The following is a 276,232-nucleotide window of genomic DNA, read 5'->3' on the forward strand; positions in this document are numbered from 1 at the left end:
TGATCACGTGGACGCAAACAGACAGGAAGGAGGACGTGAGAGCGTGGAGGAGCGTAGCGTGTAGAAGGTTACACAAAGGGGGGATTTGTAAATACTGTGGTTGATGGTGTTATACCGTATTTTCTGGACTATAAGTCACTCCGGTATATAAGTCGCACAGGGCCAAAAATGCATCATTAGGTAGAAAAAACATACATAAGTCGCACTGGAGTATAAGTCCCATTTTTTGCAGTAATTTATTTTACAAACTACTTGACCAAAACAGACATTATGTCCTCTTGGAAGGCAAGTTCTAACAATAAAAGAGTAGAGAACAGGCTGAATAGATGTAAGATATGCTAACACTATGGTTATTCAGCTACACGAAAAGGTGAACAGAAAAGGTGTCCAGGGTTTATGTAACATAAACACTTTTTTCATTTATAAGTCGCAGGAACAGCTAACCTATGAAAAATGTGCGACTTATGGTCTGTAAAATACAGTAATTGTAAATAAATACTTATTTGGATGTAAAACAACCCATTTTTGTGTTGTTTATGTTGGTATAGTATAGATAGAATACAGTTATGCTTGAAATGTATCTTCCCTCCTTCTCCCTTTTCTAGTTGGGAGCTGGTATTTTCCTGGAACTCCCCTATGTTCTACTGCTGATGACTAAAGAAGGGAAAAGGATAGAAACAAATGTATTTTTTCTGACGAAAGGCAGGAGTCCAGCCTTGTCCAGATCAGTCAGAAACGGCCGCTACTGAAGGTGAATGGCTGAGATTGAAAGTTGTCAAGTTTGATTCTGATACCAGCCTTGGTATCGATACTATGAATATTTGGATATCCGCCCATCCTTGACTCACTTCTTTCGAGAGCAGAAATACAGTTTGTGCTGAGTCAGACTCTTGCTGCCCAGTCAGCTGCCTGTTAGCACAGTGATAGACGGCTTCCACCAGTCAGTGGCTTCTAGTGGGCCTGGGATCTCAACCCGCAACCCACCAGACCTCGGGAGCCAAGGCCACCAAACCAGGCCAGCCCCGAGCTTTGACACCCACACATTGGCTCGCCGCGCAAAGGGGGAGGGATGAGGCAGTCCAGCTCTGCCATCTGTACAACGTACACACCAAAGTACACACCAAAGTACACTCCAGAGTACACATCAGAGTCCAAAAGAAGATCAGCAGTCATCGTAAAAACGGACTGGTCAAATCCCAAGCTCTCTCCTGTCATGCTGGGAATTGGTGCACATTTGTTTTTTTGAATTTCCTGTGACCTCGTGCCTTTTGCCAAATTGACTCCTCTAATCCCAGGAAGGCCCCGACGCTGACAGGAAGTGAGTGCAAGCTACTTCCTGCAGGACCAGGAAAAGGAAGTGGTGGGGGTTGGACCAACGGGAAAAGGCTGTGCCGGAACGCCCTTACATTAAAGACAAAATAAAAAAAGAAAGCCTCGCCAGAGATCATACCAGACCCAGATGATGAGTTTTATTGTGAAGGCCACAGGAAACGTTAGATTCATCACATAATTAATCCTTATAGTTATTATATATCATGTGTTAATAAATTAATTATGCCAATTAATTAAAAATATATACATTAATTAAATACATTACAATAATTTTTGTTCCTTTTTATTTGTTTCTGTCATAGGCCACACAGCTAGGAGACCCGAGTTCGATTCCACACACATATATAACACACATATAACATATATATATACACACATACACACATACATATATACATATATAATACATACATATAACATATATATACACACTAGGGATCGACTGATATGTTTTTTTGGGGCGGATGCCAATACCGATTTTTTTCCATCACCCTTAGCCGACGGCCGATATTTGTGGCCGATACTGCTTTTGCTCCCTCAATTTACATGAAAAAATGACAATGATAACAAATATTACAGGTCTCATGTTTAAACAAATATTTATTGAAATGTGAACACTGAACACAGTAGGATTCACCTTTCTTAAACACACATTTGAACGGCATTATCAACTTAGGAATAAATATTCAACATGGGCAAAACATTTCTGTTGTAGTTTAAGTTTTATCCAGCATCGATGTGATGACTGCTCCTCTGCAGTGAGACGCACATCCCCCCCCCCGCGCCTCCACACACACAAACACTGACAATTTAGTACGATATATGAAACATTTCTCTCATCAATAAAGTTCGTGTTGTGCACGCTAAAGACCTCTGATAAGCAGACACGGCTGCTCCAATTCACTCTGTGTGTGTGCTCGGAGAGAGCGCACACACAAAACACGACACGCATTTAACCTCAGCCCGGCGTTGGCTGAATGAAAGTCCTACAAACACCATGGGACTGAATTGACAACGTTGCCATTAAAGCAGTGTTGGTAACTGTTAGCTGTACATATTAGCCTCCAACTACATCAACAGCTCCCTAATTCCAACGGTAGGCACTTTTAAAGATGAAGCATTCAGCAGCATTCCTGGTTTTCAGACCCACAAACTAAACTATATTGTAGCCTCGCTGGGAGCACTTCCTGGTTCCCAGCGTGCTTTGCGGCACCGTCGATGTAAATAGTTGTGTAAAGTTGCATAGTTGTTCATTCTTGTTCTGCTCAACTAGTGAGAGTGCTTTTATTCGTCTGTTGCGCTGGTATGTGATGTTATTGGGCTTTCTTGTTGTCACACCATGACTGTTATGCCTAGCGGTCACCCAGTGAAATGTGATGGGCTGTGTATGTTGTAAAAAGCAAGCTTATTCTTGTATTTGTGAAATAAAAAATAGTTCTCTGCTTAAAAGACCCTCGAGCGCCACAATATTTTCAAGCACGTATATTGCATGCGCTTGGCGTTCATGTTACCTATTTCAAAGCAGGTGGAAATATTTAAACTTAGTTTAACTGTTAGAGGCGAATTAAAAGTTGAAAACAGCCCCTTGTTGTGATTCACCAGTGGGGGCGTGGTACCGCGACTGCGTGTGTTGCCAGCAACACAAAGCTGCCCGGTGGATGCACGTCTGTAAATCATGCGGCGGAAAAATACATCGGCAAACCCACGCGCGTATCGGCCGATACCGATTCAAGTAAAGAATGCAAATATCGGCCCGATATATCGGCTGGCTGATGTATCGGTTGATCCTTAATATATATGTATACATACACCACATACATACTACATACATACATATATGTACATATACATACATATGGATATGTATATACATACACATATACATACATATACGTATATCTATATACATACATATATACACATACATAGATGTATATACATCCATCCATCCATCCATTTTCCTCTGCTTATCTGGGTCCGGGTCGCGGGGCCAGCAGTCTCAGTAGGAAAGCCCAGACTTCCCGGTCCCCGGCCACCTCCTCCAGATCCACCGGGAGGACACCAAGGCGTTCCCAGGCCAGCTGTGAGACATAATCTCTCCAGCGTGTCCTAGGTCTGCCCCGGGGCCTTTTCCCGGCTGGGCATGCCCGGAACACCTCACCAGGGAGGTGTCCGGGAGCTCAACTGATTCCTCGATGTGAAGGAGAAGTGGCTCTACTCTGAGCTCCTCCCGGATGACTGAGCTCCTCACCCTATCTCTTAGGGTGAGTCCAGCTACCCTACGGAGGAAACTCATTTCAGCCGCCTGTATCCGCCATCTCATTCTTTCGGTCATGACCCAAAGCTCATGACCATAGGTGAGGGTGGGAACATAGATCGACCGGTAAATTGAGAGCTTTGCCTTCCGGTTCTATAGTTGGAACACACCCTCCGGTCACCCTTCTTGAAAAGGGGGACTACCACCCCGGTCTGCCGTACCAAAGGTACTGTTCCCGACTTCCACGCAATGTTGAAGAGACGTGCCAGCCAAGACAGTCCTTCAACATCCAGAGCCTTGAGGAATTCTGGGCGGGACTCGGCCATCCCCGGAGCTTTGCCACTGAGAAGCATTTTGACCACCCCAGATACCTCAGCCACGGTGATGGCACTGTCCACTTATGTGTCCTCAGACTCTGCTTCCTCTATGGAAGGTATGTCAGTGGGACTGAGAAGGGCCTCAAAGTATTCCTTCCACTGTCCGACTACATCCCCAGTCGAGGTCAGCAGGCCCCCGTCCCCACTGTAAACAGTGTGGACCGGACACTGCTTACCTTTTCTGAGGCGCCGGACGGTTTGCGAGAACCTCTTCGAGGCCGACCGGAAGTCGTGCTTCATGGCCTCACCGAACTCCTCCCACACCCAAGTTTTTGCCTCGACAACCGCCGAAGCTGCGATCCGTTTGGCCTGACGGTACCTGTCAGCTGCTTCCGGCGTCCCACAAGCCATCAATGCTCGATAGGACTTCAGCCCTGACCTCTGGTGTCCACCATCGGGTTTGGGGCCTGCCACCATGACTAGTACCAACCGCCTTGCGGCCGCAGCTCCAGGCTACGGAATATGGCCCATTCGGACTCGATATCCCAGTCCTCCCCCGGGATGCATGTGAAGCTCTGCCGGAGGTGAGAGTTGAAGACTCGACGAACGGGAGACTCTGCCAGACGTTCCCAGCACACCCTCACTACACATTTGGACATTTGGGTCCCCCAGGTCTGTCCAGCATCCTCCCACGCCATCTAATCCAACTCATCACCAGGTGGTGATCAGTTGACAGCTCAGCCCCTCTCTTCACCCGTGTGTCCAGAACATGCGGACGCAGGTCTGATGATACGACTACAAAGTCGATCATAGCCCTGCGGCCTCGGGTGTCCTGGTGCCATGTGTACTGATGGACATCCCTATGTTCGAACATGGTGTTAGTTGTGGTTCGCACAGAAGTCCTGGAACATCACATCGCACGGGATCAGATCAGGGAGGCCGTTCCTCCCCTCCAGGTCACACTGTCATTGCCCACATGGGCGTTGAAGTGGTGATGGACTCAAAGAAAGCCGGGTACTCCGAACTGCCATTTGGCGCGTACGCACAAATGACAGTCAGGACCCTTTCCCCAGCCCGAAGGCATAGAGAAATGATCCTCTCGTTCACCGGGGCTGACTCCAACACAGAGGCACCAAGTCGGGGGGGTATTAATAAGCCCACACCAGCTCGCCGCCTCTCCCCTGCAGCAACTCCAGAGTAGAACAAGGTCCAGCACCTCTCAAGGAGTTTGGTTCCAGAACCCAAACTGTGGGTCGAGGTGAGTCCGGTGGAGTCAAGGTGGTGATTCACAGAGGAGTATATATACATACATACATACATACATACATATATATATATATACACGCATATATATATACACACATGCATATATACATATATATATACACACACATATATACATACATATATGTATACATACATACACACATACATACACACATACATACATATACTATATATATACACGCATATATATACAAATATATATGAATGTGAGTGTGAATGGTTGTTTGTCTATACACAGCAAATTTCTAGAGTTGAAAAATCTGGAGTTAAAGTAAAAAGAGTGAAAGAGTTGAATTTTTAACCCTGACTACCACATGTTAAGGACTACTACCAGGCAATGTCATTTTTTGGAGTTGATTTCATGAGTGTTCACGGACCTGCACTGACACACCTCCGGAGTTGGTGACTAACTGTTTTTTTCTTGTACTACCCGCCGTATGTGGCTCACAAAAGAAGCTCTTGTTGCATCCGGTAAACGGTTTTTGCTCAGTCTGTTGATAAAAACTACTTAGCATTAGCTAACCACCTTTCTGTTCATCATTCACCGTTCCTGAAAATGTTTATTGTTCTTCAGTCTGTGTCTGCTTGTGGAAAACGGTAAGGAAAGAAACAATTTAAAGTAGCGCCGACGCGGTTATGCAAAAAAGCTTTCTTTTTATAAGTCAGGGTTAGATAGGCGTTATCATACAATGTTTTTAATATTTCTGACTGTGTTTAACTGTGAAACAGCGGAGACTGGGTAGGCAGGTCACTCAGTCTACGTGGTTTAAGCTAACCGTTAAGTCAGACAAGTGCAGGCCTGCAGCGACGTAACTTTTCTAACTATTCAAAGTTAGTAATCGCTTTTCACCGTGATATAGGCAAGGTTAAAATTCCACTGTCATCAGGTGTACCACTAAATTATGTAACTTTACTATTCAAAGTTAGTAACCGCTTTTCACCGTGATATATGCAAGGTTAAAATTCCACTGTCATCAGGTGTACCACTAAATTACGTGTGTGTTCCCTTATTCCTAGCTCAAGATGTTAGTAAAAGTACAACGTGGAGGAAAGAAGTATGTCAAACTGGAAGAAGCATGCTTCTCAGATTTTCTCAGTGCAGGTAACTTACGTGTTTAAAACTTTTAAGAAGATATTAAACTGTAATTGTATAAATTACATCCCTGTTGTTTTGGTACAGTTCAGCAGAGGTTTCTTATCCCAGAGAGCACAGCACTGGAAGTCACAGATGACCAGGCCTTGAAGGCCAGTCTTTCCTGAAGTTCCAACAGCCAAAGACATGTGTTTTGTCATCGATACTGATGAGGGTAGGTCACTTATATTTTGAGGAAATTGTATCTTGCCTGATGATGTGCTAGAATAGAGTTTGTGTGTGCTACTGTGTGGTAATAATCCGTCCCAACAAGTATTTGCCTACACTAATTTGATGTGCAATGTGTATTTCAGAGTTTGGTGATGGCTCCAACCTGACACAGTATGTGACTCTCGCTACATGTGGTAAGCAGAGTTATACTGCATGTAATGTTTATGTTTTGTCTTGAGCCAGGGATTATTTAAACAGGCACTTATTAAAGATTTGTGGTAACTAGTCTGAATATATAGTTCTTATACTCTTGTCATCTTCAGATTTGAGTGTCCTGCAGCAAGGGGATAAAGAAACCTCCTCCCCAAGTTTGACAGATACATTGTCTGTCTCAAGCAGTCCAAGTGCAAGTGATACTGGATGTGAAGTTATTCAACCTTTAATGGACAGTACTTGTGCAATAAATTTGATAGCTTCTTTATATTAAGTTTTTATTCTTTAGCCAGGATAACCTGAAGACTATGCTTAATTTCACTTTGTTTTGTTCTTTTCAGAATGTGGGGCAAATCCTCAACTCCATCTGGCAGGGATGACTGTGATAAAAGAATATGTATTGAACTGTATTGAAATGTTTTCAAACAGGATGGAATTTTTAAACCTCCACTGTATGAATTGTTTAATAAATAAAATAAATCTGTTGTACACAGTAAAATATTCAGTATAATAATTTTTGCTTATAAAATTAATGTCAACTCTAAATAGTGTTAAATTAACTATATATTAAGTGTTGGCTTTTAACACCGGTTAAGAGTTAATATTAAAATCAACTCCATTCGAGAGTAACATTTTACGCTCTAAAGAATAGTATTTTAGTTCAGTTTTAACTCTGAATGAGGGTAAAAGATCAGCTCCAAAAGCAGAGTTGTATTAACTCTCCTGTGGAGTCAATGGATGGTCACGCATGTACACTGATTTTAACTCGCATGGAGTTTATTCCAAAGACCAAAATTTGCTGCGTATGTGCCCCGTGATTGACTGGCGACCAGTCCAGGGTGTACCCCGCCTCTCGCCCGAAGACAGCTCGGATAGGCTTTTTGGAGTATATATATATATAGATAGATAGATAGATAGATACATAGATATAGATAGATAGATAGATTTTCTTTTTATGCTAGAGGAGTAAAGAGAGCAGGGTAATTATTGTAAGTCTTAGAATAATTTTTAAAGTTAATAATAAAAATACGTTTTCCAACAGTTCTTTCAACAAAAAGCCAATACATACATGGTAACCTCACCGCCAGAGGAACGTTACTTTATTCCATTACTCCAGTTTGAATACACCTCTAACATTTATTTTTATTATTGTCAAAGGTCCTTTCATTTGCCTTTTGGTTGAGATTTCTGCCGCCACCCGTTTAGGCGCAAAACCAGGCCAAGTAGAGCCGCCGTCTTCCAGGCGTGGCCACTGGACATTTATGGATGGCACAAATTCCGCAGTTAATGAAATAAATTAAAATTTGGATCGCTGCATTCACCATGGCAACAACAAAAATCTTCGCCCTCAGCTGCCCTTCTATCAAAGCCTCCGGCAGGTATGAGAAAGCAACCAGCAGAGGGCGCAACTGATGCAACTTGGAGCGGCATCTGCCTAAACGGGCTGCAGTGATGCCGCGTCTCCTTGCCGCTAAAAAGTGTTGCACTTTTTAAAAGGTCTTTGGTAAAATGACTTTTATTTACACACACACACACACACACGTCCAATAAACAAACATGGGAAAATCTTTGGCATTGTCACTCACCCTGCATCACTCTCTCTTTAATACATCCAAACTACGCCCCCTTGCCGCCTTTCTACAGCTCCCTCCGGACCTTTTTCCAACCCCCCCCCCCAAGAGCTGTCATGAGTTCATCAAGTAGACGTCCGCGCTCTTTGAAGGCCTTTTTTGATGCCACTCCAACAGAAACAACACAACATGTGCATACAACGCAACACTGCAACTCTTTACAGCCACACGCCGTCAAACATCATGACAGGGTTTGTACTCCCCCTGACACCCCCCCCCCCCCCCCATCTATGAACCCACATGCTGCCCTTTATAAAGCTTTGTATTTTCTTTTCCACTCAGGTTTGAAACAAAAAACACACCTCTTCCTCTCTATACAACATACACACCCTCCACACACTTCCATTGGTGTTTTCTCCTGGTTTCTCCATCTCCTGTCAGGAACCGCAGCAGCATGCATCAGCCTACTAGCAAGGTAATGTTCGTACAGTGGAAATAGTCTGTGGCCATCCTAAAACTTAGTTGAAGTGCATAGGCAATGTTTGAAGTCACTTCTTTGACATTGTTAACTGTCATGCAAGTGTAAAAAGAAGTGAAGTATGGAAATAGAATATAGTCTATTCCATAGTCAAACTGTGGTCATCATATTAGCTTTTTTGAGTGACTTTGTAACATTATGAAGCATCGTGCAAATGTAAAAAGAGGTTAACCACAGTGGATAATAATGTCAATAGAAAGATTCTGTTCCAGGGACAACCTGTGGCCATCATAATAGCTTAACTCATTTGATACCAGAGACGGATTTAGATGATTTTTTTTAACCTGACCGCCCCGTCCCAAAGATGTATTAAACCAGGGGTCACCGACCTTTTTGAGGCCGAGGGCTACTTTGTGAGCACGGATATTATGAAGGGCTACATGACCTGTTTGCGGTGAACTTCCAAAAATGACAAAACTGCACGGATCACTTTTTAGTAATCAGAACAAAAGGAATAGTAGTAGTAACACTATGTGAAGCGACTGCTCACATATCAATTATTTTCCACATAAAACAAAAACAAGAAACATGTATTTATGTGCTCACATATTTGAAAGTCAGAAGGAACACCTTTCTGGGATTTTTTCACCTACCTAGTGAAAAAAGTCCTTTGTTTGTCCAAAGCTGCCTTTAACAAACTGGCCTTTTCCGTCCTTAATGCGCTGCCGGGTGGGTAGCTCGCATTGAAGCTTTCGTGACAAGTTTTGAAGTGTCTCTCCACATTGTGCCACTTTGGTATTGCAACAGTCGTCCCGCAAATAAGACACATACATTTTTCTTCAAAATACGTAAAGAAAAATTCTTCCTCCCAATCACTGTGGAAAACGTAAGTCCTTTTTTGCTTTTCTGCCATGTTTTTGGGGGCTAAACTGCACGAGTTAGCTAACTCCTCATCACCGCTGCACTATAACAGAAAAGCGGTGAGCGGACGCATTGCACACACATGAACTTCGACTTGAGGTAAGAGTTTGTTATAACATATTTTTGTTTGTTAAAAAAATACATTAATGTACGAAATTCTGATTCAAAATTTAAAGCACAAAATAACAATGATAATTTGTGACCAGTGCTATTTTTAGAAGATGCCTCACGGGCGCAGTGGTCCACGTGGGCGCATGGGCAGCGTTGGTGACCCCTGTATTAAAGCATCTTTTAAATTTTTTGGGGGGCGCAAGACGCACAAAGGGTTGATGACGCAACTGCCCACTAGAATAGAGGATGTCACGTTTAAAGCAGTTTTCAGCCATTAAAGCGGCCACCAGATGGCAGGATTGCATTTGCTAAGAGCTCGGCATGGCTCTTTGGCATGTAAACACGCTGGACAGCGAGGAGGGCGTGAGAGGACATGGGAGAGAGCCGAAGGATCAGAGGGTAAGGATGAGCCGAGTATGAAATGAGTACATTATGTCACTATCCGTATTGGTGTTTCAAGACAATCTTCATTATGTATTCACTCTTCATGCTGTCCCGAGACGGAGGACCTGCGGTTCCTCAGTCACGTACACGGTGCTATTGGGAAGTTTAAAACGTCTCGCCGTTTGTCGTAATACCTCCACTTTAGTAGGTTTTCTTCGTGAGGAGGCGGTTTAGTGTTTATAGTGAGAGTGGTCCGCCGAGTACATACTTCCCCATACAAGCATTCCTTCTCACGATCGCATCATTTCATTCATCTTATGTAGCCAAGTCCGCCGCGGCTTGTTTCTGTTTATCATTTATACTGGTATAAGTCATAAAAAATAGCTACTTTTTAGCATCATGAATTATCATGTCAGTGTAAAAAAGTTGAGCACTTTTAATAATACAGTAAATTGAAATAGTCTGTTCCAGGGTCAAACTGTGGCCACAATAAAAGCTTTAGTAAGGATACTGGCCTTTTAACATTCTTAACTGTCATGCAAACAAATAAGAATGTGGTCATCCTAAAAGCTTTATTACGTCTTTTAAGTTACATTTTAACCCCCCCCCCCCCTCATGAAGGTTGCTCCTTCTCAGGAAATAGGTGTTGCAGAAAAAGCCAAAGACCAAGCAAAGCAGGCAGAGTTAACCCTGTGTTAGTGGCCAGCGGAATTGGGACATTTCTCCTCTTATGCATTCTTTACTTTGGCACGTGAAGTGAAAATGAGCTTTGATCGTTTCACTGCGGACATCTTGCTTGCTTCCGAGCTGATCTTCAGGCGCCGATAAGGGACATGAGAGACCGCAGAGATCTTGTCGAGTCCACTTAGGAGTCGTCGTATTCTGCGGTGTCAGATGGCGGCCGACCTCGAAAACGCCGAACGGCAAAACCGCTAAAGTTCTTTCAGGAAACCACATGACAAAGCGGAGCGTCAGGGGAGCTGCGGCCTGACAGCCAAGACTCTGAATCCTGGATCCAAATGATTAGAGGTTTTCTCCCAAGAACACAAATATTCACTTTCATGGGAATGTCTTCCCTCGACTTTCGGGCGAGAAACCGCACGGAATGCTGAGCGTACACGCTCACACCTTGTTCAGCTAGCAAGAACACGACCTCAGAAGACGCGTCTAATCCAGACATGCGGTCCTGTGGTCCCAACACCTCTGCTCCTTGTCTTCCATTCTCCTGATCTACCAATCAAAGGACACTTTGATTTGGATCTCGTAGCTGTCTACTACTTTCGCCTCAAGCGCTACCATCGCTACAATATATGGGCTAAAGTGCTAACATTACACTCACATTTTAGCAGCAACATCATGCTAGGTTAGCATAGTCATTGAAGAGAAGCTAAATGATGAAACCTGCAGATGGATAGTTGGCCAGGATATGTAGCGAAGCCTGATTTTTGTTTTTTTTAAAGCTGTCCTTAGAGGTAAAAAATACATGATGATGATGTGATGATACTTGGTGTCAGTAATGGTACTGTAATGCTGGGCGTGACACACAAGCACCAAACTTGATCACCGGAACATTAGACTTTTATTGCAAGTTTGAATGATCTCCAATCTCCTTAACACGACCTATCAATCTTTCTACAGTAGCTAGTGAATCGGGTACTTGAGCGTCTCGCATTTAGCCACGCCCAAACATGTTAACCTAGAGGAGTAGCTGCGAGTCCCGATACAGTATAAAACTCCCGAGTTTTGAACGATTCGTTCATGACTCGCACATCTCTATTGAAAATGAGCCGTACCGACGAGACTCTTGTCCTTATTTCACTCAGAACGACATCAGCGGGCATCCTAAAGCTTTCGCTTACATAAAGATGGGGTAAAACAACGCAGCGTGAACCCAAATGCGGTCCCGAGGGGAAGAAGGGTGGGTAAGCATCCAAATCTCCTATTGTGTACACCTGTAGACCATAGAGGGTCTGCGGCAATCCTGACCAAGTTTCATATAATTAGCCCCTTAAGATATGTAGAGAAGCCTGATTTTTTTAACACAGTTGTTCTGTATGAAGTGTTGGGCTTATACTGTACACGGGGGTGGGCTCATTGAGCTTGGGGGGTCTCAAAGGCGGATTCATGAGAAAGGAGGTTTTTCCTCCATGATGCCGTTTGAGAGTCTCTTCTCTCACAAGTGGCGCAAACAAGTGAGCGAGACGATGGCGATTTTTCTGACATTTGGTGCTCATCAAGAGACTCCAGTGACACATATGACTGTCGGAATGCTCCTAAAAAGGACGAGCGTATTCAAAGAGAAGACTTTGTGTCTGGAGGAAAAGAAAGTTCACCAAGTTGAGAGCAAACAAGCGCAGAAAGTTCACTCAAAATTAAAAACATCTTTGTGTATTTGTCATCCGGACACGGACACACACACACACACACACACACACACACACAGAAACCGCTGATGAAAACATTTTTGTGTGTGTGTGTTGTGTTCCCGTCATTGCTTGTCATGTTCTACTGTCGTCCTTCTCTTTCCCGCTCGTCATCCTCATTTCAGTCCGACACCATCCCCCAAAAGCAATATAATATATAATATTTAGATTATTAGCAACAGCGATTCACTTCTTTTGACACTTGTATGACAGTCATACTTGTTAAAATGTGATTTTTGTTTTTTTTTTTAAATATTTTTTTATGAGGCCACAGCTTGACCCTGGAACAGATTATTTCTCTTTACATTATAGTAGTGTTTCACTTCTTTTTACACTTGTATGACAATTCAGAATGTTAAAATGTGACTTACAACAATGCTTGAACACTTAACGCTTTCACAATTTTACCTTGACCCTGGAACTGATTTTTTTTTTTTTACAATACAACAATAAAACAATATAACAGAACACCTAAAGAGGTCATGCAACAATATTTAAAGCTTGAAGAGTTGTAGAAATGTTTGGCAACATTGCTAATTTATTGATCATAACATGTGTCAGTAGTGAATAGTAGTCACAATACCTCCTGTGCATTTTTCATGGCACAATTTCACTCATTTCAATAACCCCAATGCAACCAACACTTACGTCATCACTTAATGTTAATTTCACGTTCAATTAAACGTGATCACTTTGGGAGCTACAACCATAAACACAAAAGGTCCGCTTTAATTTGGCTTTCAATGAATAGGGAAGTTTGTTGTGCTTGTTGTGCTGATTGGTCAATGCAGCAGTGACATGCCCTATGACGGAGATCTGATTGGCTGGTTCTGCCATCTTGGGAGGAGTAGTTGAGCATGGCAGCTTACAACGTGCGCTGAAATTACCATATATGGTAACTGGGCATAGCCTTTTTCACCTTAACACGCCTTCAATTATTGTTTCCGCTCAGTTTAACCACTTAGTTTTGTGGTAAATTGGTTGTTTTCTTGCCATCCCTCGGAAATACCTGACAGGAAAACCCAGACCGACTGAAATCAAAGGTAAGCTGTCTGGAAATGTAAGTTATCCATGTATGTTCTGAGTCTCGCTATGATGAGCAAACACTGACATGAGCTAACTTGCTCTACATAAAACCCACTGTAAAGCACCAATAACCGTTTATCTATTCTTTGTTCCAAGGCTAACTTTCGCTATAATTAACATTATCATGAGCTAAAATTACCATTACCTAAAAAACCATTGTAAAACACTAAAACATTCTTACTTGTCACACAAGTGTAAAAATTGAGAGTTGAAAGTATTTACCAAAGAAGTATTTACAGCAACAACAGTAGCTTAACACTACCTTCGTGTCGTATCTGTATCTGTACAGCCATCTCAACGATCTATATCCGTGCCTTCCTGTAGTATCTATCTATATCTCTATCTGTACAGCCATCTCCGTGATCTGGATCCGTTTTCGGAATGGGCGGGACATAAACCGGAAGTGGGTATGGTTTAACCGGAAATGAGCGGGACTTAAGTCTGTACATAATACATAATTTTACATCTGAAATTGACATGGATTGATATCTATATGTATTGTTTATTATTCAGCTATAAGTGTACTGTGTGTGTGTGTGAATTTTCCCTCCCTTAATTTTTTTTTTTTAATATTTTTTAAAGCATTTACTGTTCGGTTGTTATTTAAATTTGTTTGATGATCTGAAACATTTACTAAGTGTGAAAAATATGCAAAAAAAAACAGTGGCTTTTTCACAGTACTGTTTAAATAAATAAATAATTATATTATTATTATTATATTATATAATCATAAAATAAAATATAAATATATATAAAAATATATATATAAAAAAATAATACAAATAAAAAAATATATATATATACAAATTAATCCAGAAGTGGACCATAACAATGGGAGCACATTGGCGTGGATGACTTTGGACACCCCTGTTCTACAGGCTTTTGTTTTGAAAAGAGAAATAAATCCACCATTAATATAATTGACACTAAATACTTGAAGAGAGTCACAAAGCAGGCCGCTGTCTTTTAAGTGTTTATTTTTGTCAAATGCCACGATGAAACAGAGAAGCATGTACAGACCACCCAAACCTTCTTGAAGAACACACAATAGACGACATCACCAAAAAATCCAATCCAAAAGACCCTCCCTGCCAAACAGATTGTGAATCAGTGGGAAAAGTCCTGCTTATAATTTGTTTATGCTGCTGAGAAAACGTCCTTTGTATTAGTCCTCAAATGTTATGTGTCCTTTTTGTCCCCCCCCGCACATAATTATAACCAAAAGCCTCAGAGTTATTGCACGGCTCCAAAAAAATGCTGCTCTGATGTTCTTTGAGTGTCACAGTTGATTAAAGTGGAAACAAAACGCCAGCGATGACTTTTCAGAACTTCTCCGAATGAAAGAGTGAAAAAAAAGAAAAGAGTCCTATCTGTTTTCAGGCCGAAGTGGCCGCAAGAACACTGTGGTAAATATCATGCCGCATACTCCATGTTGCTCTACTGTCTCACGTCGAAAAAAATGTATCGTGTGTGTAGCACTAATGCACAACAGATGGAGGGCTCGCTACAAAACTACACGTTGGATGAACAAAAAAAACGAAACAAAACAAAGAGGCTTCTGGATGGGCGACTTTTCATTTTCCCAGCGCAAACAAAACCACAAATTCTTGTTCCTCTCCTCAGTGAAAGAAATTGTAATCCAGCTGGAAGGGATGAGCATCAAGCAACAGATTTCCAGGACGCTTCATAATGAGACTCACATGAAATCATGTCCAACACATTGGATGAGGAGCGTTGCCGGACGTAACATAATTTGACCCTTTGTACAGTCAATAATTCCAAAAGTCCCATAATGTATGTAGAATTTGACCCCCTCGTTGTTCATGTTTGGCTTGAGTAAATGGTCCGGAGCAAAATCAAATCATAATCATTTGAAGCTTCTGGCATGATAATTCGTCATTTCCCATCTGGCAACGCTGCTGCTCGTTGTAAAATGTGAATTAAGTTCAAAGATATCAGCTGAGCTTCATTACATTTCTCATCTCTGCAGCTGCTTGGCTGGGACACATTTTCCACACCAAAATTGTCAATTTTGCATCTGTGGGAAAATGCAAAGTAGCATTAGTGGTGCTGCCTGAAACATTTTGAACGACATATAGATCATTCAGAATTAAGCGAGTAACACTGGCAGCACTTTAGTAGCGCGTGAGCGACTAAAGCAACTAAATCCTGTTTAGGAATAGAAACAAAGCAAAAAAACTTTGTTCCTTCTGTATCATCACATTGAAGAACTTCTTCAAAAGTACTATTTCTTCTATACAGGTAAGATGTAAAACCCAGTGCAAAGAGAACGTTTCATACAATTTTTACAATGTCTCCTTCACAGAATGCCAACAGGCACAATTGACCATGTCACGCCAGCCATTTGCAGGAAGCACATTTTTGCAGCTTTTTTCTTATGATGGGATCCACAAACGTAGGTATTAGCCCGAGTGAAATGCTGCAAGCACGACCGGAAAAAATAACAACTGAGATTTTGAGAATAAAGTCGTATATTTGTGAGAATAAAGTAAAAGGTGGAAATTACAAGAAAATAAGTTTTACATTTATCTGCAAAAAATTAATATTACCAGAATAAAGTCATACATTTACAAGAAAAAAGTTGGAAATGTACGAGAATAAAGTTGTAAGAACAACTTCTTTTCTCATAAAAAATCATCGGAGATTTGGGAATAAAGTCGTAAATGTACGAGGATAAAGTTGTAAATATGTGAGAATAAAGTCGTAAATGCACAAGTATAAAGCCATAAATATGTGAGAATAAAGTTGCAAATGTACAAGTATAAAGTCGTAAATATGTGAGAATAAAGTCGTAAATATGTGAGAATAAAGTCGTAAATGTACAAGGATAAAGCCGTAAATATGTGAGAATAAAGTTGTAAATGTACAAGAATAAAGTCGTAAATATGTGAGAATAAAGTCAGAAATGTACAAGGATAAAGTCGTAAATATGTGAGAATAAAGTCAGAAATGTACAAGGATAAAGTTGTAAATATGTGAGAATAAAGTCATAAATGTACGAGGATAAAATGGTAAATATGTTAGGATAAAGTCGTAAATATGTGAGAATAAAGTCGTGCATTTCTGAGAATGAAAAAATATCGTAAATTTACATGAAAAAGTCCTAAATTTCCAAGAACATAATTGGAAATGTACACCTTTTTCTCGTTAAAAACATCTGAGATTTCAAAAATAGTCGTAAATACATACATTTCCGAGAATAAAGTTGTACATTATTGAGACTAAAGTTGTAAGTGCCTGTAATATTAAGCTACAAGTTTTTTTCTCTTAAATTTACCACTTTATTCTTGTAAATGTATGACATTATTCTCGTAATATTATGAGGTCATAAATTTAGGAGAAAAAACTTTGATCTTTGGACTTGGGCATGTGGAGGGGGCGCGGTAAGGCGGATGTGAGAAGAGCTAGCTCGCCATGCTGATCTGTTTTGCTTCTCTGCCACATTATAAACAAAAGCTTACCTTCTGAAGCGATATCTACAACTTTATTCTTGTAAAATCCTGACTTTATTCCATAAATTGACGTCTTCATTCTTGTGAATTTACTACTTTTTTCTCGTAAATTTACAATTTTGTTCTTGTGAATTTACTACTTTTGTAGACGTAAATTTACAACTTTATTCTCAAATCTCAGATTAATTTTGTTCAATGTGGAGCTAAAACTCCATCGTGATGCTCCAAGATGCACCAACAGCAAAACGCTCGGTGAGCCATGACACACAAAATAGTCAGACATCATGTTGGATTGTCATCAAAGCTCACTTCTGGTCAGGTGACGCGACGGGCCGCTCATGTCGTCGTTTTTAAAAATGAGCGGATTGCTAGAGATTTTCACCATTTCACAGCACCCTGGAAACGCCGTTTCCATGTGGATGAGAGGCTGAAACGCTAAATACTTTGCAGTATTCTTGCGTACTGTATTGTCATTTGCGCTAAGTAAATGAATTGGTGACAGCCGTGCAGTATGTATGTAAGTTGAAGTGTACTGAAGGAAGTATTCCATTAGAGACACAGGCTGCTTCATCACTGTGGACACACTTCCTGTATGTACTCAGTACGAGAGTGCAGCAGTTATGATGCATCATCAGTAATAATCAACAGCCATCTGTACTTGCATGCTTTTCTTGTACTACTTTGTACTAGAGTACATTGTGGCTGATTCTGTCTGGCGCCAACTCAAAACACGATCGCAATGTCAGATGCCAAAAAAAAAAATAGCGCCCGTCTTTAAACTTTCAAGCTAAACGAGAAGCACGTTTGAGACCCGTCCTGATTAAAAGGAAGGATATCCTAATCCGCAGCAGTTTCATGTTTGCCTACAGAGATGTTGGCATGGCGTGAGGAAATGAGGAATATAGCACAATCCCAAAGCCATCTTGTAAAACATCCCAATCGTTTGTGGGATACCTCAGTGGCTTTGTGTTCCCGGAAACGCGTACATGGAGACTGGATCCAGTTCTCCCCTTTAGCGCCCCTTTAGCCCCCTTTTGGCCTTCATGCTGACATTAAATAAATTCATCAAAACCACAAGAGGATTTGACTTTAACCTTCAGTTTTTGCTCTCCGGTCTTCCAGTTATTTGGTGTGTATTCGGCTGCAGATACTTTGGCTCTGAAGAACTTTTAGCTTAATCACCCAGCATGAAATCCAAACAATAATATGCGTTTTGTATCAGCTTCTGCACAACTGGAAAACAAAAAAAACAAATCACGCCCGAGGTCACCTTGTTTATTTTTTTATTCAAATTAAATTGAAAATATTAATATTTGTCAAGAAAGTCAAGAAAATAATCCAAAATAACCTGGCCAAAAGAAAAAAAAACAACATTAAAAAAATAGTTTAAGGCCAGGGGTGTCCAAAGTGTGGCCCAGGGGCTATCTTCTACCCTCAGCTTGTTTTTACGGCTCTTCGATATTCCACAAACTTGCCTTATCACCTACAACACAAAGCTCTGAGGTTTTGCTTCACCTACATTGGCCTACCTACACTGTATTGGTTTTAGCATCTTTTATAATCTTTTTTAATGTAGCACAACAGCTAGAAAATGTTAGCTTCTTTTATGTGGCCTGTCAAGGCCCTTCCCCGAGATGCTGGCCTGCATGAAGAACATCGCCATGAAGAACGTGGAAGACACAGTGTACTTTCCCCCGCCGCTGATGTCATCACAGGCATAGGTGGAGCTACTCTCACGGCTCTGATTGGACTGCCTCCACCAGACAAGTTCTAGCAAGCAAAAGGCTTGGATCGACACGTCCAAGATGAGTATTTCCTTGTGGATTTACCAGTTGTCCTCTGTGATTCTGGGAGTGGATTTAGGTTACAGTCAAAGTCATCTTTTAAATAGCGGACAATCTAACACATTTGTATATCGGCCCAAAATGAAGAACCACCAGGGTCTCTAATCACTGGCATTAACAGCTGTGGCTGTAGGAGACCTCCTGATGTATTTTTTAATAACCCATGGACGATCAACGTCCATCTAGCTCTGCATGCACTTGGAAATGTTGCTACTACTTGGGAGCGTCATGTCACATGTCACACTTCTCGTACTGTTGAGACAATCATCAGCACTATTAATGCTAGCTCAGCAGTTTGCTCCTTAACCCTACGGCAACATTGGTTCTGTTGCTGCTGTGTTGTGGACACTCCAATTAGTTTGGTACAATACAATATGAAGGGGAAAGACATGAAGTATGGAAGCCTGTTAGCCAGTGATGCAGGCGCTGTAATAGACGGCACTGCTAGCGTCAGAAAGAGCAGATATCAGTGGGCTGACTCCTTCATCACTGCCACCAACACTGCTGCTACCCCGCCACACCAGGACTTTGGACCCGACACCGCTTGGTCCGTAGGCCTCCTCTCGGTTCCTGGCGGCATTTACGTACTGGTCAAATTCATGCCTGTCCACCTCGGACCAGAAGTCTGCAGAGGAAGAAGGCCCCAAGTGTCCACCAGATTCCGGATTCAAGTGGTCCGCTGAGTGCACAGTAGGGAGGAAGGATGAGCAGGAAGTGGGGGAGGTTTCAGGTGGAGGTGACAGCTGGCCCAGGTGAGTCGGGGTAAAACTCGAGGCTGCGCTTCCGTATATTTGGCTGAAGTAGCCGACGGGAAGGGGGCCTTGTTGGGGTTTCACTGTCTCTGCCAGGCTGATTGAGGACTGGGGGTAGGACACCGAGTCATGGGGGGATGGTGGTGGGCATTTCATGGGACTCCTCAAGGCGATGTGGCGGCCAGACGTCAGAGCTGAGTTCATCCTGATTGGACCTGACACGCCGGAAGGGACGCCATTCATATTGGAAGCCATGTTTGACTCCACCGAGGACATTCTGGAATTCCTACTTGGACTCAATGTCATAACAGGACTCGGACTCTGTGTGGACGTCCCGTGCATGGGATTGTGGTGGTTGCCGTAGCGATGGCTGTAATGCGGGTTGTGATGGTGAGGGTGGTGGTAGCTGCTCCAGCCTCCCATGCCAGCTTCTTCTTGCACATGCTGGGGGAAGAACACGGATTCACCAGCTCCGTTTTCCAAAACGTCCAGAGGGGACATCTCTGGGGTGGGCAGGCCGTAGCTCTCCAACTCCTGGTGCCCAGGTGCCTGGAGGTCCCTGAAGTGCCCCATAGAGGGCAGCAGGTGGTGGGAGTGGTGGTGATGAGCACCTGGATGTCCATAAGGAGATGCACCGTGGCCACCTTCTCCACCCAGGGGGGCCATGCTAGGACCCATCCCATGTGCGTGGCCGCTGCTCTGGGCTAAGCTGTGAAGCAGGAGCCCCGGTTCAACGCGCTTGAGCTTCTTGGTGGTCTTCTTGCGGCGGGGGCGGTACTTGTAGTTTGGGTGATCTTGGAGGTGTTGGATGCGCAGGCGCTCTGCTTCCGCCACGAAGGGACGCTTCTCTGCGGCAGTCAGCGCTTTCCACGACTGGCCTGGGGGACACGGAGAGGACACGGTTAAAAGTGGGATTGACATGTGGAGTGACAAGCGCTTGGTTAGGTTTAGGCTCCAGAACACTCGTTTTGTAAATGACGGTGGTTTGGGTTTTAAATGACCATTATGGTGGTTTTGTAAAAATGTACTGTGGCAACAGGAGAAAAAAAATCAGAGTGGGAAGTGAGGCTTGAACCGTGAGCTCCTGTGGCAACATCAGCTGTTTTTGTGGACCCGCTCATCCAGTCCATCCCATCAAGCGATTGGTCACCTGACTTCCTCCCTGGCGTGCTAACAAACATGAATGATGAAGGCATAACACACGTGGTGGTGGTTTCTCCAAAGACGTCATCATTCCGCACACTGTGGTCTCAGTTCTGACAGCACGGCACAGTGTTTACGTCACTTGCAGCGTGACACACAACACAGATGTGCCATCGATGTAGGACTGGAGTATCCATGCCACAACCACGTCTGTCATTCGCAGCGCCATCAGCGGCGTCACTGCAATTAAATGAGACACAATCCGACAGCATGGCCTCTGTGTTGAGTTTGCGTTGGCCTTTAACTGCTCCGCGTTGCACCGAAGGCTGTCTGGTAACCAAATATTACTTAAACTGTTGATTAGTAAGCATTTCCTTTATTTTTTCAACAAAAAGTGAGCATGATTACCCTTTTCAAAGCAGATTTGTTCAAATGTTGTACTGTATTGTATCTCAATGCAACATTAATGTAACAATCAGAACAGCAGAATATACAAATACTTTAAAATATGACTTTTTTATTGCCAATATTTTCTCCTAAGTCATAGTAAGCATGCGGCATACAATGTTGCATTCACTCACATTGACTTCTAATGCTTGGAAGTGTGACATTAAGATGATTCCTGACCAATTGCTATTTGTTCCCCAAAATGAGGTTATGGATACACAGCATGACCCTGGCGCTACTATCTACACCATTTGAAATCATTCATTCACAAGTTCAAACCCAGACATTTTTCAAAAGACAACCCTGACAGTAGCGGCCGTTTCAGACCGTTTGGACTGCTCTTCCAAGGCACACAGAATATTGTGGTCCATGCCTATATACACATGGAACCTACCAAAACAGCAGTAGAACACAGGTAAGTTTCAGGAAAATAACAGTTCCCCACTAAAAAAAGGGAGAAACCAGCTTTTTGTGATACATTTCAAGCAACCTTCACTTTAAGACAAATATTTTTTGCTCTTTTGCCAGCTCAAATGTCTGAACAACTATACTAGGCTGGCCGATGTATCGGTGGATCCTTAAACCAACAGAAACAACACAAAAATGGGTTGTAAATATAAAAAATATAAAATAACAATTTGTTGTTTTCGCTTTTAGTTATTTCTTTTATTTTGGGTTTCATTGCACCTCCTGCATGATGGCAAAGCAGTGGTGTTCAAAGTGTGGCCTGGAGGCCATTTGTCGCCTGTAGCTTGTTTTTAAATGGCCCGTGTCCCATTCTACAAATAGGGGGGAGAAAATAAAAGGCTACAGGGAAATTGTAATTGTAATGTCACACGATATCAAACCAATGCAACCAATGCAAATAAATACATTACTTTAAAATATATGTAACATTTTGATCTCCATTAGAGACAAAACTGTCTTCTATGTAGACGTAAAAATCAGGGTTTATCAAATTGTATTTCATCCCCAGACTCCCTCGGACTAGTTTAAAGGTGCTTGATAAACGGGTAAAAGGCATTCATCCATTTTTTCTATAATAAAAAATCCCTTCTTCTTGTCTAGATATTTGCACCTTTTGACCGTTGACAACCCCAGCTCCATATTTCTTATGGAGTCGTAACGCCAGCCAGTTTGTGGTGATTTTGGATGACTCAAGGACGACATTTATGACATAATGAGCACATGGACACGGCGCGCAAAAGTTAATTGCTGTTCAGCTGCAACAACTGGGCTCTTTGAGCCAGAACCAGAACCTCCACAAAATCTCAGTAATGATAGCTGCTTGTCTACATACTGTACATATTGTTTTCCCTCATATATATATATATATATATATATATATATATATATATATATATATATATATATATATATATATATACACATGTATATATATGTCAGAGCATAAATGTAGTGTTCAATGGAAATTTTTATTTATAGTTTATTTTGTCTGTCTACTCCTAATGGAATACAAGTGTCTCCATTGAAGCGCTTATTATTGAAGTTGTCAAAAGAGATAGATAAACATACAACAGTACAATGTACATGTACGCACACTAGAAATATGCTTACTGCGCAGTAGTCAAAGATCCTCTATCCGACAGGAGCATTGCGCTGTTTTTAAAGGCTCAGTGCGGAAACGCTAGTCATAGCTGGTACCGGAAAATCCAGTGTGTAAGCTCATTCATTCATTAATTTTCTACTGCTTATCCTCACGAGGGTCACAGGGTTTCTGGAGCCTATCCCAGCTGTCTTCGGGCGAGAGGCGGGGTACACCCTGGACTGGTGGCCAGCCAGTCAAAGGGCACATATAGAAAAACAACCATTCACACACACATTCATACCTATGGACAATTTGGAGTGGCCAATTAGCCTAGCATGTTTTTGGAATGTGGGAGGAAACCGGAGTACCCGGAGAAAAGCCACGCATGCACGGGGAGAACATGCAAACTCAACACAGAGATGGCCGAGGGTGTGATTGAACTTAGGTCTCCTAGCTATGAGGTCTGCGCACTAACCACTCGACAGCCGTGAAGCCCTCAATGTGTAAGCTGCACAACTAAATTTGGAGAAAAAAACAGAGTGTACAAATATAAGCCGCACACATGTGGAGCTATGAAAAAACCTCACAAGCTTGTCAACACATTGCACAAGCAGGGCATTACTCAGTGTAACAGTGGCTCACGGTGTCATCTTACAAATAACACTAAATGCATCACACAGCAACTTAACACTTAGCACCTCTGAAATATACAAACATGTACCAGTGCAAGTTTAAAATGGAAAAAGTTTTCCCAACGACAAAGAAAATGGATGGATGGCGCTGCCATGGTGCCTCTGCCCACCACAGAGAGCCACAGAGAGGCTGGCCTCATTGAATGAGGACGCAATGCATTGTGGGAGGGCTTTAAAAGATTTTTGTACTCATTTCATATTGGTGTATGTTTGCATATTTCATAGGTGCGCGTTTTGAGTGTTATTTTGCTGGTGTTCTTGGTTGGATGACACCGTGAGTCAGACCGTTCTATTCCTCTCCTGTTACATATACGGACCTCCTGCTGTTTCCAATGGGTGGACAGGCTTGCTGTGAGTGGACTGATACCTTGGGATTGACTCCTGCCAAAGATAGAGCCACCGTTTCCTCACTCACTTGTGAGTGGCACACAATTTAAACAATTCATAGTACTAGCCCAGCCGGGATTGAAGGGAAATTTTAACATATGTATGCACAGTAGTCCACGTGCATGCGTTTCAGTAGGAAATATGAAAATTGTCAATAGTTCATGGTGTTGTATTTGTAAAAAAAATATGTTATATATATTTAATATATATATATATTAAATATATTTAATAAATATTTATGGTTACATTTGGGTCAAAGTGAAAGTTTTGCTTGAAATGTATCTTATCGAATTATCTAATGATAATTAGCTGAAACTTCCCTATGTTCGACTGCTGATGACTGTAGAAGGGAAAAAGGTAGAAACAAACTTTTTTCTGATGAAAGATGAGTGTAATCTTTCTTGTGTCAATATAGCCCCAAAAAATGTCCTGTGCTGAGAGTGACAGCTTTTGAAAAATAGCCGATTAAGTCAATGATCGATGGAAAAAAAAACACGAGTTGACAAGACAAGAATTCCTTGACGTTTCTGCAAAAAAAGTAGTAAAAGCTTGTCCATATATTTCAAGAGTATTTTCGTAGTTTTAGGAACTGCAGTAGTGCAAGAGCACAAGTCCAAGATCCTTTCAAAGACAGGTGTACTCTACTGCAAAAAGAGTGCTAAGAGTGCTCTGCTGTTTTTAAGAATCTACTACCAAAATGTCCATATGTATATATAAAGTCCATATGACGGCAACATTAGTGCTGAACACTGAGATTTATGTCATGCGCTCGAACGCCTCATGTGAGCAGTCCCAGCCGGTAGTGCAGTGCAGAAGAAAGGTGACAGCGTTGTGTGTGTGCGACAATGACGACGTACATTTAAATGATTCATCTTTTCAACATCATTGATGTTCCATGCTAAATGACTAAATGAGAGTTGGTGTTCTTACAGTCCGCACTGCTGTTTGTTGACGGGATGCACCAGCTATGGTAGAGATACCCCAGTTTTCCACAAGTGAGTAAATTCATGCGTGTCTTCTTTGAGCGTTCTTTTGGGCCACTTTGCTCGGCGGTCCTTGAACACAGCACATATGACGCAGATTGAGACTTATATGCATATAAGACAAGTGTTTTCCATTCCTCCTTTCACCTCGTCCTTGTTCACAAATGCTGGCAATGCTGGTGGGATCTAACAATCTTGGCTCTGTGCTAGATTTCTGTGCGTTATGTTTTCATAATTATTTATGATGGCGTTTATGTGCAACATGAGTTGCATTGCACTGATTGTTTCCATGTTGCTGCAGACCAAAGCGCAGCAAAAGAACATGAAGATCACCACAGCTGGTTACCACTTAAATATTCAGTCCACATGCAAATACACATAAATTGGCCGGAAGAAGAGGACAATCCTGATATCACTTCTCTATAAGGTGATTGTTTTGTGGTTTTTGAGGACCTGTCTGTAGGTGTCAGGAGTTCTCTGAATGTTGCCCCCAAGTTCTGAAAGACCACAAAGCTCTGATACCGTACATCTATACTGAGTTTCCCAGTCAGAAAAGATTCCAAAAGTACAAATCACAATGTATCCCAAAAGGCATCCACAAGAACCCCATCCTATGGTTGAGTCTCCTCTTAAAGAATAAAAGAGTTTGGCAAAGAAGCAAGAAGAAGGTGTGTGGAAGGATAGTAAGGATAGTCTTACCAAGCATCTTGCTGAGCACGGCATTGTGCAGGTCCGGGTTCTGCAAGGCCAGTCGTTTCCGCTCATCTTTGGCCCACACCATGAAGGCGTTCATGGGCCTGCGGATCCTCTGCTCACCCCCTGCGCCCTTTCCATCGCCAGAGCCTGCCGCCAGATCCGGACTCTGACCCCCGGAGCCAGCCGAAGCGGGGCCCCTTGGCTCCGCTCTCCTGGCTGGTCCAAGGTCATCCGGAGAGCTGCAGTCTCCGGAGAGGTTCTGCTCGAAACCCATGTCGGGATCGGAAGTGGGACTTGGGGTCCTAGAGGTCCAGTGGGGGGCCACGAACGACACCTGGCCGGGATGCAGCAGAGCTCCCCGAGACAAGCTGGGCTGGTTTAAACTCATTCCAGAACTTTAGTCTCTGCTTGGATGGACTTCAGTCAGAGTGGAGTTCTGCAAACCTTTCTCTGGCTTTAATGGGGGTGCAGGCTTTCAGATGATGGGCAGAGTGTGATGGATTTGGACCACAAATCCTGAGTACAAACATGAGATCCAAGAGGGGCAGGACGATGGGATGGAAAGCAAAATATTCCTCAGAAGATATTCCACAAAGTCTTTTCCCACCGTGGCTGCTTCTGATCCGTCTCACTCGCTGGAGCGCTTCTGTCCCGCTAGGAACTTTGGGGACTTGTGGCCGGAGTTCACCGACCCACGCTGAGCGTATTTTTATATATATTTAAATACACCCCCCCACCTCCGCCACTCCGGCCAATGGCATGCACTTAAAACTGAGAGTTTAACCAATGAGCTGCCAGGCCGCTGTGAGGGGAGGGTGTGTGTGAGGAAACTGTGGCGGTCACAGAGGAGGAAAGAGGGGGAGGCAAAGTTTTTAGGCCCCCCTCCACTCCCGACACACACACACACCCTGTCCGCTGTACAGGGGAGATGTAATCAGAGAGGTTCCATTGTTTCTACCCAACCGAGAATGGACCATCTCTCACACACTTCAATACACACATTCAACACACACACGCATTACAAGCGTAAGCACACACACACACACACACACACACACACATTAATGTATGTGCATGGCCTCCATCAGTGGTGGCCCAAATTCAAGTTGAACACAACGGTTCCTCTCCCATGCTTTTCTGTTGTTTGAAATTTCACCATCATTTTGTGGAAACGCTTTTGCTTGAGCTTTTTTCAGTGTATGTTGACAGTCTGCTTTAATTAACAACGCATATTTGGTAGTGATAAATCTTTTTTATTGTGATTACATTGACTTGAACTCTTTTTTTAACTTGAACTCTTGTGTGTGTGCCCTCAGGTTAAATGTTTTAAAATGCATGAATTGGCTTTATCTTTAAAAAAAATATTATTATTATTATAAAGTTACTTAGTGTATATGTAGTTTTCAAGGTTTTCAAGCTATTTTTACAGTATTTTTCTAAAGTAATTTAAGAATATAAAATATAACTTAAGTTCATAATAAATATTTGGGCTGCACGGCATACGAGTGGTTAGCGCACAGGCCTCACAGCTAGGAGACCCGAGTTCAATTCCACCCACGACCATCTCTGTGTGGAGTTTGCATGTTCTCCCCGTGCATTCGTGGGTTTTCTCCAGGGACTCCACTTTCCTCCCACATTCCAAAAACATGTTAGATTAATTGGCCACTCCAAATTGTCCATAGGTATGAATGTGGGTGGGAATGGTTGTTTGTCTATATGTGCCCTGTGATTGGCTGGCCACCAGTCCAGGGTGGACCCCGCCTCTCGCCCAAAGACAGCTGGGATAGGCTCCAGCATCCCGCGACCCTCGTGAGGATAAGCGATAGAAAATGAATGAATGAATAAATATTCAATTAAATTATGTTATAAACAAGATAAATGAATAATAAAAACTAGAAATTTCCCATGCAATTTTTGGTGGGCATGCCACCTGTGTCGTGAACCTCGGCCCGGTGTTTGTTGAACAATGCCATGTGTACTTCAGAATGCTAACTGTTAGCATGCTAGCAAGATAGCACTCTATAGCAAAAGTGCCAAGGCTGTCCTCCAATATCCCTGCATCCCTGTATTTGCCTTAAGATGTAAGGAAATGAGCTACGATGTTAACATGCTAACAGTTAGCATGCTAGCATCAAAAGTGCCAAGAGCTTTAGTGTCCTAAAGCATTCCTACATCATGACATGTATATATAGGCCTTTAAACAGGAGTAAAATAGCCAAAATGCTAACATGCTAACAGTTGCATTGACTACTGCTTTGCTGGAGGGGCTATGCTGGAGCTGGAGCCTATCCCAGCTGACCGCAGCAATAGGTGGGGTACACCATCGACTGGTCAAATTAAAAATATATTTGAAAAATGTTGAGTAACTTCATGCAAAAGTATAAAATACAATAAACATAAAATTCATTTACATTTGGAAACATTTTCCACTACCTTCAGTTTATGTGTATAAGATTCCTGGTGGAAACAGTTGGGACAGCCCTTGTGGACACATAATAATGGCTGCAGTTTGATCCTGGAACGGATTATTTCGATGTACAGTATTTCCTATGGGGAAATGTGACCTTTAAATTAGAATAAATGAGATGCTCAGTGTTCCACTCATGTTCAGGCATTCCATATGCCAGCATGAGTGAACAGCGTGTGTGTGTGTGTGTGATTAGTGTTTGAGTCCTGAGTGTAGCAACAACAGTTTTCATGTTTCAGACTTGTACATGTCGTTATCACTAGCGGTGCGTCCAGCTACCCAGCAAACACGAAACGCCAATAAAAGTCGGTGATGATGACAGAACGCGCTGACCATGTGGTTTTTCCAGGACCACATGGATGGAAATGATGGTGTCGCTGTGTCCAAGCCTCCTCCGAGTGGACGCTGCAAGCCAAGAAAGGCTTCACTGCAACAAATCCTTTGAGATGAAGGTATCAAACCACCTGTTCCGCAAGCGTAAACATGTCCATATTTTAGCCGTGGGTCGGCGGCTGCCGCTTCGGATTAAACCGAAAGCCGTCTGGATGCAGCTCGGCCTCGCTCGGACACGAATCGTCCGACGTGTCAAATTTTTGGACATGCAGGAACTAAGAGTGTTGGACGTCACCTCTAAACTGGACCAGGGAATAGGACAAAAGCGCTGTACCCCCGGCCATCTCAAGGTCAAATTGAAGATTGAATAAAAGGCGTTCAAGAAGACGTTTGACAGATACTGTGTAGGTATAAGAAGATGTATACAGCATATGCTACATCGACTATAAAAGATCTATGTGAGACTTGGAAGTCAATGGGAGACCACTAATGTGACATGGTGCGTTTGTGTGTCTGCCAAGGACATGCCCCCTCCCTAAAGCCCCCCATCACCGCAATATAATAACGCTCACACACACATGGCTCCAGGGGAGGCCGCAGTGGCGTCTGAGAACCTCCTGCTTCAACACCAGGAAGCACCCGAGTTTACCGCCACTGTCCTGTGTGTGTGTGTGTGTGTGTGTGTGCATGCACATCAGAGCGAATACACAGCTGTGCTCAGAAGTATTCGGACACTGACATGAGGGTTTTGCCATTCTAGGTCAATGGCAGGTTCTGTGGTTTGCTATGAATCCATCAGGGGGCGCTGTCTTGCAAGTCCAACTCAACGTTTCCCAGCAGAAAGATGCTTTGCCAAGATGTGATGTGTGACTGCAGCTTTTGTGAGTACAATCCTGCGTATTATAGTATCAAAAATAGCAATTTGCGGGGATTATTCTGGTTACATTGATTATTTTTGCCATTCATTGGAACCTCATCTTTTGCAGAGACGTCCCTCAGGCCTCATTTTTGACGCCTCGCTGTCGTGTCGAAGACGATGTCTCAGCATTTCACATGCAGATGAGGCGACCTTGGAGGTTTTTATATTTATATCAAATGTGCACGCTCATCCCTAAAAGCACACAAAACACAATAGGGTCTTCACAACATGAACTTTTCTTGGGTGTCCTGATGGATAAACACCATCATGGCTGGCTTCACGATCACTTCTGCTTCTACACAAACAAGATTGGATTGGACCACACCTTTTGCCATAGAGGAAGTTTGGCAGGGATCGCAGACTTGGTGGCGAGGGAGGAGGCAGAATGAAGGAGGGAGGACACAGCAGCAAGTCCTTACAAGTTCTGATACCACACACACACACACATAGGGTGGACGCGAGGACACAATAGCATCGTCAAGCGGGCGTGTTTACTTGTGTGAGTGTGAACGTGTTTATGTGTGGGAGAGGTCATGTTCACACACACGGCTATTTTGGAACTCACTTGGAGAGGGAAATGTGTGCGTGTGTGTGTGTGATGATGGATGGGAGACACACAAACACACACAGGTTGCCTCGGGAATCCCCTGGCCCTGTCACCCACTGACACATACATACACACTCATAGTAAAGTATAGTATAGTATAGTAAGTATAGTATTGTGTAATTAAGGCAATAAAGGCAACACAACAGTTTGTTGGTAGGCTCATGTACTTCAGCCTATGCTGGACTTCACTACTCCATCACAGCTTACACTCTAACTGCTGTGCTGGTTTGCATCTTTCCATTTTCCTTTAAGGACTTAACGTACATAGTACCTATCTTGCCGAGTGCTAGCTTCAGCATGTTTGCAGGTTGCGGGTCACATTGACATATAGCACTTTAGCAACCATCTGCTGAAGCATGTCCCCATGCAATGTACCCACGCGGCTTGCTAGCATGCTATCTGGGTTGCACTTTACAAAAGGGTACACAAAAATGCAGTAATAGTACTCCTAATAGTAGGAACTCGTGAAGCACGAATGAGGAGCTAATGACTAAGGCACATACATTTAAAGTAGTTACCGAGGGACTAGTGAATAGAGAAGTTACGGAGGAATGCAGGCACATTTAGAGTAGTTACTGAGGAAATAATGAAGAACTATTTAGGAACTAATGACTAAGGAACATACATTTAGAGTAGTTACTGCAGATTAAAAAGATCCACTGTGGCAACTCCGTAATCAGGAAGAAGCTGAAAGAAACAGAAAAAACTGAGGAACTAATGCGGAGTAGTTACTGAGGAACTAAGGCACATACAGTGAGAGTAGTTACTGAGGAATTTGTGAGTAGATACGTTTCTGAGGAACGAAGGCACACACAGTTAGAGTAGTGACTGAGAAAATAAGAAGTAATGACTAAGGCACATACATTTAGAGTAGATACTGAGGAACTAATCAGTAGAGAAGTTACAGAGGAACGAAGGCACATACATTTAGAGTAGTTACTGAGGAACTAATGAGTAGAGAGTTACAGAGGAACAAAGGCACACACATTTAGAGTAGTTACTGAGGGAATAATGAAGAACTGATGAGGAACTAATGACTAAGGCACATACATTGAGTGTAGTTACTGAGGAACTAATGAGTAGAGAGTTACAGAGGAACAAAGGCGTATAATTTTAGAGTAGTTACTGAGGGAATAATGAAGAACTGATGAGGAACTAATGATGAGGGCTAGATTTAGAGTAGTTACTGAGGAACTAATGAGTAGAGCGTTACAGAGGAACAAAGACACATACATTTAGAGTAGTTACTGAGGGAATAATGAAGAACTGATGAGGAACTAATGACTAAGGCACATACATTTAGTGTAGTTACTGAGGAACTAATGAGTAGAGAGTTACAGAGGAACAAAGGCGTATAATTTTAGAGTAGTTACTGAGGGAATAATGAAGAACTGATGAGGAACTAATGATGAGGGCTAGATTTAGAGTAGTTACTGAAGAACTAATGAGGAGCGTTACAGAGGAACAAAGGCACATACATTTAGAGTAGTTACTGAGGACTAATGAGTAGAGTTGCAAAGGAACAAAGGCACATAGATTTAGAGTAGTTACTGAGGACTAATGAGTAGAGAGTTACAGAGGAACAAAGGCACATACATTTAGAGTAGTTACCGAGGAAATAATGACTGACTAAGGCACATAGATTTAGAGTAGTTACTGAGGAACTAATGAGTAGTGGTTAGGGTTGGGTAGGTTGGTTTTCTGCACCTTACTGTAAGGTGTTACTGCTGCCCATTAGCATAACAGCAAAACCTAAAAGTGTCCAAGTCAGTCTCAAACACCGGCCCAGAGGTACGGAGCAGGTCACAGGCCCATTTAAAATTTCCACTTGAATTTTTCTGGTTGTCTTTATTATGATTTGTTTTTTCTAGTTGTATGATTGAATGTATTTCTTCGATTATGTTATTTCATATTCTATTCCACGATTCCACACCCTTCATCACGTCACGTCACATTGTCACAGCTCCTTATCTTTGGTGAACTTGTGTGTGGAAACGCCTCATGCGGCCCGAGTCGCTCACGTACGCACGGAGGCATGTGAAAATTCACTTATTCCGTCTTTGTTTCCCGGGACAAACTTGGGCCTGTTTAGTCTGCACATGTCCACTTATCGTTGATTTCACCCGCGTTTGCTGCTTTATGTAAACGCTTCACGTTTGGCTTCCGCCGCCATGCGAATATCTTCGGCCCATCGAGCGAGCGTTTCCGAAGGAGAGAAGAAGGAAAAGTGGGATGGGAGCGAGTCGGAGGAGGGAGATGCTGAGATTGTTTGGCAGGCTGGGAGGTGAAGTCTTGTTGTTTTTTCTCTCTGTGGTCTGCCAGTCCAGTCTATTTTCTTCTTTTGTGGCTCGCCTGTGGGAACTGCTGAATGAGATGGAGTGATTCCTCAAGTCAATGCTATCAGGCTCGGACACACTCAAACACTGGCAGGCGGGGGCACCATGAGAGGGTTGGGGGTCAGGATGGGGAAACGGCTACGAACTTCATCTTGATATAAACGCGGAGGTTGAGAGGTCAGCTACACGTGTGGCTCCACTCATGCTTAAAGAAGTGACTTTACCTTCTAACAGTAATATGTGAAAAAAGCAGGCTTCACTATGCATCTTAACTCCTTCGAGTTAAGATGCCAGTAGTGGCTACGTACATAAACATGGAACCTACACGAAGAAAGGTCTTTGATTCAGAACAAAAGAGTTTATTTCTACCTTTTTCCTTTAGCGCGATAATGTTAGCATGTTAGCATTGCTATCATGTTAATGTTAGCATAGTAGCATTTTCTTCATGGGTAGACCCCTACATAAAGATTTGGCACTGTCATGCTAGGTGTCGGCATGCTAACATTGGAATAGCAGTGATTTTAGTCATTTCATGGGTAGAAACATATATTAAACACCACAACTATGCTGGGTGTTAGCATGCTAACGTTAGCATGTTAAGACTGCTAAAATTTGCAGAGTAAAGTTTTTACCCATTTTCACGAGTAGACACCTACGTCACGTAACTTCCTGTTGACTGGGAAGGACTTGCACGGCAGGAGCTCTGACTTTTCTACCGGAGTTTTAAACTTTTGGGGGGAAATTCCCGACCATTACTTGTGTCAGCAATAAGTGTGCTGACAACTCTGTGACAACTTTGTCTTAATTCAGGACAAGCGAGGTCTGAACTCACCATAACAAACGAACAGGAAAAATTTCTTCTCAATCAGAAATCACTTCACGCTCTTTATTGCTCTCTGGTTCTACCATATCTTACTTATTGTGTGGAAATATGGGCTAATAACTATAAAAGCAATCTTCACTGGCTGAATGTACCAAAAAAGATGAGTAAGGACTATCCATAATGCCGCCTATAGAGAACATACTAACTCCTTATTTCTAAAATCACTAATACTAAAACTCGCTGATAGTTCATAATCAAACAGCTAAAATAATGCATCGAGCTAACAATAAGCTATTAGCTAAACATGTCATCCAATACAGCCAATTCAAGAAACAATACCAGCACTTGAGGTTTGCAAAATACAAGGAAGAAGAGTCTTGAACGAGTCATGTTGTGTTTCTTTGTTCTTATATATCACCATTTTGATGGTTATATCTATGCTTATTATTTATTCTGGTGGTACAAAATCACCAGTATGTCACTACATGGTTACACGATCTTACACTTTTGTAAAGAATCATAACAATCATACCTGGAAACAGGAAGTGAACAATTGTAACAGTAACAGATGGGGGGGGGATTTAATAAGCTTTGCTTCTTCCTAATCCTCTTGGACATGTGGAATTGAAAATTGATTATGCGTATTCTATTGTAACATGACGCATGTTCAAATAACATGCGTTACCATTACCATTACCATTACAATTACCTACATAACGACTTGGCACTGCTAGCATGCTAGGTATCAGCTTGCTAAAACGAGCATAGCAGTAATTTTAGCTGTTTTATAGGTAGACACATATATTAAATACCAATATTGTGCTAGGTGTTAGCATGCTGATGTTGGCGTGTTAACATGGCTAAAATTAGCATCGTATCATTTTTACCCATTTTCATGGGTAGACACCAACATAAGGACTTGGCACTGTCTTGCTAAGTGTCAGCATGATAACATTAGCATAGCAGTAATTTTAGCCGTTTCATAGGTAGACACATATTAAACACCTTTATTGTTCCAGGTGTTAGCATGCTAATGTGAGCAGGTTAATATTGCTTAAAAAAAATTAGCATAGTAGCATTTCCCCCCTATTTCATGGGTAGACATCTACAGTACATAAAGGTGTCAGCATGCTAACATTAGCCTAGCAATAATTTTAGCCGTTTCATAGATAGACACATATAGCATTAAACAAATTCAACAATTCCCTATATTGTAAGGTGTATAGAAAAGGAGAATTACTTGTATGCTGACCCATTTGACTCCCACAAGAAACATATTTCCTGACATATTATAATGCTTTCCTCATGAATACATCGAAGTAAAATGAGTAAATCTAAGCCTGCCATGCCCACCGCGTCCGTGGCTTGACGTTTAAGTTTTAGTCCCCTCTTGAAAAGCATTTTTTTTGTTGTTGATGTTCATTGATTGGATGAAGACGAGGCGGGTGGAATGCCCGGAATGTTTCTTTAATTGTTCGGTGGTGTCGCGGCGAGCTAGTAGGTGGTCCCCCCCAAACGTTCCTGTGGGTTCTTTACATGCTGTGGCTAATTGGATACAAACCATAAGCGCTATGAGTTATGGGGCTCCGCCTCCCCACGCATACGCTTTCCTTTGATTTCCACTTCCTCTCGCTGCGGATCCGTCCACAGTTGGAAGGACGCCCCGTGTTTTGGTGCCACTTACAGCAGCATCGCTGTTAACAATCCCGTCTGACGCGGAACGTTCATCTTCAAACGCATATTGCTCGCCCAAACGTATCCCAGTAAAAACGACTATTTTCATCCTCAAATGACCACTTTACTTTTCTAATAGGAGAATGGCTACAGGACTACAAAAACAGTCATGTTCGTCTTGAAGCTAACATTTTACTGACCGTTGGATACTGTAGAATGGTGAGGAGCCAATCAGAAGGCGGCGTTGTTGAAGGCAGAGTTGACTGAGGACAAGAAGCGAGTGACGGCGAACTCGGAGGCTCCGCTGCAGTCGCCACTCGCTTGGCATGGGCCTTTTTTCGTGGTCGCTGCAACTATGCTGACTATGTCTCTGGGATGGCGTATGTGTGTGTGTGTGTGTGTATGTGTGTATGTGTGGGGTCCACTCACGCTCGCGTGCGAGTGCCCGTCTATGCGGCCCTATGGAGACTGTACGCTGCAAAGTTCATGTTGATGTCAGTGGTTTGGGGACAATCTGGACATTTGTGTGTTTGCAAAATTGCTGTTTTTAATCCTTATTTATTCTTGCAATGTGACCACTTTTTGCTCATATTTGAAGAATTTACCACTTTCTCCTCATAAATCTTTTACTTCTAAAACAACTATTTTTACTCCTAATAATATTATCACATACATATATCACATATTTATTATTTCTTTTACAATATTTACAATGTATTGTAATACTTGATTCTCCCCCCAGTGCTATTTTTACTTATATCACTGCTTAATTCTTGTAAAATAAAAATGTTTACTTATAATATTACCGCTTCAAAATTATCATATTATATGTGTTCCTCCCTGGAATAGTACACATTTATTCTATGAAATAACTTTTTGATGTTTTTTTTAAACAACAAATATATGCTTGTAAAATGACTCATACTCATAACATTACGACTTTATGTTTAGAATGTTAAAATTTTCCTCATAATATTTTGGATTCTCATATGATCACTTAATTTTTGTAAATGATCTTTTTTCCCCCTCACCGCATACTTTTTTTAAATGTTTTACCCCAAAGACAACAAATGTAATCAAATAAAATCACAACGTTAAATATATATTTTTCTAATAATCCTACTTTATTCTTGTAATATTAAAATCCCCCAGCCCTTTTATTCCATAAAATTTCAAATTCCAATTTTTCAAATAACTACAAATGTATGCTTGGAAAATGACATTCATTCATTCATTTTCTACCGCTTATCCTCACGAGGGTCGCGGGGGCTGCTGGAGCCTATCCCAGCTGTCCTTGGGCGAGAGGCGGGCCTGAAAAATGACAGTGGTGTGAAAAAGTCCCCCCCCCCCCCCAAAAAAATGATATCTCCAAAGCCACGAAAGACTTAAAGCTGGTATTATTTGCGGATGATACCACTGCTTTTTGTTCTGGAGGGAGTACAGATGAAATCATTAGAAAGGTCAGAGAAGAAACGGTCACACTAAAAAGATGGTTTGATGATAATAGATTGTCCTTGAACCTAAGTAAAACTAAAATCATGCTGTTAGGTAACAGCAGAAAGGACACGTACCAACAAATACAAATAGACAGTGTAGACATTGAAAGGGTGATGGAAAATAAATTTCTGGGGATCACAATAGATGAAAATATGAGCTGGAAACCTCATATTTCAAATATACAACATAAGGTGGCCAGAAATATTTCAATATTGAACAAAGCAAAATTTGTTCTCAATCAGAAATCACTCCACACTCTTTATTGCTCTCTGGTTCTACCATATCTTACTTATTGTGTGGAAATATGGGCTAATAACTATAAAAGCAATCTTCACACGCTAAATGTACTGCAAAAAAGGGTAGTAAGGATAATTCATAATGCCGCCTACAGAGAACATACTAACTCCTTATTTATAAAATCACAAATACTTAAACTTGCTGATATCGTTAATATTCAAACAGCTAAAATAATGCATAAGGCTAAAAACAACCAATTTCCTAAAAATGTCATCCAATACTTCTCTACAAGAGAGGAGAAATATGATCTCAGGGAAGAACTACATTTGAAACACTTATATGCTAGGACTACGTTAAAAAGCCATAGCATGTCAGTATGTGGAATCAAACTATGGGATGGATTGAGTAAGGACCTCAAACAATGCACAACGGTGAGCCAATTCAAGAAACAATACAAGCAGTTGATGTTTGCTAAATACAAGGATGAAGAGTCTTGAACCAGTCATGATGTGCTATACATATCACTGTATTGACACTTACTATGGTACCCATTATGTCATTGGATGGTCATATCACCTTGTACTTCGGTACGTGACAAAAAAAATAAAAATAAAAAACCTTAAACTATATTAGGAAACCAGGAAGTGAACAAATGTAAGAGTTACTGATTGTAAAAGTACCAGATGGAGGGGTAGGATTTAATAAGCTTTGCTTCTTCCTACTCCTTTAGGACATGTGGAACTGTGAACTGATTATGGGATGCACTCAATTGTAATCTGATGCATGTTCAAATGAAAGAAAACTATTACCATTACCATTACCATTACCATTCCATCTGGCATGTCAGAAAAAGAAAATACGGTGGTGGTAGTGTGACGGTCTGGGGCTGTTTTACTGTGATCGATGGAAGGAGAATGTCCGGCCATCTGTTGGTGACCTCAAGCTGAAAGCAACTTGGCTTCTGCAGCAGGACCACAATCCAGAACACACCAGCGAGTCCACCAAACCAGGTGAAGACTTTGGAGCGGTCCAAGTCCAACTCCTGAGCTAAACCTATGGAGATGCTGTGGCATGGTCTTCAAAAGGCTTCATGCTGGAAAAGCCTCCAATGCGTCTGAATGACGCAGGAAGAGACTCATTGCAAGACATCACAAAGGTTTGATTGCAGTTGTTGCTGTTAAGGGTGGCCCAAGCACGTAGTAGCTTTAGGGGGCATCCCTGTTTCATCTCTCGTTTTGTTGTCATTGACTTTTTAAGTGTGACGAACAGGGCAAAAAATAAGACGTGTATATATTTACACATACCCTTTCCCAACGTTGCAGCTATAAAAGCAGCGGAGGATGCCTTTAAAAAAAACAGCTGACATCAGCATGAAACACACACACATTCCTGTGTGTGTGTTCTCTGCATCCCACCATTGTCCCACCGCAATGTAGTTTGCACACAATGTCAACACAAGCGGACACACACGTGTAGAACGTGCATTGCCCACGTAGACACACACACACACGCTGCATCCAAATCTATAGTGTGTGTGTGTGCGTGTGTGTGGTAGACGGAGGGCAGTTAGTTTCTGGGAATTGTGCTGCTGCCACGGTGAGGAGATGCTGGGAGCAGCAGGAGGGTGGAGTGTGGTCATTGTTTCTTCCATGGAGAAAGATTAGAGCGCCTTTCAACACACACACACACACAAACACTTGACCTATATGCAAACACACACACATCTTAATGAGGGCAGACATGCTGAAAGCAGACTTGATGATGACTGAAACCGACAAGGGCTGGTGTACAAAGTGCAGTCTAGGGGCCATTTCTGGACATTTTCTTTTAAAATCGGATACAATAAGCCCCCCCCCCCCCTCCCCCGGCCAACGTTTGTTCCGCCAAAGCTCTGCAGACTCATTTACCATCAGAGAGGAAGAAAGCGGGATGTAGCAGAATGGCTCCATCCATCCTCCAGAGAGGACACTTCCTGTCTGACATCATCGCCGGCTAGGACAATTCCTGGCGTTCACATGAAGGGCGCAGACTGGGTAGATGTGCTTGAAGTAGGGAAGCACTTCCTGGCGACAGAGGTGACTGTGAATGACTCCATAGATCACCAGAAAGTCCACTTCCTGAATTGTGGCGCCGATAACCGCTGGAACAAACGCTTTCTACCACAGGTGGGGCGTGTCTGCCGCGACTAACACGAGGCATCACAACGGTGTATGACAAAGTTAGAAAGTCGGCATTGAAGGACAAATACTGGGGGGTAGAGACACATTTTGTTTGCTAAAAAGAACTGAAAAAGTGATTACACAATTTTTAGTTGCAATTCCATGTTGCCACCAACAGGGGGCAGCAATGGACACGTTTAGATCGTCCTTGTACCGTGGTCCGCCTTAGCTTTTTTTTAAAAATACAATTGATCTCATGAGTGAAATTAATATCCAAACTAGACAACAACGACTAGTAATTTAAAATATAATTCACTACATTTCACTGAATTGACTTTTTCCATTTTAAATTGATATTGTACACGTTTTTATACAATTAATAAGACCCTACGGCACCCCACTTTACTCTTTACTTTTTGTTAAATACGTGCTTTTTATGATTAACTTATGCCTGCTTGTATTTATTTTTCTTTCTTTATATAACTTTTTCACAATTACATATTTTTTATTATTATTAATGAAACTGGACTTCTCTTCAGCTCCTGAGTAAATGAAACTCGAGTCTTTGTCAACTTGTGAGTCAGTGAAATTCGAGTCTTCGGCGAGTACCTTGGAGTCAGTGAAACCCAAGTCCTGTTTGAGTACCCGTGAGTCAGTGAAACCCAAACCTGAGTGTTTGTGTCGTACCTGTGGGCAACATTCCCCCTAAGCTGCACGATTGTGCTAGATTTTTGGAAATGGACTTTATTTGGACTAAAGTAAAACACATATAAACAAGATTCAGATAGTATGGAGTCCACGACTTGCTTTGTCTGACGTTGCCAATGAAGCCAGCCTCACACGCCTTGCTGACTGTAAAACAGAGTGGAAGTCGGACTACCTCACGTTGTCAGTCCTGACCCTGACAGTCGACATTCATCTGTGGGAGAAGAAAGAAAAGATTGTATCGGTTGGCTGTCGTACTTATGGCTGCCGTCACTCACCGCATCATGGACGTCTGTGAGAGAGACAAACTGCTCCAAACTCTCCAAGACGTCAGGCGGCATCAGCATCAGCTTGTCCTGCAGGTGGGACGGATGTCTGCGGGATCACGACACAAAGCCCATCAACTGGCAAGGTCAGCTTAGCAAAGACTCCAAGGACTGGCTTACACTACTGAGACGGAAATAATCATCTTCTGGATGTAGCCGCCCGTCCGCCCGCCTGCTTTCTCCACCTCCATGGGTTCTGGAGCTGGTTGCCATGGAGACACCAACTTACAAACCCTTCCACGCACCCCCACAGTAAAAGGCGATCATGTGTGTCTTACGCTCAATGTTCTGGGTGTAGTACTTTCCAAAGGCTTCGTCTTTTGGGATGTGCGGGTAGAGGAAGTGGAGCGGTTCATCGGGAATGTTGTCCGTGGCCATCCACTTGTAGGTGCGGATGGTGTCGGCCAGCGAGACCGCACACAGATCCTTCTTGTTGTACGGCTTCACTGAGTGGAATTTGGGAGTGTCTGGTGGGGAAGTCACATGACCAATCATGGACATTTTGTCTAAATCAGTCGTCCAAACCGAACGTGCAGAAATGGACAGATATATGCAATACTACTACTATACATAATATATACAATACTTTATAGGCCAGTTGTAGTAAGAGCCAAAAGGTAAGACAAGAACCGAATCGTTTTTTCCTCTAAGAAACATACGGCACCATTTTCACAAATGATGGGCTTTACCAGAAAATAAGCTTGTCAGCTTCTGATAAAAAGCGGATGGTTCACCAACGGTAGTGATGGGAAACTCAATTCCTTTTATTTATTTTAGTTTATGAGTCACTCACTTTACCTGTACCCGTGAGTCAGTGAAACCGAGTCTTGGCTGAGTAGTCGCACGTCAGTTAAACTCACAGTTTTGGGTGAGTACCCATGAGCCAGTGAAAAACTCAAGCCTGTGTCGAGTACCCATGAGTCTGGGAAACTCCAGTCTTGGATGAGTACTTGTGAATTAGTGAAACATACATTTTTGTCAAGTACTTACTTTACTCAAAGTATCTGTGAAACCGAAACTCGAGTATTCGTTGAGTGTCTGAGTCAGTGATACTCGAGTTTTCGAGCACCCGTGCGTCAGTGAACCTTGAGTCTTATTCTAGTACCCGTGAGTCAGTCAACCTCGAGTCTTCTTCAAGTACCCGTAAGTCAGTCAACCTCCAGTCTTCTTCAAGTACCCGTGAGTCGGTGAACCCCATGTCTCATCGAGTACCCATGAGTCAGTCAACCTCAAGTCTTCTTCACGTACCTGTGAGTCAGTGAACCTCATGTCTTCATCGAGTGGCCGTGAGTCAGTCAACCTCGAGTCTTCTTCACGTACCTGTGAGTCAGTGAACCTCATGTATTCGTTGAGTGTCTGAGTCAGTGATACTCGAGTTTTCGAGCACCCGTGCGTCAGTGAACCTTGAGTCTTATTCTAGTACCCGTGAGTCAGTCAACCTCGAGTCTTCTTCAAGTACCCGTAAGTCAGTCAACCTCCAGTCTTCTTCAAGTACCCGTGAGTCGGTGAACCCCATGTCTCATCGAGTACCCATGAGTCAGTCAACCTCAAGTCTTCTTCACGTACCTGTGAGTCAGTGAACCTCATGTCTTCATCGAGTGGCCGTGAGTCAGTCAACCTCGAGTCTTCTTCACGTACCTGTGAGTCAGTGAACCTCATGTCTTCATCGAGTACCCGTGCATCAGTGAACCTTGAGTCTTATTCTAGTACCCATGAGTCAGTCAGTGAACCTCATGTCTTTGTAGAGTACCCGTGAGTGAGTCAATCTCGAGTCTTCTTCAAGTACCCGTGAGTCAGTGAACCTCATGTCTTCGAGTACCCATGAGTCAGTCAACCTCGAATCTTCTTTGAGTACCCGTGCGTCAGTGAACCTTGAGTCTTATTCTAGTACCTGTGAGTCAGTCAACCTCGAGTCTTCTTTTAGTACCCGTGAGTCAGTGAACCTCATGTCTTTGTCGAGTACCGGTGTGTCTGTGAAATTCCCCAGCGAGTCAGCGAAACTCGAGTCTTTGCCGAGTAGCCGTGAGTCAGTAAAGCCATCCATGCTTCTACTCCGATGTTTCAGTGCCAGCATTCCATTTACTTTGTTTCTTTTTTAAGGCGTTTTTATGCTAATTGGTATAGAAAATGTTACACAGGCCATGAAGAAACTGTCCGGGCCGGACTTTGGCCCGGCCTAAATGTGATCTTAATGAGGTCTGGTGCTCACAGTTCATGTCATGTTCGATCCATGTGAAGGAGATGGCTCCTTCTTTGCAGCTCTCACTGAACCTGAGTAAAAAGGTCCCAGGACATTTGTCCCTCAGCAGATCCTCTGCACGTTCCAGACTGATGAAACCCATGATGACGCTGCACACACACACACACACACACACACGTGAAGTAGAATCGCTCACTTTGAAAGCCAAAATGCTTGGGATTGTGAAGAAATGGAACTCACCCATCATTCCAGAGGGCAAGCAGGTGTTTCTCAATCAGGTCCAGGATGGCGTCAATCCACATCCAGAAGGAAATGACTTTGTTGTTGACGCGTTGTGGCTAAACACAACCAGAAGTTGTTTTAAGTGCAAACAATTGTACTTCTAAGGTGCTGCGTGGTTATTTCTGTTTGACACCTCGTAAAACTTGTTCCAGGGAATGCGCTCATCCGGGTTCCTCTCAGCTTCGGGTCCTGCAGAGGGTCACAAATCCTTTTCATCAACACAAGAAGACCTTGGAAGATGATCAGACTCAACACGTCGTGCATGCTTTCAGCGTGCTGACCCAGCAGCTTGTCAGCCAGCGTGCCAAGCTGCTCCTCACTCAAGCCTTGTGTGGTGACGGAGGAGAATTGCCAGCTGAGAACCTTGGAGAGCTGAGACCACTGTGCGTCCGGAGGAGACTGAAAGAACTGCAGGTCCTGTGGAGGGAAATCGGGCAGTGGATGACAACACCCTGGAAACATTGTCATTCCTAGATGCTCCCAAAGTACTGTTTGCTGGAGACACTGCTAGGCTTCGGCCTGGATGAGTTTGTGATCACCTTGGGCTCACTGGTCAGCATGTTGTACCACAGGACGGAGGCCCAGGCGCTGGACATCTGGTCCACGTGGGAGATCACCACCACCGGCAGAGACGCCGCCTGGGACACAGACAATTATCTCATCAACCACAGACTCGGCCGTCCTTCACACTGCGTCTCACCTTCAGTTGGATGTTGATTCCGGGCTGGCGAAGCTGCAGCACCGACTCGAAGCTCAGCAAGTGGAGCTCCTTTGTGACCAACAGCGGTACCTAAGCACAAACACACATTCCTGGTTGTGGATGCTAACAGGACTTGACTAACGGAGGAACACCCCTTGCATTTCTGCCAATACTTTATTGTATCCTTTCGCTGAAGAAATGACACTTTGATCTAAAGTGAAGTGTGTATTTAGGTAGATGCGGCCTTTATTAATATAACGTCGTTCTCTGATATTTTTCTCTCTGTGACAACTTTCTTCTGAAATAATATTTGTCATTTCTGTTTGTAATATTTTGACTTTATTCCCATAATGATTTTTTTTCCCCAGCATAATTGACAACCAAAATGACAACTTTGTTTTCTTTCTCATCATGTTACAGCTTTTAAATCAAATAGATTTTCTCTTTAATAGTTCAACTCTATGCTACTAAAAAGATATGACTTTTCCCATAAAATGAAGACTTTTTCTTGTTAGGGTAACATTCAATTTTCATATATTCTCACAAAATGCTAAAACTGTTTAAACTGCAATTATGACTTCAATTCCATAATGACTTTTTTTGTTTGGTCTGTTTCTAATCATATTATGACTTAAAAAAACATTAAAGTATTCTTCTTTCAATTCTATGCTACTAAAATTATTAGTTATTTTTCCTCCTGATGATATTCTCGCAACATTTTTTCGCTTAATGTTTTGACCTTATACTGGTAATAAAAACAAGGGGGTAACAAACAGCCCTACTTCTGCTTCTTTCAGCCATGTTGTTTTCAACTATTTTATTTATACTATATTTACATTGAACTACTGTATTCAACTTTTTGTACATTTTCTTCTCATATGTTTCCCCCCAAATTAAATATTCTTATGTTTGTTTCTTATAATATTACGACTATAAAAAAACAACTTTTTCCTTGAATATTTCAACCACTAAAATGCTATAATTTCTCCTCATGATATTTTGTACTTTTGTGACATTTTCCATTTTATTGTTTTAAAATTACTATACGTTTAGAATGTGGCACGTGCTGCACCCAACCTTATTCAAGCTGCACTCTGACTACTTTACATGACACGTTTCTTCAGTCTTGTTCCATGAAAAGATGTAAAATATTTACAGAAATGTGAGCGCACCCCCCCTCCCCCCCCTTCCTGTGAGGACAGCGACATACACGCTCGGTTGTTTTAGTCGCCATAAATGTGAGAGCCAATGAAAAAGGGGTCCTTTTATGTCCCAAGCTGTTGTAGTATTGTTAACTTCATCAGTGTCGACAGTATTTTCCTCAAACGGTTGAATAAAGTCAAATACAAGTATAAGGCATTTAGAAGACACATTCAGAGATGCTGTGATGAGATGTGGTATTCTACGCTGGTCACGATGTCTCATGGGCGATCATGGTGGATGAAACTCATGTCAAGATAAAACCCACTGGAACACACTTACAGCATTACTTATGTCTTATTATATCTACTATACTGGCTAATAGAAGTGTAAAGGTGACTATAGGGGTGTTATTTCACGTATAGTGGGCTCTAATCATGTTAATAAATGCATTTAGAAGGTCGTAAAAAGGTTTTCTAGGTTCTACCTACAAAAATATTTCAAAATAAGGTCAAATATTACAAATAAGGAAACCAATTAACTGCAATAAATGAGGCGTTTTAGAAAACGTGCCAAAACGCATGTGACCGAGTTGTAATACTCGAATAGAAGCATTGAATGAAGACGCCATACTCCCCCCTTGAATAACCAGGTTTGGATTTGAATTTTAGTTCCTGTTAGTTTGGGCTCTTATTTGGGTTTTGTTTCCTGTGTAGAATCATTCGCCTTCCCGTGAACTCCATTCAAGAAACGGCTTTGTTCAACTGACACTGGAACGCAAGGATGTGTAACTACAAGGGACATTTTCATTTGTTTTGGGGGTTACGGGACCCCCAAAAGTGTGGAATTATATTAAACGAGTGAAGTCCTCATCCCCCTCAAACTACAGATGTGTTTTGTTTTGCTTCTCAATACTCCGTGGCTGGAAAGCCATACCATACCAAAACCCATACCGATATGATCCAATCTCATTTTTATGCCAATATCGGACAACTCTAACAAGAATCTACAAAATAGGCAGAGAATGATCACTCTTACCTCACTGTTTCGACTTCCTGCTACTTTCTGCCAGTTTAATTTCTGAGTGTAAAACAAAAAACACTTTCAGTAGTTCTCCTACACTGCAATCATGAAGACATCATCAAACATGCTTGTGGAAATATGAAATCTGTCCATGACATACAGAATACCAACCAGATCTCTGAACTCTACTGCCATGCTGCAGTTGGACTCCTCTGTGTTCATGACTTTGGTGTTGGTTCCCAGGATGTTGAACTTCCGAACCCTGAGAGAAAACTCATATCTCTCATACACCTGGCTTAACATCCTGGAACTCTCAACTCCAGCCGTACCTCGCTTTTTGATAGCAATTCATTCTAAAGGGCGTGTAAAACAACGGCTGTGCGGCGTGACAGTGTGACGGTGTGGCGAAGCTGTGTTGAGGTTCCTCCAAGTCAGCGGACATCTTATGGAGACACATATTTACGAATTTGGAAGTAATTCCTATGTGGAGCGTGACCTCATGGCTCGTGGGCCGATACCATTATCGGCATAAAGTAACTCAACCAATATGTCATTTTTATGTCAGCATTGGCCAATAATTCAGGTAAATCCAATCCAAAAATATCATTATCAATATCATAACACTTTATAGCGGGAGGAGGGGTAGGGAGCACCACATGAATGCAAAAAATTTGTATTTTGCTACGATGACTTTGGTTTCTCATCAAAATGCTGGCACTCGCAACTTACTTTGGCCCTGTGGAGGGTTATTTTGCAGCACAGACTTGTGGTGCAACAGTGTTAGTTAGCAAAGCCAGCTGATGACACCAACACGGTTGGAGTGTGTGATTCTCCGTTTGGACGCTCCATTCCGCGGCGTGACAAATGGATGAGTTTGTTTGGGCCGTGCGATCACAAAGACAGCGTGCAAAAAGCCAGACCTATTTTTGACAATAATTTGATAAAAAAAAACAAGGTACAGCTCACTGTATGTGTAAATGCTTTGGAGACGTACCCTTTCCTGTCTGTCACGTCCCTAAGAAAAGCAAGATGGCGTATTAGCAACAACAAGTTCAAGTCATGTGGTGGTTAAAAAGCAAGCGTGAGATCGTACTTGTCAATCACAGCCTTGACTTTGAGCGGGTAGTTCAACACGGGCAGCTTCACCAGGAACCTACGCTCGTAGCCAACAACGGGATGTTTGACGCTCACAAAGTTGAAATGCAAACAAAGCTCCAGTAGAGTCGCTACTTACCGCAGCAGCACAGTGAATTTGTTGCCGGTCTTCAGTACCAGCGGTCTTTGTGGGTTGGCGCTCATGCAGGGCTGCCTCTCCACAACCAAAGCGCTAGACACACACACAAACACACACAATGGAACTGATGATGTATCAGCTGCAAGCAGCCATGAGAACAGACATCAATAAGTACTTGGTCAGGAGGTTCTTGAGGAGCTTCAGAGCTTGGGCATCTATCTCCTGGGTGTTGCTTTCAGAAGTGAACTTCTGCAGCTTCTTCAGATGCTGGAGAACCCCCTGAAGGGTCTCTGCTACCGCGGTGAACCTGCAAGAGGATTACGACTCTTAAGTATCCAGCAGATCAGAGGCTCCGGTAGTACCCACCAATCCTGCAGCTGATCCAGGCAAGCGTCAGGCGGTCCACCGATGCAGGAAATCTGCTGCCGCCGCTTCCATTCCGGCAGCGCCGCTGAGATCAGGTCCTGCAGTAAAGCTTCAGTGACGCGCAGAACCTCAGTCAGCTGGAGCACCACATCCTGGTGGGAAAAAGCACAACATTGGTCATCACCTGATTGAGCATCGGAGGTAATTACCATATTAGTTAGACGACAAGTCGCACTCTTTTTACGGAGTTTGGCTGGTGATGTGACTTGTGTGTCAAATATACTACAGTAAGTCATTTAATGTGTGCTACATTCAAATGGGGTCGTGGATTTGTCGACACGAGTTGAGCTCATGATGCAGTTAGGCGCACAAACTCAAGACTTTTTGTTACGGAATACTCTAATACGCTTCTGCGTGCGTCTGGAAGTCGAAGTGTGAAATTCATACTGATATGATCCAGCCGTGTCGTTTAATTAGAACTCTATAATGACATCGAGCGTGGAGATTGTAGCTGCTCTGTCCGCCACTTCATTTGAGAAAACAAAATGCAGTTTTAGTGTCAAAATTTGTCATTTTGCCACGTTTCTAAACGCCAGAATATTGTATGTGTCTTCTTAGGGAACATCCTGACATGTCTTAAACATGTCTTAAAGTTTTTATTGTATAGAATGGATACAAATGGATAGTTTGTCTCCTTGTCCCCTCCCTTTGGCTTTGTCTTCTTCTCTTGTGAATTTAATGCTGTGAGGAGCGGCGCCATGACACTCCAAGACCTCTCGACATAAAATAACACCCCTATAGTTACCTTTGCATTGGTATTACCTAATATAGGAGATATAACAACAGAAGAGACATCGGAGGATCAAAGTTGAGTTAGCTTGGCGTGGCCGCTACGTGTTTGGCAGCAGCGCCTGTTGTGAGATCATTCAAATCTGCAATAAAGGACTGTTTTACATTAGTCACCAGTGCGGAACTACATGCCATCACTCCATCTTTGAATGAGTCCTCTCAATGCCTTATATTAGCGTTTTACTTCATGCTGGAAAAGACTTCATTCTGGCAAAACGTGCTTGAATATGCATATTGTGGCAAGGGACAATTCTGATTGAAGTTTCATGATTTCTTATCGGTTTCCGCCTGAGCTTTTGGAACAGATTACCGTATTTTCCGCACTATACGGCGCACCGTGTTATAAGGCGCACCTTCAATGAATGATATATTTTAAAACTTTTTCCATACATAAGGCGCACCGCATTATAAGGCGCTACAGTAGAGGCTGTAGTTACGTTATGCAACCATTAGATGGTGCCGCGCTAAAGGGAATGTCAACAAAACAGTCAGATAGGTCAGTCAAACTTTATTAATAGAGAACAAACAAGCTTTCCACAACTCCATTCACTCCCAAAATGAATAAACAGCTGTTTTATTATTTTCTCTGAGGTAAAGCCATCTCGCTTTATTGCCACGGAAACTTTGTTTAGTCTTCTTTACTTGGCGCAGCTCATCCTCATGCTTCCTCCACTTCCGCACCATCGATTCATTAATGTTAAACTCTCTTGCTGCTGCTCTATTTCCGTGTTCTACTGCGGGACTGATCGCCTTGAGTTTAAACTCTGCGTTGTAAGCGTGTCTCTTAATAGGAGCCATTTCAGGGTCTTTATACAAACGCACAAATTAAAGTGAATCGTTGTTTAATATTTCCCAGTATGCACAGCGCACTTCTTCTTCTACGGGAAAAATGGAGTCGGTGGCTGCTTACCGTAAGTTGCGAGACCTGTCGCGGCTCAGTATTGATCCATATACGTATAAGGCGCACCGGATTATAAGGCGCATTGTCAGCTTTTTAAAAAAAAATCAAATTTTAGGTGCGCCTTATAGTGTGGAAAATACGGTAATAACAAAAACTAAGGTTCCACTTAGCTTTGTGTTATGGATGACAAGTGTATTGTTATTATTATCATCATTATTACTATTATTAGTAACATCACCATTATTAGTAGCAGCATTTCAACTGTTGCTGTCCTTTTATCCTGGCTGGAGGGTGGACGAGTGGTTAGTGTGGAGGCCACCCTAGGAGATCCTAATTGGCTTCCACCATCGGCCATCTCTGTGTGGAGTTTGCATGTTCTCGTCATACACCCGTGGGTTTTCTCCTGGTACTCCGGTTTCCTCCCCCATTCCAAAAACATGCCAGGTTAATTGGCCACTCCAAATTGGATAGGGTTAGGGTTGTGGGTGGGAATGGTTGTTGTCTATATGTGCCCTGGGATTGGTTGGCCACCAGTCCAGGGGGGACCCCGCCTCTCGCCCCAAGACAGCTGGGATAGGCTCCAGCATACACCCACCCGAGTGAGTTTAAGCGGTAGAAAATGAATGAATGGCCTTTTATCTGTACTTTTCTTGTTGTTGTATTTTTACAATGTGTCATCATATCTGTCAACCTTCCCGTTGTTCCGAAAAGTTCCCCATTTTTTGACATATTTTAACTTCCGTCTCCGGTGCTGTGGGAGCTTCTGTTTCATTGGCAACAGGTCAGGCCTTCAAAATAAACCACCGAAAGACCATAATTACTGCTCACTCTACAGAGAAATGTCCCCTATTTTGAAATGAAGACACCTATTGTATGTTATAATCACTGAATCATTCCACCCAAAAAAAGATGGCCATTAAAAGCCCAACATGAACTGACACTGACATTTCTTCCCATAATGAATGTAGTTAAACCCCTGAACGGTACTTGTCACATTCATGGTGAGGCACCATTGTTGTATTGTGGACCCACCTGTGGCGTGGTGTTCAGCTCCGAGCTCATCCTGCCGCTGTTCCTCCAGCTCTGTTCCAGATATTTCATGTCTTGATCTGCCATCTGGGACACACATTGGACACATCAACAAAGACAAAGCCCAAGTGGACCCACACAGACTCGAAAGTGTCACCTGAGCTCGGTCCCTCATGTCCTTCACTTTGCTGTCCAAGTCGTGTTTCTCCACCAGCATGGCTGAGATGCTGGTCTCACCTTCCTGCAGAATGACGTCTTTTTAGTGGATTTATAAAGCCAAGGTGGGTTTAGCTTGGTTTGAATCCATTGTACTTATACCATTGCAGTGTTTGCACTGGCGAGGATCTGGCGCTCATCCTTCAGCTTTCTTGAGATGATCCTGGCCATGCCGGCTGGGTCTTCCTGGAATCTTTCCTGGAAAGACAGTCCCATTGACAGGGAGGTTAAAATGGCACGTTCCAAGTGGAGTACAACAGTCAGCTCCTTCTGACCTGAAGGTTCTTCTTGATCCTGCGCAAGTTATGCTGCTGCACGAAGTCCAAGTGGCTGCGTGGGTCGTCCATCTGAGCCAGGAGGTCATGGAAGCGAAGGGTGGCTAACGAATCTTCAACTGACACACAATCCCTGCGGATGCCATGGGTCAGGAGGTAAAAAGTTACCCATTTTCCAATGTGCTTCAGTTTTTTTCAGTATTCCATTTTTTCCTTGGTGTGAAAATGAGGATTTATTTGCCAGAGATAACATAATTGTCTAATCAACCACACAGGCCATAAACTTTTATCGTAAAGGAAAAGGCTCTTTCATACAGTGGGGGTGGTCACAAGGTAAAACACTATCTACAATCACAGTGCAAGCACAGGAATGACAGCACCACGTGTAAAAGGTAAGTATAAACACATAGCCCACCTCCTCTCATTGCCTTCAATGGGTTCCACACCCGGCCACAAAGTAAGATTCAATATTGGAATGGAATATTTTGGTATTATTTCCCAACCATAACCTTCTAAAAACATTTTTAAAGAGTCTTACAGCCCTGTAGACATGAATGAACACCCCTGGCATTACCTAATATCTCACACGTTGGCATTTGGAAAGTTTCATGGTGTTGTAGTTAGAGGCAGGGCCCTGGGGGCTCAAAGCAAGAAATTCATGGTGCCCCCTAGGCCGATAAACAAATCTTACGGCTCGCACTAACTGACGCAAACAGCTCTGAAAGTAGATAGGACCGCGTGGGGGTCCCCCCTAAGGGGGTTTTCTACGTCGTGATCTGATAATTGCATGGTAAATGCCCATTGCTGTCGTTTCTGTGCAGTACATGTGTTAGGACTTGGGGCACCCGCTCTCAGAGGGGCCCCCTAAAAGCCAGGGCCCCAGGCAAATGCCTGGTTTGCCTGTTTGCACGCCCCGCCTCTGCTTGTAGTAGCATGAAAGTAATGTGTGTTGATCGTTCAAACGCACCCGGCCTACCAGGAGAATAAGAACAAATTGCAGGAAGGATCGGTGTCGGTAATTTTTCAGTGAGACGAGCACCAGACTTAATGGCCAAAACAACAGGATTTTATTGCAGGTTTCAATTTTCAGGCACAGTAATAAGAACACCATCATCATAATAACACAAGCTACTGTTGTGGCCTTAATCCAGCTAAAACGCGAAACTTGAGCCCCTGATATCACTTCCTGAAGACATATATTGCAAAACACAAGAGTCTTATTTATGTCATAAGACAGAATACTTTATTAATGTCATGGTCATGGTTTGTATTCACTGATTATGTCTAGTATTTGGCTAGTACTAATGTAAAGGTGACTATAGTATGGGTGTTAATCCATGAGTAGAGGGCTTCCATAGTTTTAAAAATCATATTATCATATTTAGACAATGATAAACACGTTTTCTTTGCCATAAACATTAACATATTATACGTATAAATAAGGAATCCTACTTTGTGGAAATTCTCTCAGCATGAATAGGCAATGAAGCGCAATAAACGAGGGACTAAAACTTGCATTATTTCTCTCATGCTTTGTGTGAGCGTCATATCTCACCAGTCGATGCTCTCAATCCACTCGCCCAGGTGCTGTCTTACTTCCATGGGGAAGGAGTCGTCGTACAGGCGGTCGAGTTGGTCCAGGAACTCCGGGTCCTGCAACGACTGAAGCTGGAGCCACTGCGTCATCTCCTGATGAAATGAACACAATTCGTGACTAATGGCGTGATTGTTACAGGGAACTCTCCAAATAAGTCGTGTCACTGTCGGCCCGCATCTTGAATGAAATAAAAATACGAGATGTATTAGCTTGAGAGAAGACTAAGTGTTCGAACAAATCGAGCTACCAACACCTAGCGCGACTCACTATGAGTATGTACAGGTGACAGTAATACCGCAACCTTACGAATGGCTTACTAGAGCAGCAACCTAAGACGAGACATATTATTTGTTCAACATTGCCACATATTCAGAATGTTACTGTTTATAAGTGAGAGACACCTTGTTTTGATCCGACAATCTTGTTCCTTCTTCCGATCACTCCAGATTCTTCTCTGCGACCAAGTACACCAATCACCACCCAGACTGTACAACAAAGTCCCGCCTACCTGCTTATGGCAGCCAATCGGCTCACCGAATGGCGGCTGTTTAGGCACGTTGAATGCTGGAAAAAAGATTCAGGTATAACAGCGCAATTTGGAGCGTAAACGCTTGATTAACTTTGGTGTTTGTTGTCTCGTGGTGATATGAATCTAATTTTATTTTTAAATAATTCAAATTAAAACAATAGCAATGAAATAACGGGAAGGAACATCACGTGACCAAGTGTTTTCCGAGAAAGCCGGAGAATCATCTGACGAAAAACCCAAGTAAACTTTAAAATGATGTAACATGAAATACATTCAATATTGTCAGAATGTAAACATGTAAACAGAAAGAAGATAATATTGACAAGACGGAGTGTGGATGTACACACTTTCAACGAGCTCGTTCGATGCATTACAAATAATCATGTAAAAATGTATTGATACTGTACAAATACTATATTTGGCATGTTATTACAGGCCAATGCCCCTAGGTGACACTAATGTGTTGTGCATTCGGTAGCTGTTGCGTGTAGCGGAGTGAGACATGGACCCACGTCTGCCCCAAGGCCTCCTAAATGCGAATATAAAGTCACACTAGTGGGTAGTAATCACAACATTTATTGTATTTTTTTTTTACATTTTCTTTCAAACAGAAGATGCTCGTGCCGCACAGGAACCCGGAAGTTGACTACAAGTCCCAGCGTGCTTCGCGCGAGCAGCACCCGGCACAAACGAGGGTGAAGCCGCAGCTGGACAGCTCGCGAGGCTGCCCCCCCCCATAAAGAGGACACGCCGCGGTGGACGCCGGTCCCCCATGGAGCTTCCGCAGATGAGACGCCTGTGAGAGTCCACTCGACATGGCCAAGAACCAGGAAGTGGAGCGTATCGCCAAAAAACTGGACAAGATGGTCCACAAGAAGAACACAGTGAGTGATTGAATTGACGTCCCTTTTTGACACCCCCCACCCCCCGCCCCAAAGTAAAAGCTGGCATCAGCAAAACCCCGTCACAAAGAAAACAAAATCTGATTGGTCCAAACAACTGTCAATGAACTCACTCGCACCTGCAACCACTTTAACAGAACACTAAATACAAATGGCTCTTTTAAACAATGAGCTATATCTTTAAAGACGCCAAACTCATTTAAAAATATTTTGTATTTTGTTTTATACAATTAAATAAAAATAGGAGACTGTGAAGGAATTAAATTTGAAATGTACTGAAGTATTTGTCGGCGTTTTTATGCACAGTAAACTTAATGTGCTGTTCAAACATCCTCATCTCATTGTGAAAACGCATACAGTGGGAAGGTATTTGTCAGAAAGACAAAACAATGGAACGTATGCCATTTTGTCTGAGGGGCGATGTCACTTTTCAGTTACAACACAGCACTAACGTCATTTTATTGCAAAAAAGAAAAGTAAGGACTGAAGGAGAAATGTAATCAGAATATTTCAACAAAAAGCAAATGAAGGAATGAAATACATATGTCTGTCGAGTTAATTTAAAAAAAATAAACAGACAGATTATTAGTCAGCATTTTCACCCTGCTGGATGCCGTTTGTGACAAACCAGCAACTGTTCCTGGTATTATTGGACACTTATGGAGACGGACATGAGAAGGCGTATCACTCCTCTCAGCGAGCAGCGAGTGCTGCTGTGGGTGGGCCACTCTCCCCATAGGTGGCTCAGGCATACATTAGTATACATTACGATACATTAGTATTTCCAAAGTGTGGCCCGTGGCTGATGTTAATTGTAGAATTGGATGAGAAAATGAACGGCCGTTTTATGATAAGTAGAAATGTTACAAGTAATAATATTGATTAAAATACATTTCACAAGCATAATGTTGTAATAATATGAGTGGGGGGGGGGGGGTGTGCCCCCAAGAATAAAGTCATACGTTAAAGAGAATAGTCCGTATTTGAGAATAAAGTCAAAAACTGCTGCAAACATGGAGAAAGGAGCAGTGGAGAAAAAGTAACAATACACTTACACACGCTGAGCTTCTTTAATATATATACAATATATATCATTTGTTGGCATATCTACATAAAGACTTAAATACATTTATTTGGCATTTAAGTTTTTAATTATTTTATTTTTAATTATTTTTACACTTGTTAATTTTATTTATGTATTTTTTCACAGTCGTGATTTATAAAAATATTTTACACTTAGGTCATGTTTATTTTATTTTGACACAAGTTATGAGTTTTAAATATTTTTTTACACTTAAGTGTCAAAATAAAAACTTATTTTAGTCATACTTGTCAGTTTTTTTACATCAATTAAATTTTGTATATATTTATATCATGATTTGTAAAGTTTGTTACGTATGTCATACTATATATACTATGTCATATTTTTTACACTTAAGTCATGATTTAAACATTTATTTTGACGCTTTTTACACATTTTAATTTAATTTTATTTTTAAATAGTTTTTGCACTTTCATCATTTTTGATTTATCTCTCACATTGAAGTCACATTGAAGTCTTTAATTTTATATATTTTTATGACCTTTTTAACACATATTTTTTATGTTGTTTTACACCTGTCATTTTTATTATTTTTACACTTGTCATTTCTATCTTTATGTATTTTTTCCTACCTCTTTTCTTTGGGCTTTTCCCTTCAGGGTTCGCCACTGCAACCCAAGCTCCTCCATCCAACCCTGTCTTCTGCATCTGTCTCTCTCACACCAACTACCCTCATGTCCTCCTTCACTACATCCATAAACCTCCTCTTTGGTCTTTCTCTACGCCTCCTACCTGGCAGCATCCTTCTACCAATATATTCACTATCTCTCCTCTGGACATGTCCCAACCATCTCCAAGGCCTCTAACATGTAATGCCCCTCTGATGTACTCCTTCCTGATCCTATCCATCCTGGTCACTCCCATTGAGAACCTCAGCATCCTCATCTCTGCGACCTCCAGTTCTGCTTCCTGTCTTTTCAAATCCCAATGTCATCTGCAAACATCATAGTCCATGGAGATCCTTGTCTAAGCTCATCTGTCAGCCTGTCCATCACCATACATAGCAAACAAGAAGGGGCTCAGAGCTGATCCCTGATGCAGTCCCACCTCCGCCTTGAACTCTTCTGTCACACCTCCAGGACATCTTACCCCTGTCTTCCAGTCCTCATACATGTCCTGCACCACTTGAACATACTTGTGTCACTCCAGACTTCCTTATACAATACCACAGTTCCTCTCTAGGCACCCATCATAGGCTTTCTCCACATCTACAAAGACACAATGCAGCTCCCTCTGACCTTCTCTGTACTTCTCTATGAACATTCTTAAAGCAAATACTGCATCTGTAGTAATACTGCACTTCTCCTCCATTCCTGAGGCATCTTCTCACCACCTAAGATCCTATTGAACAACCCGGTCAGGAACTCTACTGCTACCTCTCCTAGACACGTCCATACCTCCACAGGTATACAGTGGGGCAAAAAAGTATTTAGTCAGCCACCAATTGTGCAAGTTCTCCCACTTAAAAAGATGAGAGAGGCCTGTAATTTTCATCATAGGTACGCTTCAACTATGAGAGACAAAATGAGAAAAAAAAATCCAGATAATCACATTGTTTGATTTTTAAAGAATTTATTTGCAAATCATGGTGGAAAATAAGTATTTGGTCACCTACAAACAAGCAAGATTTGTGGCTCTCACAGACCTGTAAGTTCTTCTTTAAGAAGCTCCTCTGTCCTCCACTCGTTACCTGTATTGATGGCACCTGTTTGAACTGGTTATCAGTATAAAAGACACCTGTCCACAACCTCAGACAGTCACACTCCAAACTCCACTATGGCCAAGACCAAAGAGCTGTCAAAGGACATCAGAAACAAAATTGTAGACCTGCACCAGGCTGGGAAGACTGAATCTGCAATAGTTAAGCAGCTTGGTGTGAAGAAATCAACTGTGGGAGCAATTGTGAGAAAATGGAAGACCTACAAGACCACCGATAATCTCCCTCGATCTGGGGCTCCACGCAAGATCTCACCCCGTGGGGTCAAAATGATAACAAGAACGGTGAGCAAAAATCCCAGAACCACACGGGGGGACCTAGTGAAAGACCTGCAGAGAGCTGGGACCATATTAACGAAGGCTACCATAAGTAACACACTCCGCCGCCAGGGACTCAAATCCTGCAGTGCCAGACGTGTCCCCCTGCTGAAGCCAGTACATGTCCAAGCCCGTCTGAAGTTTGCTAGAGAGCATTTGGATGATCCAGAAGAGGATTGGGAGAATGTAATATGGTCAGATGAAACCAAAATAGAACTTTTTGGTATCAACTCAACTCGTCGTGTTTGGAGGAGAAAGAATGCTGAGTTGCATCCAAACAACACCACACCTACTGTGAAGCATGGGGGTGGAAACATCATGCTCTGGGGCTGTTTTTCTGCAAAGGGACCAGGACAACTGATCCGTGTAAATGGGAGAATGAATGGGGCCATGTATCGTGAGATTCTGAATGAAAACCTTCTTCCATCAGCAAGGGCACTGAAGATGAAACGTGGCTGGGTCTTTCAGCATGACAACGATCCCAAACACACCGCCCGGGCAACGAAGGAGTGGCTTCATAAGAAGCATTTCAAGGTCCTGGAGTGGCCTAGCCAGTCTCCAGATCTCAACCCCATAGAAAATCTTTGGAGGGAGTTGAAAATCCGTGTTGCCCAGCGACAGCCCCTAAACATCACTGCTCTAGAGGCGATCTGCATGGAGGAATGGGCCAAAATACCTACAACAGTGTGTGAAAATCTTGTGAAGAGTTACAGAAAACGTTTGATCTCTGTCATTGCCAACAAAGGGTATATCACAAAGTATTGAGATGAACTTTTGTTTTTGACCAAATACTTATTTTCCACCATGATTTGCAAATAAATTCTTTAAAAATCAAACAATATGATTATCTGGATTTTTTTTTCTCATTTTGTCTCTCATAGTTGAAGCGTACCTATGATGAAAATTACAGGCCTCTCTCATCTTTTTAAGTGGGAGAACTTGCACAATTGGTGGCTGACTAAATACTTTTTTGCCCCACTGTACCATCAGGACCAGGGCCTTCCCACTCTTCATCCTTTTAATGCTCTTCTCACTTCCTGTTTACCAATGTTTGCTACTTCCTGGTCCAGAGCAAACACCTCCTCTACTCTTCCTTCTCTCTCTCGTTTTCCTCATTCGCCAACTCTTGAACACGCTTTCCATCTTTTATGTATTTTTCCTGTTTTAGTTGGTCATTATTTTGATCTTTCTCACTTTTCTCTTATATATTTTAATGACCTTTTTAACACTTAACACATGTATATTTTTGTTTTTTACACTGAAGTAATCTTAATGGATGTTTATTTTTTATACTTAAATAATTTATTTATTATTTGCACCTACATTTTTTACACTTTCTAAAATTTTTATTGAAATGTTTATCTTTTTATACTTCGGTCATTTTTGATTGTCACATTTATTTATGTCTTCCTTTATTTTAGTGATGTCTTTTTTTACCCTTTTTTTCCAGGATGGAGCATTGGACCTGCTGAGGGAGTTAAAAGACATGACCATGTCTCTGGAGACTCTGCAGGTGAGACACGAGCACCACCTTTGGCCTTCCGTGGCTTCCAACGAGGTGTTGGCTTGGTTTCAGTACGCGCACCACCATTTTTGAAAACTTCAGATATAATTTCCAACATCAGTAGACATGTACAGGCTGCTAAGTGCATGCTACACCAACAGGTGGTGCTCTGACTCATTAGTGCAACAATAGTAACAGCATTTAAGCCAATTAGAAAGCCCCGTCATGGAGGATGTGTCCGTGCAGTAAAAGGCATGACATTTGTGTCTTTCCAGTCCACTCGTGTGGGGATTTCGGTGAACGCCGTGAGGAAACAAAGTCCAGACCAGGAAGTTCAGAATCTTGCCAAAGGGCTCATCAAGTCCTGGAAGAAATTAATTGGTACGTGTTTGTCTTCTGGGTGACAATTATTTCCTGTAGGAAGAAATCTCAACAACACAAAGAATGGTGGTTTTACATGAAATAGAACACCATGAACTATTTACGATTTTCACTTTTGCAACTGAACTGTGTGTGTGCCGCGTGTTAAAATATCCCCTGCAACAAAGGGTCCAAGCCTCTCACTTCCTGGTTGCTCCAGAGCTCTTTTAAAGGCACTTGCTGCCACCCGGTGGCCGTTTTTTCGACCTAAAACGGCATCAAACGTGCCCTCTGCTGTTGAGGAGCTATTGTATTCCGTCATCACCGCTTTGTGTATAAATCCATCTTGGGGAGGAACTGCTTTTAAAACATCTTGGAGGAGAAACCGTACGAGGATTCATGAATGGAGTTGTAGCTTTTGACATCTGGACGTCCTCACTGAAAGACGTGTGTGTGTGTTTCAGATGCTTCTGAGGGGAAAGCTGAGGAGAAGAAAAAAGACGGCTCTCCTGTGAGGACGTCGTCCACCTCCAAGGACTCATGCAGCAGTGAGAAGAGGTGTGTCGCGTTGACTGTCTCGTATGGAACTATATTTATACTATAATGTGTGGAGGCCGTGATGTCGGCATGGCGTCCCTCTAGTATTTCATCTTTGTCCATGTCTGACACGTACGCTGTGACGCTGCACCAAGCCACTAGATGCCATCTATGGCACGTCTGCTTCACAAACACTATTTGACATCAGATTTGACAACACTGAAGTCATTTCTAGACTTTTACACACAAGTAATTTTTATTCCTTCTCTGCACCTTTTCAGCCATTATTTTTGCACCTTTTAGACTATTTTTTGACACTTTTATTGAAGTCATTGATTTTTTTTTACACTTTTTAAAATAGCAAAAAATAAACCTAATCATTTTTTAAAATAATTATAGTATTTTTTACGTAAATAGTATTTTTTTCCTGGTCTTGGTATTAGAAATTATTTTAAATACTTTTTATTTATGTACATATACAATATTTAAATAAGTAGGAAAATTAAATATAAAAACATAAAAATTACAATATTCACACTATAATACAATAAAACAATAGTTTATATTGTTATGGATTTTAAATTGTATATATTGTAAATGTATGCATGTGAGCCATGTAAGCCTTATTTCTTTTATTTATTATGAATTTTTTTTTAACAAAGCGACAAAGTCCAGGTCTAGAAGGCGTGGTCATAAGGTGAAGTCATAAAAATATTAACAACAAACCTCATCAAAGTAGCCTTCAAATGTTTTTTTTTTAAAGATGTGTAGTGAAGCCTTTTTTTCCCTTGTCAGCAGTAAGACTAGCGCAGAGTCCCCCGTCGCCCTGCCCACTCCGGTCACGTCTTTCCCGCCCATCCCCGTCACCAGCGACAGTGTTCGTAATAAATGTCGCGAGCTGCTGGTGGCGGCGCTCCAGATGGACGGTAAAGATGAAAACCATCTTGGGGATGATGTCAAATTCTAGGCATTCACATGAAAATGGCCGTTTCTTCCAGACGACTACAAGACCATCGGGGTGGACTGTGGGGATCTCGCGGCACAGATTGAGGAACATATCCTTTCCTATCAAGCACATAAAAGGCGCTAGCTAAATGTTAGCTTAGCATCTTTAGCATGAGGACTACAGGACCTGGAAATGCTATCCTTGATGTCTGGCGCTGCTCACAGATCTTCCAGGAGTTCAAGTCGACAGACATGAAGTACAAAGCGCGTCTGCGGAGTCGCATCTCCAACCTGAAGGACCAGAAGAACCCGGACCTGCGGCGGAACGTCCTGTGCGGGAACATCTCTGCTCAGCGCATCGCCTGCATGACCTCGGAGGTGCCTTTGCTCCACCCATGCGGCTCGGACACGTCCACTGTTCTGAGACGTGTGTGTGCGTGTGTGTAGGAGATGGCGAGTGCCGAGTTGAAGCAGATCAGAGAAGCTTTGACCAAAGAGTCCATCCGTGAGCATCAACTGTCCAGAGTGGGCGGGACAGAGACGGACATGTTTGTGTGCAATAAGTGTCGCAGCAAGAGCTGCACGTACACACAGGTGTGTCTCTCACACACACACACACTTTTAATAACATCACATGTCATCTATGGCCACTCTGTGTTCCCATCATCAACTGCATGTTTGTTTTTGTTGCCAAGGTGCAAACTCGCAGCGCAGACGAGCCAATGACCACCTTCGTGTTGTGTAACGACTGCGGCAATCGATGGAAGGTGTGTGGACTCTTCTACGTGCTTTAGTCTCACTGTGGGAGACTTCCCTGGTGGCTTTTAAAAATATATATAAATATAATACATATTTTTTTATATATAAAAATATTCCTTATATTAATGTTCATGATTAACATAAAAACAACAATGTAGAAAATGCCCCTTTTAAATTAAAGGATATTAATATTATGTAATAATAATAATAATGGTGTCCTTTAGTCCATTGTAATAATTAAAAATCATGTTAAATCAAAATGTTTTCTAATTTTGAATGTACATTTTTTTAAATGTAAATTATTCAATTAAAAATGCTTGAATGTTGCTACATAGTGAAAAATATTAGGTCATTTGGGGGGCATTTTAATTATATCAATTACAGATTTGATGTATTCTTTTAAAACCCCCATTAAAATAAATGAAAAATATTTTTTGGCTTTAAACCTCCACTGCCCCCCCCAAAAAATACTGTGAAACAATCTCTAAATATACAAATATTTGTACAATATATAAACTCATACAGCAGTATAGATAATATAGATCCTTCCATAGTTATAATGTATTCATAACACTAAAATAAGTATTCATATTTGTAGGGGAAAATTTACAAATGTGTGATACTAGTTTTTAAAAATATATTTTTATTAAATGTATAGTTGATTAAAATCTATTAAACATTTTTGGAACAAAAATGTATCCCCCATACAAATAAAACTGTTTAGCGTCAGGTACCAGTTGTCACCACTGGATGGCAGCAGAGACGAACATTGTGTGTTGGTTTTAACGGCAACCTGTATAATAGCTTTTATTATTTATTATGATTATTAACCGTAGTAGGAACAATGAATAGGACTAAGAATGTATGAATATGTTTCAACTGCTGAAAGATGAATTCCAATCTTGAATCTTTCAGTTCTGCTGAGGAGCGAGGTTTTATTCTGCCGCCGTGACGTCAAATCCAACAGCCGCCTTTTGGTTTGCTTTATTTTGGGAATTGTTCTCCAAATATATTTAAACAAAAACGTGAATGAGACAGTGAAAATGAAATATTTGGCGAGGATGGGCTGGGGTGACAACATTTATGTGGGTGAGTGAGTGAATGGATGTGTGTGTGTGTGTGTGTGTGTGTGTATATATAAATAAAAATGATATTCTCCGGTGGATGAGCTTGAAAATCCCATTGGAGCTTCTTGTTTTTGTTGTTCATGCTGTGCTCATTAAAGTCACCCCCCCAATCCATCCAACATCCTGTGTCGTATTGCTACTCATTCATTCCGTTTATTCTTTCATTTGTCTTCTCCCTGCTCTGTGGGGAAACCCCGCCCATTCATGCCCTTTCCCGCCGAAAACAGGCAATGCCTTGCAGGAAACACTTGGCCCTTATACATTGACATGCATTGTTGGGGTAGAGCTCGTAATGCAACACTAGGGGGCGGTGTTTCCCCGAGTCCACTGGCTTGGCAAGCATAAGGTGCCTATATAGCTTGATAGCTTGCTTTGTTGTGAGGAAAGAATGGGAATTAAAGTGAGATGGGGATTGTTTATTGAAAGTGGAATTACATCAAAGACCACAAAATGGCGTTTGTGAGGTATTTTTTTCAAATGTGTTTTTAAAACTACGTATTCCATTGGAATTTATTTAACATGGCATGCTACTTTTCTGTGAGCTGTTAAACGCACAATGTATTTACTATGTTTCTTTGAAATGGATGTATTTATATATCACCATATAGATCACCATTTGCAATAAGATATTTTTTTTACATAAAAATTAACCTTTTCATTTAAACCAACATTCTAAAAATGTAATTTCAATGTTAATTTGTTCAATCAATGTAATTTCAATATATATATATATATATATATATATATATATATATATATATATATATATATATATATATATATATATATATACAGTATAAAACATTTAAATTAAATTTTTAGAATGTATTTAGAAACTATATATAGCTATATAAACTACATATATATATATATATATATGTACAGTAATTGTAATTGTAATTGTGTGTATGTCTTCCTTTATTAAGTTAAAGTTAATTTTTATGTAAAAAATATCTTAAATATCTTATTGCAAATGGTGATCCAATATCAGAGGTGGGAATTTAATAAAATGAAAGAGTTTTTAATTTTTTTTTCTGTGTGCTGTAATATTGTAAAAGTTTACATATTTTGGAATTAATAAAAATATTAAAACAGCATTTAGACAATTTTCAAATAAAGGTTAAATAAATTGGATGTAAAATCTACAAAAATTGTCCAAATCGTATATTTTATTTGAACTGTAATTCTTTGCAACATTTAAAAAATAAACCAACTTTTGCTGTGATGAACCCCAACCTCATCAGTAGCAAGATGCGGCATTGTTACCCGTTTGGCTACACAACAGGACGGCGTCGCCAGCTTTCATCATCTGCACAAACAAGTTGCGCTCCGGCAGCTCATTCCCCCAATAAAAAAATCCCAAGTTGTTGTTATGCCACGCCCCTATCGTCCGCCGCTGTGTGAAGTTGCCGTGGGTTCTGTCTGTCCGCCTGGAGACATCAAATATTCATCTCACCTCACCCCCCACCAAGTCAAAGTCTTAAATAATTCTCAAAGAAGTGCGCCCAGAGCCAGTCTTTCATCCTTGGCGTACACCCTACCTTCCTACATTCCTAGCGTCCTACCTTCCTGGACAATGGAAGCCTAAAGGTGGGGGTGGGGGGGTCTAGACAGAGAAAAGAAAAAACTATCAAGGTGCAAACGTTGGCTTTTGAGTTGAGAAACAAAGCTCAGGAGTCAGAACATACGCAAGCAACATTCAGCATTCAGTCGCTATTCTGTCTTTTTTTCTGTTTACCGGCAGAATAGCCTTGTTCAAAATGCGTTTATACTGTGCTTCACCAAATGTTTCATTAGTCAAGTGATCACTCGTCATCTTTCCTTCTCTGCACTTGCTTCGTGGAGAAACAAAGTAAAGTAGGACTGGTACGCCGTGAACATCCAGCAGCAACACAACATTTTCGTATGACGACGACTTGGATAGAAAAATGGACTGAACCAAGTCAACCTACTTGGAGTAGCGTTTACTCCGCTTTAGCTGAGAGGCGTCACCCCCATGGCGTCACTCGGAAAGGAAGCTGAGCTGCGAGTTAGCTCATCTTGGCTGGCACCATCAAAATGTCATGTTTGCAAACGATGCTAACTTAATGCTAATTGGGTAAAATGGTGAAGTTTCATTAATGTTCATGTTCAATAAAATACTTGTTAATAATTTGAATATGTAAAAAAAAACTACCAATATGGTTTCTTAGGTTATGAAGTAAACGGGGGTGATTATCTTTTATCAGCCGGGGGGGGCCGCGGTGGCAACACTTAATGAACATCTGCATATGCAAACCAGCCGGTCCGTTAGGGAAGTGAGGCAGTTGTCCTCATGATGTTGCCCCCCCCCTTCCGCCCCCCACGATAGTTTCCTGTTTCCTCGTGTTATCTGTTCCAAAAAATGCCTTTTAGTCCTTTCGACTAACTTTTCCCATTGACATTTGCTGACAGCCATTTTTTCTCTGCCGCGCTCTCGTGACCTTTCCTTGGGCGACCATGACGCCGTCTCGCTCGGACTCATTCTGCTGACCCCATATGCTAATGAGGCGGCGCCGGCAGGTTCGCTGACAGCCTCTTGTGTCTTTTAGGACAAGCCGAGGCGGGTACGCTGTTTAGCCCCCCTGTAAAGCTGTCCAGCAGGAAGAACCACGTGCATCTGAAGGCGCCACTTTTGAGAGGGGTTCAATTCCCAACATGGCAAGAAGCATCACGTTTCAGAGGCGCCAATTTTCATCTGTGTTGCAAGTCCCCGTCATTTTTTTTACTTCACTTGAATGGGAGTACCTTTTAATCAAAGGGGTTTGGAAAAACTCATCTGGGGGGGGGGGGCTCCCATCAAGACCCTAAAATGGCAAGATGCCCCACTTTTCAAAGGGGTAAGTTTTGGGCCTTTTGCTCACATTTTGTCACAAAAACTAATTCAAAGGAGCACATCTGAATTTGAAAAGGTTTTTTATTTCAGGTTGCTTAAATGAAACACCGCCCTGGTCTGGGAGGCGGGGGATCCTCCCACATCTCTTCAAGGGTCCCGTTAAGACCCACAGATGGCAAGAAGCCCCACTTTTCAGGGGGGTGGGGGGCAATTTTCCTGCTGAAATATATTATTTTTCAGGTCATGTTATCTGCAACCTTCTGGTCTTTCAGGTGGAGTAAACCTCCGACAACTCATGTGGGGTGAAGAATGGCAGAGTGTCACTTTTCAGAGGGGTCAGTTCTTGGGTCCAGGAGGTTGTGGTAGTGTCTCGGTTGCACACAAAAGCCACTTTCTGGACTGGTCCATTTCCCGTTGAGAATTCTCTTTTGGCATTTTGTCGTTTTGGGCCAAGTCGTCCCACTGAGGCAGCTCACCCTGGCCTTAACTCTAAACCAAGCCCCGACTCTAACCCAAACAAAACCCTGTGATCTTAGTCCCAGTTTTATCCCTACCCCTCACCCCCACCCCGTCCCAGAGGCCAGATCAGGCCCCCCCCTGGCTGCAGAGACCCTGGACACGATGGAAGGATGCGAATGCACTTTTAAACCAGCAAAGTTTATTCATATATAACAATGGTACAAAGTCAATCCTTGGCTTGCAAAATAGGTGTGCTTCATATTTACAATAAGTACACAATAATATATTATCATACCAAAACAAAATCAATCCAAATAAAAAAAACCAAGAAAACAAGTTAAATACCTCCATTTTCTTACAATTTTCACAAGACTTTTTGAATATAAAATAACAAAGACAGACAGCAATTCTTATCATCATCGTCACTAATCATTATTATTATTATTATCTTACAGGAGTCCAGTGTCTACAAAGGTTTTTTGTACAAGGTGTGGATACTTGTTTCCTACTGGGGAGCGGGGGGCGGGGGGCGGCGGGGGGGTACATTGATCCCTCTGCACATACAGTAAAAGATGTCTTGTTTGGTGGACGGAAAGACGCGAGCCAGAAAAAGAAACGGTAAGACAGAGAAACAGATGGAGGCTGGGCTGTGGGATCATGAAGGAAGAATAAAACACAAGAAGGAAGGATAAAACACAAGAAGGAGGAATAAAACACAAGAAGGAAGAATAAAACACAAGAAGGAAGAATAAAACACAAGAAGGAAGAATGAAACAAAGGATCTCCAGCATCGACAAAAAGACGTTGAGATGCTTGAAGACGTGCCCTCATGGACGCACCAGTGCAACTAAAAACAAAGCAGCCAAGCAGGAAGTAAAAAGGCGGAAACAGGAGGAGAATGAAATGAGAATGAAAAGCTTGAGCGTAAACTGAGGCAAACATTTCCATTCCTTGACGAGGGGAAGAAGGCATTCAGGTCTGGTTTCTGTGAAAGCAACGTGAGGTATGACGAGGATACAATACTTAGGCGCCGAGCTTGGGAAGACACTGTCGTTGAAAAGTGGGAGTCGCCAAAAAAAAACCCCACCCAGAAGGGTGGTCTGTCCAGAGACGGGTCAAACCGCGGACCCTGCTGCTATGCTATGAGACCGCTATGAAGGTGGTGCTCTTCAGGGTTCTAGATGTTGGGGTTGGGGGTGGGATTACAACTTGTCTTGTTGTTAAAGCTGGGGTCAGGCTTACAGTTGGGGACAGGGTTCTGGTGAGGTCAAGGTTTTGTTTGCTGCTAGGGCTGGGGTTAGGGTGCTGCTAGGGCTGGGGTTAGGGTGCTGCTAGGGCCGGGGTTAGGGTTGATGTTGGTGTTGAGGCTGGAGTCGGTGATGGTGTAAGCCTGGGTTTGGTGTTTCTGGTGTTGGGTTCAGCACTAGGGATGGGGCTGGCATCAAGGTAAGGTTTATGCAGGTGGAGGGTTGGAGTTTGGCTGGGATTTAATGTTGAGTTTGGAGGTACTTGGAGGTAGGAATAGGGTTTTCCATGATGTCCTGTTTTTGCAAAGCGCATTTGTCTTCCAGAAGTATTTTGTTACCTCCCATTTTGGCAGTAAGAAGTCCTCCCAACTCCAGAAGTCCTGAAGAACACTGAAGAAGAACTGCAGTTTAGGACATTAAACCCAGAGGTGAATCTGATTCCGGCGTTATTCTCGGACAATATAGTACTGGAATGCTGAGAAGACAAAATCCACAAACTGATTGGAAGCTCGCTGTCATGCGACTGTCCATGTCTGGTTTCGTACCGTGGCGTCACCTCTGCGTGCTCGACTCTCCACTTGTAAAGCATAAACCGATTTTGGCACTCGGTCGACCAAGACATCGGTGGCGGTCCCATCGAACACTGCGACTGGCTGACTCGACGTGTTGGCACTTGGATCGATCGCTTGGCTGACGGATGGATGGTGAACGCATGTGCTTGCAGAAGAAGCAAAAGGATGCGATAAAACTGAGGATTTTGGTGGTCCAGGGAAGTGCTTTGGAGGTCTGGGAAGCTCTTGGCGAGCTCCGCAAAACGTCCCGGAGGTTCTCTACATTCACTTCATCGACGCTGCTACATTAACAGGCGGCCTCGTCAGGGTTCGCCGAGTGGACTGGTCGATGTCTCCTTGCTTGCTCGCCGCCTCCGTCCCTTTCCTTTCATCTTTTGTCCTGCTTCCATTCGAAGGAGAGCACCAGAATCCTTGGGAATCCTTGGGAATCCTTGGGAATCCTTGGGAATCCTTGGGAATCCTTGGGAATCCTTGAGAATCCTTGGGAATCCTTGGGAATCCTCGGTGCTTGCGAATCAAAGGTCAAAAATAAAAGTACAAAAATAAAATCTGAATGCAGCAGTCCAGCGTGAGATCTCCTCAACGTTTGTCCCACACGCACACACACTATTGTCCCGAGAAACAACATCAATAAATAAATAAGTCCTTCCATGCTGACGCGCCATCCTCGTTTAGAACCTCAGGGGTCATGTGCCACGATGGACGGCTTTCGGGACGCCAACTAACGCGATCCCGTATTGCAAGATCTGGAAAGGATCCGCAGCAGTCCCTGCCCTCGCACACCCGCCCTCAACTCTCCAGGGACATGGCACCGATGAGCTGCTCCACCTTGTAGGCCAGACGCTGTTTCCTGGCGTGGTCGTCCTGCTCCAAGGCCGCCGTGATCTGGGGAGCAACAACACAATGAAGTCATGAACGCTGTCAGCTGTTTGCCTTTGTCTCTGCCGTGGAGGAATATTTGTCTATCAGCCGCTGGCGTTTGATCTCTGGGGCCTGTCGTGTAACCGTGACAGTTGGTCCAGGTTCAAACGTGGGCTTCAGACGAGCGCCGTGTTTGGTTCTCTCGTCTCTCTTCCTGCCTGTCAGGAGGAATCTACGTCAGCCGGCTTACAGACTGAGCCAAGGGTGGAAGAACAGAGCAGGTGAGGATGAACGCTGGCCTTCATCGTGTGATCAAAGCTGATGCGTTTCCTCACCGACAGGGGGGGCCGTTAAGGAACCCTCCATCTCTTTTCTATGCCGCTTATCCTCACTGGGATGGGGCTATGCTGGAGCCTATCCCAGCTGTCTTTGGGTAAGAGGCGGGGTCCACCCTGGACTGGTGGCCGGGTCTGTGTGGCCTACATGCTAACCACTGGTCCAACGTGCGACTGTTAGGGAGCCATCTTTGGTCATTTGGTTGGCCATCACCTCCCAACAAGCAGCAAATCAAATATTTTAAAAGGAATCATGATATCACACAAAAATATGTCACTCAATAATTCACCTCAATAATTACAACCACATTTTACAAAAATGAGTAAAACATTCATCATAAATATTTTAATACTTTTAAAATGTATTTTCATTTATTCTAATATTATAGATCTAATCTTAACACACATATTGTCCTGTATTCAATCATTACATTATTATAATAATAATTACATTAATTATTATTTACTATTCATTTATTTACTATTTATTCCCTGGAATGGATATAATAATAATAATAAAATAAAAAATTAAAATAAAATAATAATAATAATACATACATACTTTATGAATATGAAAATAATTATCCATGGTGTTTATTGTCCCAAAGGAAAAAAATCATTAAAAATTTAGCATATTGTATTTTATTTAAATAGATAAGAAACCATTAATAATAAATACATATTTTTATAAATGTTATTGTTCAGATTTGCTTTGTATTGTGCTCATATATTAATACATGCATTTTATTCAAGAGGATGATATAATAATAATAAAAATAAACTATACGTATATATTATATTCATACATGCAGGGAAACATCAAATGTAATAATTGATATATTCCTTGATAATATTTTTGAAACCAAGGAAACTGTCTGGTTCAATGTATTTATCCATAATATTGTGTTCAAAGAGCATTCTCCACCTAAAGCAAATGGATTTCACCTTCAAATCGAAACAGCAACCCCCCCACACCCCCATCATTCCCCATTACCACCCCCAAGTCTCTAAAGTCTCTAAAGTCTCTAAAGTCTCTAAAGTCGCCTAGGTCGCCTAAATCCTAAAGCCACAGAGTCCTACTGGCATCAGCCATCCAGGGAGACCAGCACCCACCTCCTCGCTGTACTTGCTGATGTAGGAGTAGATCTCGTTGAGAGCGCTCAGCATGTTGAACTCGCTGGAGTGCAGCCTGGCCTGCTCCGCCAAGTAGGCGTTCATGTCCTGGTCGCTGATGGCCGGCAGCCGGTTGATGTCGGCGTAGTACCTGAGGGACAGTGGGGACTGCCTTGTCATTGCATCACTCACTCGAAATGATCTTTGGGAAGCGTTACGATGTCGCTCCCAGTCGCACAATGCAAAAGACGCAAAGATGCATCACATTGGACGTGAGTAAAGCATGAAAGTGTGTCCAGATTGCAGGACAATACGGGCTCCGTCTGGGCATCGAATGGACCCAAAATGGTTCCCAGGGTAAAAAGTGTGGGCATTCACTGGTGCCGACCAAGTGAATGTGGCTCCCGGAGCCAGAATGAAGAACGGATGTTCTCCTATGACGTCTTACCTCTCCACCCAGCTCTTGTAGTTGGGGATGTCTTTAGCGTAGAGCAGCTTATTGGACGGCGAGTCTTTGCCCAGGCGGTGCTCCGAAGTGGAGCAAGAATCCATGAATGTCTGAGCGACCACAGACAGGCAGGCGTCCGTGATGCTGCTCTTGTGGATGTCAAACACAAACTGAGGGTTCTTGATCACGTTCACCCAGAAACGCAGCGGAAGGCTGGAGACACAGAGAATGAGGACGGACCAGGCTCAGCCAGAATATTCATATTCCCAGAGACAACACCAGACCAGTTTGAACGCTCGGCCTCTTACCAGTTGCTCTTCCACGTGTGACGTACGTCGGTGTCGTGAATGCCGTGTTTGTCGGCCTGCTCGTCCAGGAAGTCGAACATGTACTTGATGGCCAGCGGCAGCGTGCTGCCTCGGTGGACGGTGCTGAACAACGTCTCAAACAGGTCATCCACAAATTTCTGGAGCGTTCCCTGAGCAGAGAGGAAGAACACGCAGTCTCGGTCACAACACCACCCATGATTTTTTGGCCGTGCGTTTTCCGGCGTTCCCCAGATCTTTGAGGTTTTTCTCGTTGTGGCGAACGTAGTCGTACCTTGGTGGCGAGCAGCCTGGTCAGGTAGATCTCAGAGACCATCTTGCTGCCTCGGTCTCCTTCCTTCTGGTCTCCGTGCTCGTGGTTCTTGACCAAGTGCCACACCTTTACGCCGCTCTCAAGGTCGGGCGTGATCATGGGGGCGCGGGACCGGAGGCTATCTGGACTGCCGGTGTAGCGGAAGGAAGAATCTAAGGCCAAAAAAAAAAGAATCTATCTTAGCCGATTTCAGGGATTGTTTCGCTTCGCTTTGTCAGAGCACGGACAAGGCAGGGAATGTCAGAGAACCTCCAACTGTTGCGTCTTTCATGAACCAGGAAGTAGCCCTCCAAGTCAGAAATGGAATGGTTCAGAAGTACAAGATTCAAGTACAAGATTACAAGTACAAGTACAAAAGTACAAGATTTTTGTTTGGATTTGATCTTAGTGACGTTAGCATTCTTACTGACATAGTCGTACATGGTGACTAGCTTAAAAGGCTAACATTATCACTCCTTCTCCAAAACCACAGTAATGCACCCAAAGGCCTCCCTCGTCCCTCAGCGCATCAACTCCGCTGTCACACCGACGCCCGCTCGCTCCTCAGCGCTAACACGCAGCTAATTAGCCAGCATCTCCCGGCACTGGTCGGGGTCCCCTGGAGGACGGGGGCAGATCTGAGGATCTCGGATGAGGGAGATCTCTCTCACATGGCTTCATAGGCGCATATCAGCTACTAAATCCTGTTTTCCTTCAGATGTTCCTTTTACACTTGGGAGAAGGAAAAATGATACAATGCAAAAGAGCAATTTGAAATATGACCTCCTTTTTGTACCTTTTATAGAAAGGTTGACTTCTTTTTAATTACCTTACTGTTACTACTATTTTTTATTTTTTTATGGAGTGACAGTTTTGACACAAGAATGGATTATTTTATTCGCATTACAAAGGATTTTCATAAAACTGCAAATTTGTGGTCCAAAAAATTTATAAAAAAGTCTAATTAAATATTAATTCAATTAAATAATTGTTTCAGTTAATTAATATTTTTTAAATTAAATTATTTTAAAGTAATTATTTTTTAAATTAATTAATTTGTATTATTCCTCCCACATTCGAAAAACATGCTAGGTTAATTGGTGACTCCAAATTGTCCATAGGTATGAATGTGGGTGGGAATGGTTGTTTGTCTATATGTGCCCTGTGATTGCCTTGGCCATCTCTGTGTGGAGTTTCTCATGTCTCATGTTCTCCCCGTGCATGTGTGGGTTTTCTCCAGGTACTCCGGTTTCCTCCCTCATTCCAAAAACATGCTAGGTTAATTGGCCACTCCAAATTAATTAATTAAAAAGAGGTGGAAAATGATTGAATGAATGAATAATTTGTATTAATAAAAGTAAATTACATTACAATTTAAAGGAAATACATAACAATAAATAGAACTAAATCATAAAAATAAGATGTTTGGTTAAAAATATTTAAAAAAATTATAAATCAAATGAAAAAAATTAATCAAACATGAATTTAAAAGCAAAAATAATTGTAATTGCAAAAAAAACTACTAGTACTCAGCTGGGATAGGCTCCAGCACCCCCGCGACCCTTGAGAGGATAAGCGGCAGAAAATTAATGAATGAATGAAAAAAATGTACTAATACATACATTTTTAAAAGCAAAAATAATTGTAATTACAAAAAAAAAACCTACTAGTACTAAATAATATAACAATAAAATGAATATGATGGAATGGAATAAAACTAAAATAAAACTAAAAAATAATAAAATAGGCTACTTTTTTCCGCATTCTCATTCACCCTATGTTGGTAATATCGTGGATTCGCGCACTTTCACGATTCAGCATTTTAGTATGTATGTTCTGTATGCTAGAGACTGAGCCAAGGGTGTGTTAAGCCATGCAGAGATCCGTGTCCTGCTAAAAGTGTCACTGAGCGGACGAAGCTGATCGCTGACTTACCGTATCGGCTGATGGAGGAGCGCGATATGCTGGCTGAAGGCGGGATGTTGTAGGACGACGTCTGTTTGGGCACCAGCGCCACCACGCAGCGATCCGACACCTGACGGACGGAACACAAACATCACCAACGTGCTCTGAGGCCCCCCCCCACGTGGCTCATGCAGTTTATCCAGTTAACATTTGATTATTTCACTTCAGACTTGTAATAGACTGCAAGGGGGGTCATCATTTAATAATACCCTCTGATGTCTTTATGAATAAGTAATGCTGCACATGTACAAGCAGACATTACATAAGAGACAGGGAATAATCCAAACATACTCCCTGCTGTCATGTCCGCTCACGACTTGGGACCACTTCCCAAGCAGGAGACGGGCCAAGGGAAGACATCGCCTTTTTCATTTCAGCGTTAAAATCCATCGCATTCCAAACGATGGCCCAAATTCTTACAGATTCCCTATGAAGTCATTCAGTACCAGATACGTACTTAGAAGGTTTTCAGGAACCAAAAGGTCTGATCCCAACTATTTATTTACATTTTTGTGCGCAAAAGGCAAAAGGACGTGATGACGCAACGACGCAACTATACACTCAGGGACTTTTCACTTCTTTTAAGCCATAAAATAAATTTTGAGCCATAAAAGCGGCCACATGGTGGCAGAAATGCTTTGATAGGAGCTCGGCAGGGATCACGAGGGCGGAAAAATCACACAACAGGAAGGAGGAAGGCAGTGGAGCCTGCAGAAGGTTACGTTTTGTTGGACAACAAGCTCTCTGGCTCTCAAAGAAGGCAGTCGCATCTTTTTCCTCTCCTCTCCTCCCTTAGGATCTTCTCTGCTTTGCTTCCTACGTCTCGTTGAGTCCCCTCTCATACTTTTAAGATCCTCTCCAAAACCTAAATCAGGGAATTGATCAACTGGTCTCTCCACGCAAACGACAAGCTCAGGTTTGGGGGAACCTGTCTGTCCTGATGGGTTTGATGGACAGTTGGGGAAGTAGAAGGTCAGTAGAAGGTCACATGCCCGGCCATTCTTTCCGTGGAGGACATGGAAGATGTCTACCTCTTGGGAACCATGCTAACATGTCTGTTGCTGATTGGATTGGGCAATGCCTCGGTGTATTGTCATGGCCACAGAAGTCCATCAGCAGCGGTAGTGGGGTCCGTAAGCGAGTCACTATATTACAAGACTCAGCTGTAGGAAAACTGCTGTCATGGTGTAGGTCCAGGGGAACAATGACAAAAGTTGTACACATGCCATATATACGCCATATATACGTAGTATGTCGTACGTCATCATTGTTGTCATTCATCCTCATCATCAGCAAAGAGCTACTGCGGGGAGAAGACAGGCGCGTATTTAAGAAGGCTCATCTGGCACCGCGGTGGTTGGTGGAAAAAAAAAGGTAGTGACGTCACACGCCGACGGGATCCTGAGAACCGGCGTTTGAGCTACGAGGGCCAAATCTGTCAAGCGACCATCTGATGGGATTTCCTTTTCCCTTCTTTCATGCTTGAGCTTTTGGACTTTACGCAAGGTTGCGACCCAGGGATTAACGCCAGGTGGATGCACGTCCGTGAGTGGAACTGCGGCTTTCACCTCCGTCTTGAGGACTAACTTTGACTCTTAGGGGAACTTTGGGACACTTTCGGGGTGGGGGTTAAACATTCGGGATGAAGTTGGTGATTCATGGTTGTCTTTGTTGGCCGGTGGGAAGTTTAGTAAGTTTGTTAGGTTGGGAGGGGATGCTATGCGGGTTTGTTTGGAGTCATTAAACTGACGTTGTGGAGGCAAACGAGCATTTTCGACAGTGTTTCCTTTTTCTTACAGCTGATATCCGCTCCCCCCGCGACCTTCTTGTTTGCGTTGTAGCCTCGTTACGTCTATAGGAGGGCGCGATCATTACAATATCGCAGAATTCGTAAGATGGAGGCAGCCGATGGACTTGGCCCACAGCTGCCCGTCATGACTGATATTGTGGGTAAAGTTGTTCCCACTCTGACGGTGATATGAATCACAACAAGGAAGCCATCTTGAAGATTTCGGCTTTGCAAAGGCAGTTGGATCGATTGGGAGACCAGAATGGACCGGGATAACCTGGTCTATTGACACATGGCTACTCGCTAACCGAGGGCATGTTGTGACAAGTTCTCCCAAGAGTTTGCTGCAGAAGGACGCTAGTTTTGTGTTCATGTTGTGTAAAAATGTGTTTACTTGTGCAAATGTATGGCAAGGTTTTTTTTTTTTAACAGTTCCACACTGTGCTCCTTCGTTTTAGGAGTTTAGTTTGGAATTGCATTTTTTCCCCTCCCCTCTCCTCTTGTTGTTCCCCTTTCTCCCCCTCCTTCGACGGCCAATCATCCTGTGCCGTCCACCCCCTTGTCCCACTGCATCACATGTTGTATACATGCTTGTACTTCTGTATAAGTGACAAGATCAATAAAGATTAATCTCATGGTTCGATTCCAAATGTTCATTCATTCATTCATTTTCTACCACTTATCCTAACAAGGGTAAGCGAGGGGTGCTGGAGCCTATCCCAGCTGTCTTGGGGCGAGAGGTGGGGTCCACCCTGGACTGGTGGCCAGCCAATCACAGGGCACATATAGACAAACAACCATTCACACTCACATTCATACCTATGGACAATTTGGAGTGGCCAATTAACCTAGCATGTTTTTGGAATGGGGGAGGAAACCAGAGTAAAACCCACGCATGAAAACTCCACACAGAGATGGCCGAGGGTGGGATTGAATTTGCGTCTCCTGTAAATAGTTCAATAGCTCCACTTCACATAGGAGCTTTGTAAAAATAAAAAAGCAGGCTTCACTACACATCTTAAAATAGTATAGTAGGGCATTTATATGACACATGGGAGCTCTAAGTTTGATCATTCTGTTTTCGTCAGCGAATGTGCTAACCTATCACGATGTGTCTATTCAAATGTGAATGCAATGTTAGCACTGTAGCATTACATAGCTAGCTGGTGTTGCTAACCTGTCCAGACTCTACGTTGTTGTATGTGATGAATATGAAATAGTATATACCGTCTGTTACGTTGGAGTAACAGCATTAAGTGCAGCATTACGGTGTACTGATGGCGTACTTTTAAACCGTCTCAGTTCCAATCCAAAAAGGCTTTATTTCATCTTCCAATAGACGGGAAGGTAAAGGAAGGTGAAAGGTCACATGTTCACTGGGGGGTGCGGGATTAGCATCATGATCTGAGGGCCAGGTCCAAGAAAGGTGGATCTCCACTCTGAGGGGGACAGGGTAAGTCCGAGGATGAGGCAGGGAAGACGTCCACCGGGTCTAATGGAAGGCGTTATCTCAGGCGTCCCCCATTGCGTCTTATCACAGCAGCCCACTATCGCGCCCACACTGGATTATCCCTGAAGGACGCCGGCGAGCTCGCCTTCAATCATTTCCTCTTTATCGCGAGGAGCCATCTCTGCCGCTCGCTGCCTCTGTGCCGGAGAAGCCTAACAGCTCAGCCGACGGAAGCTAATGGCGTGGGAGGTCCAACGCTGTTGGTTTATTAGAGCGGGCCGAGAGGATCGGAGGGCGGTTCCCCAGGCTGCTTGTGTATTTTGTTTAACTCTGAGCCTCATATCATGGAAATAAAGTCAAAATATTGTGGGAATAATTCCACATAAACAAAATGTACAAAAAGAAAGTTAAAATAGCTGGAAAATTAAAAATAATAAAAACATCAGCTGAAATGGAAAAAAAAAACTACCAGAATTTTTGTCAAAATACTAAAAAAATAAATAGTTGCAGTTTTACAAATATAACATTGTAATATTATGGGAAAAAGTTGGAATTTTATGAGGATAGCGTCACAATTTCGTTACAGTGACAATAAAGGACTATTCTATTTAATATGATGAGACAAAAAGATGTTGTTTTAGTCGCATATTTAAAATGACAACAATAGCAGAAACTGAAAAAATATGATGGAAATGAATTCCAAATATTACGGCAAAAACATCAGAATCTTACAGAAAGAAAATTCACCCAAATAAATCTGTGGAAAATGAAAAAGCCAATAACAGCAGAGACTGAAAAAAACAGCTATGATCTCCAAAGAAGTCCAGATATGAAGAGAAAAAAGCCATCATGTGACATAAATGAATAAACGTCTAATATTATGAGGCAAAATCCTGTCATTTAAGTAGTGTAGAGTTGAAACATCACGTCCTAACAGAGGTTCAGGAAAAAGTGTCAATATTATGGGCGGGAATACAGACCTAATATTACAAAAAGAGATTATATAATATTTGAGATATTCGCTAAATAAATCAACGAAAAAAAAAGATGATACTGCTAAAATGCACATGTGACAGCTGAGATGGAGCTGAGTTGTGTCTTATATATAAATATAAGAGATAAAAATAAATACATATAAATATATCTCCCTTCTGAGCAGAGGTAGAAAATATCCACTTATGAATGCGGCTGCTGTTCCCGAGTACCAGCAGGTGGAACCTGCGTAGCACACGTGCTTGTCTAAGGCGGCCATCTCAATGCAAATATATGCATTAGCGCTTTCACTGTGAAGGTGTGCAGAAGCAGGTTATGTAAACCAACAGCCTGTGGGGTTGGGGGGGGTTTAACGGGATGCTGTGATATGAATTTTAATAGGTCGGACCGTGCAGCGGCGGAGTATTAGCAAACACTCCAACCGGAGTCTGCATCCCCCAAATGTGCCTTTCAAGTATTTTATTATTTGGTGTACAACTTCGCTCACGATGCGGGCGTGAGCGGCTGGCGAGCCCGGGCAATAAGTGAAATAAAAAGTCGACAATAACACAGGGGCCCTTACGGCTTGGAGGCAATAACGCTGGCGGGCTTCATTCAGGATGAATGCTCAGCAGGGAGCCATGCGGGGCAGGATGAAGAACGCTCGTTTAAAAAGCCAAACAACAGCAGCGTTTTGCTATTCAGACGTTTGATGATGTCTGGAGTAGCATCAGCTCAACATTTGTGACGCTACGCTAGTATGCTACTCTTTCTAAGTGACAAGTGGTGGGGATCGTGGAGTAAGACGCGTATAGACTATATACTATATACATAGACTATATACATATAGACTATTTGTTATGTTTCATCAGGCTCTCCCTTTATTGATCATCTGTTCAGGATATCAATATTGTATCACTCACAGTACAGTACAGTATCAATACATCATCAATCGCCAGCCGTCCTGGGATGACAACGACCACATTTAGCCGACCGTATTCCCAACCAATCCATGAAGGGACTCACCTGGTAGTGCAGCAGCGTGTTAAGTCTCTTCCAGTCGTTTTCTATCTTGGTGGTGATGTCTTCGTCCTGCAGCACCACACGGGCCAAACGTCCTTGGCGCCACTCTGACATGAGAATAAACACAACTCAACTTCCTGGTTCACCGACACTGGGAGATGAACCACGGCGTGCGGGCATGAACGTCAACGTACCGAGGTCCATGTCCACGGCACGGGGGCGCTGCGAGTAGGGCATGTTCTTGTAGACGGCGTCCAGGATCTTCTCTTTCACTTGGGTGATGGTGTCGCAGTTGAGCACTTTCACCGGAATCTCCGGACTGTTTTCGTTGTCCGGGTTCACGCAGTTTAGGATCTGCAGCATCAAAGAGGAAAAATGGAGTCCCATCAGATGAGCAACCTTCGTCTTCTCTGGAGGTTGACTCATGACGGTATCTGTCCAGCGTTGAGGGGACCACGTGTGATGTTTTCTTCTTCTCTGGCGTGCGTTGGTAAGTCATATATCAGTTATGGAGCCAAGCATTCAGTGGAGTGGAAAAGTCTTTCTGGATTTCTTCTGGATTTCTTATTGGTTTGCATGTTCGTCCCACTTTCATCTTCCTGATCATCAACAGATGCAATATTGGTGTGACAACACAACCCAATGCAAAATGTTCAATCATTGCGATCTATCAGTGTGGAAAAGGTTAGAAAGCCATCTCTAAAGCTTTGGGACTCCAGCCATCCACAGTGAGAGCCATTATCCACAAATGGCCAAAACATGGAACTGTGGTGAATAATAATAATAAATAATAATAATAAATAGTAATATTATTATGAGTAATAACAATAAATAATAATATTATTATGAGTAATAATAATCATAATAATAATAATAATAAGTCAAGATACTCAAAGACACTTTAGAGTGAGATAGAAAGCAGATTAAAATACAACATACAACAACTAAAAGCATGCATTTTGTGTCGTACTGTACACGAGGGTCACAGGGGTGCTGGAGCCTATCCCAGCTGTCTCGCGGCGAGAGGCGGGGTACACCCTGGACTGGTGGCCAGCCAATCACAGGGCACATATAGACAAACAACCATTCACACTCACATTCATACCTATGGACAATTTGGAGTGGCCAATTAACCTAGCATGTTTTTGGAATGGGGGAGGAAACCGGAGTACCCGGAGAAAACCCACGCATGCACGGGGAGAACATGCAAACTCCACACAGAGATGGCAGAGGGTGGAATCAAACTCAGGTGTCCTAGCTGTGAGGCCTGTGCGCTAACCACTCGGCCGTTTTTAAGCGCGTATTTCCCATATTTGCTGTCAAACTGGAGGTGAGTGTGTGATTGTTCCGGCAGTGTGAAGGTAGCATGAAGGTTGGCGAGCAGCGTCCAGACTGCCGGCTTCGTGGTTATTAGCGGCGACGGCGGCTGGAGAAACCACTTCCGCTCTCGCCGCCCGTCCCCAAAATCAAATTTCACACCTTGGGTAGAAACAGCAATTTCCAGCTCTGTCGGGGCATTAGTAGATAATGAGGCGCATTTCCAGACGGCGCAATCACAGCGTCATCGTGTCACATGGTGTGTGTGTGTGTGTGTGTGGGGTCCACTCTCGTCCAACGTGAAGCTGGTGGGATGGTAAAGAAATAACACAGCTATGTCTGTCAAATGAATTCCCCCCCATGGGGATGAATGAGGTACTTCAATGGCGCCCCCGCTGGTAGAAATGTTCCCTGCAATGACACCACGTCAACAAGCGTTTTTCGGTGCGTACCAGCGTTTTGTACTCGATCTGCTGTCGTATGAGCTTGTCCTCGCTCAGGGAGTAGCGTGCCTCCCCGGTGATGGCGTCGATGGGTCCTTTCTCCATCTGCTGCTTGATGGCGCAGTACAGCATGAACAGGGGCTCGCCGGCGCACTCCTGCCAACGCACACAAGGGGGCGCGTCAGAGCCAGCCTTCATTCGGTTTGAAGCGCAAACAGGCCTTTTGGCGACAGTGAATCACGTCGTGTGATGCAAAACAAACCTCATTCATAAACCATGAAGACGTTTCATTTTTAAGGGGATGTGGCGGGTTTGATTTCTCATCAAATAAGCAAATAGCTGGCAGGATTGCTTCTTTAATAATTGAACGGCTTTCTACGCCTTGACAATGTAGTGGGGGGGGGGGGGGGGGGGCAACATATTTGGTCAGGGACAACAAATATTATATTATTTAAAAAAACTATAAATTATAGGTGCGTGAGCCTATTTCGTTTTTAAAGGGACATTAAATACATCATTAGTAGTACACATTCTAAACAATATAACATATGTTAGATAATGTCCATATTATATGACGTTATTTCTCTATCTATTAACATTAATTTGGAAAATAACTATGGACCTTAATTGATAATAATAATATTAATACAAAATAGTTGAAATTATAGTAAAAAAGTCAACATATTGACAAATGATTCTGATATAGATAGATAGATAGATAGATAGATAGATAGATAGATAGATAGATAGATAGATAGATAGATAAATGTTTGATGATGATAACATTGCAAAGCTAATAGTACAAAAAGACACATTTAAATGGAGACACTGATTGATTTGCCAAAGACGGACACGGCGTGTGTCCTGACTGACCTTGAGGAACCTGTGCAGCAGGAAAGCGAACCAGTTGGTCAGCATCTTCTCCGCCACCGACTCGGTTCTGTCGCCCAAACAAAGAACACAACAAAATGAGGCTTTTTTAAGAAAAAGTTTCATAATTGATCATTTTGTTGGAGCCTTTGGGCGGCTTCCTGTTGTTTCTCATAGACTTCCTGCTACCTCTGGTGTTGTAACAGGTAAGAGGAACTAGAGAGGACATATGTGTGTGTGTGTGTGTGTGTGTGCGTACGCATGAATGAACGCGGCGGGACATTGCGGCTGTGACAAGCCTCAGCTGTTGACAGACAAGCGCTGTCACAGCCAGGTAACGCCTGAGCACTGCCAAAACGCCAAAACATTTTCTCATTTTCACCCTTGTTGCCCGCACACGCCTCCTGCCCCGCCGTGGGCCTTCCGCACCCACCGACCCCGCCCCCCCAGTCACTCGCCGGCTTCATTGAAGGTGGTCATACACACCCATGATACTTGTGAGCACCACCAGGACGTGAATGCGGAGTCGATGGGACCCAAACCATTCGTACTTGTTTAGACTTCACTTAATGGAGTGCAGCCTTACAAGGTAGACGTTTTGGGTTTTACTTGACATTACAAAAAAAATGAAATACCTGAAATGAATGTAAAACACATTTTTAGATAGAACGCTATATTTCATTACTACTCTTGCTCCTGCAGTGCAGCGTGAGTGCAGCCTTACAAAGCTACGTGTGGAGTTTTACTTTTTAATTACCCGACTAAATTTGACTTCTCAACAGGAATTCCGGTCAATATATATTTTATTACTAATTCACCTTGTCTATACTTCCGTTAATGCAGTGCAGCTTGAGTGCAGCCTAACAAAGGTAAACATTTGGGGGGTTTTGGGATTGTGGGAATTACATCCCAAACAAAACAGAAGTTCCGGCCCACATTTGTAGTTTAGACATTTCATGGTATTTTCTTAGGATGCTTAGACTTCGGTCCAGGCAGTACAGTGTGAGTGGAGCCTTGCAAAGATACATATTTGAAGTTTTACTAGCTACATGATTAAATACCTGAAACCAGGGCTAAAATATATTTACCAGCTAGCAATATATATATTTTATTACTAATTCATCTTGTGTATATGTAATGCAGTTAATGCAGTGCAGCCTTAGAAAGGCAAACATTTGGGGTTTTACATGGAATCACACCCCCCAAAAATCTGACTTCTAAGCAGAAATGAAGGTTAACAAAAACATATTTTCAGGTAGCACCTTCATCAGATTTCAGTCTCGTCGTTCGTCGTGAGTGCAGCCTGAGTAAGGCGCCATTTTGAGGCGGTACTCAGTATTGCAATATGCATAAACAGTCAGCTTTTGTAGTATTTTTGCCCAAAATGCCTACTTTATTGGCCTCCTTCCTCGCCTATCGTTGCCTCCGCCCCCCATAATAACCCCGGGTACGCCAAGTGCTATGATGGTTGAATGGGTTCAAGTTAATGGAAGCCATTAAGTATTTTAATATAAGCTCAGCCAGCCCAAAGATCAAAGTCAAATCAAGTCTTTTGTGCGGTCTACGCTCCTTTGAACGACATGTATCTTTACTTTTAAATGTCATCGGGGGTGGGGGGCGGCGCCCTGTGAGGGGACTCACTTTGTTCTTTGTCATCATGCCATTAATTGAGCTTCATTAACGAACATGCGGGTTTCATTATCCCGAACTGCACCGGCGAGTCGTGTCGCACGCCGACATCTTTCCTAATGGCAGCGGAGGTGCGGCGAGAACGGTGGATGAAACTAATGCTCTTCTTCTTAATAACACTGTGCTCCATTGCTCTGCTTGGGGGGGTCATCTCATTAGAAAAATGCTGAAGAGAATCATAGAAGCTTTAAAGGACTCTTGGTGATTGAAGCAATGTTCTGTGATGCCATTAAAACAACATTACATGGATACCACTGGCAAACACTCTCTGGGGGGACGGAGACATCAGAAACAGTTTTGACTGTCATTGCGTTGACTAACAACGACCATGGATAGAAAGTAGAAAAATACATTTGGAATTGGAACTCCCGTACGGAGCCTTGCAGGGGCCGTGGCGGCCGATTGTGCCAAGGAGAAGCCAGAGCTTGAAAACCTGCTTGGCCATTTACCTGACTCGGTCAAATAACAGAAGAGGCAAAGACAAGCTGCACTTTACTGAAAAGAAACCTTGTCAGCTATTTTATACTGTTTTTATAGTTATTGTTTTTATTTTACAAGACTAATGTTGGAATATTATAACAAAAAAGACAAATAAGAAACTATTGCAGTGTTGCCAGAACACAAATAATGAGAAAAAGCTTAATATTACAAAAGTCATACATTTAGGAAAAATAACTTGCAAAGATGCAATTTTCACAAGTAAAAGTTGGAATATTAAGAAACCTGTTGCAAAATTACCAGATGAAAAATTACAGTAAAAAGCCACCATCATTTTATAGAAATACTTTGGTGGCGAAAGTTATAATTGTCTCGAGAAAATGTCAGTTTCAATGAGAAAACACTGCAATTTTAGAAGCGATGTCAAGAAAAATTGGGCATTTTTACCGGAAATGATTTTTATGAGGAAAATGTTGGAATGTCCAGAAAAATTCAAAATTTCACCAGAAATTATTACAATTTTACAAGATGACAATATTACCAAAATGATGTTAATTTAAAGACATTTTAAGAGAAAGTTGATCTCTGTATGGGAAAAGACAAAAAATGCAATTTTACAGGAAGAAATCCTAATTTTACAAGAATGAGTTGCAATTTTGCGAGATGAAAAAAAGTTGTATGACTCCTGCAAGAAAAAAATCACTAATGGTATGAGAAAATACTGCAAAAGGCTGACATTGTACAAAAAACAAAAAATCAATTATATTAATCTTACCTTTTATCCAAAGAGCCCCATTCACATGCTTTGTTTTTTTTTTTAGTCTTTATCCACCATCTTAAACGGCGTACCAGACTTTGATGCCTCCATTAATGTGGAGACTGATAGAAGGACACCTTAACAGCGTGGATAGCGCATCGGCAATTATAACACTCACGTAGGAGAAACACTATCAGGGTATAATCTCATACACACACACACACACACACACACACACACACACACACACCCCTGTTAGCGGAATATTCAAGAAGGTGCCTTTGCTGTACGTCTCTGAAGATGCAAAATTGAGCATTTTTGGACACTTAAAAGATGATTTATTTAAAACAGCAGCTTAAAATGCTAATTAACATATACTAAACATATAACATATAATAAAAATAAGTAAATATATATTTGAACATAATATATTATGATAGAAATATATTTGCATTCAAATATCAAAAAGAAAATTTAACTGCTTGAAATAAATAACTACTAAAAATGTAAATAAGAGAATACATTTAATATGTGAATGTAATATTTACAAATATTTAATATGTGTAATACTCCATACACAAACATGAATACGTGGATTATTAATATTTGACAATGAAAACGTAACACATTAAACGATAAAAAATAAGTGCTGAAAACTGAAGAGCTCCACGGCGGACGAGTGGTTAGTGCACAGGAGACCTGAGTTTGATTCCACCCTTGGCCATCTCTATGTGGAGTTTGCATGCGTGCGTTTTCTCCGGGTACTCCGGTTTCCTCCCCCATTCCAAAAACATGCTAGGTTAATTGGAGACTCCAAATTGTCCATAGGTATGAATGTGGGTGGAAATGGTTGTTTGTCTATATGTGCCCTGTGATTGGCTGGCCACCAGTCCAGGGTGGACCCCGCCTCTCTCCCCAAGACAGCTGGGATAGGATCCAGCACCCCCGAGACCCTCGTGAGCATAAGCGGTAGAAAATGAATGAATAAAAATTGACGACACTGTACATACATACATATAAAAAATCCCCCAGAGGTAATATCAATATTTAAAAATAAATACATGCATACCAAGAGATGTATTTTTCCTTGTGAATCAAGTTCGAATAAATATTCATGATGAGCGGCAATAAGCAGTACAAGTACAATATGAAGGAGTTTTGACATGAGTATGAGACATTAGCATACACTGGAGGTGTGTAATGCATGCTCCTAAGCACGCATGGTGATTGATTGATGATGTAAGGGATCCATACTGATGCGGAGGACTCAGCATGAATGTAAAAATGGCCTGAAGTAGTAAATATAAACCTGATTTCACTCCTGCGTGATCACGTGGACTTCCTGACTGATGAAGGTTGTTTTCTTTAAAGGTCGATCGTGCTCGCCGTGAACATGGCCGCCTCTGGAGATGGAAAGCGTCTTTGTTTTTTCTACCACTCGGAGAACGTGTCCTGAGACGTGCTTTCAAGCTACCAGAGCCTGAATAAGGAAGAGGATCGGGTGACCTGGAGATGCTTCCTACAGTACCTTATGTGTGTGTGTGTGTGTGTGTGTGTGTGTATCCTCCCTGTGTAGCTTTGTGAGGAGCTGCCAGCTCAGCAATAATTCATGGAGAATCACCAACACAAAGCTAGTGGATCCAATTATAGGCCACACACTGCTTTACATATAGATGTAAATAAACAACACAGATTGTGATTGTATTTCAGGCTAAAGGGGTTAGAAATAGATATTATAATAACGTTTGTCACAGCAGGTCTTGTACTCATCGTAAAATGAATCCGAACGTCATCTGCGATATTATTTTTCTGACAAATGCCTCACACGGTGGCGCTGACTTGAAATTTCTCACACAGCTGAAAAACCCATTGTAACTTTAGGGTGTTTTAGACATGATGCAGTCTAATAACTCAGTGCTTTGTCACTTGAGTAACTTCTCTTAGGCCTTCGAGACACACACTCACCTAGCACAACCAGACTTGCGCAACACTTCCCATTCAGGGAAAATGACTGGGTGATGAGATGATGATGACTTTCACACAGACTTGGCCCTCCCTCTCCGGGCACACAGCGTTTTACAATACAAATCGAATAATATTTTAAAGATCAAAGTGTTTCGTCCAATCATCACTAAACTGAGTACATACCTTTAGGGTACTGGCAAGCACATGCATGTCAAATTTGAGCAAGATTGGTTGAAAAACAAGCACAAATGTTGGCATGGTTTAGCAACTATCGCTGGTCTACAAGCCAAATCCTTCCGGAGTCTTAGTGTAAAGAAAGAAAGAAAGAAAAAGAAAGTCAGAAGTACAGATTGTCCATCGTTTCCAAGATGCAGTTTTGGCTGAAAATAGGAAATGTATGCCAAATAGGCAACAAGGCTAGTTTATCAGAAAGTAGAGCGTCTACAAGCAAGCAGTTCTATCGGAAAGCCTGCCCGCTCATTCCAATACATTCATGTCCATATGGCTTCATATGAGTTCTCACATCAAATGTTTTCATGTTTTCATTGTATCAGAGTTTGTTGGAAACTACGAGGCAGATCATTATAAGCAGCTGGTGGCAAACAAAGCCCTTGGCTGTAATATGTCACTGAAGATGCACTTTCGATTTCTTTCCATGGAAGTGTGGAGAAGTTAGCGATGAGCACAGGGAAGGATTCCGGCATCTCATCTTACTGACTACTGTTGGAATGTGCTCAGGGACGACCTTGCTGGCGAGTAGAAGAGACCCGCCGAAAAGGCCAGAAAGGCAACTTTGTTGTTTGAAGATGTACTTTAGCTTCTTTTTCACAAGATATTCAATCACCTGATGTCCTAAGATATTTCTTGACAGATAAAGAAGTGCAGCTTCATTATTTTCAAGATATAAATATTATTTCTAAGCAAAAACGGCAAAATCTGTCAAATAAACAGATGCCATTTTGATGGAAAACAGTATCATTCCATATCTTGAATACATGAGCTAACCAGCACAGTAATCCATTGATCTCCTTCCTTCCTCCGCAATTTCCTGAACACTTGCACTGTATATTTTTATTTAATGTTGTATTTTGCATCCATCCATCTATCCATCCATGCATCCATACATCTATCCATCCATCCTTCCATCCATTCATGCATCCATCCATCCATGCTTCCATCCATCCATTCATCCATGCATCCATCCATCTATCCATCCATTCATCCATGCATCCATGCATCCATCCATCTATCCATCCATCCATGCATCATCCATCCATCATCCATCCTTTCATCTATTCATGCATCCGCCCATGCATTCATCCATCCATGCATCCATCCATCCTTCCATCTATTCATGCATCCGCCCATGCATCCATCCATGCATCCATGCATCCATGCATCCATCCATCCATCCTTCCATCCATTCATGCATCCATCCATCATCCATCCATGTATCCATCCATCCATCTTTACTTCATTTTATCAAAATAAAATGAGATTTTTTAAACTGAGATGAGACCTGTGTAATGATCTATGAGCCATTGACAATTTGTCGAATGATTATAAAACTCCAAACTCCAAAGCACTGTTACCACAACCCATAGGGGGCACCATAAACGTAATTTACAGTTGTACCGTTCAAGTCAATGGGCCTCACTGTCCAATATCTTCCTAAGAATCTTCTTGGATTTTCTCGGAAGCTGCTCTTAAGCATGTTGTGATGAAAACTTTGTGGGAGAAGTACTAGTATTAGGTGTGGGACTAGTTCCTTTCCATTCAATCGGCTCTATCATGGTTCTGATACTGTCTCTAAGTGCCTCACGAGCAGCTAACTCTCCAATCAGGATGGTGGTCAGACCAGACCAAAGTTTTGCAAGCCCCAAGTAAAGACGTCAAGTCTCAAATCATTGGAGTGAAATCAAACCAAGCCGCTATGCCCATGCAGCCATTGCTGACAAGACAACAGGGTGGGAGAAAAATGTGAAGCGCCACAAACTATTCTGAAGGAGCACTCTCTTTTCCACAGGCACTGTCCCGCCCCCGTTACGTATCACAAGGCAATATAATTGGGGGGAAAAGGTGGTAAAATCCTGTTGTTTGTCGAGAATGTAATCAGGGCTTATGACTGACAGACACTCAGAATTTGACCAAATAAAACCTAAAATGACAGACTGCAACTGGTCAGACAAACATTGCTTCCAACACAGTACTCATCGATACCAGGCGGTGCCGTGTTCTGCATGCTTTATAAAAGAGTATTGCCCTCATCTTCTTGTTCCACAACATTATTACCTAAACAGAGGCAACACAAAAGGCGGCCAATGTGTAAACGTCGCTGAGCTCCGTGGCCAATACGAGTTGTTGCGGCGGTGGGGATGGCGAGGACAGAGTCAAGGCGGCAGTCAGCCATGTCTAATCGATAATCCCCCACATACGCTTTAGTAGAAAAAAAAATACATAAAAGACCCTCCAGGCAGTGAGTGACTGAGGATTACGAACTGCTGTGCTCCTCAATAATGCATAATAAAATGGCGTGAGGCCCCCGCTGTCACGTGAACTAACAGCTTAATCCTCGCTGGACACTTGTCACCATGCGCCTTTAACGACGACAATATTTCTTCTTCTTCTACTGTTTGGTTACAACGCTGTCAATGTGGCCGTTCAGTACACAGAAGGAAAATTAGCATCAGAATGAAGCAGCTGCTATTTCCACTGAAAGAAGGCAGTGAACGTGACATCATGCAAGACGGCAGCCTTTTACCACCAGGAGATAAAACCGGTATGGAAATTCCATTTCACCATTATTGGGACGAAAAACGATCACGGTTATCCATCAATACTACTTTCATAACTTTTTAATTATGCAGACTCTCAGACGGAAAGTACGCTAATGACATATACAAACCGCACGATAACCGCATGTGTTACGGTGAATTGATTAAGCGGTCATCCCGAGCCAACACGCTTTGATGGTGCACCGGACTCAGACACAACTCACAGCCTGGCGGTACGATAATTATGACGGATGGATAAGAGAACCGTCTGAAATTGTATAGTGGTTAATCGATGAACTGCATACTGTTTTTTTTTTGCTAGCTAACACATTAGGATTGCATAGCAAACTGTCAGACGATAACCATGGTAACTACAGTGATTAGATTTCAAAAAAGATGGCGAATCGTCTGAAATGTTTTCACAGCGTATGGATAAAATGTCCAACGTGTTTTGGAACACTTGATTCTTTTGAACTCAGGCACCAAATAATGGTCAGTATGATAATTACATGATAATTACAAGGGTATATTAACCGTATGACATTTGACCACTGTTTACTGTTTCATGTTTTTGATTGCGCACCAAACTTTCAGACACGAATCACGGTATGATGGTAAGTACGCTATTGACATGAATAAACAGTACAATAAGAGTCTGGGATTGTATCACAGTTTATCAATGAACCGCTTAATCGCTGACTAACCGACTAACCGACTTAACTAATCGCTGACGTTTTGACCGCGTACTGGACACTACTTACAACATCACAGTACTTACGGAAATGACCATAATTAAGTTTTGATAGGGTACAACAACCGTTCGAAAGGTTATAACGGGTAAACGAAAAACTGCATATTGTTTCACCCCAAGCTAACAACTTTCAGTTGTACGCCTGAGGACTCTCCACTGCTAAATACAGTATAATGCTAACGGCGATGATTGGATTTTGAATGGGCACAAAAAACATCTGAAATTTGGCACGGTTTATTGGCAAACCGTATACCCTTTCATCACTGGCTAACATGTTTTTGATTGCTTACTGGACTCTCAGACGCTAATTACAGTATAACGGTAAGTACGGCAATTATGATAATTCCATTTTGAAAGTGTACAATAAAAGTCTGAAAGTTTATCACGGTTTATCGTTAAACCCCATGTCGTTTCAGCTAACAACTTTCACTTGCACACCTCAGGATGGTGATTTCATTTTGGATGTTTGATGTTTCACCGTTTGATCTCCAAGCAAACATGTTTTTGATTGCACACCGAACCTTCAGACACTAATCACGGTATAACGGTGAGAACGCTAATACGCTAATGACATTACGAAATGGTACGACAGCTGTCTGAAATTGTAATTGAGTTTATCCATAAATCATCGCTAGCTAAAATATTTTTGATTGCGTTCTGGACTCTCAGACAACCATCATGGTGAATGCTAAGTATGCTAATGACATTTTGTAATGGTACCGGAACCAAAACCGTACATGATTCATTCCCAGCCTACAAATCTTTGATTGATGACCGCACACTGGCCTCTCAGACACAAATCACAGGATAAAGGCAAAAAAGGTCAATACGATATAGTTTATATATACGAAGAGTTATAGACAAGCTTCTAAAATAGCGGCTGGAAGGTTTTATATGTTCAATCTAATACGGTTTGTATATGACCCTTTTTGCATGCATATTTTGCAGTGTTAACCCGGACTCTCCCTGCTCATTAGTCATGTAAACGACATACTCTACGGGATCTGTACCTTCAAGGACGTTTGCTTGCATCAGACCACTTCCAGAACCTTCAGGGCCACCAAAGTGCGGAAAAGACATAGAGGCAAGGATCTCGTAGCTGTTTAAAGTTTTAACAAACAACAAAAAAACCCCAGCGCTTCCCCCGGAAAAAGAAAAAAACCAATATGCACCGGAGACCAGAAGTGGAAGCGCTTGTGAATGTTTCATAAGGCGCTGAAGCCTGGAGGATAAGCGAAGCTGACATTGAGAGCGATGCGGCGCAAGACGACAGAATGCAAGAATTTAAGCGACCGCGTCGCCAGCTTGAGGTCCATCAGTTGCAGTCTTTTCTGAGCATATGAAAAATATTGGTGTCCTTTCAAGCAAATAAGTAGGCCCTGTCAGACTGCCATTCATTATCTTGCCACAGCCTATGAGAAGGCATGATATGCCGCTTTATGTATGTATGCTACGTATTTGCTTTTCCTTCTCTCGCACTCACATATCAGCACTTAATACGCAGCTTTGTTGTTTTTAACCGGTTTCCCGTGTCAAAGCATAAAGAACTGGGTCAAGGGTCAACGATACAGTAATGTCAAACACAACATACATATAAAACCTTGATTCTTTTGCATTTTTTCATCCAATCATCTTCAAACTTGGTGCACATATACTAGAAACTTTTGGGGGGTGACTGACCTTGACATTAAGGATATCGCCTTGGTCAAAGTTGACCAATACCAGGGTGACAAAGTTGCTTGAAATGTTCCCCAAATCTTTGAAGTGAACACACCATACTGGCTCATTCAAAAATTTCTCTTTGAGACGAACTAGAACAAAGATTTGACCGTTTGACTGGAATGGAACTGGAGCCAGAGATGTTAGTGACTTCACAACCAAGCCCTCTCAGTCTACCATTCATCCTGACTAAGTGGAAGATAACGTATGATATGTCGCCTTTCTCACACTGGCAACCCAGCATCCAAATACTTCATACTCCCATGTAACAACACAGTACATTAACGTTGGTAATGATATCGTTGAGTACCTTGATTGTAAAAGGTTCTTTGCAATGCTTTTAATTGATTGGCCTTTGACATCTTGTTGACATCTTGTTAAACCGGCTTTAGAAAATTCTGATACTGCTGTTGGTTGGTTTTATAACTGTTTGTCAGGTAGAAATCAGTGTGTACACTTTGCTGGTCAGTCTTCCTCCTTTCTTCTGATAACTAAAGGAGTACCCCAAGGCTCTGTTTTAGGTCCATTGCTGTTTTCTATTTATGTGAACAATCTTTGTCAAAATGTATTGAACGCCTCTTTTCATTTTTATGCAGATGATACAGTCATCTACTGCTCCTCTCCTTCAATTGACAAAGCCTTTGACTTCTTCCAGTCTGCATTTGATGCTGTTCAGTCACATCTAAAACAGCCTAGGCTGGTGTTAAATGCAGACAAATCTAAAGTTATGGTTTTCTCAAATGGAAAACGGCTACACTCTCAGCTCCCTAACATCAAAACAACTAAAGGGAAAGAAATTCAAATTGTCACATCATACGTTATTACTGACGAAAAACTGTCCTTTAAACAACACATTGAGCATCCTGTACGTAAACTGAAGCTAAAACTCGATTTCTTCTTCAGAAATAAATCTTGCTTCTCATTTTATACAAGAAAGCATTTAATGTCTGCTACTTTTTTTACCTTTGCTGGATTATGGTGACCTTCTTTTTATGAACGCATGTAATCATCTTTTAAAAAAGCTAGCCAATGTTTACCACTCTGCCTTACGCTCCATGACTGGCCATGGCATCGGTGGTCACCATCGTACTTTGTATGCTGCAGCTGAGTTTCCATCCCTGTACGTTCTGAGGTGGACTCATTGGCTGGTTTTTATCCATAAATGTATTCTTGGGCTCCTACCATCTTACCTTTGTAGATACATGCACAAATACCAACAACAGTATGTTCTCCGCTCTCGGAAAAAAGTACTAATGGTAGTTCCTAGAGTCACAGAGTAACAGAGTAAAGGAAGACAGCATTCCAATACGCTGCTCCCTTTGCATGGAATGATTTGCAAAATGAATTAAACTTACCTCAACTTATTAAGACGGGAGAATTGAAAGTTATTTTAAAGGATCGTGAATGAATGGGTATTGTATTGAATGTAATTGTTTTTAAATTGATGGAACTGTTGCATATTCACTGTCAATGTTGTATCGTATGTTGGAAATGTCTGCTGCTATCTTGGCCAGGTCACTCTTGGAAAAGATTTTTATCTGGTTAAATAAAGGATGAATGATTTGGTTTCAGAACATTTCAAGGGTAACGAGGTTAAAAATCTAAATGCAGAAACCACATGGCATAACTAAAGGCCCTAAGAAGAGCTTATTTGATCTGTAACTATCATGTCACCAGGTGCTAATAAGGTGAAGTAATAACTAAAAAAATGACTGAAGTTGACGATATCAGATACAAAGCAAACACTAGCCCAGAAATGGCATCTGGGCCTCTTCGGCGTTCTGGCCTACACGTACCTGCGCAGCAGCAGCTTGGGGTGGTTCTTGCTCTCCAGGTTGCGATCGATGAGGTCGGAGAGCAGGTGCTTGAGGACGTCGGTGGCATACTCCAGTCGTCCCTGCAATGCGGTCATGATGAGCGAGGCCACGTTGCCGCGGTCCCTCATGGAGAAGGAGCGCTGCATCTCCAGGGTTCGGATGAAGGTGAGCAGGAAGACTTTGTTGTTGATAAGCTGGCCAAAAAGCTTGAGGGCCTTCTCCACATTCTGCTGGCCATTTCCAGAAACCTGAAGAGCGGAAGATGAATATGTTAGCTAACTAGTGCATAAATAGCAACTATGAGGAGCTAAAGGAGTTTGGGGTGCAGCTCTTCAGCTTTCAGCCTGACCTTGACTTTTTTCCCTCCTTTCTGTCCTGAAGCACCAAAGCCTTACCCCCCCATACTCTCCAGTTTCACTCCAGGCAAGCAGACATGGCGCTCATGGGGAGTAACTGAGAAGATCTTAATCAATTATTGACCAACGTCTGTTGAGGAGCATGGCGCCCTCATCCAGCAGCCAAATGTCAAAAGATCGTCCACAAGAAAGACGATCCCGGTGGCCAAAGTCTGCGTGTGCTGCCTATCTTACCCAATCCATGACGGCCTGCCAATGCAAGAATCCTAGTGATTTTGAACAACAGCCAGTCTTTATGTGATGCTATGGATAGAAGTTGTTCCCGGGATGTACAGGAAATGGACACCAAATGCTTTGCCCAGGTTGTGTGATCCGTGCTGGTGACGTCTGAGATGGTTACCTCCAGCTCTCTGAGGACGGGATGATCCTCGATGCCGGGGAAGAGGACCCTCATGGCGTAGGTCCTGTAGTCCAGATGCGGGATGCCGGCTCTGTCCAGGTCGCTGGTCAGCTCGTTGATGTCGGTCTGCAGCTCGGCGAAGGCTTGATTTTTATTTGTGAGCGAAATAAAGAACAAAAGGATGTCAGGTCAGTACGAGGGAACAATTTCTAATCCCTGAGGAGCAAATACGCTTCTTATCTTCAGGTGGTTGTCTGGAGCAGCTACGATGAAGCCCAAGGTAGTCGTCACTTGAGAGAAACTCCATATTTCACATTCGACAAAAACACACACAACCCCCACCTCTATTGTCAGCCATTTTATCTGGCAGACAGCAAATTGGCCCCAGCAGTGTGTGGATCATCTCAGCGTGAGGCTGCAGGTGAGCGCCGCCTAATTGGCTGCCATCCGGCCCCCGACGACTGTACACCCTTGGCCAGCCCCCTCCACTCCGTGAAGGTAACCTATCACAGGAGCCGCAACCCCCCCACCACGGCCTTAGCCCCCGCCCCGGTTCCCTTGCGGCAAAGAGGTGTCCATCTAAATCCGTCCCGGAGGCGCCACTCTGCTAATCTTTCCCAAGGCTGATCCTGATCCTGTCAAGAAGTTTCCTGGACTCCGACTTCAGCAGATGAAGCTTTCTTCAAGTCCCGGGATCGTCCCCTGGCCGCCCCTTGCCCAACTTCTGCCCGAGACTAACACCTACCTGGCCCACCAAGATTCCTATACTATATATTTAATACCGTACATCTGTCATATAGAGGATCTTTGATCAGAGAGCGCAGAACTCTCCTGGCACATAAACGTTATTTTAAAAGATATCAATTTTGCTGTAGGTCTGTAAAAACTTCACAGTGCTTCTGTCCCATAGAGCATCTTTGACTAGTGTTTTCTGTGGTACTGTTGATCCTTAAAACAGCAGATCACTCTGGTCATAGAGAGCATCTTTGATTGGCATTTTTTGTACTAAATCCTTTTCTACAGCAGATCACACTAGTTGGTTCGCTCGGGTCACAGAGAGGATCTTTGACTAGCATTTTTGCTGGATACCGTATTCACTCCTATCATATACTAGATGATCCTTGACTCCCATCTTTTTTGTCAGAGATCCTCAAAAACAGTGTGCTCCTGTGACATAAAGTATCTTTGACCAGCATTTTTGGTGATAGAACCTTAAAAACTGCTGATCACTCTTACCATACAAATAATCTTCGACAAACATATTTTTTGCAGTAGATTCTTAAAAAGAGCAAAGCGCTCCTGTCACATAGAAGATCTTTGATTTTCTGGAGTGGATCATTAAAAAACAGTAGATCACTCTTGTCATAGAAATGATCTTTGACACCCATCTTATTTGTAGTAGTATATAAATGCAGTATTTAGGATACATACACATACTGTACGTGTGTATATAAAAGTAGTATTTAGGGTACATACACATACTGTACACACATATGTAAATGTAGTATTTAGCGTACATACATATACTGTATGTGTGTACATAAAAGTAGTATTTAGAGTACATACGCATACTGTACATGTGTATGTAAATGTAGTATTTACGGTAAATACACATAGAGTACATGTGTATATAAAAGTAGTATTTAGGGTATATACACATACTGTACGTGTGTATATAAATGTAGTATTCAGGGTACATACACATACTGTACGTGTATATAAATGTAGTATTTGGGGTACATACACATACTGTGCATGTATATAAATGTAATATTTGGGGTACATACACATACTGTGCATGTATATAAATGTAGTATTTGGGGTACATACACATACTGTACCTGTATATAAATGTAGTATTTGGGGTACATACACATAGTGTGCATGTATATAAATGTAGTATTTAGGGTACATACACATACTGTACGTGTATATAAATGTAGTATTCGGGGTACATAAACATACTGTACGTGTATATAAATGTAGTATTTGGGGTACATACACATACTGTGCATGTATATAAATGTAGTATTTAGGGTACATACACATACTGTACGTGAATATGAATGTAGTATTTGGGGTACATACACATACTGTACATGTATATAAATGTAGTATTTGGGGTACATACACATATTGTACGTGTATATAAATGTAGTATTTAGGGTAAATACACATACTGTACATGTATATAAATGTAGTATTTGGGGTACATACACATACTGTGCGTGTATATAAATGTAGTATTTGGGGTACATACACATACTGTACGTGTATATAAATGTAGTATTTAGGGTAAATACACATACTGTACATGTATATAAATGTAGTATTTGGGGTACATACACATACTGTGCGTGTATATAAATGTAGTATTTGGGGTACATACACATACTGTACGTGTATATAAATGTAGTATTTAGGGTAAATACACATACTGTACGTGTATATAAATGTAGTATTTAGGGTAAATACACATACTGTATGTGTATATAAATGTAGTATTTGGGGTACATACACATACTGTGCATGTATATAAATGTAGTATTTGGGGTACATACACATACTGTACGTGTATATAAATGTAGTATTTGGGGTACACACACATACTGTACGTGTATACAAATGTAGTATTTGGGGTACATACACATACTGTGCATGTATATAAATGTAGTATTTGGGTACATACACATACTGTATATGTATATAAATGTAGTATTTGGGGTACATACACATACTGTACGTGTGGTGTAGGTGTAGCAGTAGGTGGTGTTGACTGTATATGACACGCTGGCCTAGATGTAAGGATCCTACCACTGCATTATTGAAAGCGTGCAGACCACCAGTGATTTGTTTACTGTAGGACGTCTTCAACATCTTCATCATTTATACGGTGAGCAAAGGCCCCAACATGAAGGGACCAGCGTGAATCGATCACGCCTGCGTACCTTCCTTGCACTCCAGGGCCACCCGTGACTCCAGGTTGTCCATTTGCATCTGCAGGCGCTTCAGAGTGAGGTCGTTCTCGCGCGACTTCCGCTTGTAGGCGATGAGGACGAGGATGACGATGATGAGGAGCAGCCCCCCGCCGGCGGCGATGCTGACGATGGCGGGCAGGGTGAGCAGGCTGTCGGACATGATGTGCACAGCGCCGGGAGACACGTGGAGGCCGCCCACCTGGACCTGTGGAGGAACAGCTGAGATGTTAGGATGAAGACCTGAATGTTCTTGAACTTACTTCATCCTTCTGTAGCATTTTTCTAAATACTAAAAATAGCTCAGATAAACGATCATTTAAAAAAATCAACCAATTCGGCGAGATTATTCGTACCGTGGGGCTGAGCAAATCAAGCGCTCCAAGCGCTTTTTTCTTCCCCTGACCCCACTTTAAGAGGAATAACGTTGTGCCACAATCCACACAAAAATCCCCATCAGCCACCTGAAACGCCAGCGCCGCTGTGATTGAGAAGTGCCAGGGGTTGGCCGGAGACCTCCATGGTGTCACACCAGCTGCTCGGAGCGTGTGTCCGACTATAGTGCACCTTGCTGGGCCGCGGCAGGTGGCTCCCCCTGCTCTATGCTCCGGTTCTCCTGCCCTCTGTAGTGGCACACCGGCTACTCGGAGCGTGTGATTATAATTATATGTAACTGCAATAGAATGATATTACTACATTCTGTTTTACCTGCCATTGCTTTTGATTGGATGGAGGACACGCCATGCATCTCTGCTGGCTCATCGTATGACTTTTTTAATAGGTCAAGTTATAACACATGATATACGACTCTCCAGCACTACAGACGTTATATTACACCTTCACCGTCATCATCATTTATCTTCTGTGGCACGCTAGCAAACTTCTGGTACTGCTGGCTTTGTTTTCCATGGCAAGGCCTACGCTTTGGCCGTTTAAATGTTTGAAAACGTAGGACAAATAAATGTATTGTTGCACAAACACATGCAGCCTCAAACACTCCAGAAGACAAAGATTAATAAACACGAGCACGAGGCGACTGACACACACCGGGCTCTCCCTTCAAGCCCTCACCCTCGGCTGAATGAGCAATGATGACAGCATGAATAATGCACTTGCCCCCCCCCCCCCCACACTCACACACCCGAGGACAGATGGAAAGTAAAAGTTTGACGAGTCCACACTGACCATGACTTTGTATTGTCCGGTGAGGTTGGGCGGCTCGCACAGCAGCTGGCTCTCGGACACGGTCACCGAGCAGGGGGTCTCTCCAATCAGCACCGTGTAGTTAAGCTTCAGGCCCCCTGAGGCCGGGGGTAGCAGGTTTCTGCCCTGTGGATACACCAGGGGGGCGCAATTAGGAGGTGCGAGCATCAAACACGCCACAGAGTGAAAGTAAGACCTCAAAGGACAGTAAAATGAGGAAGTGTGTGTGCAGCTGAGGTCTACAAATTCAGGCAAAATGAAAGAAAACACAAGTAGACGGGTTCAAGGTAGGATCCCTGAGGGACTCCACTCTGGAGAATACTTGTGTTTAATTGTCACATTTAGTCGTATAGTATGAAAACTTGTAGAAATCATCACGTGGAAAGAAAAATGAAGAACACTAAGTCAAGTAGCTGGGGGTGCTATTTCAACAATGAAATACTTCAACAATGTTTTAAAGGAATTTTATGACATTTTTAAAAGATAATTTGCATATGTAGCATTTTATAAAATGTTTCCGTTCGTGACAGTAAATTCTCTGATTTTTCTCCCTTTTTTGGCTATCCATTTTAAAAAAACAACTAATTATTACCATTACATTTTCCAATAAAATATTCCACTGCTGCACTGCTTGGCATGCACACACAAAAGAAAATGAGGCAAATGTTGCCTGTGATGAATAACGGTATATATTAACATAACAATGGTGCTATTTTTAAATGGTCAGTCAGCATGTGTTATTTCACGTGTGGAAGTTGGCGGCGGAGTCTCGAGACTACCTTGAGGATGATGGGAGATCCTGGCTTCTGCTCCAGGACTCCGGTGGTGCTGAGAGGCTCAAAGTACGGGTTGGGGTAGTAGAGCAGGTTGGTGTTGTTGTAGACCAGCAGCGCCTGCACGTTGTTGAAGATGAAGCCGAACTCGTCGGCGTGCTTAACCGTGTCCGGACCGGGATGGTAGTCCTCCACCAGGGAGGGAGCCGAGCAGCTCATGCTGGTGGTGTTCAACACTTTGCACACCTGGAGAGCACCACAGAGGACGCGGGGCGAAAACCCAAATTAGCGGAGAGGACACCAACCAAAATATGACGCTGTTCTATTTTTTACTGGATTTTTTGCCTCACTGCTTAATTGACAGAAATCAAGAATAAAGCACCATAGAAACGCCACAAATGCTATTCCCATTGATAAGAGTTTGGTGAGTAAATAGCCGCCTCTGGTCGAGATAAAAATGTTTAACCACAACATTGAGATATGTGCATTGTCAATCCCAGTCAATTCCGAGATGTGGAGCGACGGAGAAAGAAGGAGGAAGCCCATTAGGCCCATATTTGGTCTTTACACGCCTCATTCTTTGCAGGGAAAATGATTTACAGCCCGTCATCAAATCAATCTCTATCGGCGTGGACACCTCCATTAAATGAGAAATAAACAGCCGCCGGTGCTCCGGTGAAAAAGCACCGGCCACAAAAGCTCGGAGGCGCTCTCTCCTTTGCCTCCTCCGCAGCTGGAGGCTGCTAGCGGGCTGAGCTACGGCTCTTTTATTACTTCTCTCCAGTTTGCCCAGATGAGTGAGCTGTCTCCCATCCATCCTCGCTGGCTCGGCTTGAGAGGGGGTGGGGGGAGGTGGGGGGGAGGTGGAGGATCGGCGAGAAAGGCTGGGGGAGGCGAGGATTGATTGCCGAGCAGCGAGTCCGCTCACAGAGTTTTTTTATCTGCTTTCATTCCCGGCCTGCTCGCTCGCTTTCTCTGGGGAAGAAACTTAATTAGAAGCAAATATCACCAAAGCTGCTGAATGCGAGCGAGTACCACGCCTTCTACCTGTTGTGTGTGTGGCGAAGCACCCGTCGGGGGAGATCGATGCTGGGTTGGTGTGTGTAGTCCACGCCATACGTGCTTTGTGTGCACAGGCGCTTCTCCTTTGCACAGCAAACCCGGGCTGTGAGCGAACTTAAAATGAGGCGACCACGACATTGCGTTGTTGTTGTATTGTTGTCGTGCCCTGAAGCGACGATTGGATGTTTTCTAACGCCGTCATCTCAACAGCAATTCCCTCAGAAATGACATCAGAATTCTGGGAGAATAGGCTACTGGAAAAACAAGACCTGGTCATGTTTGCTACGGTCACAATGACACAAATATTCATTTTCACAAAGTCTGCTGCCTTTTTATGATGCTGACTTTGCATCGCTTGATTGGTCACAACCCGATACTCCACAATGTTTTGAGGAGCGATAAGATAAGAGCACAGTCCCTCTTTATCATGACAATGAACTTTCTCCTGTGTATAAGCAGAGCCACAAAAGGACCATCTCACGTCAGGTTCGTGATTCTGCTGCAAGGATTTTGCTGCCAGTAGGATGGCACCTAAACCAAACCATTATCATTATGAATAACTTCAATTGTTGTGAAGAACGCTTCATTCATTCATTCATACCTTATCCTCACAAAGTTCATGGGCATGCTGGAGTCTATCCCAGCTGTCTTCGGGCGAGAGTACACCCTAGACCTGTCACAGGGCACATAGTATGGACATAGTATTCCCACTCACATTCATACCTATGGACAATTTGGAGTGGCCAATTAACCTAGCATGTTTTTGGAATGGGGGAGGAAACCGGAGTACCCGGTGAAAACCCACGTATGCACGGGAAGAACATGCAAACTCCACACAGAGATGCCCGAGGGTGGAATCGAACTCAGGTCTCCTAGCTGTGTGGCCTGCGTGCTAACCACTTGCTATTGTTCAGTCCGAAGTGGGCTTCAGTGCACCCAAAAAAGCAGCCATGAATAAAGAATGGTACCAAAACAGCCTCCAGAAGCGCCGCCCTCCAATCCAAGAAACAGTTTCTTGACAAACAATGCCTTTTCCAAAGGCATAACTAAGTGACTTGGGAACAACACAGCGAAATAGTAACATCTGACAAAATGCAAACACTTTTTGGAATGTAAATCTAAACACAAAATCCTTGTAAATGTGTTCCGGCATAGCAGTCATGCTATGTCGTGAAATGACACCCATCTGTCTCGTGTTGTGTTGTCTTAAACCTTCCTCTTTTGGGAACTTAAACAAACTTACAGTATCACCAGGATACGTGAACATCCAGCAGCAACACAACCGACTATTCTGATGAAAAATATCCTGAACCAAGACAACAATCTACCTCTAAAAGGTTTAGTTTACTGTGCTTTATCTACGTACGTGGTATTACCCCCAGTACGTCACTAGTTCCAGCTATTTCGTGAACTATGAATGTACTTTTTGCAAATTTAACGTCAGCTTTCCACAAATGCAACAATGTAGAACAAACTACATAATATATTTAAGCAAAGATGATGATCATAAATCCATGTTCTTTGAGTGTTGCTGGCAAAATTTGGCTTGTTTTAAATCCCGCTGACTCGACCCACGCCTGGTGAACATGGCACGTTGGCTCGTGTGGATGGATGTTAGGTTTGGATTGCATACCAGTGCCGCTTGGCAGGAAAACCGTGTAGGAGTAGCAAGACAACACAGCTCAGGAGCTGCCAACCTGCTACCCAATGCTAGCCTCCGGTTGACCTCTGACTCTAAGACTCCGCCGTCCTACGCACATCTCCACATGAAGCTGCATCTCGCCCGGCCAGAGACCTTGTGCGTGGTTTGTTGTGCTGTAGCATCACGGCTATGTTAGCTGGTGTTAACGTATTCAGCCATAGGCAGTCGGAAGCACATTTTACAATGTCATACAGTCAGAGGTTATCCAATTTGAGCAAAACTTACTCAAGGGTCACGGAGTTGGAACATCACACCTAGTTTGATCTGGATCTGATCCATATTACATGTTGACAATTATTTTCTCTATTTGTGGACCTCATTTGAACTTACCAACACCGAAAGCTGCACAGCAATGTGTCGCAGACAAACAAACACAGTATGCCACCGGGGCTTTCTAAAGCTTGATGATTGACGGCCATTGCATGTCCCGCCCTCCAGCCTAACAGCACATTTGCTCATCAAATCCCTAAATGGCCCATTTACACATCACTGTTTCCTTGCTCCTTTTTGGATTCCAGCAGCCTGGAAATAAAAAATGCGTTTTGAAGGGGGGACAAAATACTGACTGCCGTCATTGGCGACACTTTCACGGTCATCAAAGCTGAAGCGGACTATGCTTCATCATCCATGACAAGTTTGGTTGTCAAATCAGCTGTTGGTGTGAAAGTAATGCACGTTATACTTCTTATGCATGTTATACTTATTACTCATCTGTACTGGGCAGTGCAGCCGTGACAACACTGCTTCTGGTGCTGCTGTGTTGTGCAACAACGCAAACTTGTGTTTGCGTTACCACATTATGGTAACAGCTCAAATATTCATTCATTTTCTACCGCTTTTTCCTCACAAGGGTTGCGTGCTGCCAGCTGTCGGGGTACAACCTGGACTGGTGGCCATCCAATCACAGGGCACATATAGACAAACAACCATTCACACTCACATTCATACCTATGGACAATTTGGAGTGGCCAATTAACCTAGCATGTTTTTGGAATGAGGGAGGAAAACCCACGCATGCACGGGGGAGAACATGCATACTCCACACATAGATGGCCGAGGGTGGAATTGAACCCTGGTCTCCTAGCTGTGAGGTCTGCGTGCTAACCACTCGACCGCCGTGCCGCCCACAGCTCAAATATCTTGAGTTAAATATCTGTAGATTCCGACGAGACAGAATTGTTGAGCGGCTGGTGGACAAGGCCGTAATTCCACGAGCCAATCGTGACGCTGTTATTGAGACGTGCGGCGGTGCGTTCATCACACAATAGAAGATGAATGAGAGGAAGTAATGTGCAAGTACTGAGCATCTATTATGGTGATGGCAATCCTACCATTAGCGATACAATAACAACCTCTGATCAGCCCAGGCATCTTCATGAAAGAAGCCTTTCAGCTTGAAGCGAGATGACGATAAACGCCACCGAGTGCTCACACAGACATTTTCCACACTGAGAAAGTTGCGGCGTGGCAATTTAGTGGCAGACAGGTGATCATTTGAAGCCGTCTGACAGGCTGCGGCTCTTACTTTTCCCATTCCTTGGGCGACAAAGGAGGGGAGGCTGGAGGTGTCTGGATAAAGACAGCCTTGCCGGCTTCTTTGCCAGCGTCAACGAGCCAGCCTCTTTTGTGCCGCTTGTGTGGCACAGGAAGTGTTTACGCTCCACTGCTAAATTGTGAAACAGACACGTTTGCAATTAAGTCAGCTTTCATACGCCACTAAAAGCACGTCCTTACTGTCGGAATAAACACTACAGGTCGTATTGTGATGTTCAGCCCTGAGCGAGCGAGACACTTTAGGAGCTTAGGTGTTAGAAGTGGGATCCACAGATGGGAGAGAGCCTTGTTTTTATATCTCCTTTTCTTTACAGCAATCAATTATAGAGTCTGTTCGTCCTTGTGTCTGGAAACTTCCTGAAGCCTTTAACTGGCTACTAAACAATAAAACACTAGGAAAAAGTACTAGGAAAAAAGCTGTGAACTAGCTACTAAACAATAAAACACTAGGAAAAAGTACTAGGAAAAAAGCCTTTAACTGGCTACTAAACAATAAAACACTAGGAAAAAGTACTAGGAAAAAAGGCTTTAACTTGCTACTAAGCAATAAAACACTAGGAAAAAGTACTAGGAAAAAAGCCTTCAACCGTCTGGAAACTTCCTGAAGCCTTTAACTGGCTACTAAACAATAAAACACTAGGAAAAAGTGCTAGGAAAAAAGCTGTGAACTAGCTACTAAACAATAAAACACTAGGAAAAAGTACTAGGAAAAAAGGCTTTAACTGGCTACTAAATAATAAAACACTAGGAAAAAGTACTAGGAAAAAAGCAGTGAACTTGCTACTAAATAATAAAACACTAGGAAAAAGTACTAGGAAAAAAGGCTTTAACTAGCTACGAAACAATAAAACACTAGGAAAAAGTAGTATTTGAGCTATACACCATTATCATTTTCAAAATGAAAGCCATGCCAAAAATCCAGTCGCCCTCTGATGTCGTTGTAGCCGTGAATGAGAAAGGGTGGATGGATCAGGAAACGAGGAACTTTTGGCATACAAAATGCTACACTAGACGCCCCGATGGCTTCTTCAGAACACGCAAAGCCCTGCTTGTGACGGACAGCGTGCGAGCGCATATCACGCCACAGTCCAAAACGATTCCATACCTGCAATCATCCCCGGGGGTTTAACAAAAGTACTCCAGCCACTTGACATCTCGGTAAACCGGAGCTTTAAGGCAGTATTGCGTCGCCTGTGGGAGCGGTGGATGACGGAGGCCAGCAGAGCTTCACAGCAACCGGGAGGATGCGCCATGTAACTTTTCTACAAGCTATTGAATGGCAACCGAGACCATCCTGTCTGGATTCAGAAAGGCTGGAATAATTGGAACTGCAACTGAGTCTGAGTCTGAAGAAGAGGAAGAGGAAGCTCCTCTTCCTTGGTGGAGTTATTTAGAAGTGACACCAAGGACGAAGAATACAACGGATTTAGTGATGTGGAGTGACTTTGCTTGTTATGAATTATATTAAAAGGTACACTTGTTTTGTTCTTTAGGCTACAGTTACTGTGCTTAAAACTGTTTATGTTCCATAAAGACTAGATACTTTTCTGTTCATGTTTATTTTGGTGTAGCTTCTCTATTTCTCTGTTTCTGTATTTGTTTATTAATGTTAGAACTTTCAAGATGACGTAATGTCTGTTTTGGTCAAGTAGTTTGCAAAACAAATTACCTGAAAAAATGCGACTTGTACTCCAGTGCGACTTATGTATATTTTTTTCTACCTAATTATGCGTGTTTGGCCTCCTGTGACTTACAGTCGGGAAAATACGGTATGTGCAAGCCACTTGTAGTACAGTAGGTCCAATCCATTGCTCTTCATGCTCCTGGCCTTCTAACCCATGGCTCTGAAGTGTGGCACAAAATTAAATGAAATATTCTGAAGACATTTGAATAGCATATGGTTGAAATGATGAGGAAAAACATGTTCTCTCTGAAGTTGGAATACTGTAAGAACAACAAAACAAAATAATTAGGAATTTTGGACAGAATGAAGTCAAATATTACGAGAAAAAAGTAAGATCATTAAGAGGAAAGTTGACATTTTAAAAAGTGGTAATTTTGACAATAAAGTCAAAATATAAAAAGTTATATTTTTGTAAGAATACATGAAGAAACCAAAAATAACCAAAATGGATTTGTAATTTTTGGAAAATTAGGCAAAGTGGAAAAAGTGATATTATTATGGAAACAAGTCAAAATATGACAAGATTTAATTTAATTTAATTTTAGTTAGTTATTTTAAGTTAAAAATAATTTAAAAAATCACAGCATTAAAAAAGCTGTACTTTTATGACAAGAAAGCCAAAATATTAAGACAAAAAAGGTGTGATGAGAAAAAAAGTAAAATGTAAGAATGCATACAGGTAAAATACTAAAGAAAAAATGTTTTTGTAATATTAAATTTTTTTATGAGAAACAAGAGGAAAACAGATAAAGTTGTAATTTTTGGTAAATTCTTTAAATCCATTGATCTTCATGCGTTTTAACACTAGCAACTTATTGATCTATATTATCTATATGACTTGGATAATACAATATGGATGATGTCTGCTGCATCCAATACTCTTTGTTGTGACTCCACTTCATTTAATAATACATTTAACAAAGACTGCGTGCTATTGATTGCTCTTTGTGCAATGTGTTATGTCTGGCAACTTCTCAAAACCTTAAAAAAAACCCAATCTATATTGATTTACCGAGTAAAACACTCGGGGAGCACAGACCTCGGGCAAGCCCCATGGTGCCCCGGTATTGTTATATGCAGCATAAATATTAGTCCTACATTTATTTGATCCACGCTACGTACTTACATTCCTTGACCATGAAAACATACCGCGGAAGGGTTTGAATGACTTTAAGAATGCTAACATGTTCATGTTAGAATGCTAACACCTAGCATAATAGCGCAAATGATTTGTATAAGTGCTTACCTCTGAAAATGCTAAAAATGTTAGTATAATAATGTTAGCATGCTAACATTAGCTAGTACACTCGTGTTAATTAAGATCTAGCATAATAGCGTATAATAATAGTTAAAAATGCTACTATGCTAATGTTAGCATGCTAACACCAAAGTGTTTCTATATCTGTCTACCCATGAAAATAGCAAAAAATGCTATTATGTTAAGATTAGCATGTTAACACCTAGCATGATAGCGAAAAGGGTAAATGTCCTGAACAAATGCGCTGACCTTTTTTTTGAGGAGTTATATACACAAATGCCAAAAATGGTCCGCAATTATCTCGCAATGTTAAAGAATCCTTACAAAAATTCCTGGATCCCAACAGTGATCGGGATCACCCCAACCTATTTCGGACAAATCCTGAACATTTCATCCAAATCCATTCCAAACTTTTCAAGTTATTTTCAACAGAAACAAACAAAGAGATAAACGTCATCAAAAACACGACCTCTGCGTAGTTCGAGGTAATAATACATTTCTCAAAATATTCTACTGAATCCATTGCTCTTTGTGCAACTCGCCATGTCTGTTTCATGTAGAAATGACATCTCGGTTACTTCCCGGTTCTTCCAGTCTGTCTTCCAGACATTTCAAGTGATTCTTGACGTTTCATCCATTTGAAAAGTCTCTTATCTTCTTCAGCCAGGAAGTGTTTACCACTTTTGGTCAAGTAGAGCACCTGTCAATCATCCTGTCAGTGTACACTTGTAGTTTTCCTACTTTCTCCGAGTCGTCCGTCGTCCCTTACCTCCTCCTATTCACCCATCCAGCAAATCCCATCCTCCTAATTAAAAAAGCGCCCCCAGGACGCGGCTCAAACGCAATTTGTAGCGATTCCCCAGCGCTGGGATTGTGATTAAACGGGGTCTTTTTATGCTGACCACCGACTTCCTGCCGCACTTAATCTTCCATTGAAAGCCATTAGAGGCTCTCTTGACCCCCATCATACACGCCCCCCTACACGCCTCTCACACTCCAACGTCCCCCGGCCTGCAAACTGCTGCTAAATGCATTCTTCCCCAAGTTTCAGGCCCGCTTTGCTCCACTTGGGGAAGATTGTCTTTTGCGGATCCCGGAGGACGAAGGAGCGAATGAGAGCGGCAAACCAAGCGTGGTAATAACACACGTTGCGTGCGACAACGACACTTACGTTGACAGACTCCTTGCCCGCGTACTTGACCCGGATCCTGGGCTCCTGAACCACGTCCAGGTTCGTGCCGGTCACCATCAGGGGGGTGTGGCCACTGAGGAAACCCAAAGGCAGACATTAGCGACGCCATATCATCATATGCGTCTCAGATTTCTAATGGAGGTGAAAAAAAGGATTATAAGGATGAAATTAACTCTTTTTCTCATATTTGCTGTGTTTTTTTTCTTAAATAATCTAAGAATATTATGACTTCATTCCCTTAATATTTTGACTTTTACCCCAACCTAATTTTTCAATGTCCATCTCATAATGATGATTTTATTCCCTAATTCCCTTAACTAATTTCCAGATTTTCATCTCATAATTACGACTTTATTCTGAAAATATTTGGACTTTGTATTATAACTCTTTTATCAACCTAATTTTACAATTTTCTTTTTCTTCCACGCAATTTTCCATTTTTTCCCTCAAAATTATGACTATAGTCGCCAAATATTTGGAATTTATTCTCCGAAGATTATACACTTTCCCTAACCTAACCTTTCCAAAACTTTATTTCTTGTAATGTTATGACATAAAATAATTGTTATTTCTTTCATATTTGGACTTGATTCTGCTCAAATGAGCATTTATCCTCATAATATTACAACAGTATTCTTCTGTTAGAATACATCTTTTTTCTCATACTACATTGCTGGAACATTACTGATGATTTTTCCAGTTTTGATGCAGATCCAGTTTTGTTTTTTCTTCTTGTTACATTATGTATTTAGAATGTGCTGCGGGCCAATACAAAAACAGCCACAGGTCGCAAATGGCCCCGGGGTCGCAATTTGGACAGCCCTGGTCTAATTCATTCATCCATCCATTCATTCCTCTACAATAACCGTGTAATAATCATGCAAAAAAGCTGTAGTGCATATTACTTCTTGATTTGGATGACCTTGTTTTGCTCTTTCTATGCGCTTGTGTGCTTTTTTTTACTGCTGTAAATCTGGAACTTCTCCTTGACAAATGGTGCTATTTCTCAGTCCTTTTTGAACAGAAGACGATGTTTTCTTTGGGCTTTCCTCGTGAATGAGAAGGACTGGAAGCGCAGCATCGTCACAGGTGGAGGATGTGAGAAGCCGGGTGTGTTTTCTTTACCTGGCGATGCTCCAGTCGGGCTCGATGCGCACCACGGTGGGATCATCGATGTACTCGAAGGAGAGGCTCTCCCGGATTTGGGCTCGGTCAACACTCACGCTGATCTGGACCGGGCCGACGCCAGACAGGGATGGCGCCGAGCAGCAGACTATTTCCGTCATGGTTCGACTGCCGGGACACAACAATGAAGAGAATGAGTCCAAATACGTATGAATGATAACAACAGGAGCTCCAAGGATGTACTGTCAATCCAAGGTCGTCTGTATCAAGGTGCTGCAATTGCAAATAGCAAATTGTAGGCTTTTTTTGGAGTCATATTGAAAAAAAAACTTCAGGAAGGGACGCCGGTGAGTCGGATGAGAAATACAACGTACGTATAAGTCCAACCATTCGCTGTAATTCTTAAAGCAACCCCAAAAAATTGGATTATGCTCTGGTTATCATACTTTGTATTATATTCCTATTATTTATCACAATTCATTATTTATTTTATTTTATTTTTCTTAAATTAAATCCAATAAAATAAATCAACAAAAAAATAAATATGTCTAAATATATGTATTATTATATATGCTACTTATTTTTCAGATGTTTGTTTATTGTATTATTTATTATCACATAACGTATCCATGTATTATTTATTATAAAGACTTTTTCTTAAATTAAATACAAAGAACCCTGGATCTTCACAGTGATATGATAAATTACAGTGGTACAACAAAACAAACAATATTTAACATCCACACAATAATATTGCTGTCTTATTATATATGTAGTGTTTATAGATTATAATACAATATTTGATCGTATGGGTATTGATATTATCACGTAAATGTATTTTTAATAGTATATTTCTAAAATAAAACTAGAAAGGCATGGCTGCAGACGACCACATCGAGCAAAAAATGAAATAAAAAAATACAATAAAAAAATAAAATAAAATAAAATAAAAGCCAATCTTTTGTACAGCGTTTCCAAAGACAATACGGAATACAACAATACGAGTGGCCTTAGACCACAAGTCTAAGGACGCGGAATGTCCTTCATCCACGTCTTCATGGTTCCCTGTCCTACCTGCTGCCGGCTCATTAGCAGTATCTACCTCACATGACACACAATCCAAGTAATTATCCCGCTGCCTCATTAAAACGAAGCTTGGCTCTCAACCTTACACCGTACGGCAGTCAAGACTCCAGTGCAAACGGCTTAAAATAGACGGAAAAGTAGGAGGATGGATGGAGGATGTGGGAGCAACCAGGGGAGGGGAGGAGGAGAAAGACAAAAAATATAAATATACATAATTATAAATATATATGTACTTTATATGGAGAGAAAGTTGTCCACAATGTGATCATTATTAGCCAGCTGATGCTAACAATCGCTGATTCGTGCAAATTTATAATTTTTTCCCATAAGAAACAATGGAGATAGACATGATCTGTTACAGTGTCAAACTGTTGCAATGATTACAAAATATTTTCAGTGTAAAAATATGTGAACCGCTGTAAAATCCAATAAAATGTTCGTAGAGAAAAACTAACCTGAAGAACTCGCATGTCTGGTTTCCAAACCTAACGCTAACGCTGCTGCCGGCGCCCAGGTTCTCTCCCATGATGGTGACCTTGGTGCCCCCGGATTCTGGGCCTCTGCTGGGAGACACACCAGTGATGGTGGGCGTCTTTAAAAAAGCCAAACACAAAAATGTGAGATTAGCATGTGTGAGGAAATGACAGACGGACGGACGGCATAGTGTTTGTGTGTTGTACCACGAAGGAGTACAGCTGATTGGATCGAGCTCTGAGTTCAGGTCTGCACTCCCCGACGCAGAGCTGGACCGGACCGGGTCGACTGTCAGCGGGGGCCGCATCCATCTCACACACTATCCTACAAAAATAAAAACACTGCGTTTAACTTTTGGTGGAGATCAAAGCACGTCATCAAACTTTCCCAAATCAAACGCTAAAAATTCCCAATCTTTAGAGAATTTAACGTGGCCCATCTGTCTCGAATAGTCACCTCAACTTTGGTGCCGATTGGAGAAATCCTGAGAAGGAGTTAGCTCAGGTAGGGCCCTTGTTCATGACCAAAATGTCACCTCTGAACCAAAATGGCCGACTACCTGTTGCGCATACTACCATGTTGATAATAACGTGGACCAGATGTCTTCCCAGTTGATTGTGGTCCATCTCTGATTGGGGGGATTGCCCATGAGGAGTTAGTCCAGGTCGGACCCTTAGTTATGGGCAAAGTACTGCCAAAATATCAACCTGCCCCTTGATGAGCTTGGTGCCACCCGTGAGAATGATCACCAGGTGCTAATAGTTCTCAACCCACCCGGGGGGCTTCATGTTTCATGGCCAATCACCAACTTTACCGCCAAGCTCCACCAATTTTCACAACGTATCGTGGTCCAGCTGTCTACTGTACCGCTTGAAGTTTGTGGTTCATCCATCTTCTTCTTAGCGGCGGTCGGGTCATTGGCTACTTCGCCGAGCTCTTCTTGGGGCGTTTCCAGGTCGGCTGAGACACATGGTCTCTCCAAGGTGTCCTGGGTCTTTCCTGAGGTCACTGACGAGTCAGACGTACCCTGAACCTCTCCAGGGAGGGGCCCGGGAGGCATCCTGGGTGCCTGAGCAGCGATTCTACTCTGAGTTTCTCCGGGAGGAGATAGCTCATGACCATAGGTGAGGGTAGGAACGTAGCTCCCTCTCCACCACAAAGGACCGATGCAGAGTCTGCATCACTGCACGCCACATCAATTCACCTGTCTTGTGTTCCTCCAATTGGGGAAGGATGTCATGCCCAACCTGTAAATGATACTCCACCCATTTCTGATCGAGAACCATGGACTCGGACTCTGAGGTGCTGATTCCCGGCCACTTCACACACAGCTAGGAATCGATTCAGTGTCAGCTGAAGATCACGGTCTGATTCTGTCGTCACCAAATTGGATCCCCTCAACGTCATGGCTGCGGCCAGAAAGCTGTATGATCTGAAAGCCATCATACAGGGACTGGTCTGGTACCCCGTACTCCAGGAGTACTCCTCACAAAATTTCTCAAGTAACAAGGTAAATGCCTTCTCCAAGTCCACAAAACACATGTGAACTAGTTTAGCTAACTCCCGTGCACCCTCAAGGACCCTGCCGAGAGTGTAGAGTTGGTCCACAGTTCCACAACTAGGACCGAAACCATGCTGCTTCTCCTGAATCCGAGATTCAACTATGCGGCAGATCCTCCTCTCCAGAACACCTGAATATACCTTGCCATTAAGGTGAGAAGCTATTTGGTGATTGAGTGAAGTCCGTAAGAGGAGTTTGTTCAGGTACGACCCCGTTACGAATCCCGCACACATGGAATATTCAACATTCAAACAATGGCTGACTAGCTGCGTTTTTACAGCAGAGGTTGGTGAATGACTTCTGTGTGTCGTGGATGGACCAACACGTGCATCAGATTCTGTGTCAATTGAACGCACTGGTGGAGGATGTTAACATATGTTAACACTCCAGGGGTCGCTTAGTCCCCAAATGTACTTACTGTTCAGCGATGATGTAGCCGTCCTGCACAGGAGCACACCTCACGTCCGCCACCTCCACTTTGCCCACCACATCTGAGAAGGACAGGCCCAGGTTGGTGCCATGGATGGTGACCCTTGTACCTCCCTCGAGGGGTCCAGCCACTGGGGTCACCTATAGGCGTGGAAGAAAGATGAGGGCCAATGCAATGTAACATTTTACCATTAACTTTCATTCAATAAAACAAAAAACGGAAAATGTTATCTTTGGCTTTTCCTTAGCACGACTCGCTGGCACGGGCAAATAAATACTGTGTCCATTTCGGGGCTCTTGGTGTGACTGAGCCTGCAGGGTACAAGGACCGTCCTAGCTTGCATTTGGAACAACAAGTCGTCGTGTGGCAGAGTAGATGGAGAGGAAAAACAATCAATACGCTACTACTGGTCGTGCAAGCTGAAGGGAAGAAAACCAACATTCAGTAGTGCCCCCCTCCCTTTCCGTGTGCTGGGGGAACTGCGGATTCCCGGTGGGACACCGGCATTGTAATCTAGATTCTGTGGACATTAATTGCTCTGGATGTAAAAGTAAGTGTGTCACCGCACTGCCTAAAGGGGCCTGAATACGTATAAATCTTTTAGCGCTGCTTGGGCATGCGGGGTATGGAGGCTTGGGGGAGGGGGGGGGGGGGTTATAATAGCTAAATATATCCATGTCAAGGAATGGCAGCAGCTATTTGAGTAGACTTAAGAGATAGTTACATAAGCAATGGGGGGGCTCGGAAAAGATCATAAGCGCAGGCTTTGATTTTGGGGGGGGATAAGGAGAGGGAATGTAATTTTTTTTATTGTTGATCACATGCAAGATGATGGTAACATGTCCTGAACTGCTGCACACAAAGAGGCGTTATGTTTTGGACAAATCCCACCACACGGTGCATGATATGCTGCTGTCCCTCCAGACCATCAATGATGATGGACAGAAGTCTTCAGAAGTACTCATATGATGCTTGCCTTATCATAGGACTGCTAAGACAAGACTGAAGTAGTAACACCCGTGCATAATATGCTCCCACGCCTCCACAACAATAAAAGAACTAAGGGAAAAACTACTGTCTCCTTTATTTACTTTAGCTGAAGACAAGGTTTTCAGAAGTAATAATAATAATAATCCTAATACATTTTATTTGTATAGCGCTTTTCAGAGTATTCAAAGACACTTTACAGTAGAAAAAAAGAAATCAAAATAGAGTTGAGTAAAAACAGAGTAAAAGATGCATTAAATTACAATATCCAAACATTCTTTCATTCATTCATTTTCTACCACTTCTTTCCTCACAAGGGTCGCGGGGGTGCTGGAGCCTATCCCAGCTGTCTTGGGGCGAGATGCGGGGTACACCCTGGACTGGTGGCCAGCCAATCACAGGGCACATATAGACAAACAACCATTCACACTCACATTCATACCTATGGACAATTTGGAGTGGCCAATTAACCTAGCATGTTTTTGGAATGGGGGAGGAAACCGGAGTACCCGTAGAAAACCCACGCATGCACGGGGAGAACATGCAAACTCCACAGAGAGATGGCCAAGGATGGAATTGAATCCTAGTCTACTAGCTGTGAGGTCTGCACGCTAACCACTCGACCGCCGTGTCGCCCCCAAACATTCATTTAGAGCTAAAACAAGGCTAAAAGTGGGGCGGGGCGGGGCGCAGCAGTCAGGTATAAAAAGTTAGACATTAAAAACGGATTTAAACAGGTGGGTTTTGAGTTGTTTTTAAAGGAGGGAAGGTCGGGATAAGCACGGAGTGAATGGGGCAAAGAGTTGTAGGGGGTGGGGGCAGCAATGGAGAAGGCTCTGTCTCCCCAGAAGTACCTCCATGTTTGTTTCATCATAGGAATGGTGTACTTTGAAGATGCTGGAATATAACAACCATACATGACATGCTGATTTCCCTCCAAAATGATGCAATAAAATGATGATGTAAACACTACACTTGGTTTGGACAGCGTCTTGGGGAGTACTTGGATGTTGTTCCATGTAGTCTCAGCAGTGCATTAAATGCTGCTCTGCTCGCTCTTTTATATTTGTTGGTAACTTACACACCCTTCGCCATGGGGAACACTCAAGGAGGCAATGCCTTCACTTCCTTCATCCAGCCAACTTCCTTTGGCTTTTTGGGAAAAGCCAAAGGAAGCATGCCTCTCTCTCTCTCTCTCTCTCTCTCTCTCTCTCTCTCTCTCTCTCTCTCTCCCCCTCTCTCTGTGTAATCCATTTAAGAAGCAGCTCCACTCTCCGCCTGCTATCGTCATACCGTCAATCGCGGCTAATTCCCAGCAAACAGCCAATCAGCTCACCCGTGGCACAGCCCGGCTTTCTTTAGCGTCCCCGATCCCCCTTTGGGGCTTAGCGGGATCAGAACTCCGTCCACCAAGCGCCACTATTTTCCTCGATACTTTTGAAGGATTTGCTAGCAATCACAGTAGGAACTCAGAGCTGGGTGCGACGACCTAAATTGTTGTCTCATTTGTGATAGAGAAACTTCTGGGGGAAGAAAGAGAAGGTTCATGTGAGAGGATAATCTGTTTGTTTGAGAGAGTCAGGAAAACGGCTGCCAAAGCGCCTCGGGATGTCCGTTAGCATGGTTCGATGAAGCGATGGTAGGGAAAGCTACAAGCTGACTGAGATCAAATTTCCAAGCACGCTAAAAGGGAACGCATGAATCCAATAAGGATTGATGGCAGCATATAATATTCAGGTGTAATACAGTGTAGCTTGTCAAGACGAGGCCTAGGAAGCACGGAGAAACAAATGTATAATTCACTTCCATACGCTAAAGTCCAATAAACCGCGACTCAGGTTCCATTTGCAGGTTCTTCTGTTCTTTTACAGTACATCGGTACCTTTACGGGTCGGGGATGAGATCTGCCCCGAGTCTTCTTCACCAATGAGTGAAGCACGGAACACAAGATTGACAGGCGGATCGTTGCGGCATCTGCAGAGATGCGGACACTGCATCGATCTGTTTGAACAGGATTGTGGGCACAAGCAGCCAAAATGACTTTTTTTCCATGGAGGGGCTGGGCTCTCCCTTGGAGATAAGGTGACAGGCACTGTCATCCGGAAGGAACTGGCTTGGGCATCTGGTCCTCAGGGTCCGGTATTAGGCCTTGGGAAAGTCCTAGGACACGCTGGAGAGACTATGTCTCTCAGCTGGCCTGGGAGCACCTCGAGATCTGCCAAGAGGAGCTGCACGAAGTGGCCGGGGAGAGGGACGTCTGAGCTTCCCTGTTTCGGCTGCTGCCCCCACGACTCCACCCAGATAAGCGGTAAAAGACGGATGGATGAATCTATGGAACCTGCTTCCCACTTCACGGCCATCTTGCTACAACAGAGTCTACAGAATACAGTCCAAAACAGAAAGGTGACCACAGCATCTTTGACTGACAGCCCCCTTCTCCATGGCCCATGTGTACCCCAAACAACCTGCGAGGAAGTTACAACGTTTAGTCTTTCCTCAGGCCACGTTTGCATTCAGGCAGTTGCTCCAGCTCCGAACTTAAGAGTCATCACAAGTCTTCCCCTGCCTTCATACGCCCATCAAACTTCATCTGATGTCGATCCCTCCGCGTCTCCTCAATATTAATGGCCCGCGTGGGGAGACGCCGTGACACTTAATAGAAACATTCATTATTCAAGAGGTAGGCACATCTACTAATGTGCTCATATGTATACAAATTAGCTCATGATGGGCGCTCTCGGGATGTGCGTCTCTTGAAGGACTGAAATCCCAGCCAGACAAAAGAAGGCAAAGACTTGTCACCGCCAATGAACAGGAGACGTGGAGGTGTGTCTGATGTCGGCACAAAGGCTTTCTTGCTGTCAAGCCATTCAGAATCCCATTGACTTTTTTTTGCTATTTCTGCAAAAGCCTGACAACATTTCCGTAGATTTAGAGGTAAATAAGAAGTCAAGACAACAACGTCATTCACTAAATCTACCAAGACATTTACTGTGTACTGTAGGTACCTTCATAGTCCTAGAATAGTCACACCAGTGCATGATATGCTGCCATCCCTCCCAAATGAACACATTTGCTCAGAGAAACTGCTGTGTCCTTTTTTAAGGAAATAAAATGCTGTAAACGTGGGAATATACTTCACAGAATATACATATACATACAATAATATGATTATAAGGCTTGTTACCTTGAGAAAATATTCCAATTCCATATTGTGACTATTTTCTAGTACAATTGAAACTTTTTTCAACTGCAATGGAAAAGAATAGAAAAACTTGAAAAGGCAGTAAAAAAGGTGTACATAATTGACTAATATCACAATTTCACCATATGCAACAGGTGATGGGGAGCTGATTGCAACCAGAGACAATTAGCTGGCAACATAAAGTTTTCTTATTTGAAGAAAAAATATTGAAAAATAAAAAATGAATCAGGCTGAGTGGTTAGCGCGCAGACCTCACAGCTAGGAGACCCGAGTTCAATTCCACCATCGGCCATCTCTGTGTCTTCTCTGTTCGAGAAGTGGGACCTAGTCCGAATGTGGGCTACCTCTGTATAGCTACAGACGTAGGTCTTTCTAGTAAATGTTCTTCTGGTGATATTTGGACTTCATTCCCAGAATGTTACAACTTCTTCCCCATTCTCATTTGCCAAATATGACAATTTGATTTTGTTTTGTGTGGAGTTTGCATGTTCTCCCCGTGCATGCGTGGGTTTTCTCCGGGTACTCCGGTTTCCTCCCACATTCCAAAAACATGCTAGGTTAATTGGCCACTCTATATTGTCCATAGGTATGAATGTGAGTGTGAATGGTTGTTTGTCTATATGTGCCCTGTGATTGGCTGGCCACCAGTCCAGGGTGGACCCCGCCTCTCGCCCGAAGACAGCTGGGATAGGCTCCAGCAGCCCCGCGATCATTGTGAGGATAAGCGGTAGAAAATGAATGAATGAATGAAAAAATGAATCAAACTGAATGACTAAAATCCTGAAATTTTAAAAAGTAAATGTGAAAATTTGCGTTGAGTTTAGTAGAGGTGACTGTGACGTTGTTGGGTTGATCCTAGGACTACTTTGCTGTCGCCCGAAGAGAGTGTATGATACGCTGCTGTCCATCCAGCATTTACAGTACGTGCTTCGTGATGCCAATGAAGACTTCAGAGGCGGTCTTGTTGGTTTGAAACGCTATTATTTCAGGATGGGAGACAAATGGGCGGCCTTTTCCTTCTCTTGTTGGTCCTCCCTTTCTGTCTCGTTGTGCAAATGAATTAAGCCTGTCATTGACACACGCGTCTGATTGGCTGGGGTACGTGTTGAATGGAATATGAAATGAATGATGCGCTACTGCGTTTCCAAGCCTAATTAAGGCGTGAGCCCTCATGGCTGTACTGGCTCCTCAGAAGGGGGCAGGGGGCGGGAAAACCAAAAAGACCCTGCAGAGCATCTCAGTTTAGTGTGATTGACCCAAAAATGGGAGTTTCTCTCCCATGACTACGTCAGCGTGGCCACGGCAGCAGAGGTGTGCGTGTGACGACGGCCACTGACCTCGGTGATGCGGGGGTTGGTGCACTTGACGTTCTTGCTGGACAGGTTGAGCCAGCGTGTGGTGTAAGGGTTCATGGGGGGGCAGTGGCGTCGCAGGGTGCACTTCCCTTCGCCGCTGCACCAGCCGCACTGAAACTTCCTGTCGGCCTTCAGGCACACGCCGCAGCTGTCCCGCTGGGCCGCACACTTGTATAAGTGCACTAGAAACACAGTCAAGCTGGTTATTGGCATCGTACAAAAGAGCAGGGGGCTAAACGTCGGATTATTACCAAGGGAAACAGATCTTTCAGTGGAAAACATCTTAATAATCATCATTATCATCAATCAATCATCACAGCACCACAGACCACAGCATATGTGAGAATTAAGCGGTATAAAGTTTCAATCACATGTGAAACAATGTGTACTTTCGCAGGAACAAAATCCAATTTTTCCAAGGTAAGAATATCTTCAAAGGTAAAATAATAATTTTCACTAAATAAATGTAAAAACTGTAACAATGTGAGAGAGGCTGGGAGAATAAAGTACTATTTTTTTTAAGAAAAAAACCCCAATATTGAATAAAAAAATATATATCTCAGGCAGGGGTTAGCGCGCAGACCTCACAGCTAGGAGACCAGGGTTCAATCCCACCCTCGGGCATCTCTGTGTGGAGTTTGCATGTTCTCCCCGTGCATGCGTGGGTTTTCTCCGGGTACTCCGGTTTCCTCCCCCATTCCAAAAACATGCTAGGTTAATTGGCGACTCCAAATTGTCCATAGGTATGAATGTGAGTGTGAATGGTTGTTTGTCTATATGTGCCCTGTGATTGGCTGGCGACCACTCTAGGGTGTACCCCGCCTTACGCCCGAAGACAGCTGGGATAGGCTCCAGCACCCCCCGCGACCCTCGTGAGGAAAAGCGGTAGAAAATGAATGAATAAATGAATATCTCAGGCAAAAATACACATAAAATAAAGTTGAACTTTATCAAAAAAACTATAAATATTGCAAGAAAAACATCCTATTTTTGAGGAAAAAAAGTCTTAAAAATGTCAAGAATAAAGTCATATCCCTGCAAATAAATCCATGCAAAAATGGCAACAAAAGCCAAGAAGCTGGGAAAATAAAGTGGTAATATTGCAGAAAAAAAGAAATCATACTTTTCTAGGGCAAAAATGCAACACAAACAATGTTCAACATTTAAAAAAAAGTTGAAATAATCCTAAACATTTTTTATATAATATTGCAATAATAAAATTATATATATATATATATATATGTATATATATATATATATATACGTATATGTATATATATATATATATATTTTTTTTTATTTAGGTCTGTCGACTGATTTGATCGCAATTAATTGTATTTTGTCCATAGTTAACTCAGAATTAATAGAATTAAAAACAATTTGAGACCAGTGGTAAAGATGGGAAAAAATATACTATGTATTTTTTTTCGAGTCCAAAAAGTCTCCAAAATGGCCCAAAGCATCCCCAATATTTGAAATAAATGTAAGAAAAATCGGCAGCCGGGTTAACATCCCTCCCGGCCTCCACTCACCCTGAATGTTCTCCGGGTTGTCGATAATGAAGTTGCCGTTCCAAACCACGGAGAAATCCACGGGCAGCTCGCTGATCTTCATGCCCTCGTACAAATACTGGAAAAAGGACGTTTGAAACGTTAGCCCAGCGCTGGTGCGTCCTTCTGTGATGACCCAAACTTGCATCATCACAGCCAGAAATAGGACAGCTGGCCAGACGCTCTGTCCCGCTTCGCCCTTACTTCCAAGTTGGTTGGAATAAGAGAGCGGGAAAAGGCACGGAGTGAAATGTGTATGGTTCGGGTCCTGCTGGGAATGTAATACAGCGGTGGAGTGTGTGTGATTGAGGGAGGGAAAAGCACACTGCGGAATGACACACTCTACTGGAACACACTGTGACAAAATGGCTGTGTTTTGCTGACTGGAGATGAACAGCGACCCTATGCGTGTTCCACTCGCCGTGCTGATCACTAACGATGCTTTTTAATGAACACTTGTGTTATGTAGATGATCTTTGTTTAATCTATACCACACAAATGCATGAAAAGCCAATTGCTTCAGCAAAGTAAATAAAGGAGGCCGGTGGGGGGTGTCCTACCGAGCTGTTCTGGCACTGCACACTGGAGCTGTTGAAGCGTAGGGCGGTGACCCGGTGGCTGACCCCCTGGATGTGAAGGATGCACTCGTAGCCCCGCTGGCCCGACTGGGGCTGTGGCAGGTTCTTGGCTTTCAGCGTGATGGGCTTCACTTCCCCCACCGGGATCAGGATCTCCTCGGAGCGCACCAGCTGGGGACAGTCCTGCGGGACGGAGACAAAAGGGCGTCGGTGCCAACCAGGCTTTTGTTGGTGGAGCGGGTCGCTACCATGCTGAGTGATGGATGGGCAGAGGCTTCGTTTGGGGAGAACAACAGACGAGGAATAAAAGCTCTCCAATTAATGTCTGACACTTTAGCACTAACGAGCATCTGATGAAGGCGCTACATGTTGCTCATATGACTGGTATATACTATATACTCTACGGTACATACCACTCAAAGTATTATAAACAATAACACTGTAGACCACCATTGTTTTTGGCTGGAGAAAGAATGTGGATAAACAACAAACAACTATTTTTAGACTCAAATGATAATGGATGTCCTTCTACAGAGTACACTTTGGGACATGTTTTTATGTGTATCTTTGTGTAACCCCGCCTCTTGCCCTAAGACAGTTGGGATAGGCTCCAGCACCCCCACCACCCTCGTGAGGATAAGCGGTAGAAAATGAATGAATGAATGAATGAATATCTTTTTGTATGTTTGGGGTTTAGAACTAAGGCTAGGGCTAGGTCTAGGGCTAGGGCTAGGGCTAGGGTTAGGGCTTGATTTAAGGCTAGGGCTAGTGCTAAGTTTAGGGTTAGATCGAAGGCTAGGGCTAGGGTTAGACTAGGGTTAGAGCTAGGGCTGGATTTAAGGCTAGGGCTAGGGTTAGGGGTAAGGCTGGATTTAAGGCTAGGGCTAGCGCTAAGGATAGGGTTAAGGTTAGGGTTTGTGGAGCACTTTGGAAACTGTGTTTATAAAATGTGCTACATGAATAAAATGCATTGGGCTATTGTTAGACCTAAGTCTAGGTCTAGCGTTAAGGATGGGGCTACGATTAAGGTTAGGGTTAAAGCTCAGGCTAGGGTTAGAGCTAAGGCTAAGCTAGGGTTAGGCTTTGCATTATAGCCGTCATTAGGGTTTTGGATCGGGTTGGTGTGGAAGTTAAGAGGATCACTTTTGTTAGTGTTGGGATGGAGGCTCAGGGTAAGAATACGGGTTGGGGTCTGAATACGGATAGTTCCATTTTCCGAAAAGAAGATCTTGGATGGGTGTCGTAGTGTGGGCTACGTAGTGTGTTGGCATGGAAACGGTGTACGTGTATGTGTTTGACTACCAACCTCTGAGGCGTTGACTCTTCCCTCCTGGAAGGAACAGCTGGAGGGGTCGTGGGTGCATAAGTTGCGGTACTTGCACCAGTGGCAGCGGAAGGCGCTGTTCACACATGACAGACACCTGCGTGGACACACACAGAAACACACACACACACAGAGGGGGGGGGGTGAGAGTGGCAGAAAATTGGCCGTGACATCAGAGAGGAAATGATCCCAAGTGGACCCCTGCTGTCCTGTCCTGGTTCTTGGCTCAGGACCTGATAGCTTCAGGGCCAAGTCCTCCCTGCTTGCATCTTTATGCTGCTTTTTATGACAAGTAAAGGACGTCCCGTCAAGTGCGGCTGGGGGGGTGTCATATTTGGCAGCACCATCGTGATGAAAAACAGTAGACAAGTAATGGGAACAAATACGACACTGGCACAGCTTGGCCCATTACCATTAGAACTGGGGAAGGGGCGGGGGGGTTTTGTTGAGCATCACATCATGTAAATGATTCCAAGATCAGATGAGTAGCTAAATATATATTATTTATATATTGAAAAATGTTTATTTTTTACTTTAATATATTTAATTAATTCATTTTAATATTTTAACATTTCATTTTGTTGTATAATTTGTTAAGCCTTATTATTCTATTACACCTTTTACACCTCATTCAGCTCTATAAAAAGGCTTTGCTGCACATTTTTATAAACATTATAATTGTATGTGTATGTGTGGAATATGGGCTAATAACTATAAAAGCAATCTTCACTCACTAAATGTACTGCAAAAAAGGTCAGTAAGGATAATTCATAATGCCGCCTACAGAGAAATATGATCTCAGGGAAGAACTACATTTGAAACACTTATATGCTAGGACTACGTTAAAAAGCCATAGCATTTCAGTATGTGGAATCAAACTATGGAATGGATTGAGTAAGGACCTCAAACAATGCAAAACGATGAGCCAATTCAAGAAACAATACAAACAGTTGATGTTTGCTAAATACAAGGATGAAGAGTCTTCAACCAGTCATGATGTGCTATACATATCACTATATTGACAGTTACTATGGTACCCATTATGTCATTTGATGGTCATATCACCGTACATGTAACAGTTACTGATTGTAAAAGTACCAGATGGAGGGGTAGGATTTAATAAGCTTTGCTTCTTCCTACTCCTTTTGGACATGTGGAACTGTGAACTGATTATGGGATGCACTCAATTGTAATCTGATGCATGTTCAAATGAAATCAAACCATTACCATTTGTTTTTTGTATTATTATGTTTTAAATTAATTGATCCCCTCTGTTGCAAAGTGTATTTGCATACTCTAAGAGTACGTATATGCACACACTTTTCACCCCTAGGACCTATTTTGCCCCATTTGACTCCCATAAAACAATATAGCTTCAATTTACTACATACACTATTATAATCCTTTACCAAAAATATGGCTCTAATAATGTTAACAACTGCAGGTTGTAAACAGGTGTTCTATGCCTGATAGGTCTTATTTTCAGTTATTATGTCTGCTATATGGGTAATAGGAGTGTAAAAGTGACTATAGGGGTGCTATTTCATGTCCACAAGGCCCTAATAATGTTAAAAAACATATTTAGGAAGTCTAAATAGATGTTCTATGCTTGTTATATTTAGGGATGTCCGATAATTATCAGGCCAATATCATCATAAAAATGCGAATCGTACATTTCTAATATAATCCTTTACCAGAAGAATACCCCACAACACCTAAGAAATCTTAGACTCCTACGCCACCCACTTGACGCAGGACAGCGTGGTAAGAAGGCAGGCTTCACTACACACAACAAAGTCCAGAAGTGTCAGTCAGCTCCAGATGTATAGGAGCTGTAGGTTTGGCCATCATTGGCCAATAAGCTAACCTAGCGTGATGCTGCTGTTGAGTGGGAATGCAATGTTAGCATGCCACGTATGCCATCAATTACGTTGGTGTAGAGCTCCACTGTACATGTCAAACGTGGATCAAGTACATAACAGCTCCGCACTGCTCCTCCTGCACACATTTATGGGTGAAAAATACTACCTTTACTATAAGGCACTATGTGCTACCACGCACACGCAGGCACAAGTGACTGTGGAATGTTGCGGTATTGTTTTTAACAACTACACTCTCTGCTCTCCCGCCATGTGAAATATTCATGGGTGCAAAAAGCAAAAGGAGGGATCTCTGGCTGGGCACACGGATGCTAAATAATAAGGCCGACTAAACCCCCCACCCCCCCGGGCTAACACAATGTGCGCGAGTTGGCATCGGATAGTGTGAGAGGCGGTGCGTGGCCTTCTCCGTGTGTGTCAGTGTTGATGAGGGGAGCTGATGTGAGGGCTGGTAATTGCTTTTCTGTATGGCGTACAAAGATACAGCCAGCTATAGGGCGTAGAGCTATGAGCGTATGAGCGTATGAGCGTATGAGCGCATGAGCTGGATGTGATCTTCCTTTGATTCTGCATGAGAGACATTGTTTCGCCACACAAACGCTGCAATGTGATTATGGATTGGTGTGTACACGCTCGCATGGCCGCTCTCGCTTTAATGATACGTTCAATTTCTGCTTTGACGCTCAATACAGCACAACAGTCGAGCCATGCAAGCCACAGAGCCAATACAAAGAGCATGAATATTATCAGAAAAAATGTGTGAAATGTACAACAAATGCAGATTTGGACTGGTTTACCATACATTCATTCGTAAAATTGCACCGCCACAAATAATGTGGATAAAACATGTTCATTTATTTCTGCATAAGCAAGGAGGGCGGGCGCAGTAAGACAGTCATTCTACATTTTTTGGAAAGATCCTGAGCACTACGGAACAAAAATGACATATGTGCCGAACGATCCGAACAAGACATAGGGCAGTTTTGGACCTAAATAAATCTTCAGACGCCATCTGGCTTTTAAAAACAAAAGACAAACTCAAAGACCTGGTCTCCTTGTAGGCCATAGAACCGCCCGTTTAGACTTTGTCAGGGTGCATCAAGCATGGGACTTTGAAAGGTGGAAACAAGTTGGATTCTCCGATGAGAAGAAATGGAACCTTGACGGTCCAGATGGCTTCCAACATTCCTGGCATGACAAGGAGATCCACCTGATGTTTTCTATCATGTTTTCATCATGATGAGGGGTCCTTTTTCATTCGGTGGAACACCAGAGCTTCAGGTGGTGCAGGGTCATCAAACAATGGCCGGTGACGTGCGGATGTTGTGGAGGGCATCCCTCATGAGCGAGGGCCCTGGTCTGGGTGGTAACAGCTGGGTTCTTCAACAGGACGATGCTGCAGTTCGCAATGTTGGCTTGACCAAGGACTTCATGCAGAAGAACATCACTCTTTTGGACCATCCTGCATCTTCCCCTGATTTAATCCCATAGAGAACATTTGGGGATGGATGGCAAGGAAGTTTATAGAAATGGCCATCAGTTCCAGACAGTTGATGCCCTTGGCAAAGCCATCTTCACCACTTGGACCAATGTTCCCAATAGCCTCCTGGAAACACTGGCATCAAGCATGGCCAAGGAATAAGAACGCTGGAACTACTCATCACTGAGTCCTACTCATATTCTGACATATTCTGTTCTGCTTTGCAGTTGTTTTGTAATGTTTTGATGAGCTGATAAAGAGCCCATTCACCTGAATTGTTTTCAATAAATGGCTTTTTCACAGCCCCTTCTTGCTTTTGCATATTGTGGCTCTACTTTAAACCTCATTAAGGTCCAAATGTGCCAAAGGTCCATTCTAGCCATTTTTACACGGGCCTTTAATCAGGTCTCTATATGCAAACACTTCAGACCCTTCAATGAGAGTTTAAGTTGTAAAATAAATACATTTCAACATTGCAACAATAGTCAAGAAACTCAATGTTGACCAAAAAAAATAAGTAATATTTTTCTGTGGCAAAAATGCTTGGAATTGAATGAATAAACCCACAATTATAGCAAATAACAATACATGTTCAATTGTTCCATAGAGACATAAATGGGACAATTGGAGACCAGAAGATGAGAGAGTGAATAATAATTCCAGAAAATATAAATAAATAATAAGAAAAAATAATAAAGAATATTAATAAATAATAAAGAAAAAGAAAAAATAATAAAATCCCAATTTTTTCAAATTGTAGGATTAAAATTATGTTTTTAAAATGTAATTTATGTCAAAATTACAACAAAAAGTAATTACTGTAAAAGAAACAAATTTTCTGAAGCAAAAAAGCATCCAGTTGAATGAATAAAATCACAATTTTAACATTGAGACAAATGTGTCTATGTTAAAAGACACATTGTCAATAATAAGAGAAAGTTATATATTGGCCAGTTATAATATTGCAATTTTTAAATCCTATTTTTTCTAGATAAAAAGAACAAAACCATACTTTTAAAAATAAATACATGTAAAATTGCAACAAGAGCTGAGAATGTGGGAGATAGAGTGGTAGGATTAGACAAACTAGACTAAGATAAACTAACATAAGCTAAACTAAGATAATTGAAGCAAAGATAAGATAAGATAAGCTAAGATAAGATAAACTAAGCTAAAATAAGCTAAAGATAAGCTAAGATAAAGGTACTCACAGCTGATGGACGCTGCAGTTGTAAAACCTGACCTCGGTGCTGATGAGCATCTGACCCGTCTCCTTGGAATTGAGCCTCAGCTCCACGCCCGACCAATCTGAAGGAGAGGAGACAGAAAGACGTGATGACACAGCCAAGAGACCCGGGATCGATTTCCCACTTGGACATCTCTGTGTGAAGTTTGCATGTTTTCCCTGTGTGTGTGTGTGTGGGGGGCTTGGGTGTTTCTCTGTGTTTTTCTTCCTCCCCATTCCAAAAACATGTTAGCTTCATTGGCCACTCCAAATTGTCCATAGGTATGAATGTGGGAATGGTTGTTTGTCTATATGTGCCCTGTGATTGGCTGGCCACCAGTCCACAAACAGACAAAAGACAGTTGGGATAGGCTCCAGCATACCCCTGCGACCCTAGTGAGGATAAGTGGCATAAAAAACAGATGGATGGATGAATGTCTACTATATTGGATAATAGGAGTCTCAAAATGACTATGGGGTGTTATTGAGAGTGCTCTAATAATGTCATTTTAATAACTGTATTTAGTAGGTTGTAAACAGGTTTCCTATCCCTGATAGGTCTTATTATCTCTTATTATGTGTACTATATTCGGTAATACGAGTCTCAAGGTAATTGTAGGGGTGTTATTTCATGTATAGAGGGCTCTGATGATGTTTAAAAATGTATTTAGGCGGTACTAAACAGGTGTTCTATGCCTGATATGTCTTATTTTGTCTTACCATGTCTACTGTATTGGGAAATAGGAGCCTCATGGTAACTATAGGGGTGTTATTTAATGTCTAGAGGGCGCTAATAATGTTAATAACTGTATTTAGTAAGTCGTAAGCAGGTTTCCTATCCCTGGTAGGTCTTATTTTGTCTTACTATGCTTACTATATCGGGTAATAGGAGTGTTAAGGTAACTACAGGGGTGTTATTGCATGTCTAGAGGGCTCTAATAATAGCAAATGTTGTATTTAGAAGGTGGTAAACATGTTTTCTATGCCAGATATGTCTTATTTTATATATTGGGTACTAGGAGTGTAAGGGTGATGAATATTAAAAAAACAACAACAACTCAAAACGTGTTCCTACGCTGCTTCCAGCCTCTAGGTGGCATTTTTGCGTGCCGTCTGGTGAATGCTATAATTTGATGAGATGAGTCAGCTTTACAGATGTCACCTTATGTCTGTCATGGGCATCTGGGCTCAACGACAGCACCAGCAAAATACTTCTCACCAATCAACGAGGACATTACGGTGCGCGTGGAACAATAATACACCGGCAAAGCTCATGCCATGCTCTGTATTATTTGTAATATAGATGCAGCAACAAGATGTAAAAAAAAAAAAACAGTACTCAAATGTAATTTTGTGTTCATGCATTCAGCCGAGCAGCGTTCTGGCAGCTTGTCTGTTCTCAGTAAAACAGCCTCTCATCTATCAACACGGGAATACACACTCCATAAATACGGCATGATGTGTGTGTGTGTGTGTGTGTGCGCGCGCGGAGCAGCCTGCATTTGCGATGACATCCAATGTGTAGGAGGCTTGCGTGACCCACGATGCCCTGTTCTCTCCTCAGCACCTGTTGGGAATCAGGCTCCGGTTTCAAGTACGTTCCTTCTCCGCACTGGAAAACAACCCAACCTTGAGTTGTGCGGCCATTCTTTCGTTCCGAGGCCGGCCTCGTCAATTTAGGGTATGTTGACACCACAACAACCGAGTCCAGACGGGAATGTATCTTTTCGTTTTGGAAAAACAACCGATGACAGTCCGCAAGTGCCGATGCAGAACATGGTTTGTGCTGGCCTTGCACTCAAAAAAATAATTCAGAGTATCTTTTGACACCACTTGATTTAATACATAAGTGCAATGTAAAAAATGTAATTAATTGATTTAGATAAACTTTCCAAGTTGCTAACTTTATTTTTTTAAGTTATGTTCAAATAATAATGTTGGCTATTACATGAACTTAATTTAGCATGTCATATACACTCAAATTTTATTGTTGGTAAGCTTAAAACAAAATTCAAGTTGCCATGACTTAATAAAATTAGCTTGGTAACATAATTTTTCTCAACATTAACCTTTCCATTTTAAGTTCCATCTCCTACAAGACAAGACAGTGCAGGAGACTGAAACAACATTTCATGGTGAGTAAAATGTATTTCTAATTGTTCTACTGAAGTGATGGCTTTAAATTAGTCACAGTAGACTTTCATTGAGATAAGTCAAACTTAGCTTGTTTAAACATGTGACTGCTAGCTTGTATAGCACTGTTACCACATGTTAGTTGTATTCTTCCCCTGAGCTAGTTTAGCCGTGTAACTGCTACCTACAGCAACTGTTACCCAAGTGCCACAGACACATTTTTTCCAGAAAAAAATATATATTTTGTTCATTCACATGTGCAGCTGGACTTTCCCCCAAATGGTGGTCTGATGTTCTGAGAGGAATCAAAGTAGTAAGTACATTCTTTATCTTGTCTACCTGTTTAAATCTGGAGGTGGAAATTTATCATCATGTAAATGCAATGATGTAATACTGTACTTTAATCAGATTTACATTTGTTAAATGTGTCATTGTTTTGAAATATGGGTTGTGAGTGCAAACTTTGTAGATTTGAAACTTCTACACAAACTGGGTTGCTAAGACACTACAGGTTGCGTCATGGCCATGGTGGGGAACGTCTGCCATGCATTCACCAGCACTGTTTTTGTTCATTTAAAACATGGGGTAGCCTGAGATCCCATTTATCAAGAAATCACTCCCGTGAAGCTCAGCAAGGTGTCAGGTCAGAAACTCTTTCCTTCACTTGCCAGCTTTCATTCTTTTGCAGTTTGTCTCTTGCCATAACATTGGACGAGTTGTCTTTTGCTGTTATATATCTATGAAGACTTTGTATGTGGTTATTTTGAGCTGCTCACACAAACATACATAAGAATTACAAACTTTTGTCACAGAGGAGCAAATGTAAGATTGTTTTCTTACTTTCTTTTTGCAACGCTCGCGTTCAAAATAAAAATATGCAGCTAATTGCACAAAAGCAGTGGTTGAACTGTCTTTCTTGAAAGTACAAAAAATACTAAAAAGAAAAAATTAAGTATATACATATATATATATATATATATATATATATATATATATATATATATTAAGTTACTGCTACTTTAAAAGCTGTGTGCATTGTTATTATAATTAAGTAGACAACAAATTAAACTACTTTGAATAAAATGATGAAGTCAGTTGACTCAACATGTTTTTTTGAGTTACGAACGTAAAAACTCGTCCCTATGACAACAATTATTAAGTAAGCATTACTTAAAATAAGCTTTGAGTGAAGAGGAAAAGCTATTTCGTGCAATGCAATATTGTTTGTTGGTTCAAAGCAATTTCAAATTAAGTTGTCATAACTAAGAAAGACTAATGGAAACTGTTGCGTTGATTTTTTTTGTTGAGGCTAAACATTTTTTTTTTGAGTGTGTTTTCAGAGCCTAAAGTGGGTGGCGGATCCATTCTGGGTGGGTTTCCGAGAGAGAGGGAGAAACTAAATGAAAAGTCATATGCTGCTGATGGCTATTTGTGTTCATGAATATGTGTAATTAAAAACCCACATAAAATAAATACGTAAATGAAGGAATAAATCAATATAAAAATGTCTTCAATAAAAGTGTACACAAAAATGAAACATGACTTCAGCTTTGCTACTGAGTGACTTAGTGACATTCCCTCGGGGTGGGTCGTGGACAAGTCAAAATGTACTTTCCCCAAAAATCTAAAGAACACATATTTCATAAAAAAGTGGGGAAAAAATATGAAATAAACAACATTCATTAATGAGTTGAGTTATGATTCCAAGTAAAACCACTAAGTTTCACCTGAATACATTTTTGTGCATCTATTTTTTTGTGTCGTTTTATTGTACAGTATCTTTAATGGTTCTAAACTGGATGCTAACTAGTAGTAGAACATGTATTATGTATAATGGATGCTATGTCATCTGGTTGAAATGCTATTGAATCATTGAACAGAAATATGAATGAATCCTAGAATGATCTTTATTGCCATATTGATCTGAAGTGGGAATTATCAAAACTTGTTTACCCGTAAACCTTTTGGACCATATTAAATATTCATGCATGTTTTCTACCCTTTACAGATTTGTTTTTGCACAGCTTGGTTTTGTACCTGAAGCCAGTATTAGTTAGGAACCACCACTTACACTATGTACTATGTCCATTTAAGACATATAGTATATATAGTATATATACATAAGCACCACTTACACTATGTACTATGTCCATTTAAGACATATAGTATATATAGTATATATACATAAGCACCACTTACACAATGTACTATGTCCATTTAAGACATATAGTATATATACATAAGCACCACTTACACTATGTACTATGTCCATTTAAGACATATAGTATATATAGTATATATACATAAGCACCACTTACACTATGTACTACTATGTCCATTTAAGACATATAGTATATACATATAGTATATATACATCAGCGCCACTTACACAATGTACTATGTCCATTTAAGACATATAGTATATATACATAAGCACCACTTACACAATGTACTATGTCCATTTAAGACATATAGTATATATAGTATATATATATATAAGCACCACCTACACTATGTACTATGTCCAAGACATATAGTATATATATATGAATGAAGCGTAGACTGTTTCCTAAACTTTCAACCCTGCGGCTAATTTCTGTTCTAATCTGGTGACAACTCCTGCCAGGCCAGCAGAGGGTGCCCATGAGCTCCTCTCTGGCCTCCCCCACAGCCTTTGGCCAACGACCTGCTCTGCTGGGAATAAATGCATTATGGGATATAATTGTATATTTCTTAGCTGTCTTGGGGTGCTAAGGTGCTGCGTGATGATTTTAGCCTTCTATCTAAGGTGCCACCCTGAGGTATGAATGACCTGCCATTTCCGCACCTGTCAAATAAATATGTGTTTTTATGATGTAGACATATGCGCCTTCAGGTTATACATACGTAGTCATCTGGGTGCTGCTTAAACACTGGTGCATCTTATACATCGGAAATTACAGTATTTTGAATTTTCAGCTTCAAATCCCTATTTTCTCAAGTACAAAACTTTTGGCCCTGATGTAGCTCCATCATCCCCTTCTACATTTCCCTTCTCCACACTGGCGTCTGCCTGAGCCGGCAAGATGGATGTCTTAATAGAAGATTGTGGGGGTGTGGATGACATTTACCTGGGGGAGAACATTCATATTAGAGGCCCCGATGCCTCATTCCTCGGGGAGTTCTGGGCCAACAGAGCTGTCATTTACTCGCAGGATGGAGGATTAGCATCACACCCCCTCCCCTCATCTCTCACCCAAAACACACAAACACACACACACACACCATCTATTATTCAGCATGTTTGGCCATCTCGCCTCGCCCACAACACACACTTGATGGTCCAACAACAGCTGTTAGCGTTCATGGTGCTAGCTAGGTGTGCAAATCGATGTAATGAATGTCACCCACTGCCATGACAATGAGGACAAATCCAACGGGAAGGTTCACTATTCAAATAATTGTATTGCTATTCATGTGTGCCCACCCAAAACGTTTGGAGGTAAGACGACGTTGTGCCTCAAAAGTGGAGGAAATCCTGTGAGACTTTTCTTCGTGTGCATTTTAATGATTCATTCATTCAAGCGGGTTATGCACTTTCTTTGATCGGTGTGACGATAACCGTAGAACAGGAAATGGCCAAACACCAAAGTTTAGGTCACTACCGGTCCTATGTGCTCCTACGGTCAGTCTACGGCGTGCACTTGTATAGTTAGTGCAGCCTTCGTACGTTCAGATATTTGGTATGTCGTCTTTTGGCCACGAGCAAGTTGGTCGTGCATTGCCCATACGGCCAGAGTGCATCAATGTCACAAAAACAAGGGTACAAAAAGCTGCACGGCTTGAACTAAGCTAGGAATATTAATGTTACAAAAATTTTTAGCTCTTTGCCATTTTCATTTGGTAAAAGTAGCTTTGGTGAGTCCGAATCTAGCTAGGAGTACCTAGTCAAGTAGTCAACATTTATACTGCATGTACGTATGTCATCTCTATTGGTATCGGCCCATTTCACTCATGGATTATCGGGATCGGTATCGGAGGGGCTGGCGACGACTCATCCAAGAGGCCACAAAAGACCCCACAACAACACCCAGAGAACTGCAGGCCTCACTTGCCTCAGTTCATGACTCCCCCATAAGAAAGACAAAAACGTCCCAAGTCCAAAAGACCAAAACCACTGCTGGACAAAAAGAACATGGAGGCTGGTCTCAATTTTATCCGAAATCATCTGGATGATCCCCAAGACCTTTGGGGAAATACTCTGTAGTTTGAGCATACAAATGTTGGACTTTTTGGAAGGTGTGTGTCCCATTACATCTGTAAATAAATTCATGACTAACTCTATTAGTTGCCATAGCACCTATAAAAGCGAAGTGGGTGACAACTTCCTGTTCCCTCGACACTGATGTGTCTGTACATAGTTACATGCTTTTATTTGTATTATAAGTGGGAAACCTCACTACGCACACGTATGAGACTTAAGCATGTTAAAAGGTCATTTTAAGCTTCTACGATGGCCCCAGTTTCAAGGTTAACGGGGTCCCAAATAAATGAGCACGAGGCAGTATCCTTATATTGAGTGTATAAATCATCCATAATACACTTTAATATGCTGGCGTGGAGGAACGGCGTGCCCCGTTAGCAAATGTGCTTCCTGGTGTTTCAATAGCACATCATACATTTCTCACCAGGAGCCCGTCTCTCAGTGCCAGAACGCTAATACCCCACATTAACTTCCCCGTCATGTTAGCACCTTTGGCTCCGCAAACAACCCCATGCTTCTAATGTGCTCAGCCGAGGAATCGGACTCAGGCCTGCTCCCGTCTGATCCTCCATCACACGCTAATACGGCCGGGCCTCGCGTTGGGCACAGCTCTCTGCGACCAAACTGATGCCAGATCAGCGGGGAGCTCTGAAGATGATGATGCTGTGTGTGTGTGGGGGGGGGAGGGGACTGGAGAAGGGATGGTGCAAACCAGGAAAGACCAGAATAACCCACCTACCCTGACTTCTTCATAGCAATAAGGTGGAGTTGCAGCGTCAAGCAAGAAACGATTTGATTGACTGTTAATTTATTGAACATTTCAATATTTTATTGATGACTGGAAAAGCTGCCAATTTATTCAAAGTTTATTAAAAATCAAACAATTTGATTAAAATTTACATTTTTCTTTACATTCAAACGATGCGAGCTACAATTCTTTCTATTATAACTCCTTTAAATTTGACATTTTTTGGTTTAAAAAATAAACTACTTCATTGACCATTAATCACTTTTATTTGTGTATTTTAAAACATTTAATAAAAAATATGCCAACTATGTTATTGAATTCATTTTTTACATTTGTAATTAAGTATTAATAAATTTGTAATTAAGTAATTAATACATTTTTATTAAGTAATTAATGCATTTGTAATCAAGTAATTAATAAATTTGTAATTAAATAATTAATACATTTGTAATTAAGTAATTAAAAAGCTGTAATGAGCTTCAATGACTACTCAGTTATTCTATTTTCTGTCAATTCATGGAACTTTTTTTTGACATTTTGACTAAATAAGCTACCAATTACTTTGAATTTGAAAATGTTTCCTATTTCCAAAAAATGAGTAGGTGATTGAATGAATATATATACATACATATATATACATACGTATATATATATATACGTATATATATATATATATATATATATATATATATAGGGTGCATCAAATTTGGATGGGAAATTTTTAATTCATAATATCAATTTGGCTGGCATTCCATTTTTTTCATAAAAATGTCTTTTGCAAAGTTTTGAGGAAATCCATTGAGATTTAGGGGTGCCACCTCACACATAAACTTTTGTAAAATTTCGGAAAATGTGCAATTTCTAGTCTAATTGCCGAAACGTTGACCTGGAAATGTTGAGTACAATGAACTTGTATACAGCATCATTTTCTATAGTGTTATCAAAGGGGGCCCAGACCAAAGACCAAGCTGCGACTGCTAGTCTGAAAGAAACTAGTTGTTGAGGGCAGCATCTTAGGAGAGCTGGTGGGTTGTGCTGCACAGTGCCTAAAATAATGTGTATAGTGTATATCACATTATGTAGGACTACAGTACTACTCTCAATAAATATGAGGCATCAGCAATACTGTGTACTCTATATTACTGTTGTTGATGTTAGGCTTGCTCAGCTATTAGCTAACTGTAGCGAGCTAATGTTAGCTACAGTAGAGGCAATGAGCACTAAATACCTATAAATATGACTACAAATCATTCAAATTACAAAGACAAAACCTCAAATTTGGTAGTAATATGTAATAGGAGTTTAAATACCAACGAAAACACAACAATCACCTGAGAGTTCTTGAGCTGCAGTCTTTGCTGACCTCAAATCGCCATGGCGACCATTGAACTGTTCACCACTTTATTCCACAAAAACAGATGTATGGTGGCACCCCTAAATAATCATGTATTGGAAAAATATTTTGTATGTGTTGTGTCTACATATATTGGAACACTTTTAGTACCCAACCATATCAAAATTCATAATTGTGTTTTTTGATGCACCCTATATATATATATATATATATATATATATATATATATATATATATATATATATATATATATATATATATATATATATATATATATATATACGTATATATATATATTTTTTTTTTAAATGTAAAAAAAAACTGAGCGCTATTTAGTAGAGGTGTACGCGTGTACCTGCAGTACCTTGGTCGGTCGGGATGAGGGGGACGTCCTTGGCGGCGGGGGACACGCACAGTATCTGATTGCCGTTCACCTGGCCGTCCACCTCCGTCAAGTTTCCAAAGGAGCAGGTAATTCCCGCTGAAAGGTCCGGAACGTCGCTGACCTTCACCAGCAGCTGCACATGGAACAAAAGAGGTGTTGTCTTTTTTCATTCACATAATAAATTATATTTTCTCCTTTGAAATTGTTCATCAATACAATCAATTGCTAGACGGCTAGCATCTACAGTGCATGTGCCGCTAGAGATACTTGTAAAAGCTAGCCAGGGCCATGCAGGAAAGTCATCGTCATTCCAGAAAGTGGCGCTCCGAGGTTTTCCATGGGGCAGCGCCTACTGTACGCTGTACATTATGTATGCTAAAACGCCAGCATTTGCACATATGCAGATGCTGGCGTTTGATGTCGTTCTCAGGAGAGCTGGCGACACCGCCACACTGCCGTGCTCAGCTGCTGCCTATAAATAAGCCAATATATATTTATGTTTATAAATAAACGCCGCAGGCGTGCGTCGTGCCATCGTGCACTCTCGCCACGAGAGGCCGTGGATAATTATCGGCGTGTCATTTCGCTGTCGTCTTGGTGCTTTTACGGCGCTTCTATTTGGGCCAAGGCGCTGTTTGAAGTTTCTCTTTGTGTTTTTCATCTGCCTGTGAACTAAACACTGGCGGGCTGCTGGGACCCGCCAGGCAGCCGAGCAGCTTAACTGTCGGCCTTTCAAGAGACGCCGCGTGTCCCCGCCTTACCTCGTTAGCGACATGATCTTGACGACCACATGGGATTGGAACGTCGTTGAGGTTAAGTTGCGTCGCCGCGAGGCCTCGAGGCAAACGGGACGGTCGAAGGGAGAAAAGCAGCTTGTTGTTAACAATAATTATCGGCCTGGTATCAGCATACAAATACAAAAGATATCGGTTGAAATCGCTATCACATTTTTTCCTATTCATGAAAACGATATAAAAACAATGCTGCATACCATACATACATGTTCATTCCACCACAGGAGATACACTTGAAATGTTGGTGTCCGTATCAGCCGATATTGGTATTGGAAAATAAGAGTTCGGCATATTGGTTTTCATCAAAAAAGCCAATATCGGACATACCTAAACAATAAATGAGCTATTGTATTAACTGTCAATTCATTCGATTTTATTCATTTGTTTACATTTTCACTAAAATTGTAAGCCATTCCATTGACGGTAATTCATTTTATTTCAATGTTCTGTACATTTTCAAACATTTGTAAGCTATTTTATTTGACATTGTAAAGTATTTAGTTAAAAGGCTATGTAGTTATGGCGTGTGATTTGAATGTCCCGTGTTTGAACGTAGAGGCGTTCTGCTGAGAGCTGTTCACCACTTTTGGTTGTTATTTCAACAAGACCGCTGCTGTTTAATCACGGAAACTGAATGACATTTTTGTTGCAGCGTGTTTACTTCCATCTAAAACGAAGCGATCAAGGACATTTTTACTTTCGACGCCCCTCCTTATTCATGGTGTTTACTTTGGCAGAGAGATGCTTGATTACAGCAGTTGCTGTAATCAACGCCTTTTGTCCGACCTGGAATCCCTGAGTAACCTCTCCTGCTAATTAGCCTCCTTGTGGCGGGGGGGGCGGGGGGGTCCGTATCGCTGATAAACACTCCAAACTTGACACCTAACAGTAAGATCGTCTCCCGAGTGTCACGTCTTTTTGCTTCGTCCTTGTTGCGAGAGCTTTTCAGAAGCAGGCGGCTTAATTGGCGTGAGGTGTAATAAAGGTGATTGGATTGTTTCCTCTGTGTTTTATTGCTCCGAGGTAGGAGGAGTCGGCGTTGTCATGGAGATAGCCAACCGGCCCCGTGGAATTTAACAAGTGTGGGCTTGTGGAAAAGACACATCGAGGGCAGTATTGACCAAAGAAACCAGCGCAAAATGTGAGCTTTCATGTACAGTGGGCAAGAAGCACAAATAAACACAAATAAACAAGAGCATTACTCCCTAAGAGGCGAGGTAAGGTTCACCTGTCTTACTAATGTATGTGAAATAAACAGCCTGGCTATTCAAATGACACTAGCGCTTCAATTCACGTCTAAAAGCCAACTAGTTTCAGGCTTAACAGCTCGAAGGCCTTTTCGACACACACACTCACATAGCAGAATCAGAGTTGGGCAACACCTAGATATGACTCACAGAACAACACTGGGACGAGAGACAGGTGCATTGTTCTCTCTCAAGCTTAACCCTCTGGGGTGCCGGGGACTTTTCTTTACCTTTCAGGTAGGTCTTTGCTCAGAAATTTGGTTGCTACTCCATATGGAATTATTTATGGTTTTCGCAAGAAGGCTTTTTTTCGTGAAACATTTTCATCCATTCATCCATCCATCCATCCATTTATCATCCATCCATCCATCCATCCATCCATTCATCCATCCATCCAGTCATCCATCCATCCATTCATCCATCCAGTCATCCATCCATTTATCCATCCATCAATTCATCCATCCATCCATTTATCATCCATCCATCCATTGATTCATCCATCCATCCATTTATCCATCCATCAATTCATCCATCCATCCATCCATTTATCCATCCATCGATTCTTCCATCCATCCATCAATTCATCCATCCATCCATTTATCCATCTATCCATTCATCCATCCATCCATCAATTCATCCATCCATCCATCAATTCATCAATTCATCCATCCGACCATCCATCCATCCATCCATCCATCCATCCATCCATCCATCCATCCATCCATCCATCCATCCATCCATCCATCCATCCATCAACCATCATCCATCCATCCAGCCATTCATCCATCAATCCATCTTCTACTGCTTACCCGAGGTCGGGTCGCGGGGGCAGCCGCCCAAGCAGGGATGGCCAGCATCCCCAGAACAGGGGTTATAAATGCTATAAATGTCTATGTATAAAAATACCAACATTTTCCGTGCCACCAAAATGCATTTTTTCAAGAAGACCCCAAAGTGAATGAATTCAAAGGCGCTGTCTTTTGTATTTTCTACATTGTATCCACGGAGCTTCAGCGTAGGCTCACACATGTTGGCCCCAAAGTTTGCTGTCCTCTGCTGCACTTGGGCAACTTTTAACACCCACTCATCCTCCCACACAAACATCTTGGCAACCATATTGACTTCTAAGTACCACGCAGGCTAGTGAGCAAGCGTATGGGCGCTGAAACGCCAACACAATGCTCTTATGAAGCCTTCCTGTCTCATGTTTATGCATCACACACAATCAAGACCAGAGTTATTGTGGTGTGTGCGCTTCCACGTGGGCGGACGGTATGTAGATGAGACTTTTCATTGATGCCTTTTCATTTGTCATTACTCGGGTGTGCAAACTTACCGGCACGCTGGGCTCGGACACAGCGATGCTATCCGGGTGCACAGTGGCCTTCACACACTGGTCCAAGGAGGCGGCGAAGCGGTACGCCTCGTTGGCGCGCTCGCAGCGGTTCCTCTGGGAGCATCTGGAGAGAAGACAGCCATTTTGAATGATGTTCTAAGAGTCATGTGTCTCGAGAGCACCAAACGTGACAACTCCTTCAGTGGGGAAGGGCTTGAAATTGGGACTTTTCATGACATCATGCAGGAAAATGATACCGCCTCTGAACCGCCTGCCTACTGGATACACCCATTGGTGTATTAAAAGAACACACAGGCTTCACTACACGTTCGATATATTGGTACCGATTTGGCACTGTTTGATGCCCATAAGAAGAGCATAATTTTGATAGAATGCAATCCAGACATATTATCATGCTTTACTTATGAGTACTCAGGAATATTCACACCTCACTTCTACTGCAAGGTGTACAGAGTAGGAAATCTGCCCACCCCTTTTACCCCTGGGACCAATTTGATGCCATTTGACTCCCATAAGAAGCACATCTTTTTATATACTGCGATCCCGATGTATTATCATGCTTTACTTATGAGTACTCATGAATATGTCATTGATCTAAGTCGGCTACACCCACAACTTTGGGGAGAAAATCAGGTTTTGCTACTGAGTTAGGCTAATTGTGTGAGACTTATTCATTCATTCATTTTCGACCGCTTATCCTCACGAGGGTCGCAGGGGTGCTGGAGCCTATCCCAGCGGTCTTGGGGGTAGAGGTGGGGTACACCCTGGACTGGTGGCCAGCCAATCACAGGGTACATATAGACAAACAACCATTCATACCTATGGACAATTTGGAGTGGCCAATTAACCTAGCATGTTTTTGGAATGGGGGAGGAAAAAAAGAAAAACGAAATAAATAAATAAAAATAAAATAAACACATAAAATTTTCAAGGCGCATAAGACACAAGACATTTGACCAGGATTAGTTGAGTTTATCATCATTTTTCAATTCAAAGATCCTCTCCATTGCAAGATGTATAGAATGGTACATTTGCATACCTCTCCAGACTTTCCACCCCAGGACTAATTTGGTACCATTTGGCTCCCATAAGAAGCACATATTTCTCATATGATATCATATTTCTGATCTCCTCTCCTTTATCTTCCCTGCTTTGCTTCTCGCATCTCCTTCCGTCCGGTCTTATACTTCCAAGAGCCTCCTCCCTCCGCATTGCTGCCAAATGGCAATCATGGAATCGATTGACTGGTCTCGCCACGCCATTGACAAAATCGAGAAGCTCGGGTTCAGGGGAACCTGTCTGCCCTGAGGGAACATCCACTGCTGGTCACGTGACAATGAGTTCAAGGAAGTGGAGGGTCATGGGCCTGGCTAGTCTGTCCATTGAGAACATGGAAGATATCTACCTATTGGGAACCGTGATAACAGGTCTGCTGCTGATTGGACGAGGCACTGCTCTGGACTATAACATAATTCAGATGGCAGAGACAGTAGTCAGACATCAGTAAGTTTGATCATTGTGTTCCTATAGGGCAACAGGCCACCTGTTATTTTGAGAGTGTTGATGTGTGTCATGTTTCTTGACAAAGTGACATCACCCCCTACTGGCCTGGCATGCACATGGTACCCCTTTCTGCAGCTCTGTGTGAACTCCTCATCCGTGTACACTGTTATTTTGCCACACAGCGAGTGCAAGCGACACACCGTTCCCGGCTGATGGCGACGTCAACGCCCCCACGACGTGGCGACCATCCGCCACGTCGCTCATTAAAACTCCTCTTTGCCGCCTCCTCTTCCCTATTAAATGTGTCTTCCCTCCTCATTCCCAGCCAGCCAGCAGAGTGTCTGAGTGCCTTGTTGGTTGGCTGGGTGTCTGGTCGCAGCGGCTCTAATTGGACTCCGACGGGTCAGCCTCCATCCAAGGTGCACTGGCTGATGGGCCGCGACTACAAGCTGCGTGCGGTGTCAGTCAGGCTGTATCATGCTGCTCAAGCACACACTCTCCTGCTGACTCCGAGCTACATCTCCATCCAACGCCTTTCAGCGCAATTATGTTGTCAGAACTTCAAGCAGCATTCAGTGCATGAGAAGACACACACACCGTACACTTAGATGCTCCCTGGGGTGTTTGGAGAGCAGCAAAGTGCAGAGTTAGTGTAGTCGTGTCGTAGTGGGAAGCCCCCCTGGGAAAGAGCTTCCTGTTTCCTCATTCATTCATTTCTAGTCATTTTCATGTACTATAGGGAGATGTATTGTTACTATCAATGTACCATTGTTACTACCTTCATGTACTGTAGCTTCTTTTTACTATCTTCTTACATTTCCTACTATCTATCTTGACATATCTGATACTACCATGACGTATCTTTGTTACTATCTTCATGTATCTTTAGTACTACTTTCATCATTATATACTTTATCATTCTGTTACTATCTTCATGTATCTATGTTACTATCTACGTACTGTATCTGTTACTATCTTCATGTATTTACGATATTACTATCTACGTACTGTATCTGTTACTATCTTCATGTATCTATGTTACTATCTCCGTACCGTATGTGTTACTATCTTCATGTATCGATGTTACTATCTACGTACTGTATCTGTTACTATCTTCATGTATCTATGTTACTATCTACGTACTGTATCTGTTACTATCTTCATGTATCTATGTTACTAAGTACTGTATCTGTTACTATCTTCATGTATCTACTACGTTACCATCTACGTACTGTATCTGTTACTATCTTCATATATCTATGTTACTATCTACGTACGGTATCTGTTACTATCTTCATATATCTATGTTACTAAGTACTGTATCTGTTACTATCTTAATGTATTTACTACGTTACTATCTACGTACTGTATCTGTTACTATCTTCATGTATCTTTGTTACTATCTACGTACTGTATCTGTTACTATCTCTATGTATCTACTACGTTACTATCTACATACTCTATCTGTTACTATATTCATGTATCTACTATGTTACTATCTACGTACTGTATCTGTTACTATCTTCATGTATCTATGTTACTATCTACGTATTGTATCTGTTACTATCTTCATGTATCTATTATGTTACTATCTACGTACTATCTTCATGTATCTACTATGTTACTATCTACGTACTGTATCTGTTACTATCTTCATGTATCTATGTTACTATCTCCGTACCGTATCTGTTACTATCCTCACATATCTATGATACTATCTCCGTACCGTATCTGTTACTATCTTCATGTATCTATGTTACTATCTTCACGTATCTATGATACTATCTCCGTACCGTATCTATATCTGTTCTGGAAAAATTGCCATACTATTGGCCCTGACATCCCCAACCTGACATTGTGCATGTCTTTCCATACAAGGTGTTGCTTGTGAATGCAACACTTATGGCTGCTGCTGCTTATTATGAGCACACTGAAAAAAAACGACCCAAAAGTAAAAGTCATTAACTGACAAATAGCTCAGCATTGATTTTCCCTGCAGTGAATTATGATTGTTTTTTAATAAAATGGAACTCAAAGTGCGACGAGAACGGAGGGTGGGTGAGCGGCGGGGGTGGGCGGGCAGAGGCAGGACGGCTGCTGTTGCCATGGTTTCGGGACGAGGCCATTATCTCTGTGTAGTCAGACACTGGCCGCCTTGCCTCCCTCATTAGCCAGGAGCACCGGCGAGTGTTGACGAGCGGCCCCGCCTTGCTCACCAAGACAAATACGTTGATTGTGGTACTTTGATTTGGCTCTTTGGTCCCCAAATAACATGTATTTATCTCTTGGGAATAACTTCCTCCCCATGAACATAGATTGTCTGCCCAGACTGACCAGACAAAGAGTGTGCAACAGCGTACAGCCAAGACCGACTAACTTGCCAGTCCTCGACCGGTCCACAGGATGACCCAAGCATTCAAACACGGTGCATTCCCACATGGAAAAGACTCTTTTTGGGGGAGGGCCTGAGCGCACGGCTAATCTAACCACAAGATGGTGCTTAGGAGGGATGTTTTTGTGTGACTGACGAGCGCTCAAGCAGAAGACGGCGACGCCGACGAGGTCCCTTTGAGATGCAATCAAAAGGCCGGCGGGCCGAAGAGTCATCAACCACTCTCATTCTCCTCCCGTCCTTCTCAACAAGTAGTGCAGCTGCCGCTAATTAAAGGAGCTGACATGAACGTAGCAAAGGAGAGAACACACTTAGCTACCTCGGTAGCAAAGATACCGTTCAATGAGGCACCAGTCAACATTAAGCGAGAAACAGGACGAAAAGGACTGCGGTGGTTGGCAGCTGTTAGCCTAGGGAGGGGTGCTTGATCAAAGCCAGGATGTTTATGTGCAAGGAAGCAAGCCGCTCTGCATGAGGAGATGATTCGAGAAGGAAGAGAACGTCTAAGGATGGGAAGATGACATGAGCGTAGCTTAGATGCTCGCTGTGATACGATGAGGCGTACTCAGATAATTTAGGAGAATCCACAGCGCGGGGGTGGTACAAGTGTGTGTGTGTGTGGGGAGGGGGTGATCACAGCTGTGGGTGGCAGCACGGCTGGCAAGAAGCGTCGTCTCCAGCATCTCCAGAGTGGGGCATGAAGGACCGAGCTCCGTGAAGTGTGCAGCTGCTTGACGATGACCGTGATTGGCTCATTGACTTGCTCTAGGGACATGCTGTTTGACTTAGGGACCCTCTTTTGTACCCTCCGAACCTAAAGAGGACTTTATATAATGTACATTGTATATTTTTCATCAAAATATTAGTCATGCTAACATGTTGTGTTGCTGCTGGATGCTAAGTGTATCCGAGTGACACTGGAAGTTTGTTTTCTTTTCCAAAAGATGAAGGTTTAAGACAAAAATGGACAAAGCAAGTGCAGAGAACAAGAGACAGATGGAAGGCCCCCCTCAAGTTCTTTCTTTGCAGTGATGGTTTCACTGTCGACTGCTAGGAAGGAACATCTTTAAAGGAAGCATTTGCTTTGAAAGTACAGTAAAAAGGCATTTTGAAAAAGGATGCTATTCTTCCAGTACACAGGAAAAAAAGACAAGGAGAACGACGTCAAAGTTGCCACAGGACAGAGTATGTCATGTCTTGTTTACATAATGTCTTCTTAACACTATTCCATGATAGCGACAAGCCTGTAAAGCATTATACATCTTAAATAAACATTTTTTTCATGGCTCAGCTTCTAAACTCGTAACTCATCCTTTGTACATTCAGTACATTCAAAAAGAAAAGGTATCCTCATTTGTCCAAAAGTAGTCATTGGTGGCGTCTCTCACAAAGTCTGCCATGCTTAGTAGCTGCAAACAGACACGATGCTGCTGATGTTGACAGAAGTAGCGTTACTTCCTGTCAAAGGGCCAGGAAAAAAGTTCTGGTCATGTTTAAAATGATCCAAATACGGCAAAATACTGTAAGTATCTCATGTGATCATGAATGTACCTGTTACTGCATAGTCATCGCATGTACTGTATATATGGTGGAAATAAGTGTTAGCTCCCTCATGCTAACTCTTTAGAACACACAGAAACGAGAAAGAAATGTGTATTTGTGATTTACATCAAGATTGGCCAAAAGTCCAAAATGTCTAATATGATTGAAAAGATTATTATTCTGCATGTGTACCTGTCCTGGCACACAGCAGCAAGGCCGGCCCCCCGCGATGAGGGCCAGCCCACAGCTGAGCAGCCGGGAGGGCACAATTCATTGAAAGGAATGAACTCCCCATCTCTCTGGCACATCTCTGTGAGGAAGAGTGCATCCAAGTTCCTGTTGGTGAAGAGCTCATTTGTGGACAAGGATATATTGGCGATGGAACATGTATTTAATAATCCCAAACGATCCCAAGGTGAGGACCTCATTGTGCTGGTGTCCACTGTCAGTCTCAACCACTTCCCATGGTGACGTGATTTCCAGTTGGATCGGCAGGCTAAATGTTGTCCTTTGATGTACGGAAGCGCAGGAGGGTTTTGACTATATGTGATCCCTTCCACTTTCTCATGCACTCCCAATCATTATCAGCGTTTACAGTATTTTATATTGTATGGTTGTCTCTATGCCTATCTTTCTTCGCATTTTGTCCTGCTAACATTAACTTTACAGATGCCACGTCTGCAAAGACCCACACATGCCGTTATCAGCCATAGTAAGGGCCATTTTATTTTGTTTACATTTTACCCTATCTTTGGTCCTTTTGCGTTTATTCACCAAAGTGTTACCATGAGTCCAAAAGGAGTTATTATCTCTTTCCATGCTGTAAAACGTCCACGTTGTCTCACACCTACACAAAAGCATACGATTAACAAGCAAACACGGAAGCTAATGTGCAGCTAAATTATCCCCGTGTGAAGGCGCACAGACAGTAACGAATACAACCCCACCCCACCCCAACCCCTCATACCTCCATCTTGCCACCTCTGCATGCCGAATTACCTTGTCACTAGGCAATTATTTGTCCTGTCCCAGCTTTTGGAGTGATGCAAATTACTTTAAGTGCACTTTGCAGGGGCCACCGTCACCATAATGATGATTGCAGCCCTGCCCGACAAATATTCAAAGCCTTTACCTTTTTAAAAAAAGGGGCTTTTTCCCCCCTCCTCCTATTTTGGGTGTGGGGGGGGTGTAAGTGGGGAATTCAAGACTTGGTGGCTCAGACTGATGAGTGTGCTCCAGAAACAAAGACGTGGGGAATGTTTCCCTTCTATCTGCCGTTCCATCAAGCTGCGGCCCATTTAGTATGAATGACTGCATTCATGTGCTCCTCTTTGTTCCTGCGGTGACCCCGGCCAGCCAGCAGGGGTCGCTGTGGACTCCTATGTTTAATTGCGTATTGATTACACAGGACATACAGGGGATGAACAAGTGCTCTCATTTCCTCCTCTACTCACACTTAAATTGGTCGGAGATTAAAACAGTGTGTATATGTGTGTACTTACACGTTGTGCAGCACACACCAGCCGCAGTGCGGGTCCCCGGAGCTCAGGCACTCGCCGCACGTCCCGTACTGCTCACATGACTCGATGGGAACCCGGGTCACCTGGAAGTCAACACAAGAGTCGCCATTAAAGCTAAACAGAACAAAACAAACCACAAACTCGACCAATAATAGGGAGAAGGAGCACCTTTATGCCGATGCAGTAAATAATAACATGCCTTGTATAAGGCTGAACTAATAGCTTGTCTTCACTTCCTGGTTCACTGACAGGACTGCACCACTTTTTGATTCTGAGAAGGGGGTAGAATTACCACTATTATTCATATTGAGAAAAAATAAATTTTTCGGATAAATGTTGTCTAACGTGAGAGGAAGTGACCGTACCAGCAAAAATACAAACAAAAGTTGAAAAAACGATGCTTTATTTATGTTATTTTGTCAATTTGTTAGCTAGCTGGCTACTTCCTGGTTCACACAAGTTGATGAAGATAATCGGACTGTACCATTTTATTCTGAGGAAGGGGGAGATGTTAAGTCTTAAAAAATAAAAATAGCTTGTTAGCTTGCATTCTACTTCCAGGTTTACCGAGGATGATGTAAGAGGGTAGGACTCAACCATTTTTGATTTTGGAAAAGGGGAACAGTTCCATCGTGCAAGTAGTTTCAACTGAAACGAAAAATAAATTATTGGAAAAAAAGTTGGTTAGCAGGCTACTTCCTCCTTCACAGAGGGTAACTTAAGTCAGTGGGGTCGTACCACTTTTGATTTGGAGAAGAGGGAGACGTGATTCATGTGATAAATAACACAAAAATTGACCTTGGAGAACTTTATTTGTGCTTGCTTATGCGGTTGTTAGCTAGCGGTCTACTTCCTGGTTCACGGATGATGACTTAACGTGGCCAAACAATACTACAGGTATTTTTTATTTTAATGAAGGGGGACTAGCTACATTGTGACTCAAGCATCAAAAATAGGAATAATATCATGTCAAATTTATACTTTACTTTGTTAGCTCGGAGGCTACTTCCTGGTTCACAGAGGTTGACCTAAGACAATCAAACCATTTTTGATTTAGCATAGGGGGAAGCAGTTCAGTCTTGTCTCAAACAGGGAAAATAGACATACATTCTCCTTCACGTTGTCTGCAGCCACAGTTAACAACACGACGGCGCCAACAGCCATTAAACGACATTGTCACATGATGACACCCACTTCTGATCTACTCCATTCAAGTCAATGATGCAAACGCTTTGGCGGCAAGCTTGTACCGTCGTGTCAACTGTGCAGCAACTGTGGCCTTGATGGCCGTCCAGACAACCTGCAGCGAGCAGCTGGGATCCGTTGGCAAGCAGAAAGCCTCCTCCATGCCATCACTTGGCTTTTGTGTTCTGCGCAGCATCTGTCCGCGCCAAGGTACGTCCGGCAGAGCACCGAGCACACACAAGGAAAACATCTCCCAACTTTTAGGAGTCCTTTAGTGTTAGGAAGCAGCTGTCATACTAATTCTTTTCATCATACACTTTCCAATACGCTCAAATTACAACGCAGATAAAAGCACCAGTCACATTCAAATAATAACATTACAGCTTGGATGTCGGAGGTAATTGATAAAATAAAAGAAATACTAATAACAAATTAATTAATTAAACAATGTATGTGAAAATACACATACAAATAAAGTGATTATTATTATTTTGTCCTATTTGGATTATAGCATTTAAATAAAAATATTATCGAGCTAATTAGATATTTAAATTATTGATTATTAAAATATATGCATTATTATACATGGCATGATTCATTATTATGACATACAATAAATAAATAAATAGATGAATACATTACTATTAAGAAAAAGAGTATGAACACTACTACTACTAATGTATTATATTTGTATTTATTTTTGAATGTATTATTTATTTCAAATTGCACCTTAATCCCAAAGTGAAATATATTGCATTGTATTTTATTTGTATTGTTTCATTTTATTTTTCACTTTTATTTTATGGCACAGCATTGCATTTACCTGGTGACACCAGGAAAAAGCCGAAAGAAACAAACAAAACCCTGGACAGCTATTGTTCATAATAATAATAACTGCATTTTCATTCATGAAAAAGGGGGGTTATTCACGCCAAATGGTACTTATTTTGTGACAATTTATTGTCCACACTTAGAGGTCAAATGTAGTTTTTCTTATGTGCTAGTACAACAGTAAAGGTGTCTTTACTATACTGAGTGTATTCCAGCGCCACAAATTAAGAAACAAGAGACAGATGATGGAAAAGGTGATTTTTCAGTGTCATATTAGCGTCTCGCTCGCGTCTTTTACGTGCTGGCTAGCTAATGACAACTTCTCAGCTCTGACAGAGCGCAGCCACGATCAATAGCTAATGAGGTGCTCTCTGCATTCGGCAGAGGGATCCAATGAACTGCTCAAAATAACATTTGGAAGGTTTTTTCCTTTGCTCTACGACCACCACTCACTGCACAAATGAATGGTGGCTGGCTACGTGACCTGATTACTCGGAGTAGACAACAATCTTTTACTACCCTAACATCTACTTGGAAATCTTTAATACCATTTATTTGTCGCTGAACATAACATCCTTGAATTGTAAACACTGAAGACAATTTAGAGTATTTGATTAACCAAATGTAAGTCTTTAAATAACCTGATGCATCTTTTCATAAATGTCTAACACTATTTATTTGTCGCTGAACATAGAGTCTTTGATGACACAAATGTAAGTATTGACTATATCACTAAACACATCTTTTTGTGAATTCTTTATACAATGTATTTGTCGCCAAAAAAAAAAAATTGGTAGGCATTGAAGACAATTTTGAGTTATTGGTCAACCAATTGTAAATGTTTTTGTCAATGTTAAAAACAATGCAGCCTTTTACTACCCTAACTTCTACTTGGAAATCTTTAATACCATTTATTTGTCGCTGAACATAACATGCTTTAATTGTAAACATTGAAGACAATTAAGAATATTTGATGAACCAAATGTACTGTATGTGTTTTTGGAATGATGAAAGTCTTTAAATAACGTGATGCATCTTTTCATAAATGTCTAACACTATTTATTCTTCGCTGAACATAACAGGTTTTTTGGTAAACAATAAAAATCAATTAGAGTCTTTGGTGACACAAATGGTATTTTTCGTGAATATGTAAGACTTCCATCAGTAAACACATCTTTTTGTGAATTCTTTATACAATTTATTTGTCGCTGATAAAAAAAAAAAAGTTTTTTTTTGGTAGACATTGAATACAATTTTGAGTCTTTGGTGAACCAAACGTACTTGGTTTTGTCAATGTTAAAAACAATGTAGCCTTTTACTACCCTAACATCTATTTGGAAATCTTTAATACCATTTATTTGTCGCTGAACATAACATCCTCTAATTGTAAACACTGAAGACAATTTAGAGTATTTGATGAACCAAATGTACTGTATGTGCTTTCAGAATGATGAAAGTCTTTAAATAATGTCTAACACTATTTATTTTGAGCCTTGGACGAACCAAACGTGAGTGTTTTCAGACTTATGAAAAACAATGCAGCCTTTCAATAACCTAACATCTTTCTGTAAACATTTAACACCTTTAATTTGTCGTTGGGGCTGCACGGCGATCAAGTGGTTAGCGCATAGACCTTGGTTCAATCCCACACTCATCCATCTCTGTGTGGAGTTTGCATGTTCTCCCCGTGCATGTGTGGGTTTTCTCCGGGTACTCCGGTTTCCTCCTTAATTCCTTCCTTAATTGGCCACTCCAAATTGTCCATAGGTATGAATGTGGGTGTGAATGGTTGTTTGTCTATATGTGCTCTGTGATTGGCTGGCCACCAGTCCAGGGTGTACCCCGCATCTCGCCAGAAGACAGCTGGGATAGGCTCCAGCACCCCCGCGACCCTCGTGAGGATAAGCGGTTGAAAATGAATGAATGAATTTGTCGCTGAGCAAAACATGTTCATTTAGTAGACAATGAAGGCAATTTTGCGCCATCAATGAAGCTAACATACGCGTTTCAGTAAACACTTGAGTTTTCAATGAAGCTAACTGGATGGAACATCCCATAGGAGTGTTCCTCGTTAAGCTAGGCTGCTGTGTAATAGCAAGGCCAGTAGATTCAAACCCAGATGCTCCTGGCTCTGATGCAACAATGCTTACCGCTCATCCACTGCGCTGCCCCATTCTCAATGCTATCATATTCCAAGTGTGTGACAGCTGCAGTGAAGAAGCGTCCTCCAGACTGCATCATATCAGCTCTTTGTCTCAATAACACTCCACCTGTCTCAACCCCTGCAGCAGCAGAGTGACAAGCCCAGGAGGGAAGCTGGGGTGGGGGTGGGGACAAAGGGGGCCATTGACTCTGCGGGACAATCCCGACACTGTGCACGGACGCTCCTGTTAGATTAACCCCCCGTCACGTCAAGGAGGACTCGCTCGGGGACAAACAGGTGGCGCGCTGTAATGAGGCACACACACCGTGGCATCAACCACACAGCCTGACACTGATGGCAAACAAACATGGCCGCCCGCCGGCCAACTGCAACGCGCCCGACCTGGCTCCTTAAAGCCAAGAGATTGACGTAGTTGGTACTTACAGCAAAAAATACCACTACCAATACCACTACGGCTTCCACTACTCGCACCATTAATACTACTACCATTACTCTACTGACACACTTCTATTACTACTATAACCCCTACTTTTAATACCACTACTGCCAGCGCTCCCACTATCACTAATACTACTCATACTACCACTACTACTACTAATATCACCACCAGAACTCCCACTGCCACATCTGATGAGACCACTAATACTACTACTAATACTACAACTACCACTCCCAGTATCACTAATATGACTGCAATAATGCTACTACTACTAATATCACTGCTATCACAACTCCCACCGCCACCACCTCTAATACTACCACCAACAGTATTACCATGGCAGCTACTACTAGTACTACAACTACTAATATCACTGCTACCACAACTCCCACCGCTCCCCACTCTGATACTACCACCAACAGTATTACGATGACAGCTACTATTACTACTACTAATATCACTGCTACCACAACTCCCACCACTCCCCACTCTGATACTACCACCAACTGTATTACCATGACAGCCACTATTACTACTACTAATAAGAAGTACTACTGCTAATACTACTAATTCATCCATCCATTTCCATGACAACTCCTACTACTACTACTACTAATATCACTGCTACCACAACTCCCACCGCTCCCCACTCTGATACTACCACCAACTGTATTACCATGACAGCTACTATTACTACTACTAATAAGAAGTACTACTGCTAATACTACTAATCCATCCATCCATTACCATGACAACTCCTACTACTACTACTAATATCACTGCTAACACAAGTCCCACCGCCAACAGTATTACCTTGAGAGCTACTACTACTACTACTACTATCACTGCTACCACAACTCCCACCGTCACCCCCTCTAATACTACCACCAACAACATGTCAATATGTCATCTATCTATCCATCCATCCATCCATCCATCCATCCATCCATCCATCCATCCATTACCATGACAGCTCCTACTACTACTACTACTATCACTGCTACCACAACTATTCCATGTTTCATGTTTATAAAGCGCCTCTGATGGTGGCAGCCAGGTAATGCATTCCATTTTGCCCACTGGCATCACTGACAGAATTCCTGTCGCTAGCCCTTTAGTAATGCGAGAAACGACACAACGAAGAGAAGGAAAACAACCATGACTGCTGACCAATGAGATCTGTGCTAACTGCTGTGTGATTATGTACCGTGTGGGGTGGAAGGGGGGCTTCCAGCAGCTGTTACCCAGCACACGCTGCAGTCACTCAGCACAGCAGCACTGCACAATGAAGCCCCTTCTCCGTCGCTGTGAGTGTGTGTGTGTGATCATAAAACACACTGGCTTTGTTTTCAGGGAAGACGAACAGCGGCGGCGGTCGCCTCCGCCGACCCGTAGAGCCAGCGAGAGAGACCCTGCGCTCCCGTTTAATGAATGCTAATATAATTCCATCTTAGCGGGGGTGTTATTCAAGCAGGGAGGCGGTCTGCGTGCAATTGAGGGGCAGCCGAAGGGTTAAAACAACAGCTCAGCCCCAATGGGCGTCCATTATTAAAGCCAAGGCCGACGCGCGGCTTAGCATCTGTCAATAAAAGCTGCAGTCTATTGCCGTCTTTTTCAAAAAATGTCAATCCTTTTGGGTGTTCCATTGACTTGTAATAAGGTGGCTGGAGTTGACAGCGTCAGCCGGAAGACACCGTTAGCGTTTCCTTCATGCAGCCATTCACCCCACATCTGGATTTGTTCTATATTTCTCCATATTAATAAACATACTATCTACCCAAAAGCATGCATCTGCACTTTTTTTAATCCATAAACATTTAAAAAATTACAGTTGTTGCTTTTCAGTGTAAAGCTTGATTCTCTATGTAAACTTAAGTTTTTAACTCATTCATTTGTTTTAATACTGTTGATGTTATTGATATCATGGAATACGTACTAATAAATGTGTTTAATTTCTCATTTCTATGTGGAAAAGACTTAAAATGAATGTATTGTATCTCCAAATTTTGTACTTAAGAAAAATTCACCAAAACAATTCCATAGGGTGAAAAAAAGTATGTATTTCAAAAAATCAGTTATGCAGTTCTGATTTTCATTTGGATGTGAAAAAACTAAATCTCCAAATTGTATGATATTAATAAAGCATGTAAGCCTGTCTCTAAATATATAATAAAAAAGGATATATAGGAAAATAAAAAGCCATTTTTTAAATAAAACGATTTTTTTGCATAGGATGAAAAACAAAAGGTATCTCCAAATTTAGTAATTATTTTGTGTATAATATTGCAGTGATTTTTAAAAATAACCCCACCCCCCCAATACATGCTATAAAGTATTTTATTTTACATTTGTCAGCAAATGTGACAATTTGAAGGCTCTTTCAAAGCAGGAAGTGATGTCGTGCAAATTGCTGTAATTGCTGTAATATGATAATACGAACCTTCATCACACTAACACAATGCAAGGACTGTCCGATTCCCCCAGTGGACGTTGACATTGCGTGGTTAGCTTGTAAGGAAGGCGGCAGTGTGGCTGTACCAAGGTGTTTCCGCTGTGTTGTTCCGCAACGTACGTGCTTTCTTTGTTTCTGTGCCTTTGAGCCACAAGACGAATGGCTCCATTTCAGCTCCTCCATGCCGCGGCCAGAAACCCGGCTAACATCCGTGACGGATGGCCGAGCGGGAGGAGAAGAAAGAGACGGAGAAAGACGGGGACCGTTGGAAATGGACTAATGCTCGGTGTTCGGTTCGGGTGGACTTGTGCTCTCTGTGGTGTGCTGAGAGGACCAAAAAGGAAGAATAATCCCACTGTCACCAGTTAATGCCCAGGAAGCTACTCTGCAGGCTGTTGCCACGGCAACCAGGCCAGCTCTGACCCCGGGGACAACCCGTCACGTACGGCAACCTTCAGAACCCCAACGGCCAAACATCTGGCCACTACTTTTGCCTCCCTTATAAAGATATGCACGCACTCTCTACATTTTTAATGAGCGCCGCCACGTCGCTGGAATGAAGGCCATCGATCTCCGGAGCAATATCGTTCCAGCAGGGACAGCAGCAAAGCACTCAAGGCCCAATGGAAGAATGAAAGAAATCTACCGTGCCCCCGAAAATACCCCTGCAGACAGCATTTTCTGCTTTAATCTGCACCAGTAATCCCGCTGGGACTTCCCAGGACAAGAACCAAATCTCTTTACGCCCACGCATCCTTCTGCTAGCCAAGAAAACATGCTGGCGAACCACTCACTCCACTGACAGGAAAGTCTCTGCTATGGCTGTTCGTGCACGAGCACATGCACTGACCTACCCGAGATAGTCCTGTTGCATCATCACTGCGATCGCTCCTCCTGCTAGTTGTTAACGACAACTGCCACCTTGCAAAATAACATTCATTCATTTTCTACCGCTTTTCCTCACGAGGGTCGCCCAGCTGTCTTTGGGCGAGAGGCGGGGTACACCCTGGACTGGTCGCCAGCCAATCACAGGGCACATATAGACAAACAACCATTCCCACCCACATTCATACCTATGGACAATTTGGAGTGGCCAATTAACCGAGCATGTTTTTGGAATGTGGCAGGAAACCGGAGTACCCGGAGAAAACCCACGCATGCACGGGGAGAACATGCAAACTCCACACAGAGATGGCCGAGGGTGGAATTGAACCCTGGTCTCCTAGCTGTGAGGTCTGCACGCTAACCACTTGACCGCCGTGTCGCCCTGCAAAATAAGACAAACAATTGTGCTAATGCGCAATGTGGACCTAATCCACGGGATCGCTACTCCTGCCAGTTATTCATGATAACAGGCACCTTGTATTACAAGAATGAGGAAAACATTTCCTCGTAATCCAAAAAATAAACCGTATTCTTGCTGATGCAAGAGCACGTGCGCTGACACACAATGTAGACTTCTTGCATCGCCAATGCAATCGCTCCTCCTGCCAGTTATTCATGATAACCACCACCTTGCATAACAAGAATGACGAAACGAAAGAACGCCGCATAAGCCACAAAACAAACTGTATGCTTGCTCACACACAAGCACACACACTGACGCCCACCGTAAACCTAAAAAATAAAGAAAAAAAAACCTGGGTAAGCTTGCTCAACGTGGACTTATAGTATACTCCACGTGATCGACTGCCGCTCCTGCTAGTTTTCAGTGATAAAAACCACCTTGCATAACAGGAATGAACTCAAGATGGATGATGGTTCAGTTCCCTGTGGTGAGAAATGGACTAGCTAGCATGTTTGAGCGTCTGATGAAGGGTTATGGCCGGCTCCTTTTGCAGTGGAGGAGACGCGTTCAAGGTTCAACGAGGGAGGCCAAACACAATAAAGCAGGCACATTCCAAAATGATTTGGTTGGGAAAAAGGGACGCCGATTTAAAGGGCGATTGCGAGTGCCAGCTGCCTCGGCCCTTATTGTTGTAAGGCTAAGACGTGAATTTTCTTCATTGCATTTGGCCTCAGCTTCAGGATGTGAGGCGACTGAAAGCACCCAGACTGCAGCAACACAAAAAACAAGACATTTAGTTCCTGGTGGTTTTCCGTCCAAACTAACCACCAACTTATTACATCTTTCCCAAAGGCGTCAGATCCCAACTTCCTGTCTTGCAAGCTGAGGGATTGGAGCTGACGCGAGTGAGCCACGTCTCACATGACAGGATTAAACAGCAGGAGGTCCTAGACGAGCCAAAATCTTCTTTCTTTTGTCCAAAATTCACTCGTGAGACATTATTAAATACATTCACTTCCGTGTGAGACAAGCACAAACACGTTTCGGGGATGGAGGACATGCCGAGAGTTCTGCAGATTGATGAGACACATCTGCCTCATTGAAACTGGCTTTGATTTGGTGGATTATTTTCAGTATTTCTGTTTCTCTCTACTGTTAAAGGCGGCAATTATCATATCTGATAGAGGAGCAATTGCATCACTAATATGGCATGTACACTACTATGCCAAAGTGCTTGTGCACGAGAACGAGCGCACCGTGGACGTTGACGGTGTAGATGATTTTGAGTCATTCTGGTAATTCCTGCTGTGTTTGTATCTGCTCATGCATGAGTGATTTTCATTTTTTGACATTTTGAAATAATGTCATCATCAAACGGCGAGAGGAGCGATCACATTAATCATAGACCATGTATACCATGCATGGGTGGGTTCACTGTGGGTTTTTATTTTGAGTTCTTTGCAGATAACTAAATGAATGAAATATGTTGATATCATTCATATCATCATCAAACGGCAGAGGATCGATTGTGTGAATTATAAAAAACATGTATGATGTGTGCAAAATGTGGGCTCTGACTGAGCTTATTATTTCGAGTCTTTCTGTTCTTTATGATTGTAGAAGGTGGTAGTTATCGTTCATATGATTATCAACAAACAGGGGGAGCGATCGCGTCAATTATATGGGAAGTATGATGTGTATGTCCTTGTTTGTGATTTGATTTTGTGTATTATTCTTTCTTCTTCTTCTGAATTTATTTCAGACATGCATACTATGTTACATTATTGTTTCTCACATATACACTTACAATACAATACACTTACAATATCTATCTATCTATCTATCTATCTATCTATCTATCTATCTATCTATCTATCTATCTATCTATCTATCTATCTATATATATATATATATATACATACATACATAACACCTCACTGCTACACTTGTCTGAAAAGGAGCAGGAAGAAGCAAAGCTTATTAAATCCTACCCCTTCTCCACGCCATAGCAGTTACCAATTCAATAAGTGAGTTTTCCACACATATAATCACAGAATCTTACATAAGACAAAACAACAAAAGAAGAGTGGGAACATCGGACACCCCAGCTTTCTGTTCGTTATGATTGAAGAATGTGGTAGTTATTGTTCATATGATTATGAACAAGCAGGGGGAGTGATTTCATGAATTATATGAGAAGTATGATGTGTATGTAAGTAAGCGACTGCTTACCTGAAATGACGATAAGGCACGGGACAGGAGGAAGGACACAAGCTGCCGAGTGCAGGGATCCACCAGTGTGGAGTACAAAACAAGTCCAAGTGGTCGATACAGTGAGGAGTGTATCAATGATTTATGCCATCAACCCTTTTTTCTGAATGGGGTGGCGGTCAGGTTGTACTCACACTGTGCCATTGTGTACTGTGCAGACCCCCCGTGTTCCTACCCAAAAAATAGGCTCACTGAAGCGGCCATATTGAACAGGTTGAAGGGTGTGATATGAATGCAAGCAAATATGGAGACCACTTTCCATATTTGGGCTTTGGGGTGACTCTTTCTCCCTCCTGCTGGGGAAAGGCGAGGGTTAACTCCACCTGAATTTTGATGAATTTCTCGACTGTCTGTCAGCATCTCTCAATGGAGCCCCCCCCCCCCCCCATGCTGTCAATGCGGTGGCTAATGAGGTGTTTCCTTAGGCCTGGCATGTGAGGAGTTAATTAGGGGGGCCAGGACACACCAGCATGTGTGTGTGTGTGTGTGTGGTGTTTGGGACATAGAGACCTCCCTGCTACACTTGTGTCTGCAAAGGTGTGTATTGATCCAAAAAGGAAATATATTCATGTGCGTGGAGCTTTCATATGGCACACATCTGACTGTGTTGGCGCACCTGAGTCGCATACATAAAGCACATACATATCATTTTGCTGCTTCTTTGGCCTTTTTGGATTATTTCAGTTATTTTCGATGGGGAAACATGCTTTTAAATTCAAACAAATCTCCCGCATCACGTTTCTGTAGTCGTTTCCTGTCTGGTTTGCAGAGCGTGAGCGAGAGTGAGACCTCCTCGGACGCTAAAGCACATTAAGGCTAATTTACCAGCATTGAGATGGTGCTATGATAAACGCGGTTCTAGTAATGGATGGAGATGATTGGATTCTCCAGTTAAGGAGCTCTCTGGGAGCTGACAAGAAGAAGCGGGGGGGAAAAAAAAGAAACTGCCACTAATCTCGGGCTGAGAGTCGAAAGGAGCTTTGTTTGGCAGACGAAGAAGAGAAACAACATAATGAGCCCAAACTAGATTTTGTGTGTGAGTCTCACTTTCTGCCAAATTAACAGTACATTATTTGTTTCTGCAGGAACAAAAAAAAAAAAACCTTTGCTGGCATTCTACAGCTCAACCAATAGGGAACTTGACTCCAAATGAAATCAGCATTCTCACTCTTCAAACTCGCGTTGTTACACATATCTGTAGCCGTGCATGTGATTACAACGAAATAATGTATTATTATGTGTTATTATGTAGTAATATGAGAAAATAGATGTCATTTTACATGGAAAATGAATAACTCTGGCAATGGTACAAGAGAAAGTCCAAATGAGAAAAAATTACAAAAAATTTATCAAAAATAGTATTAACAAGGTAAAATTATACTTCTACGGGACAAAGTTTTTAGGAAAAAGTATTGCCATTTAAAAAAAAAACAAACAAGTCCGACAAAAGTTTTTTTCAATGTTATGAGATGGTATTATGGGAATACGTTTGTATTGTGGGACAAAGACAAAAGTCTGAATTTTATAAGAAAAAGGACTGATTTTTGCAAGGAAAAAAGTCTGAAGTTTGCAAGACAAAAGCACGAGTTCAATAAGAACAGGATGAAATGTTGCATGAGAAAAAAATAAAAATTCTTGAAAAAAATGGCAGACATTTTTGTCAGGAGAAAGTCTGAACTGCACACAAAAAGGTTGAAAAAAGTTTAAATAGTACAAAAGAGTATGTATTAATTTTAGTAAAAAGATTTTGATTTTTGCAAGAAAACAATAAAAAAAATTTTTTTACTACAGGACATGAAAAAAGTCTGAAAAGTTCAGAATTTTGTATGAAAAAATAGCATTTTTCCAAGAAAAAAAGACCCAGACTTACACTGAAACCGTCGCGGCTCCGTAGCGCCGCTGGAAGCATTAGCAAGACTGAAATCCCTGTTGTATGCTCACACCAGCTCCGTTTGGGGTCTAGTGGTCAAGGTCACAAAAAGTCTCACACAGCTTTTTTCTTGCTAATACCAAATCCTAGCATCCTAGCCTAGCCAGGAGCCTGCACAGATCTCATTTACCAGTCAAGAAGTCGTATTTCTACAGGCTGTCTTATCTGACCTCTTTGTCATATTCCTGCTGCAGTACCACATCTCCATATCCGTCCATCCATCCATCCTTTGTCAGCGCACAGCAGGTATTTTCCGCTCTGCGTTTGTCAAGCACGGTCCATTCGTGTCAATTTTATCACACCCAGTCGCCACCTTTTCTGCGGCGGTGATAGATGGACCTCAAGGAACGTCCCTTAGATGGCACAGATTGATTGTAACAAAATCCCCATGCCGTCTCTGACATGAAATTCCACTAAAGCACAAACACTACAGGGCTGGTTAGCTTTCTCATGCTCTCCAAATAATTATTGACTTAGAGTCTCTAATGAGTTTTAACATTTCAAATCCCCCTTCCAAAAAAAAACCCAACACCACACACACACACAGTCTAAGACACAACATCCATCAGCGGAGCTCAACGCTGACAGCTTTGCCAAAGTGAGCCACAGGGGAGAAGAACGGCATTGTGGGATTGAGTCCTCCCCTGGACGCCGTGTTGACAGGAGGGGAGACGAGAAAAAAAGGAAAAAGAAGAAGAAGAGGAAGCAGAGGGAATAATCATACATATACATGTTGATCCAATGCGGAGACCAAAGCGCTGCAGCCTGTCAAGAAGGCGACTGCTGGCTGGGAGCAAACATGGAGATCATATTCACACACACACACACACACACACACACCAATGCTATATTGGATACACAGTAACTCCTCAAAATGTTACACATCTACAGTGTGCCCAGAGTCACATGACCATGCATGTCAGCGCTGATGTAAAAGACTCACTGACATGCACGCCCGCCACCTCACCCCCGCCCCCCCGTGTCTGTCAGACAATCTGGGCTCTAATTAGGCATGCAAATAATGATGGCAATTAAAGCCCAAAATTAGGCGCGCTGAAACGCCACCATTAGTCTCACCATCAATGTCACACACATTCTTCACGTGGCGAGGGGCCAGCGAGGAGTGGGCGGCTCGGTGGGGACGATGGCGATACTGACAGGACGGAACGCACACACAGAGACACACATGCACACACAATAAATGCTACAAAACACAAAACAAATGATAACCAGGAAATAATGCATTTTTGTTTTATATGAATTTTATGTGATTATAATTGGGGATGGCCGATAATATCGGCCACAGATAATATCGGGTTGATATTAACATATAAATATGACATCGATAGATGTCGGTATCATATTTTTTCCAGAAAATGAAAACCGCTATTAAAAAACTACTGAATAAACAAACATGAATGTTGACCAGGATGACTCCACAGTGTGTTGACATACAGTGACCCCCCCTGACCCCCCCACCGCCGCTCTGACTTTAAAAAAAAAAATCAATATGATGTTATATTTGTGTTTTGTCTCCTTACAATAGACACACTGGCCATTGTGTAACCAGGCAACCAAATATGTGTGTCACAGACACACACACACACACACACGCAGACAAGGGTGTCACAGCGTCTGAGCATCAGGTATCCTTTTCCTCATTATCTCTTATTATGTCACACAGTACAGGACAGTGTAGTGTGTGTGGGAGGGGGTGGGGGTCCATAGTGCCTGGGGGTCAGCGCTGGTTGTCGAATAACTACACACACACACACGCACACGCCCGGGCCATCACCAAGCTAGACGACACGCCTACACGCCGCACCTCACACAACAACTCCACTACATGACTCACTACAGTACAACTATGTCGTAAACTACACACCGACTACATGCATGCTGCCCTGAAAGGCAACTCCCTGCACTACAACCATGCACAACAACGCCATACTACACAAACCAACTACAACTACATACATACATACATACATACATACATACATACATACATACATACATACATACATACATACATACATACATACATACATACATACATACATACATACAGTGAAGAAAATAAGTATTTGAACACCCTGCTATTTTGCTATTTCTCCCACTTAGAAATCATGGAGGGGTCTGAAATTTTCATCGTAGGTGCATGTCCACTGTGAGAGAGATAAACTAAAAAGAAAAATCCAGAAATCACAATGCATGATTTTTTTAACAATTTATTTGTGTGATACAGCTGCTAATAAGTATTTGAACACCTGAGAAAATGAATGTTAATATTTGGTACAGTAGCCTTTGTTTGCTATTACAGAGGTCAAACGTTTCCTGTAGTTTTTCACCAGGTTTGCACACACTGCAGGAGGGATCTTGGCCCACTCCTCCACACAGATCTTCTCTAGATCAGTCAGGTTTCTGGGCTGTCGCTGAGAAACACGGAGTTTGAGCTCCCTCCAAAGATTTTCGATTGGGTTCAGGTCTGGAGACTGGCTGGGCCATGCTAGAACCTTGATATGCTTCTTACGGAGCCACTCCTTGGTTTTCCTGGCTGTGTGCTTCGGGTCGTTGTCGTGTTGGAAGACCCAGCCACGACCCATCTTCAATGCTCTGACAGAGGGAAGGAGGTTGTTCCCCAAAATCTCACAATACACGGCCCCAGTCATCCTCTCTTTAATGCAGTGCACTCGTCCTGTCCCATGTGCAGAAAAACACCCCCAAAGCATGATGCTACCACCCCCATGCTTCACAGTAGGGATGGTGTTCTTCGGATTGTACTCTTCATTCTTCTTCCTCCAAACATGCTTATTGCAATTATGACCAAAAAGTTCTATTTTGGTCTCATCTGACCATAAAACTTTCTCCCATGACTCCTCTGTATCATCCAAATGGTCATATGCAAACTTAAGACGGGCCTTGACATGTGCTGGTTTAAGCAGGGGAACCTTTCGTGCCATGCATGATTTCACATCATGACGTCTTAGTGTATTACCTACAGTAACCTTGGAAACGGTGGTCCCAGCTCTTTTCAGGTCATTGACCAAGTCCTGTCGTGTAGTTCTGGGCTGATTCCTCACCTTTCTTAGAATCATTGAGACCCCACGAGGTGATATCTTGCATGGGGCTCCACTCCGATTGAGATTGACCGTCATGTTTAGCTTCTTCCATTTTCTAATGATAGCTCCAACAGTGGACCTTTTTTCACCAAGCTGCTTGGTAATTGCTCCGTAGCCCTTTCCAGCCTTGTGGAGGTGTACAATTTTGTCTCTGGTGTCTTTGGACAGCTCTTTGGTCTTCGCCATGTTACAAGTTAAAGTCTTACTGATTGTATGGGGTGGACAGGTGTCTTTATGCAGCTAACGACCTCAAACAGGTGCATCTGATTCAGGATGATACATGGAGTGCAGGTGGACTTCTAATGGGCAGACTAACAGGTCTTTCAGGGTCAGAATTCTAGATGATACACAGGTGTTCAAATACTTATTTGCAGCTGTATCACACAAATAAATTGTTAAAAAATCATGCATTGTGATTTCTGGATTTTTCTTTTTAGTTTATCTCTCTCACAGTGGACATGCACCTACGATGAAAATTTCAGACCCCTCCATGATTTCTAAGTGGGAGAAATAGCAAAATAGCAGGGTGTTCAAATACTTATTTTCTTCACTGTACATACATACATACATACATACATACATACATACATACATACATACATACATACATACATACATACATACATACATACATACATACATACATACATACTACACTATCTGACGGCTACTAAACACCAACATCATACCCTGTATGACAAACACATACAGTACACGCAGACATGTACAGTATAGGGTATTACACTGACATCTCACTCACGCCACAGTCTTGCTAACATACAAAGTCTTGCTAACAGGGGGAGTCTTACCAATATACTACAGTCTTGCTAATACACAAAGTCGTGCTAACTCTCGCAGTCTTGCCATTTTAAAAAGTTTTGGTATGTACAGTCCTGCTGATACACAAAGTCTTGTTAATACACAGAGTTGTGCTCACTCTCGTCGTCTTACTGCAAAGTCTGGCTAAATCGTGCAGTGTTAATACGCAAACTCATGCTAACTCTAACAGTCTTGCTAATATGTACAGTCTTGCTAACTTTCACAGTCTTGCTAATACACAAAGTCTTGCTAGCTCTTGCAGTCTTGCCATTTTAAAAAGTTTTGGTATCATGTACAGTCTTGCTAACACGCAAAGTCGTGCTAACTCTCGCAGTCTTGCCATTTTAAAAAGTTTTGGTATCATGTACAGTCCTGCTAATACACACAATCTTGCTAATACACAGAGTTGTGCTAACTCTCGTCGTCTTACTGCAAAGTCTGTCTAAATCGTGCAGTGTTAATACGCAAACTCATGCTAACTCTAACAGTCTTGCTAACTTTCACAGTCTTGCTAATACACAAAGTCTTGCTAGCTCTTGCAGTAAGAAACCTTTGCTAACTTTCTTAGTCTTGCTAAGATGTACAGTATTGTTAACACTTAAAGTCTTGCTAACATATAATCCACAACACCTTTACCACCTGTGTCAGCCGTTCTGCCGTGCCGTGCTGACCGAGGCGAGTTTCGCAAGGAAAGTGAAAGCCGAGGATGGCCGATGAAGGAGAAAGTGGGTGCTCAGGTTGCTATCAATTAACAGCTTGACCTGGGTGTTCGCCTCTAATAATGAGGTTAGCATCGGGCGTAAGAAACCTGATTAGCACCAATCTTTGCCTCGTGTCAATTAACAATGCCTACCCATGCAAATGTAGCGTCACGGCCTTGATAGGTTGGCATCGGGGGAACACACTTGCCCAACATGTGGCCCCACCACCGTGTCCACCTGGTAAGGGCGAGTCGGGCCATTTGCAGCCCACCACTGTTTTTGATGAGGCACTTTCTAAATATCTAATTTAACAAAAAAAAAGGGGGAAAAAAATCAGCAATAACAAAAAAAATATTAAGACAAAATTAGTAAAATAAGTCAGGATTTTATGAGAATAATGTTGCAATGTTATGGTGAAAAATACTGTCATTGAAGTATCATAAAATTTAAATATTAAAACAAATAATTTACTTTGGGAAAAAAAATTGGTTTTGAAAAAAATTCAAAAGTTACGTATGAAAATAAAGTGAAAATATGAAGAAGAATGTTGAAATAGTTGGAAAATTTAAAAACCAACAATAGCAAAAATGGGGAGAAAACAGCTGTAATTTTTGAACTATAAAGTCTATAAAAGAAGACTCTAAAGACTATAAAGTTATAAAAGGGAAAAAACTATTTTATGAAAATAAATTCATAATATGAGGAAAATAGAGTTAAATATTAAAGACAAAAATACATCTTTTTTTTTTTAATTCGGAATAGTATGTGAACCAAAACAAAGTTGTACTTTGTTGAAAAAAGTCACAATTTTCTGAGAATAATCTCTTAATATTTTGAGGAAAAATTACATCATTTAGTTAGCATAGAGTTGAAATATTCCAGAAAAAAGTTGTATTTTTAGAAAAGTAATATTTGAAAAAAATGCCCCCCCCCCCAAAAAAAAATGCTGTCACCAAGCTGAGATCCAGTTATTTTTTTATATACTCAAACATTTTAGCTTATTACAAAAGCTTATTACAATATATCTCACTGGAAAAAAGTTTGGGCACCCCCGGTTTAAAATGATACCTCAAAGGGTAAGACTGCATGTAGTTTTACTTTATTTTGGTTTTATTTAGTGGTGTTTCACACTGGTTAGCCTGGTTAGTATCTAGTATGCCTCTCCCAGTCCAACATGCACACATATTTGTACTTCATTGTAAGGGGTGATTGAAGTATATGCTAAGCACCACCAAGTTATATAAAGAGGTGTTGACGAAAGGATAGCAACATAAAAAAATGTTTCTTCTAATGACAAGCCCAATGGCATCATCAATAACAATGGATGAGCGTATCGACGGGGGAATTTGTCCTAATTTGTCCAGGTGTCGATACCGAGTGAGGCTGTCAGCGACACCACCCCATCTCCAAGCAACTGCACCATCGATTTGCTGATCCTTGTCAACCGTCGCGGCCAAACTGACCCCAGGTGCTAACCCTCCAGATAAAAGCTGACAGGCGATCAATGAGAGCCAGTCCCGACCGGTTGTCCAGCTCTTTTTGTCTCTCATTTTTGTAAATTCAAATGATTTGGATTGAAATGATACGTTAAGAAAAGATTAAGTCCCCTGCTTACTTTTAGTTTGATATGGCTGAGTTCTACAACCTTTTCTGTCTATTTACGTCCCCCTGAGCTCGTAGCTACTGTATTGTGTGGCAAGGTAACCCAAACTTCACAAAGTTATCCAAGCAGAGGTGACTACTTACTTTATTTTTGTTTTATTTCATTGCGTTTTTTAGTGGTCAACTCACAACGTGCATGTTCCTCCCAGCTTGTACGCTAGTTAGCACGGTAACACTACACAAAGCCAAAGCAATTATCTTTTGTTCATTTTAGTTTTACTTAGTTTTATTTAGTCTTGTTTCCCAGGGTTTATGTTCCCTTGAGCCTGAAACCACGTTTTCACGCAAAGCCCATGGTGTCATCAAAGCAAGGGTGAGTAGTTTTACATCAAACTCAGCTCATGGTCCTTAAAGGGGATTATGGCCATTAGTAAGAAAATGCACACATGGACATCAATATTACATAACACCTCCATCCAGACATGCGCCCCGCATGTAAACACCAAGGGAGCGAGCAAGACAAACACGTACCACAGTGACTTTTGACCCCAGCTACCGACTTCACATTCCATCGCCCTCTTTCATCCCCGAGCACGGCTTCTTTTGTGTGCGTGTCTCGGGATGTCGGCTCACTGAAACCCTTTGTCAGGACGTGACAGAAGCCAACGGGTCAAAGCCTGCAGGCCTGTTTGCTTCTCTGGCAGCTGAAAGGCAGCCACCCTGCCCGGGGCGAGCGCTCGTGTAGTCTCCGGTCGGCTGGAGCAACGCAACCCTTGGAGTCAAGGGCAGGGCAAGAGGAAGTTGGCTTTTCAGTGGTAAAGCAAGGAGGTGGTGCCTATTTGAATCCAGACGGATCTGGTGATGAGACGGTTTTAGGAGAGACCCTGGTCTGGTGAGATGGTTTCTGCAGAATACAAAGCAGCATTGTCAAGTTGGGCTGACCCCGTCTATGAACTCTGTGAACCAGACAGGGCATCTAGGTCAGGGTTCCTGATTAACTTGGATGGATGATTGGTGGTCAGCTTTGTTCGAATCCCAGTCCAAGGAGTTTGCATGTTCTGGTCCACATTCAGTTCCAGATGGATCCTTTGACCAAGGCACTGCCTCAAGATCTGGGCCGTGTCTGTGGGGTGACAGTCTGGTCATGAAACCTCTACAACAACTACAACTACAGCCACTTAACTCATTAAATCCCAGCCATTTTCCAAAAGACAACCGCTTCTGTCCATCTGAACCGATCTTTCAAGGCAAACAGAATATTGAGCTCTATGGCGATCTAAACATGGAAGCACTATAGGACACATTATGGTTCAGCGAATGGAGGCTTTCATTTTAGTATTTCGTATTCTCTCAAGCTTCCATTCCAAGGATTATTCTAGGAGATAGTCTCAAAGCACATGCATACTGTACACATAGTACTAATACATTTCCTCCTCGTTCCTCCCAAGCACAGCAGCCTCACAACGGTTGTTAATGGCAGGGGTGCTTGGAAGGATGGGGGACATGGTGACAAGAAGCCTGGCATAACCCAGAAAAAAGAAAAAAAGGAACCCATGCATGGATTTTGAATTTCACAGCTGAGCACCTGGGAGAAACTGCCATGGTTGGAGGAGCGGCGGAGAAAAAGGTCTTTTCTTTTGTGCTAATCTTTGAGCTGGGAGGTTTCTAAAGCCGGGTGAGGGAAGAGGATGATAGCAGCGTACGTGAACTAAAGTAAAGAGATTGACAGCGGCACACGGATGGAGAGGCATATGGTGGGTCAACTGGCTCCATTACACGATCAACACTTCCTACCACACACATAACTAGCTCATGATTCTTCCATCTCTCCACGGGACACTTTTAAGACTAAGACTTAGCCAAAAATGAAATCATCAGCTCTAGAACTCATCTACGTACCCTGGAGCCTCAACATTAGGAAATGTATCAAAATGTTGGGGGAAGTTGCACAAAGTCCTTTTTTTGGCCTTTTTGACGTTGAATCGAATATCTAATTCATCATGAACAAAATGTTTGTCATAATAATGAAAAAGCCACTGAAAATTGCAAATGTGGATTGAAATTACTGTGGAAAATAATCTCATGGATATTATTTAGCTATTTATGTATGTACAATGTACTGATTTAAAGTGTTTTATATACATATACATATTTATTGACCACATTCAACCCATTATTACAAGTTAATGTCAAAATATATATCAATAAAAAATTGTAAGCTGGTCCTTGCTGCTTAGTTTGCTAGTTTTAGAGTTTAGTTATTTTTTTAAACGTGTTTTAGAACCATTTAAATTTCACTTTTCAAGTAGTATTTCATTATATGAAGTAAAATTTGAATTTTTCAATGAAGTAGAATAAAAATATTATTATTAAATATTATTAAAATAATAATTTAGTATTATTATTATTTCCTATTATTACTGTTATTATTATAATTTAATGAAAAATATTTGTAAAAATTAATTTTAAAGCCATTTTAATAGCTTGAAATATTCATTCATTTTTAAATAATATTTTGTAGAATGTTTTATTAACATTGAGTTAATACTTACAGATGTATATATTTATTGGATAATTATACTGTATATGTATAATATATTTATTCATGTAATCTTTAAAATATTAATTACATTTTATATATTTTATATATTAATGAAATGAAATCTATTCATACTAATTATTTCAAAATATTGCATATTTAATGAGGGCGTCACAAGACACATTCAGGTACAAAGGCGCCAAGAAGCTGAAACCAGTACCCGGAGTGAAGCCTCTTCCAGCCTGTTTGGAGGCGAGAGACGAAGAAAAGAGCCATGCATGCACGTGGCGATATATCGAGGCCGGCAAAATGATCACCTTCATCTTCAACAATGTCCTCCTTGTGTTCCATGCAGCGTGTCTCCCCTGTCAAATCTCCCCATGAATAAAAGATCACAGCTTGGCTCGCCGCACTGGACGCGGACCAAAGCCAACGACACTTCACGCACGTGCATGATGGCCGGCAGCCATGACAGCGCGGGGCGGGCGCCGCCACAAAAGACGACAAAAGGCTGGCATGGCAGAAAAGTCTGAGTCTGTGCCGCATTGTGTTACTGAAGTCACCACAAAGGAGGCGAGCGCTTCTCGTACAGATGGTGGATAAGACTGCAGTGTGCATGCCAGGCCACTAGCTGGCAGCCTCACTGTGTGATTCGGCAGCCACAGCCTCACCGTCAACACACGCAATTCATTTCTTTCTTTTGTGTCTGCTCAAACATGCAAAAGGAATGTTGGCGCCTGAGTTGCTAGCACGAGTCTGAAATAGGCTGTCATTACAGACGTCGTGTTTGATGAGGACAAAGCGGTCACTGGAATCAGGCCATCGTTGGAGGGACTACTTATTAGAAACACTCTGACAAATGCACGAGAAAGCGGAAAGGAAAAAGAAAACAGTCTGACCACATCGATCATCTATGTGACAGAAGCACTCTGATTTGTCAAGGCCAACAGCAAAACCGCTAGTCCAAGATCCTCGATATGACAGGAGTCATCTGCTGTTTCTGAGGAATCGACTGCAACCATGCTAATCAAAGATCCTCTATATAACAGGGGCACACTGCTGCTTTTAAGGATTTACTGCAAGAATGCCAGTCAAAGATCCTGTATATATGACAGAAGCGTGTCCATGTGTACACAAGATCCAACTACTACGAAACAAAATGCTTGCCAAAGATCCTCTATGTCCGAGATGCGTGTGTTTCAGGACCGTCTACTGAAAGATCTGTCACGATGCGGCATGCCGGCGTTGCGAAGCGACCCCAGGATGCAGAGCGCAGGACCAAGTGCAGGTAAAAAATACTTTTTAATGAAGATCTCAGATCTGGCTGTGCAGTGGCAGGAAACCGCAACTGAGTCGAGCAAAGCCAAAAGGCAAAGCACACACCTCAACTAAATAGACAACGCAAATTAGGAGCAGGTGTGGGCGATAATAGCGACACAGGCAAAGCAGGAAGTAAGTACAAAATAAGAGTCTCCAAACAGGAACTAAAGCCCAAAAAGGAACTGTCACGAGGAAACCTACACAGGGCATGATAAGATCTCTATATGACAGGAGGATCGACTGCAAAAACACTAGTCACCCACCCAAGATCCAAGACCAAAGATCCTGTATACGATAGGAACACTCGTAAAAGCTCTTAGAGGTCATCAAAGGTTCACACATTGCGGTTCCCGTAGCCAACATCGTGACTTGTAGACGCGGGCGCCAGCGTCTCCACTCTGGAGTCATCCTGCGTAATTACCGACGCTTTCCGTCTCATTCATTCCTCAGATGAAACAAGCGTTTGATGTGGGGCCGCTGAGTGCGAAGCCGTGCGCCATCAGCATTCCACACCTCCACTTGCTCTTCACAGAGCAGACAAAGACAGAACGCCAACAGAGCCGTCTGGTGGACTGAAGTTGTCCAACCTTACGAGAAGCACGCTCATTTTACGGCGGTCATGTCTTCTAAAGGCCTTCTACGTCCCGATCCGTCCTCTCCGTCGTGCGTGCTAAGCTCCGGAAGTGATGGAGGCTGAGTGGAGGCGGCGAGAACAAAGCTGGGATGATATCAAACACGAAGCGGACACATTTGGCTCCGCTCCTGTTTCCGACTCGCGCTAACAAAGAGGACCTCTGTGGCCGACACGGCGGGGAGGGAAGACAAATGGAGAGATGGAAACGGATACACGCCTTTTACATAGGTACCAATATACTCTGCTCTACTCTACTCTACTCTACTCTACCCTACCCTACCCTACCCTACTCTACTTTACTCTACCCTACCCTACTGTACCCTACTCTACTGTACTCTACCCTACTCTACCCTACTCTACCCTACCCTACCCTACTCTACTCTACTCTACTCTACTCTACCCTACCCTACTCTACCTTACTCTACTCAACTCTACTGTTCTGTAGTGTAGTGTACTGTGCTGGACTGTGCTATACTGTACTGTTTTGCACTCTACTGTACTGTACTTTACTGTGCTGTGCTGTACTGTACTGTGCTGTACTGTGTTGTACTGTGTTGTACTACTACTGTACTGTGCTGTACTCTACTGTACTCTACTCTACTGTACTGCACTGGACTGTACTGTGCTTTACTGTGCTGGACTGGACTGTACTGTACTGTGCTGTGCTCTACTATACTGTACTGTGCTGTACCCTACTGTACTGTACAGTGCTGTACAGTACTATACAGTGCTGTAGTCTACTGTACTGTACTGTGTTGTACTCTATTGTACTGTACTGAGCTGTACTGTACTGTGCTGTGCTGTACTGTACTGTGTTGTGTTGTACTCTACTCTACTGTACTGTACTGTACTGCACTGTACTGTACCGCCACACCTCTTTCTTTCCCCATTGGACTAACCATCAGAGGTTATTCATCCATTGTATACATTTGGATGCGTCTGTCCACGTGCATAAATATGTCTGGCAATTCACCTACTGTAATTTACTGCAAACAGCGGTCTGTCCATTCACCTACACCCACAGAGACCGTGGAAACATCTATCTGTCCATTCACACACACACACACACACACACACACACACACACACACACACACACACACACACACACACACACACACACACACACACACACACACACACACACACACACACACACACACACACTCATGCTTTCAACACTCAGAGCAAACTTCTCTGCCCAACCACCTCCAACCATAAACATTGGTCTGTCCTTTCATATAAATGCTGATGTAAGTCCATTTGCATGTGCCCATAAACCTAAAAATGTGTTTTTGGGTCCATTCACATACTGTAACCATTTGTGTTCCGTCAACTACCAGCGTACAGTCAACATGTGTCTGTCCATTCATATACACCCATCGTCTGTCCATTCATATGATCCCAGAACATAAACATGTTCATCCACCCATACCTATAGTGTAAACACCTGTTTATGTCTGTCTGTCCATTCACATACATCTATTAAGGCAACATATCTGTCAGTGTATTCGCATACACACCCATGCTCTAAACACTAATACTGTATGTCTCTCCAGGCGCACACACCCATATTGGAAACGTGTCTGTGTATGTGTATGTCTGTCCTTTCGTATGAACACACATGTTGAACTTTCTCACTTCATGGAAATAGCATCATGTACGTACATCTACAGTGGTAGCGTTGGTTATTCCATTCACATACTCCATAACCCATCGATTTACATACAACCTTGCTGTAAATGTAAGCATCTGTGTGTTCATTACCATAGGCACACATACTGTATGTCCTTTCACATAATGCAACCTTTAGTTTTTCTGCTGAAAAGTACCCCTCATGTCAAAGGATGAATGAGCCTTAGCATACGCTCACATTGGAAGTGAACACCGACACCCATAGCATGAATATGCGTTTCTCCATTCACATACTAACACATTGACTCCCCCCCTCCCCCCTTCCATCCTGCAGCTGCAAACATCTAAAAAGCACATTGACTTTCAACGTGTGTGTCCATGGAAACAAATGTTTTGGAGACGCAAACGTGCATCAAAAGCGGGTCTGAGGTGCAAAACTCTTTGTTCCAGTCAGCAGTGTTGCAGGTCAAAGAGGCTGACGAGATTCAGCGTGACACAGTTATATTTTTACACTCCCAGCAGGCAAACACTCACCGACTAAAACAAAGCTTGTCTTTTTTAACAGCGGGAAATCTTTTTTCATTTTTTTATGGCGTGAAATAAAACAAATCACACAGACGCCCACAGCTATTTGTGTCAGTCGCACGAGTGCTGGGAGTGGAGACAGTCACCGCCCAGCGCTAACTTGTTAGCTATCTGTCTGTCCTTTCACATATACGCATACTGGAGACTCTGTCTATTCATTCATATACATACAGACAGATTCCATCTGTCTACCCATGCAAATCTATACTGTCCGTCCATTCACATACGCTCATCATATTGACTTGTTTGTCCAGTCACACACACATAATCTAACCATAGGTCTCTCCATTCACTCATCGATTATATTTGTATGTCAATTTGCGTCCACCTATCATGGCAACATCTGTCTTTCCATTCACATGCACACATGATACTGTAGCAACAACTGGTTGTCTGTTGAGTCACATAAACCTACAATCTGTATGTCAGTCCATTCACACAGTCCATTCACACACCTGTGCATTGGTGCACACATTCTCAGCATCAGTCTGTCTGTTCATATACGCACAAAAAGGATATGTGTGCATATGTGAACAAGTGTATCTCCACCCATATACACCCAATAATGCTAACCTCTGTATGTCCATTCACATAAGCCCATATTATGAACATGTATATTCACATGCTGCACATATTAAATGTCGAAAATGTCTGTCATTTCACATACACCTATGATTTTCTATAAATATCATTATGGTCCCTCACGTCCAACCATATTAGTAATATCTGTATGTCCATTCACATAAACCCACAATATAAACATGTATATTCACATGCTGCACATATTAAATACTGAAAATGTCTGTCCTTTCACATACACTCATGATATACTGTAAATATCTGTATGGCCCCTCACGTCCAATCATATTAGTAACATCTGTATGTCCATTCACATAAGCCCATATTATGAACATGTATGCATGCTGCACATATTAAAATATGAAATTGTCTGTCCTTTCACATGCATCCAAAATGTAAGCGTCAGTATGGGCCCTCATTTCCACCCCACTCATAATGCTAACATCCGTATGTCCATTCACATAACCCTTCCTCATGTAAACAGCCGTCTGTCCTTTCACCAACAAATTCTCTGTCCAGTCCAGCACGTCCTGGACAGGCTGTTCTTCACCCGATGATGCTGCATCACGGCACAAGAGGGGAGATGGACAAACGTCGCTTGGAGAGATAAGAGAAGAGACAACCTCCGTCTGTCCCTTTCACCTTCATCCATCCTCCTCCTCCTCCAATCATCATCCTCAGCCAAGCAGACACCAAGTGCACTTCATCTTCAGTCCTCTCTCTCTCTCTCTCGCTCAATTGTCTCCATTTCTTGCTTCATCCCTGCCCTCATTGTCCGCTTTCATTATCAAACACCGACGCAGCGCCCCCCCCCACCCCCCACCCCGCTGTGCCGGCCTGATTATTTATAGCCCATGAGAAGGTGTCGGTGGCACTCGTGTTGAGAGGGCGGACCAACACAGATTTAGACCTTTTTTAACTGCCGTAATTCTTCAGCACCTACCTGTCTTTCCGACATGACGTAGAGGTGAGCGCGGTCCAGCGAGAAGGCCATGTCTCGGAGGATGGGGCTGCCGTCCTTCATGACCGCCACCGTCTCGTACTGGACGCCGCCGTGAGGGGGGCCGTCCACGCGGATCTGCAGGAGAAACAACGGAGCGTCAAACGGCCATCAAAATCAATAGGATTCTTGTGCAACCATGGCACAATAGTCCATCTGAATATCACAGGCACAATCAATAGGGTTTGGTAGGGGAGCGATGGAGGTTTTCCTAAACATAGTTGGCAACCAAAATGTGCAAATTTGACTTCTGAGCCCAGCTATTTCGGCCATCTTGGGTCAAATACCAGTCAAAATCAGTAGGGTTCATTTGCTGACACAGACCAATAGCTCGTCTGTGTTTTCGTACACATTGTTGCATGTTTGGTGTACATTGGTGGCAACAAAAACACACAAATTTGGTCTTTGACCACAGCTACCTCGACCATGCTGGATCAGATGTCGGTCAAAATCAATAGTATTCCTGTTTTGACATAGAACAACAACCTCTGAGTGTTGAGGGGTTTCTTTTTATGTATTGTTGGCAATAGAGGTATACAGATTTGACTTGGGAACACAGTCAAAATCAATAGAGAATAGCTCCAGGGTGTTTTCCTAAACGATGTTGACAACAAAAGTGTACAGATTTGACATCTGACCACAGTTACTTCAACCATCTTGTTTTCAGATATTTGTCAAAATCAATAGGTTGTCTGTGTGTGTGATACTGAAAGCCTTCAGGGGGCCAGCCAGGTGAAAGGTCAGCACGCAGTAAGTCGGACATGCTTTATGGGCAAAACCCCGCCCCCTTGACCCCATGACTTCCTGGTTCATAAAGGACGATAATGACCAGATGGGCGGCGCCATTGTGATTCGGTGGGAGGTGCTCCTTTTAGCCAGATCGTCACCAAACACAGTACATGTCCTATCATTGACCGTTTTAAGCGCTGTGCTGCTGGATGACGGCGTCAAGGGCTTTTATGCCGACACAGCGAGAGCTCGTCTTGAGAGACTTACGACCCTCTCTTCCCCTCTGCGGCGCTTTATCGCGAGTCAGGCCACTCTCTGATGCTGTCAGCATCTGAAGAGACGGATGAACGTTCGGGGGAGGAGGGAGGTGCTAACTCATGTATCGGGAAACCCGAGCATGTCTTTTAAGATTTACCCAACAAGTTCTGGAAGCGTGCTGGGTTTTCTGGTAACTTAGCCTCAGGTTCAAAGCTTGACTGGGCAGCAAGGGTGGGGGTGGGTTCATCATTCATCAGGCCAGCAGGATGGAAGACAAACAAAGCTAAGGTTTCTCAAAGGCTTAATGATATCAGCCAATAATTTAGTGCTCGTAACCCCATCCTCCATTGTGGGGTCCAGTAAATCACTTTGCATAAAACTGCCCCCTCAACGCTCTCCACAGACAAGATTTAAGAGCATTGCCTGCAGACGACAACTCTCCCACCCACACTCCTCCCCCTTCCTAGGTAGGAGAGGAAAAACACAAAAAGAAGCCAAATCCAGGAGGTTTTTGCAGGCTCCTGTCGACAAGGTGGTGCTAATTAAGTAGATTAAACACATCTTGGCACGAGCAAATATGCTTCTAATCTCCGCAATCTGCCAGGAAAAAACACAGTGTGCAAGTCAGGAAATAAATGCAGACTTTATATCTGTTTGGGAATGTCAGATGTACCGCTGGAAACTGCATAAATCGAGCCTACCTTGAACGCATCAGTCAGTTACATTCGTGAAAATACGACAATACCCCATGACTCTGAATCGACATTAAATCCGAGGTTTAATACCAGCGCCACCATGTGGTGCATTTGTCAGACAAATAATAGCACAGACAACAGAGTTAACCTACATGTTGTGACCAATTTTCTGCCACTTTTGAAGAGTGGTTTAGGAGTAGAAGCTCATGCAAACAAGTATATACCACAAGGGTATACCCATTTGTTCACATGATTGAACATGACCAGGGTGGCACCTCCTATGGGTTGTGTTCAAACTGCTTTGGAAGGCATGCTGGCATCCATGTAATACAGACAACCTTAAAGTTTTGTCATGATCAGAAAAATGGCCAATGATTTATAGACAGATGTTGCTAAATCTGCCAGTGCCCCTAGAAAGACAACTCACGGGGGTTAAAATTTCAGCTTTAATAGCAGCGCCACACCGTGGTGTATTTGCCAGACAAATAATGCCACCGACAACACAGTCAAAGCACATGTTTTGACCAATTTTCGTCTTTTTGTGTGCAGCGGTTGAAGAGCAGATGCGTTACCCATGACCGTGAGTGTGGTGTGGCTGGAAACATGCTGAACTGGAATATGTTAGGAAGTCTAATCTATTCTGTGAATGTCAGTTGTTTTGCTACACAACAACAATGGATGAAGGTTGCCTGTATTGTGGCAGTTGGCCATGGTAAGTTGATTCTTTTGATCCAAGAGGAGACTGAGGGCAGCGACAGTATACACAGAGGTATTTCCTATTAAAGACAGACAATAACAACACGGTTGGTTTTGTGCAGAGTGGCTTTTTTCCCCATTAAAATGATTTTTAAAAGCCTTTTTTTATACCGGTAAGCCAAAAAAAACTTGCACATTATCAAAGCTTTTGTGTGATTCTAGTCTGAAGGTTACTTTGAGCGATGCTTTCATTTGAATAAGAGGAGGCTTTTTGGCCTCAGCCATGTCCTCACACACACACACACACACACACAGACACACACACACATCCAGTTGCTTTTTGCATTAGCTGCACTTTTATAGCGGCTGTAATTTATGGAAAGACTGCTTCATTCACACGGACGCACAAACACACGCCCACGGAAATGTGAGGTGTGTTTGCAGCGTGTCCGTGAGGCCACTGGTCCCGTGCAGGATCACCTCTGGGTGGGCGATACGAGGCGGAAACCAGAGGATGTTTGCCGGACCACCAGACCAAGAATAATTCAGAGCAAAACTGCAGCTCTTAACCACACTCCCTTTACTCAGAAGCCAGCAGTACCTGGCCAAGTGACTCCCTTACTAAAAAAAAAACCCAAACCCTACACCTCCATTAGCTCCACGCTGCTGCTCGCCTTGCAAACTATCTCCATCCGCACCATTAGGCTTTATTTGACACATCAGGTTGTTTTTGCTGCAGTGCCGCCCCTCTACTTTGCTCGGACATGCACTGAAACAAGCCCGACATGGTCCTGGATGATGCTCCATATGATCGCCAGAGACCATTAGCCAGCCTGCCGCTATGCTCAGCGTCAGGGGTGATGTTAGCAAAGTGGTAACTGCTAACATGAACGCCAGTGGTAAAACTCCGTACAAGCTGTAAAGTGAGGACGTCGTGTTCGCCCATCCTGAGCACAACACTTCATGGTACCTGGGGCAACGGGGCTCGGACTATGTTGCTAATTGCCACTCAATTCATATCTCTGCTATGCAGCTATAAATGGAAATGAATGTCAGTATGGAAACGGACAAACTCACACTAGCAAACAACTTTATTTGCATATTGTGTTGTGTCTTTCAGTAGACCATGCTGTTCAGTAGAAGAAAATAGAAGATTGTACATGATTGTACACAATCACCCAATGATCAGTTGAGGACCATCAGTAACTCCATGTTTCGCACATTAAATGGCAACCCACAAGGCTGGAAATCAAACTAGCAACAAATCTTATTCACACGTCGCATCGCATCGTCACTTTTAGTTCACCAGAGAACGCAACAAACGGCGGCCGCCCAAACTGGGCGAGCAACACGCATTATTCGCACAATGTATAGTCACTGTTCACCAAGAAACAAAAATCGAATTACTGTGTGATCAATCAAGAGCCATCCCCAGACAAGGCTGGAAATCGCCGGACGAAACCATGCTAGTAACCTTTTTTATTCGCACATAACATTGTCACTTTTAGTAAACGTTACTGTTCATTGGAAAAACATCCAACCACCATACGATCAGTTGATACCTTTCAAAAACGCCACCAGGTTGGAAAAACCATCCAATTACCAGAGGTTCAGTCAAGAATCGGCAAGAACTCCATGGAATTCATCGTACGAAACCAGAACGACAAAAAGCATTATTTGCACTGTATTATCACATTTAGTAGACGATAGTGCTCACTCGACAAACATCCGATCTTCATACGATCACTAGTAAGTCGTCAATAGTTCCATGTTACACATAACGAACAACGAGCCTGGAAATTGTCGGACGCAATCATGCTAGTGTAACATGCATTATTCGCACATTATATAGTCACCTTTAGTAGAAGATTCTGTTTACCCTAAAAACATCAAATAACCGTACGATTCGTTAGTACCTCCATGTTACACATGACAAACTGCATCTTATCGAGTTTGGAACTCATCAGATGAGCTCATGCTAGCAGCAGCTTTGTTCGCACATTGTATCATCACTTTTAGAGTGGCCATATTGTTCACACAGAAAAACATCCGATCACCGTACGATCGGTCAAGAGCCATCATTATTAACTCCATGTTACACACGACAAACTGCTCCTGCCAAGGCCGGAATTTGTTGTACCAAACTTGGCTAGGAACAAGTGTTCCTCGCAGATTGTAACCTCACTTTTAGGAGAACAACTTGTTCACACGGAAAAACATCCGCTAACTGTAAGAACAGCCAAGAGTTCTCAATAGTTCAAGTTCAATGTTACACAAACGCTGCCCGACAAGGCCAGAAATGGTTGGATAAAATCGTGTTAGCAGAGAGCTGCATTTGCCTTGTGTGTCCCAACCTTCTCCCGGTGGACACTGTAATAGCGCTACTGACTCTAACATTAGCAAAGCCTGTATACTGTATCATTTTGAGTCTACAATACTCCCGTACAATCGATAACAATTGTCAAAAGGCCATGGCGTGTAAATCCTTGGCTATCCCGTGCTGTCTTGCTGTTGATGAGGAAAGATGTAACGCAGGTTAAAGATGGCGTTCGTAGAGCTCTGAGGCGAATCAATAAGCTTTATGGTCCCTTGCCAAAAATATGAAGTAATTACCCGCCATTGACTAGAGGGCAACTTCACAAGACGTAGTGTCTGCACGGTGGAGTCGGTTAAGGAGAGAATTACACTCCAGATTCAGACTATAACATTTATGGATGGTTGTATGCTAAAAAGCTAGAAGCATACTGCTTTTTGTATAGCATCAGCGGTAGACATCCAACAACGTTAGAGCACATGTACAGTACAATCCTGTCGTCTTCATAGTTTTGGGGGGGCGTGGTTCGGACCTGCTGCTTTAAGTCCAAGAATTTTAAGGAATGTTCACGCAAATATGTCAAAAAAATGTGACTTCTGTGGTTGAACTATTGTGCTTTTGACATACTGCACACTGCACAACAACCTAACATTAAGGGGCGGGGCAGTAGTACAAAAATGTTAGCGATGCTAACTTAGCTATGAGATGCCAAAGTGCTAACATTGCACTCACATTTTAGCTAGCTTAGCCTATTTGCTGAAAAAAGGCCAAAGTGAAAAACAGCTCTAACGTCTGTAGCTGACAAAGCAGTCTATATCATTTTAAGATGTGTAGAGAAGCCTTCCCTAAAGTGAGTATTTTAATATTGTCGTTATTGTGGGAGTGTGGGCATATATGCAAATATTCTTTACGCTATACAACAGAAGGATCACTCATTTTAACATATCATGGCAAAGGTCCATACAATTAGTCGTTAAACCATTTTTAAGAGGTCTAGCAAAGTGGTGGGCGTTCACACGGCGTGGGCTCATTTACCTAGGGGCAGGTCAGAGGTCAGACTATCTGCACACCTCTCCTCTCCAAAGAGTCATTTGCTGTTCACAAACAGACGCTTGGGGCACGTAATCCTGTTCGAAAAAAGCCACTTTTGCATAATGGGCCGCCTTTAGACTGATTCAACGTCATCTGACGTGCTTGAAGCGGCGAGGTTCAAAGTTGAAACAGCCTGGCTTGCATCACCACAGCAAAGCCTCGGAGATAAGAAGCAGGCTAACGTACGACGTATGAGATGCTATAATATACGAGAGAAAACGCAGCACATTCCGACACAGCATTCCCCGCTGACAACACCGATCCGTCAGGCTGACAGCCGTGATGGATTAGACATCTTATCCGGGCTGAGCGAGGCTCGCCTGTGGAGGGAAAAGAAAGACAGACGCACACGCAAAGAGGAGGAAGCTTGCACTTTGTAGTTCACCTGAAGTCAAGGAATACAACAGAAGGGGCGTGTCTGTGTGGATAGATCGACATTGTACACGAGGTAACAGTCAGAGACTGCCAGCTGATTATTGATTGCCATAACAGTACCGGTCCAAGCACGGATCCCTGGGGGACACCAAGACATTTGTCTCCTTTTTTTGTCAAACAAATAGACGGACAATGAAACTGTAATTCAATCATTTAACCAAGACGGTGATGCAAGTTTAATGAAGCGAGACTATCTTTGAGTCTATGTTGACAATCTAGGAATGTCAAAGTGATTATAGGGGTGTTATTTCATTACTAAGGGGCTCTAATAATGTTGAAAACATTTTAGAAGGTCGTAAATAGGTTTTCTATGTTCTCAGTAAAAATATTTCATTTATAAATAAAAAATCCTATTTTCCCAAAATGTACTTAGACGGTCTTCTCTGGAACCAACAAACGGCGACAAATGAGGGATTAGCGTGGTTGGAAAATTCCTTGTTCCTCCAAACCTTGTTGATTTTTTCTCAGCGCAAGAAACTATTGGTTTATGCAGGGTGTGATGTAAGGCGGTCGCTGGGGACAAATCCCCAAAAGCATAGTTTGATTTCCGTGTGTAAACGCAGCACCCTGTCGGCGGGGTGTTGGTGGCGGGAGGACAGCAGACGGTCATGGAAGCGCCATCACACGCGGTCTCCTCCTGGCGTCAGCCGTGAGTGCCAGAGGGGCGCTTTTGATGCGAGCATGTAAGCGCCCCGGAAAGCCGTTTGAAGGCTGACCAAACTCCAATTCACATTCTCCTGCTCCCTCGGCCCTCGTTCGTTTTTGTTTTCCTTGAACAGCGAGCCAGACTATGAAACCCCGACCCCCCATGCTGGTGTTTAGCAGTACAAAATAAAATCAAAGGTTGTAGTAGTGCTGCATGGAAATGCAAATCTCACATAGCAAGATGTAGAAGGCAAATAACCAGCAACTACCTAGCCAGGAATTGGCGCCAATGCCACGTATTCACATGCTAATCGTTACGGCTGCTGATAAAGAGCTGATGCATTCACTCAAGTAAGGAATATTTCTGCTTGCACGAGCACAGCTGCTGACTATTACCTTAAGAGCTGTTTTCATGTACGTCTATTTCCATCACCTCAGCCTTGAGCGAGGTTAACAGTTCTGCTGGTGGACACAGGTGGACGCCAAGGCCAACACGGGCAAGACTTTCCCGCCGTGTTTTAGCCACGCCAGGAAAAAAAAAAAAGCCGCATGCGTGTATGTGTGACCTCAACCTAACATGCTGAACATGGACACCACACACACTGCGTCGCCGTAATTAGTTCAAGCTAAACACAATGAAAACTTGCTGCACATTCTTGGGAAGTGCGGGCTCCAAAATAAAATAGTGAAATAAAAAAAAAAGAAGATGGGTTACATTTATACAGCGCCTTTTACACAATGCTTGGCTTCCTTTATTTATTCACCCCTCAGTCACAGACTGGTGGTCTCCCACCAAGCTGCTCTGTGGTAGACTGACGCAAACATGGCTGCCAATTCGCGCCTGCGGCCAAACATTCATTCACATTCATACAACAGCGTGGAAGCAAAGTGGGTGAAGCGTCTTGCCCAAGGAACACATCTGTAACTGGGATGGAGGAAGTGGGGCTATCAACCACCATTATGCCGGGTTCTGCGTGACCTGCTCTCAACCACCTTTAAAATATCGAATAATAATCATTCAAAAAAACGACAAATTAAAAATAAAGGGAAGTCGAGTGACGTGGCTACAGGGAGAGTGCGGGGCAAAAACGGCAACCTTCAAGTTGAAAGACAGCTATTGACTACGAGGGCCAAGCCGCCACTACAAACATCCTCTGGAATGCCATCCCAGCCCGAGGCTTGACAAACCGCCATCGACATCGTGTCCACAAGCCATTCAATTCCATTTGAGTGCTGTAATGTTGCCGTAACTTACAACCCAAAACACCATGACATCAGCACTTTCCCTCGCTCGCACCCCCTACCCTTACCCGCAGCCCCCTCCCCTCCCAACCCTGCGGAGACCACAGTGACTGCGGTTGAATGAGATCAGGCCTCGATGCTAGCGAGCCCGAACACATGAAAGCTCAGCAGCGGAGGCTCAATGTGAGCTCTATATTTAGCTCCACGCTCAAAACATCGAGCATAGCGCCATGTGAGGGTGATGGATGCTAGCCAAGCAAGTCCTCGGGGACAGAAGGAGTTCCCACCTTAAAAGAATGACCTTCTCTCCAAATATCCTGAAACACAATAAGCTTATTCTCCTGGCATGTCACACCATTTGAGTCATACCTGGAGGATCTTCAATGATGTGACTATTAAGAAACACTCCCCAGGGATGACGAGTAGCATGTGGTTGATTAATGCTTCAAGGCTTTTCAATGATGGCTTCATCAAGGCTTTGTTAACGTGGGTCGTCTTTTATGGGAAAGAAATGTACTCTGGGAAGTCCAAGGAGAAAGAACAAACGTCCTAACGGTGGATACTGAAGACAATCCCCACTTTTGAGTATTTTTGGCACCACTCTCCTTTCGTCAATACATTATTGATGAGTTATTTCTGTACTACGTCTTGGCACAGTCACGGTCAGAGAATTCAGTTAGGATACAGGATATGAGCAAAAGTAGAGAGAGCTACTGTAGCTCGTTATCTGATCCACCACTCTAAGGTCGGACTTCACAACTGAGTTAAACCGGGATTTTAGTCAATTAGACTGCAGTTTGGGGACTTTGCCACAGTGGACAAATCTTAGCAATCACATTTCGGATAAACTAGAACAGAATTTAGGACCTTGCATCCTTAACCCCCAGCCCTAACCCTGAGGTAACACCAACCCTAACGTAACCCTAAACCTTAATGCTAACCACTATACCTGTCCCTAAGCCTAATAACTCTAATCTCTAATCCGAGACCTAACCCAAAACCTAAACCTACTGTAACCTCTAACGAAACCCAACACCCAACCTACTCTAAAGCCAACCTCAAATCTCGTACCAACCCGAACCCCTAACCCTAGTCTTAACCCTAACTCTGAACCTAACCACAACACTAACTCCAAAGCCTAACACCAACCCTTCACCTGCTAGCGTCAAGTCTAATCACCATCCACCAGGCAAACACAACCCCTAGCCAAACACAACTTGAACTGCAACACTGTCCCTCACCTTACCCCCAACTTTAACCTTAAACCCTACCCTAACCCTACCCAACCAATCCGAATCCCTACTCTAATGCCAAACCCCACTCTAGTACCCCCTAACCTGAGACTAATCCTAACCCTAAAACCTAACCACAACATGAGATCCAAAGCCTAACCCCAGCCTTAACTTCTAACGTCAACTCTAAACTACATCCCTCGGGGCTACCTCAATCCCTAAACCTAATGCCAACTGTCACCCAAATGTAATTAATTGCAACTTTAAACCTAAGCCTAAAGCTAACCTCTAACTAGAAACCTAACCCAAAACCCAAGTCTACCATCGACCTTCACCTCTAAACTCTAACCTCTAAACAACCATGCTTCCTAAACCGAGACTGATGACGTAACCCTAAAACCGAACCCCAACACAAAATCCAAAGTCCAACACCAGGCTTAGCTGCTAACGTCAAGTCTAAACCACTCCTCATGGCAACCCTAACCCGAATGCGAACTCTAACCCATACATGCCTGCAACATCTGCAGCATCAACCATAACCTGCACTCAACCTCAACTCTAACGCCAAACCCCCATCCCAACCCAAACCCCAACCCCCCATCCCAACCCTACGCTACATGACAAGGCAATCCCCACCTGAACACCCAAAATTAGGCCACGCAAGCCTACTCTGCTGGTTCAGGACATGCGGCTGCTTGGCTTTAATCCAATGCATACCACAACAGCGCTCCATAGACACTCATGTCACAACCTTTCACCCTCTTGCCCCCACCCACGAGTTCACGGCCGCCCTTGGATCAGCACAATGGACTGAGATAAGAGGGACGACACATCACCTTGTTAAGCACAGCGAGGGGTGACGAGGGGGTGGGATGGGGGCCAGGGGGCGGCCAATCAGACCTTGGGGAAGGCGGGCTGTTATTGTCATCCGACCCTCATTCAATACACAAGAAAAGAAGACCCTTGCAGGATGGAGGGGGGTTGCCATGGAAACCCCATAGGCTCAACGGGGAATAAAGTGGACTGGAGGAATGGATTGATGGATGAACAGAAGTGAGTCAGGTTGCCAGGAAGAGTCATAAAAACAGTCTAAATATTCACTGTTAAACATAATTTATCACCTGGATTTGATTGCTTTTTGGTTTGGCTGCAACGACATCATCATCTTCCAACTCCAAACAAAGAAGTCAGGGCTCTGCTTTCCATGTTGGAGGAGGCCAGGCATCGTTTTTCTGTTCCTGTAGTCCGTAAGTGTGACTACGCCAGTCACAATTACAAATGATGCTGGGGTGCATCGTTTCCTGGCCACTGCCATATTCCCAAGAGAGCAAATATCAGGCCTTTAGAAGGCGTGTAACAGCACATTATAATAAGCACATTATAATATCATTTGTAAATGCAAACATGAGCAGACGGGTGAAGAGTGCAGCTGTTTAAACAGTACAGCATGCAAATGAGCAACAGGTGCTGTTACTGCAGGGATGGGTCTCAAGTCGTTGGCTTCAAATGGTATTTGCACAATGCTTATTGTTAGGTACAAGTGCAAGACATTCTCGAAATGATGATTATTATTATTCAGTGACAAACAAATATAAATCAGTATCATTTTAAATCCAGCTCTCTGCCAGGCACACCAGAAGAAATAAGAAATAGTCAACAAAATAATACAATTATGATCAAATATCTTACACAACAACAAGGGTAAACACATTTCATAGCAATGACGAAAAATAAACAATATATTTTTCATCGTTTTTGATTAGCATTTGATTAGCAACACACATGGAGTCCTAAAACGAGCCATGGATGAAGAGAATAAGAACATAATGCTGTAGAATCGGAGTGGCACCATGCTATTGTTTTTTAGAAATAATTGCCACACAATGTACAGGGAAGTGCAGCATAAAAAAGGTCAGCCTGAGCTTTCTGCTCTATGAATCTCCAACTAAAGCTTTTTCAAATTGTCCAGCAATCTGGCTGTGCCAGCGTTCAATGCCAGCCTTTCTCTGGCAGGAAAATGAGAAGTATGCTAATTTGGTGGCACTAAATGCACTGCTTTAAATGTCAACCTTCCATTATTACACGCACACACACAGTCGGCCCGGGGCCCGCGTCACACACACAAACACACACCTGGCCTCCGTGCAAGGACGCCAGCGAGCAAGACAACAGACAAATGGATCACAGCCACTTTATCCAATCAATAAGCCGATCAACAAAAGACATAAGCGACAAAAGCCGCCTGCGGTCGATTCAAACGGGACGAGGAGAAGGATACGAGATGTGGAAAGCGAAGGTGACAATGACGGTGAAAAAGAAAGACGACGTGGCGTATTGGTATTCCATCCCGGTGGCCTCAGCGGGTCAATAGGCCGCTCCATCAAGGCCGTGCTCCCCTCTTCCACATGCAAACGGGAGCAGTGGAGGATTTACAGGCGACGTGAACACAGGAAGGAAGGAAGGAAGGAAGGAAGGAAGGAAGGAAGGAAGGAAGGAAGGAAGGAAGGAAGGAAGGAAGGAAGGAAGGAAGGAAGGAAGGAAGGAAGGAAGGAAGGAAGGAAGGAAGGAAGGAAGGAAAGAAGGAAGGAAGGACAGAAGGAAGGAAGGAAGGACGGCAGGAAAGAAGGAAGGAAGGAAGGAAGGAAGGAAGGAAGGAAGGAAGGAAGGAAGGAAGGAAGGAAAGAAGGACAGAAGGAAGGAAGGAAGGAAGGAAGGAAGGAAGGAAGGAAGGAAGGATGGAAGGAAGGAAGGAAGGAAGGAAGGAGGAAGGAAGGAAAGAAGGAAGGAAGGACAGAAGGAAGGAAGGAAGGAAGGAAGGACGGAAGGAAAGAAGGAAGGAAGGAAGGAAGGAAGGAAGGAAGGAAGGAAGGAAGGAAGGAAGGAAGGAAGGAAGGAAAGAAGGACAGAAGGAAGGATGGAAGAAAGGAAGGAAAGAAGGACGGAAGGAAGGGAAGAAGGAAGGAAGGAAGGAAGGAAGGAAGGAAGGAAGGAAGGAAGGAAGGAAGGAAGGAAGGAATGAAGGAAGGGAAGAAGGAAAGGAGGAAGGAAGGAAGGAAAGAAGGAAGGAAGAAAGGAAGGAAGGAAGGGAGCAAGGAAGGAAGGGAGCAAGGAAGGAAGGAAGGAAGGAAGGAAGGAAGGAAGGAAGGAAGGAAGGAAGGAAGGAAGGAAGGAAGGAAGGAAGGAATGGATGCTGGACCCACAGGACGCCACACCACCAGCAGAGGCGGCCCACTTGTCCTTGAACGCACCATCACCACATAAAAAGTGGGACATCTCCACTTCAACACAATCTCTGGACCATTCCAAAGCTTTTCCTCCATAGGGAATGGGAATCTGTTCCAGGGTCAGCCTGTGTCCACCACCAAAGCTTTATTAGCTCATTCAATCCTCAACATTTTTCCAAGGACAACCCTTCAGTAGCGGCCATCTTTCAGGACGTTATTCTCATCATATTTTTCTCAACTTTATTTGTGTGACATTATCATGCATTGTGGTTGCAAGCTGGGATTTGATGATGTTAGCGCGTAGCCGAAGGCAGGCAGGCGGTATTGTTACTTTCAGTTGTTACGGTTACGCCCTGGAGGTGTGAACAGTTGTAATGTAAACACACGTCTGTGTACACACTCTAGACGACGTGTGCGACCAAACTCAAATACGTGACAGTTAAGACAACAGAGTACACCACTTTGGGAACAGCAGCCCATCAAGGATCCCATCTCCTCCACGCACACACACACACACACACACACACATGCACAAGCTAGCTAGCTGCTGACCGGCACTAATGCCCGAATGCTGCTGTCCTCCATACTTGCCATGCAGGCAAGTGTCTGCTGGACTTCTTCATTCTGGAGGCAGACGGCAAGGCCAGGCCAACAAGTTTCCTCTCCAGGCTGAAGTCGTTTCTCCAATGACGCTCCGAGCACAGATGATTCCGTTCTCACAACTGGAAGCACCTCTGTGCATTTGGGAAACGTGTACATGAGAGGCAACAGCGGGATACGCGTTCAATAAACCCATCTAAGCTAATCCAAGTACAGGACGTTGTACCGCGACTCTAAGGATCATCAGGAAGACCGTTGGGTTGCATTCTAGTCAGACTGACCCGATACAGAATTCCAAGGGCGAGGTGGTCGTAAAAGTGGACACGTCGGATTCATTGGCGTAACATTTCTACTTTTCACAACAATGTGACTTTCTCTTAGATTGGGTTTTATTTTTATAACGTTAGGCCTTCTTTCTTGGAGACTGGATTCTCTGAGGCTTACGACATTATCTCAACAATTATTTCTACGACATCTCAACTTGATTCCCTTATAAATTATTGTTGTCCCATCACAACTTCATTTACGTTAGAGTTCAGGTTCAGGTACTGTGTTGGAATATTAGAATTGACTTCACAACAAAAGCTTCTCAGGATTTCAGGCAAATAATTCGAGAAGTGGGACCTGGTCCGAATGTGGGCAGAAACGGCAAAGCAAAGCAAAGCGACGAGTAAAGTAAAAAGCTACCTCTGTATATCTACAGACGTAGGTCTTTCTAGTGAATGTTCTTCTGGTCATATTTGGACTTCATTCCCAGAATATTACAACTTCTTCCCCATTCTCATTTGCCAAATATGACAATTTGATTTTGTTTTGTGTGGAGTTTGCATGTTCTCCCCGTGCATGCGTGGGTTTTCTCTGGGTACTCCGGTTTCCTCCCCCATTCCAAAAACATGCTAGGTTAATTGGCCACTCCAAATTGTCCATAGGTATGAATGTGGGTGGGAATGGTTGTTTGTCTATATGTGCCAACCAGTCCAGGGTGTACCCCGCCTCTCGCCCCAAGATGGCTGGGATAGGCTCTAGCACCTCCCGCGACCCTTGTGAGGATAAGCGGTATAAAATGAATGAATGAATGAATATTCCAACTCTACGTATGCTACTAATGGTAATGGTAATGGTAATGGTTTTATTTCATTTGAACATGCATCAGATTACAATTGAGTGCATCACATAATCAGTTCATAGTTCCACATGTCCAAAAGGAGTAGGAAGAAGCAGAGCTTATTAATAATGTTATTTTACATTAAGGTTCCTCATAAAACTAGGACTTTATTCCCGTACAATTGCAACTTTTTGTCTAATATTTGGTCATTTGACAAAATGAGGATTTCTGCTGTTTTTATTTTTCATTTCAAAATATTTCAACTTGACTTGACTTGATTTTCCTTCTTGTAATATTTTCATATTGACATTTCATATGACATATTTAATACTTCAAATGTATGCTACAAAAATGCTAACTGATTATTTTTTAAATCTTTTTTTCTTTGTAAAATTACACGTTTTTTTCTCATTTTTGTTACAACTTTCTTATCGTAAATTCTTCTTGTAATGTTATGACTTCATTCCCATGAAATTTTTATTGATATTAATAGTCTTGGAAATGACTTTCCATGTTGCTGGTTTTGTTATCTTGTTGAATTCTATTTTTAGAAAGTGCGAGCCACAGCACTTTGCCACAGCAAGATCACATGATCACGTTCCCCAATAGCTTCCGTTTCCAAAGCGTGCCACTTCCAGGACGTGGAATACTACATAAGTCTGAGACGGTAGCGGTGTCACTTAGCCTTCCTGGCGGCCCGTCATGGCCACATTTAGGGCCGAGATCATCCCGCTAAGCCGATATGCTAATCTGCTTTTCACGCTCCACAAACAGGAATCCTCCGTCTATTCCCACTGATACCTTCGCCCGGAGAAACCCCAGAACTACCATTTGAATTCATCTTCATCGGGAAAAACAGAACTGAGACCACAGACTCCAGTCCAGACGGCTCCGTGTTTGGGCTCTGCAATCCAAATCCCCCCTGCCCCCCTTAGCCGTGCGGCTTCCTGTTATCCCAACAAATGGACTCATTCTGGAAAAATCTTTGCTTTCTCTCCTTTCTTTTCATCCGACTCAAACCACATTCATGTTGGGGAAAGAGAAGGCCTCGTCTTTTTAACATCACGACACGGAGAATATGAAACTATGGTGTCTTCACAGATCCCCCCCCCCCGTGTCCCCATCTTTGTTCCCTCTGATGACAAAAGAGCAAATAACTGGGTCCATATGTGGGAAGTAGCAGGCCTGTTGAGCTAGCTAACGGTTTTTGGCAGGGAGGGGTGTTTTTCCTTTGTCGGTCTTTGTGGGGCCAGACTGCCGAGACGCACAAACACAAACACGCTCCTCCGAGGTTTTGTGATGAGGGCGGGGTCAAGGTTCAAGGCGAGTGAGCCGCGAGCGCTGTGCACTCGAAGACCTGAGTCTGCGATTGTGATCAAATGCATTTTTTGTCAAAGCCGGCAAATATTTCCTCACGCGCAACAGCTGGCTGCAAAAAGTCACTCGTGGCAGCAGGGGGCGCCACTGCTTACAACTGAACAAATGAAGAATCAAAGTTACACTTTTACTTTCACTTTTTGATACAAACCTACAAAACAGTCAGTCAACAGGCGGATAGGTTCATGCTGCAGCAACTGGAGGCTATTTTAGCCAATCACAAGACAGAAGAACGTCATTACTGGAAAAGGATGGATGGATGGATGGATGGATGGGTGGGTGGATGGATGATGAATGGATGGATGATGGATGGATGGCTGGATGGATGATGGATGGATGATGGATGGATGGATGGATGGATGGATGATGGATGGATGGGTGGATGGATGATGGATGGATGGGTGGATGGATGATGGATGGATGGACGGATGGATGGATGGATGGGTGGGTGGGTGGATGGATGATGGATGGATAGATGGATGGATGGGTGGATGGTTGGATGGTTGGATGGCTGGATGGATGCGGATGGATGATGGATGGATGGATGGATAAATGGGTGGATGGTTGGATGGCTGGATGCATGCATGGGTGGATGGATGGGTGGATGGATGATGGATGGATGGATGGATGATGGATGGGTGGATGGATGGTTGGGTGGATGGTTGGATGGCTGGATGGCTGGATGGATGGGTAGATGGATGGTTGGATGGGTGGGTGGATGGATGATGGATGGATAGATGGATGGGTGGGTGGATGGATGGATGGGTGGATGGTTGGATGGCTGGATGGATGGGTAGATGGATGGTTGGTTGGATGGGTGGATGGCTGGATGGATGGACATTTAATACAAATGATGTCATTACCAGTAAGAAATAAAAATAAAGAAAACATTTTTTTATTTGAATGTAAAAACTATGAGAAATGTAATGCTGAAGTACTCGGCTATAATCCTCACTTCCATACATATCACCTTTATTGTTTAGGTTTATTTTTCAAGTTAAGGTTAAGTTAAGTTAAGATCGAGTTTTATGGAACAAAAAACAAATGTGTAACCTTGATTCCTTTTTTGTTTCTTTAGCTTCTGTCGTCCCTTGAGGATTATTATTGATGTGTTCGGGGGGCTCTGAAGTGATAAGTCAGTGTAGCGAGCGGCTGCCATATGTGTTCATTTTTTTTTCTACAGTATGAACCCGTCTGTTTTGGTGGGGAGAGGAGGCAGGGTCACTGAAGGTCAAAGGTAAACGTCATATTTCTAATGAAAATGGAAGAAGCACCATCCTCAACTGAAGCAGCGTGTCTCCGCTTCTATGTAGACTACATCTACAGTTTGCACACACACACACGCACACACACACACACACACACACACACTGAGGTCGAGCACGTGTGCAAACATCCATATATGCATAAATGCTTTCCAGTCTCTTGGGGTCCTTGTTGTCTGTCCCCCTTCGGTGAGCACATGCACAGGGTCTGGGGGGGTGTTCAGGGCAGACAGCTGCATGTGAGGGGTAGGGGGCGTTGGGGTGGCTCGGGGGTGTCAGTTGGGCTTAGGTGGACGGGAGGAATGCCGCATCCCGAGGGCAGCACGGCCGGGTTGAGCAGACAGGCAACGACATGGAAAGAGAGGCCGCCCCCGATAGCAGCACCCCCCCAACCCCCAACGCACATCTGAGCCCCCCTCATACATCTCATGTGTCCGTCTCACACTCTGTAAAGGCAGCCAGGAGGCCAATGACTATAAATGGGGAGTAGAAGTAACACGTTTTGAAACTTAACTAAAGACGGGGGCCCTGGGGTGTGGGGTGTAAACGGGTCACACATCACCACCTCTGCTGCCTCCTGCCACAGATGGGCCCAAAAAGGGAGGCGCTTCCATAACTCAGCAACAATAAAGTCCAGTGAAGGCCGGATAAAAGAGACACACTGTGGGGCGGAACTAAGCGGCCATGCGCCTCCTTCTCAGAAGCAGCCGTCCGTCACGGATGGAGCGGGACGGCGGAGCATTTTGGCGGACATGCCGAGTGCGGTCGGCGGAGAGCCAGGCAGGCAGATTTGGATACGATTAGCTAAATGATCCAGAAAAATAAAATAATTATATGTGAAATAATTACACCAAAACAACACAATGAAATTTGTGTGGACAAAAAATCAACTGTTTTTCAATGCCTGTGCTCCTATTCACTTTACTTTTACTTTCATGTAAAAATATATATAAAATAAAATAAAAATTTATGAAAAGTAACAATAATACAGTGAAAAAATAAAGTAATCATTTATAAAACAATCAAACACAAATACTACAAATAATGTATAAAATAATCAACAAAAATTAAGTAAAACTAAAAAAAATAATATATATATTACGCAAACAAAAATAAAATATCAATATATAAAATAATCCAAAATATAAAACAAAATATAATTTGTGTGGACAAAATAAATCAACTGTTTTTAAACACCAGTGCTCATATAAGTCTTACTCATATTGTCTATATTTTTATTTGTTTCGGAACCAAAAGAATCAAACAAACATGAATAAAATAATAATAACTAAAACATCAAATCAAAGTAATAAAAAGTCCATATCCTCCTGACCGTCACAGCGTTTCCTGGTTTTAAAGTGAATGAAAATAAACCGTAAATAAAAGGTGTAGAAACATGGGCCATTAAGGCTCATGGAGACGAGGAGGTTTTAGGTTGGTATCTTGGCCCTGAGGAAGGAGGTGTCCCTTGTAGACGGCAAACCAAAAAAAGTCAAGAAGTCCAGTCAAAGATGGCCGAGGCCGCCCACTAACCATCATAAGGTCAGGTTATTGAGTGGCCCCTGATGTTATCAGTCCCCCTAAGCCCGGGGGCGTGTCTTGCTTTGGCTCCTGACGGGATTCAAACGGATGGGTGATGGCTGCCGGGTGAAGTGATAAAGAAACCAAAGCATCTCTCCTCCCATTGGGTGGTTTCTTACGTGCAGGCCATGCCCCACATAAAGGCCAGCATGGCCCCATGTTGACACGGAAAGGTGGAGAAGGTTGAGGAGTGGTACGTTAAGGCTCCTCTTCACTCGCGCCGCCGTCTGGTCTTCAGCGACGATGATAGACCGTTTGTTTAGCCGCTGGTTGCTGATGAGCAACGCGTCACAGGCCGCCACCGTGCCAACCCGGCAACAGGAAGTCAAACAAGGTAGATTTGGCTCAAAGCACTCACTTGTTGACGTCACCTCCTTCATTTGGGACATGAGGCCACCTTTGACCTCAATCCGCATAAAAACACGTGCGCAGGCTCTACAGACTACCACCTGACTGTCTGTGTCCCTTTTAGCCAATCACAAGCCTGGAGAAAGTCATGGAGGGTAAAAGGCTAATTGATTACTGCATTGTCTGAATTTGGATGATTTTTTCTTCAATAAAGTGAACATTTCCAAATGTTTCCAAAAATATATTTCCAAAAATAATACATTGTCACAATTAAATAGTAAAAAAATATAATATAAAATAGTAATATATTCATATTTTATGATATAAGTGAACACAATGAAGAACTTTGAAATGAATCTATAAACACAAATGATTGCAATTATTTTGGTCCTCATTTCTCCCCAAATCCTCAAAAGAAAAACATGACCTCTGACCTTTGCCCTCCAGACAGATTAAAATCAAATCAAATATAATATAATTTATGGGATAAAAACAGTAAACATGACATTACACTGAAAATAAAAAAAAAACATGAGTTAAATAAAAATGAAATTGATCTATTGACGCGCACAAGCACACGCGGCTAGCTCCCATCCCAGCGATAACACCGACTACGCTGTAGGTGGCAATGAAGGGGCGACAGTCAGAGTGTTCACCTAGCTAGCTCCCTAAAACAAAGGCGGTATTAAAATAGCAAACAGTCACTCGGCATCGCCGTCTTCCTCCTCATAGGCAGCGTGCAAAGACAGAAAGGAAGAAGCTAATGAGCTGCTTACGCTGGCGGTAAATGTCATTTTTCCCCCGGCTAGCTGCAGGCAGCGGCGCTAGCACGAGCCATTACCTGTGCAGGAAAAGCCTTGCGTCAGCGTTCTCGGCGAGAGAGCACAATGCAGCGTTTCAGCAGCAGCAGCAGCGGTGGACAAGTCTTGAGTCGCTTTTAATCTCTCCGTGGAACACGGCGAGCAATGACTAAAGAGCTTTTCTGGCAGCGTTCCACTCAGGTGTCCACCCAACCTTTAGCAATTTGTTGTCCTTTAGAAAGGATTGGATTCACAAATTGGATCAGCGCCGTTTGACAAAGTGGAAGGACAAACAAAAGGGGATGAAAGCGGTCTAGGCGGGGTCTCCTAATGACCTCCGACTACGTTATCATACAAGATGTGACAATTCCACTGCTTTAGAGTAGACAGTGTACAGCTGCTGTAGCAGTATAGATTCAGTAGCCACTGGAAATGAGTCAGCACACAGAGAGGGAAAAGGGTAGATACTTTTGGGGAAGTAGCTGTAAATAAATATATGTAAATAAATATGTGTAAGTAAATATATGTAAATAAATATATGTAAGTAAATATATGTAAATAAATATATCTATGTAAATAAATCCAAGTAAGTCAATACATGTAAATAAATGTATGTAAATAAATATATATAGGTAAATATATGCAAATAAATAAATATATAAATAAATATATGTAAATAAATCTATGTAAGTAAATCTACGTAAATAAATATATATAGGTAAATATATGTAAGTAAATAAATGTAAATAAATATATGTAGATAAATATATGTAAGTAAATCTATGTAAATAAATATGCGTAAGTAAATATATGTAAATAAATCTATGTAAGTAAATATATATAAATACATTTATGTAAATAAATATATGTAAGTAAATATATGTAAGTAAATGTATGTAAATAAATATATGTAAGTATTAATTCATTCATTTTCTACCGCTTATCCTCACGAGGGTTGCGGGGGGTGCTGGAGCCTATCCCAGCTGTCTTCAGGCGAGAGGCGGGGTACACCCTGGACTGGTGGCCAGCCAATCCCAGGGCACATATAGACAAACAACCATTCACACTCACATTCATACCTATGGACAATTTGGAGTGGCCAATTAACCTAGCATGTTTTTGGAATGGGGGAGGAAACCGGAGTAAAACCCACGCAAGCACGGGGAGAACATGCAAACTCCACACAGAGATGGCTGAGGGTGGAATCAAACTCGAGTCTCCTGGCTGTGAGGCCTGCGCACTAACCACATAACCGCCGTGCAGCGTAAATGAATACATGTAAATAAATATGAAACAAAGAGGTCAGTTTTAAAAAAAGATGGAGTTCCACGTGGAAGTGCAGTACTTGGAGGCAGGACTCAGCAGCACAGATGGGAGGAAGAAGCGAGGACAAGAACATCCAGGAGGACGTGAAATGAAACAGCAAAAAGCAGCCATCTGCATGCCTTCTTCCTCTTCCAAGCGTTTCATAGCATTTATGAGGCCAGGTGGCGCTATGCACTTTTTTGTCTGATTCCGCTTATCTCAGGGTGCCGACGTAGCGCCAGCGGAGCCAACGGGAAAGGCTAAGTCCTCACCAAGCTGCTTAACCGCTGCCACAACACAAATAAGGTTTAGGCTTTCACTGGCAATTCCTCACAGTACTGCATATAGTATGTAGTACTTATAGTATACGTGGAAGACCTTTCTTCCTGCACTGATAGTGTCTGCATACAATTATACATGTACTTGCTCCTTGCCCCCAAATTTCACAGTTGGAACCTTCAGCCAGCAGCAATTACTACATTTTTGCATATGTACTTTGTTGGTTTTGAAAATCATTGCTCTGACTTTTTTGTGCAAGACGACAAATGCTTCTATTCTTCTAAAGTTACACAACTTCAGAATTCCAACTGTCAAACGTAAGACACCGGGGTACCTCATTGGACATCACTTTAATGAGCATCAACAGACCTTATACTGTTATTATCTGACGATTGTATGGCTCTTTTGGAACATTTTTATATCAAAAAAGGCCTCTGAGGTCACAGAAGTTGAACATTGAAACCACCAAACGTAATCAATTTCTTGATTTGGCAAATGTGTTTCTTTGTTTTTATGACTTGGCTCTCAAAAGACATCAGGGTACCTCCCTAGACCGCATATCAGAGTGCATCAAGGCTTTCATTTTGCATGTGTTTTTTTTTAATCAAATTTGTACATTGAAACGGTCTTCAGCCCCCAAACCGGCAAACCTAAGATGTTACCCATTTTATGATAATAATCACAAAAAGTTGGAATTGAAAAGCCAAATGTAAGACATCAGTGCGCCTCATCAGACCACAGTGATCGACAACCATAATTATTTATGCGGTACATGGATTGTTTTATCCAAAAGAGGAAACTTCTGCATCTCAAAACTTGTGGGGTCGACCAACCAAAGGTTAGCATGCCTTCTGGGAGATTCAATTGATTTATTTATTTATGTATTTATTATTCATTTTGGTGGATTTTTTAGACTATTATTTGTCAAAAGAGGAAAAATATGCCCAAAAGGTCACAAACCACGGAATGCCAGATATAACTAAACTTCAGTTGAGGGAGCATTCATCCATCCATCATCCATACAGCCCGCCCTTCTTCGATACTGTACATTAGACAGAAATACTCGTATTTTCAGAATGATTCCATAACCACCGCATGGTGGTGAAGTGGTTAGCATGTTGGGAGATCTGGGTTCAAATCTGTGTGGAGTTTGCATGTTCTCCTGTGGCTTTTCTCCGGGTACTCCAGTTTTCTCCCACATTCCAAAAACATGCTAGGTTAATTGGTGACTCCAAATTGTCCATAGGTATGAATGTGAGTGTGAATGGTTGTTTGTCTATATGTGCCCTGTGATTGGCTGGCCACCAGTCCAGGGTGGACCCCACCTCTCCCCCCAAGACAGCTGGGATAGGCTCCAGCATACCCCCACCCTAGCGAGGATAAGCGGTAGAAAACGGATGAATGGATGATCCCATAACCTGCTCATCTTGACTCCCGTGAAATGTGTGGTTATTTTGAAAATATGTCCTCCAATAAAGACGCGATGGTGAAAAATACACAAACAATATCAAGTCTCTTCCTCATGTCCCGAGCTCTTATTCCTGACATGCCCAGTTGATGCTCCCACCTCATTTGACATTCTTCAAGTCTTCTCCATGCACCCAGGCTAGGCTGCAATCCCTTATAAGGCGCCCCGGAGCCCCTATCTCTCCCCCCCAGATCTTGCGGGAACAGACAGGGTTTATGCCGGGATCAAGCCTGGAATGTCAGGCTGCTTCTGCGCTGCCATGCAAACCTGCATGAACGTCCTCCTTCTTCCTCGGCAGACAGCCGGCTGAGGCACTTGCTTTACTTTCCGCCATCGAGAAAGGCAAACAAGACACTAAGCCGTGAGACACAAAGAGTCAAGCCATATAGAACAAGTCGACAGCAAACATTGGGAAGGCATCCTCTGAGGAGTACTTGGAGCATCTACTGTGTTCTTCCTGCAATTTGATGTTTCCCTTCTTGCGGAGCTTTATATGCGATGCCTGTGGTTTGTTGTCATAGAGGGTCTGCTTCTGATTAGCTGTGGCTAAGCGTTGCTTCCACGACCACATTTGGGGGTTTGCTTGGCAACCCGAGCCGGGAGCGAGTGTCATTATAGTTTTGAAAAAGGACGACTTTCTCCTCGGCTGAGCTTGTGGTGTGTTTCCGCCTTTAGTTGGCGTTCCTGCAGCACCTCCACCTTCTTGTCACTCTTCAGGATGAGGATAAGACGACTCTTATCTCCAGTGGGAGCTCGGCAGAGCTCATTAACCCCACGGTGGTCTCCATTAAAGGCAGACACCGGGATCCCCAGGGCCCGATGAAAGGACCAGTCTTCTGGTTCTCCGTCAGCATCCTCATCATCATCACCCTGAGGGAGGAGGAGTCATTACACTGAAGACTACCTGGTTCATGTCGTGACCGCCCCCCAGGGGGAAGGGAGGTGGGGATCGTCTCGTCTTTTAATGGTGGATTTTATTGATGTTCTCGGGCTGACTTTTCTCCATTCTCAGCTGAAAGACAGGAAGCAGCGCACCTTTGGAGGATGACCGTCCAGTTTCCATATTACCTTTACTGGTAACAATTGACAGTTGTGGCGCCCCTATGGGTTGTGGTCAAAATGCTTTGGAATACTTACATACGCATAATACTGTTAATCTCAGACTTTTATAATCATTATAGAAACGGTCAACGACTGATGGACACTTAGGTGCGAAGTCCCACACGTGTCCCTGCAGAGGCATTGTGCCCAACCGCCGATCTTTCTCAGATTTTCTCAGATTTAGGAGACCTGGGTTCGATTCCACCCTCGGGCATCTCTGTGTGGAGTTTGCATGTTCTCCCGGTGGATTTTCACCGGGGACTCCAAAAACATGCTAGGTTAATTGGCCACTCCAAATTGTCCATAGGTATGAATGTGGGTGGGAATGGTTGTTTATCTATATGTGCCCTGTGATTGGCTGGCCACCAGTCCAGGGTGTACCCCGCCTCTCACCCCAAGACAGCTGGGATAGGCTTCAGCCTCCCTGCGATGCTCGTGAGGATAAGCAGTAGAAAATGAATGAATAATAGCACAGTAGGTATGCATGATTTGGCAAAATGTTCACTCTTTTGTGCGTCGTGATTCAACAGTAGAAGAGATAGCTTCCTATAATATACAGAGCCGTACCATTTGTTTGATGGACTTCATGTTTTTCAACCAATCATCCTCAAGTTTGACAAATATGTAGTTGCCAGTCCCAGAAAGATGTGTACCAAACTTGGTGGTTGGACGAGAAACCCTAAAGTTACAGCAGAAAATTTGACTTCCACAAATACAGAGAGACATGTGACAAAATTAGACACTTTTGTGGGCCCCCGCCATGGGTGGGTACATTCTTTGGAATATATATGAGAAATAATTTTAAAAAAATGATTAGACAAATTCTCGATTCAAAACAAAGTCCTGTCAAGGCCCCTGCAAAGATGTTTAGAATTTGGGTTTAAATAACAGCGCCACCATGTGGTGTTTTAGTGAGAGTAATAGGTAATAGTAATAATACTCAAGGTGCATGTTTTGGCAAAGTTTCATCCGTTAGTCTGCATTGGTTCAGGACTAGAAGAGTTTGCTTTCCACAAAGCGCTTTGAAAGTAGCACGTCACCGAGTGCGCCGTCTCCTCATCAAGACGTACAAACAACAATCTGACAACCTCGCTAATCTGATCAGCGGCACTTTGTTGGACAGCGCCTTACTCACAGAGCAGCGCTTCCCGCCACGTCTTAACCCAAACACCCTCTTATCCCCTTTCGAGCCTGTGCGGTCATCCGATACCCCCCCCACCCCCACCCCCCGCCGTCTAGCTCCAGCCTCAACACAGCGGACCTAAAACACTCAATCCCTTCTAAAAATGCTCATCCAGCCGAGCTCATTAGTGCAAAAACCCGTGACACAAGCATTTCCAGCACCCCCACCATCCGTGCATGTATCCATGCGTGCGTTTTACGTGTGATGAAACACTTGTGAAACGGAGTGAAACACGCCATCTTTGAATGTATGATCAAAGGAGCCTTTGCATACCTCCCTCATACAAATACGTGACTCAAACAGCTCGCACAATAATAGTCTTAGGACAAAGGTGCAAAACTAACAGTGTTGGATCAGGGCATGGTCTGGGTCATGTCTACTGAATTTCTGGGTCGAGGTGGGGCTCTGTCTGGGCCACAACCACTCGACAAAAGCCGGGAAACATGACCTATAGCTAGGACATTTGCAGGGTGTCATTGGGCTGTGCCTCTGGATACGTGCACTGATTTTCACGTGTTTGGCTCAAATGGGAGCGTCACAAAGCCTGAAAAACCTCAAAAGAGATTACCTCTGGCCCCCACATTTCCTGCCATATCTCAAGAGTGCTTTTGGTTAAAGGTACGACACTAACAGGGTTGTACCGGGCCATGGTCCCGGACATGTTGATCATATTTCAAGTGTCCGGGTCAAAGTGGGGCTCTCCCGGGGGACTACCGCAACCACTTGACAGAAGCTGATTTGCAGGGTGTCATTGGGATGTGCCCCCGGATATGTACCCCGGTTTTCAAAAGGGAGCTTTTTAAGTCCTGAAAGCCTGATTCGGAAGCACAGCAACTTTGATGTACACCTCTGATGAAGCAATGCAGGAATGTTAGCATAGAAGCGAAAGGCACCTGTGTCGCTAACATTCCGGCTCGCTGACATGCTAATAGCCAGGTCAAGGTCTTCAAAGGTCAGCATGGCAAGCACTGTTACTCATTAAACCCTAATAGTTAGCGGTTGGCAAAACACACTGGAAACTTGACTAAAGGTAGAGGTCAAGGCATAAGGCAAGGGATTATAGCCCAACCCCCCCCCACACACACACACTCCAGATGTGAAGATTTGATGCAATGACAACAGTTGTCTTTGACCCGAAGGAGGAGGATTACTGCAAAACAAAGTGTTAACATGGGGGTGGGGGGTGAGGACTTGTGTGTCACACACCCGCGGACAATTTATCGGGCAAGCTGAGCGACCATGGTGCTCTTGTCCCAATCCAAAAATGCTAACAATGAGGCCCAAAGTAGAATATTTAAGCACCCCCGACCCTTGTGGGGATAAGCAACAGAAAATGAATGAATGAGTTTAATTGTATTTTTAGAAGGTGATGAGGGCCAATAAAAAAGGGTCATAAACAGCCCAGGGCGCACTTTGGACACCCCTGGTTAAAATCATGAAAAATTTTTTTGAAGAGTGCCTAAAAATAATATATTTTAAATTATATATTTTATATATTTCATTATTGATAACTTAATTAGGGATGTCCAATTTTTGCCCAAAACTGATACGCCAATATTGTCCAACTCTCAATTTCCGATACCGATATGCGTAACACGACATATATCCTGTGGTGGAATGAACATATTTGTTGTATACAGCATTTAAAAAATAAAATTTTTCACGATCAGATACTGATATCAACCGATATTGCATTTTTATTCTGATGTAATCATCGGTACCGATAAATATCAGACATCCCTAATGTAATTATGTTTGAACAATCCTTGTACAAGCGAGAAGAAGCTGATTTGCTGTTTTTTCACTGAAATTTTCAATTTCCAGGCGTCTCAAACATAATTCATACTTTGATTGGACGGATAATCATTAAAACATGGGCTGTAATTATAACACTGTGTTATAGTGTAAGAAGGAGATCAGCAATGTAAACAATTACCCCGTGTACATCCTGCACGGCAGCAACATATTTTTTTCCTGAAAATCCGCAATGATTTGACTTTAGATCCACTTTTTGATGCAGCGCGAAGTCTCCCGAATGGACATGAATCATTTATTAAAGGGACTAACTTTCTTGTCTGCCTTGTGCGTCCTTTCAAGTCGCCGGGCGGACGCCCGCCGTGAGAAAGCTTTGATGCGGTGCTAAACAGTCATCGAGGCAAAGCAGGTGTGACAGCGACTAATGTTGAGGTCTGAGCAACGCCCGTCAAGGTGACGGCGACGCCTCATGCGTTTCCACCGTCGGTGAGCTCGTTGTCGCGTTGTGTGATTATTCTGACAATTAGGGTAGAGCGCATCCACGCGGCCGTGACATATTCTTGTTTACCACGGCGTCCCCGATAGTGACGGATCGGGAAGCCGTTCTTTTTTTCCCCCCTCCTTGTTTTCCTCTCACATTTGTTCAACTCCATCTGTCTCCTGATATCGCTTCGTCTTTCTGGCGGGCTAAAGGAAGGCCTGTCACCCGCCACTCCAAGCCACCATCAGTCTAATGAAGTGCGATGTTGCGATAATAGCGCCTGATGATATTTCACCCCGGGATGTCAGCCTTTAAATGCTCGTCACTAAGATGCACACATCCACCATTCTTTCTACAGAGCTAACTTTGGGGGTGGGGGGGCACACCTTCACACTGATACCTAGCGCTAACTTTGGGGTGGGAGGCGGGGCACACCTTCACATTCACACCTACCGCCATTTTACACTCTCCAATTAGCCTACCAACATTCATGCATTTCAAAAAATGCTTGATGTCACTACACACCCAAGGTGAATCACAAACACCCGTGGTGAAACAAAACAGCAATGGTCTGCATACCATTTTTACCACTAAAAGTCAACAGCCAATGGAAAAAAAAATCTGACATTTGCATGTCTACCCGAAAAACACACCCACTGTGATTGCTAAACACCCGTGGTAAATCAAAACAACAATCTAAATATGATTTTTTTTACCACTAAAGGACAACAGTCTATACAGAAAACATTTGACGTAGACTTACTACATGCACGCATGTTAACAAAACAACGCACCCGCGGTGAATCATAAACACACATGGTAAATCAAAACAACAATGGTGTAAATATGATTTTTACCACTAAAGGACAACAGTCTATACAGAAAACATTTGACGTAGACTTACATACATGCACGCATGTTAACAAAACAACGCACCCACGGTGAATCATAAACATCCGTGGTAAATCAAAACTACAGTGGTCTGAGTACTATATAATAATTTGCCAATTTGCCAATAAACAAAAGATTTGAGGCATACATGCACATGTCTACCGACTCAACACACCCCCGCGGTGAATCATAAACACCAATGGTAAATCAAAGCGACAACCGTCTGCATGCCATTTTTACCACTAAAAGTCAACAGCCAATAGAAAAAAAAATATGTCATGCACATGTCTACCGACTCACACCCCCACGGTGAATCATAAACATCCGTGGTAAATCAAAACTACAGTGGTCCGAGTACTATATAATAATTTGCCAATTTGCCAATAAACAATACATTTGAGGCATACATGCACATGTCTACCGACTCACACCCCCACGGTGAATCATAACCATCCGTGGTAAATCAAAACTACAGTGGTCCGAGTACTACATAATAATTTGCCAATTTGCTAATAAACAAAACATTTGAGGCATACATGCACATGTCTACCGACTCAACACACCCCCACGGTGAATCATAAACACCAATGGTAAATCAAAGCGACAACGGTCTAAATAGTATTATTACCAAGAAAGGTCCAACTAATAGACAAAAGATTTGAGGCATACATACACATGCCTTGCCAAAAAACACACCCATGGTGAATCATAAACAACCAATGGTAAATCAAAGCCAAACTTAACATTTTTACCATTTGACCTGGATACTTAATTGTTCAAACAAAACCAAAAATGTTTTCTAAATGATCGTCCTTGAGTGTCTTGTGTTTGAGATATTTGTAGAATGTTTTCCCGGTTTACCAAGAAATACTTTATTGTGGTTTGTTATTTCGCAACCCCCCCCCCACCACCACCACCACACACACTTGTATATCTCATTTGGGAGCACTCTGAGAGGCAGCAGTAATGAATGAGCTAATCACAGTTATCTGGCCCGTTCAAGTGCTTTGTCGACCCGATCAATGGAGTCTGGCACCGGGCCAGCCGTCCACTTTGACACAACGCCGCTCGCTAATCTATTTTTAGATCGTAGAGTCCCAAAAAAGTCCACTTTTTGCTTATATGTACATCAGCAAGGTCAGGAAAGGGGAAAAGGATGGGAAAGAGTCACATTTTAAACAAGTTCATTTGACAGACAAGGATTTGTTTTTCTTTTTGATTTCTAGAAAACACTGAAAGTATTAAACCTCAGGAAAGAAAAAAAGATTAAACCATGTGAGGTGTGCACCACCTTCAGCAGCAGATCAATACAAACAACTTGGGCCGATAAGAATTTCTATGAATTTCAAATGTGGTAAGTCAATTGGCTGCACAGCCAACAGGAATATTCTCACACTTTCTCATTTAAAAACACACTGAAGGACATTTCTGGATGGGCACATGGAAGCCCACTCAAACCAAACACACTGATATGATTGGTGCTCAAACCAAAACAGCCACAAAAGGAAACTAGATGATGCCATGTCAGCAGACATTGTGTGTGAATTCTAAAAAGCTGAAGCGAAACTGAAAATAGGATTTTAGAATCAACACAGGAGCCGTACAGAAGCGAAAGCTGGACTGAAATGCTGTGGAAATACACTCAAACATAGAATGAAAGTAAGAGGAAATTGGTCATTCGAGCTCAAATCAGGAATTGCCACGTTGCAACATTTTCTCATTGTTTTCTCAGATTTTCCGACTATCCTGTCATTATTTATCTTGTAAGACGATTTAATCTTGTAAGGCAAAATGTTTTTCTTGGAAGATTACCACTTTATTCTTAGAAAACTTTTTTTTCTCATGAAGTTATGCCTTTTTCTCATAACATTAAAACTTTATTGTCAAGGTATGGTGACGTTCATCTTGTAAAAGGGCGACTTTTTCTCGGGCTATTATAACTTTATTCTCGTAATATGACTTCCATCTCATTAATTTACATGGTTATTCTTCTTCAACTGTCTTTTTTCTTGAAAAATGTAGATTAAAATTACAACTTCATCCCCATATTATTATGATTTTCATTTTGTAAAATTACAGCATTTTTTTCCCGACAAAAATTATGACTTTTTCCTTGTAGTTTGTTTTTTTTTCCATAAAATTGGTACTTCCATCTTGGAAAATTGTAACAGAAATTTTTTTTTCATTGTACTCAGGAGAAAGAAATCCATTGAAGACCCGGTAGTACATAACATCGTTATGGATTTACACGACTGTTTTAGCATCCAATGGGAGTGGAGTAGGTTTTGTTTTCCTTCTGTCTTTGGGCTTAAATGAAGCCTGCATTTATAGAATATGTGTTTGGTTAAAAAAATGTAAGCACTCTATAAGCATTAGTCTCCTGTTACAAACAAAGTCTCCGTTTGAGATGCGGCGGCGGAAAAAAGAGCAAGCAATTAGTGGCAGTGAGGAAGTATGAGAAAACGTAGCTTGAATGCCGTTAATGAGATCACTGCAGGGTGGGATACGCTCCTCTGATAGGACGACGAGGAACGGCGAGGAGATATAGGAGGAGATTCCCTAAGATTGACACAATTCTTATTGATGGATCGTGTTCATTCCATCCGTGTTTAAATGTGTGGACAGGGTTCGTTTGTGTTGATTTATTGCAGGCCTCAGCTGTTGCTAGCTCACCCACATCCCCTTTCTCCTGGGGTGGGAAATAGGTGTCGGAAAAGGTTGTTGACCACTTGTTCCACAAGCATTCGGCGGGAGCAGCTGCCAGCATTTACAAGCCTTTCAAGCGCCCGACTCTTTTAAGTGTCGCCATCAGCTGCGGCCCTTCTGCAAAACGCCATGCTAACGTACACGCCAGTGTCGCCCCGGCGAGGCAGCCATCGCTCTCGCCGTGATGGCGACCAGCCTAGCAGGACGAGGGGAGTCCCGTTAAACACCTGAACCGTCCTCTGAAGAGCTCCGGCTCAGCTGCCGTCAACCAAACAGACTCCAAATGAGTCGTCAGCGCGTGACGGCAAGGATTAATTAGGCCTGAAGATGCTCGTCAAGGCTGAAAGCTTCCAGGATGAAAAGCCAGGAGTCGACTTGTGACGGTCAGCACAAACAAACATCCAGCGTGCAACCGTGTTGGACTTTATTTTGTAAACGCCAGTCACGAATCCACTCTCCCCCACGAGTGCTTGGAATAACCTACTGCCAAAATGCTCGTCAAAGATCCTCTACATGTCAGGGGCAGCAAAAATTCAAGTCAAAGATCATCTATAATACAGGAAAATGATGCCGTTTTTGATTATCTGCTGCAAAAACACTTGTCAAAGATCATCTATATGACAGAATGATGTTACTAAATCAAAAACATGCAAGTCAAAGATCCACAATATGACAAGAGCACTATGTTGTTTTTAAGGACCTACTTAAAAATACCTGTATGCTACTCAGAGATCCCCTATCTGAGAGAATACTGTGACTATATTTGACAGAATGCTAACCCCAAAGGTTATTAAGGACTTGCAGCAAAAACACTCATGAAAGATCCTCTATACGACAGGAAGGCTCTGCTGTTTTATTGAGAACCTACCTAAAAAAAAAACACTGGTCAAAGATCCTCTATTTGACAAGAATGCTCTACAGTTTTTAAGGATCCACTGAAAAAAAAAAAACCAACAACAAAAAAACCCACATGTCAAAGATCCTATATATTTGACAGGAGTGCTTGAGTCCGCGTGTTGCGGTCTATAGGGGATGGCCACCACACGGCTCTGCTGTGCTTCCTTTAGCGCTGTCATTCATCTTTTGCCTCCATGTCTTTTAACATCCAATTTCGCAAGTACCGCCACCCCATTCCCCCACCCCCGCCACGCATCGCCATCCATATCAAAGGAAGTGCTCCCAGCAGCTCGTCTCCTCCTTCTTAGTATCGTCCCCGCCAGTGTCGGCCACTGCACGGGACACGTCTGCCCCTCATGCACGATTTGCATGATGCAATGCTCGGCTGTTATGGAGTGCCGCGGTACGTCGGCTAATCCGAGCGTTGGAGTTGGTGCTCTCGGTCTCCGGGTGATATCTCTACAGATGCATCAATGCGAGCAGTGAATTTAAATATGACATTCAGACTAAAACCTCGCTGGAGTGTCTTGAGATGCAGCGTCGCCCGGCGTAGCAAAATGTGTGCCACAGTGTGTTGTATTGATCGCTCTTTGCGGCTTTCTGCTGAGGTGAACACCTTCTGGCCCCCACAATCAATCAGCGGCACACACGTTCTACCTTGGGAATGTACTCCCACACGCATCGCCGCGTACTGGAGACTAGCCACGGGCGTTCCGTGATATTTCCTTGACAAGGATCGGGAAAATCATCACATTTTGTTGAGAAATGTGCCAACACGTTCAGCTTACCGATTCTCATCAAGAAAAACGAACATGTTACGAGCCTGAGGTTCCAAGCTAAACCTTTTCAGAATACAAACATACAACCCAAGTTCATTTAAATACGATTTACTCATTCTTGTTGAGAAATATGTCAACATGTCCCCATTTTGCAGACATAGCTACATGCTAATTTCACCCTTCAGGGGAACCTCACTCCTTTTACTTCCCACCAGTCTGCATTCAGTTGTATACACTTACACAATTCATTCTTACGTAAGAGAATTGCATTACAGCTATTTTATTTCGAGCCTGAGGTTCAAAGCTAAACCTTTAATACAAATACACAACTCAAGTTTATCAAAATATACATTCTGGTACACTCATTCTCAATAATAAATATGTCAACGGGTCGCCATTTTGTAGACATATCTACATGCTAATTTCACCATTCACGGGAACCTCACTCCGTTTGCTAACCACCAGTCTGTATTCACTTCTACACTACACTTCAACAATTCATTCTCCAAGTCCAACAATCACACCAGAGGCTATTAGATTTCTGAATAAATACAAACTGCCTGACCCCCCCAAAAAAACAACAACAAAAAAATGTGGCGCAGCACACCCAGCCTGAGGTTCTGAGCTAAACATTTTCAGAATCCAAATAGACAAGCTTATCCAAATAAATCCCAGATTATTGATTCTCTTCTAGAAATATGTCAACAGTTTTGTAGACTTAGCCACATGCTAATTTCCCCATTCAGGGGAACCTCAATCGATTTATTTTCTCTCATTGATTCTCTTCCACAAATATATCAACATGTTGCAATTTCATAAGTATTTTATTTGTGAGAACTTCCTGTTCAAAAAAAAGGGAAAAGTGGGGACATGCAGCCCCCGAGCTAAAACGTTCCAGGCTAAAGCAAAATCTTTTCAGATTAAAAATACACAAGTTCATCCCAACAAATTCCAGATTACTGATTCTCTTATAGAAATACGTCAACATGTTGCAGTTTTGGAGAAGGCTAATTTCACCATTCAGGGTAACCTCAATCCATTTATTTTCCACATGTCTGTATTTTACCTTTGTATAATTCCACAATTCATTCAAATGAATGAAAGTTAAATGAATGAATTAACTTTCAACACACAAGTCCAGAAGAGTTTATCCAAATAAAGACAACATGCTAATTTCAGCAGTCTAGGGAACCTCATTCCATTCACTTTGAAGAAGCAAACAATTTATCGTATTTTCCTCAACTCATTCTTATGTCCACAAATAAGTGTCTTAGCGGTTTAAAATCAACTGCCTTTCTAACCAAAAGAAAGCCTGAGGATCAGCGCTAAAACTTGTCAGAGTTGAAAACACACAAGCCAGGTTTATCCAGATAATGTCCGGCCTTCTGATTCTTGCTGAGAAATATGATCATGTAAACATAATGACATGCTAATTTCACCAGGCAGGGGGGAACCTCACTCCAGTCACTTTCATCATATGTTGTACAGTATTGCAAAATTACCTTGTTATGGTTTTAACCATAACTGACAATGCACCAAACTTCCTGTTTACTTTCTGTTTTGATTTGAGTGGCAGCCCAATTAGTGGGTGGGCTATCAGGGGCCCTGAAGTGATCTCCTTGCGAGTAGTCATAAAAATCCATTCAGCTTCCATTGCTTTGATATAAAGCGCCCTGACGCAACATAATCTCATTAAAAGTTGAATGAGGGATCAATAAAAATGTGTGTTCTTTATGATGAACAAGGAATCAACAGGCTAGCTCGGCAAGAGAGGGCCCGACCGAGTGCTACGATGAAGCGGTGTCTTTTCCTTTTCTGTCTTTTACCTTAATTGGCTTAACCTTTACCAGCTTATTCCCCTTTTTGTTTTCACAAAGTCCAAAAAGGTAGTGGTCCTGAATTTCAAATACTAATGCTGGTGTCACTTTAATTCTAAATGGTGCCCGCGCCCTCGCCTCCTCCAGCACCGCCTTAACCCCTCAACCTTAATCAATCCCCTGCACACACACATAAAAAAAAACATTTCCATGCTGAAGAAGTGCAGGAAGAGGCTGGTCTGCTGGGAGGAAGGTGGAGGATTGAGCGGGTAAGCGTGCAGGGGAGTGGAGGGGCTTCTTTGGGAAGGAAGCCAATCCAATTACAGGCAGCCTCGGTTGCTGTAGCGCTGGTGGTGGTGGTGGTGGCGCTGAATTTTGATGGTGTTTTCCTCCTTCGCTTCGCTCCTGGCCGCGGAATATCGCCTTCCCTCCACTCCGAACCTCGACTTTTTCCGTGTATCAGCAGCAAAGCATCGACATGTTTTCACTCTACGAGCTTCTGGAGGATGCCGGCGGTGTAGCGGCTTATCATCCCACTGCAGAGCTCCACCTGAGGGACTCGGGAGGGGGTGTTACCCACCCCTTCCTCGTAATACACGTGCACATGTTTCCAACACAAAAAAACAAAAGAGCGAGTTGTTATTCCCAAGGTAATGCTTTGCCTTTGCTGCAGCTAATTGTGGACATGCAAATCCTCGCTAGTCCTTGTTCACTAGCCCATTTGCACGGACGTGCCTGCGCCGCATGCCTCAACATAACTAATTCAACACACTCGCAAATGCACAAAGTTATTTGAATATGTAGTAATATGCTAGTGGATGACCACAGTACATTCTCATTGTAAAGTACTGTACACGTAGCACAAACGCTACTCGAAAAAATGTCATAACCTTATCAAAACCAAAGCGAGAGACACCATTTTTAAGTTATATTATGATAAACAAACAAAACGAAATCGGGGGAAAAGCTGTAATATAATCAGAATAAACTGGCAATATTATTAATATATAATAAAGTCATAATTACGAGAAGAAAATGCCCCAAAAAAGTTGAATATTTGTAAAATAAATGTTAAAAAAATGTGAGAATAATTAAAAAAAAACAAAACCGTGGTGATGAATGGCATCGTACATTTTGTACGGAAGAATAGCACCTGAAGACAAAAAGTTGGTTCATCATGAGGGCACCACACAATGGTGCCGGTGGCTGCTAAGTATAATGTGGCAAAGGCAACAACCCCCCCAAAGTTCATTTATTTTTAGTCTTCATGTGACCATATCACCATGATAATGGTTGACTTCTTATTACACTTGCAAAGTGATAAAATGACTTTTATGATGGCCATTGACTTTGGAATGGATTAGCTGCATTTCCATTCATTCCTTTTGGGGGAAAGCACAGCAAATAGAATGATGGCTACTGTTTGTTGAGATTAACACCAAAGGGGAATTTTTAAAAAATCATTTCCTGCTGTAACTACTGGAGCGTGCAGAAACACTTCCTTTGCTTAATTCCTGGCCGTGTTGGCGTTCCTGTGGTGACAGTCACGCCCCTGTGAGCAGCCACGGTCGCTACGCCGACTGCAGCAACAGCAGCAGCAACAGCAGCCCGAGCTGCTTTGCATGGCCCCCGCAAGCAAAGGCGTCCTCAGGAGGACTCGGGGCAAGCGAGGCAGACAATGAGCGAGGAGAAAAAGCCTCCCTTTTGTGTCTCATCTCATTTAAGCACGTATGAAGAAGTGGATGTAAATAATTCAGCGGCACAAACAGCAGAATGCATCCCAAGAATATTCTCCCTCTCCGCCGTGAGATGTATTGATTCAATTATGAATGTGACGGAGACCAAAATAACTCGGGAAGGGACTATTTGTGCAGCTTGAAAGAACTTTCCTGAAGAACAGGTGTCCAAAAAATACAAAAACTTTAGTGGCTGCTTTTGTTTTTTTCTGCAGCTGTTGTGAAGTGGAGGGCACAGCTGTCACATGCTGCTTCTGTCAATCAGCATGGGGGGGGGCATCAAACCACTCAACCAGTCGACTAAACATCCTGATGTTTCATTTCTAATGTTTCTACTTCTAAAAGCACACCACCGCGCTTCCAGATCACATCAAAACCTTTAGACTTGTCAAAGATCCTCGATGTGACTAGGGCACTGCTGTTTTTTGGGACTTACTACTCAAAGATCCTCTATGTGACAGGAGGGCACTGCTGTTTTTTTTACTAGAGAGAAAAAAGAGAAAAAATATGAGTCAAAGGTCTTCTACTGTTTTTAGGGGCCGACTGCAAAAAGGCTCGTCAGAGATCATCTACTGTATAGGACAGGAGCACTATGCTGTTTCAAAGGGAAGACTGCAAAAACACTAGTCAAAGATCCTCTACATGACAGGAGTTTTTGGCTGTTTGTAAGGACTGAATGGACAAACACTAGTCAAAGATCCTCTATGTGACATGAGCTCTGCTGTTTTTAAGGATCGATTATATTCCGCTGAAGCATACACGCCCCCCCACCATTTCACCCTGCAAGCTGGCAGAAGCATCTAATATTCCTAATATTCCCGTGGCCTGGGCCACAAAGTCATCATTATGGACTGGCCGGCAGCCATTTACACTCAGTGACGCGGGGGATTTAGAGTCCGAGGACAAGTCTGGATGGGCCTCCGGCGGAAAAGGTGCCTGTTAAAATTAATGGGCCATGGGAGGGTTATTCAACACGGTGGACCTGGAGCTCACTTAACTCGTACGTCGAAATGACCACCACCATGAACCTGCCACCAGCGCGACACCTTTCCGGTGTGCTGACACGCCGCCATTAAAATCTAAGGAGATAAGTAACCGTGAGCCATAAAGTCCAGTTTGCAACGACAGATTACGGTTCTGGAAGACTAAATCTTGATCTGTGAAGAAGGGTTGGCGTACATACTGCAGGAAAACATAGTGTAGGGTTACTTAGCAACAATACCTGGTCTCATGGTAAACCGTGGTAACATTTAAGACGGTTATCGTATTACTGTCATTTATTTAATCTTCACTTAAGAGTTACAGTTTATCTACAGACTACAGACTAAAACAAACAAATGTATCAATAAACAGCAAGACAAACAAACGGAGGATGGTCGGACTGAAAAACGAGTGAAAGAATGAACAGAGAAACTGACTAAAACAAACAGACAAACACGGATGGACGAACAAATGAACGGAGCAGCAAACTAAAACAAACAAACAAACAACTGAATGGACGGATGCACCAATGAGTGAACGGATGAACGGACCAATGAAATAATACAGGAATGGATAGACAGATATATAAACAACTGAATGAACGAACTAAATGGAAGAATGTACAAATAGACAAATGAGTGAACAAATCGACTGAGAGAAGAGCGAAAGAGCGGAAAGAAGACAGATGGACAAACAACTGAATGAATGGACTAACGGACTGAAACAAATGGACGGATGGATGGATGGATGGATGCACAAACCGTACGAAGAAAGGCTGGACTAACACAGGTGGATGGACAGACACACAAAGATACAAAGGAATGAAGAAATGGACTAGCAGACGAATAGGTGGAGAGAAACAAATGATGCACAAATGGACAAACAAACAAACAGATGAACAGAAGAACTGATGGATAGATGGACGAACGAATGAAAGGACCAACAGACAAATGGATGGACAGATGCACAACTGAATGAATGAACAGACGAACGGATGGGAAAGGGAACAGATGAATGGATGGACTGACACACGTACTGTATGAACGATAGGGTGGTCCTTATATGGGGGGTAAAAAATTTTTTTTGGAAATGTTCAACTCTCACCCTCTAAATGTGTTAGGATATCAATAAAGACTCACTGTGAAATATTTTGAATTTTTTTAACAATATTTAGAGATTGCTCAAGGCCTCTGAATATTTCCAGAATTGCTCGTTTTTGAGGAAATTGTACCATTTTAAGAACGCAAAGCAATATGAAATAAAACATGACCTTTATTGACCAGTCACTGTGACAGAGTGGCAACCAGCAAAATACAAGTAAATTACATCAATGAAATAAAGGATGAAACAAACTTAAATAATGCGATTGAACTGTTGTCACTCATATTCACTATTTAGTTCACATATTCTGCATCATAATAAGAAACAATAAGCTTACAACTTATATGTTGAACTGAATATTAAACTCTAATGTAAAACTATAGTAATATTGCTAAATACAGTGTGGTAACTAATCACTCATAGTTAGGTGCTTTTTCTGGCATCAAGGAATCTGCTTCGATGGTCCTGGACAACTTGCAGTAAGTATTGTTTCTGTTCCTCATCTTTGGTCAACAAGGAGTTATACTCCTCAATGAGAGCAACGCCCCTCTCCCACATCACTGACAACCTTCAAGCGAAGGTTGTGTGATTGAACATGCCGCCTTTTAGTCGTCTCGGGAGTCCCATGTGTCAGGGTCAACTTGGAGAAAGCCTGTAGCTAGGTCCAAACATCTGAAGAAGTGTATGGTGTTTTTGGTCACAAACTGTGTTATGAGATGCTTGTTTGATTGACTTGATAGACATTGTTAATGCGTTTGGGACCTTTTGGTGAATTGGCGACTCCATGCAGTCCAACAATGGCTTGTGCCATGTCTCGTTTTGTACATATCAGTTGGAACTGCTGGGTCAAAAAGTGCGAACGCAATAACGCAATCAGCTCCTCACTCAAATACCACAGGTGCCCTGAAAACGTATTCACTGCAGCCTTGGAAATTGCTGGATGAATTTCTTCATACCTTTTCAAACTTTGCAGAAATTGAAGATCATTATAAGGGGCAGCGATGGCATCAGCAGCTGTGAACCAAGCTCTAGCGGACAGTCCCACAACGAACATACAAATGTTGCAAATTCCTCTAGTTTCCTAAGAAGTGAGTTTGAACTGATTGGCAAATAGGTATATCTTGAGAGCGTACAATGCTTTGGCCATCCAGCGAGCATGGTGAATAGCTCCTGGTGCCACAAAACATGTGCCTCGAGGAGGACCACCACAAAGGAAGATAATGACAAGTTCCAGAAGCTCCCTGTAGTCATCCCTCGGCTGGAAAGATTCAAGCCGTTCAATGGCAAATTCAATGGCATCGTCTTTGATGTCTGCAACAAGATCACCATCACTTGTTATGACTGATTTGAAGTTGGCTCTGTCCATGTATTCCCAATGCTTCTCAAACCTTTTGAAGATCTGAACATCAGGTGGGGGGCCCCATGCATGTGGTTAGCAAGAAGATTAGGTCAGCAAATAAGTATTATATATTTGCATGGATAATTTTCAGCATGTTCACTAGGTAAAACCAGCACAATAAAAACCACCTGTGGTAAAAATGAATTGAATGCAAATTGGTGTCATTGTCAGGGAAGTCCAATGCTGTCATAAGGTCACATTAATGATCATTATTAAACCAATAAAACATGTTTGCACAAATTATCATAATGTGCGAAAACTCCTGAATATGCACAGCATATGTCAAACTTCAAAGTTGTTGAGCAACCTCTAAATATGAATCAATATTGATAAAATTTGCCCCAAATGTTTTTTTCATTTATCCTAACATATTGGTGGGGTGAGAGCATGAAATTTCAAAAGTTGAAAAATAAGGACCACCCTAATGAACGATTAGACCAGCACCGTGGAGAGATAAAGAAACCAATGAACGGACGAACAGACTCAAACAAATAGACGAACTGACATAAATGGACGAACAAATGACCGGACTAACTAACCAAATCAGCAGCGGATGTGTGTTACAATGTTACTACGTTTAATGTACGATAATGTAAAGTGGTAGATTTAATGCTAGTGATATTTAATGCTAACCACACAGAGATGCCCAAGCAGAGAATCGAACCCTGGTTTCCTCACTGTGTGGCCTACATGCTAACCACTCGTCCTGTGTGCGGCCTTTGCTGTGTTTCCTTATAGAAAAATAGAAAACCTTCTTACCGATGTTGAAGGCTAAGCTGATTCTCACACGCTAACCAAGTCACAACACCAAGTACACTAATTCTGTGTAGTACTGTAAATTTGAAACCGAAGGACAACCGACCGAATGTTTTCCCGGTTTTACCATAACGTTTCATTGGTACGCATTTTTCCCATCAGGAATCAGCATTTAGACAGCCATTGATTTCGGACCACAGACCGCCCCGCCCACTTAAGGTCACTGCAGTTCCACCACAATCGTCCACAGATTGCAGGACATCACAACACAAAGCAACCACAGCAGGAATGAAACTGAAAGCACTGACCTTCTTCAGACGTCCGCTCTTGGTGCCCACGAAGGCCACGCAGTATCCGTTGTAGACATAGGAGATGACGGAGGTCATGCGGTCGCGGGTCTCGGTGTAGAGGGTGAGCCCGGTCACCAGCTGGGAGCCGCCCAGAGGCTGGTTGATGTCCAGGCCGCAGAAGGAGTCGTCGATGGGCACGGGCTGCATGCACATTGAGAGAAAACCACAAGACCAGTCAGATCAGAAGCGGCTCACCTGCGACTCCCCGCACGCTCAAGACCCGAACACTCTCGAGTGGAGACAGCCTGTGAGGAGAGACGCTACACAAGACGACAGCTCGGCGAGGGGGGCAACGGCGACACGGGAGATGTCAGGGGAGCCGGGGGGTGGGGGGGGGCGACGGAGCGTCCTTGCCTGGACAAACGTTTTGTCTTTCGGTCTACGCCTGACTGGACGCCACATCGCTCTTGCTGCGCCTCGTTACCTCGAACTGTGAAAGGACCTCTGAAAGGACACAGGGACTTCTTGGAAACCATAAGCTGAGGCCAGGTGACATTTACAAACACCAAAAGCATCAAAAGCATGAAGGGAGTCGCTTAGGGTGGACTATCACAGAAAGGACGCTGAAGGATCATCCGATACTATAGAAAGTAAACATGGATACACTTTAGTACAGCAGTCATTGTGTCTTGCCTACAGTACAGTCAAGCATGGCGGCAGATGCTCGAGTGCTTTCGGAACTTGGGGGAGCTGCGGTAAGGTGTGGGTTGTACTTATTTTTGTTTGATGCTGTGTGTCAGAAGTATAGAATGTCATGTCATGTGTTTAAGGACTTGGTGCAAAAGACACTAGTCAAAGATCCTGATGATAGAACCTTTCTGCTGTTTTAAGGACCTGCTGCAAAAGACACTAGTCAAAGTTCCTAATGATAGAACCTTTCTACTGTTTTTAAGGACCTAGTGCAATAAACACTAGTCAGAGGTCCTGCTGATAGACGCTTCCTGCTGTTTTTAAAGGACCTAGTGCAAAACAGACTCGTCAAAGATCCTGCTGATAAAACCTTTCTGCTGTTTTTAAGAATCTGCGTCAAAAAAATCAAGTCAAAGTGCCTCATGGCAAAATCTCCTGCCATTTTTATGAATACGCTCCAAAAACGGCAGTGAAAGATCCGCTATTTACAGGACTGTGCTGTTATTAAGACCCTACTGCAAGAATGCGTTCAAAGACTTTTTGATGAGATGAGAAGAGTATGCTGCTGTTTTTAAGGATCTACTGCTAAAAACAGGAGTCTAGGATCTGCACAACTGCTGTTTTTAAGAATTTGTTGCAAAAAAAAAAAATCTAGTCAAAGATGCTCTAAATGACCAACAGACAAAGATCCTTAATGTGACAGAAGTACTTTGCTGTTTTTACGGACCTACTGAAAAGAAAAAAGACCAGTCAAAGACATGGGGCTACTGCAAAAAGGCCAGACAAAGATCCTTGATATGGAGCTCTATCTATATAGACCTACTGAAAAACACTAGTCAAAGATCCTCATGACAGAAGTCCTTTGCTGTTTTTAGGAATCTGCTGCAAAGAACCTAGTCAACGGTGCCCTGCTGACGTAATCCTGAAAGCTGAGACAAAGATGCTCTGTACAACAAAAAACAGCTATTTTTAGGCATCTGCTGCTAGTCAAAGATCTTCTTGACAGAAGCACAGAAGCAAAAAACGTGGCCTGCTGTTTTTTAGCACTTTCTGCCCAAAGGCTAGTCAAAGCAGAGATCCTCTAAACGCTCGTCAAAGATCCTCAAAGTTTTTCCAGTCTTCTTTTCCTTTTAGGATGTTTTTCTATCGCTAAAGCAAATGTGAGATTGTTTATACTTCTCTTCGCCAAGCGTTAAACACTCTGTCGATCCCATCATCCGTCCATCTGCGTCTGGGAGAAGGTATGCTGGGGGAAGTGAGTGAGGGCGGGGGTGGCCAGGGGAGCCGAATAATTGCCTTTGCGGGCTCTCATGGCCACGCCCTCGTCCCCGTGTTGTCACATTAGCGCTCCGAGGTTGATTATAAAACAAGACGGCCTCTGGATGTAAACATTTAAAGCTCACTGAGTGGGGGCTGGGGACCCACACGTAACTAATAGCAACAGTCGTTATGTTTCCTCTTCGCTGCGGACCATTTGGATGAGGCTGTTTAGACGCCGCACACTTGGAGGCCAATCCCGGCGGACCTCCTGTGGCTGAGGGCACACACACTTTATCTCAGATGTCACTGAGGCTGCGTAAAACTATTATCTGTGAGGTTAAAAATAGGACAGAACTCCTCATCAAAGTCCAAAATGTATTTATGGAAGTCTTTCATTGGGAATGAAAAGCGGAATTGAGTTAAAATGTGACGGGATATCCACACTCCGAGTTATCCATCCCTTAATTGGCAGCATGATAGCGGGCGTAGGCGTGAAGGCTGCCCTGATACCGACGCCCCTCTCGTCTCTGGAGATGCAGCGACGCTCCAGATGGCATAAAGCCGGACGACCCGGCCGATAAATCTCCCCCCGACTTCATTTCCCAGCCGGAGGATGTGCGGGCGGGGGAATAATTACGTTTGCCTTCCCGACTGTCAGCGGTGCACCAGAGGAAAGATGCCGTTTTTTATTTATTGTTGATGAAAATGATATATGACGGCCGGTTTAACAACACTCCAAATAAGTATGTACAAGATAGCTTGAGTTTATGAAACGTATATAGGCATGACGTTTCCAAGGAAATGTTGCTGCTTCTGGAGACATATAAGAGAAGAAACAGAAGAAGCAGTTTGAGCAAATCACAGTCAAACAGGGAGACAATGTCGACCTGGCAATTTTCCAGCTTCGAAAGTGTGGTCACAGAGGCGAGACGCCATATTTATTTTTTCACTTCTGAATTCTATCTAAGGATTTCATGTCATCATACAATAAAGTGCCACTGATGCCTGGAAAAACACAGCCTTTTTCCACTGTTCTGTATACCTGGCACCGACACCACAACATCAAGCCGCCAATTTTTCGCCTTCAGAGGAAGTATCAGAAATGTAACAGATGGGAATCTGACGTGGTGCTTTTGACAAATGATTTCTCACCATCATATTTTGAAGTCAAACTATGGAAAAAACAATGTATAAATGTCCAGTATGTCCTGTTCTGTATAACTGGGACCAAACGGGGGCACAAAGTAGAACTAGTAGCTATGGAGACGGCGTGACTGATAATGTCACACTAATTTTTTTTAAACAGCTGCCAATGGCACAAAATTGGTTTTACCTGCCAGTAAATCTGTCATTTTCAAATTTTTTCCCCTTATTTGCTCTGTATAACTATAGTTACTATATATATTTGAAATATCTCCCAAAAAGGATTTCATCTGTGAGTAAAAGCTGCCTTTTTTCTGTACCACTGTTCTGTACAACAGGCACCAACATGGAATAAGTTGACAGAGGGCACAAATCGTTGGCTTTGGTTTTTAGGCTTCCCACAAATTTGGCGTGTAAAGCTGCAACAGACCGTAGATGCCTTTCACACAGAACCCAGCCAACACACCTTCCTACAATCTGACTGTCAGATGACATCCAAACCTTTTTCAAACGTGCAACATGATTATCAGAATTCACGTCAAGAAACGACCACGTTGTACTGTATCTATATTGTAATTGATTGATAATCAATCGTTTTGGGGGTTCAGGGACCTCCCCCAAAAGAGGAAACATACAATAAACTTCTCTCTCACTGTCAAGTTCCATTTGAGTACAGTTATTAATATTCCATAATACCTTTTATGTAAAAAAGCAATAGGACAGAGTGCTTTTTAGTAGTGCAGCATAAATGACGTTGTACGGTGTTATCTGCCTGTGCTGCCGCGCCGTTTGACTTGGGGATTTAGCGTTGAGCCGACATTGTTAGTGCGTCCGCCGTCCTCTTGTTGAATTTGTGTAAGCTTCCAGACGTTCTCATCCATTGATCTGCATAATCCATACTATGGGATGGATTTACGGGCCGCGGCAACACGGTCTTAAGGATGAAATTTCATAATGTCTCATTTTCTTCCTGGTCTGTGTCATGTGACAGCTGCGCCACGCGTGTCGGAATGTCGTGGGCGGTGCAGCCCGGCAGCCGGCAGCGCACGCTGCCAGGATTTGGGGATTCTGCGGGGAAGCTGGGAAAATCAGGCAGCAGCTTCTTCCTCCTCCTCATCACTATCGCCCATCCTCTAACCTCAGCGGAGAACCCTCAGCGAAGATGAACTCCTCCCTCTTTCAGGATAATAACCTCGGATGTGCCGCTAATTAGGAAGTCAGTGATTTTCATAACAGTAGTCAATTGTAGGCCTGCGGGTGCAGGATTAGCAACAAAGGACGCTGATCAGAGGTCAGCCTGGGGATACGTGGACCTAAGCTTTGTACAAGGCACATAAAAAGGCATGGAAATATCGTAAAATATCTATTAGCGATCAAGCAACCGCGGCCTCCTGGGGAATGAAGCAAAACCAAGAGACTTGCAGCCCATCGGTGGCCTTGTTTCACCAGATAATTGCTTGGATTTCCACCCCAGGAATGCCATCTACCACAGCATCACAAGCATCCGCGACCTGCAAACTTTTCTCACCGCGGCAAATGAAAGGATGAGTTTGATGTTTTGTAAGGCAACGCGTGCACATATGTAAAATTTGTAACATAATATTATAATAAATACATTCCCCAACCTAATTTTCAAAACTATATTTAGTTTTTTTCCCAATAATATTAGAATTTTAAAATATATATCTTAATATTGTAATATTATTAATATATTATAATAATAAAAAATAGTATAAAATTATTTATATATTATTTAATATATTATTATAAATAAAATATATAAATTAATATTTATATATTATTATTCATTCATTCATTTTCTACCGCTTATCCTCACGAGGGTCGCGGGGTTGCTGGAGCCTATCCCAGCTGTCTTTGGGCGCGAGGCGGGGTACACCCTGGACTGGTCGCCAACCAATCACAGGGCACATAAAGACAAACAACCATTCACACTCACATTCATACCTAATATACTTAATATATTTTTTATTTCTTGTGAAATTATATTTTTTGAATGTGTCGAAGGACAATAAAATAAACTGACACGAGCGACAAACGGCTCCTGGGCCGCACTGTGACCACCCCTGCTTTACGGCGGTGTTCACTTGAAGGCTTTGTCTTTTATAAAATGAGTAATCTTGGTCTGTTTCACACGTCGGTTCCATTTCTTTTCACACTGTAAAACAAGCCGAGCAAAACTAAGTGGCATGTGACATCACTCCCTTCTCCTATTGGACAGGAAGAAGGTTTAGTGTAGTAAACAGCGCAAATAAACATAACCAAGCGCCTTTGTTTACCAAGTAGTCTGTCCGATAATAGCTGGGGTCTAAAGTCTAAAGTCCAGTCTAAAGTTTCTGTCAGGCGCAACTCACCGCTTTGGTGCACTGCACGTCCTTCCCAAGCAGCCAGTTGAGCTCCAGGTGTCCTTCGCCCTGGTAGCACGACTGCAGGCGCTCCTTGATGCGCGCATTGATGTCACGGATGGTGAACGCGCATAGCGCCGAGTCATCGGGCGGCCGGTGAAACTGCTTCTGCCCCTTTGAGAAGACGGCGAAGAGCACGTCGTCCTGGGCGTTGATGTGAAGCGAGGTGGCCAGGTAGCGGCCCGGCTTGCCCAGGTAGGCGGCCTGCAGGAGGCGGTACTCCACGCCGTTCTTCACGCAGCCGATGGGAAGCGAGACGTAGGAGTGAAACTTGCGGTCGTCCTTGCAGAGGCGGACGATGCGCGAGGTGTAGAAGAGGTCGCTGGCCGAGCTGCTGGACGACATGCCGTTCTCTGGCGTCTCGGGCTGCACGGTCAGGAAGTAGACGAAGCTGCCGCTGGCAAAGCCGTACACGTAGTAGATGTCGAAGTGGGACACCAGCGCCAGCGTGTCAGACGGTATCTTAATGAGCGAGGACACAAAGTCAGTGTGCAACTCGTAGTCGAGCATGGCGGACGATTCGGGGTCACGGGGAAGCTTTCGACTGGAGATGGTCGGGAAGTAATCCTGCTTCCCGTCTACTGCCGTCCCAATGAACAGGGTGCCGTCCTGGCCCTGCGAAGGCACGATGACCCCATACATGGTCCCAGTTTGGTTGACGCTGGAGAGGTAGTGCTCTTTCTTGTGCGACGGCTCCACGAGGATGAACAGGTCGTCCAGTCTGAGGAGCTTGCAGACGCCCTGGTAGAGGCTGCCGCAAGCTAGCAAGCGGTTCTGCGAGTAGTCGATGAGGAGCAGCTTGTTGACGTTGTTGGTGGACACCAGGGGCTCTGAGCAGGGTTGCACGATGAGGGGCGGGTAGCAGGCCTTGTTGTCATCCTCGGGGCCCGTGTCGTGGGACACCAGGAGGGTCAGGTTGCCTGAGAGCTTGTAGACACGGTTGACTGCTCCGATGTACACCGCCCCTGTGGTTTGGTGGACGGTCAGGTGGTTGAGGAACCAGTCCCGCCGCTCCGGGTGGAAGCTGGTGAATGTCTGGGCGCCACAGCCAGCGAGGGGCACGAGGAGCCACAAGGCTATCAGAGGTGCTAACAATCCCATTCTGGACTGAGGTGAGAAAGCCTTCATTCGTAGGAAGAGGACACAAAGGAGGGAAGACGGATGGCCACCAATGCAGGCTAACTAGTCCGTCCAAGCCTTGGAACGCTCTTCACATCTTCCTGGAAAGAAGGGAAGAAAAAGGAAAGTCGAGTGTTAATGACCCAGGGTCAAAGCTCAGTCTCACGGATTAAGAAGACAAAGGGAGGAAAGCGTTATGTGCACATTCCTCAAAGACATGCAACAAAAATTAGCCTGACCTGACTCACCCCGCACCAGCCCCCAAACACTCATACCTCCCACGCGATGACACACAACCCTCGCCACCTGGCGCAGTGACTCATGGCGACGTCTCAGGGAGGACAAAGGAAAACAAACTTCCAAGAAACGCCACTCACCCCGATAGCATACGGTGTATAAATCTGTTTTTATTGACTGCGCTGATCTCCCGATGACTTTATCAGATCGTTGCGGTGATGAGTCGGGGGCTACCGAATGTCGAGCCAAGGGGGATTAGGAGCAGCGGTGAAACAAGCATCAGGGAGGATAGCCCGGATGTCCCGTTATAAATGGGGACAGGTGTGTGTGTGCGGCGTGTCGATCATGTGCGGTGTGACACATTACACACTTGAGTTTTGCTTTATGTGTTCATATGAACGGCGGTCAACGTTTTACACATGCATGGCACGAAAGCACTGGTTAAAAAAGCTACAGTGCAAATCACCCCATTTTTCATGTAGAAATATTGACTTTATAAATATGAACTAAATATTAACTTTCATTGTTAAAAACAAAAAAGAAATGCATGATTATTATTATTGTTATGTACAAATGCGAACATTGGTTGAACATTGTTATATTAATAGTTGTTCACTTCTTCATAAATAAATAGATTTATTTGTATGTACTGATGAATAACACCAGCTGAGGTTTAAATGCCAATTAGCATATTTTTCCTCTTAAACAATTGACTTCATTTACATATTATTTTTCCCAAACCTGTTTTTATTTCATTTTGTGCCTCATAATATTACCACTAATTAACGTTTATTCATTCATTCATTCATTTTGTACCGCTTATCCTCACAAGAGTTGCGGGGGGCTGCTGGAGCCCGACTAATTAACACATCTTTTTTAATTTCATATTTGACTCTCTAAAATGGCATTATTTTTCCACATAATATTATGGCTTTGTTCCTGAAAAAAGTGAGACTTTTCTTCTCATTAGAATATGACCTGTATTTTATCCTAGTAATATTTGGTATTATTTGGACTTTATTCCTGTGTAAGTCAAACTTTTCTCCCAGTCTAATTTTCTAAAAATATATACATTTATTTTCTATTGTATCTCATAATATTGCAACTTGAAAAAAATTATATAAAAAATATAATATTTCACAGCTGGGATAGGCTCCAGCACACCCGCAACCCTTGTGGGGATAAGCGGTACAGGAAATGGATGGCTAGAACTCCATGCTACTAAAATGACTTTTTCTAATATTATTGTGAGTTTATTCACATAAAACTCACTTTTTTTTCATTAGAATACGACCTTGTTCTCTTAATATTTTTTATTGTTGGATTATTGTGACTTTATTCACATATTTCCAATACTTTTAGTAATAAATAATAATAATAATATTTTGACTTTGTTCTCAAGAAAACATTTTTTCCAATTCTGCTGTTGGCTCACATTTTTATCCAACTATTTCAACTTTCTTCTTGTAATTATAATTTTATCTGCAACTTAATTTTACAAAAATGACAACTTTATTCATTTTTTGGTTTGTTTGTCATTACTTTACAACGTTTAAAAAGTATTTTGTCTTTAATGTCATCATTCCCCATAAATGATGACAACTTCATGATTACACGTTTAGAATGTGCTGCAAGCCGCACTTTGGACACCCCAGCTCTAAGACATGAAAGTGGCGACCGAAAAGGCTTTAATGACGTGAAAAGCTGACTCAGCATTCCCAAACAAAGAGGAGGCGAAGCCAGCTAGTAAAAGACTCGAGGGACAGATAAAGAACATCCAACACTTTACAGACTTCGTATGAGTCAATAAACTTGCAGGAAACGTCCTTGGGGTCCATGCTGGGGGTTTTGGTGCCAGCGGCCATTCAGGCCCCCCAGAAAGCGCCGTTACTGGACAAGTTTCACGTTTGTGCTGAAACACAGTTTGTCTGTTCCAGGGTCAAACTGTGGCCACCACACAAGCCGTCTAAAATCCTCCATCCACGTTTTCTTACGTAAACATGCTCCTATGATTTTTATCAATGGAAGTCCTACACTGGCTGTACTGTACGAATGATGTCAGCTACGTGAACCACTACACTTTCATCGTATACTTGACTCCGGCTATAATTGGAGACAGACTGCTACTTCTTAGTCCTTATTGTTAAACTTGAATAATGATCAGGGGTGCATGAGAAAGTGGAAATGACAACCCCAGCTCTCTCTGACCACATGCTGCTTCATGAGGCATATAGTCAGCCATTCCTGGTAATGATGTTGGATTCTTCCATTTGTCAAAAGTGAAACCTGTCGGTCGCGTGCTCAGCGTCTTGATCTCCTCAGCATCGGCGCACACGTCGGGACGTCGTCTTTGGGGAGATAAAGAACATCAGCACGTAAATCCCTTCACGCCGTCCCAAAGCGAGCGTTGTTGTCAAGACAGGAAGAGGAAGAAAAGGGAGATTGTAATTTCATGGCTGTGGATTAGCGCCTTCCTCCCTTTCATGATGACGCTGCGGCGTGAAATCTCAGCGCCTAAGCGAAGCCGAGGACGGCGCTCTGTCGCCATCACAACAACATCAATGAAAGACAAGCTGACGTCTTTTGGTTGTTGGGTCTTTTTCCGTCTTTGCAATTAATTTCATTCCTGGCAGCTTTCCCGCTGAGATGAACATTTGCAGCTAATGAGAGGATTTCCTTCAACATCAACTTGTTGCCGGAATGACGGAAACTTGCTGACGTGGACAAGAACGTCAACAATACCAAAGACACAAACACCAGCTTCATCGTCAGCAGGAACGAGAACAACGGAACCAGGAACGAGACCAGGAACATTATGACCAAGGATACAAACACCAGCTTCATCGTCAGCAAGAACAACGGAACCAGGAACGAGACCAGGAACATTAAGACCAAGGATACAAACACCAGCACCCATGTAAACTAGAAGAATTTATTTCTACTCTTCTTTGTCTCAGTTGGAAATATCATCTCTGCTTCACTGCTTCATCCATCCCTCACATTCCTAGCTGCTACAGTATATCCATCCATCCATCCATCCATCCATCATCCATCCATCCATCCCTCACATTCCTAGCTGCTACAGTATATCCATCCATCCATCCATCCATCCATCATCCATCCATCCATCCCTCACATTCCTAGCTGCTACAGTATATCCATCCATCCATCCATCCATCCATCATCCATCCATCCATCCCTCACATTCCTAGCTGCTACAGTATATCCATCCATCCATCCATCCATCTATCATCCATCCATCCATCCATCCCTCACATTCCTAGCTGCTACAGTATATCCATCCATCCATCCATCCATCATCCATCCATCCATCCCTCACATTCCTAGCTGCTACAGTATATCCATCCATCCATCCATCCATCCATCATCCATCCATCCATCCCTCACATTCCTAGCTGCTACAGTATATCCATTCATCCATCCATCCATCATCCATCCATCCATCCCTCACATTCCTAGCTGCTACAGTATATCCATTCATCCATCCATCCATCATCCATCCATCCTTTCAACCATCCTATTTCTCCATCCATCCATCCATCATCCATCCATCCTTCCAACCATCCTATTTCTCCATCCATCCATCCATCCATCCATCCATCCATCCATCCATCCATTCTTCCAACCATCCTATTTCTCCATCCATCCATCCATCCATCCATCCATCCATCCATCCATCCATTCTTCCAACCATCCTACTTCTCCATCCATCCATCCATCCATCATCTATCCACCCAACCATTCTATTTCTCCATCCATCTATCCATTCTTCCAACCATCCTATTTCTCCATCATCCATCCATCCATCCATCATCCCTCACATTCCTAGCTGCCACAGTATATACATCCATCATCCATCCATCCATCCTATTTCTCCATCCATCCATCCATCCATCCATCCTTCCAACCATCCTAGTTCTCCATCCATCCATCCATCCTTCCATCCATCTTATTTCTCCATCCATCCATCATCCATCCACCTTTCTATTTCTCCATCCTTCTATCTCCCATCACTATCTATCCATCAATTCTTCTCTCCATCCTCCTTCCAACCATCCCAACCATTTCTAAAATTCATCCATCCATCCTTCCTTCCTGCCATCCATCCATTCAATCCAAAGAACAGTTGTGTTCCTCCTAGCCAATCCCAAGTGTGCTGTGTGAATGCCATTATTTCATTGGCACAATGCCCCCCCCCCCCCCCCCCACAAAAAAAAAAACACTGAGGGCGTTGTCATACAGTGTAGACTGTGTAAAGATCATCTATATAACAGGAGTGCCCCGGTCAAAGGTCCCTGGTATTTTCCCAGTAGGTCCTTTAAAAAGGAGAGTAGTTTTATAAAAACAGCCGTCCTGCCATCTAAAGGATGTCTGGCCAGGATTATTTTTGAGTGGATTTCTAAAAACAGCAGCGTGCTCCTATAGTATTGGCTGGAATAGGTTGATGTGCTGAAAGGAGGGATGGAGGGATGGAAGGGTGGCCTTTGCCACGTGTGTTCACTTTGCATTAAACCAGCATCAGTGTGCTCATTTATGGCACATTAAAGCGCACTCGAGTGCTATTAAGTGCGTACACGAGTGCACTTTGCACTGGGTGGGCGTTCTACTATAGTGATCCTCATCATCCTCAGAGGCATCATCGTTAAAAGACACCATGTCGACATGGGGGGTGGGGTAATTGAGTCTCAGCCTGGCGCATCATCAAGGGCACATGAATGTGTCACATCGTAAAAATAAAATAAAAGAAGCAGCAAGACGCTTTATGTGTAAAAAGATGTCACCCGCACCGCGTCATCCTCACTCTAATGACTTCTGCCCGCCTTCCTCGCCTGCTGGAAAATTCCCTGTCATGATCTGCAGCAAGAGGTGATGCTTTAATTGCCCCCCCACACACCCCCGTGAGCTTTTACATCCTAGTCTGTCTTCATCTTGGGAGAAAACCACCCTCGGCTGTATCCACGTTGAGCTTCAAAAACCTCACAGAGGAATTCCACCTGTCCTAAACTGAACTACAAGCTGTACACAGACTACTTTATATTGCATCAAAGTGGCCTTTCTTCCGGCTTGGCCATGAAAGTTAGATACTTACAAACACTTTGGTCAGGTGAATTGTGAGACGGGACACTTTCATTCCTTTTTTTCATTCATTGATGCCAGGGGTGCCCAAAGTGCGGCCCGGGGGCCATTTGCAGATTATTATTTAGCAAAAATAAAAACAAAAATGAAGAAAGAATAGAATAGTGTCAAAACAGTAAGAGAAATAAATAACATGTTAGCAGCATAAAGTTTAATTTTTAAAAATATTGTGAAAAAAATAAACAAAAATAAATAGTAATTTTTGGAATGTAATTTTACATGAATGAAGACAAAATATGACCTGAATACAGTCGTAATGACAAAGGTTTCATAAAATAGAATAAAAAATAAAGTCAAAATATGAAGAAAAAAAGTTGTACTCAAAAAAGAAAAACAAAATCCCAATTCGGAATCGGAATTGATTCATATTAATAACACAATACAAAATATAGCATTTGATAAGAAAATGCTAATTTTTTGCTAACTTTTTTGTATGCAAAAAGTATAGAACAGGTACCATTGCACCCCGAGTATCTACATTTGCATCACACAAAGATTGGACACCTCTGCGCTATGTAACCATGTTTCTTTGTGCCATCCAAATAAACAAAGATGTGAGTCTCCTCTCAAAGACGTTTGGATTTAACGAGAAAATTGCCAATGAAACCCCCCCTTAAATGAAATGGAGAGTGCAGCCCCGTTAACCGGCTGTTTTGCGGAGCGCAGCTGACATCAAGGCGGGATGTGAAAGGAGGAGACGCGGCGGTGTCAGGCTACACATTATTAACGCTACACAAAAGCAAGGACGCCTGTAAAATACCAAGAGCGCCCGAGCGAGGCAATAACGTCGCGTGGCGACAAATAGCATCGGCGGTGAATTAAACCTGACAGCCAGATGAATTTCCCAGGGTTTTACACTCCAGGCGTGTTGAAAAGAATTGCCAGAATTTTCTATTTAGAAATAAATAAATAAATATATATATATATATATATATATATATATATATATATATATATATATATATATATATATATATATATATATATATATATATATATATATATATATATATATATATATATATATATATATATATATATATATATATATATATATATATATATATATAATATATAATAATATGCACGCCAGGCCAGTAGTTGGCGCTGTACGTGTTCATACATCATGAACTAAGTTTAAAAGGCAGCTTTTCCAGTTCGAGAGTCAAGTGTGAGCGACCGCTTTGTGGGCTAAATCTTCCGGCACATTTAGAAGGCGCTGAAGCAGACAAACGGACTTGGCAAAGCAGTCGCTTGGCAGCAGGTAGCAGGTGCAAAGGGCAGCCTGGGGGGTGAGAGAGTGCACCGTGATGAGCGACAGCTGTAAAGTCAAGGAGCGTGGAAGGAGAGGAATAAAAGAAACTCACTCGTCTCGGCGGCTGCTGCTGACGTCCCAGACCACCCCAGCCCGAACGCGTTTGCATGTGATTTGCTGTGTTTGCTCTCTCTATCAAAGCGCACTCGCTCGCCCTCGCTCGCACTCGCTCGCCCTCGCCTGCCGCGCTGTATCTGCCTGCACACGCTAAACAAATACTACACGCTGACCTTTGCTGTGCTGAATATTCTACGAACAGCTGAATGAGCGTGCATTTTTATCCCCCACAAAATGAATTTTAGCATCCACAGGTCATTAATGCTACGTTCACACCGACGCCGAATCGATGGCAAATTAAATCGGCGAGCAAAGCGGCGGCAAAGCGTAACAAAGCTTAATGAAAGCGTAAAGACCGTAATACAGCGTAAGAAAGGTTTGAGCAATTCGGGACATTCGGCAAGAGCGCCAAAAATGTTTAAACTGTTTAAAAATTTGAGGCGATCTGTCACGAATTGCGTAAAGCGGGGAGAGCGTATTAAAGCTTATCAAAGCGTCACAAAGCTTATCAAAGTTTTGCTCAAAGCGTAGGAAAGCTTAACAGAGCTTGGTTCAAAGGATCAATGGATCTGCTGCATCTTTATTATGCTCTGGATCAGAGGCGGGATGCAGTCGGGATCTCGAAATTTTCCATTGCGTAACAGAGCTTAACAGAGCATAAACATATCTGAGGAGCTCGTGAGATTTTTTGAAAAATGACGCCAAATTTGTCGCCGATTCAAAGCGCGACATTCGGCGTCGGTGTGAACGTAGCATAAAGACACACCAAGTGACTTAATTGTTATAAGAAGGACCTCGGATTCCGTCATCTACAGTTCATGTAATTATAGTGGACCATGCAGGTCCACATAAACGCATATGCATTTGTCAAGACATTAAAGCAACCATAAGTAAAAATCAGACCATAAACAACCACCTGCTAAATCATTCAATGCCAAACCACCTTGTAAAAAAGACAACAACATCTTTTTTAAATGAACATGGAGAACTTATGCAGCACTGTGTGTTTTGGCGGGCCAGCCAGGACAGCATTTGTGTTGTTTTTATGCAATAAAACCCTATTTTTTTCTTGTTTGGATCTCACAAACTCAAACATGATTTTCATGATCAAACATAAAGCACATGAGCATGCAGTGCATATTCAAGGTATGTGGGCATTATCGACACATTAAAGACACAATATGTAAAAATGTGACCCAAAAATAACAGGTTGAAAGCAATATGGATTATTGCTTTTTATTGCTTATTGTAAGTTGGAGTAACATTGGTGGACCAGCCAGGAACCACTAATGTTGTTTGAGCCACAACAAGACGCTTTCTTCATGCTTGCCTACATGTTAAAATCAGTAATGTCATGCTTAGCTAGTAATAAAAGCTACCATATGTAAAAATCTGATCTTCCTGTTTAATTGACCACCTGTTTAATTATTTAGTTCCACACCAACTTGTAAAAAAGAGACTTGAATTTTTTATATTAACTTGGCAAATTTCATGGTGCTGCCGAACAGCTGCTGAATTTCACTTCCAATGGAACAAACAACACAATAAAAGTGTGGTGGGAGGGGGTTGAGGAAAGAAGGAAGTAGGGAAGGAGGTAAGGAAGGAAGGACGTCATGCAGCCGTCACCCTGGCTGGCTAACAAGCTCCCTAAATGCGGCACGTGGTCTTGGCTGCTATGTGGGGCCAATTCACACATCACCGGCATGCACGGGGGGTGGGCCTGGCAGGGACCTCAAGGAAGTATTCTCGTACAGTAGTACTACATTGGCACGTTTCTGCATTAGATCTTGTGATCTAATATTTCCGTCAGCCTAGATGTGTTATGTAAGAGTTACTGCTGGTGGCTTTAATTAGCAGCCATGGGGTGCGGGATCATGTCAATCAAAGTAATCCCTTCATTCCTTTTCAGCCACATCGAAGGGTCTGATCGTATGATCATGCCATTGGAACCACGGAGGGAAAGCCCACAAAAAAGTACCCCCAAGCGGGATGTGCTTTCAAGTGATGTAACCATGCGGTGATGCAACACAGACATGCTAAAGTCAATTAGCTGCCAATTTCATTAACAGCACGGCTGGGGAGGGACGGGTGGTTTGGGGGGTTGGTTGGCGCTAATAATTATGCCAACCAAGCATGGGAATTGGAGGTGGCACAGGAAAGAGAAACAGTTTAGCCAAATGTTTTGTCATACAATGTAAAGTTTACATGAATGGTTTGCCGTCTAATTGGTCTGATGGGGGAAAAAAACAATGTCAACTAAACTAGAATGTGCAATTTTGGGAGAAACTGCATGTAAATGTTGTGGCTAGCATGCTAACTCTTTGCATGCTAACACATACTATGATAGTGCTCAGTGTCTATCTAGGGCAGGGGTCAGCAACCCGCGGCTCCAGAGCCGCATGTGGCTCTCCAGCCTCTTTGTTGCGGCTCCCTTTGCAATGCTTGAATATTTTTTAGCACCCGTGTGGTGAAAATGCACGTCTTTGTTATGAGTTTACAAAAATCCAACTTTGTGTGAGACCATGAATGCATCCTGACTGAGTTCTGACTGGTCACTGAATGAGCAGACAGGATGCTATCCAGTTCTCTCTGACAGGTTAACATGAAGGGAAATGAGTAATACTTTGAGTTATTTGAGTTATTAATTATTATTAATGAGTTATTTGACGATTCTAAAAAATAAATTAGAGCTCATTTAAAAACAAAAGTTTATCTCCAGTACTAGCAAGAGTACTCCAACTCGTCTTTTTTTTCCCCTCCAATGTTGTTTTAAACATACAACGTTTTGCGGCTCCAGGCTATTTTGCTTTAGTGGGCAAGTGGGTGAAATGGCTCTTTTCATAGTAAAGGTTGCCGACCCCTGATCTAGGGTAATACCTGAGAAAATGGATAAAATGCTAACATGCTCATTGTTAGTACACTTACACACAGCTTACACACGGTTAGCATGTTAACATCTAACATAGAGACAATGTCAATGTAAGTGTATACTTTTGAAAATAATTCTAATTCTAGCAATGCAACATACAAGCCCACGACATGCCAACCCTTAGCATAATAGTGCTTAGTCTTAACATAAATGTATACCTATGAAAACAACTTAAATGGTAACATGTTAACATTAGCATTTTAACAATGCCAACATGCTAACTGTTAGCATGATAACAGCTAGCATAATGGCACTTATTCTTTGTGTGGATTCATACACAAATATAAAAAGGATTAGAAAATGGATTAAATGCTAACTTAACGTTAGAATGCTAGCTGTTAGCATGCTAACACCTAGCATAATAGCGCTTAATCTTTGTATAGATTTATACCTTTGAAAATGGCTTAAATGCTAACTTGTAACATTAGCATACTGACAATGCTAACTGTTAGCATGCTTACCCAATATGAAAATACAGTCTATGTAACTTTACCTTTGAAAATAGCAAAAACTAACATGTTAATTTTAGCATGCTTGGAATGTTAACATGCTAGGAGTTAGCATGCTAACACTTAGGTTGCATACAACATACACAGTAATTATATTATTATAATTTTAAAAATACATTTTTCAAACGACTATCCAGGTTAACAAACACAAACCTGAGTGTGAGTGTGTGACTCTGTGGAGCTCAAGGGTCAAAGTTCAACCAGTAGTCCCTGACAAACAGCACTATCTTATCCTGTTTGGGATTTTTGGAGTCTCGGTCAATCAAACCTAAACGTGCTCTTCTCTAGTTCAGAGTTGGATGTTTTTGTTTTTTTATGTGAAACCCCTTTATGGGGTCCGAGGTCAGGCCTGAGGAATCCCACTGAGGAATCCCACTGCACCAACATTGGTTCTGCTGCTGCTGTGTTGTGCAGTTGTGCCAAAACATGACATGTCATATGTAGGAAGCCCAGCATTATGGAGCGAAGATCAGTTGTAGTTTGCTTTATCCAACATGCTCCTAGAACACAGAGGAGTTAATAAAGCATATTGTGTGTTTTGAGTGCAAATAACAGGAAGCAGGAAACTCGTGTTCCGACACGCAGCGGTAGAACCGGCAGCGCTCCGTCTGTTCCCCTTTCCCACCTCGCAGCCAAACACACTGGCTCTAATTTGATCAGGGCGCTGCAAATGGAGTTGGCGTCTAGTTACTTAGGCCAATCTTCCCCCTCGGATGCGTCGCATTAAAGCAGCGGGCGCTTGAGGAAAGCGGATGCTTTGCTCACAGGGAGACACAAAGCACGGCCGAGGAGGGACAATCTTTATATTTACACCAAGGCTGTCCAACCTCTTACCAGCAAGGGCTACATAATGAAATATCAAAGGGTGCAACTTTGATATTTAGTAAAGTAACGCATGCAAATTTCCCCACTGAGGGATGAATTAAGGCATATCTTATCTTATGTGATAAGAAGTTATATATATTTCAATATCTCCTACATCATCATACAGGTGAAACAGCATATTATAAATATGAACTTCACTCTTTGCTCTTTTTGTGCATTTCCTTTCTATCATATTATGACCTTATTCCTGTAATATTCGGACTTTACATTTTTCTCCAACCTAATTTCCCCAAAGTGTGTTTTGCTTGTTTCTCATAATATCACAACTTATATTTCAACTCTATGCAACTAACATATATTTAAATTAAAGAAACATACAATTTTTGCAGCTCTTTTTTATTATTGACTTTATTCCCAACAATTGCATTTTATGTATCATTATAACTTTTTATCCTTAAATTTTTTTTTAATATTATGTCTTTAAAATAAAATGACATTATTTTTCCTCATAATATCACAAGTTTATATTTGTTTATATTTATATTTGTCATTGTTTTCTCGTAATATTTTGGCTTTATTATTGTCAAATTACAGCTCTTTTTTCCACTTCTGCTGGTTTTTGTTTTTAATTTGCCAACTATTTCCACTTCTTTCTAGTGAAACTTCTATCATGATTCATATTATGACTTTATTGCCATCATAGTTCAACTTTATTTGGATAACATATGTGTCATTTGTTTCTGTTAATAGTAAGACTAAACAGAATAAAACATTCGTTCATTTTCTACCGCTTATCCTCACGAGGGTCGCAGGGGTGCTGGAGCCTATCCCAGCTGTCTTCGGGCGAAAGGCGGGGTCCACCCTGGACTGGTGGCCAGCCAATCACAGGGCACATATAGACAAACAACCATTCACACTCACATTCATACCTATGGACAATTTGGAGTGGCCAATTAACCTAGCATGTTTTTGGAATGGGGGAGGAAACCGGAGTATCCGGAGAAAACCCACGTATGCACGGGGAGAACATGCAAACTCCACACAGAGATGGCCGAGGGTGGAATCGAACTCAAGGCCCTTGCTGTGTGGCCGCATTCTTATGCTACTAAAATGAAAGTATCTTTCCTCATAATATTGCCAGTTTTATTCTCAGGAAATTGAACCTTTTTTTGTGAAAATCCAACTTTTAGATTGCAACTTTTTTTCCTTAATATTTTGACTTATAGAAATCAATTTCTGCTGGGTTTTTTTTTCAATTTTCTTGTGAAATTCTATTTTTAGGATGTTCCGCAGTCCACAAATGGGCCCCCAGCCCACACTTTGTACACCCTTGCTGTACACCAGTCTGCAGCCATCATCGCTTTTCCTCGGATGCAGCATCAGGACCTATTTACGACTCACAAACATTTGCGCCGTCCCTGGCGCTCGCCACTCATGAGGAAAGGAAAGCAGTCTGTGCTGATTTTCCATTCACTTCTGGCCAGAACTCCATCCTGTGCGGTCCACACACACACACACATACACACACACACATACACACACACACACACTGCAGTCAGGCCCGGAAGGGACATACATGTCCAAGCCAGCTAGCATCCAGCAGGACACAGAGACCATACACCAGTTCCACAGTCAAGTCCCCTTTTATCCAGGTTCCTACGGGTGCTAGTTTGGTTCCATGCTTGTCGTTCATGAACGTCCTCTGAGCTGACCTGTAAGCGGCCCTGCTGACAATGTGCCGAACTGCAGCGCTCAAAGCTCGGTCGGAAAAAACGGGCGTTCTGGGAATGCGACACTGAGTCAGACAGGAAGTGGAGAGGAAGCTGGAAAGGAACATGAAGGAAGGCGGAACCACTCTCACAGTCGTGTGCCAGAAAGAAAAACACTTCTCTTGAACACGGCCCGCTTTGACTTTCATTCCATGGAATTCCCTTTTTGCCAGCCTTTCACTGACAAATAACGTTGATAACTGCTTTCCCAATGTTGGCCATAAAGATGTTTATGGCACAGCAACACTTGGTCCCTCCCCAATCTACCACGGTATTATATTGCTCTTATTGTTTTTTCATATTCTGTCTGTCCGTCCCTTCTTCAGCCTTGATACTCTGGTACTCTGTTCCAAAACTAAAGAAATATTTCCTGATTTCGCTTTTCTTTGTGATTCGCCATCTGTCCCCTCTTAAACCAGGCTAAAACTCGTACTTTCTGGGTCTATGAAATGTCACTAGTTGTTACTTTGTCCGTCATCGTCTCTATTTGTGCCTCCTTTAACCATGCTAAAGCTAGCACTTTTTGTTGTTGTTGTTATTTCTTATTGCTCTTTTCACCGTTTCTCCCCTCTTAAAACAAGTTATAAAGAGCACTTGTTGCTGTTGTTGCCATCTGTCATTACTTTTTGTTGTCTATTCCTCAGTTTAACCCCCCCTATAATGATGCTAAAGCTCTGCACCCACTTAAACCAGGGTGACCATAGGGGTGTTATTTCATGTCTAAATGTCTCTGGTAATGTTAAAAAAAAACATATTTAGTAGGTTGTGAAGAGTTTTTGAACTTAAAATATTCCATTCATAAATAAGAAATCCTGCTTCGCGAAAATCTGCTTATTACAGAAACAATTAGTCGTTCCTCGTTTATGGCCGTTAATTGGTTCCCAACCCAACCACGATAAGTGAATTGTCACAAAAGAGGATATCGCAAATTTAATATTTCTGTAGGGATGGCATGTTTACAATCATTTATATACAGGTTTTAACATTGTTAGAGCCCTCCAGACATGACATAACACCCCTACAGTCACCTTTACATTTATATTTCTCAATACAGATGATATAATCAGAATAATATACACAGACTCACATGTTAGAAGTTCCTTGTTTATTTCTGTACTTTCAGCATACTTCCTTGCGGCTTTAAGTGGCTTTACAAATACGACACCTCATGGCCAATGTAGAATACAGTACTGTTTTCACAGTTATAATGCTTCTTCTCCCTTGTATTTGTATTTAAGTTCATTTAGTTCAATCATTTAGACATTTTTATGCCTGAAAATGTTTCATTCAGGGCGACAAACAATAGGCTTTATAGTGTCACTGCAAATATATATTTTTTAATATTTTATATTAGATATATATTTATTTATATATATTTTAATGTACTCCAAAACTGTATGATCTAGGAGCATTTTCTGGAAAAATACGCCTCTGAAGTGGGACAAATGTCCGTAAAGCGGAGCTAAATGGTTCAAGTATGGTGAGTGAATAACAATAGCTCTGGTACAAACACTTGCGGGACTCCTTGACTTAACTTTTGCAATCATTTGGTAGAACTAGCCCAATTGACATCCTGCTTGCATTCACAAAATTAAGCAGAAAAATAGCAGAAACAAATCTAATTGCTGATTATTTGTCCCTCTCTTCAGTTGTTGTTGTGTAGAATAGTGGGTGGGCGTGGTAGTTAACTTTCCGGCTGACTCCCACCCAGAGTGAAAGAGCCTCCAAAGTGTCCCAATTAGCCCACTTCAGCATGTTTGGACGCCCCAGCTGCTCCTGTTTGTGGAACTGATGAAATGCTGAATGGGCCTTTTTTCCACTAGCTTACATTTTCTCCAGGCAAGCAAACAGTCGATTTTTATCGTCTGCCTCCTTCCTGTTATTGCACTTTTTTTCTCTTTGTATGCATTATTATTATTATTATTATCATTATTATGGTACTGAACGTCTACATGCTGCTGCTGCTGATGTGCTTTTAAATGGAGCAGCGGGATGTTGTTTTGTTTGGTGCCGCCGCTCAAAGTAGCCTGAAATGTTTCCTTTATGCTGACTGTGTCCGTACACCCAACTTCTTTTCATCATGGAGAGTCACAGTTACGTAGCTCGCTTGCACAGATCATCGGAGTGCGGTCGATCGTTACGACTTAAAAGCCTTCTGACTGCCTTTTAATAGCAACCATGCGTGGGGATGTAGTTTTCCATCATTGACTTGCCTTATTATTATTATTATTATTTTTTTTATGAGCAGTAGTAGTAGTAGGATTGTTATTGAAAGCCTTGCCTCTCTCTGGTTTGTGGGTATTTCTGGCGCACCGTGGGATCTGGTCCCAGCTTAACAATGAAACAGATGCTAATTTGAATCATCTTACTTGTGGAGATTAGTCTTTGATCAAACTTAGCACCAGGGGGGAAGGAAGGAAAGAAAGAGAAACTGCGGCCATGTAGGAGAAAATGCCTACACTAGGAATTTCATCTATAAAGGTCATTCTTGTTGATGCTACTAGTTGCTAGTACTTCCCTAATCCTTGTATATTTTTGTTAATTGTCAATCGCTCACCGGTTTCCATCGGTTGTCCGTTGTGTTCTCTCTTTCTTAGGGACTTCCGATATTGCTGGTCTGGAGACCAGCTACCAGATTAGACCAGCATACAATGGGTTTTCATGCTGAGCATTCCAGCATGAAAATAACATACTGTATGCTGGTCTATGCTGGTAGCTGGTCGATGCTCCGTTATTTTACACAGCTCTAATCGGACCCCCCATAACAATTTAACAGTACACTACATAACTGTGTGTGTGTCTAGGTTTTATTGAAGTGTTTTTGTGTTTTTTGTAAATGGCTGGGAAGTACATGGTTACAGCTCACCTATTCGGTTAATATTCTGCATTGTACGTTGGTAGTGTCTTGTCTGTTTTATCTACCGATTGCGCCGCTGTGTGTAGTTGTTTTGACAATGACAATGATCTCTGAATGATCTTTAGTTTAAAAAGTAAAAAAAAGGATGAAATTATCGAATATCGGTGATAGTTAATAGAAGAATCATCAACCAGCAAAATTTGTTATCGTGACAGGCCGTCCTCACGAAAACTGGCACATCTTTCTGTTTTCTGTTATTGCTTTCCATTATTTTCAATCCTTGTCTATGCATCTTAAACAAGCACGAGCGGGCGATGTTTGGGCTGCTGTTGTGAGTGATTTCTCACGCTATCCTCTTTCCGTCAGTTCAAATGTTCCCCAACCAGGTTCTAGCATGGATCATGTTTACTCAATTTTGTTGGTCCCCTTTGAACCAAGGCACTGTCTGGTGTCATCCCGAATAAACGAATAAACTACAACAGCAGGAGTATTGTTTGTTGAATTGAGGCAGAATGGCATTGAAACAGGAGCACAGAACAGCACTGGAGTTGTTTTTTTTTCTTCCCAAGAGCATCTTATTATGTGTGTGATTACACCAGTGACAGGGTTTCTTGAAGTCTCTCTTCGAGGGCCACTAGATCAAGATGTTGCGTCGAGGGGAACGCTCTGAGACAGATGCACGACACTGGCAGACGTCCGGGCCTAAAGAATATGGATGGTGCTGTTATGTCTGCAGCCATAGCGGGGAAAGGAGCGGGCAGTGGAGCGACCCGGAGAGCCGCTGGCCTGTGAAAATGAGAGCGAAGACGAGCCGTGAAGCCTCGGATTGGATACAGCGTGAGGTCCAAGATACGCCTCGGCCATTTAAGCGCGTTTGCTAGCCAAGCCATCACTGATTGGTAGATTTGTAACGACTTATTCCAATTCCAAAGGGCTCTGACACAGACAATAAATCAATGAGCATTTGAGGAAAATTGGCTGAGAATTGTTGCTAGCACAGACTAGTGTCAAACGCCTGTCATGTCGTACAATTCGGAATTGGAACAATAGCCTGGAAAGTTTTTTCGGCTTTAACCCTTGTATTATGTTGAAAAAAAATTACATTGATTATGTTGCGGGTCATTTTGACCCATACTGTGTAAATCCACTCAAAACAGTCAAAAAATCAGGTGAACCAATGACAACTTTATTTTAGATCATATAAGCATTTAGAAAAGAGACATACAATACATTTTTAATACCAACACTATGTTTAAGAACTATTTAGTTGAAGTTATTCCCTCTTCACAAACACTTTTTTCCATTTAACTTGCCCCATTTTCTCAGATTTTCAATGTTCAACAGTTTCAGTGTTCTCCACATGATGGACAGAATGTAACTATATGCTTTCTGCAGATTGTAATTCTTGCATTTTACACAAGAGGTACTTGTTTTACTGTCCTCTCGGAAGGGACAGACCTGGCATCTTTTCCGTTTCTTTACACCTGAATCCACTGGATCCTAACCTTTTCAATGACAGCTACAGCTGCTGGGGTTTGAGGTGACCTGGCTCACCTCTGGATCTTGGGAGTGACGAGTGCTTTGCCGAGTTCTTGCAGGAAAAGTCGACGTCGGTACAATTTGCCGGCATTCCACTGCTGGTTGATTTCAGTCCACAGGACATAGGCATTGTAAGCAGACACGTCCACAATGTTTTAGAAAATCACCAAGGGCCAACGAGCAGTCTTGCGCTGGCAACTGTATGTTGCTGTGACTTTGTCCAGATTGTCAACTCCTCCTTTGGTGGAGTTGTAGTCCAGGATCATTTGTGGCTTCATGTCTTCTCTTGTGCTCAGAGATGCATCTGTGTGCATCGTGCTCATGACAAGAACATTCTTGTTTCTCTTTGGGCAGTATGAAACAACTGTTGCTTTCTCAGTGAAAGCAAATATTGAGGAATGCAGAGGTCTGCCCTGCATCTTCAGAATTTCACTGGGAAGTTCTGGCTTATTTCTTCTGACTGTTCCCAACATAGTCAGCTTTCTCTTTAGAAGTTCATCTTCGAGGTGGTAGGATGTAAAGAAGTTTTCACATGTGATGTTATGACCTTGCAGCCCTTCACTCATCTCCAGCACCACATGCATCTTCTGATTCTTCTCAGATGCTCCTCCAGGTAGCTTTCCTGTGTTCCTTGCATATTCCATGCATAGCTAGATTTTGTACAATCTGGATCATCAATAAGATTGTCCTCAGTCTCTGGAAGATCCTGTGTCTCTGAAATCTCTTCCTCTGCATCACTAATCACAGTTCAATATCTGTGATAAAGTTTCTTCTGCTGTAAACCTTCTGGAGCTCATTTTTGGTGTGCATCTCAAAGAGATGACATGAGAACAGTGACAAGGACAAGGGAGAGAAAGTTCCTCCTCTACACACACCCTGGGTCTGAATGGCTCTTCAATGGCAATCAAAATACAAATAATTGGGCAGTCAAAATAAACTACATCAAAGAGACATGTTTTTTTCTGGATCTGAACAGCTATATACCCACATTAAAGTGTCCGGGTCAAAATGACCCGCAACATCATCTTTGTATACAAACTCAGCACAGACATACCACGACACATCAGAGTGTCCAAATTTTACACACCAGTTCATGACCCTAGATGAGGAAAAGTCACAAAATTTCATGAAGAAAAAGAAAGGATAACCAGTACTTTGGTCAACTCAAAAACTGAAACGGGTCAAATTGACCCATAACATAATACAAGGGTTAAAGTAGCACAAATGCTCAGGGTTCAAACCACCGTCTAACAAAACCACTCATCCTCAGTCCTTAACTAATGCTAAAGCTACACTAGCTTTAGCATTTGCTTGGCTGTGTGTTGCGCCTCCTCCCGTGTGTTATTGTATTGTATTGTATTGTGATACACATCCCTTAAATTCTGACATTTTGGCGGGCTATGACAGTTAAGGGTGAGCTAACGCTAATGCAAGCTTCACAACCAGGTTTCTATGACAAGTTTTGTGTTTAGATGCATCATCATCAAAAATCAACAACCTTCTTGCTTAGGAAAAAAAATAATTCTTGCAATCCCAAGCAGGTCTTGAACATTTGCATCTTAAAGGTGAGCTAATGCTGAAGCTAGTCTGCCAAGCTACTGCAAGCTAATAGTTCAGCATCTGAATCATGTGATTTATTAATTTACAGTACAGTCATTAATATATGAATCACATCCAATTTAACGTGGACAAATAACCTCAACATTAAAAATAATATCAGTGAATTGGATATAAATAATATGGTGAATATTTTAAGAGCTTGCTACAGCTAAAGCTAGCTTCATGCGTGAGTTCTGCCTAACAGTTTTGTATATTTCAGATATAATTTAAAAACAATCGATTTCTTGGTTAAAAATAAACAAATTAATTTCAAAAGTGAAATAAGATGGGTAAAAAGGATATAAATTGTATGGCAAACATTGTACGGTCTAGCTACAGTTAAAGCCAGCCTCATATGCCAGTTATGGCTAATACTTTTGTACATTTGCTTGCAATATCATTTAAATATAACCGTTTTTTTTTTTACATGGACAAATTACCCCTCAGAAAGTGGGTGAATAGAGTATAAATAGTATGGTGAACATTGAAAGGTATAGCTACAGCTAAAGCTAGCGTCATATGCCTGTACTATCTAAGAGTTTTGTATATTTTTCATGCAATATCATTTAAAAACACCTGGGAAAGATAAATAAGATGGATGAAAAGGATATAAATAGTGTGGTGACCATTTTAAAAGCTAGCTACAGCTAAAGCTAGCCTCATATGCCAGTTATGGCGAATACTTTTGTACATAAATGCAATATCATTTAAAAACAACCGGTTTCTTGGTTTATCATGGATAAATTAATTCAGAAATTGGAATAAGATTGAGATGGCTATAAATGGTATGCTGAACATTGGAAAAACTAGTCACAACTCAAGCTAGCCTCATACTGTATGCTAGTTTTGGCCAATAGTTCAGGTGTGATAGCATTCAAATCAACTGATATCTTAATGCTAGCCTTGAACGTTAGTTTGAAGGCTATGAGATCTGAAGTAAATACATCAAAGTGCGAATTAATGCCAAGTTGAATGCATCTGTAAGGTGCTATCACTGAAAAAGAGCAGAGTGGTATTCATGCATTACAGGATAAACACAACATTTATCCCAGGAGAGGAGTCATTCTTCTGGTCACCATGAATCACCTGAGGTCTGGACTCGTTATGATTCATCATTCATTCACCCGTGTGGAAGAAACACCAACTTTTACACGATTACTAAAAAAAAGTGTTCTAACGATGTTTTAATGTGGCTATCTATATGGCCTTGGGATGCCGCTGACCTGAGCGCACCGGCTGATGTGGTCGCCATGGCAACAACAAGAGGCTATAGTGGCTGCCGTCATCAACGGGGGGCGGTGTGGGTGTTGCTTCTGCGTGGACACGCAAAACACGTGCACAAAAGACACATGTGTCGCTCAGTCAAACAAATGTAAATCTAAATGAACACAAGCAGCCATGCACACTTAACACACACACACAATCATCTGTTCCTGACAGCTGCCCCATGGCATCAAACACTACACACACACTCACACTCACACACACACCCCTCGCTTTTCTTGTTGCTCACTTCTTGTCAAGTTGCCTCAAACAAAACAAGCACACCGCCCTGTGAAACCAGCTAATTGATGATTGATTATTAATTGGCTTTTTTCCACGTGAAGATGCCGATGTGCAGGAAGCTGGAATCACACACTTCACTACAATGGCTGCGTTTTGGGCTGAAATTTAGAGCGGCCCATGACTGAGAACATAAAGAGCGAGACACCACAGCGATGGAACCAATGCCCCCCCACCCCAGGCGTCAACAAAACATATTGTGTAATACGGACCACTCTTTGTAAGCTGAGGCTCCATGAATGCCTTTATATGGCGGCAGTGGCTCAGGAGGCAGAGGGGGAAGGTCGGCGGTTCTATCCTTGCTCCCTCCACCTCGTCTCCAGTGCCCCCACATCGATGTATGTTTAGTGGTGGTCGGAGAGGCTGGTGGAAGAGGCTGTGACTACAAGCTAGTACCACCACTAGTGTGTGTGTAGCATGTACAGTGTTTTAGATAGCATGCAACACTTTAACTGTATACAACTTGGCCATGTCTATTCATCTTTAAAAAAATCAACAAGCTGTTCTATTGATATTGATGTATTGATGAGATGGAGATTTGCATATGGACACATTTTACCCCCGGGGCCCATTTTTCATATTATATGTCATATCAAACTTTTTATATAACTATAACTTTTTCATTGTCAAATTCAGTGAGACCCTGTGGATCCACTTGGCCCCATTTAACTCCCATCAGAAGCTATATTTTCCATATACTGTAATACTGACATGCCCATTATAATAAATCTAAGCTTCCTACCACTTGACAGCTTTATGAAAAAAAAGTCAAAACAGGCTTTGCTACACATCTTAAAATGAAGCTATGGCTTTAACTCTCTGTCAGTCAGTAACGGACGTAGGAGTTGGAAGATTTCCCTTCCAGACCGGACAAACCAGGACAGGAATGTGCAGAAAAACGAGCGGGAAGGTCGGATGTGTGTTGCTGTGACAGCTGGACGGTGGAGAGCCAGGGTAAAATCAACCTCTCGGACCGGAGCGAGGCAGAGAGAAACAAAAGCGCCATTATCTTACAAGTGTGTGCGCAGGGAAAAGACAGTTGGGGTAGAAAGGGAGAGCTGGGGTTGCTATTGGATGAGAGCAAGAGGAGGTTCGGGGAGGGTGGGGGGGTATAATACATAGCAGTGGATGTGTTGGCAGTATTCATTCATTAAGATATAGGTCAAGGATTCTGCCTCTGTGCGCAGCCACTTGTCAAAATCTCTCAAGCTACACTGTAGAGTCTGGATGCCTGGAGGAGGGGGGTGGGGGTGTTTGAGTATGTGGGGGGTTGTCTTCTGGGGGTTGACGCAGCACCCACTGGAGCAACGACGTGATGTGTGTTATGATCATGATGAGCTCAAGACAATGAACTTACTTTGTCTACCAGCTTGATGATGGACTTCAAACAGGGAAGGTCACACCCGAGCTAACGAGGGCATCAACATCAACCAACATCAACAGGAACAGGAAGTATGACGCATAGACATCTATAAAAAAACGTCCTCATTTGTGATGGGGAAAATGAAACGCACTTGAGGTGCCAAAGTAATCACGCTAACATCATAGCACAAGGGGTCATCCTGGTAACTCTACTGTCTTTAGGATTCCAAATTCCACTATCTATTTTCTTCGTGGTTACCTTTGTACCGCAGCCTATTTATGCAGCAAACAAGACAAGTAGTGAACTTCATTACGACTCCATGGCCTCAAAATGTAGCTAAACATCAATACGAATGTTAGCTCGATCAACTTTGTTTTGCTCTCAATGCAAAATGACAATGTTTGCGATATTCAAGCTTTACCGCCCGTTTAGGCGGCAAACTAATCGGGTTTGGCACAAAACTATGATGCTATTTACAAGCAGCCCCTTTAGGCAAAAAACTAGTCGGGTCTGATTCAGTCTAACCCTCTACCGGCTCCTGCCAAGTGGTGACAAAACCACTTGATCCACTTGATCAATAAGGACATTTGGATGTTTTAATCCGAGACAACTATGGTTACTATGTGTTTGAATGTTTACCACAACCTCTCTAGGCAACCAAGTCCGTGAGCCTGACTCAGTTAGGGATGATGACTTCACTCCAACACCTCAGGATATAGCAACTATATCATCAATACAAACAATAACTCAAATGGACATGGATGTTTACTGCAGCCCTTTTAAGGACAGCATTGTTTGTTGTGAGCGTGTACCTTTGCTACAGCCTGTTGAGGCACTAAACTAGTCGGGTTTGGATCAAAGCTAACATTTACAAACACGTTATTACATTTTTCAACTCAAAATTTCAATACCTTCCCTTTTGCTTTGTGTCTGGATGCGTTCCACAGCCTTTTAGGTAATAAACTTGTCGGGCCTGATTCAATTTCACCCACTAGTGGTTCCTCCCAAGTAGTGATGACTGCATAACGTTTCCATGACCTCAAGACTTAGCAACATCATCAATAAGAATGTTTTCATCTATTGTTATTGAGTATTTCAATGTTTGCCGCAGCCTGTTTAGGCAACAAACAAACTTAGCCTGACTCCCCTGGTTGCTGTTTAGTGAGGACTTCATTAAGACACCATGTCATCAAGACATAACAATGACATCTTCTATACAAACGATAGCTCAAACCATCTTTACATTTCATACACACTTGTTTACCGCAGCCCCTTGAACACACAAACTCATTGGGCCTGACTCATTTCCCCCTCTACTGGTTTCTGACAAGTAGTGACAACAACATGACATGACTTTTACCACAGCCTGTTTAGGCAGCAAACTAGCAAGGCTGGCGATCATCATGACTCCCTGGCCCGGAGACACGGTGACGACATCCCTGATACAAACGTTGCAAACTGTGTTTGATTGTTTACCGCAGCCCGTTCAGGCAGCAAACAGGTTTAGCCTGACTCAATTCCGACCTTTACTTGTCACTGCCAAGTAGCGACTAGATGATTTATACAAACGTTTTCAAGCTCAGCACTTGAAAAGCCATCCGGCATGACTTTAGAAGTATCTCACTGTCTGATCTACTTTCAAAATAAAGCACCTAAAAAGAATCCACCCCACAACAAATCCAAACAGGACGCTTTGTAAGCTTCGCGAGGTATTCAAAGAAGTTGATGCTTTGTGGAATATCACCTCCAGCGTTGCCCACAGAGCTGTGTAAAACAACACGCTGTCTCCGTGTGTGATTTCTCCTAATAACATGCATGCTAATTAGCGTGCACCAAACGAGCTCATCATAATCAGACCAACGCTGCGAGGCCGTTTGTTCTCCTAAAACGCAGCAATTTGCACCCCCGTGGATGCTGGCTGCCACTAAACCGGCATTAAAGTAATGACGCTGATGTGCCGCCCTTATAACGTAGACGAGGGTTTGATTGCACGGGGCAGAAGGATTAATATGCTCGCCGTCCGCCCGAGCAGATGTAACGTTATTTTCATGCAAATGCCAGGCAATTTGGAGGGGGGGGGGGGACGAGGTTTATTTTCTTTGGGAGGCGTTGCGGCCGAAAGATTTGTGGCCGATTCCACTGAATAGGACAGATGAGGCCGGACCGGACGATTTGCTAACTTGAGCTCATCCGTTTAACAAAGATGGAACCATATATGGTTACCTGCAAGGTGAGCCGGCAACCAGGCAGCCTCTCTAGCGTTTCCAACAGCGCCAGTTCACAGCAGAAGACACACAGGACGCACACATCAAAGAAATGCACCCCAACACCAACAAGCACTTTGTCGATGGACGCGAGGAAAACCTGTTTAACTAAAGAAGTGTCCAAGAAGCGTCTTGGTAATATGCTATATGGAGGAGATTTTTGTTAAGGTTACAAAAGTCAAATAAATTTTAATATGAAATATGTGGAGAAAGCTACAATTCATGTATTAATATTTATATGAATGATGGGAAAAAATACAAAAAGCATGATTAAAGACAGTATTATCTTTTTTATGACATTTAAAATGTTTTATACAATTCCATAAGGGTTAATAATGACATTCTACACATTTTGCTGGTTATTGTTGAACAATAAAAGAAGCAGCTCACTATTTAGCGAGCGTTCACGCTCATACCCCATTACTGTATGTAGTATCTAATACATACAGTATTACAATGTGTATTATACAGTATGATTGGTTACCACTGATGACAAGTACCCTGATCTGTATTATTTTGACATAAACACATATTTGAATATAATTTTATACAGGCTTGTCATGACAGTTTGGGGATTATTTGTTGAACAGTTTGCCACAAGAAGTGAAGTGTTCATGCTTATAATCACCACCTTTATAGTGTAATATCAAACATAATTGGGCACCACTTTTTTAATGTACACTAAGTATTTTTTTTACATTTTGTTTTAAGTTTATTCTTTTTTTAGTTAACAAATATATACATATATGTGTGTATTTTTTATATTTTTAAAATCGATATTTTTGATATATTTTTGATATATTGATATAAATATTTATATATTTATATAAATGTATCTCTCTCTCTCTCTCTCTCTCTATATATATATATATATATATATCCAGCACACCGCTACTCTAGCGAGGAAAAGCGGGATAGAAAATAAATGAATGACTAAATAGATTTTTTAAATTGTCGTTGAGTAATTACAGAAGCTCACAATTTGGCAAGTGGTGTCAAGCTTAATCAGACTTTATATAGATTGATACTTATTAGAAGTAAGTACTACTTTATTATTTAATTTCCAAATATTTTTGAAATAAATAAACATGTTTATTGTATTATTTTGAGCATTTTCCCATTTGTATTGAATTACGGTTAACAATGGTTTTCTGGGTGCTGAACTGCTGGCAACAAGCAGCTCACTATTTGGCATAGACTTGATGAGGCTCTCCTGTGTGACCCTTTTCCACGCCGTGTTGCTGGATGATGATGGCTGATTCCATACTTTCACAATCGGCTGCTCACTAGTTGGCCTACGTTGTCGTCATCCATATTCAATCATGGCAGTTTTATTTACGCCTTTGTTGCCAAGCAACCTATACAGGCTTTATGGAGGTTTGATAAGTCAACCACACCATTTTAGGAGGGCATATGGTGTCAAAACGGTGCACAAAGAATATCGCATGCATTGCCTGCAGTGAAACTTCCACCAGGAAACGAACGACCAGCACGTAAAGATGCCAATGGGGTCGTGCGCGATCGTGTCCGCGCACCGTTCACACGTTGTTCCGCGGAAGCACACTCCACTCACCTCCTCATCCCGAGTGTCCCGCTATTCCCTCGCCAATAATCCTCCTCCTCCGCCACCTCCAGCCCGGGACGTGGGACCTGATCTTGCCGGGAGAGGTCGCATCCACACCGGTCCAAAAATGTTTTTAAAAAGTGTCGCTCGGTCCGGTAAGTCTCCTATGCGTGCTTCCGTCCGCCCACCTGTTTTAACCGACATTCATTCATGACCCCCACCCAACCCCGAAAAATGTGGCAACTTTGCCAAGGTCGTGGTGGGAAAAGATCAAATTCCGTCAGTGGCGGCGATGGTGATGATGGCGGCGGCGGTGAAAAGTCTTCCCGGGTGACGCTGCTGCTGTGCAGGCATCGTCGGAGCCGCGGCGCGCCTCACTGAGCCGGACTCGCTCGGACGCGCGGCTCCATCATCGTCTTCATCGTCATCATCATCACCGGCAGCGTGAGGGAGGTGCGCGCGCAACACATTCTCTCTTTCTCTCTCCCTCACACACACACACAGACACACGCGCACACGTACACACGCGCATTGGCATTCACGTGCACCAACCAAACTCAGTGAAAGGATCAAGTGTACATTAGTAGCACATTTCTTTCTGTGTTGTTGTAATGATTTTGTGATGCCTGAAAAATGCATTTTAAAAGTACATTTGCATTTAAGTGAGTCAAATAAGTGTTGTATAAATAAATGTGAAAATTGTTTGTAGTAGTAACAGTAATGGTAGTAACAGTATGTGTGGTTGACACTGCATGGGCACAATATTTGCACACGTATTATTATTATTACTCTTATTAGTATGTGACTGCCACGGTACGTGACTTTTATATACAATTAAATTTGCGTTCTTTTGGGTCGTGGCAATAAATAACTATAAAAGTGGTAAAATTATGCCATTTTAAAGGGAACACCCATTTTTTGTAATTTTTTACGTGTGTGTGTGTATAATGAGTTTTTGTATGATTAGTTAGTACATGGCTGCAGGGCGGCAGGCCACACATCTAAAATGAATGAATGAACGAATAGTTAGTACATCATGTAGTCTGACGGCAGTCCAGTGTTGTTTGTGCAGGAACACTGCCATCTATCGGTCGTCATGTGAACTCCCCCTATGTCGAGCTCGGCGATGACTCATTTTACATACTTGAACTTTTGACTTGACTTTTTAACTTTCTAAATATGTTTGTTACACACTTGAACTTTGTCATTGTCAACAAATAACATGTAGTGGCACACGTGGCACACCAGTCAGGACCAGTGTACAAAGAAATTATCCACTGGGAAAAAAAGTCAAACCCCAAAACTGCAAAAGAAGTGCCATTGATAAGTGACATAAAAACAAAATGATCTAGCTTACCTTTGTCACCGGTGTCTAACTACTGCAATTTCAAAAAAACACAAAATTACAATATGATCTTAATAATGGAATATTTTTGTAGTTAAAGCATAGAAAACATGTTTGACTTTCTAAATATGTTTGTTACCATTATTAGAGCCCTGTACACGTGAAATAACACGCCTATAGTCACCTTTACACTCCTATTATTCATTATTTACAACACATTATGCATCTCTTAGGCTGCACTGAGCTGCTGAACTAACCAGTTAGCCTCAAATTTATTTCTTTCAAGCTCAAGAAGCCAAAAACATACCACTTCCACACGGAATGGGAGGAGAACGTTTTTCCACTCTATCATGTGGGACATCATGACTTCATGCAGTGTTAAGGTAAGGTGATGTCTCAATGTTTTGTCTCATTTCTGCCACCCAGTGGCCAGAATAGTACCTAACTTGTATTTCAATATGTTTTGACTAATAATAGACCATAGTCTACCACTAAACAGCCATCATTCATGAATTCATGTCTGGAAAAACTGTGATAAGCCGGGGATAACTGCAGTCTCGGAATACCACAAATAGATTTGGCGCCACCTGTTGGCCCTCACTCATGAACACATGGAAAGCACATGGTCTGCCAGAGAATAAGAACATGTAGCAGGAGGGATCAGTGGTAGCCACTTTGTCGCTAATCAGACGGATACGCTAGCGGCAAATCTAGTGAAGACACTTTTGGCCATTGACACGTATCGCTCTTCCTGTCAAGGGGGACCCCCGGGACCCCCCCCCCAATCTAAAAGCACTCACAGGCAGCTTCATCTGGTTTGTGACATTAAAAGGAAGCACCAGAATAAAATATTTGTACTTCTAAACATATACTCTTGTACATCTTGTACACATCTTGTACATTTTGCAATGTCGGGTCTTAGGGAGGTTTGAAGTAGAGCTTCAAAATCCATAATGAAGGAATGGCAGTGAGCCAAAAAGCAATTTATTGCAAACAAGCATTAAAATGAAAGGCTGCTCGTCAGCTGATCAAAGGCTTAAGACCATAGCTAAAAAACAAACTACACATCCCTAAAATGAAATCAAATGCTCCAAAAAGGAGTCAGTAATGAGTAGCTGTCTCATTCTTGTTAATCACCTCAAAAATGGTTTGGGCACGCTTGATGCCAGCGGGAACGTTGCTCCGGGTGGTGAAGATGGCTTCACGGGGGACATCCACTGTCTGGAACTGATGGCCATTTTTGGCATTTTTGAAGAAGTCCCATGTGAAGTGCAGTGTTGTCCTGTTGTTCCCACACAGACGAGGGCCTTCAGTCATAAGGGATGCCCCATGCAACATCATAGCCCACATAGCCGGCTGTCGTTTGACGCCCCTGCACAACCTGAAGCTCAATTGTGCCATTGCAAGACTTCCTAATGGCGCCCCCTCCACTGTGCCGTGTAGAAAACGTCTCAGGTGGAATCTCCTAATGCCAGTAACGTGACAAGCCAACATGTCCATGTTTGGTGCAAATTCCAAACGGGCAATCTTGTGGAAGATGGCATAGGATGGAAGGGCCCAAACTAGGAAAGACGTCCTCGAGCAGCTGGACCACTGTTGTCAGTTATGTACATACAACATTGTTGAGTCCAAGGATTGTGGGCGATGGGCAAAATATTTTTTAAAGAGCAGCAATGCACTAAAAGCACACCACTCACTTACAAATACCGTGGGGGGGTCGATAGCTGGAGCGGTTCCATATTGGAATTCCTCTCAAATGGATCCCCGTCCATCAACGGCAGGCAGTAATCAAATAGCAACTTTTTTTCCAGACGGCGGGCCCCCCGTTTGCTACATGACGTGATTTGCTTGATGGGAAGGTAACTCGATTCCTATTGAAGGTAGGGAGAGGAGGCGGCACGCACCGGATGTTGGAAAGCAGGTTTGCTTGTGTTTTGTGCGCGAGAGAAATGAAAGATTAACCTGATTTGTGCGGTGAAGCTACACGGCGAGCAACGCTGTTAGCGGATGAGACGTCAGGCTTCTTGCTGAGTGAGCACAAAGTCGGAAATAGAAAGCAAAGATGATTGTCAGGTTCCAGGCTAGCAAGATGCACTCTTATTAGATTCGTCTTCAATGAAGCACGTCTACTGGGCTCCCAAAGAGGTGCCGTTAGCATCCAATCCTTTTCCACTCAAGGCCGCAAATAGGAAAAAAAACATGAGGAAGAAAACATAGAATGGTGGATTGTCAAGCATAAAAACGGCTAAATTAGGTAAAATACAAATATAAGGCATTCAGAAGACGCATTCAAAGATGCTATGATGATATGTAGTATTGTACACTGGTCACTCCGTGTCAGTAATCTTGTTCAGTGAGACACACAGGCACCAGAATAACAGGATTTTATTGCAAATTATCTCACAACAGGGACTATAATCCCTAATAAAAATTCTGAATAAAAACACGGGCTACTGTTGCAATTAACTCAACTCTTGACCCCCCCCTTGCCCCAACTCAGCTACTCAAGCATGTCTTATTTTTGTGCATTATGTCTACTATATTGGGCAATAGCAGTGTGAAGGTGACTATAGGGGTGTTTTGCCATGTCTAGAGGGCTCATGTTAAAAATGCTATTTAGAAGGTCATTGATCATTTTTCTGTGCTCCAACTCCAAAAATCTTCCATTTATCAATAAGGAATCCTTATTGATCCTCCTGACTGGAGCCAATTCATTGTGATAAATGAGAGATTAATGTAGTTCATGTGGGAATTATTGCCTTGGTTTTTCGTTTTACCTCTGACCTTTTAATACTAATTAATAACATGGTATTAGTCATTCTTCAAAATAAAAATAAAAACAAAACTGTAATGTTAACAGTATGAGGTGTTTTTTCTCCATTGAGGAATTCAAGCGAATAACTATATTTTGACATCTTACTGAAGAAATAAACACACGGTTTACTTGTTTTTCCAGATTTGTCCCCCTAAACGTCATAAGAAATTTATGAATACTTGTGTTAAGCAACACATGCCTGCTATGTCTCAAGAGAAACTGCTGCCGGCTCCAAAGTAGATGAGACCAGTTGTTAGAGAATAATGACTGATGCAATTTACTAAAACATGCACGCAAGGACAAAGCAATACGTCTATTCATGCTAAAATGTTCAATGTAGGAAACCACATATGCAACGGAGGACGTGAGCTCCTCCTCCATGCGCACACACAGAAGGCTATATGAATCGGGTGATAAGCATGTGGAGGACTGGAGCCTCCAGCAGGAAATCTGGCTTGCCTTCCACCACATCGCATGCATGGTGTGTGCTCAGGCATACTTTGATATTGCTGGAATGCGTAAGCGTCTCCATTCAAGACCGTGCATTATACGCCGCTTGTGACTATGCCTCTCTGATAATACTTAATAGTTAACGACTAATACTGCATTATGGAGTCACATGATGGAAAAGTGTTGATGCTGGCCGGCTTTATATCAGTCAAGACAGTGCATGATAGGCTGCTTGCTTCTACGCTGGTGTCACATGACAGCAAGGTGGAAATGCCGGTCGACTTTACATCAATGAAGACATGGTATGTCCTGCATATGACCTATGGCGTGCATGGTATGCTGCTTGCTGCTGTGTCTCTGACACTGGACACAAAACTTGCAGGAATCCGGCAACAAAATCGAGGCGTAGACTATTTACCGTCGTGTAAATAGTAAGTGTTTGTGTGACGCGTCGTACCTGATGTCTGTCAATGCTGCGTGCGAGGAGGCGGAGGCACGTCGAGAGGCATGCGTGATGATGGTAAAGCTTATTTTCTTGCAGCGCCGGTCAGGTGGAACGGAGGGTCGAGGTTCCCCCCCACGGGGATGTCTGATCAAAGCGCTGGCAAAGTGTGGCGATTTCACACCAAGTTTGAGGCTTTCAAAGCGGCCTCTCGTGATGCCGCTAATTCCCTCCGCACCCGGGCGGCCATGTTTGAGGGCGCGTGGCGTCCTGTCGACTCCAGCCACACGCCATTCCGTCTCCCCTCTGACCCGTGAAGGAAAACAAAGACCAGGAAGCAATTAGACAAGAAAGTGCAACTGTCAATCATTTTACATGACAGCAATTAGCTCTTGGCTTCATCAACATGGTGCTCCTTTTCCACAGAAGAGAATAAATCCTAAAACTTGACTTTAACTTTTCATGTTTAAAGACCACAACCAGCCTCCAACCAGCCTCCATGAACCAGGACACCCTCTAAGTAGCATTAAAATCGCCCTCCAAAAAAATCACCTTCAATGAAACTAAATACTCAGGAACCAGGAAGTAGTCTATGTAGCCCTAACACAGCTCTCCACAAACCAGGAAGCCGTCAAAGTAGAGCAAAAATCACCTTCCTTGAACTATGAAGTATTTGTAGTACTACTTTAATCACCCTCTGTGAACTAGGGAGTACTCTAAATAACACAAACATTGGTCTCAGTGAACCAAAAAGTAGTAAGTAGTACAAAAATCACCCTCCAAGAACTTTTAAAGCGCTTGCAGAGCTAGATAAATGCTGCATGCACTCGTGATACTTCAAACACAGCTACTGCCATCTTACAGAGGTCATTATTCACCAGGAGGTTGCCAACAGCCACAGCTGATACGGTGCTAATTGGTTATTTTCAGATCCGCCGACTATGGCGAGTTAATTGGGTCATTGAGTCCATTAGCTCGGGCTACGACTATCTTGTGTGATCGACAATGAATCAGGTTTCAGTCGTGCCAACCAGAAGTTGTACTTGAAAACGGTGGTGCGCTAACGAGAAACATCTCAAAACCAAAGGAAGTCAATTAAATGTGACCTCGTTGGAGCGTCCTAATTGTGTTTGTGTACAACATAAGTAGTGGAACGGTTCGTTTTGTAAGTGTGTTAGTCCTCCAGAGACCACCTTGGACGCCCGGGGGAGGGGTCTGATGTGCGGCACATCTCTGACTGCGACACAAAGATCGTCAAAAGGGAAAACAAAAATTAAAACTGCAATTAATTTCCACAGGGATGCTGTCGCGGGGGTAATTGTCGGCTGAATTGTTCATTTTATGATATTGTTATTTTGTCCTTGCTTGAAGGCATTTGTAATCAGATGCTCGGCTGACAAACGCTTGGCCTCAGATGGCAGGCGCTACGGAAAGATGGCGGCCGCGGACGTACAGATGGTGCGTCCCTCGGCACATCAGCCGTCGAGCTGTCAGAGCAGATGAATTGTGATGATGAAAAAAAAACGCTATTAAGTCCTTTGTGCCGACAGCACCGCAAGATTGAGTTTAAGTCCAAGCTGAGCCAAACCTGCTTAATGTTTAACAAACACAACAAAGCTTCACCAATATGCTTCGTTACTACCATTAAGTAAGAATTATTCATCCTTCTTTGGGTCACTAACCTTACTTATGGGGCTATTTGCTGTCTTAATGATGGGTGGATTGATACCAAAGTATAGATGCCAATGTTTCTGATACTGGTGTCGATTCTCATAATGTGAAAATGGATATTTTGGGCTCTAATTTCATGGCGCAGCATACGGTGGCGCAGGGTGACTGAGTGTGGCGCAGCCAACAAAGTGCTAATTAGGTCCAGTGCACCACTGTGCACAGCCAATTTGGTAGACTGGACTGCACCAACATGGGCATGACGGCGCACCAGACCGTGTTGACGCGGCGTAGGCGTGGCGCAAGGCAGGTGTGCCGCGCCTGGTCTACAAAATTAGAGCCCATTATGGGCAGGGGCCGTAGGAAATGTGCCATGATTTTATTTCACCTGTGCTGTGTTGATGAAATGCATTGTTACTGAGCTATAAATAATAATAATAATAATAACACCGGCTGCACGGTACGAGTGGTTAGCGCATAGACCTCACAGCTAGGAGACCAGGGTTCAATTCCACCCTCGGCCATCTCTGTGTGGAGTTTGCATGTTCTCCCCGTGCATGCGTGGGTTTTCTCCGGGTACTCCGGTTTCCTCCCCCATTCCAAAAACATGCTAGGTTAATTGGCGACTCCAAATTGTCCATAGGTATGAATGTGGGTGGGAATGGTTGTTTGTCTATATGTGTCCTGGCTCAGATTGGCTGGCCATGAACTTGGGTCTCCGAGCTGTGAGGCCTGCACGCCAACAACTCGTTCGCCGTGCATCCCACATTGGCTTCACACATGAACAAATCCCGTCATGTCCTCATAGATCCAATCGCATGCATTGTTTCATCTCATGAGTTGGGTGTCTCATGACTCCCCTCATATGTAATAAACAATATCATATTGTAGGTCAGATAAAGTACATCAGTACAAATCCTCAAATACAGTAGGCCACAATATACTTATTATATATACAACGGATAAAAAAAGTTACAAGTATAAAAGTACAAATACTACTTACATACATACAATATAATCAGCTGAGAAGCTACATTTTAGCATTTATTTTTTTATTATGTTAATTATGCTGTTCGATTTGCCAAAGCCTGGCTCTTAATTATGCATTATTGTATCGGTAATGAGATTTGGGGTACCAGCCGTTATGATTAGCCAAATCCTGCATTACAGGAAAAGTTATTTTGCTCCAATATGCTAAATAATGTTGTGGCGCTATCACAAATGTAGCAAGTATGACATGAGAGCAAATTAGTTTTTTTTTTTAGTCAGATTGTTTCCTCACAGTAAAACACGACCATGAAAGGTAGCCAAGGTTGCTCATTACTATGCAAAACTATTCACATTTCTCATCATTTCCAACTGTGACTGCGTAAAGAAATGAACAACTATGCAGGAAATGACTTCAACAATTTGGTTCTGCTTAATACAGACCCCTTTGATTGGGTACCGGGCCCGAGAGATGAGCGTGGATGAGGAATGATTGCGATGCGCTAGGAAGCGGCGGCTCGCAGCCTCGCCAGGCACTTGAGCGTAATACCAGGTCATCCCTGCTGGAGTGTGGAATCGACTAATTAAAACAAAATGCTTTATCAAGAGTCGAGGCGAGGCAGCGGCGCTAATAAAAGCAAGCACCTGCTTATTTCCTGAGATTTCTCGGTTGATAAGCGCCTTATTAAAACATGGCTGCCGTCACACGGAAATGCTTTGTGTTCCCAAGAAGCTACAAGTTGTTTTCTCAAGAGCGTCAACATACACTACACGGATTACTGTATGCTTGTATGACTCACTTCAGGAATCTCAGAATCGCCTTTATTGTCATTGTATTGCATACAACGAAATTTGAGTGCAACTCCATGGTGCGTTTCTGTTTCTCAGTTACTATGCTTGTTTGATGGTTGGCTTCAGGGGCGTCACTAGGTTCTGGGGGGGGGGGGGGGCGGGGGCTTAGCCCCCTGGAGATGCACAGGATATGAATGAATGTAGTAGACATTCAAAAAATTCCAAAAAATACAAAAAACAAATAACGAACAAGAACCGAGATATAACTTTCCCACTGGACAGACAGATTTAGAAGAGATACTCAATTGTTTGAGGCCACCATTACATTTACACAAGTACACACAATCTATACTGCAAAACCACTGCTCAAGCTCTGCAACTATTCTGTCCAGAGGACAGTGATCAATTACATAATAATTATAATTATATTATTAATTAGGGGCGGCATGGCGGTCTAGTAGTGGTTAGCACGCAGACCTCACAGCTAGGAGACCACGGTTCAATTCCACCCTCGGCCATCTCTGTGTGAAGTTTGCATGTTCTCCCCGAGCATGCGTGGGTTTTCTCCGGGTACTCCGGTTTCCTCCCCCATTCCAAAAACATGCTAGGTTAATTGGCCACTCCAAATTGTCCATAGGTATGAATGTGAGTGGGAATGGTTGTTTGTCTATATGTGCCCTGTGATTGGCTGGCCACCAGTCCAGGGTGTACCCCGCCTCTCGCCCAAAGACAGCTGGGATAGGCTCCAGCACCCCCGCGACCCTCGTGAGGAAAAAGCGATAGAAATTGAATGAATGAATATTATTAATTAGCCTATTATTATTACTATCATCATAGTAAAAATAAGAATAAGGAAAAGGATAAAAATAAAACAAGAAATAACAATATAAATATAAAAGTAGCAGGTGCTGTTCAAAATAAGTGTAAATATATGTACATCAAAAACAATAACCTATACAGTAACAAGATGTAGAATTGCAGTAAATGTGGAATTGCAGTCAACAAAATGTAGTATTTGACATATTGTACTTGAGTTTTACTTGAATGAATGAATCTTATTGCACATAAGTCCAGTATTGCACGTTTGAAGCTTATTGTGCATAACAGTGAGGTGTGTGTTTTAGTAGTGCAAAAATAAGTCACGTTCATTTATGATTGTTCATTGCAGTGATGGCTTTGGGAAAGAAGCTGTCCCTGAGTCTGTTTGTCTCATCTAATTAAAAGTCTTTCTGAACTGACTCTGCAACATACCATGCTTCATCGTGACTATGGCCATTCAGATCCTTTTTTTGCACATTTTGACCCTTCATGCTCTGTCGTGACTCGTCTGCCTTTAGTCACCTTCCTCCATCTGCACATTTTGACTCTGCATCATACCATGTTCTGTTGTGGATTCCAAAGGCAGGGTACCTGGCCTGCATGGACAAAACAATCCACGTTTTATGATTCAAACTGGTCAGCAAGGCTGATGCTAAATAAACACGAGCAAAGCAAATAAACCAGTAAAATGTGCTTGATGTACACAAAAAAACCTAGTAAAAATAGTAAGGTAGCATAGTGGCTAATGCTAAAGGGCTATCGTTGGCCTTTGCGTTCAACTCCCCAGTTTAGTAATTTCAACCAACACACAAGATAAACACATACTCCAGCAAAAAGGCAATTTTTTCCTTGGTTACGCTTACATGTGTTGACACTGCAGCGTACCATGCTCTGTCGTGACTCTTTCAGCATTCTACTGCCTTCGATGACCTTCCTCAGTAGAGGTGTTTTCGACAACAATTCTGCCTTTGAGTCTTTTTACACTTTTATAGTCTTTGATGCATGATGTCTTTAGAGAAGGCAAATCATGGTCTGTCTGTAATGCTCAGCACATTTTATTATTTGGACAATTAAACACAAACTATGAACCTCATTTTCAACTTGTATGTCAGCTAGAAATGTGAGTTTAAATTGTTCATCAAAGTAATTTAGTCATTTCAAATTCAGGGCAGGTTAAAAAAGGGAAAATGCCCCCCCCCCCGAATGTCTGCTGCTGCGTCACCTGGTCTAATTTGCTTCACTCCAAACGAGCGGGAAAAAAGCTCGTTAGAGGACAAGGCAATTACACCGCCACCGTGCTTGATCTCCCAGGTATTGGACACGTGGGCGGCGACTGATGAGAGCTTAGCGGCGGCTCGAGAGAAAGACTGGGATTTAGGAAGTGTGCCTGCCTGCCAGCCCGTCCTCAGGACAGCGTCCAATCACTGTGATACCTTAATCCTGCCTGGCCTTTCACACGGGGGAGGTGGCCATGTCGCCTGATATAAATGTAAATGGGAGGGATTGAAGGTGTCGATAGGGAAATGTCACAATCTGACATTAAACCTTAGAGGGGAAGAAGACAAAGAAATGGACACGGGGGACGTCCGTCCTCCAATTAAACTTCAAAGCTGCGAGTGACAGACGTATTTTTTTCCTTTCAACCAAGATGTGGCAAAACCTGTGGACAAACCGATAATACGTTATGACCGCACCATTCGCATAGGCACATCGGTGAAGGAGATGAAAGGCAGCAAAACCCTGGAATGGTCACGACAAGGTATGGTATGCTGCCGGTTTGGTTCGGATCTGGACTGTAACTGCTACTAAGACTGGTCCCTTTACCCTCGTAGGGCCATGAAGTATATTAAAAATGCAGTGGGAAGCAATAAAATGCAGCAACAGTCACAACAGAGCATGGTATGCTGCAGCCATTTTGAATTGGGCTGCAACCACTATTAAAAGTGGTTTCTTTTACACACGTAGAACCATTGAAATCAAAATGGCAGTGGAAAGATGCTGGATTAGTCACAACAGAGCATGGTATGCTGCAGTCACTTTGGATGGACGGTAACTGCTAACTGCTATGTGTGGTTCCTTTTAAACTTAGAACTTTTCTACTAAGTGTTAAAAAGTTGAAAAGCAACAACAGAGTATGGTATGCTGCTACTAAGAGTGGTTCCCTTTACACATGTAAGGCCATTGAGAATGTTAAAAATGCAGTGGAAAGCAATAAAATGTCGGAATAGTCATGACACAGCATGGTATGCTGCAGTCAGTTTGGATAGGTTGTAAGTGCAGGGGTTCCTTTTACACTAGAATTGTACACTTTTACACTAAAATAAATAGAAAAAGGAAGTTGAAAGGCAATATACTGCGGGAATAGTCATGACACAGCGTGGTATGCTGCAGTCAGTTTGGATGGGCTGTAACTGCTATTAAAAGTGTTTCCTTTTAACACTCCTTGGGACCATACTTGTATATATGCTATACTATATATATAGACTATACTTGTAGGGCCATGGAGAATGTTAAAAATGCAGTGGAAAGAAATAAAATGTCGGAATAGTCATGACACAGCATGGTATGCTGCAGTCAGTTTGGATAGGTTATAACTGCTATTAACAGGGGTTCCTTTTACACTAGAATTGTACACTTTTACACTAAAATAAACAGAAAAAGGAAGTTGAAAGGCAATATACTGCGGGAATAGTCATGACACAGCATGGTATGCTGCAGTCAGTTTGGATGGGCTGTAACTGCTATTAAAAGTGGTTCCTTTGAACACTTCTTGGGACCATTAAGAGTGTTAAAAAGGCAGTTGAAATGCAATAAAATGTTGCAATAGTCATTACAGAGCATGGTATGCTGCATCCCGTTTGGATGGGCTATATCTGCTATTTAAAACTGGTTCATTTTAACAGAGTATGGTATGCTGCAGTTTTGTTTCAGATATGGACCGTAACCACAATTGCGAGTGTTTTATACCTTTTATAGTTGTAGGGCCATCGAGAATGTTAAAAATGCAGTGGAAAGAAATAAAATGTTGGAATAGTCATGACACAGCATGGTATGCTCCAGTCAGTTTGGATAGGTTATAACTGCTATTAAAAGTGGTTCCTTTTACACTTCTTGGGACCATTAAGAGTGTTAAAAAGGCAGTTGAAATGCAATAAAATGTTGCAATAGTCATTACAGAGCATGGTATGCTGCATCCTGTTTGGATGGGCTATATCTGCTATTAAAACTGATTTCTTTTAACACATGATCATTAAGAAAGTCAAAAGGGCAGTGGATCATGAAGAAGGTCAAAAGGGCAGTGCAAAAGCAATAAAATGCTGAAACAGCCACGACAGAGCATGATATGCTACAGAGTCAGATTTGCTAAAATGTGGCCAAAATTTGCTTTTGACCACATAAGTTTCTCAGGAAAGGTGGTGAAGCAGATGAAAGAAATAAAAACACAGGACTAGTCACAACACAGCATGGTATGCTGCAGATTCAGTTTTGACTTAAAATGTGCCCAACACTGTGGACAAATACACACAATATGCTATTGATTTGATATGAATTATTTATTGATACTGACACATCTTTTGAAGTTGCTCATGCTAACTATCGAGGCGATCTATTAGGCTAGCAGGCAAGTAGCAAACACTAATGCTTTTATATCCTGAAAAAGACATCCCTAAAGTCACTCTGGAATTGCACACATTTGACTTAACCGATGCCAATTTACGTTGGCTAATTATTAGCACCTTGCAATGCTACATTGAGAAAACACACTTAGAAAACTTAACGGGCATATTGAAATATTAGCATGAGCGCTAATTAATCATCCGCATCTTGTTGCTTTTCACCCGACCTCCTCCGTTGCTCACAAGTCATAATTCCCATGAATTGAATCTAAAGTTAGTCCGCTCAGACGTGAATTATTCACGGCGCTGCGCGTATCCTGTGGAGCGGCGGGGGAAATCGTTATCAATAAAAATGACATTAAAAATGTACACGTAGCCCGAGGAGCAACTTTTAAATTCCTCATCTGCTCCCTGCTGAAAGCGTGTCAGCATACGGTCGGGGTGCAAAGCATGCAAAGCAGGTGTGAAGTTTGCTTTTGAATGCTTTCTAACGCCCGCCGTCGCGTGCTGATGGATGGAAAAAAAAGTGCTCAACAAATTGATTCCGAGTGACATCCTCGCAATTTATTGTTACTTTCTCATTTGGCACTGACCAATGCACTATTCGCTTTCAAGTTCTCATCAGTAATATTCCTACAGTATATGTGAGGTGCACACGTTGGCATTTTCAGGCTTTGATCATGGAATTAGTAGTTTTTTGTAATGACTTCATAGTCATTGTGATATTGTATACACTCATTTGAATGTCATAGTGTCGGGTGTTGCAGTCTCACATAAAAATGTCCATTTCACCAACAGGAGGTCATCAAACCAAATGCATCCCTCTCTCACGGTGCTACCAAAAACACACATGTAACTGCACCACACGGCAAAAACGCTTTCAGGGGAACATACATGCAAAACAAAACAAAAGTACTAACCCCCAAAGCATGCTGGGTAACTTCCTGTTAGGGCTTCCCGGCATGCCTTGCGGGTTATAAATTAGCTGCTAATGCTAATCAATCATCATCCTTTTCTTCTTCTTTAACAGGGAAAATAAGCTGCCAGCGGTGTCGACTTCGATCCTGAGTGACGGCTCCAGGCACCGTGATTGACGGCGTGATTGCTCCCGGCCAGCGCCCTTCGTCAGCACGCTGACCCCAGATAAGAAAGGAGGACACGGCAGGCGAGCGTCGAGGCGCTCGGCCGCGTCGATGTTCTTATTATTACCTGTTTGCTCCAAAAAGTCATTAAACAGTGTCGAGACGTAGCAGGTGGGGGGTTGCTAAATTCCCTCCGAGACTTAGCGAGTTAATGGAGCCGCTAGCACATTAGCGAGTGTACACTGGTGTGTGTGTGTTTGCGTTGTCACGGATACAAGATGGAGTGGCATATAGTACATCTCTTGACAGTCAAGTAGTAGATCATCCATTTCCTCCCCAAGTTCCCCACACCAACCCTCCAGTGAGTGCAGAAAATTGGATTTTAATTGAACAACTCATTGCAATTATGACAGAACACCCTTGAAAAACACACAGCAAACAATACCACACAACACTAACAAGCTGACTACTCCATAGACTATTAGACATGTACTATTTACAGTACACAACTCATCTTTATGTAAGTATATTCATGGTCTGGACACTTGGTGGCACATGGGTGCTCAATGAACACTGCAGTTCAAGTTCAACTGACTCGAGTTGATGAAGACTGACTCAATACTGACTCAAATTTCACTGGATCAAGGGTTGACAAAGACTTGTGTATTACTGACGCATGAGTACTCAACAAAGACAAGTTTCATTGACTCACAGGTTGATGAAGCCTGTGGCTTCACTGACTCACAGATACTCAATCAAGACTTGAGTTTAACTGACTCACAAGTGACTTGACGCAAGGTACATTGACTCACGGGTTGACAAAGAATCAAATTTCACTGACTCAAGGGTACTCAACAAAACCTTGAGTTTCACTACATCAGTAGTACTCATCAAAGACGCACCTTTCAAAGACTCACAGGTTTAGAAAGACTCAGACTTGACAAAGACTCGAGTTTCACTAACTCACAAGTTGAGGGAGACTTGGGCTTCACTGACTCAGAGATACTTGCTGAAGACTTTAGTTTAACTGACTCACAAGTCACAAAGTCACAAATTTCAACCATTAATGGGTCGACAGTTGAAGACTTGAGTTTCACTGAGTTGACTAAGACTTCGATTTCACTGACTCACAGCTTGACGAAAACTCGTCAACCTTCGTTTACTCATAAATTGTCACAGACTCTGGTTTCACTGACTCATGCATACTCGACACACACTAGTTTCACTGACTCACAAGTTGATGACAACACGTTTTTTTACTGACTTGCAAATTGACAAAGACTTGAATTTCACTGACTCAGAGGTCGATGAAGACTCAATTTTCGTTGAGTCATGAGTACATGAATACACAAGATTCACATATGCACGAATACTTGAAAAAGAGTTGAAATTCACCGACGCACAGGTTAATGACAATGAGCGATAGAAGATAGATACGTTGATGAAGACTCATGTTTCACTTACGCATACCCGACAAAGACTCGAGTCTCACAGGTTGACTAAGACTCGAGTGTCACTGATTCATGGGTACTTGACGAAGCCTTCCGTTTCACTGACTCACGAGTTGACTCGGTGAAAGGTGACTCGAATGACTGAATCGAGTACCTGCTTAACTTCAGGGAATGACTCACAAGAAATTGAGTCAGGAAAAAGAATGGAGTTTCCCGTCACTAATCGGCTGTGTGCACATTTTAAAACCAACGTCACATTTAGTGTTTACTTGACAAAAAACTGACTTTTGTCCCGGTCGTGTCTGTAAAGATTCTCTGTAGTACTTCATAGTGATACTTGATTTGTACTTTATGATCATCTCAGTCAAGAAGGAATTTAAATCCAATCTCATGGATTTTAAAGGTAAAACCATCATAGGTTTTTCGTGATGTAAGCATCTAAATGTTCTTATGTTTATGGCTGCAATCAGCAGTCCTACCGTGACCTCCGCCCTGCACGCTTCACGTGAGGCGTATGGACTTTGAGGATGAGCGCCTCTGCTAAGTGCACGCTAAAGGCCCCCGCCAGCCGCTGTTATCTAAAGTCAGATCCGGCTCGGACCGTCATCCATTTCCTCCCGTTTCGCTCCTCTCGTTAGCTCGGTGACAGCGGCTTTTCCGCTTCATTTCACCTGAGAGGTCGTCACGTCACGAGCCTCGCCTCTGCGGGCTTGACCCAGGCCCAATCAGCAATCTTTCATCCGGCTTCTCTGGAAGCCACTAATACCTCCACCAAGGCACCCAGGCCAATTCCATCACTTCAATTCTGCTCTTCGCTGCAACTTCCCTGACTGGTTAGATTATTTCCAGCTTTATTTGGACTCATTCTCATTTTTGTGGCGGCCGGCAATATTTACTTTTGATACGGTACATTTTTTGCAGTGCGCTTGAAAACAGAAGCACTTCAGTCATATAAACAGGATCTCAAGTTAGCGTTTTTAGGATCTTTGAAGTAGTACATCCCTAAAAACAAGTTTTTTTCATATACAGATTCTCTCACTACCATGTTTAAAACAGATGACCAAAAACAGCAGAACACGACTCTTTTTTTTAAACGGATGACCAAAAACAGTTGAGCGCCATCCTATAGAGTATCTAGCTTTGCCTTATAAAACAGGTAACTAAAAACAGCAGAGTGCTCCTACCATATAGAGGATCTCTGAATAGCGTTATTTTAAACAGATGACTAAAAACAGCAGAGCACTTCTCTAACATAGAGGATTTTTGGCTAGTGTTTTTTTTTAACAAATGGCCAAAAACCATTGAGAGCCATCCTATAGAGTATCTAGTTTTGACTTTTAAAACAGATAACTAAAAACAGCAGAGTGCTCCTACCATATAGAGGATCTCTGAATAGCGTTATTTTAAACAGATGACCAAAAACAGCAGAGCACTCCTGTCACATTGGGGCTCTTTACTATTGTTTTTGTAGTATGTGCTTAAAAACAGCAGAGTGTGTCTGTCATATAGGGGATTTTGAACTAGCGCTTTTAAAACAGATGACTAAAAACAGCAACTTACATAGAGGATCTTTGACTAGCGTTTTGGCCAAAAACAGTTGGGAACCATCCTATAGAGTATCTATCTTTGCCTTTTAAAACAGATGACTAAAAACAGCAGAGCGTTTCTGTCATACAGGTGCTCTTTGACTAGCTTTTAAGGGAAAAATACGTGCTTATACACACGGCACTTTAAATTGAGCTTTTATAGAGGATCTTTGACAAGCAGTTTTATAACAGATGACTACAAAAAACAGCTGATGGTTGACGCAAATTTGAAAGAGGACTCTCTTGTTTCCTGTATACGGGATCTTTGTTTAGTATGTTTGCACCATCATTAAAAACAGCTGTATAGAGGATCTTTGATTAGTGTTTTTGAAGTAATTTACTGTATTGAAGTGTTTTGCTCTGCTGGTGAAAAGGAGGAAATCATGTGAACAGGACTTGGTCTCCAAGTCCTGTTCAAACCTGAGTACTAAAACTTACATAAGCATTTTCCCCACATTTCCAGTGAGGCTGGTATATCAACTGCGTGCTTTCCTACACTGGCATTCCATATCTCACGGCTGCCGGATGAGAGCCACAGACGATAATGAGGCCTTTTTCAGCCTGCAGCTTGTGGACATCTATTTGCTTTAAAAGTTCCTCAGCCCTGGGCAACATTCAGCAAAGCAGCACAGTCATTAAAATGCAATTCATAACCCTCGCACCAAAAATGTCCTGGCGACACCGTGTTGTATTTTGGAATCAAACCTGCACCCTGGAGGCAGCGCAGGGCGGGAGGAAGGAGAGGAAGGAGAAGAATGAGGCTGGCCGTGACTTTTGAGGGGAATGAGCTTGTAATGTGGCGGACATGATGGCTCAATTAGCCATCGCCAACATGTCCCGCTGTGCTGTTTGTGAGAGTGCTGCAGTTTTTGTTGGACTAAATGAAGATTTTTCTTTCCCCACAAATCTTTTCATCCTGCAACTGCATCAGTGCTGATTCTGCCAGATGGGAAAGTTAAGTGAAAAATCATTGATAAGAAAAAAAGACCATCTATATGTGGAATGTCCAAACTCTTTCCTCCAAGGGATGCTTTATTTATTTATTATTTATCATAATATCACAAGTTTATATTTGTTTCTATTTATATTTGTCTTTTTTTCTCGTAATATTTTGGCTTTATTATTGTCAAATTACAGCTTTTTTTCCACCTCTGCTGGTTTTTGTTTTTAATTTGCCAACTATTTCCACTTCTTTCTAGTGAAATTTCTATCATGATTCATATTATGGCTTTATTGCCATCATAGTTCAACTTTATTTGGATAACATATGTGTCATTTGTTTCTGTTAATAGTAAGACTAAACAGAATAAAACATTCGTTCATTTTCTACCGCTTATCCTCACGAGGGTCGCAGGGGTGCTGGAGCCTATCCCAGCTGTCTTCGGGCGAAAGGCGGGGTCCACCCTGGACTGGTGGCCAGCCAATCACAGGGCACATATAGACAAACAACCATTCACACTCACATTCATACCTATGGACAATTTGGAGTGGCCAATTAACCTAGCATGTTTTTGGAATGGGGGAGTACCCGGAGAAAACCCATGCATGCACGGGGAGAACATGAAAACTCCACACAGAGATGGCCGAGGGTGGGATTGAACACAGGTCTCCTAGCTGTGAGGTCTGCGCGCTAACCACTCGATCGCCGTGCAGCTCCTTATTTTATTTACTTTTTAAGAACAAAGCATTGATGCCTGTTTTCACATGCTGTTGCATGTTTCTATCTGTACTTGTTTCATGCCGCCTGTGTATGTTTTTGCACAAGCCAGATTCCTTTTTTTGGCTCTGCAAGCCTGCCCTGGGTTCTCGTCTCCGTATCTTGGGTTCATCGCCACACCGCAACATGACAGAATGCTTTGAAGACAAGATACCCCCGCAAAGTACGTTCACCGGATCCAGCTGGTATTTAAGGCCACAGAGGCTTGATGTAGGCACAGAGGGTCAGTGTATTCGGGACCCAGGCCCCTGCAACGTCGCCGGCTCCAGCAAGGGCTCCAAGCCATTCAAAGGTGACGTTCGAGTGCCGGCCCATCATGCATTCCACTACGGCCCCTGCTCAACGTCAGCATGAATTGAAATGACAGCTGCCCTAGTCATCGACACGACGCCGGAACACCAGAAGGAGGTTTTGTGTCTACTTTGTCAGCCCCGGACACTCCCAGAGCCCGCACCGTGTCAGCCCCTGACACTCTCAGAGACCCCACCACGTTAGCTTCCGACACTCCCGGTCCCCGCTCCAGGGCGTCTCAAGCCAGTACCAGCACCATTTATTTAGCTTCCATTGCTTCCTGTGTCTGCTCCTCGTGAACGCGAGGTCCCTGCTCCACAGCAGTTCACAGCCTTTTTTCCTCCTGGCGCAACGTCTGATGCCACCACTTGTTCCAGTAGGGGGGTCACAGCAGGAGGGATCCGTGACACCCCTCCAAGTCCCTCCACCCAGCCCTTGTTTCAGTTTTGCAAGATAAAGGAGTCTGGAATCCATTGTTGGACGCGGGATCTAGCACCATCGGCTGTGCAACTGGGGATGCTCAGCTCAGTCCTCCTGCTCCTGCTTCGCCCTCAAGCCAGATGATCTGCCTCCTGTTTCTCTTTCAAGCTCCTCCGACTTTGCCTTCAACTCAAGCAGAGGAGCTATCGCCTGCTTCACCTTAGCATCAGGACGCTGACAAGTTGCTTCCTGCTTCTGTTCCACGTCAGGTCGAGTCGCACCCTGTAGTTGTCCCGGCTCCACCCACACGCCAGCCGGCATCTCCAGTTTCTGTCTCGGCTATACGCCAGCCATCATCAGTTCCTCCTCTGGCTCCATGCCAGCCCAAGAGGCTCACCTGCTCTCCAGCGCCAACGCCATATGTCCTGCAGCTGAGAAAGTGGAGCTTGGAGGTGCCACATGATGCTTTCAAGTTAGTAAAGTCAATCATGTTTTCATTCAATAAATACATTTATTCCTCATGTGGGCACTCATGCGTCGCAATGTGAATTACCCAGCAAGCACTTATTTTAATATTCTTTTGTATTTAATACCCTGCAATAAGCTTTGTGACTAATTAATCAGGACTTGTCTTTGTCTCAGCAGAATCAGCGTCTTGGGACACTGACGGCGCTAATCTCTTTATTTACGTACGTGTTGCGCCTCTAATCCCAATCCAATCAAAACACACGGATGTGCCGCCTTACACATAAATATGAAGTGGCTTGTGCGCCACATGTAGCAGGAAGTGCTCTTTACCCCCCCCCCCCCCCCCCCGCCACCTCCCAAAACCATGGCCATCATGAAAGTTTTATTTCGCTGTTAATCATATGTTTGAAATGTTGAAATGTTTTAGGTCGTATTTTAGTCAACACTTATCCACCATACAAGTGTAAAAAGTTAGTTCCTGTGCAGGTGTCCCGAAATTCTGTAAAAATATTATATTCATTCATTCATTTTCTAACGCTTTTCCTCATGAGGGTCGCGGGGGGTGCTGGAGCCTATCCCAGGTGTCTTCCGGCGAGAGGCGGGATACACCCTGGACTGGTGGCCAGCCAATCACAGGGCACATATAGACAAACAACCATTCACACTCACATTCATACCTATGGACAATTTGGAGTGGCCAATTAACCTAGCATGTTTTTGGAATGGGAGAGGAAACTGGAGTACCCGGAAAAAACCCACGCATGCACGGGGGGAACATGCAAACTCCACACAGAGATGGCCGAAGGTGGAATTGAACCCTGGTCTCCTAGCTGTGTAGTCTAACCACTCGACCGCCGTTCCGCCCCAAAATATTATATGAATAATAATAATAATTCTAACACAGTAACACAGTAAATTAAATCAATAAATATTCATGCTGAAAGAAAGAAAATATTTTGTTTATTCAATTTTTTATATTATTCATATTCAAATAAACATTTTTGTTATCGTAATGTACTCATTTTAACATATTTGTATTGTATATTTTTATTATTATATTTTTATTATTTTATTTTTAATTTATTTTAATGATATTTGTGTTTATTTATCTCATGCTTATTCTTTTCAATGTATTATTTATTGCTGGATTTATTCATTTTTATTCATTATATTCAACATTTTTCTTTTCCAGTTTGGGTGTTGTCATATTTAAATTGTAGCTATTGTTGAACAACAAATGATCCAAAAATATAACTAGTTTTTTTCGTTAAAGATGATATTGTGGTTCATTATTGTGGTTTGCTCTGCAGTGCATCATAGCTAAAAAAAAAAATAATCCATAGTTGCGTGATTAAAGTTTGTGGTTTGCATGTGACACATGCATTTGGTCTTTTTGGTGTAATTTTAGTGGTGACATCAGGCATAAGATTCCCCCAGCGACGCCTATTAACACCCCGCCGGCAGAGCGGATGCTGAGAGACGCAGGAAGCTGTGATCCTTTCAGAAAATATAAATCCTCAACATGTTTATTACGTGGGCGTACTGTGACTTTAAATTGGTTTATCGCATGCCGTGAGCATAAAAGATGTGAACAAAGGCACTTTTATTTGGGTGACAATGTTAAATTGAGTGTTTTTTTAAGATGTTTTCCCATATAATTCAATTTCCAGGACAGCCTTGGACATCCTGATGCTGATGAAGGAATAGCCGCTGTGGGAGGAATGTTAAATATTTAGTGAGGACTTTGGAATGCTATTATTCACAGCTTAAGAGCCGTGCTATCAAAGAGAGGTTTCATAAGGAGGAAAGCTGGTGGCCACATTTCACTTTTTTGGAGGGGGGGGGGGCACCCCACTGTAAAAGGTCCACTATTAAGCATCGTCATATTTTATCATTTTTAGCATTATCATTTTTTTAGCATTATCATTTTTAAAACACACAATTAAAATCAGTTGTAAGTAGTAGGAGATTTTTACCCTCCAAAAAAAAAAAAAAAACCACACAGGCTTCGCTACACGTCTTAAAATGACTACGGAATCGCTTCCAACCATTCTTAAGTCAGCTACAGACATGAGAGCTGCAAGTTTGGTCATTTACTCTTTCTTCAGCACACACGCTAACCTAGCATGATGTTGCTGTTAAAAATGTGAACGTAATGTTAGCACTTTAGCATCCCCCTGGCCATCAGACTGCTGAATGCCAAATAAGCCCCTCTATCTTACTTACATTATTATTATTTATTTTAATTATTTTAATTATTTGGGCAATTTACTGTTCACGCTGCACTTTACATTATGTTGTTCATATTTGGTGTCTATTTATTCTCCACATTATTATTATTGTTATTATTTATTATTACTTATCTTCTTTTGTGTCTGTTATATGGGAGCCAGGCAACGACATTTCGTTGGCAATTTCACTACTGTGTTTTTGTGCAATGACAATAAAGGAAGTCTATCTATCTATCAATCTATCTATCACAAAGCTAAACGTGTGTCTCCCCCTTAATGTTACATTGTTGTATGTGTGTATATGTTTAGCGTTAAAGCTACAGACGCTAGTAGGGCTTCACCAAAATGTGCAGTACCTGGCCCACAAGCCATAGTTTGCTCACCCCTGGTCTAATAATGGGATGAAATGAGCTCATCCCAGCTGTGTTCTAAGGTGAACCATTCACTGTGCAGCTGTCACGCTTGAATGCCGACAGTCATTCTCTTGGCCGTCCTTTCAGAACGCCGCCTGCCAACGTCGCCGTCATTCAATTTCACGTCAACACGAGAGACAATTAAAGCTGATGAGGTTTGGTGGGCAGACAGTTGGAGACAAACTGTGTCCACCAGCAGGCTAACTGTCCATCGGGTGCATTGCATCTTGGGGGGGGGGGCGGGGGTACACACAGTAGAAAAGACACAACAGTGATGGGCAATACTAGAAACGTTATCACCAAAATGATACCAAGCAAAACACATCTTGGTGTTGCTGATAAAGCTGCTGCTGTAATATATTATATAATATATTGTATAATAATTATGCAATCAAGCTACAATGAAACAAACGCTCCCATAATTTGTGAGAAAGAGTTGTCACGATGTGGGCGTCACCCTCTCGTGACAGCTCCTTTTAGTTTCCTTTCTTGCCTCTGTTCTGGTTTTCATGCCCTTATTTTGGTACTACTTCCTTTCTTGTTCCCTTCTGCTTTCTCTCTGACTCATTTCACACACCTGTCTCTAATTTCCACTCTCCCTATTTAGTTCAGGTGTGTGCTCTTTTGTTTGTGGCTTCATTGTCTTTGTTTTTGGTTTGCCTGTGGTTGCTGTCCACATTGCTTAAATGCCATTAAATCCATTGTTCCTACACTTTTGGTCCTGCTCTCTGCATCCTGGGGTCGAACTTTAAAGCTCGCAAGCCGGCTCGTGACAAGAGTACCACAAGCTGCCATGGGTTTTGCATGTAGATGTTTGCATGCCTAAAAAGTGCAGTAGCTTGGTTACTTTGTGCGTAGTTTATGTTGATGGCTTTTTCTACAAGCTGCAGATGGCATCCGACTACTCTGGCGACTCGGGAGTGCCACAGCAGCACTGCAACTTCCCATGTTAAAGATTTAAATTTGGAAATACCCGGTGGGCCGAATTAAGACGCTTGGCGGGCCTGATGTGGCCCACGAGCCGCAGTTTAGTGGCAGCATTTTTACAGAAAATTTCCGTTTTCTGGCTCCAAAACTGCTAACAGCTAAAGAGACATTGTTTTTCTTATCAGATTTAATCTCTGCAATTTTATAAAAAGACGTATACGACATGGCGGCACGGCGGTTGAGTGGTTAGCGCGCAGACCGAGTACACCGGTTTCCTCCCCCATTAATTAATGGGGTTAATTGGCGACTCCAAATTGTCCATAGGTATGAATGTGAGTGTGAATGGTTGTTTGTCTATATGTGCCCTGTGATTGGCTGGCCACCAGTCCAGGGTGTACCCCGCTTCTCGCCCAAAGACAGCTGGGATAGGCTCCAGCACCCCTGCGACCCTCATGAGGAAAAGCGGTAGAAAATGAATGAATGAATGAATGATATTGTGCAATGACAATAAAGAAAGTCTGAAGTTTTAAGCTGCATTTGGTAAAGTCCGTCCTCCTAACCTAGATTCTGCATTCCATCTCATCTTTGTGTCCTATTCTAGCGACCACTTGTTATTGTGTCCATCAGGAAGAAGGAGGACAGCGCCAAAAGGGCGCTCAGTGAAACAAACAAAGTGCTTTAATGGTTCCTCCTCCCCGTCAATGGCCAGTCAAAACGGCAACACGGGAGGCATTGAAGTGACTCGTCTCTCATTCAATTCATTCAATGTACGCCCCGGGGCAGAAAGACAGTGACAAAGAAGGGTGCGGGAAATAAACAAAAGTCCCGCTCCAGGAACATGGATGCCAGTTTGCTCAGCCTGGTCCCTGAGGGTCTCCATTTGGGTCTATTAGGTGAAGTGACCTGGACGAGATGGAGCAAACATGCTGAAAGGACAAATAGAAAAGAGGAATGTTGCTCTTTTATGGTTTCTTTTTTTGAGTGCACTTTGTGAAGCGTGTGTGCAGTGGCAAGCAACTCTGTACTGTACATTCATTTTCTACACTCTTTACACTCCTTATGCTCCAATGCACGTTTTATCATCATTGGGGAAAACGTTGTCTTATGATAATCTAACGACTTGTTATGGTTATGGTTTTTAGGTTATCTTTGGTTATCTTAGGTCAGGGGTCTCAAACTCAATTTACCTGGGGGCCACCGGAGCTAGGTTCTGGGTGAAGCCGGGCCGCATCAGGTTTAAAAAAAAAAACTCAAAACGCATTTATTAAAAACCGGGAAAAAAATCAATAAAAAAACTATCTTCAATGCTTTTGCTTCTGCTATACCCAACACTTTTTCAGTACTTTGGTTCCGGTTATCCACACCAAAATATCTGATAAAACATTCCACTGTTCTCAAATATCTTAATTTTTATTTTTCTATACACAAGATAAGATTAAAAATAAATAAATAAACAAATTAGGAATAAAGACAATAAATCAATCAGTAATAAATGAGTAAAATAATAATTAAACAGCAAATAAGAAAAACGTAAGAAACCACATTATTTTTTTCAGATTTTTAGGGCAGATTCAACAGTTATTTAACCTTTAACATGAACATTAATGAAACTTAATAATTTGACCCAATTAGCAAGTTAGCATCGTACTCAGTTCCATCTGGGAGCAGCGTGGTAACTTGAACAACATGTTTGATGAGTGCTTCATCTTGACGTGTATTTTCCGTTTTTATTCCAAATCATTTCCTGCATTTATTTGTACCCAGTGTCATAAGCCTTTAGCTTCATTGCTAATCCAAAGCAAAACAGGGCAGGGTAAAAGGGTAGGGTAACAGTATGGGCGGGGCAAAATCATGTTAATTGTGTCCGGTGTGCACACAGCTTTAAGCTGTCATTTCAACATTAAACTTTGGTATCAAGGTGGGGGCCTCAAACTAGCGGCCGCAAGTTTGAGACCCCTGTCTTAGGTTATCTTTGATTAACCTAATGTACGTGTTTTGGGCGTTATTCGGGAAATATCAGCTTGAACTTAATGGATTTCCTTTTCTGAAAAGCATTTTTAAAAATCAGTTTTTTTGACAAGCCGAGAGTACACAGTGTGGTATCTTCAGTCAACCTTTAAATAATGCGACAGGAAAATCTGGTCTTCCGTAAACCTAATTTCCATCTTTTCCAGAAAAGCATCAAAGACAATTTAACGTCTGTGATGAACTGAGAATCGACGATCGATGTGTTTTTGTTGTCATTCAACAAAAACTTCTTGTGCGTCATTTCATGAAAACAAAAATAATTTATGGTAATGGTAATGGTTTTATTTCATTTGAACATACATCAGGTTACGATTGCGTGTATCCCATAATCAATCCATAGTTCCACATGTCCAAAAGGAGTAGGAGTGACAGCTCTCTTAGTTTCCTTCTTTGCCTCTGTTCCGGTTTCCATGCCCTTATTTTGGTAACCACTTCCTTTGTCGTTCCCTTCTGTTTTTCCTTGCTCCTGCTCTTTTCACGCACCTGCTTCTAATTTCATAATCCCGATTTAGTTCAGGTGCGTGCTTTTTCTGTTGTGGCTTCATTGCGAATTGTCTTTGGTTTGGCTTGTTTGGTAGTTGCTGCCTGTTATCCTGCTGCTGCCATTACTTCATTAAAAACAACCTTTTATCTGCACTTTTGGTCCAGCTCTCTGCATCCTGGGGTCGCATCGCAAAGCCCGCAAGCGCGAACATGACACAAAGTTTATTAAATCCTACCCCTCCATCTGGTACTTTTACAATCAGTAACTGTTACATTTGTTCACTTCCCGCCTTTCTGATACATTTTTTTTGTCACATACCGAAGTACAAGGTGATATGACCATACGATGACATAATGGGTACCATAGTAAGTGTCAATATAGTGATATATATAGCACATCATGACTGGTTCAAGACTCTTCATCCTTGTATTTAGTAAACATCAACTGCTTGTATTGTTTCTTGAATTCACTCATCGCTGTGCATTGTTTGAGGTCCTTACTCAATCCATTCCATAGTTTGATTCCACATACTGAAATGCTATGGTTTTTTAATGTAGTCCTAGCATATAAGTGTTTCACATTTAGTTCTTCCCTGAGATCATATTTCTCCTCTCTTGTAGAGAAGTATTGGATGACTTTTTTAGTGAATTGGTTATTTTTAGCCTTATGCATTATTTTTGAAGATTAACTATATCAGCAAGTTTAAGTATTTGTGATTTAAAAAAATAAGGAGTTAGTATGTTCTCTGTAGGCGGCATTATGAATTATCCTTACTGACCTTTTTTGCAGTACATTTAGCGTGTGAAGATTGCTTTTATAGTTATTAGCCCATATTTCCACACAATAAGTAAGATATGGTAGAACCAGAGAGCAATAAAGAGTGTGGAGTGATTTCTGATTGAGAACAAATTTTGCTTTGTTCAATATTGAAATATTTCTTGCCACCTTATGTTGTATATTTGTAATATGAGGTTTCCAGCTCATATTTTCATCTATTGTGATGCCCAGAAATGTATTTTCCTTCACCCTTTCAATGTCTACACCGTCTATTTGTATTTGCTGGTACGTGTCCTTTCTGCTGCTACCAAATGATGATTAATAATAATTTTAGTTCAAGCACAAGGACAATCTATTATCATCAAACCATCTTTTTAGTGTGACCATTTCTTCTCTGACCTTTCTAATGATTTCATCTGTACTCCCTCCAGAAAAAAAAGCAGTGGTATCATCCGCAAATAATACCAGCTTTAAGTATTTCGTGACTTTGGAGATATCATTGATGTACAAGTTGAACAGTTTTGGTTCCAGTATTGACCCCTGGGGAACTCCGCACGTAATATATGAACTTGCAGATGTGTATTCTCCTAGCTTTACGTATTGCTTCCTGTCAGCTAAGTAGCTTTTGACCCAGTTCAGAACTAATCCTCTTATTCCGTACCTTTCTCATGTAGTTATTAGGATGTCATGATTGATGATTTGATTGATTGTATCAAAGGCTTTTGTCAGATCCATGAATACTGCGGCTGCACACTTCCTATGATCTATAGCGTTAGTCATTTCCTCCCTAATTTTGATCCGTAGAAATGTTAGCTCTGTATCCTTACTGACTTTCTGATAGTAATTTGTTTGCATTAATACATTTATCCAGCCTGTTGTTGAATAGCTTCTCAATAATTGTGGAGAATTGTGGTAGTAAGGAGACTGGCCGATAGTTTGTAAATTGGTGTTTTTCACCATTTTTAAAAATTGGAACAACCTTAGCTGTTTTCATTTCTTGGGGAAATCTTCCGGTCTGAAAAGATAAATTACTGATGTACATCAGCGGTTCTACAATCTTGTTGATTACTTTTTATAGTTTCTCTTTGATTCCATTCCAATCAGTTGAAGAAAACTCCTTTTTTAGTCATTAAGAAGAACTGTCTTCATTGACTCCAACAAGTATCTTTTCGTAAAAACAAAGACAACTTAGCATCTGCAATGAAGTTTGGGAATTCTTTTTGTCATTAAACAAAATGTCTTAATTGAACAGCTATCATTCGTCTTTTTGTAAAACAAGGACAATTTAGCGTCTCCAAGGCTTAGCTAGCCTAATAAACCTGAGTTTGTCATCAACCGGGAAATTTTCCTTAAACCTAATTTAAGTCTTTTAGGAAAAACAACAAATACAATTCATGCGTGTATTTTTATATAACAAAGACAATCTAGCATCTAGAAGGAACCCAACATACGTGTTTTTGTCAATCAGGAAAATTTTGTCTTCTGTCAGCAGAGATAGTATCTTTGCTGAACCTAATTTACCTGATTTTGTTGTTATTTGGGAACGTCGTCTTGGGGAAACATAATTTACATCTCTTTGTGAGTACATGAAACTGAACATGCGTTTTTCATCACTAAGGAAAATGTTGTCTTTCGTAAACCAAATTTTTGTCCTTTTGTAAAAGCATCAAAGATAATGTAGCATCGTTGAGGAACCTAACATTTGTGTTTTGTCATGATTCAGGGAAATCTTGTCTTTCGTAAACCTCAAACATAATTTTGATGAACCTAACCTACGATTTTGTCTTTGGTGAACCCAATTTAGCGCCTATGACGAAGCTAGCATACATGTTTTTGTCATCATTCAGGAAAATGTCTTCAGTGAACCTGATGTACATATTTTGTACGTGTACACCACACAATTTAATATCTACAATGAAGCTAGCACAGGTGTTTATGTCCTCATTGTCTTCCTTTTCATAAATGAATCAAAGATATTTTAGCATCTTTGATGAACCTAACGTACAGGTTTGCCATTATTGCTGAGAATGCAAATGTATATTTTGTAAAAACATCAAAGACAATCTGCTAAAACTAAGGTACGCCTTTTGTCTCCATTGAGGAAAATATCTTTAGTGAACCCGATGCAAGTTTTTTGCAAACATCAGGGACAATTTATCGCCTATGCCGTAGACCCTAGCCACCTAGCTGCTAGGGTTAAGATTTCGTTTTTGTTGTCATTTTGGAAAATGTCTTCAGTAGACCTGACACTTAAAAAAGCGTGTGCCGAGTAAATCTTTTAGATGGTGTCTGAGGATTTAAATTCAAAATTTTGTTAGATTTTTGAGGCACCCCCCCCCCCCAAAAAAAAAAAATATCTTTTGAAGTTCTTTGAATGTCCTCTGTACTTGTAAGACAGCTGCATAAGATAATTTCAATGTCTTTTCTACAGAGGACAATGTCTTAGGAGGTCAAAAGCGGTTTTGGGAGTGAAAGGTATGACTTTAGAGCTACGTAGAGCTGGAAAAGTTGCAAGTAGTTGTGCTTTTGATTGCATCAAAAGGCTCCACCTTGGAGGACCATCATGCTTCACCGTCCACTTCAGAGGAAGGACGACGCTCCAATCAGGGCAGGGAGAGTGTGTGCGGTCAGACACAATTAATAAGCTTTCAAGGGTCTGCCTGAGAATCAAGGTTAAAAGCATCCAATCAAATCAAGCCCCTAATTTGTTTGTGCAGCGCGGCTAAAGCCCGTTAGCCTGTTAGCTGATCCAATTAGCAGCTGGTGTCACCCTGCAGCGCACGGAAAGAGAGCAAGAAGAGATTCCCAGCGGAGGTTTGCTGTCCGTCAGCCGGGATTGTCGTTTGCTGCTCTTTGCTTTGATTGCTCCACTTTCGTGTGGCTGGGCGCCACCGCAGGAGGCTAAAAGGTACCAACTCAAGACCGCCACGTGAGCCCCCGCCGGGCCAGCAGGACACTGATTGGATGAGAGACTGACGGCCTGCTGGGTGTGGACGACAGAGGGCGGATGGATGCAGCACTGCGGCCGGGAGTCCACGCTGAAGGACTAATGTCTTAATTGGTGCGAGTGGCGACGGACGGTGCCTGACGACACTCGTTAATCAGAGGCTCAGTGAGGAGGCTTCAGGGGAGGATGGATGGAGACCAAAGCGCCTTCTCGACCTCACAGGCGTCCATTTGGAAACGCCTGCCGACGCCCTCGCAGCTGCGGCTGTCACACTGGCTAATTAGCATCTGTGCACTGCGGCAAAAAAAACATGACATCACGTGGAGACCTCTTCCGCCTGAATGTGCTGCTCAAGTTCTAAACCACCTCAGCCAGTCCTCCGAACAGGTCTCAGACTGACAGGTCCTGTATTTGACTAACCTCTAAATAAATTAGGTCCCAAAATGGTATCAAAAAGTTTCATAATTTAACTTTTTTTTTAACTTTTCCAACACCAAATATTTGAAGCAACGTCAGACATAACCACTCACCAATCACTTTCACTGAAGCAAGACTTGTTTCCTTGTCTTATGTGTGAGCATGGCATTACATTCTATCTACATTTCTATCTTACAGTGTAGAAAGTGGCCCCCCAGGGTAGAAAGTATGGGTGTGGGTGTAAATGCATCTCTTCTCCTTCGCTACTTCATTCACAGTGTCGCAAAATTAACCTTGAAATTCATTATAAGATGTATAGCAAAGCATGTAACCTTTGTGTGACAGGTAATAGGGGACTTTAGCTGTGCGAGGTTCCACTGATGTATGTCAACATGCATGTCTGCCCCCCCCACTGTCACCCACTTGAGTCACACTTCACATGACGGGTGAGTCCACTCCACCTCTCTGTCTTGGGGAGTACAAATTCCGGCGCATCCATCACTTATAATCACACGCGGCACCCTTTGACGAGAGGCTTGATGGGCCGCCGCACTAACGTGAAGTGACGACAGCCGAGGTCCGCGGGCGACGAGACAAAGACTGCCGGTGTGCCGGAGCGTTCGCGACACGCTCGGACACACGGAAGCGATCGCGGCGCATTAAAAGTTCATCTTTCCTCAGCTGCTTGCTTGCTTCTAAACAGGACAACAACTCATTACTCCGCCTAGCTTAATTTATACTCCAAAAATTCCCCAAATTCACACTTTTCCGGAAAACCGCTTTACCTACTGTCACTTCCACATTTCTCAACCGGTTCACATTTTTCCAAAGTCAAATCTCAACTCATTCGGGACATTTAGCCTTCCCAGTCCACTGTCCATCATGTTGTCATGCTATCATTGTGTTACCATTGCTAGCATGCCAACACTACCATTGTTTACTATTTTCATAGGTAGAGACAAACAGTATAGAAATACCATCATGCTAGGTGCTATCATGTAATGTTAACATTAGCATAGTAGCATTTTTAGCCATTTTCATAGGTATATTCACACATGTATAAACACTTACCACTACTTTGCAAGGTATTATCATTGCTACCATGCTAACATTATTATACTAGCATTTTTAGCCATTTTCATGGGTAGACACATACTAAGATTTAGCACTAGCATGCTAGTTGCTGGCATTGTTAGCATATTAACTTTAGCATAGTAGCATTTTTAGCCACTATCATAGCTAGACACATAAAGACTTGGGCTGTGTTGGAAAGCGCATACTTACCTACTACTCATACTAACTCTTGGAGTATGTAGTGTGTCTACACCGGCAGTATGCCATTGTTGAGTATGCGAGAAGTTCCCGGATGCATACTGCATTGTCCAGAAATGTTGAGTATGTATACTCACACTCAAATTACCCAGGATGCAATGCGACGTGATGTCACTGCGAAAAAAACAAACATTGGCAGCAGGATGGACCAAACAGCGGTGTCAAGCAGGATATATTGCAAGTTCATTTGCTTCTTGTTTTCAAAGTAAAAGCAGTGATTTATCACTATGGTTTTTTGTATGACAAAGTAAGGGGGTGTTTTATTTTGTGAAAATAACCTGAAGTGCGTTGCTCACTTCGGCTAGCTTAAATTTTGCCGAATTCATCCGAACGAAATTGTAACCGGTTGGTATTTGGACAAATAAATGGCACACTCGGGGTCTGAACGGCCACTTTCTCGCCTGATTTAAAAAAAAACTCAAAGTGATGTATTTAAAGAGTTTAGAGCTAAAGTGGAATCAGCTTCAGCCTGTCGATTTGGGCTGGGGTAGGAGCGCAATGCATTGTGGGTTATCATGTAGTACGCTGTAGTGTAAATGCTTTGCATACTGTCTGATTGATTGGAGTGTGGATAGTATGGGCGTGGAAGTATGTAGTAGTTAGTATGCGGTTTCCAACACAGCCTTAGCATCATGATGCTAAGTGTGAACATTCAAACGTTATCATGTCAGCATTTTGCTAAGTATTTAGATTCAGTAAATATGACTAATATGTATGGTTGGAATCACAATATGGGGGGAACTATGGCGCTTGGCGGAGGTCTGTTATGTCTTTTTATGTTAGTTATGTCTATTTTTATGACTTTAATAATGATTTGGAGTGCATGAGAAAGTGGAAAGGTATTAATAAAGGTTTTATGGCGGCCACGTTTTGACCCTGGAAGAGATTTTTCCCATTTATTATCCTCACACCGTGACACGGCAAAAAGCAATAAGGTTGGCTTATGAAATACAAGTGTGTGAATATCCTCCCCGCGTCCCCCACCTTTGATGACAGGCGAGACTTTCCTGCTTCCTGTGGGACTTTAATCACCCTGCCCAGCTTTGGAGTAACTTCGTCAAGTCTTTCAACCTGCAACTCTGTGAAATGCGAAGCGCTTATTGCAGCAGATAGAAAGAAGAGGAGCAGGAGAGTCGGGAGGAAGGGAATGTTTTCTGTGTCACTGACGTCCCTCCCGCATTGTCCCCGCAAAAGCGTGCCCTTGGGAGGCGGCGCTGTGCAGGCAAGACTCATCTGTCTCTGCGCATTTAGCGAGATGTGGGCAGAGAAAAGCCCGGAAGCTTCTCCACTGTGCTCGGACCACCGAACGTTGGTCAGACCAGCGTTTGGTGGTCTGACACTGATGCTGGTGGTCTGACGCTGGTCGGATTGCCGAACGCTGGTCAGACCACCGAACGCTGGTCAGACCGCCGAACGCTGATCGGATCGCCGAACGCTGGTCAGACCCCCAAACGCTGGTCGGATCGCCGAACACTGGTCGGATCGCCGAACACTGGTCGGATCGCCGAACGCTGGTCGGATCGCCGAACGCTGGTCAGACTGCCAAACGCTGGTCGGATCGCTGAATGCTGGTCAGACCACCACTCCAGCTCCAACTGCCATCTTACATGCGTCGTCTTATCCATCAATCGTGATCGTCTGTACTAGATTGTCACCGAG

General features: G+C 42.6%; 4 protein-coding genes and 2 long non-coding RNA genes across 16 annotated transcripts; 3 read left to right on the forward strand and 3 right to left on the reverse strand.

The window, feature by feature from the left end:
* The first annotated feature begins 13,496 nt into the window (after positions 1 to 13,496).
* LOC131104241 (uncharacterized) lies at positions 13,497 to 30,027 on the forward strand. Its single transcript, XR_009119747.1, has 4 exons — positions 13,497 to 13,640; positions 28,466 to 28,568; positions 29,210 to 29,330; positions 29,436 to 30,027. It is a non-coding gene; the product is annotated as an uncharacterized LOC131104241 (long non-coding RNA).
* sox18 (SRY-box transcription factor 18) lies at positions 18,433 to 38,541 on the reverse strand. 2 transcript variants are annotated; one of them, XM_058051219.1, is made up of 2 exons: positions 38,450 to 38,541; positions 18,433 to 20,630 (listed from the first exon to the last, which is right to left on the reverse strand). In XM_058051219.1, exons 1-2 carry the CDS (start codon positions 38,526 to 38,528, stop codon positions 19,408 to 19,410), a joined length of 1,302 nt encoding a protein of 433 aa, XP_057907202.1. In that variant the 5' UTR covers positions 38,529 to 38,541; the 3' UTR covers positions 18,433 to 19,407. The 2 variants fall into 2 exon arrangements, with proteins under 2 accessions (XP_057907202.1, XP_057907200.1); XM_058051217.1 differs by lacking the exon at positions 38,450 to 38,541 and adding an exon at positions 25,653 to 26,377.
* Positions 38,542 to 39,433: 892 nt separating this feature from the next.
* On the reverse strand, positions 39,434 to 52,090 carry LOC131104375 (signal transducer and activator of transcription 1-alpha/beta-like). 2 transcript variants are annotated; one of them, XM_058051470.1, is made up of 23 exons: positions 51,946 to 52,090; positions 51,503 to 51,636; positions 49,948 to 50,080; positions 49,775 to 49,870; positions 49,614 to 49,697; positions 49,460 to 49,543; positions 46,678 to 46,829; positions 46,487 to 46,618; positions 46,312 to 46,404; positions 46,171 to 46,230; positions 46,072 to 46,092; positions 45,249 to 45,339; positions 45,093 to 45,134; positions 42,915 to 43,004; positions 42,754 to 42,852; positions 42,496 to 42,631; positions 42,348 to 42,403; positions 42,173 to 42,270; positions 41,942 to 42,081; positions 40,011 to 40,199; positions 39,853 to 39,934; positions 39,685 to 39,781; positions 39,434 to 39,620 (listed from the first exon to the last, which is right to left on the reverse strand). In XM_058051470.1, exons 2-23 carry the CDS (start codon positions 51,631 to 51,633, stop codon positions 39,591 to 39,593), a joined length of 2,136 nt encoding a protein of 711 aa, XP_057907453.1. In that variant the 5' UTR covers positions 51,634 to 51,636; positions 51,946 to 52,090; the 3' UTR covers positions 39,434 to 39,590. The 2 variants fall into 2 exon arrangements, with proteins under 2 accessions (XP_057907453.1, XP_057907454.1); XM_058051471.1 differs by lacking the exon at positions 51,946 to 52,090 and having other exon boundaries at positions 51,503 to 51,655.
* Positions 52,091 to 52,753: 663 nt separating this feature from the next.
* On the forward strand, positions 52,754 to 61,341 carry tcea2 (transcription elongation factor A (SII), 2). Of its 2 annotated transcripts, none has more exons than XM_058051473.1 (10): positions 52,754 to 52,957; positions 57,562 to 57,624; positions 57,891 to 57,996; positions 58,440 to 58,533; positions 59,311 to 59,438; positions 59,511 to 59,565; positions 59,679 to 59,835; positions 59,905 to 60,051; positions 60,153 to 60,224; positions 61,132 to 61,341. In XM_058051473.1, the coding sequence occupies exons 1-10, from the start codon at positions 52,889 to 52,891 to the stop codon at positions 61,138 to 61,140; spliced, it is 900 nt and encodes a 299-aa protein (XP_057907456.1). In that variant the 5' UTR covers positions 52,754 to 52,888; the 3' UTR covers positions 61,141 to 61,341. The 2 variants fall into 2 exon arrangements, with proteins under 2 accessions (XP_057907456.1, XP_057907455.1); XM_058051472.1 differs by having other exon boundaries at positions 52,755 to 52,957; positions 59,308 to 59,438.
* Positions 61,342 to 64,835: 3,494 nt separating this feature from the next.
* LOC131104841 (plexin-A2-like) lies at positions 64,836 to 243,504 on the reverse strand. Of its 8 annotated transcripts, none has more exons than XM_058052407.1 (32): positions 243,077 to 243,504; positions 216,351 to 217,621; positions 210,904 to 211,086; positions 170,266 to 170,400; positions 143,209 to 143,309; positions 136,249 to 136,372; positions 132,851 to 133,004; positions 123,995 to 124,091; positions 119,406 to 119,520; positions 118,082 to 118,282; positions 117,504 to 117,600; positions 115,954 to 116,153; positions 110,413 to 110,564; positions 108,640 to 108,757; positions 108,415 to 108,551; positions 106,874 to 107,041; positions 105,728 to 105,821; positions 97,303 to 97,542; positions 96,506 to 96,649; positions 95,294 to 95,528; positions 92,346 to 92,488; positions 91,569 to 91,837; positions 79,683 to 79,749; positions 78,819 to 78,965; positions 77,244 to 77,403; positions 77,053 to 77,156; positions 71,786 to 71,885; positions 69,833 to 70,023; positions 69,541 to 69,710; positions 69,233 to 69,445; positions 68,785 to 68,935; positions 64,836 to 67,360 (listed from the first exon to the last, which is right to left on the reverse strand). In XM_058052407.1, the coding sequence occupies exons 2-32, from the start codon at positions 217,527 to 217,529 to the stop codon at positions 67,265 to 67,267; spliced, it is 5,685 nt and encodes a 1,894-aa protein (XP_057908390.1). In that variant the 5' UTR covers positions 217,530 to 217,621; positions 243,077 to 243,504; the 3' UTR covers positions 64,836 to 67,264. The 8 variants fall into 8 exon arrangements, with proteins under 8 accessions (XP_057908390.1, XP_057908387.1, XP_057908388.1 ...); XM_058052404.1 differs by having other exon boundaries at positions 132,842 to 133,004; XM_058052405.1 differs by lacking the exon at positions 243,077 to 243,504 and adding an exon at positions 224,282 to 225,031 and having other exon boundaries at positions 132,842 to 133,004.
* LOC131104842 (uncharacterized) lies at positions 87,901 to 91,001 on the forward strand. Its single transcript, XR_009119837.1, has 3 exons — positions 87,901 to 88,374; positions 88,470 to 88,600; positions 89,002 to 91,001. It is a non-coding gene; the product is annotated as an uncharacterized LOC131104842 (long non-coding RNA).
* Positions 243,505 to 276,232: the final 32,728 nt, after the last annotated feature.

Source organism: Doryrhamphus excisus, chromosome 16, assembly GCF_030265055.1.
Source record: "Doryrhamphus excisus isolate RoL2022-K1 chromosome 16, RoL_Dexc_1.0, whole genome shotgun sequence".
Classification (NCBI taxonomy): Eukaryota; Metazoa; Chordata; class Actinopteri; order Syngnathiformes; family Syngnathidae; genus Doryrhamphus; species Doryrhamphus excisus.

Bases quoted from the DNA above. Each gene is read 5' to 3' on its own strand.
- LOC131104841 (XM_058052404.1), bottom strand. From the start codon at position 217,529: ATGAAGGCTTTCTCACCTCAGTCCAGAATGGGATTGTTAGCACCTCTG. The intron at 118,283-119,405 runs GTTGGTAGTCAA...TCCGTCCCGCAG, and splicing joins GAAGAGTCAACGCCTCAGAG to GACTGTCCCCAGCTGGTGCG. The intron at 108,758-110,412 runs GTAAGTACATTT...TTATTTTTGTAG, and splicing joins GGCTACATCATCGCTGAACA to GATAGTGTGTGAGATGGATG.
- tcea2 (XM_058051472.1), top strand. From the start codon at position 52,889: ATGGCCAAGAACCAGGAAGTGGAGCGTATCGCCAAAAAACTGGACAAG. The intron at 58,534-59,307 runs GTGTGTCGCGTT...TTCCCTTGTCAG, and splicing joins TCATGCAGCAGTGAGAAGAG to CAGTAAGACTAGCGCAGAGT. The intron at 60,052-60,152 runs GTGTGTCTCTCA...TTTGTTGCCAAG, and splicing joins AGAGCTGCACGTACACACAG to GTGCAAACTCGCAGCGCAGA.
- sox18 (XM_058051217.1), bottom strand. From the start codon at position 26,037: ATGAGTTTAAACCAGCCCAGCTTGTCTCGGGGAGCTCTGCTGCATCCC. The intron at 20,631-25,652 runs GTAAGACTATCC...CGTGTCCCCCAG, and splicing joins CGTGCTCAGCAAGATGCTTG to GCCAGTCGTGGAAAGCGCTG.
- LOC131104375 (XM_058051470.1), bottom strand. From the start codon at position 51,633: ATGACGCAGTGGCTCCAGCTTCAGTCGTTGCAGGACCCGGAGTTCCTG. The intron at 49,698-49,774 runs GTATAAGTACAA...GTCATTCTGCAG, and splicing joins CCAGTGCAAACACTGCAATG to GAAGGTGAGACCAGCATCTC. The intron at 42,632-42,753 runs GTGATCACAAAC...TTCCCTCCACAG, and splicing joins TGCTGACCAGTGAGCCCAAG to GACCTGCAGTTCTTTCAGTC.